At 33.9% G+C, this 288358-nt stretch overlaps 21 protein-coding genes and 2 long non-coding RNA genes across 37 annotated transcripts; 7 read left to right on the top strand and 16 right to left on the bottom strand.

The window, feature by feature from the left end:
* Window positions 1-9793: 9793 nt before the first annotated feature.
* Window positions 9794-13536, top strand: LOC109150516. The gene is made up of 9 exons (XM_019298442.1): window positions 9794-10426; window positions 10521-10736; window positions 10874-11058; window positions 11481-11626; window positions 11706-11970; window positions 12084-12229; window positions 12316-12574; window positions 12660-12944; window positions 13042-13536. Exons 1-9 carry the CDS (start codon window positions 10057-10059, stop codon window positions 13300-13302), a joined length of 2133 nt encoding a protein of 710 aa, XP_019153987.1. The 5' UTR covers window positions 9794-10056; the 3' UTR covers window positions 13303-13536.
* An 8-nt stretch (window positions 13537-13544) lies between these two features.
* LOC109150519 (golgin subfamily A member 6-like protein 22) lies at window positions 13545-16957 on the bottom strand. 2 transcript variants are annotated; one of them, XM_019298447.1, is made up of 7 exons: window positions 16849-16957; window positions 15421-15788; window positions 15291-15343; window positions 15051-15088; window positions 14363-14792; window positions 13742-14027; window positions 13545-13658 (listed from the first exon to the last, which is right to left on the bottom strand). In XM_019298447.1, exons 1-6 carry the CDS (start codon window positions 16863-16865, stop codon window positions 13767-13769), a joined length of 1167 nt encoding a protein of 388 aa, XP_019153992.1. In that variant the 5' UTR covers window positions 16866-16957; the 3' UTR covers window positions 13545-13658; window positions 13742-13766. The 2 variants fall into 2 exon arrangements, with proteins under 2 accessions (XP_019153992.1, XP_019153991.1); XM_019298446.1 differs by having other exon boundaries at window positions 13545-14027.
* Window positions 16958-19770: 2813 nt separating this feature from the next.
* On the top strand, window positions 19771-22700 carry LOC109150517 (UBP1-associated protein 2C-like). Of its 2 annotated transcripts, none has more exons than XM_019298444.1 (2): window positions 19771-21290; window positions 21821-22032. In XM_019298444.1, the coding sequence occupies exon 1, from the start codon at window positions 19937-19939 to the stop codon at window positions 21287-21289; it is 1353 nt and encodes a 450-aa protein (XP_019153989.1). In that variant the 5' UTR covers window positions 19771-19936; the 3' UTR covers window position 21290; window positions 21821-22032. The 2 variants fall into 2 exon arrangements, with proteins under 2 accessions (XP_019153989.1, XP_019153988.1); XM_019298443.1 differs by lacking the exon at window positions 21821-22032 and adding an exon at window positions 22291-22700 and having other exon boundaries at window positions 19773-21290.
* Window positions 22701-26980: 4280 nt separating this feature from the next.
* On the bottom strand, window positions 26981-29003 carry LOC109150518 (protein trichome birefringence-like 31). Its single transcript, XM_019298445.1, has 5 exons — window positions 28617-29003; window positions 28128-28299; window positions 27817-28016; window positions 27571-27717; window positions 26981-27372 (listed from the first exon to the last, which is right to left on the bottom strand). The coding sequence occupies exons 1-5, from the start codon at window positions 28991-28993 to the stop codon at window positions 27021-27023; spliced, it is 1248 nt and encodes a 415-aa protein (XP_019153990.1). The 5' UTR covers window positions 28994-29003; the 3' UTR covers window positions 26981-27020.
* A 4643-nt stretch (window positions 29004-33646) lies between these two features.
* Window positions 33647-36423, top strand: LOC109150520 (malate dehydrogenase 1, mitochondrial). Its single transcript, XM_019298448.1, has 7 exons — window positions 33647-34038; window positions 34514-34687; window positions 34783-34951; window positions 35074-35135; window positions 35230-35351; window positions 35764-35881; window positions 36016-36423. Exons 1-7 carry the CDS (start codon window positions 33787-33789, stop codon window positions 36154-36156), a joined length of 1038 nt encoding a protein of 345 aa, XP_019153993.1. The 5' UTR covers window positions 33647-33786; the 3' UTR covers window positions 36157-36423.
* Window positions 36424-115660: 79237 nt separating this feature from the next.
* Window positions 115661-118133, top strand: LOC109150590 (transcription factor TCP4-like). 3 transcript variants are annotated; one of them, XM_019298540.1, is made up of 3 exons: window positions 115661-116294; window positions 116391-117701; window positions 117792-118133. In XM_019298540.1, the coding sequence occupies exon 2, from the start codon at window positions 116462-116464 to the stop codon at window positions 117662-117664; it is 1203 nt and encodes a 400-aa protein (XP_019154085.1). In that variant the 5' UTR covers window positions 115661-116294; window positions 116391-116461; the 3' UTR covers window positions 117665-117701; window positions 117792-118133. The 3 variants fall into 3 exon arrangements, with proteins under 3 accessions (XP_019154085.1, XP_019154084.1, XP_019154087.1); XM_019298539.1 differs by having other exon boundaries at window positions 115661-117701; XM_019298542.1 differs by having other exon boundaries at window positions 115661-117701; window positions 117786-118133.
* A 1245-nt stretch (window positions 118134-119378) lies between these two features.
* On the bottom strand, window positions 119379-122298 carry LOC109150591 (protein IQ-DOMAIN 1-like). 3 transcript variants are annotated; one of them, XM_019298544.1, is made up of 6 exons: window positions 122241-122298; window positions 121999-122103; window positions 121773-121871; window positions 121202-121435; window positions 119999-120112; window positions 119379-119889 (listed from the first exon to the last, which is right to left on the bottom strand). In XM_019298544.1, the coding sequence occupies exons 2-6, from the start codon at window positions 122071-122073 to the stop codon at window positions 119611-119613; spliced, it is 801 nt and encodes a 266-aa protein (XP_019154089.1). In that variant the 5' UTR covers window positions 122074-122103; window positions 122241-122298; the 3' UTR covers window positions 119379-119610. The 3 variants fall into 3 exon arrangements, with proteins under 3 accessions (XP_019154089.1, XP_019154088.1, XP_019154090.1); XM_019298543.1 differs by lacking the exon at window positions 122241-122298 and having other exon boundaries at window positions 121999-122212; XM_019298545.1 differs by lacking the exon at window positions 122241-122298 and having other exon boundaries at window positions 121202-121432; window positions 121999-122212.
* A 24560-nt stretch (window positions 122299-146858) lies between these two features.
* On the top strand, window positions 146859-173506 carry LOC109150497. 2 transcript variants are annotated; one of them, XM_019298419.1, is made up of 6 exons: window positions 146859-148387; window positions 148474-148549; window positions 172313-172359; window positions 172667-172839; window positions 172924-173110; window positions 173205-173506. In XM_019298419.1, exons 1-6 carry the CDS (start codon window positions 147752-147754, stop codon window positions 173373-173375), a joined length of 1290 nt encoding a protein of 429 aa, XP_019153964.1. In that variant the 5' UTR covers window positions 146859-147751; the 3' UTR covers window positions 173376-173506. The 2 variants fall into 2 exon arrangements, with proteins under 2 accessions (XP_019153964.1, XP_019153965.1); XM_019298420.1 differs by lacking the exons at window positions 172313-172359; window positions 172667-172839; window positions 172924-173110; window positions 173205-173506 and adding exons at window positions 148904-149076; window positions 149161-149347; window positions 149462-149774 and having other exon boundaries at window positions 148480-148596.
* Window positions 160629-179167, bottom strand: LOC109150504. The gene is made up of 3 exons (XR_002049154.1): window positions 179158-179167; window positions 171337-171344; window positions 160629-160917 (listed from the first exon to the last, which is right to left on the bottom strand). It is a non-coding gene; the product is annotated as an uncharacterized LOC109150504 (long non-coding RNA).
* Window positions 160991-162937, bottom strand: LOC109150499 (disease resistance protein RPP13-like). 2 transcript variants are annotated; one of them, XM_019298421.1, is made up of 2 exons: window positions 162105-162937; window positions 160991-161464 (listed from the first exon to the last, which is right to left on the bottom strand). In XM_019298421.1, exons 1-2 carry the CDS (start codon window positions 162935-162937, stop codon window positions 161383-161385), a joined length of 915 nt encoding a protein of 304 aa, XP_019153966.1. In that variant the 3' UTR covers window positions 160991-161382. The 2 variants fall into 2 exon arrangements, with proteins under 2 accessions (XP_019153966.1, XP_019153967.1); XM_019298422.1 differs by lacking the exon at window positions 160991-161464 and adding an exon at window positions 161533-161712.
* A 5-nt stretch (window positions 179168-179172) lies between the features above and the next one.
* Window positions 179173-181147, bottom strand: LOC109150429 (putative disease resistance protein At1g50180). Its single transcript, XM_019298338.1, has 2 exons — window positions 179285-181147; window positions 179173-179187 (listed from the first exon to the last, which is right to left on the bottom strand). Exons 1-2 carry the CDS (start codon window positions 181145-181147, stop codon window positions 179173-179175), a joined length of 1878 nt encoding a protein of 625 aa, XP_019153883.1.
* Window positions 181148-189366: 8219 nt separating this feature from the next.
* LOC109150428 (delta-9 acyl-lipid desaturase 1-like) lies at window positions 189367-191047 on the bottom strand. Its single transcript, XM_019298337.1, has 5 exons — window positions 190532-191047; window positions 190297-190434; window positions 190033-190173; window positions 189680-189786; window positions 189367-189568 (listed from the first exon to the last, which is right to left on the bottom strand). The coding sequence occupies exons 1-5, from the start codon at window positions 191045-191047 to the stop codon at window positions 189367-189369; spliced, it is 1104 nt and encodes a 367-aa protein (XP_019153882.1).
* A 2696-nt stretch (window positions 191048-193743) lies between these two features.
* LOC109150503 lies at window positions 193744-208955 on the bottom strand. Its single transcript, XR_002049153.1, has 3 exons — window positions 208944-208955; window positions 207767-207769; window positions 193744-193837 (listed from the first exon to the last, which is right to left on the bottom strand). It is a non-coding gene; the product is annotated as an uncharacterized LOC109150503 (long non-coding RNA).
* Window positions 196575-203013, bottom strand: LOC109150495 (apoptosis inhibitor 5-like protein API5). Its single transcript, XM_019298416.1, has 16 exons — window positions 202798-203013; window positions 202504-202665; window positions 201913-202012; window positions 201748-201813; window positions 200737-200849; window positions 200429-200503; window positions 200079-200228; window positions 199509-199574; window positions 199356-199421; window positions 198821-198931; window positions 198263-198349; window positions 198064-198170; window positions 197506-197620; window positions 197348-197413; window positions 197159-197262; window positions 196575-197068 (listed from the first exon to the last, which is right to left on the bottom strand). The coding sequence occupies exons 1-16, from the start codon at window positions 202882-202884 to the stop codon at window positions 196873-196875; spliced, it is 1671 nt and encodes a 556-aa protein (XP_019153961.1). The 5' UTR covers window positions 202885-203013; the 3' UTR covers window positions 196575-196872.
* A 1732-nt stretch (window positions 208956-210687) lies between the features above and the next one.
* LOC109150496 lies at window positions 210688-215430 on the bottom strand. 2 transcript variants are annotated; one of them, XM_019298418.1, is made up of 7 exons: window positions 215252-215430; window positions 214800-214885; window positions 212457-213353; window positions 211679-212055; window positions 211461-211559; window positions 211182-211349; window positions 210688-211104 (listed from the first exon to the last, which is right to left on the bottom strand). In XM_019298418.1, the coding sequence occupies exons 3-7, from the start codon at window positions 213322-213324 to the stop codon at window positions 210973-210975; spliced, it is 1644 nt and encodes a 547-aa protein (XP_019153963.1). In that variant the 5' UTR covers window positions 213325-213353; window positions 214800-214885; window positions 215252-215430; the 3' UTR covers window positions 210688-210972. The 2 variants fall into 2 exon arrangements, with proteins under 2 accessions (XP_019153963.1, XP_019153962.1); XM_019298417.1 differs by having other exon boundaries at window positions 211658-212055; window positions 215252-215428.
* Window positions 215431-221262: 5832 nt separating this feature from the next.
* Window positions 221263-225995, top strand: LOC109150494 (mucin-5AC-like). 3 transcript variants are annotated; one of them, XM_019298415.1, is made up of 10 exons: window positions 221263-221446; window positions 222339-222424; window positions 222515-222560; window positions 222637-222790; window positions 222911-222964; window positions 223152-223224; window positions 223335-223386; window positions 223730-223873; window positions 223972-224091; window positions 224313-225995. In XM_019298415.1, the coding sequence occupies exons 1-10, from the start codon at window positions 221393-221395 to the stop codon at window positions 225795-225797; spliced, it is 2268 nt and encodes a 755-aa protein (XP_019153960.1). In that variant the 5' UTR covers window positions 221263-221392; the 3' UTR covers window positions 225798-225995. The 3 variants fall into 3 exon arrangements, with proteins under 3 accessions (XP_019153960.1, XP_019153959.1, XP_019153958.1); XM_019298414.1 differs by having other exon boundaries at window positions 222905-222964; window positions 224316-225995; XM_019298413.1 differs by having other exon boundaries at window positions 222905-222964.
* Window positions 225996-230459: 4464 nt separating this feature from the next.
* LOC109150500 lies at window positions 230460-233762 on the bottom strand. Of its 2 annotated transcripts, none has more exons than XM_019298424.1 (5): window positions 233265-233762; window positions 232352-232570; window positions 232095-232120; window positions 231779-232007; window positions 230460-231470 (listed from the first exon to the last, which is right to left on the bottom strand). In XM_019298424.1, the coding sequence occupies exons 1-4, from the start codon at window positions 233637-233639 to the stop codon at window positions 231785-231787; spliced, it is 843 nt and encodes a 280-aa protein (XP_019153969.1). In that variant the 5' UTR covers window positions 233640-233762; the 3' UTR covers window positions 230460-231470; window positions 231779-231784. The 2 variants fall into 2 exon arrangements, with proteins under 2 accessions (XP_019153969.1, XP_019153970.1); XM_019298425.1 differs by having other exon boundaries at window positions 230460-231374.
* On the top strand, window positions 230550-231603 carry LOC109150502. Its single transcript, XM_019298426.1, has 2 exons — window positions 230550-230779; window positions 230866-231603. Exons 1-2 carry the CDS (start codon window positions 230606-230608, stop codon window positions 231481-231483), a joined length of 792 nt encoding a protein of 263 aa, XP_019153971.1. The 5' UTR covers window positions 230550-230605; the 3' UTR covers window positions 231484-231603.
* A 2691-nt stretch (window positions 233763-236453) lies between the features above and the next one.
* Window positions 236454-237868, bottom strand: LOC109150352. 2 transcript variants are annotated; one of them, XM_019298251.1, is made up of 3 exons: window positions 237101-237868; window positions 236994-237070; window positions 236454-236868 (listed from the first exon to the last, which is right to left on the bottom strand). In XM_019298251.1, the coding sequence occupies exons 1-3, from the start codon at window positions 237672-237674 to the stop codon at window positions 236479-236481; spliced, it is 1041 nt and encodes a 346-aa protein (XP_019153796.1). In that variant the 5' UTR covers window positions 237675-237868; the 3' UTR covers window positions 236454-236478. The 2 variants fall into 2 exon arrangements, with proteins under 2 accessions (XP_019153796.1, XP_019153795.1); XM_019298250.1 differs by having other exon boundaries at window positions 236994-237866.
* Window positions 237869-246579: 8711 nt separating this feature from the next.
* LOC109150356 (uncharacterized exonuclease domain-containing protein At3g15140) lies at window positions 246580-249556 on the bottom strand. 2 transcript variants are annotated; one of them, XM_019298260.1, is made up of 6 exons: window positions 249287-249556; window positions 248979-249187; window positions 248330-248410; window positions 247721-247846; window positions 247071-247194; window positions 246580-246967 (listed from the first exon to the last, which is right to left on the bottom strand). In XM_019298260.1, the coding sequence occupies exons 1-6, from the start codon at window positions 249521-249523 to the stop codon at window positions 246767-246769; spliced, it is 978 nt and encodes a 325-aa protein (XP_019153805.1). In that variant the 5' UTR covers window positions 249524-249556; the 3' UTR covers window positions 246580-246766. The 2 variants fall into 2 exon arrangements, with proteins under 2 accessions (XP_019153805.1, XP_019153806.1); XM_019298261.1 differs by lacking the exon at window positions 248330-248410.
* Window positions 249557-256386: 6830 nt separating this feature from the next.
* Window positions 256387-257205, bottom strand: LOC109150467 (homeobox-leucine zipper protein ATHB-52-like). Its single transcript, XM_019298377.1, has one exon. It carries the CDS (start codon window positions 257164-257166, stop codon window positions 256582-256584), a length of 585 nt encoding a protein of 194 aa, XP_019153922.1. The 5' UTR covers window positions 257167-257205; the 3' UTR covers window positions 256387-256581.
* A 17846-nt stretch (window positions 257206-275051) lies between these two features.
* LOC109150427 (uncharacterized mitochondrial protein AtMg00310-like) lies at window positions 275052-275684 on the bottom strand. The gene is made up of 2 exons (XM_019298336.1): window positions 275540-275684; window positions 275052-275287 (listed from the first exon to the last, which is right to left on the bottom strand). The coding sequence occupies exons 1-2, from the start codon at window positions 275682-275684 to the stop codon at window positions 275052-275054; spliced, it is 381 nt and encodes a 126-aa protein (XP_019153881.1).
* A 6107-nt stretch (window positions 275685-281791) lies between these two features.
* Window positions 281792-284143, bottom strand: LOC109150457 (uncharacterized protein At4g28440-like). Its single transcript, XM_019298369.1, has 2 exons — window positions 283729-284143; window positions 281792-282220 (listed from the first exon to the last, which is right to left on the bottom strand). The coding sequence occupies exons 1-2, from the start codon at window positions 283961-283963 to the stop codon at window positions 282030-282032; spliced, it is 426 nt and encodes a 141-aa protein (XP_019153914.1). The 5' UTR covers window positions 283964-284143; the 3' UTR covers window positions 281792-282029.
* Window positions 284144-288358: the final 4215 nt, after the last annotated feature.

The following is a 288358-nucleotide window of genomic DNA, read 5'->3' as shown; positions in this document are numbered from 1 at the left end:
TAATCCTATATATAAATTTATCCTATTTCACCACCATCGTCGCCACCACCACCATCACCGCCGCTGCCGCCACCACCACCACCACCATCGCCACAATCGTCGCCGCCCCCACCACTGCCACTGCCACCGCCGCCACCACCACTACCACCCCAGCACCACCACCGCCACCAGAACTACCACCTAGCAGCAGCACCGCCACCACCACCACCACCACCGTCGCCCCCACCACTGCTACCGCCACCACCACCACTACCACCCTAGCACCACCACCACCACCACCACCACCACCACCACCATCGCCGCCACCACATATTTTTATAAGGGTATTTATGTCTTTTAAAACATATTTCATTTCTATTCCTTAAATCAACCAAACACTGTAATATAATTCGTAAAGTCTATTCCTTGCCTATTCCATTCCTTATGGAATAGCATTCCTATTACCTCAAAATTCATTCCGTGAACCAAACGTGCTGTAATAGTATGAACTTAAGATGTCATTTTCAAACATTTACCATTCATAAGCATTCTTAACTGCTAATGCATTTTATCAAATACTTCTAATTCAAACCAGATTGGTTGTTAGCGTGAATGGCCGTGCAGTCGTGAACTCTCATTCCTTATAAGAGAGGTCGGGAGTTCGAACCCTCTTTCGTATATATAGAAAAACCAATCTGGCCAGCACTTTGCCCCTTAACTGGGTCGGTTCGGTGCACCGACCGAATATGGTACGGATTTAAAGGTGCCTCCTACAGTTGGGGGCCGGTACGGGCTTAAAGGGGGATTAGTATGAATATAATACGAACTTAAAAGTACCTCCTACAGTTAGGGCCTGCTCAGGCTACCTCATGGTCTGACAAAAAAAATACTTCTAATTTTCAACTTTAATCTAGTATAGGATTGTGTAGCATAATATCCTAAGTATTGAGTCTTATGAGAGTTCAAACATGAACTATTCTATATCTTAGTTGAACATAAACAATGATATGACTCAAGTAGATCATGAAACAAATAATATTATCTATGAACATTCTCAATTCAATGGTACGGAGTAAATTAGTTATAATTGCACGAAATCTACCTTTAGTTTCGAGTCTGATCGGGTTTCCATTGCGATCCGTGGCAGCTTCAAGATTTCAAGAGCAATATTTAATGTAGCGTGTCTAGCTACGCCCCCTAGGAAAATTACAAGACCGAACTCCAAATTAAATAATAATTCTAAAGGGTTGAAAAATGTAAGGAGTTAATCAATAATTAACACATACACTTTTGGTGTAAAGGTGAGACTTGAAAGTAATTCGAAGGAATTTTATTAAATCAAGACTAGCGAATAGAAAGGGTGGTCAAACCCTACTTAGAGGAATAGGGTTAGGGTCATACACACCTGCTTAAGGAGCAAGATACATAATTTCCTAATCTACTTCTAAATAATTTGAAAAGTAAGAAAGGTAATTAGTTTAGGATACGAAACTAAAGATCTATTCCTTCCTAAGAAGATAATAATTACTCAAAATCAGCACAAATACAATTAAAATAATCTTTAACTCTTGGTTGGATCTTTATACCCTGCACCACGGCACGCAGAACACTGTGCGCCCCGTGCCTCCCAAAACGACATCGTTTTGGTAAGTTATGTAGGAACTTGACGTGATTATATGTATTTATTTATACAATTATGTGTATTTTTTATACAATTATGTGTATTTATTTATACAATTATGTACATTTTTTATACAATAATATACATCTTTTTTTATACAATTATGTACATCCGAAACAGGAAATTTATGTGTATTATGTTAAGAGTTGATGTTTATTATGTTAAAAGTTTATGTATATTATGTATTATGTTAGATTATATGTATTATCTTTTAAAAAAAAGTACGTGTATTTTGTTATACAATTATGTATATTCATGTATACAATTATGTGTATTTTAGTATAAAATTATGTACATTTTTTAACATGAGATTTTTTTAAAGAAATTAACCACCAACACAGGGTAGCGAAATTTCAAAAAAAAAAAAAAAAAATCTAAAACGACGTCGTTTTGCATCAGGGCGCACAATGCAATGCGCGCCCTGGTGCACGATATAAATTGCCCTCTTGGTCTTCATTTGAGCTTGGACTTTCATTTGAATTTCACAATCATTGCACATGTCCGATAAAGAATTGTCTTAGCTAATTGGACTCGGATCTTGTTATAGGTCTGATTGGCACTTATAATGGATTCGTATGTTGATCTGTATCATACAAGTTTTATGACTTGATTTTTTGCGTTAACAATTTATTTAATAAAGGAAAAATTTGCCAAGCATCTTGTGTTCAGATGGTACTTCTGCCTTGTGGCTCTCCTTGAGGGAAGGTTACAGGATTGAACCCTAGACTGGTGGAGTAGTAAAAGTATTACATTTATCCTTATAAGTAACAAAAATTGTATTCCTGATTAGTATGACATTTGTATGTTGATTCAACCCAACCCGATTCGTCTAACGAATAAGGATCCGTGAGACGGTCTCACACAAGTGTGACTCGATATACATAACTCATGGGTAAATTATACAATGAACTAAGGTCCATATTGCATTGTGAATTATAATCCAAAACGACATTCAAATTATGTACCTATAAATAAATTAAAGATACACAATAATTAATTGTAGGTACATAATTAATTAATTGCAACTATATAATATGTTAAGTACAAATAAATTATATTTTAATTGTTGTTGTAGTTATAATAGGTACATAATTTATTAATTGTATGTATATAATATGTTAATTGTAGTAGGTACATCATAATAGAAGATATATAATATGTTAACTGGTACATAATCTAAATATTATTTTGAATTGAATTAGTAATCAAATTGCAATGTGGACTCTAACACAGGGTATAACAATTGTAAGTTTGTAACTCAAGAGGTCAAACCTAACTAGCTAGCTTGGAGATTAAAAATTAAATGTGACAAATCACTATCAAATCTAAAATACATGATTCACTTATTACCAAACATGATGAACGATTTGTTCTACCATCTCTTATATATTCGTCGTAATTGTGTTATATAAACTCAAACCTTATTTCAAAAGATTGAATCTCCAATTTCAAGAATTCACACTTTCACCCAACAGAGATCGACAGAGCATTTGAGAGGAAACGTTATACTCCGTACTAAACTCAAACCTTATACTAATTTAGGGCATTATCGGCCATTCCTCGTAATTACGGTCCAAAGACAATACAATATAGTACATTTGCTCCATCCTACTTTTTACATTCATCATCTTCTTTATTTTCATATCTTTTTCCAATTAGCATTATGAGGTTCTCAAAGGTCTCCAATTAGCATTATGAGGTTCTCAAAGGTCTTACCCCAAAAAGGCTGAATTCCCAACTTCGACTTGACAGAGCATGTGGAATGTAAGTCACGGAAACTCAATGTGTTAGTAGGCAGGGGGCTGAATCTCCAACCTTAAGGGCCTCCCACACTCCGACCTGACAGAGCATGTGGAAGGATGTAAATCACGGTGACTCAATGGGTTAGTAGGCAGGGCCAAATGCCGGTACGCACAAGAAATCTGCTCACTTTGGATATAATTTTTACACTGTCGCCGTCAAGATTCAAATATTGGTCTTTTATTTCAAATACTGCCCACTAAATCATTGAGCTAAGTCCGTACGGGTAGGTTCTCAAAGGTCTGAGTAGCCACGTGAGTGAAACAATTGATGAAGAAAGAGAAACAAAAGTAGTCCAAAGATCGAATGTCTCGAGTTTAACAAAATTCAGCGTAGAAAAGAGTACGGATTTTTACTAAATAAAATTAATTTTATCATATCAATAATATACAATCCTGCATGATCATTGGGACTTCAGCTCTGAACCCATCATGTTCATCAGTTCAGTTCATCACATGATAGAGAAAACAGATAAAAGAGAACCAAGAACATATATAATGGATTCATCACTTTAAAATATAATGATTTCATATTGTGTATTATTAATTTGTTTTATCTGATCGAGAATCAAGATGGAAAGGGTGCTGACCGATGAATTTTCATCATTATTCAACAAAATTATATTCGTTCTGTCCTGGTATGCCCTACAAAATACTGTTTCTCCCCCCACTTTAACTGCATCTCTCAACCCATCTTATCTTATGTATCTAATTTAATATTGATGAATATCCCGTGAAACTATTCATAAAATAGGTAGGATCAATATAAAAATGTAATATTTATACTAAAAAATATAATACTAATCAGAAATAAATTGTTACTTATAAGGTAAGTGTAATACGTTTGAAAAAAATGTACCGAGTAATAGTTTTAAATCAAAGTACTACTACTTCGATCGGATGTAGTTATTACTTCTTGTTAATCCCAAAATATCAGCAACTTGATTGATAAACAATTGTAAATCTGTCCAATTACACTAGTCACATGTATGACTTGAGTATGCATGTTAGTCTAAATTAAGATTTCATGTTCCTTTGGTTTATATATTCATCCTCTCTCGATGAAAGGCTGTACTATATTGGAGCAATTTATCCTTTCTTTATTAAGTTGTTTTTGCCTTTTCTATATACTTTATGTAGGGTTTTGTGTTGGGATTTAATGTTGTATGTATATTATAAGGGTATAGATATGATGGTTATTAGTAGAGGTGAGTAACTATCCATAGAATCTGTTTCAATGTGTCATATCCACCCCCCCCCCCCCATCCAGTCCGCATCCACTAAAAGTGGATGAGATGCAGATTCACTTAGTGAAAAATTCGTCACTAGTGGATTGGATGCGGATGTGACTTCTCAAAATCCGCTACATCCCATCCCCTCCATTAATCTACTACCATTGTGTGTACACACACACATTATACTTTATAGTATAGACGGAAGGCTAATAGCTCACTATTGAGTGTACTACTTTAGCCAAAATCTAAAATTATAATTATTTTTAATTATTCTACACTTAGTCTAGGTTTTAATTAGGTCTTTCTTTTCCAAAATGTTATTTTCTATTTTCTACCTTTTACACTTTTCATGTCAGATTTGTTCTTTTTCATTGTGTCATAATCACTAATTTTGGTATTTGAATGCTTGAAATATTATATTATAATTTATTTTATTCTTAAAACTTAAAATTTATCATTCTATCTGCCAAATCCGTCATTAATTAGGAGATCAGATGAATTAGATCCGTACCGTGACTGTTGATGTAGACATAGTTTTTCAAATAATCCCCCTTTAACGGATTACATGTTAATTAATTATCTCAAATTTGCTCCAATCTGCTCTTCGTTCACCCCTAATATTGAATTTGGTGTGGAGAGTTATTTGATGCACACTATACTAATGAATTGTGGGAAAAATAAAGTAAAATACATAGGAATTATATTGAATAATGAAAGTAATTAAGCTTATCCGATCCTCTTATAGAACATAGAAAAACGTGATGAAAAGAAAGAATCAAAGTAGCAAACAAATTAAATGGGTGGCAGTAGTGCAGATGGATTGAATAGGAGAGTCCCCATAGATGAATAGCTGAAATATGGGAAGGGGGCATGTACGTTTCTCAAATTTCTAAGCTAAGAAAAGACATAATGATCGATTTGCACAGACTTTTGGAATGTCATATGATGCATACAAGGTTGTCAGAAAAAAGAGGGAATCTTTGTTTGTTTAGTCATTAGTTTTTCTGATCTAAGTATATATGTGTTTTGGAATTTAAGCTGCAGCTTGCATTGCTGTAGCCTGCATGCAGTGTGCAGATGGATGGACTGCAGGGCATTCAACACAAGAAGAGGAATTGAAATTTGTTTAATTTGTAAAAATGTATGTGAAGAAGGAGAATATTTGTTTTGTTGGTTAGGAAGATATATAGATGCCTTTGCACAATGTTTAGTCACTCCCCGGCCCCACATGTCTCCCACCCTAGCTACCGTCTCTCGTCATGACTTGAGATCAGGTGATCAACCACTATGCTAGTCCCATCACCTATGGACAATGACATGCATCTTTGATTGCAGGGAATACCAACAAACAGCTCTTACTGGAGTTAAATTTGACACATTGTGATTATCAAGCTAACTGTCTGACTAAGAAGGCATATATCTGCCCGCATGGGCAGCTCAACTGGTCATAGAAGTGAAAGTTGAAAAGAATGGTTAGGGATCGAATCTCACCAGCGACAGTGTGAGAAGTGAAGAGGGCTCCTTGTGCACAGTAAGCAAAGGTCTAGCCTATGTGATTTATTGCTCTGTGGGAAACCTTAGGGTTGGGGTTCAACTTTTAGAAAGAAGAAGGCATATATCTACATAGGATGATAAAATATAACCCTTTAATTTTAATTGTATGAACATTGAACAATATTTTTATTATTTTTTATTTTACTCCATATTAAAAATCGTCTCATTTTTAAGTGAGCAACGAATTGAAGCAATTAATTCAATATGGCATCAGTATGATGCTATATACTTATACATGCACTAATATAGGCATAACAACATGCAGAAATTCTCAAGCACGAAATGCTCATAATATCAGCACAAAATATTATTTTCTAAACTCTAAGCCCTTCTAATATTATTGGTATATTGCAGAAATTAAAATTGAATATATAATATGATAGTGGTAATTTTACCTTTACTTCCACTACACCTTTGGCAGTTGAAATGAAGTTTTGGTCCCAATCATTGGCCACTTAGCTTTTCCTTTCCTCGTATACCATGCATTATTGCAACCTCCACCACTTACCAACCTTAATTATCACCTCTACATATATTATATATATTATTTTCATTCTTCCTTTTCCTTTGTTATATCCATTCTCAAACTCCACAAATCAATAACTTATAAACACTTATTTAAATTTTAGTTGTGCACTAATTTCTTATTGATTGTATGCACTTGTTATTATAAGTAATTTTACATATTAATAGCTTAAACATATCTCTGAAAAATAATTAATACTACTCGCATATCAGAATAACTAACATAATATGTTATCCATACTACTATATTGAACAAGGCAGCGTAGTTTCAATAAACAGGTCATTTTGGGTCTAATTGCATGACTTTGGGTTGTTTATTGATCTAATAGTATTTTTTTAGTTTGTACAGTTTTGTGTGCAGTTGAGTGGCCTATTTGACCCTTATTCCTAAAGAATTATAAGGTGACATTGCTAATTTCATTGTTTAAATAAATATTTTCTATTTTGAAAATTTTTATTTATTTTTTTATTTCTGTGTTCCTTGAATTGGAATCCAGGATTCATAGGATCTATAAATTTGGGCCTTCAGTTATGAATTGAATTTGTATCTTCGGGCTAAAACAGGCCCACAATTAGTAGCCCACATCCATATGGCCCATAGACGCAGAAAATCAATTTCTTGCAAATTCAAATAATTTTTGAAATTAAGAAAAAAAAAATAATTTTGAAAGTGCCCTGAGGTCCCAAAAAACAAATGAAAGTGGCGTGCAGTTGGCATGACTATACAAATTTCGTTTTTGGAGTCTTAAATAATAGATATATTGGTTTTTTTCTTCAATAAAAATTAAATTTATTGCAACCACAACAAAGAAAATAAAGACTGAAAAAGAATGTAGACTTATCCCTAAACAAAAAGTAAGAAAAAAAAAGGGTACAAATTTGTACACAAAACCGACTAACAATAAGATTTTTCTTTACTCTTTTTCTTTCCAAAACCAAATAAAAAAGAGGGTCTGTGTATAATGATCCAAGAAAGACAATTTCATCTACCCTCCCACATTATCACGCATATCATCAAAAGGAACATTAATCTCCTACTCCCTAGATGAGGAATAAGGTGAAGCAGTATCCAAATGCCTTAGACTAATAATGACATTGTTTGGCAATAAACAGTTAGTTGTTACTTGTTAAGTGATTTGACTAGTAAATAGTATTAGTTGTGATGGGGTGTGGATCCAACGGGGTTAGGGCCCAAGAAGGGGAAAGGGTCAAAGCCCAGGGAAGAAGAGGCCCAAAGATAGACCCAGGCCAACACAAGTAGTCGGCTCGAGTCGAAGGTCGAGGCGAGCACAAGGTCGGCACGAGTAGTAGGTCAGCCTGGAAATAGCCGTTATTATTACATTATCACCCATAAAACCTATTTACTACCCTATTATTATCCCACTTATTACCACTAGTTAATTACCTAATTATTAATATTATTATCCATAACCTCCCAAAGTAAATATCATATCAAACACCCTACTAAATTACCCAACGGCTATAATCCCATCCTACTACTATAAAAGAAGGTTCAAGAGCACAAGAGGAGGCATCTCATTCATCTTCACATGGGAGGACTCTCCCAAGTACTATTCTCCCACTTACTATTCTTTCTCTCATAGAAAGACATGTCACTCTTCCTACACCACTATCCCAAGAAGACTCTATTCATCTACACACATGAAAAAACTCATCACTCTGCCAAGGGGAGAAGATTCCACCATTCCTCCTCTCAACAAGAAGGCCTCGTCATACACACTCTTTCAACAAAGAAAATCAAGAAGAGCATTCCCTCTCTATATACAAATCATAGCTCTTTCTCTACACAATATTTTTATATACAAAATAGCCATACAACTTGTACAAACAATCCTACGGTATAGTGAATTTAGGCTTGGCACTGCCCAAAAAGACCTGTGGTTTTCACCTTTCGATTTCCACGTAAAAATCATTGAGTCACACTTCTTCTATTTTAGTAGTCTTATTATGAAAGATGAATCCACCAAGTAAGGTTGTGTTGGACCTCCCTGGGCACAAAAACCCTAAAACCAACAAGTTGTTTGTGGAGAAATATTGTAAAACCATTTACCGGCCAATATATATGTTTATAAGAAATAGTGAAAATAAATTTTTATTAGATATTCATTAATTTTTATTTTTATTATCATAAAGAATAAATAATAAAATATTATTTATTTATTTATATGTAATTATTAATAATCAATAAATAATGACATTGTGTGCAATAAACCGTTAATACAAGGCTGACAGCGAAATGCTTTCTTGAGATGCAAATGAACTTGCATGAAGGTGTAGCGTTGGTGCCACGCCTCAGGAATTCCTTACATGGATAAATGTCCTACATGTACCAACCATTTTTTTATGCTTTTAATTTTCTAAAGTGTGGAGAGCCGCCTAAAATAACCTAACTGAAACTTGATTAGATCAGTCGTATTCGCAAATACCAATTTAATATCCAACCAGTTTCTTATTTATTGAAAGGGATGACTATTCAACTTTTGGTCACAAGTTTTTCGAAGAATATGTACAGGACATGCATGGAATTGGTCACAGGATTACCCAACCATTTGTGGTTGCCATTTTCTCAAGTCTTAATAAGATGTCAAGTTCTGGAATATAATGGTCAATTATAATTATAAGTCTTTTATCCAACCAGAGCTCTATGGGTATCTTGAGAAATGGCTAAACTAGAAGAAGGAGAAACTTACAAGAAACCTCCATTTTCTCATTCTCCACTTTGCACACTTCATTCAGACCTAAGCACCCTCTAACACAATCACTTAATTATTTTTTTTTTCAATTTGTCTTGAGCAGACCCTAACTGAAGGAGGCACCTTTAAGTCCGTACAATACTCAGATGATTAATCCTCATTCGGACCGGTCCAGCCCAATTAAGGGATAAAGTGCTGGCCATATTGATTTTTCCATACAAGAAGAGATTCAAACTCTCGACCTCTCTTAAGGGACAAGAGTGCACGGCCACTCACGCCAACCAAGCTGGTTAACACAAGCAATTAATTAAACGTGTTTAGAGACTATTATGCAAAGAAAATGGGGTGTCATTTGCAAATTGCAATACAAGTAACAGAAATTAACAAGTCTAGTTGCCAATCAAACCTTCCTGGAAACTCTTATTGGCTTATCCAGTTGAAATAATCAAACATTAATCAAAAACTTGAGCTACGTACCAAATACTCAACTTATCATCTTCTTAATTATAGCCTCTTGTCTCCTTACCAGCACCAAATAAGTTGGGAAATTAAAAGTCCTAAGAGCCACTATGCATTGCCATGTTCTTTTTCTTCTATTGCTACAAGTGATTGGAGTTACAAGTAGACCTTTGCAGCAGAGTTTTAGAAAAGCGATTTCAGATGGCACTGATCACATTCAACAGAGTTCTTCGCTTATCCGTTTATACGGAGAGGATTCTTCTGCAGAGTTCTGCGAGCAAATGTATGGATTTCTTCCATGCTCTAACACTCTCCTAGGCCACCTCTTCCTTATCTTGGTTTACGAATATCTGTTATTCCATGGAGAATCCTATGTTGCTGCGGGAGGTGAACGGATATTCAAGATTCTTGGCCCCGGTGTCTTTGGTGCTAGTGCATTTCAGATTCTTGGATTCCTACCTGAGACTTTGATACTCCTAGGTATCTTGATTTCATCAAAAACATCTAAGTTTATCTTTAGGCTTTAAACTTGGAAGTTTTTGTCTAATATTTTTACTTCTTATTTTGTTTCCAGCATCAGGCCTCTTGAACAGTGAAGAGGTTGCCCAAGAATATGTCTTAACTGGAGTGGGATTGCTAGCTGGAACAACAATCTTGCTTCTCACCATCATTTGGGGAACTTGTGTAATTGTTGGGAATCAAGAATTAAGAAATGATACCCAATCTCAACTTCCATCCAATTCAGAAGACCGAAAACCCCATCTAGAGGCATTTCTATCACGATGGAAAGGTCAGACGAGTCAAACCACACTGAAATATTGAATCCAATCAATTAGTTAGTCTAACTCATGGCCTTATAAACCCAAATTGTGGTCTAAACTCCAAGTCATTGGTTTAAATTTCAGAGTTTTCTTGTTTTGGTTCTAGGTCCTGGTGTGGTCACAGATTTGGAGACATGCAAGACAGCAAGGATAATGGTATCCTCAGTGATACCTCTAGCAATCATGCTAATTCTAAGATTCCCTAGTTACTTTTCTTCATGGGAGCAACTAATAATCCTGATCTGTCTAGTTGTCTCTGTTGTGTTCCTGCTCCTTTACTTCTTCTACCAGGTATTCTATTCTTATACTGTGAGTTTGAGTTTCATGTATCCACCACGTTCACTACTGGAAATTATGGAATTTCCGACCACCTGAAAGTAATCTTAAATCAAGTCGAAAGCAAAAAGTGGTCGGAAATAGCAACAAAGGTTTTTCCGAATACCAAAAGTGGTCGGAACAAGGCTTCCAACTTGATTTAAGATCACTTTCAGGTGGTCGAAAAATTCATAATTTCCAGTAGTGGTTAGATAGAGGTCGTTGAAGGGCCAAGTCCAGCAATTGGTGGCTAAGGGGATCGGGGCGGAGGCCAGTGAAGGGCCAAATCCATCACTCTGCCTCTTGAAAATGTGGCGGTATATAAAGAAATAAAGTTCCGTCTTTGCTACGAGCTATAACTTTAGCACTTATCTTTCTGTATATTTTTACCTCTACAGATTTGTCAGCCATGGATCCAGAAAAGGAGATTAGAATATGTAAAGCATGAGCACCTGGTAGTGGACATACTCAAGCATTTGCAGAACCAAGCCATTGGGAAACTCCTTACAGAAGATGGCACCTTAAATGTACCTGCAATAAAAAAGCAAGTTTCCATTTTCTTTAAACTTTGAAGAAAATACTGGGAAGAATTCCCATACTGATGCTAACTTAAATTATTGCAGGTTATTCGACGAAATTGATCAAGACAACGATAGCTTTATATCGGTCCTCGAGCTGAAGGAACTTTTAAACAAAATCAGATCAAGGAAGTTAAGAGAGGACAAGGATCACATAACAGAAGAGATATGGGGGGATTTGGATCATGACTCTAATGGCAAGATAACCTTAGAAGAATTTGTGGATGGATTCACAAAATGGATAGATGAAACAAAGCAGGCAATGAATAAGCGGTATCACTCTACACGATCTTTAAAAGATTTATACGAGGTATATTACCTGGCTAGTCACCTGGAGAATATGAATTCCTAATTCAGAAACATTATAAATTGAAGTTAATGATATCTTAGTTCTTGTTTTGTTTGCTTTTCTTTTTCTTGCAGATTCTCAAACCTTGGATTCAAAAGAAAAAGGAAGAACATGAAAAAATGAAGCATATTATATCAGACATCCTTAAACATGTCCAAGATTCTGCTATAGGAAGCCTCTTGACAGAAGATAGGAAACCAGATACGAATGCCATAAAAAGGTGAAGGTTCTTTGATCAGATCAACACATTAAGCTTTGCTTAATTCTTTCTGATATTAACCTGTTAGTTTCTGCATCACATTACAGACTATTTGAAAGCATTGATAAAGATGGAAATAGGGTCATTACACGTTCTGAGCTGAAAGAACTGATAAATGGGATCAAGTTTGGGATAGTACCTTCAAATGCCGAAGAAACAGTTGACAAAATAATGGAAGAACTTGATGCAAGCGGAGATAAACTGATCAATGAGGATGAATTTGTTAATGGATTATGCAAATGGCTACATATTACCAACAAGCATGTTCCCAGTTCAGTGGAGTCCAAAGATGATGTCTATTACCAAGTAAGGAAAAGTATAATCTTTTTCTTAGCACATACCATTTTAATCTCAAATATTTGATCAAAACTTTCGTTACATAAATTTGCAGAAAAACTGGAAAACAATTGACAGGCTGCTAGAGAATCGCCTTGATGGGTCTACACTTGCCTGGACTAAGGCCATAATGCTTTTGGCTCTTGGAATAGCTATGCTAGGCCTTCTAGCAGAACCTCTTATACAGAGTGTACAGAATTTATCTGCAGCTGCAAATGTTCCTTCATTTTTCATATCGTTTATCTTAGTCCCTTTGGCTACAAATGCCAGAATTGGCATCTCAGCCATCAAAGAAGCCCGTCATAAGAAACAGAGAACTACATCCTTGACTTTTTCTGAGGTATGTCCAATTGCCTCCCTCCCATGAATTGTAAAACTAAAACCTGTATATCTCTACATGTAAATATTGAACGGTTGGGTTTCCTTTACTCTTGCAGATTTACGGTGGGGTATTCATGAACAATGTGTTAGGCTTCTGTGTTCTTCTTTCACTGATCTATTTTCGTGGATTATCATGGCATTTCTCAGCGGAAATACTGGTTTTGCTTATGGTTTGTGGCATAATGGGATGCCTTTCAAGTTTGAGCACCTTCTTCCCAGTTTGGACATCAGCCATTGCATACTTGCTTTATCCCTTGTCTTTGGTCTTGGTTTATGTTTTTGATGATTCTTTCAATTCTTTCTCTACCTATATGTAATCAAATGAATTTTGCATAAAAAAATAAAAACATTAGATTAGAACAGTTTGTTAATATACGGAAATAAAGTTTATGTTCCTCCTTCTCATTGTGTTTTCTACAAAAAATTTCCTTTGATTCCAAAGAATTCATATCAGCATTAAGTCATATGTGAGACCATCTCACAAGACTTATTCATGTTCTTTTGCTTCGCAACCGGAAATCATAAGAAGAAAAAGAAATTTATTAGAAACCAAAAAAAAAGAGAGCAAACACAGTTTCTTAACAGGAACTTGAGCTACATGATTGTGGAGATTTGATAACATGGTTGTTAGTTTGTAACCGCAATGCCTGAATGTTGGCTTCTTAAAAATGGAAGCTAGGCACATAAAGGAGATTGTTATGAAATTGTTTGGACTTCTCTCAACTGAACAGTCAGGCCTGCAACAAGAAGAATGGGTAACTGATGATTACCTTGTCCTCTATTAAATCTGCATTCCAATTCGAACAAACCGTTCTGGAACTGAATTGACACTCGGTGATCTTTCCGCAGAACGAGAGGGTAAAACCGTCAGAACATTCTCATTCAAGCTTTCTGATCTTTTCTTTTTTGCAAGAAGAAGCTGATCTTCAAGTGAAACTTCTTTTTTGATATTTTCTCTCTGCATGAACTCTATATCGAGTTTCTCCCAAGCTCGTTCATGCTGGTGGCTAACATGACTTGTCATAGATTTCTTCTTCTGGATCTGTTAACATACATTGATCAATTAGAAAACCAGAGAAGTATAGAACTAACTTGAAACAATTCTTTGCAATCTTGCGATAAAAAATAAAATAAAAATAAGAAAAGGAAGAAAGAACAAGAAGATAACACGATTTCATTAATTGTGCTAACTATGGGCAATGCATGCATTGCCTTATTTTTCCCCAAAAAGGATCATGCATATGTGGAACTCCATAATCATTCAAACTTATTATTTATACTGATCTTAGTAAGAACATCCTTGTCTCGATAATGGCAATTAATCATTCCATAACTTTTGGCCATTAGGGAAAAATGTACAGATTGGCAAATAGTTACCTTCATCAGTCTTGCTTTGAGTTTTGATTCCCGAGCAATGGCCAACTCTTCTCTCTCTTGCTTTGCCCTTCTTCTCCTTATCTTTATTTCTTCTCTAAGTTTTGCTCTCTCTTCCCTCTCTTTTTTTCTTTGAGCAAGCATTGCCATCTTTTCTATTTTTGCCTGTGCTGCTCTTTCAGCCCGTAAACGTGCCTGCTCTTTTGCCTTTGCTTTTTCTGCAGCCCGTTGGATCCGTTGAAGATATATTTCTCTCTTAATCTTGTCATAGCTATCCCATTCTAGTTCCCCTTGGTCACCGCCTCCCTTCTTAGCAGCTTCTGCAATGCTTTCGGCCCAGGATTGCAAGAATTTCTCCCTCGACCTTATCCATTTTAATCGTTCACCCCACAGCTTTCTTTGTGATATGCCTATTCTCATCTTTGTCTGCTTGCTGAAAATTAGAGTTTCAACCCGAATTTCAATCTAAGCTTGGAAGTATCACAATTCTAATTCCATACAATCAACGCCAAATTCAAAGATTTGGATTTACAAATGAGGCAATGATCATGATATAGTTAAATAACTAAAATTGGCTTACATCAAGGATATGAAATTAAATTTAGAAGTCAATTCTATTATCATGGAACATTTTGAACGCCTCCTGCATTTTTACCACTTATAAGAAAGTACTTCGTAATAAGAAAAATACCTAAGAGATCGAGGGCATTCTGACATCTTCTTCCTAATCTGAAAAAAAAAAAAAGAAAATAATAATAATTAGAAAAGACCAGAGAGAGAAACAGCTCAACATATAAGAATACAAATTGAAGAAGGAGCAGATGATGCATAAAGAATAAACTAAAATTATCATGCCTGTCCATCCTGCTTTTGATGCAATGAGAAAAAAAAATGGTCTACATAAGAAAGACTGAATCTTACATGACTTCACCTTGGGGTCAGAAAGCGCTTCTCTGGTTCTCAGGCTGATTTTTTCACGTGTCTCTGCAAAGATATCGTGGTGCAATTAGACATGCCAAACCTTCACATTACCACAGAAGTAAACTGCAACTCGAGCCTACCTGCACTGTGTGTTACGCCTTTGTTCCATGGCACTTTTCCTTTGTTCCCATGTCCAATCTTTTTTCTTCTTTGTAATTCTTCATCATCCTTGCAGTCGTCTTCTGGAAGCTCTACAATGGAAGATTGCTCCTCAGAGAAACCAGTGGCATTCCATTTTGTCTGGCATCTAATAGATATCTCTCCTAGACTAATGCTACGGTAGCATGCCCCGTTTAAGTCTCGCCCATTGAATGAAACAGAAAAGCAAAGGAACGGGGAATTGTTCCTCGAGGAATATGGAATCAGATTTGTGCTCAGTTTCGGCTGTGTCTGTGTGCACTCAACCATAAGACTGGAAGCTTGCAAGCGAAAGGGGTTAAGCATTGAACTAAAAGGAAGGTAAATGATAGGTAGTTAGTTCCCTGAAAGCAAAGAAACATATAACTCAGAACAACATAAGAAAAAGAAAATTGTTTTCTTTGCATGTCCTGACCTTAAAAAGCATAATGCTCTTCTCGGTTACAAATTGCAAAGAGTGCTTTCACATCTCTATACTAAATTGATCAGCACTTCAGTTATGAATCAAATAATAAACAGTGGCCCTGTTTGGTAACAGGGTTAGCTTATCAACCAATTTTGGCTTATTTGACTACTATTAGTAGTTTGATTTGGTAAACATTCACTATAAGTGTTTGATTAATTAGCTTTTTGTAACAGTTTATTGCTCCAAAATGCTAAAATTCAAAAAGCTGCTCAAAATAGCTTTTTCGATAAGCTTTTTGAGAAGATCATTTTGCATGTAAGCAGCTAACAGTTAATTTACCAAAATCTTTCTACAATCAACTAATAAAGCCACTAACCCAATCAGCTCTCGCCCATTTACCAAACACCCCCAGTATCACATCTTGAAAAGTGTATATCAATTATTGAAGTATGTTGTTCAGTTTCAACTTCTAAACTAAACCATGAACAGTGAACACAGTTATTAGAGCAAAATATACCAAATCCTACACCTGCCCATAGGCAAACATGCAAAATGCACTTAAGCTGGGCAAAGCAACACTAAAGAAAATATCCCATTTCAGCAACATTTTCAAATTTCCATTTCGAATACCCAATAAAGCATTCTTATGAACAGCATTGGTGGCTTACTATCAGTTCATTTTAACGAGGGATGGGGAAACTACGTAATGCTATTTACAGTCTGGGGAAAATCAAATAAAACATTCAAAAATTAATCTTTTACTGGAATTACGCGATGGGGCGGATGAATTGCTAAGAATTGAACTTTTAAAAAAAATGAAATGGAAGATTTTGTGAATGAAAACTATAGAGCAACCTTGAATTCCTATCAATACCCTTACCCAATTTTCAATGTAAAACACAAATACATACAGATAGAGTGAGCGATGTGGAGTTGAGGTTGGGGAGAGAGAGAGAGAGCTTACAGGTGAGAGAAGAGCATTGCAATTTGCAAATGGCAAATCTATGTATGAGGGCGGAGCCGTTAGTTTCACCTTAAGCTAAGTCGCTAAGTCGGTATTGCTGACTGCTGAGCGCCTGAGCCCTGAGCGAGTGTTATTCTACACGCTCTGGTCTTGTTCCTTTTATCTACTTCCCTTTAAAAAATAATAATAATAATAATCAAATTAAATTATAGTTTATTTGTTTTATTTTATCTGTTCTACTTACTATTTATTGATCAAATCAACTTTTTTTTTCATGTTTATTTTCTTTAGTATTTTTACTTTTTTTTAATTTTTTTTTTGTTGTATTTAATAGTATTTTTAGTGTAGTTTCTAAATATATAAATTTTGCATACTAATAATAAACTTAATATAATGCAAAAAAATAAATTAAAAATGACATCAGTCAAGCCCCATTAATCAAACAAGACACAAAAATGGGACAGGAATGATAGCAATTTATTTTACAATTAGCTGTAAAAATATCTATATCTATATGCTAATATAAAACTAGCAAGTGGACTTCCAAAAAAACACTCCATTTTGTGCTTATCGAGTTGTTTGTACTTTGAACTTTGATGGTGTTCTATTAAAATTTGAGAGAGAGGTGTGACGGAACTCAAAATCTACAGTGACTAAAAGGGAATTATAGAATGGATGAAAGGTGTCACAATGTCTAGGGGATTTTTTAGGAGTATCATCGACAAGTGCATATAGCTACTGAGCTTATGCTGGATATTGTGGGATAGTTATGCTGTGCATCCGTATGCATACGGATGCCAAAACGACGTCGTTTTATTAAAAACGTGCGTCTCCCCTTTAAAAAAAATTCAGGTTCGATTCCCAGCAACAACATTATATTATTCATTCATTCTGGAATTTTAGTTCATAGATTATGGAATTATAGTTCATTGATTATGGAATGAGTTAATATCCAAAATGGTCCCTTGACTATGTCATAATTATCAATTTGGTCCTCAACTATCATTCTTACCCAATTAAGTCCTCAACTATGTAACTTTTACTCAATTAAGTCCTCAACTATACAATTCTTACCCTATTTAGTCCTCAACTATACAATTCTTACCCAATTTAGTCCTCTGTATTAATTTGACTGTTTGTTGACTGTCAAAAGTCGGGATAAAATTATAATTTTACAAGATTTCTCCTTCATCTCCATTTAGCAGCGCCAAACCATGCAGCAATACACTCCGATCAGATTTCGATCGTCAAAAAATCGTTGGAAATCAAATTCATGGGCTATCCGATGCACAACCACTACTTCGATACTGACAGGTTTAGAACCCAAACGGAACTTATTGTTATATGGTTTGGCGCTGCTAAATGAGGAGGAAGGAGAAAACTTGTAAAATTACAACTTTATTTCCACTTTTGACAGTCAACAAACAGTCAAATTGACAAATGACTAAATTGGGTAAAAATTGTATAGTTGAGGACTTAATTGGGTAAGAATAATAGTCAAGGACCAAATTGGTAATTACGACATAGTCGAGGGACTATTTTGAGTATTAACTCTTATGGAATTATAGTTCATCGATTATGGAATTGTAGTTCATCGATTCTGAAATTTTAGTTTATAGATTATGGAATTTTAGTTCATTAATTCTGGAATTTTTAGTTCATAGTTAGATTATGGAATTATAGTTCATCGATTATGGAATTTTAGTTCATATGTTATTGCTGGAAATCGAACCTGATTTTTTTTTTTAAAGGGGAGACGCGCGTTTTATTAAAACGACGTCGTTTTTGCATCCGTATGCACCATGCATGGTGCATACGGATGCACAACATAATTTGTCCGATATTGTGGATGTGAGGTGGTCGTGCAGAATAAAAGTGCTAAATATAGGCAATGGGGCCCTTCCCTTATTTGGACCCAAAATAAAATAAAAAATTAGTTCATAATTTTCTTTACCATCCCTTAACAAGCTGACTAGCTTTCCAAATTGACCAAAATCTCATAATGCCAATTACAGAGGTTCTCTATTATAACTAAGTTAATTTTATTATTGTTTCTTCTACTATCATATTCTCATGGCATCCCAAAACCAAAAAATCAATCAACCAACCACCTCCATGCATCCCCCTCCCACTATTCTCACCGTACTAGCGTCGTCCAACTCACTGGCTACCCAGGCAACAGGCGAAGAAGCTATGCTGGATGGATTAAGCTTATTGACTGGTCATATAAATGGCTCCCTAGATCGCCCATCCAGCCACGCCGACCAATCTGGTAGCTCTTTAGCAACCGCATGCCTCCAACCCCTTGCCTCACCAGCCGGTCGCGACACTCGTTAATCTCCCTTTGTACCCATAATCACTTTTCGCCTTCCTTAACTTACTTCTACCACCCCTATCATCGTTGGTCAACCCCATACCCCCTCAGCAAGCCAGTACCGTCCCATGATTAGCGCAAACCTCCCTTAACATGTACTCATTATATACCGCTCGCTAACCTTTTTGCCTTGATAATCGTTTTCTCAATTTACTAATTCATCCAATTTTCAATAAATTTTCTTACAAAACTAGAGTTTTCAATAAATTTTCTTACAAACTAGACGCTCCACTTATTACCTAACCCTCATTGTTATTGACCTAGACCCAGGGAATTGGCAAATCACCAACTAAACCCTAAAACCTTACACCATTTTAAAAGTTATATGGCATGCTAAATTAACTATTAGATAAGTTATAAATTTATTTATCAATAGAAAAATATAAAATTCCACAAATTTTACTTGGTTGATGTTGCAATTATATATGTTTTAATTTAATTTAATAATGTAATGACACCCACTTAATAAGTGTAATGATTTATTTGATTTGTTTTAAAAAATTATAGGAGAAAGTAAAACTATTCTTGTAAAAAGTTAAGAGAAAGCCATGCCAATCACAATCCACAGTCTCTGGGCAATCCGCCAACCCCAATCGTCACCTTTGCGAAGTATCAAACCCTTTCTTTGTTAGGGTTAGGGTTTTAAATTCAAGCTATTTAAGGATATTACTTGATTAAGCTTCTCTGAAGATCCTCGTTCCTCAATTCTCAGCAATGGACTTCATGAAAAAACGGAAGCTCGAAGACAACGGCGTTGTTTCTGACCCCTCCTTTCTCCCCAGGCTGTCGCTCGAAGACGCGCGCAAAATCCTCGAATCCTTCACGCGCGACCAGCTCTTCGAGATCGTCCAGAACGCAGTTGTTCGTCACCCTGACGTCCTCGGCGCCGTCCGTTCAATTGCCGACCAAGACACGACGCAGCGGAAGCTTTTCATTCGCGGCCTCGGTTGGGAAACTACCACCGATAAGCTTCGTTCCCTTTTCTCCACCTACGGCGAGCTTGAGGAGGCCGTGGTAATCCTCGATAAGGCTACTGGAAAGAGTAAAGGTTACGGCTTTATCACCTTTAAACATATTGATGGAGCCCTGCTTGCTCTAAAGGAACCCAGTAAGCAAATTGATGGTCGAATGACTGTCACACAGCTGGCAGCTGCCGGTATGCAGGGTGGGCCTGGAGGTGGGAGCTCGAATAATCCTGTGGATATATCATTGAGGAAGATATATGTGGGGAATGTGCCTTATGATATGCCCACGGAGAGATTGTTGCAGCAGTTCTCAATGTATGGGGAGATAGAGGAAGGGCCACTAGGATTTGATAAGGTGACCGGTAAGTCTAAAGGGTATGCTCTATTCGTGTACAAGACAGCAGAGGCTGCAAGGGCATCTATAATGGAACCTGTTAAGAATATTGATGGGAAGCAGTTAAACTGTAAGCTGGCAATTGATGGTAAGAAAGGGAAATCTGGGCCTTCAGGCCCAGGAGGAGCTCAGGGTCCAAGGGAGGGGTTTGGTAATGATATTGGTTTGGGAATGCAGAATGGCATAGGGGCACAATATGGAGGCCCGGGAGGAATTCATTCGGGTGCCGGAGCGTTCTCTGGAGCTATGGCAACATTGGGTGGTGTAAGTGGCAGTGGTGTTAACTTGAATGGTCCGGGATTGCCATCCATTGGGAATCAAGCTGGAGTGTCCCCTATGGTTGGTGGTGGTTCTGGTCCTTACAACAGGTCACATTTTAGCATTGGTGGTTCAACTGGATATGCTGGCTTTAGTGCATCAACTGGTGGTTTAGGTGGAGTCACGAATGGATATGGAGCCCCCGGTGCTGGTAGTGGATTACCTAGTGTTGGTGGTGGATTAGGTGCTGCCACTGGCCGTGGCCCGTCTTCATATGCATTACCCCAAAGCTCAGCTGGCATGCCTTCAGGAGATTATCATTCACAAGGTATGCATTACAATATGCCTTCCTCTGGAAATCAAAACCGACAGAATCAACAAGCTGGAGCATCACCAGTGCCTAGAGTTATGCATGGGGGCATGTACCAAGGGATGCCTTCTTACTATTGAGGTAATTTTCCTTCGATGCCCACCTTGTTTTATCAACTCCACTTCTCGAATAGTTCTCTGCTTGTTGGTACTTGAATTGATATCTTTCTCCTTTCCTTTTGTTGTTCATTGGACTTTGCCTGTTCTTTGAATGGATGTGCTTACTCACAGATTCTCCTGATTGATGATTATGCTCTTTATGATGTGTGCTTGTTTCAGATTCTGCATTTTTTGTTTGCATTTTACTTAAAAAGTGATTTGCTGATTTGCTTTTTGTTTTTTGTTTGTGTGTGTGTGTGTGTGTGAAGGCGGTCTATGCAATTTGTTTTGTTGTTTTGTGGGTGAAAGTTTACATAGAAAATCAATCTGTTTCTTTTGTATATTAATTCCTATTATATTTAGTGACCACACTGCTTTGCTACAAAATGCCAATGGTTATATTAAAGATGCGTTTTGAAGTTACATTTATATTGTGAAGATTGTGTTAGTGTTCTTTAAAATCCATATCAGCGTTGAAGTTGGTAAATGGATTTAATCTGTTTATCCTTGCAGATATTGAAATACGGTAAAGCAGGAGTGATGGTTGCCTTCATATATTACTTGGTCTCTGTATGTTCTGTGCTCCTATTTTTCATTTTTGTTTTGTTTTGTGTTGTGTTGTGTTGTGTTGTGGGGACTATTATTAAGTGCTAGTTTTGTACTTGGATTCCACTGCGTTGATCATTTTCTTATAAACTTCAATATGTCAAGCAATGGTTCTTGGTCATAGACTCATAGTAGTCTACTACTTTACCGTTGTGAAAACAGCAGTTGTGAGAAACGATGATTAAATTGTCTGGTAGCTTGATTTTCATTAACTAATGTCCTTAATTATTAATATCAAATACTATATATTAGTTGTATGTTTTGCCTGCAATGTTTCTAAAGTTTACATTATGTCAGCATTTGCAATGTTTTTTTGTTTTGTTTTGCGGTTGGTTGTTTGAATGATTCATTAAGCTGCGAATGGATGTTTGACTCAGGTTTGACAGCTTGTTGGCGCAATTGATTTTATTGGTTCTGGCGTGAATGCTGGCAATTTGATATCTGCCTTGATGATTTTCATTTGCCGTGTACTTTGGCCTCATCTTCACTTCATCTGTGATCCTTTGTAATTGGTGGTATTAGAAGTGACTATAGAATAGTATTTCTCCTTTCCGAAACTGTCTTTCACAGTTTTACTTTATTGTAATTACATTTTTATGGATTTTGTCTTTTAGATACTTTGTCATCTTTTGATTTTCTACTGAAGCTGGTGCTTCTCTTTTTCTTTCTTTAATTGCTGGAGCATGTTTTTCTTTACACTTTAACTCAACGTTTATATTTTTCTGGGGATTAATAAGAACAATTGCCTTGTATTCTTCCATAGTGTGAAGAATTGCGCATGACAAATGTGCAGATATCTTTCTGTCTATGCTTTTCAATCTATCTATTCAGTATCTGATGACTTGAAATGTGAAGCCTAAAAATACTTTGTTTATTAGATTTCTGTTTGTGTTTAAGTTCAACATTAACTTTAAATTGAAATCATTGTTCTTGCATCATTCTGCCTAGCTTGTGCATGAACAAGCTTAATATCTTAATCAAGTGTTAGGTTTTGTAGAGAACTTAGGTTTCCTAAACAGGAGGAAGAATGTGATGTATCAAACAAATTGGGAGCGTGAACCAACCTTCTTTTTGCTCCCAAAATAATTTGATACTTGGATGAGAGTCTCGTTATTTTTCTCTCTTGTATATCTTGTGAAAATCCTACAATTATGTGCTTATATTATATATATATATGATATGATGTGATAATGATAATGATAATTGTGTCTTTAGGTCTACTCAAGTGGTCACATTTTGTTTTTAGATCTTTGAAAATAAAGATGGTTGGGGAGGACCCAAATAAAGAATGGTTTCTTTAAATGGAGAATTTACTTGAAATTGGTTGAATATTCATTTCTGTATATGGTTATGGATCATGAGGAACACTTTAACCAACTATAGAAAATCCAATCACTGACTAATCAAAACCTCTGATGACTGATGAGGCAGAATCCTGCATTTCTGTGCATTTTTTGTTAAAATTTGTACTTGGTTGAAATTTCAAACGGTACATGATGGATTACTAGGCAATCAATAAGACATTGTATATTTGTATTTCTTGTAGATAAATGTTCCTATGCCTAAATGTCTGTCCTTCCTAATGTAGTAATGTTATGCATGACTATTGACTAATTTGACATGTTTTACATTTTGCACCATCATTTGCTAGTTGAAATGTACTGTTTGCTACATGTTTGTGTTATGATTGCTGTTCCTTAAGAAAGTTACCCACTATGAGATAGAAACTTAATTTAAAAGTTTTGGCAATAAGGAAGCAATAAAATAAATTGAAATGGTGCATTATTTTTATGGTCTTCAAACATTGTTGTTAAGGCGTTGCCTAGGCATTCGTCGGCGGAGACCGGTTGAGCTTAGGGATAAAACTTACTTGGATTGAGAATGAATGTGATTGTTGAGTAACTATGAGCAGTGGGTTTCTGAAGTACTTTCATATTCCCTGACCATTATAACAATGTGCAGTGGTAAATGGAGGTATGAGACAGTTTTGGTTTGTAGATGCTTTGTATTTGTTTTCCACTTCTCTGACCCAGTCGTTCAGGATTTTTATTTAAATTGTACCCCTTTATAATGGCATTTTTTTTAGATCTGGGTTTATGCCTTAAACCAATGAGAATGAAGTGGATGATTGCAGTGTTAATTAACATGTTTACTTCTCTACAAATTTTATTGTCTTATTAAATTTGATTGCTGAAAATTGTTGTTTGATTTTTGTGACCTTGAAGTGAATTTTTTCTTCTTTTCTTTGTTCCATCCCAAGTGTTTTTCTTTCTTCTGGTTGCTGCTCATAAATAATGATACTGAATTTGCATGAATAAGATACTTGGCTGATAGGTTTAGTGCTAAGATGATGGTACAATTATATAGAAAAGAAACTAGTGGGTACTATTGTACTAGTAGCAGTTTTTTAGAGTGCCTAGAGTGCCTATTACATTTGGCATACTGTGATTGTGACAATCAGCCAACTGTGATGCTCCTTTAGATTGTGTTATATGGTTGTGAACTGTCATTTTCTGTTCTCATTTTTGTGTTTTGTGGTGGACTGGTGGCTATGTTTATGGTGGTAGGAGTTGCAGTCCTGCTTTGCTACTGACTATATCATGGTTCTAGAACGTTGTTGATTAAGAGAAGTGCTTTGTGGCACTATTTAGGCCTACATACTTGAATAATGTGCCTTTGCTTGACTATGGTTGAGATTTCAGTATGTCTTAATGTCTTATTGGATTGCATTCCTAGATGTTTAAATGCGTATGTTCATTTGATACTTTGGTATAATTGGTTATTGAAATATTATACACGCCTATACGGAGTAATAGTGTGTGCTGTTGGTTGTATTTGGTGTTGAGAATTTGTAATTGTAGTGTTGGAATAATTGTTTCAAACAAAAAGCTATTAGAGAAGTTGAATTTGTGATTACTAATATGCGGTTCATTTGATAAAACATAGGATTATGGATAACAAACAATTCATAATTTGCTCTAATTTGCTTGTGGATTATTAGTAAGCTGTATACCGTTCACATAATTCAAAATATTTGCCATTTAATCTAATAACAATTGATGATCCATGAAATAAGTTTTGTAGGTGTTTGACATTTAGCGGATAGTTGATAGTTGGGTTGACCAGCGATTAGACTTAGTGGTTTGTAGGAAGATGTTTGGTAAATTGGTTGCCGGTAAAATGTAAAATGACTTGTAAAGACATGAACCTATTGCTTTATTTATTTAACTATCTTTTAATTATTTTTAGTTTTAGATATACATTTCAAAATATTTTAATTTTTAAAATTATTATTATTATTACCCTAGTTATTAGTTATTACGGAGTATTATTTATATTATTTATTTATTTATTTATTATTTATATTATTGTTTTGACTATTATTTTTATTTTTAATTTTTAATTCATTAATTAATGATGTCATGATTATAAAGAAGACATCTGAGCTTTTTAGGGGCAAATAGAATCTTTAAAATCTTTAAAATAAAATAAAAATGCAACAAGCTAAACCAAACTGTTATTTACCAAACGCCCATTTTAGCTACTTAGTTTTGGTCAAAACACCTAAAGTTGATTTGAGTTGGTCAAATAAGTTTTTGATTGATCAGTTTTTTATCATTTAAAACGGGCCATCTAGTGCACTGACTTCTTAATTAAGATTATATGATGTTCTAGATTGGGGTGTCCCCCCTCCCATAGATGATAGATGAACATCTATTGCCCATAGCAGGGATTAGGACAAAATCTCCTAAGTCAAAGAAGAAGAAATTGAGTGTCAGGAACACCCTATTACTTGGGTCAAAAAAAGTAACTGGCGGTGGTGGTCGGCAAGTACCCACCTCCAGTGATCAATGTTGATGGGATGCTGGAACGTGAGGGGTTTGAATCAACCCCTCAAAATGAAGGAAGTCTGGGACTTCAATAAGAATACCAAACTTTCTGTCTGTGCGTTACTGGAAACCAAACTCACGAACGAATGAGAGGGCATCCAAATTTGTCTCTAACCGCGGGAATGACTGGCTTTTCTCTATGAATTTTCATGAGGTGAAAGGGGGTCGAATTCTAATCACTTGGAACCCTGCCTTAGTTGACTGTATTATCTTGAAAACTGACCCTCAGTTTATCCATTGTTTATGCACTTTTGGGAGGGTCAGTTTTCAAGATAATACAGTCAACTAAGGCAGGGTTCCAAGTGATTAGAATTCGGCCCCCTTTCACCTCATGAAAATTCGTAGAGAAGAGCCAACCATTCCCGCGGTTAGAGACAAATTTTGATGCCCTCTCATTCGTGAGTTTGGTTTCCAGTAACGCACAGACAAAAAGTTTGTTGTTCTTAATGAAGTCCCAGACTTCCTTCATTTTGAGGGGTTGATTCAAACCCCTCACGTTCCAGCATCCCATCAACATTGATCACTGGAGGTGGGTACTTGCCGACCACCGCCGCCTGTTACTTGGGTCCAAGTAACATGGTGTTCTTGACACTCTATTTCTTCTTCTTCTTCTTTGACTTAGGAGATTTTTTCCTAATCCCTGCTATGGGCAATAGATTAGTTAGCTACATATTCAACTCTAGTTAGTGGGACTGTGGGAGTTTGTATCACATGTTAATGACATTTTGGTGTCATTTGTAGAAATTTACGGTGGCAATGACCATTTAATGAGGTCAATAGGTGACAGGCAGTAGGTCTCCTGAAGTGCTCTTAACAAGTGATGCCTCATGATGCACTACATTTTTTCCTAATTATTTATCTAATAGCTAGGGTTTTGTTTGCTATTAATGCAGAGTTTAGTGTCCAAAGGTTGCTGAATCAAGAAACAAATCAACGGGTAACAGAACTTAGCATTTTTACATAGTTCTGTGGCTGGTGTGCTTTCAGCCTTATTTGATTTCTCTAAATACTGAGTGTCTTTGTCAATAAACTTCATCCACAACTTCATCTTTTACTAAGATGCCCTTCGTTGAAGCCAAAAATAATTGGCGATTCTTTTGAGATTTAGTGTTGCTGTGAGCTTTACTCTGTGCAGTTATAGTTTTGATCTTAAAGGCTAAATTTAAGGGCGCCTAAGTTGTAAAATAAATGAAATTTCTGATTTATCCTACAATCAATCAGTGTTTACGATAATCTTGTAACAAAATTGCATAGAAAATCTCGTTCCATGTATCTGGAACTCCAGGTAAGCACCAGTGGATGCAGTCTGCAAAATTTTTGGGGTCTGATCTCTGTTCTTTTGTCAACAGCTTTCCTTTTCGTTCTCCAAAGATTGATGTATGCCCATCTTTGCGGTACTCAGACAACTGGGTGATGTTTAGCAGTCTTATGTTAACTTGTAGCTTTTCTGTAACCTCTTTCACTATTCCCATGATCTCAAGATTTGAACCGGTTCCCCAATATGGCCCTTCAATTGGGTGTGTCTCATCGAAGCAGTTCCCATCACTTCCAGCCTTCCATTCCCAGTCCCTGAAATATATGTTTGAATACTTTGTTTTCTTCACAATTGTTTGTTCAGATGATACGTAAAGCCAAAGATAGTAAATGTGAGTCGTGTCTAGTCAACAATTGTTTGCTTATGTGATACATAAAGCCGAAGATAGTCAATGTGAGTCGAGTCTAGTGAACAATTGTTTGTTTATATGATACATAAAACCGAATACCTACCAGAGATGTGTAGGGGACATGGTGACAAAGAAAACCTTCTGCCTTCGAGGATTGATGCTGGACTCTATCCAGTTTGCCCATGTTTCTAATGCCAATCTATATGCAGTGGTCACGTTATATTCTCGGACATTATCTGGAGATCCATACCTAGTGGAAAATGGTGGAAATTCTCAGATGAATGAGTTGAAAATTTTATATACTAAGTTTTGACAAGATTGAGATTAAGGTTTTTTTGAGGATACTTACGTAGCATTAATGAAGGGTTTGTACATCCACCAAACATAGCTTTCAAACAACAATATATCTGCTCCTTCCCATTGCTTGCTATGCTTTTCGATAGAGTCCAGCTTGACCATTCTTTTCATCACAGTATGGTTTGTTGCATGGTCTGAGATGGACTCTATTATGAACGGAGCCCAGTAATATTCTATTGTTGCATTGTAATCCTGCAGAATTTAACTTGTTTTTAACCAAAAAATAGTTGGTACATGTCAATTATAGGAAGATCATGACCTTTATTATTGTTAACATTGATCTCACCGTAAAGTTTATCATACCTCAATAGCGAAAATCTTTCTAGGGGGCACCCTTTGAAGAGATTTCCTTCCATCGGGGATGGCAGACTGAACTAGACAGACCATTGACTCGAACATTCCTCTCTGTAATGAGTCTCCTACAAACATTAGCCTTTTGTCCCTCAGCATCTCCAACATCTTCAATGCATTATACCTGAAAAAGAATTGTATTGTATAGTAGCACCTCAGAACTAAGCCATCAAGATATGGAGAAAAATAATTTGTACTGAAATTTGTTGAAATTCTTGGCTGAACTGAGCACTATGAATGATTCTAGTATATGTTGAACTAGAGTTTGCTATTAACATCTGTAAGATAGGTATATCCGAAAAACTATTAGCTCTAATCATCTGAAAGTTTATATTCAATCTTGTGTGTGCCAGGTTTGCCTAAAAATTCATCTAACTTGCCAACCTTGAAAACCCGAGTTTTTGTCCATATATCTCCCCTTGTGCAGGTGAAGTTTAGTACCTTGGTAGTTTGCAACCGTTAGGTTGCCATCTCCAGTTCTGATAGAAGGAATCGGGCCTGCCATTTCTTTGGCAAGTGACTTGTTTCACCAAATAGGGACAGCCTTCTTCGGTGTAAAGAGGATAGCTCACATTGTCCCACACCCATTTCCCTTCAAACACATTGCACCCATCTTCAATAATCTCATCTGCAGACACATTTATAGGCACCCTGAGAAACCTGCTTTGTGAAAAAACGGATTGCCAGAGGAGCTGAAACTGGTTGCTCTTGAGGTTGTCGAGGTAGAACCGAACAGCTCCAAGCACAAGGAGAGAAGCCAATGCGGCTGAGAAGAGGAATTGGATCCTGTGATCCTGTGAAAACCGAGTTGATGTCATTGAGAGCTGGGGTGACCAAAGCATTGGCCATGTTCAAAGTTTTTTTATGCTTGTTGTCCATGTTTTGGAAGGAGGGAGAACAAGGACTTGTCTTATGTTTTAAGCATATATGTGAAGTTTGGTATGTAACTACTGGTTGGTAAACCTTTGATTAACCACCAATAAGTTGGCTCTGATGTGACTTTTAGTATGCCAAAAGTAATATTTGTAATAAAATAATCATTTATGGCAGGTACCATAAGAGAGACATCGGTGTGTGAGAGAACAAAATTGAGAGTTTATTGATTATCATAATATATAAAATGTGTATTGTTATTGTACTAAATGAAAATATATGTAATTTTCAGTTCAAAGGTGACAAACATAATATTTAGACAATATTGAAGAGATGCAATAGTTATTGCGTGGACCACAGTTCAAAAATGATGTCGTTTTACTTATTTTTTTTATACGCTCAGTTGTAACATACATTTTTATAATTCATAATGTAATTTATTTTAAAACATAATGTACATTATTTTAAAACATAATGTGCATTATTTTTATTTATAATATTCACGACGATGTTTTTGGATTGTGGTCCACACAGCTGGGTGGATCACAGTCCACAAAATAAAAACATGTTGAATTGCTTCATGGGTTAGCTCATTTGGTTTGATTAATCATTCTAAAGTCTTGCTCCAGTTGTTGTGTTGTGGTTTGGATTTCACTAGGAACTTGGAAAATATTGAGAGACCTTGACTGATTAGTGGTGATAAAGATTCTTAGTATGCAGTGTGAATAGACAAAGGGTGAGAACCTGAGAATTGACGGAATGACTCGTGATTTATCTTTTCTAGCGACTCTTAATTAGGGGTTTTGAGTGTTTAGGATTAGTCTAGCATAAATTGAAAAATTAATGTATAAAAAACTGCTGAATTGCAGGAGGCCTGCCGGACAGTAAGGCAGCCAACTGGCCAAGAGCAATGTTGATCATCGGAGTCTTATCACCCTATTTTAAAAATAATACATAGCTAGATTAATAGTTATGATCGTTTTGTGTTGGTTTGCATTCAATTTTTCAAACTAGAAAATAAGTGTAAACATTAGAAATTTGGAATGGATAATATAAAATCTTAATTTAATTGCACTTGTAAGAGTTTAAAGTCCGATCCTAATCTAATAGCACTTGCAGTTTTTTGAGGTATTATATTCTGCTTTGGTCTCTTCTTCCTTGTCTGTGTTGGCCTCCTGCCCTCTCCATTCTGCACCTGTAAGCTATCGTAAATGAATAAGCGTTACTAAGAAGAGTAAGTAGACTTATATATAGAATCGGAATAAAATAAGAATTAGGCTTCTCAAGAAAAGTGTGAACTAATCTGAACCGTCTATTTAGGATAACCAATGACTAGAAAATAAGAAAAAAAAATTGGATGAGGATCAAGGAGAAAACTAAGAAACAATTGCATTTGCCCATTTAGGTAGATCTAATGACTCTTAAAGCAAGGAGAGAAAAAAAATATTGTGACATTTTTATAAATTTTTTCTAACTTTAAAGTGCAATTTACAACACTATACAACATTACAATGCTCTTTGTAACACTATAGAGTGCATTCATTTTTTATTTTTTTTTGTTTGTACGACGGAGGGATCGAAAGGTCACAGGATTAGTAGATTCTTCTAATAGCAATACTTCTAGCATCTTTTTCCAACAAGATCTTGATGATGCTTTCTAGGGATTGATAATCCATAATTATTGTCCCCCACTCACTGGTTTGCTCCAAGTTGACTAGGTAGTCCGCACATTGGTTACCTTCTCACATGACATGGATGATGTCAATATCTCTTATTTGACTCATGTTGGCTTTACAATTAGCGATCAAAGTATCAACTTCCAAGCTATCATGTATTAGACCATGTTATCTATTAAACAAAGTGGTTATGTTAATCTAGGTTTTTTCCCTAATATATTGAATCGGTTTCAGAATGGATTCATGTATCCTTCTTCTCCCAAAAGGTTGAATCTTCAACCCGACAAAGGATTTTGGAAGATGTATGGTGACTCAATAGCTCAACAAATAGGATCAAATGCTGTGTGTACAAGGGATTTGCTCATTTTAGACATAATCCGATCCCACACTGCCACTATCGAAGTTCAAACCTTGTCTCTTATCTCAAATACGACCTACTGAACTAGTAAGTTAAGTCCGTATTGGTCAGGATTCATGTACCCTATGGATAGTGTTAAATGATTTGCGATAATATTTAATTAGGTTTAGGATGAGTTTATAAATTTTTTATGTAAAAACATTTTTGCAACATAATCTCTACAAATTTCTATGCAACTTAACTTGAAATAGTTGGTTGCAATTGGTTAATGGTTATATTAAGGGCTAACTATACAAATAAAAATAGCAAAAGCAATAAAGAGATGTCTTTAATTTCTAAGATCCACTTTTATATTAGTTGAGATAAGCTCCACTCTTCTCTTTACATATCCTATTCTCATTGTGGGCAACAAGAATATGATACATGTAAAGAGAAGAGTGAAGAACTTGGGGAGCCCCAAATAATAAAAGTAGAGAATATGCTTGCCTTTATCTATAGAATATGCTTTTGGGTAAAAATATTAACTTTTTAATAATTTTAATCTTTTGTTCAAATATCTACTAATCTACTAAATTTAATAAGAGCAATACAATTAGGCCTATAACAATAATTAAAAATATTAGTCGAATTGTTTGTTGATATGAATGGTTCATATTATTTTAATTTTAATATATTTTTTTTACTTTTCATACTTTACCCTGTATTATAACATTTACTTTTTTTTTTTTTAAGTACCCCTACATTCCGTCAGTGTAAACTTTAGTAATAAAAATTTCGTCAATTATTTATTATTCTTAACCAGGGATCGAGTCTCACCAGCGGCAGTGTGGGAGCAACCTCTCAAAGTGAGGGGGCTTCTTGTGCGCAGTGAGCACCGGTCTAGCCTCTATGGTTCATGTTCAATTGAGTCACCATGATTTACATCCTCCCAAATGCTCTGTCGGGCCGGGTTGGGGTTCAGCCTTTTGGAATAATTATTTATTATTCTTAACTTACTCATTGATTTTCATTAAAAAATGTATTAGGTTCGAACCTCATCCCAATAAGAGTTGACATAATTGTTTTGAAAATATACATTGAATATGTTAGAGTGTATTACAAATAAGGAACCTTGAAAATCATTTTCTTGCATTTAAAAAAAAAATAGGTTAAGTTTTTTTTTCTTTTTTTATTCATTTAATTAATCTTCTTTTGATTATTTAGAACAATACTCAATATTTTAATTATACTTTTACATTATTGTCAATGATTTAGGTCATTATGGTATTAATATTTTTTTTTATCTATATTTCTATAATTGTATAATTGTACATTACTTTACAAATATTCTATTGTTATTTTTTATCAGAAAAAAACTATTCTTACGTGCATACATACTACAATAAGTGTTTATATAATTATTTTTAGAAAATTGTAAATCATTAATTTTAATGCCAACAATAATGAACTTCTCATATATAATCTTGCATTTTAAGTCAATACCATCCTCACTAGGGCTCGAAGTCACTTCATGCCACTAGACCACACGGTCATTGAAATTATATTATTATTATTATTATTATTATTATTATTATTATTATAAATAAAACAATTAAAATGTTTAAATATACAATTATACTAATTTATTGAAAAATAAACAAAACATACCAAGACATATTTTTGGAATTCTGTCAAATATTAGAAATAAAATATTTTCTGAAAAATGAATAATTTTTTTAATTTTTTTTTTAAATTTCCAAACACACCCTAAATGCTCTAGCGGGAGGGTGGGGTTGGGAATTTAATTTTTTTTGGGGCAAGAAGTACAAAAGTGGAATTAGTTGTTTAAAACAATAATGCAAAAATGACTATGAATAATAGTGATAAGAGTTAATACCCAAAATAGTCCATCGACTATGTCGTAATTACCAATTTGGTCCTCGACTATCATTCTTACCCAATTAAGTCCTCAACTATACAATTTTTACCCAATTTAGTCCTTTGTCAATTTGACTGTTTGTTGACTTTCAAAAGTGGAAATAAAGTTGTAATTTTACAAGTTTTCTCCTTCCTCATTTAGCAGCGCCAAACCATGTAGCAATAAGCTCCGGTTGGGTTCTAAACCTGTCAGTATCGAAGTAGTGGTTATGCATCGGATAGTCCATGAATTTGATTTCCAACGATTTTTTGACGATCGAAATCTGATCGGAGTGTATTGCTGCATGGTTTGGCGCTGCTAAATGGAGAGGAAGGAGAAATCTTGTATAATTATAATTTTATCCCGACTTTTGACAGTCAACAAACAGTCAAATTAATACAGAAGACTAAATTGGGTAAGAATTGTATAGTTGAGGACTAAATTGGGTAAGAATTGTATAATTGAGGACTAAATTGAGTAAAAGTTACATAGTTGAGGACTTAATTGGGTAAGAATAGTAGTTGAGGACCAAATTGGTAATTATGACATAGTCGAGGGACCATTTTGGGTATTAACTCTAGTGATAAAGTAGAACTTGGAGAACTTGTAGTGTAATAACTGTAAAGTGCAGGAAAAATTGCAAAACCGAGACGAAGTTCTCGAAATTCACGAACATTTTCAATCGCCACCACAATAAATACACAACAGTTGTACACTAAAGCCCTCTTCCCACCTCTACTTTCGCCAAGAACAGTCGAGACCTCTTTCATTTTCTTCACTCCATTTCTAAGATCGCTTGAGATAGAAATGAGATCATCAATGTTGAGATCCCTTCTCAAAAACTCTGTTTCCGATGGTTCTCGCGTCGCGCGCCGCGGGTTTGCGTCGGGGTCCGCCCCCGAGCGGAAGGTCGCCATCTTGGGAGCCGCCGGAGGGATCGGCCAGCCGCTCTCTCTGCTCATGAAGCTCAATCCTCTCGTATCTCACCTCTCCCTTTTCGATATCGCCGGGACTCCTGGCGTCGCTGCCGATGTCAGCCACATCAATACCAGATCTGAGGTATCACTCTTTGATCTCATTAGGCTGTTGTTCTAGTAGATCTCTGCTGTGAATTATTTTTTTGTCTGGTTTGTTGGCGTATGTTGTGGTTTACTGTTTGATTTCCTGGAATTTTTGAAGCTCTGTGTACAATCGGTACTGGTTTGTTTATTTATAGAGATTCGATCTCAGTTTTGTTTGAGTGATCTTGTTTAATTACATTGAATGTCTGATTTGTGCTATAGGTTTTATTCAATTACGTGCCTAGTTGAGTTCTGTTATGGATTCTTATTTGATTTGTTTTCCAGTCTCGAGGCCTCTAGGGTTTTAGAATTTTAGGCTTTGATTTCTGAGTTTCTGCCTTTTTGAAATTCTCTATAAAAACAGTACCACTTTCACCATTTGAAGATCATGGATCACAGTTTTGCTTTATTTTGTTTAATTACTTTCAATCTCATTCTAATTTTGAAGGTTGTTTTTTGCTTTGTGTGGATAGGTGGTTGGGTTTTCGGGAGATGAAAACCTTGGCAAGGCTCTGGAGGGAGCTGATGTTGTCATCATTCCAGCTGGTGTTCCCAGGAAGCCTGGAATGACCCGTGATGATCTCTTCAACATCAATGCTGGCATTGTGAAGTCACTCTCTGCTGCCATTGCCAAGTATTGCCCACATGTGAGTATCTGGTTCCCAAACAAGCCTTTTGTGCATTGTCAAAATTTATAGGTATTGATTTTCTGAGCTAACACTTCTCCTGCCCAATATACAAGGCTCTTGTCAATATGATTAGCAACCCTGTAAACTCCACTGTCCCAATTGCTGCTGAGGTCTTTAAAAAGGCTGGAACATATGATGAAAAGAGACTCTTTGGGGTCACAACACTTGATGTTGTCCGGGCCAAGACTTTCTATGCTGGAAAAGCCAATGTTAACGTAGCTGGTATGATTTTTAATGCATGTCCATTTCACATATATTTTCTTATTTTAATATTTGTGGATTGTCAGAAATGGCATAGATTATCTTACTATTTTGCTCCTCTGCTATTTTGCTCCCATTTTCAGAGGTCAATGTACCTGTCATTGGTGGTCATGCAGGCATAACAATTCTCCCATTGTTTTCTCAAGTACTCTTACTTCTCTTTCATATTTCACATAAGTAAATAGTGTTCACATTTTTGACTTTTAGTATATTGACTTAGTTACATGTTAAAACTTTAGGCTACTCCACAAGCGAACTTAGCACATGATGTGATTGTTGGACTAACAAAAAGAACCCAAGACGGAGGTACGGAAGTTGTGGAAGCTAAGGCTGGAAAGGGTTCAGCCACCCTCTCGATGGCGTAAGTTTAAACTGATTGTTCCCATTTGATGTTATTATAAATCAAGATTCTCATAAATGCTCTAGAAAGTTAGTTTCATTTGCTGGAACAAAAATGTTAGGCTATTTCTGCCACTACCTGGAACCAAATAATTGGTATCCTTTGTTTGGGGAAAGAAGTGTGTGAGGGATGTGCGAGCGTGTCTCTCTATCTTGTCTTTGCACTTGCAAATGCTGTCTATATTATTTTGAAAAATCTTGATATTCTGAAAAGCAAGTTTTTGTTTGTCAATACTGAATACTTCTCCTGTTATGAAATGCTTTTTGTCTTTGCAATACATGCCACTCTCTCTTGTGTTTAGTTCTAAATACTTCCTGTTACTTCTGGTTCTATAACCATGTATTTGACCCTCTCATCATTGTGACTCTTGCAGATACGCCGGGGCCATATTTGCAGATGCTTGCTTGAAAGGACTCAATGGTGTTCCTGATGTTGTGGAATGTTCTTTTGTTCAGTCAACTGTCACTGAGCTTCCTTTCTTTGCATCCAAGGTATTTGAACTCTAACTAATGAATGTATATAATTCATACTTAGTTGTAGTCTCATCCCTATGAATGGACTGCAATTTTCCTTGGTTGGCCTATATACTGGTGTGATTCTAAGGCGGAAATTGTTCCATTATCAGGTGAGACTTGGCAAAAATGGCGTGGAGGAAGTGCTAGGGTTGGGTTCTCTCACAGACTTCGAGAAGGAAGGGCTAGAGAAACTTAAGCCTGAGCTGAAATCTTCTATTGAGAAGGGAATCCAGTTTGCCAACCAGAACTAAGAAATTCTCCCCTTTTGCCATTTGAGTGATTCACAATTTTGAATAATAATTTCGAGCAATTGTTGTCTACTCGGATTTTAGAGACTGCCAGTTTCTTAGATTTAGCTATTTAAAATTGAAGCAGACTAAGGATAGATGAAATACTGGTTCAAATAATTTGTGGAATGAACTGATCATGATATATAATTTGTCTTTTGCCTACTTTGTACTTGTCCTTGTTTACCACTGAATTGTTAGTGATGAAAACCTGAACATTTGTCTGTACCAGATGACACAATTTTTTTTTTTTAAATTTATTTATTTGTCTCAATCTTCTCGTGCTTTTTAAGCAAGGTGTTTTTTTTTTTTTTTTTTTTTTTTTTTTTTTTTTTCCTTCATGATGAAAAACGTCATATTTAATTATTGGTGAAAAAGGTGAACATTATCTTTTGTGGTTGAATTGATATTTGAATTTCTTGTTTATCGTAAATCTGTGTTTGAATTTGACTTTATACTTTAATTTAGAATAAATATCATTTTTAGTCCCTTGACAATAATATATGTATCAATTTTAATTTTTGATTATTAAAATTTTTAAATTAAGGTATGACTATTTAATTTGTATTACATTTGGCAGAAAAATTTAATGACAGGACTAAATGTGATACAAATTGAATAGTCATGCACTTAATTTGAAAATATTAATAGTCAAGGATCAAATATGATACAAATTGAATAGTCATGTACTTAATTTAAAAATTTTAATAATTAAAGACAAAAGTTACTATATGTATTATAATTGAGGAATTGAAAATGATATTTTCTCTCTAAAGAACATCTCATTTCAAAAGATCGACTAGTTCAATACGTTGAAGAATCACTCAAGATTAAGTTCCACTTTAGCGTATTTTTGAGTGACGTGTGTAATTAAGTTCCACTTCAGCGTATTTTTGAGTGATGTGTGTGATGATAAGAGAAATTTTAATACCCAAATCCAAGACTTTAGCATATTTTTGTTTTAGTATCGTTGTGGAATTGACTTTTGGATATTTCCGAGTTTATACTATGATCAAATCTGTATGTTGGACCAATCACAACCATCTCTAGCGGTGTCTGTTGAAAAGTTTTAGCATAAATTACATTTTAAATGACTATTTTGTAGTACAAACATATGTAGGGCACTGAGGTGCACTTTTGACTTAGATCAGATCAAAATGGATTTGAATTAATCAAAGTGAGACGAAGAAATTGATATATTATATTGTATGTTTAAAATGGATAATGGATGAATGAAAAATTGATTTACAAAATATACTGATTTAGGGATGACAATTCTACTCCCACCCGATGGTTCCCCACATCCCCACCCCAATGAATATTAAAATACTTGCACGATTTGGGTAATGTGTGTGATGATAAGAGAAATTTTTTATACACGCGCGGGTTCTGTACGCTTAAACCACGCACCTAAAGTTTTAAAATGACGCACTTTAAGTTTCAACAATGATGCACCTTAAGCATACAAATAACGCACCTTAAGAAGGAAATTAAAATAACACACCTTAAGAAGGAAAACCACACACTTAAAGCTTTAGCCCGACGCACCTTAAGTTTCAACAACTGACTCACCTTAAGCACACAAACAACACACCTTAAGAAGGGAAACCACGCAGCTTAAGAAGGAAAATGTTAAGAATCTGGGAGCCAACAATGACTGAGCTATTAATAAATTTTGGTGCCGATATAATTTAAATTAAATTAGTTTTTGAGTTATTATATAAATTATTTAGTAAGTTAAGTTGGGAATTAAATAGACTGTTTGTTGATTAATTCCTACATAATTAATAATTGTTAGTTAGGATTAGAGTAACTTTAGGGAATTTTAGTTATTTTGGTTCCTCATTAATTGTCATTTATCTAGATTAGTTTGTTGTAGTTGTTAGGATTTCAAGGATTCTACTACTACAAATGTTGCTCATCTTATATGAATGAGATAGATTATGAAGTTAAATGAATGAAAGAAATGCTAAGACATTCTTTATTGTCTCTCATGTGATTTGAGAGGTGTTCTTTTAGGCTCATCAAGATAATACCAATCTTGTGGTGCCGTTCATTCCTTATCACCTAAGACCAATGTTGAAAAAATCGCTAGGCGCCGATTAATCGGCGCCTAGGCGCGATTTTTGCATCAGTGCCTAAGACCAAGGTGTGGCGGAAATATCCTTATTAAAAACACCAAAAATAATCCCTTAACCAGCCCTATAAGCCAAATATCATCTCCCGCATGCACCCCAAATAAACCTTAGTTCTTGTTGATGTTGTTTTTGTGAGGAAAAGATCGGGCGAATTCGTCCCCGGGGGATCCGTATCATTTGTGCTGATTAATTCCCACATAATTTACTAAATAATTTATATAATAACTCAAAAACTAATTTAATTTAAATTATATCGGCACCAAAATTTATTAATAGCTCAGTCATTGTTGGCTCCCAGATTCCTAACAGAAAACCACGCACCTAAAGTTTTAGATTGACGCACTTAAGTTTTCAACACCTGACGCACCTTAAGTCACACAGTACAAAAACACTCACCTTAAGTATAGAGTCCACGCACCTTAAGAAGAAAAATCACACACATTAAATTTGACCTAGATGCAAAAAGACCAAATTGACATCGTGCATTTTTTAATCATTGTTAGTCAAAAACGTTGATTTAGACAAGATCAATGGCTCATATTTAACCGCACAACCGCACTGAAAATCCATATATATATATATATATATATATATATATATATATATATATATATATATAATACTTTTGTTATTAGTATTCACTTATTATATAAGTTTATGCATCTTGTATAGTTAAAAAAGCATAACACATTAACATCTCATTGTCTAAGTTTTATTTTTTAAAATTGTTTTTAATGGAATTTTATTTGTATGTTTGTGTATAGAAGAACATTGGAACTAAATAATGGACTATAATTTGTAATCATTGTTTGATTCTATTGATTATTCTGAAAACAAAAAAATGTAGGGAGAATAATTTTAAGAACAATTAGGGTGTGTTTGGTTGGTGGGTTTTGCCTATAGGAATGGGTATAAAAGTGATTGTTGTTGTTTGGTTGATAGATTTTTAGAATACTACTATGGGTTTCGAATACTCCATCAATTGAAAAACCCATACCCAAATACAATAAGGATTTCATTCCCTTATTCATTTTCAAGCATTACTATTAGTAACCATTCCCATTCCACCCTACTACCAAACATGTTAAATACTTTCACCAAAACCCATTACTATTACCAAGTATTTGATATCCATTCCGATTCCGATTCCTATGTGCGAACCAAACACACCCTTAGTTATTATCCTTATGGTTCTTTAATCTGGTTATTGTTGTAGTTATAATATTCACTAACACCAATGGATTGCGCACACTTACTATAGTAATCATTGCATGCTATGTTAATTTGGACTAAATTTTATTAATCTATGTAATGATTTTGTTGGAATAGGGTATAAAGGTACAGAGCGAGACGTAAGAAAATAGTAATATTATTGCTCGTGACGCTAGACTCAAAAGAGTGCATACAAAGCCCGCTATACTGGTCCAAAATGGCGGCCAAATAATAAATAAATAATACAAGCTATAGTCTAAGGAATGGACTAAGAATAATATCGTAGCTACTAGGAATTCCCTAGTGTATCGGTTAAAGGTTAGGAACTTATACCACTGAACAAAGGGGATTAAGTGATCCAAGGTATGATGTCTTATGGAGGGAATAAAGGTGCCTATTTATAGTGTGGAGAGCCATGCGGATGGTTAATAAATGTACGACATCATTAGCTAGTCTTCAATCTTGGACATACATGTATCCCCCCACTACCTGCATGCCATTGATTTTTACACAGATAAATAAAACATCCTACCTTTTAATACATACGATATGATGTGTGGTAGCTTGGTACGTGGTTTATAACTCATGTTGTTATGCTTGAGGTTGTTGGTTTGATATCTGGTCACTTGGTAGCAGATCATGTAACATTTTGCTACATGCTTCCTTTTTCACCCCTTTGGGCCAAGACTTATTCAATAAAATGGACTCCAAGGTCTCATGTCCCCATCACTATCAATATTAAAATACGAAATCTTTTTAATAATTATATTTTCACTTCTATTAGAGAAGTATCTATGTGACCATTATTTGTTATTGATCCTTTCAAGTGCCCTTACATAAAAAAAGGTGAAATTTTGGCGAGAGAAGAAAATTTTAATTGAATTTAGTCAACTTGAATAAATTGAAAGACCAAAAGCGATCAAATTAATAATTGATAATAAAAGAATATAATATTATTATAATCAAGGAATTACAAATTGAATCAATTTTTTTTTAAAGATTGCATGAAATAAAGTTTCATGTTCGAACAACATTGATGTGTGTGCATATGTGTGTGCGCGTGCGCGCACGTGTGTGTGTGTTCAACCTTATAAAAAAAATTCGTGTGATAATTAAATTGTAGTTAAAAAATCTTATTAGATTTAAGTGCAATATTAATGATTAGACTTGCAGGTTGGTATTGTCCGCACCTACAAAATCCCCTTAGGGGCAGGTATAGGGTATGAATTTAATTACCTGGACAGGTGCGGGGATTGGGGTGAGAGTGCAGGTGTAGGGGTATGGAATATATCTCCCGCATCACTTCGCTCCACTGCCATTCCTAAACCCATTTGACTTGGAAAATGGAGATAGGAAAGGTTAAAAGTAGCATTTTGTCTCACATCGGAATGAGAATTGAGTTTGCACTAGTATATATATAATTCGCTTTTAGAAGAAGTTTGAATTGTATAGCATAAAAGCTCTCTATTGCGCGTAGGAGTGGTGCAAATCAAGTCTCAAAATGTGTTTGAAAAGGGTTTGCAACCTGCTTTGGGCATTTTTCCAACAAATTTGACCACTGACAAAGAGTTTACCAAGAAGTGAATAACCTTTTTAATTTAGATGTTAAAGTCATTGTTTATTGTTAATTTTTATCATCTCCTATAAATACCTTGGTGTTAAGCAAATTGTTTGTTGCTGATATAGAAGAACATTTCTTTGCTCGGGAGGAGTGTCCTTATCTATGATCGTAAGATAAGAAGATATAGCAGTCCTTAGACCGAGAAGGGAAGCCTCATCATGTACGATCATAGGATCTGGAAAAGCGAATGACCATTAAACCCCTAGCCCAAACGTGGCATAAGAAGAGAAACATCCTCAATAGCGACCTCTCGAGATCACAAGAATGATCCCTAGGTGACTAGCCCGAGCAGGGCACAAAAGGAGAACCGTCTTCCTAGATGACCGAACAGATCAAAGGGATAAAATCCTTAGACCGATAGTATAGCACCGGTAAATACACCGCCCCGAGCAAGGTCTCAGGCGGGAGAAAGCCGATTCAGATCGGCGCCTAAACCAACCTTTAAGTGGTACTCTCGGTTCATAAACCGAGCATAAAAAGGAGAAAACACCCTGTTCAAATGATTTCGGGTTTTAAAACACATCATAATGATTAATATGGATAATCAAAACTAACCAAACGCGATCGGCTACGCTAAGAACGATCTTAAAACCAAGTAATCTGGGTCATGGTTTGACCAAGCACAAAGTAACTACGACCGATCAGCCCGAGTAAAGGGCCTTTGGAGAAGCGTTCCCACTTATGATCAATAAGATTAATAAAGGTCTCCAGACCGATTAGCCCAAGTAAAGGGCCTTGGGAGAAGCGTTCCCGCTCATGATCGATAAGATCAATAGAGGCCCCTAGACCGTGAATACATCCAATCTCTTGATTGGTAAAACTTGATCACTAGACCACAGCAAATTCGATCCCTAGATCGTGAGTAAACCCAATCCCTTATTTGGTAAAATTATTAGACCTCTAGATCATGGTCAATTCGATCTCGCGGTCGTCCAAAAGATTGCACTCATTGTTGTATTCTTTTTCCCCTAGCGAGGTTTTTTCCCACTGAATTTTTTTGTCTAAGGTTTTTTTAACGAGGCAACCAACGTAAATCACGTCCCCTATGCTCAACTCAGACTCAAGGGACTCGTCACAGACTATGTGATCGAATTTTCCAGCCCGAACCCTTCCTCATTAGCTCGACGTCATGGCACAGACTAGGGGGTTACTTGATAAGGATTATTACCCCCGGGTATACCTCCCTATACGTTTGGAGCATCTGCTCGGTATTCGAATCAAGGTCGAGTGTCCATTAAGAAATATTTTATTGTTGAAGGGTAAGGGCCATCAGGGCCCTAAAAATGGACATTTATTTTATAAAAAAAATGAACAATTTAATTATCAAGTGTATGTGAAATTATTTATTTATTTATTTTGATAATCTAATTATTATACAATTTATTTTTAAAATTGAACATTTGTTTATTCACAACAGTGATGGTGGCTATGGAATGAAGCTCAATATTAGCATTTATGAGCTTTGTTAGCAAGGTTAAACCCCAATCGAATTATATTAATGATACAGTAGTTGACTTCGTAATCACAACCTTTCAAGATCGACTCCTTGTGAAAACTATAATCTTCTTAGTTTAAGCTAGTAAGCTATGATCTATCCGCAATTCAACACATAAATAGGAGAGTGATGAAGTTTGATTTTTAAAAAAAATACTTAATTAAGATTTTTACTGATCGAATTGGTTTGCTGGTAAAATCACCAAATTCATTTACTATTCCTTAGCTTTACTGTGATATTTACCTAATTCTTATTGCATTTGGATGAAGATGACACCAATAATAATAATAATAATAATAATAATAATAATAATAATAATAATAATAATAATAATAATAATAATAATAGTAATAATAATAATAGTAATAATAATAATAGTAATAATAATAATAATAATAGTAATAATAATAATACTAGTAATAATAATAATAAAGCTATGATCTATCCGCAATTCAACACATAAATAGGAGAGTGATGAAGTTTGATTTTTAAAAAAATACTTAATTAAGATTTTTACTGATCGAATTGGTTTGCTGGTAAAATCACCAAATTCATTTACTATTCCTTAGCTTTACTGTGATATTTACCTAATTCTTATTGCATTTGGATGAAGATGACACCAATAATAATAATAATAATAATAATAATAATAATAATAATAATAATAATAATAATAATAATAATAATAATAATAATAATAATAATAATAATAAATAATAATAATAATAATAATAATAATAATAATAATAATAATAATAATAATAATAATAATAATAATAATAATAATAATAATTAATAATAATAATAATAATAATAATAATAATAATAATAATAATAATAATAATAATAATAATAATAATAATAATAATAATAATAATAATAATAATATAATAATAATAATAATAATAATAATAATAATAATAATAATAATAATAATAATAATAATAATAATAATAATAATAATAATAATAATAATAATAATAATAATAATAATAATAAATAATAATAATAATAATAATAATAATAATAATAATAATAATAATAATAATAATAATAATAATAATAATAATAATAATAATAATAATAATAAAATAATAATAATAATAATAATAATAATAATAATAATAATAATAATAATAATAATAATAATAATAATAATAATAATAATAATAATAATAATAATAATAATAATAATAATATAATAATAATAATAATAATAATAATAATAATAATAATAATAATAATAATAATAATAATAATAATAATAATAATAATAATAATAATAATAATAATAATAATAATAATAATAATAATAATAATAATAATAATAATAATAATAATAATAATAATAATAATAATAATAATAATAATAATAATAATAATAATAATAATAATAATAATAATAATAATAATAATAATAATAATAATAATAATAAATAATAATAATAATAATAATAATAATAATAATAAATAATAATAATAATAATAATAATAATAATAATAATAATAATAATAATAATAATAATAATAATAATAATAATAATAATAATAATAATAATAATAATAATAATAATAATAATAATAATAATAATAATAATAATAATAATAATAATAAATAATAATAATAATAATAATAATAATAATAATAATAATAATAATAATAATAATAATAATAATAATAATAATAATAATAATAATAATAATAATAATAATAATAATAATAAATAATAATAATAATAATAATAATAATAATAATAATAATAATAATAATAATAATAATAATAATAATAATAATAATAATAATAATAATAATAATAATAATAATAATAATAATAATAATAATAATAATAATAATAATAATAATAATAATAATAATAATAATAATAATAATAATAATAATAATAATAATAATAATAATAATAATAATAATAATAATAATAATAATAATAATAATAATAATAATAATAATAATAATAATATAATAATAATAATAATAATAATAATAATAATAATAATAATAATAATAATAATAATAATAATAATAATAATAATAATAATAATTAATAATAATAATAATAATAATAATAATAATAATAATAATAATAATAATAATAATAATAATAATAATAATAATAATAATAATAATAATAATAAATAATAATAATAATAATAATAATAATAATAATAATAATAATAATAATAATAATAATAATAATAATAATAATAATAATAATAATAATAATAATAATAATAATAATAATAATAATAATAATAATAATAATAATAATAATAATAATAATAATAATAATAATAATAATAATAATAATAATAATAATAATAATAATAATAATAATAATAATAATAATAATAATAATAATAATAATAATAATAATAATAATAATAATAATAATAATAATAATAATAATAATAATAATAATAATAATAATAATAATAATAATAATAATAATAATAATAATAATAATAATAATAATAATAATAATAATAATAATAATAATAATAATAATAATAATAATAATAATAATAATAATAATAATAATAATAATAATAATAATAATAATAATAATAATAATAATAATAATAATAATAATAATAATAATAATAATAATAATAATAATAATAATAATAATAACCGATACATTTGAATATTTGATAAACAAACCTCTACGCTACGTATAATCTTGGTAGTTGTTGGCCCTGTTTGGTAAAAATTGGCCTATAGGTCAATTTTGGCTTATTTAACCACTATTAATTGTTTGATTTAATTAAAATATCAATATAAATGTTTGGTTAATTAGCTTTTTACAACTTCAAAAGGCTAAAATTCAAAAAGTTATTTCAAGCAACTTTTTCAATTAGCTTTTTAAGAAAAGAAATTATACCAAACAGCTATCAGCTAACAGCTAATTTACTAAACAGTTTTCTACAATCAGCCAATGTTATCAACTATTTATACCCTCTAATTAACACAATCAACTAACAGCTAACAACCATTTTACCAAACAGGGCCGTTGTCTAAATATGTGGAGATGCGAAAACAATAGAAACCCTAAAATCATAAAAAACGATGGAAATGAAAGATCTGGCTAGCTAGTCCAATATAAGAACGTACCAAACAATAACTAAACTAAACTACTGATGGAATTGAATACGTTTTGCAATTGCATACCTAGTCGTTTATGGAATGCCCCATGCCAGGGCTACGACCAGGTGTAGTAGGACGAAAGAAGTTGGTTCGATCGAGAGTACGAGGAACAACAAGAACAGCAAACAACATCGTCAACCATAACCCTAAATCCTAAACCACTACTCCAACAGTAATTCCACAATTCGTACTGCATTTAGTTCAAAGGCAACTAATTAACTTAATAAACACCATAAAGTACAACTTAACTTAACTCTTCGACATAATTATTTTCCGGAAATTGGAATACTGTGAAGAGAATTTAGATGACACAACTTAACGTTAATGGTGCTTAGGGTCAGGTCCTCCAGGACTAATCCTGTCAATTAACAATGTATTCAACTCGAACTCCTCCACTTATAGTGACCTTTATAATCTCCTGAGCTTGCTCCATCAATGCACCTTTCTTCTTCGGGTCAAGCCCTCCAGGACTAATCTTGTCAACATTATTGTATTCAAATCGAACTCTTGCACTTATAGTGGCCTTTATAATTTCTTGAGCTTGCTCCATCAATGCACCTTTCTTGTTAAGAACTACTGGAGTTTGGAAGAGAAATCGAGTTTTGCAGCCTAAACCTGCAACCAAAACAAGCAGGAGGCACACCCAAAACCTAACCAACCCAGCCATGGATAAGCAAATATTAAAAGATTGAAAAGTTATAAGGTTTTGATAGAGTAACTCTAATATGGGTATGATAGGTAGTTAGGTCAGCTCAGAATTGCATGAAGACTGGGGTTTATATAGGATTATAGGGCTAGCTGTTGGCTGAAGGTGGCTAAATTTCATAGTATTTTAATGAAGATGGGGACAAATGCTTGAATAAGAATTCCACTTCCATCCACTTCATGAAATGGCCGGTGCTTTATCTATCTCGAGTAGCTAGATATCAATTTTTTCATGGACTTTGAAATTTATTTACGTACTAACCAATAATCTTGATGATGTGCAAAGACAAATTTTGGCTCTTCTTGCACTTAATTTCTTGCTTTAGTTGAGTCATATACCAATCATTTATAGTTTGAGTGACAGAACTTGAATTTGCTTGCGTTGAAAGAATGATCGAGTTTAATGAAAATTCAAGTTCAAATGACATTATAATGTATTTGAAAATAAAATAATTATATTTATGTACTTGTATAGTTTAAAATATCTAGTACTAAAAAAAAATATCTACTAAATATAATAAAAATCAATAATGTTAGGGTTATAACGGGAATAAAATTTGTGTTAGGGTAATAGGACTATGTTTTGGCACGCCTAATTGAAAAGCTAGCTAAAAGAAAAATTGAAAAATTAGTAGCTAATAAGCTAACTAATTGAAATTAAAGTGTTTGGTAAAATTAAATGTTGAATTAGCTGATAAGTGTAAAAAGACAAAATTATAAACTAAGATATTCGTATTTTGATCAATGGACGAGATAACCTGGAAATAGTGGCTGAGTTTCTTTGCGGTCATGTCCATCGTGAATATGGCTTTCTCGGTGGGTGAATACATGAGTTAGGCTCCTCGGAGGGGTCGGCTCACGTAGTAGACATGGCGTTGTGTTCCAGTATCATCCTAGACCAGCATGGAGCTTATTGCGAATTGTGAGATGCCCAAGTATAAATATTAGGCCTCCCCCTTCTTGGGCTTAGCTAGAATGGGTAGTGATATCTAGTAGGTCTTGAGGTCATCGAAGGCCTTCTGGAACTCCGGGAACCACTCAAGTCATGTGCTCTTCTTGAGGACCTCGAAGAAGGGTAAGGACCTCTCGGCCGACCTTGGAGACTCCATGTCTAGGATGGCCTTGACCTTGTCAGGGTTGGGCTCAATGCCCCTCTTTAATTTGAGATCACCATGTAGCCCAAAAATTCCCCCCATGCATCCCAAAAGTACACTTCTTGGGGTTAAACCGCAAATTAAAACGTTTCATAATAGAAAATATCTCGGCAAAGTCATTGACGTGGGGCTCGGTCTCGGCACTCTTGACTATCATGTCGCTGACGTATGCCTCCATGTTGTGGCCAAGACCTTGGCTACCATCCTTGTGTTTGTGGCCCCTGAATTTTTGAGCCTGAAGGCTATGATTTGGTAATAGAAGACCCCTTTGGGATTCGTGAAAGCCGTTTTCTCTTCGTCATCCTTGTGCATTAAAATTTGGTAGTACCCCCCGAAAGGCATCTAGGAAGCTCATAGGGCACGCCTTGCTGACTCGTCCACAAGCTGGTCGATATTGGGTAGAGAGAAGGAGACCATGGCGTAGGCCTTGTTGAGGTCAATGTAGTCCATGCACATCCTCCATGTGGGTGGCTTCGGGGAGAGAACCACCATGGTAAGCCACTCAGGGTACAAGACCTCCTTGATGTGCACGATCTCGAGGAGAGTATTGACCTCCTTCCTCATGAACTCCCTCATCTCCACGGAGAGGTACCTCTTGCGCTGTTGGACCAGCTTGCTGTGGGGTCAACGGCTAGCCTGTGTGATGATGTCTCGGCTAAGGCCCGACATGTTCTTGGGTCCCCACACAAATACATCCTTGTAGCTCTTGATGGTGTCCTGAATCTGAGCTCGAAGCTCGGGCGGGAGGCCGGTTTCTACCTTCACGCGATCGAAGCGACTGAGGTCCAAGACGAACTCCTTGGTTTCCACCACGGGCTCGGCTCGTGGTCGGCCTTCCTCCTCCTACAGTGCCTTCTCAGCTATGGTATGGACTTGGAGGTCTCGCTTCCCTATTTAGCGGCATGCTCGTATGTAGCAGCTCCAGTTGACCTTTTAGTCTCCCCTCCCCCCCCCCGGGTGACTCCGACTCCTGTTGAGTTTGGAAACTTGAGGCACAAGTGCTCCATGGAGATCATGCACCTGAGGTCGTCTAGAGCGGGTCGACCTAGGGGTGGGCATAATTCGGGTTCTACCCGAAAATTTCAATTCAGGTCGGGTGAATTTGAAATCGGGTCCGACCCGAATTAAAACCGAAAAATTGTATATATTTCGGTTCGAGTCTCGGGTACAGATTTTTTATTTCGAATCCGACCCGAGGCCCGAAGTGTTGGTCTACGTATAAAATGCTTGTAGGCATTAGCTTAGCAGAGTGGGCGAGTGGTAGTGTAGCTTGTAGGTACTAGGTAGGGGTTTCTTACTTTTCTCTGCAAACATGTAACCCATTTTCTCAAACCCATTTCCCCTCTCTCTACTTAGCTTCTCGCCGACAACCATGGAGGAAAACACATGTTTGAGATCTATTTCTTCTCTCCCTTGAGCTTTCAATTCTTCAGCAGTTTAGCAAGTCACCGGCTACCACCATGGTTCATATGGTGATTTTGGTCTCCATCGTCCATTGCTATCTTAAATCGCCAAATTGGTGACCATCACTATCTTAAATCGCCGAATTGGTGACCATCACTATCATGTATATTCCTCTGCTCTATACTCTTCTTTCGATTTTTTTGTCATGCTATTTGTATTCATTAATTCACAATAACATCGTAATGGTTTCTATGTTTCAATACAGAGTATTATCTTCTCCTTCCAAAATTTGTCTCTCATATCTCTAAACTTTTCAGTCTTATCGAATAAATCTTACAATTTATTTTTACTGAATCTTGATTCACTTGTTTGTTTATTTATATATTTAATTTTGGAGTCATTAACTAAAGTGATTATGCTTTAATTTATATGTCACTTATTTATATATTTAATTTTGGGCATTATTCTCTATTATTAATGATGGTTAATTTATTACACAGGCAACAAGACAAGGCTATTCAAGAAGGTAAACAAGTCACTACTTTGGGGAGACTGGAGAGCAAGTGGTTTATGTTCTTTGGAATGTTAAAGGGTGAAGCAGCAATAGTAACTAGTAATTACACTTAGTTACACTTAGTAGTAATGAATGATACGTGTAATTGATAGTGTAAAAACTCATATGGAATTGCGTGAAACTTGATAAAATTCAAATTCTTGGGAAGCTAAAAGACTTAATTATTAAAGCAGATTCTTGGTAATGTACAACATTTACTACGAAGTACTATTTTTAATTATGATTTCGGGTGGTATAGTTCAAACCCGATTATAGTCCGACCCGAAGCACCCGAACTCGAACCATAGTGCTATTATTTCGGTTCGGACTTGGATGGTAGAATAGGGGACCCGAACATTTCTGGTACCTGAATTTTTAGTCGGGTCGAACCCGAACCCGACTCGTGCCCACCCCTAGGTCGGCCTAGTATAATGTTGTAGGAATAGTTGATCTTCACCACCATGAACTTCGATCCACCTCCCACCTCTTGACATGGGGTGATGTACCTATCTTTACCTCGATACCGTCTCGATGGAGTGTCTCGTGAATTCGGATAGTGGGGTCCTTACCTGCCCTAGTTGTTTCCTCAGCAGCCCCAGTTGGGCGAAAATGTCATAATACATGACGCTTACTGAGTTGCCTGTGTTAATCAGTACACTGTAGACAATCACATCGTTGATTTCAACCTTGACTACCAGGGCATCTCTGTGGGGGAGGGGACCATTTGGGAGGTCGTCGTTGGTGAAAGTAATGGGCTCCTTCCTCGGGCTCTTCTCATGCCGGAGTTGTACGACTTCACCCACATAGAGGCTTCTTGCCAACCTCTTCATTTTTTCTGGTGTGTCCCTGCCCTTTGGTCCTCTAAAGATGACATGAATGACCAACTTCTTCTGGGGGTGGGGATTATCTAACTCCTTTTCCTCCTCTCCAGTGAGTTGACCGAGCTCTCTCTTGCGTGACGCTAGGGCAAATGGTTCGGAGCCGCCGCCCTTCTTCTATACGTTGCTCGAGCCCTGCCCCTGCCCTGGTCTCTTCACAAACTGCCCAAGTTATCCCTGCTGGATGAGCTCCTCAATTTGGCGGTTAGGAGGAAGCCTTAGTATAAAGTAGTTCATTATTATCTTGTTAAGACATCGATCAACCAATTCATTCACTTGTAATTATCTTACAACATCCATTAGTACATGATTTATCTCCGTGACACATATTTCTTATCTTTTCCATTATATTATCGATATCATTACCCATTTATTTATTATTATTGGGTTCAGTACGTACATTTGGGTCACATGGGTTAATTTAGTCCATCAATGATAAATATATGTAAAATTATAAACAAATGAATAAATTACTACAATGTAGTAGAGTCTATTCAAAAAATAAAAAATAAAAATAAACAAATGAACAAATTAATTATCAAGTGTATGTGAAATTATAGTATTTATTTATTTATTTATTTTATTTTGATAATCTAATAATTATTATACAATTTAATTTTAACATGGACATTTATTTAGTTATGTAACGTGATTCTTTTCTACAATCTAATAAGAGCCAATAAAGCTATGCTCCTAATGGGAACTAAAAAATGTTGGTATAATTGTTTGTTGAAATGAATGCTTCATATTATTTTGATTTTATTATTTTATTATTTTTCCTATTTACCATCTATTATATCATTTACTTTTCCTAAATACCATTGTACTCCGTTAGTATAAACTTTAGTAACAGAGTATTCTGTTAATTATTTATTATTCTTAACTTGTTGATTTTCAAATTCCATTCCAATCAAAACATCTTAGGTTCAAATCCCATCACAATCAAAATTGACATTATATGTTAGAGTCATAGAGTGTATTAAAAATATATAATATAAAATTTAACTTGAACTTTGGCCAATTAATTACAATCACGCATTGGGCATTGATGAAACAATACGCCTAATTTGTAGTATATATTCAACACGTACATATGAGAAATTATGTCTATTGTCATTGTCTTTTTTGGGAAGGATGATTTGGTTCTGTTTTTGAAGGTGCATTGCACCAAGCTATTAAAATTGTAATGAAGCACACTAGACTAGATAAAATCAAGAATTCATTTCTGGCAGAAGTGACAACAATAGGAAACATGGATCACCACAATTAATAGGGTTTTGTGTTCCAAAAACTATGCTTAGGTTACTATCTAGTGAGGGTGCTTTCCTCTAAAATTGTTATTGCACCCGTTAATCCAACATTTCTGCCATTCTTGAAATATTTAATTTTATGAAAAATTTGATAATCTTGCATAGATATACGCTAGAATACCAAATGATACTTTGATAAATTCTGAAACACAAATTTGAAAAGAGTTAATACCAAAAATCGTCTTCGACTATAGTGATTTTTCTCAATTTTGTCCTAAACGACTTTGGTGACTTAATGTAGTCCTAGAGTTTTGTGTTTTTACTCAATTTCGTCTCAGACTTTTGTGTTTTTGCTCAATTTAGTCCCCCATTTGTTATTCCGTCCATTTGTTGTTAAATAAATAGACAATTCAGTAATTTTAATATTGGCATCTTTTTATTCATAGACATGTGAAGTGCGAAATCCCTCTTGTTTTACGAATTACTCCCAGAATCACTTCTAAAGTGCGAATATAAAATTTGATCCGTAGGTCTGAGAGTAACTCTGGGTGTAATTCGTGTAAGAAAGAGAGATTTCTCACTTCGCAGGTTGAAAGTAAAGAGAGGTCAATATTGATATTATTGAATTGTCCCTTTATTTAATACAAATTTGACGGAATAACAAACGGATGACTAAATTGAGCGAAACACAAAAGTCTGGGACTATATTAGGTCACCAAAATCGTTTAGAACGAAATTGAGAAAAACCACTATAATCGAGGACAATTTTGGATATTAACTCAATTTGAAAATACACATTAAGTATCAGACTATTCGCGTAATGCACGTGTGGTAACTAGTAATAACTATTATAAACATTAAAAAAAAAAATGGAAGTAAAAATGTGAGAACATATCGTGAAGCTCTTGTGCATGTTCGTCAATTTAGGTTTCTGAAAAACAGCCCTACATATTCTCTATAACCATATTTGATACTTGTTTCTCCCACATTTTTCTCACCAGCACCATTCACTAGAGTGATGGTGGATACCGAATGAAGCTTAATATTAGCATTTATGAGCTTTGTTAGCCAGGTCAGACGCCAACGGAATTATATTAGTGGTACAATTAGCTTAGTAATCACAAACTTTTAAGATGGGTTACTCCCTGTGAGAATTATATATGATCTTTTTAGTTTGAGTTGCTCAGCTATGGATAACTCGCAATTCAACACATAAATAAGAGAGCGATGAAGTTTGATCAAATTACTAATTAAGTTAAAAAATACTTATGATTTTTACTGATCGAATTGGTTTGCTGGTAAAATCACGAAATTCATTTACATTTATTCCTTAGCTTTACTGTGATATTTATCTAATTCTTATTGCATTTGGATGAAGATGACACCAATAATAATAATAATAATAGTGCACAAAATTAAACCACTACTCCAAGAGTAATTCGACAATTCGTACTGCATTTAGTTCAAAGGCAACTTAACTAATTAAACACCATAAAGTACAACTCCACCATATAAATATGCATGATGATAATATACAAACAAATACGATATATTATCCTCCATACTCATCACTGCATATTTTATGTTTCTTTCATGCACGGAGCACCCCACTAAGACAAGTATGTTAGTTGCAACATTATGAATTGTAATGGAGTGAGTAATTTTATATTGTAAATGCTGATTATACCATACAAATATTGAAGTCAACAACAATGAGATGGAATTGATGTTCAAAAGTTTGGGTGGCAGTGAAATCTGTAGTGACTATATGAGACTGTACATTGGATAAATTTGGACCAAATAGACTGTCCCATCAGGAGTCAAACTTAAAATCATGTGATTACCAAGTCAACAGTCTGACTAAGAGTTAATCATCATTTTGGTCTCTCAATTGTTTCCCAACTGTCAATGTAGTCTATAATTTTCGATTTCAACCAATTTGATCCTTGAATTGTTTAAAATTTCGTCAATTAAACCTTTTACAAGGAACAAAATGATAATTTCCACATTTTTAAAATTCCGTCAATTTGGTCACTGAAAGGGTTTATTAACGAAATTTTAAACAATTCGAGGATCAAATTGGTAGAAATTAAAAATTAGGAATTACATTGATAGTATGGAAATAATTGAGGGACCAAAATTTTGAATGGTCTGATTAATTTAGCTAGATCGACTTGTATCTAATTAATGCCACCATTTTGTTAATAATAAAAAAAAAATACTAAAAAAAAAAGTATTTTCATTTATAAACAGCAAATATCGAGCAGACGAGTTACATATATGCCTCCAAAGATGTGCTTGTCACAAACTACTTCAATGATTGGTCTGAAATTTAAAACAAAAACTTCAACCATAAAAGATACATGATTAAATTATAGGGCTAATTCCAATTGTAGTACTGTTTTCACTATTGACTTTTTTTCCCACTTTTGATTCATGAATTTAAATTGATTTTGTTTGATATTACTTTAAAAACTTGTCACTTTTAGTTCTCTAAATGCCAAATTTAATATTTGACTAAAACTAAAAGTAACAAATTTTCGAAGATCAAGATTGAATCAAAAGTATGAAAATGTAAAGTAATAGTTTGGCGAACTAAAATTGAATTCAACCTTATATATAATATAATGGACATAGGACTCTTCGACATTTATATACTCAATTATTTTCCTGAATGCATGCTATGAAGAAAATTTAGATGAAACAACTTAATTAACCCTAATGATGCTTAGGGTCAGGCCCTCCAGGACTAAGCCTGTCAACATTGTATTCAACTCGAATTCTTGCACTTATAGTGGCCTTTATAATTTCTTGAGCTTGCTCCATCAATGCACCTTTCTTCTTAAGAACTGGAGATGGGGGGAGAAGTCGAGATTCGCAGCCTAAACCTGCAACCAAAACAAGCAGGAGGCACACCCAAAACCTAACCAACGCAGCCATGGATGAGCAAATAAATTAAAAGAAAAGTTATAAGGTAGGGTTTGATCGAGTAACTCTAATATGGGTATGAAGGTAGTTAGCTCAGCTCAGAAATATTGCATGAAGTGTAGAAATGGAAAGGATGGTGGCTGGGTTTATATAGGGCTGAAGGTGGCTAAATTTCATAGTATTTTAATGAAGAAGATGGGGTCAAATGCTTGAACAAGAATTCCACTTCCACTTCATGAAGTGGCCGGTGCTTTTTAAGTTTGTCAAAGGTTATTTCATTTTTTTTCTTTGTTTTTTAACAAAAAAGAAAATGATAGGAAGGCTATATATATATATATATATATATATATATATATATATATATATATATATATATATATATATATATATATATATATATATATATAATCACACTCACATGCGAATGCTTCGCCCAGACGCGAAATAGGAATTAATTCTGTCCGTCCACGTGTCCAGATCTAATGGATGAGAAACACTGATTTTTTTTTAAAAAAAAAGTGCGGTGGCATTTTCGTAAATAATTGAACATCGAAGTGCAAGTAAAATGTATTACAAGTGCATGTAAAATGTATTATAGGTGCAAGTAAAAATTTACACTGAGCATCACTACTAAGTGCACCTATAGTTATAAGTAGTTGCACCCATAGTTCTAAGTAGTTGCACATATAGTTATAAGTAGTTGCATCAAGGTGCATGAATGTTTGCGGGTGGTTTTCAGGGGTATTACTACCCCTCTGAACTCAGATCAATGAATGTTAACAAGGTAAAATTACATGCACTTATAGGTGATAGTAGGTGCACCTATAGTTATAAGTAGTTGCACCTATGGTTATAAATAGTTGCACCTATAGTTATAAGTAGGTGCACCCAGGTGCATGAATGTTTGCGGGAAGTGAATGTTAACAAGGCAAAATTACATGCACTTATAGATGAAAGTATGTGCACTTGTAAGTGATTTTACTTGCACTTCAATGTTCAATTATTTACGAAAATGTCACCGTATTTTTTTTAATCTATTAGATCTGGACACGTGTCGCGCGCGGATTCGTTCGCATATTCCTTCCTGGGCACTTATTCGCACCTGAGTGCATCCATATATATATATATATATATATATATATATATATATATATATATGAGAGAACAAGTTGTTAGGAGAAAACCAAGAACCAATCTCAACTTTACATTTGGAAAAATTGGATTTACTAGATTTGATTTTTTTTTTTTTTAAATGCAGTGACATTTTCATAATTATCACCAACTTTATCCTACAAACTTAAATACTAAAATCTGTAATTTTCAGAAATTTTCATGTTTGCACATTTAGTACTAACATTTTGCACATTTAGTATTAATATTTTGGACATTTAGTATTAAAAGATTGCACTTGCAAAAAAAGCGAAAGTACATTGCACATAGAGTTTCGACTTTAGAGTTTATGATTGTGTTTTTTTGTTTTATTTAGTTTAGTGATTCATTTTTTATTGCTTAGCATCTAGCTTAGGATTTAGATTTAAAATTTAGCTTTTTTATTTATTTATTGATTTTATAAAATTTGCCAAGTTTGCATATTAAATTGTTAAAAATTGTATATTTAAGTGATCAAGTGTGTATAGTGAAGTTGATAATAATAATTATAAAATTATGATTGCATTTTTTCTTAATATCTGATTTGAATCATTAATTTTTTACAAATCTAAGACTGAGATTTGTTCTTAATTTTCTTCTAATAGTGTGTATGTTGTCATTGAATTCCACTTCTACTTCATGAAGTGGCCAGTGCTTTTTATGTTTGTCAAAGGTTATTTCATTTTTTTTCTTTGTTTTTTAACAAAAAAAAAAAAGAAAATGATAGGAAGGCTATATATATATATATATATATATATATATATATATATGTATGTATAACATGAATACATTCAATCTAAATACATTCAATCTACTACATTGATGCACACAAACTATTTCTTGATAGATTGTGTGCATTGTGTCTGGTATATTGGATTTTGTGCATTCATGTAGAAGATTTTGTGCATTCATATACAAGTTCGCAGTTCTTACCTAAGAAGTGGTTCTCACTTGAATGCAAGTCCAACGCAGTGAATTGTGTGCCTGAAATATTATATTGTGTGCATTCGTATAGTATGTAGTTGAAGGCTGATTCTCACTTGAACGCAAACCTTTATAGAGAAAAGAACATATGAGAACACACCCCCATCCAATAGAAAACTAGGAATCAATTTCAGTCTTATATTTGAAAAATTGAAAGAATCAAATCACTTTTTTTTTTTTTTTTTTTTAAATATGGTGACATTTTTATAATTATCGTCAACTTCACCATGCAACTTTTAACACTATATTATGCACTTCTCAGAATTTTCTAGAAATGTACATTATGTTATTAAAAAAATGCATGGTAAAGTATTTAAAAAGCGCATTGTATATATAATATTAAAAATTGCACCTTTACAAAATGTGAAAATGAACTTTACTTAGGGTTAGGGTTAGGGTTTTAGAGTTTATGATTGAGCTTTTTAATTTGATTTGGTTTAATGCATTTTACTACTTAGGGTTTAACGTTTATTATTTAAGTTTAAAAGTTAGTGTTTTTGCTGATATTTTTAAAAGAGTTAATTCCACCATAGGTCCATTGTCTTTGGTGACAATTTCAAATTTAGTCTCAGACTATCGTTTTTTCCATTTAACATCCTAGACTATTATTTTTGGAGACTTTTAGTCCTTCTCATCATGACTTTTCTTATTTTTAGTAAGGGCATTTTGTCTCTTCATATTTTTCTCTTTTGTTATTTTTCCTGTTTCAACCGATTTAATTGGTTAAGGACTTTACTAAAAACCGATTGAAAAATGTGAAACTAAAAGTCAAAGGTTATTTAAAGTTCTAAACCAATTAAACCGGTTGAAACCAGAAAAATAACAAAAGAAAAATATGAAAAGACAAAAATGTTGTTACTAAAAATAGAAAAGGTCATGAAAAGGACTAAAAATGTCCAAAAAATAATAGTCTAGGATGTTAAATGGCAAAAACGATAGTCTGAGACTAAATTTGGTATTACCACAAAAAACAATACACCTATGGTGGAACTAACTCTTTTTAAAGTTATCCAGAAATGCATTGTATGTTGTTAAAAAGTGCATAGTGATAGTATAACGTTTAAAGTTGCATGGTAAAGTTGGTGATAATTAAAAAAAAAAAAGAGAAATCACCATTTTGGTCCCTTAATTATTTTTCGCCGGAAGCAGCTGCAACACCAGGAAGCGTGACCGGTGTACAAGGAAAAGATCCATCGACATAGCCAAGCAAATTTTGATCACGAAGGAACAACACCAATTGTGTACTCTAGAATAAAAAATTCTGAGAGGTGAGTTTGATGGACACAAAGTAATGTGCTTTGGAAAGAGATATAGGTGCCGGAGGCGGTGGAGAAAGGGGCAATCTCAGAAACAATCCGCTCAGTATGAGCAGAACTGTCTTGCGTAACCATCAGGGAACCTGTCGCTGATACCAGATGAGAACTAGATTTCTGTATTGCACACCAATAAATTACACAAAATAGATAAATATATACAAAAGACATCTTATAACAGAATTACTCAACACCTAGAATTATAGAATCCTAGTAAAGTCTTTATAATTACTAAACTAATCCTTTGACTAATTCGATTAGAGTTCTCCAAGTTTCACATATATAGTTATTTATATGGTTATTGCTTTCATAAACTTTGGTATGCGCAATAAAACACGACTGCGTACACATAGCACTCATAGAATATACTAACGATGCACACGCAATATAATAAAGTATTTATATAAAGAATGTGAAATAGAGCATAGGCAATATCCAATCTTATATACGTAAGATGCCAATTTGACAACATATGAGATCGACCTATTTGATGACGACATGAAGCTTGAGAGTTTTTTCTTACATACGAAAGTAATTATTACAACCCAATAGTTTGGCTGTTAGTAAGCTACTATAGATACAATTGTACAGGAGTTAAATTTTATGGGTGCGTAGTTAAATTCATATTAGTCTTATATAATGATAGAGATACAAGATGTTTTATGCACCCTCCAAAAAAAAAAGTAATTTCTACAAGTGGAAAAATTTCTTTCTTTGGAATGTTCGGCAAATAGCTGTTAGCGGACTGAATTAGTGGAACAAAATAACTTTTAAGGGTAAATTTTATTTTTGTTAATTAATCAAACACTCATATTGGCTATTTAATCAAATCAAACCGCTAATAGTGATCAAATAAGTCAAAATTTGTTGATAAGCTAACTATGTTATCAAATAGAGATGCATATCCCGTATTTAAAAATTTTGTTTACTATACTAAAGGTGTTTTAATATCTAGCTTATAACTTGCAATCGTTATACCCTGCACCACGGCGCACATAACACTGTGCTGCCCGTGCCTCCCAAAACAACGTCGTTTTGGGAGGCGCGGTAGGAAGTTGACATGATTATGTGTATTTGTTTATACAATTATGTGTATTTTTTACACAGTTATGTGTGTTTGTTTATACAATTATGTGTATTTATTTATACGATTATGTGTATTTTTTTATACAGTTATGTGAAACGACGTCGTTTTGCATCAGTGCGCACAATGCAATGTGCGCCCTGGTGCACGATATAAATTGCCTATAACTTGCCAGCAAAAAGGTAAAATTTTTTTGCCCCAAGGGCCCTCACATCCTGACCTGACAAAATAGTGGATGGGTAAATTAACGGTCTCATAAGAAAGATAATTGATGTATGAATGTATGATGCCTACAAAAGTACAAAGAGCCCATCGGCCACCACATTTGAGTATAACTAATTATTATTATTTGGTTGCCAAAGGTATCCCTCCAACCGATAGCCAGAAGACTAATCTCCTGTTCGGCTGTTCTTACTGGCAGCACACTAAATGATAGGGAACTGGCCAAATGGTTTGCTCCATTCACCTGGAATATAACTAATTATTTAATCTAAAATTTGTATAATTATGGTATTATTAATTAAAAAATTGTAAAGAAAAGTGACTATATATTCAATTAATAGGAATCTCTTTTATTCCTTTATTTTCTCATAATTTTCTTGTGATTGACTTTGTAACCTAAGGATTCTCTTTGTGATCTTTTTTGAGAATGCTTGAATCTTAATCATATCCCACAAAACCATGCCAGGCCAACTAATTGAGATTTGTCTTTATGCAGATGCTGATGTTGGATTGAATTAGCTTAAGTATTGTCATGGGTTGGCGTAATGCCCGCAGATTGATATGATATTCATCATCTTCAATTCTGAAGGGCCTACGTCCTACGAGATCCTGAAGGGCCAAAGCTTTCTTCTACTTAATTCTTTCTGTGCTTTTAAGCATTTCATTCATATTCCTACCAATCAGCCCCCATGGCGACTGTAGCACGTTTAATTTTCAACATTAATTGGGATTGAGGTCAGGTCATCCAATGTGAGCTTTGGCAATTGGAATCTCACACTTCCATTTGTCTGCCTCTCTTTCTATTTTTTACAACTCCACCACTGCAATTATAAGTATAATGTGATTAAAGTTATATGGATATTTATTAGTATTACAATATTAGTTTGAGCAGCTGGTAGATAGAATTATATCTGATCTATATATAATTGGTAATATAATTCATGACTCCTTTTGGCAACTTAGCTGAAAATTAAGCTAGCAGTTAGGATTCAAAAGCTGAAAGTTGTTAAATTAGTTGATTGTGGGTAAAAGTGTTTGATAAAATTAGCTATCAAGAACATTGATAGAGGTTAGATGTAGAATCATCAAAATGGATTTGCCTGTAAAAATGAGGATTGATTATTATTTAAAAAATAATAGGAAAAAGGGTGGACTAGTTTTATAAATATTTGAACTTAAAAGTTTGCAATAATTACAAAATTGAACCCGTATTTTTTTTTTTTAACTAAAACCCTCAACATTAATGAACCCCGATAGATGGCTATGAACAATCATCACTTTTTACAAAAGGACTCTATTCTCATTTGAACCCCGGCCCATATATACTTTGGGCTTTTTTCTTTAGTGAAGATACCTATGAATAATTTGTTGAGAATGAATCTTGATTATGAAGTCAAAGAGATAGATCAAACCAGACCCGCCCATCATTATGAGTATCATAAGTTGGAACTGTCGTGGCTTGGGCAATCCACGAACAGTTCGGGAGGTGGCGGACCTTGTGTCCCGTAAGAAGCCGGACTTTGTATTTTTGATGGAAACAATAGTGGGGCGCGTATATGCGGAGCGTCTCCGAGTACGAATGGGTTTTGATGGTTTGTTCTACGTTGATAGTACGAGGCGTAGTGGTGGAATAGCTTTATTTTGGAAAAAGAATAATACGGCACGATTGCTAAGTTATTCAAAAAATTATGTTGATGTGGAGGTGACACATATGAGTGGTCTGGTGTGGCGGATGACTGGCTATTATGGTTTCTCAGAAAGAAATAGGAGGAGGGAATCATGGGATTTACTGCGATCCTTGAGTGGTAGATCACCACTCCCCTGGGTAGTGGTGGGGGATTTCAATGACCTTTTGTATCAGCGTGAAAAGAGGGGAGGTAATCCGCATCCGAGGAGTCTCCTACGCGGTTTTGGGGAGACCTTGGATATGTGTGGGTTGTTACAGTTGCCTATGAGGGGCCACTAGTACACTTGGGAGAAGAGTAAGGGGACGGCTGGGTGGTTAGAGGAACGACTTGTCAAAGTATTGGCCACGTCTGGTTGGTGTGAAATGAATGCAGAAGCTGGGGTGGAGAACATTATAATGCGAAAATCGGATCATTCGGCTCTATTCCTAAGTATTGATGCATGCATGCGGAGGAATAGAAGACCGAGAACTTTCAAGTTTGAGATGGCTTGGCTCCATGATGAAGGATGTAGGGAAGTGGTTGAGAATGCTTGGCAGAATGGAAGAGCACAGGGATTGTTGAATTGTCAACAGTATTGTGGAGGCTCTTTGATGAGATGGGGGGGGGGGGGGGGGGGTGACCCTTCCATAAATTTGGAGAGAAAATAAAACGGCTTCGGAGAAGACAGGAGGAAATCAGGAGTTGTAGAGACTCTTCTTCGTTACTCGAGTTCCAGCAGGTGGAGAGCCAGTTGTGCCAGTTAGAGGCACAGGAGGATGTGTTCTGGAGGCAACGTGCTAAGCAGCATTGGCTCCGTGGGGCCGATACTAACACTCGCTTTTATCACAGGTATGCCTCTGCCCGAAAGAAAAAGAATTGTGTTGATAAGATTATGAATGATGCGGGAGTATGGGTGGAGGGTGAAGCTATGAATCGAGTAGTTTTAGATTATTTTAAAACTATCTATGCTTCTGAAGTCTCTGAATGTGTGGACCCTTTATTTGATGATTTTGCCCCTCGAGTTTCCCTTGAACAAAACAATGACTTATTGCGCCCTTTTGTACCTGAGGAGGTTAAGACTGCCCTGTTGTAACACCCCGAAATTTTAAAACTTTTTGAAACTTATATAATAAAGGTAAGTTCTCATTAAATCTCAAAACATAATATAAATAGTACAAGGTGCTATGCCACACCTGAGCTAGAGAGCTCAGGTGCACAGGCTAACTACTAATATCCTCAACAAGATAAAAGCATAAGCATGGCACGCAGGCCGAAAGGGGAAACTATCTACTTCTACGCTCCACGGTTCTAGCGCGCTCCAGTGTCTACCCTTCTGTGCCTGAAAGCCAAATATATCTGTTCAGCGAGAGATACTGGTAACCCACTCCAACGCGTTGAAATACAATACATATAGATATATACATATATATATATGAAAACCATTTCGAAGCATGAAGATATATCCTAAGAGACTCTAGCTTTCAAAACAGGGAATAGACTCGACAGATAGGGATAAGCACAACCAACAGTCATAATCAAGCATACACAATTCACAAGCGTAGGGAGCATATTTGACAGATAGAGGTAAGCACAACCAATAGTCATAATCAAGCATATACAGTTTACTAGCATGTATCCTATGGTCACACTTTCGTAACAATCCAATCATCCATATCTCATAACATAGCACACTTTGTTGGCGCCACAGGACCAATCGCATGCCCATACATGAGGGTCAGCGCATATAGCTCTGACACGGCCCCGCAGCACCCTGCCCCGTATCGCAACACGGAGGGGTCGATCGCAACCGACCGATGAACCGCAGCTCATCAAAATGTTTGATCGCAACCAAACAGTGGACCGCAGCCCAAGAGTAGTCATCTGACCGCAGCTAGGAAATATGAACCGCAGCTCATGTAAAACGTTTGATCGCAACCAAACGGTGGACCGCAACCCGAGAGTGTAAATCTGACCGCAGCCAGCTTCTGAACCGCAGCTCAGGAATGACCAATTCGATCGCAATGAATCGGGGTATCATGCACACATAACACATAACAAGTACATGCAACCCATATTGACACATCGGGAAGGGGGAGAAATCGTATAACGAAACCTATGTGTGATCATCCACATACTAAGAATATTTCTAAGGGGTTCATACTTCTTACACCTAGGCCAACAGGATACCAATTAAACTAGTATGCAATATATAAGACTTATTCCACCTACGAATGGTACCCGAACATCAAACTAGACATAGGCACGATAGACGGAGTCCGTTGGGACACCACGGGGATCGAGGGAACATCAAACGGGGAAGCCAAAATCCCAAGGTGGGGTAAAATCTAGCGGGTAGACGGTGGGTGAAGGGTCACCCGCCGGCTTCTGGGCAGCGGGTGCCCGGCGGGCAGCTGCCCGCCCGCCGGCTGCCCGCTGCCGGCGACGTTGACATTGGCCGCGGGTAGGTGGCGGATCCCCTACCACCACCTACCCCCCACTGACTCTTTTCATCACAGAAAATGCCCCGGGAACCATTGTGGAACCCGAAACCATGCTTAGACACTTTCAAACGCAATTGACAACAACACGTAGACAATTAACAGATCCAAAAGCAAGAAACATACGACACATAACCTATCATGCTTTTCTAAACATAATCAACACCCAAACATGCGAATCCCCACCCAATACACCAAGATTAGTACCACACGAGTTTTACGATACAGCCTAGGGTTCTAATTACTTTTAAATCAACAAGGACACAATTCATCTTCTAATGTCAAGATTCCGTAGGGATACCACATAAACATCAAGAACATTATACAATTATCAAGAACATCATATAATCATCAAGAACACCATATAATCATCAAGAACCTCTTTTCATCATCAAGATTACCCATGGAATCATAACACCAATTGTCAAGATCAATATAACAAATCATCAACACGCAGGAATATGGAGAAAGCCTAAGAGGGGAATCATAGCTATGAAAATAGGTTTTGTTGAGACATGGGTTACCTCTTAGCCTTAATTAATTCCTTGGCTATGAAGGGTCTTTCTTTAAGCTTTCTTCTTTCTTGATTCCTCCTAAGGGGATTCTTGGAACTTCTTGTGTGGTGAGAGATTATTGTGGTGGGGGTTCTAGGTGCCTCCTATGTCCCCTATTTATATATCTAAGAGTCCTAATTAGGGCCCAATTACTATATGCTTGCTAACTCTATTCCTTTTAGGACTAGGGGTTGGGTTTAGAGAAGAGGGCCCACGGACTATGGTGGGCCTTTTCCAATTTAATTATTATAATTTAATTCTTTCTTTGGATAATTGGTTAAATGATTAATTGGTTTTAGGGGTCGTAACACGGGGTGTTACACTCTCCCCCCCCCCCCCCCCCCTAACAGGAAGCTTCGTCCCCGAAGCTGGGTTCTTTCCGAGCGACTCCCTCTTGGTTACCTGGTGTGAAGAGTTCGTGGTAGCGTTCCTTCATCGTGTCCTTGAGTTCCCATGTTGCTTCTTCGGTCTCATGGTTGGTCCAGAGGACTTTTACCATTTCTTTGGCCCGACGAGGGGTGGTTCTTGTCTTGGTGTCCAGGATTCTTACGGGTCTTTCTTCGTATGCTAGAGACTCGTCGAGGTCCACGACCTTGGGTTGTAGCACGTGGCTTGGGTCGTGCACGTATTTCTTTAGCTGGGATATGTGGAATACGTTGTGTACTCGTTCTAGTTCGATGGGTAGAGCGAGGCGGTAGGCTAGATTCCCGACCCTTTCTATGATTTCATAAGGGCCGATAAATCGAGGGCTGAGTTTTCCTTTTCTTCCGAATCTCATTACCCCTCATGTGGGTGAGATTCTCAACCAGACCTTGTCCCCAGGGTTGAATTCGGCTTGTTTTCTCTTTAGGTCGGCGTAGGATTTCTGGCGGTCCTGAGCAGCCTTCATCCTTTCTTGGATGTGTTTGACCTTGGTTATGGTGTCTTGTAGGCATTGGGCCCTAGTGTCACCTGGTCGAACATGTCCTCAACATAAGGGGGTTCTACATTTTTGTCCGTATAGGGTTCGTAGGGTGCCATACGGATGCTTGCGTGGTAGCTGTTGTTGTACGAGAATTCAATGAGGTCTAGGTGTTCTTCCCATGTCCCTTGGAAGTCTAACACACAGGCCCTCAGCATGTCTTCGAGAGTCTGAATGGTTCTCTCGGTTTGGCCGTCAGTGGTGGGGTGGAATGCCGTGCTTAGTTTTAGTTGTGTCCCCAAGGCCGATTGCAGTGATTTCCAGAATTGTGAGAGGAACCTGGAGTCTCTATCGGACACAATGTTTCGTGGAATTCCGTGGTATTTCACCACTCGGGTTAGGTAGGCTTGGGCTAGTTGTGTCATCGTCCATGTCTCCTTCATGGCAATGAATCGCGCCGTTTTGGTTAGTCGGTCCACTATGACCCAAATTTTATCCTTGCCGGTTTTTGTTGGGGGTAACCCTCCGACGAAATCCATGGATATGGAATCCCACTTTCCTTGTGGTATCTCAAGGGGTTGCACGAGTCCCTTGGGTTTGCATCGTTCGGCCTTTACCCTTTGGCAGTTCAGGCACTTGGCCACGAAATCTGCGACTTCCTTTTTCATGTTGGGCCACCAAAACGACCTCTTCACCTCTTGGTATAGTTTGTCGCCCCCGGGGTGCACCGAGTATGGGGCGTTGTGTCCTTCCTCCAAGATTTGTTGTTTTAAATGGGGGTGAGTTGTGGGCACGCACCACCTACCTTGGTAGCGGAGACTGCCATCTTCGTGTGTTTTGAAGGGTCCTTCTTTCCCTTGGGTTAGGTCGAGGCGTATTTTATCTAGTTCCGGATCCTGCTGCTGTCCTATTTTGATTTCTTCGAAGAGTGTGGGTATGATTTGTGCGTTGAATAGGTGGATCTCGGGGTGGGTTTGATTTTGCTCTATTATTTCCAAGTTCAGCTTCTGGAAGTTTTTGTACAGCTGGTCGGGTAGGACCCAGGTGGCGTTGAGGGAGTGGTTAGCCTTCCTGCTTAGGGCGTCTGCCACAATGTTAGCTTTTCCCTCGTGGTACTGAATGTCTAGGTCGTAGTCTTTTATGAGTTCTAGCCACCTTCGTTGTCTCATGTTTAGGTCTTTCTGGGTGAAGATGTACTTTAGGCTTTTATGGTCTGTGTAGATCTTGCATTGCACTCCGTATAGGTAGTGCCTCCAAATTTTCAGTGCGAATACGATAGCGGCTAGCTCGAGGTCATGGGTGGGGTAATTTTCTTCGTGGGTTTTGAGTTGTCTGGATGCGTATGCTATTACCTTGCCTTTTTGCATTAGCATGCACCCCAACCCCTTTTTGGATGCGTTACTGAAGACCTCGAATCCTTCCACCCCGGAGGGGATGGTTAGTACGGGTGCCGTGGTTAGTTTATCTTTCAATTCCTGAAAGGCCGTGATGCAGTTGTCGTCCCATCGGAAGGGGGTCTCCTTTTTCATGAGTTTGATGAGAGGTTGAGCTATCTTAGTAAAGTCGGGTACAAACCTCATGTAGTAACCAGCCAGGCCTAGGAAGCTGCGGACCTCTAACAGCGAACTTGGTGTAGTCCGTTCCTTAACGGCATGGACCTTGGCGGGGTTTACCTTAATTCCCTCTTTGGTTATCACGTGGCCTAGGAAGGCCACGTTGTCTTTCCAGAATTCGCATTTGGAGAACTTAGCGTATAGTTGGTGTTCTCTTAGAGTTTGCAAGGTTATGCGGAGGTGCCTTTCGTGTTCTTCCTTGTTTCGGGAGTAGACTAGGATGTCGTCAATGAATACAATGACGAAGTCATCCAGGTGGGGTCAGAATACCCGGTTCATGAGGTCCATGAATATGGCGGGTGCATTGGTGAGTCCGAAGAGCATTACTGTAAATTCATAGTGGCCGTAACGCGTCCAGAAGGCCGTTTTCTGAATGTCTGGTTTGGCCACTTGTATTTGGTGATATCCGGATCTTGGGTCAATCTTCGAGAACACCCCTGCCCCCTTAAGTTGGTCGAACAAGTCATCTATCCGGGGAAGGGGGTACTTGTTCTTTATTGTGACTTGGTTAAGTTCCCTGTTGTCGATGCATAGGCGCATGCTCCCATCTTTCTTTTTAACGAATAGTACCGGTGCTCCCCATGGGGAGGTGTTGGGGCGGATGTAACCTTTATCTAGCAATTCCTGGAGTTGTGTTTTCAGTTCCTTCATTTCTTTTGGTGCTAGTCTGTAGGGTGGTTTAGAGACCGGGGCAGCGCCCGGTACGAGGTCTATGGTGAACTTGACTTCCCTGGTTGGGGGTGCCCCGGGGATTTCGTCTGGAAAGACGTCGGTGAATTCGTTTACCACTGGAATGGTTTGTGGTTCGGGTGGTTTGGTGTTGAGGTTCTCGACCGAGCATAGGAAGGCCTCGCTTCCTTGGTTTAGGTATTTCTTCATTTTCATCATGTTTACAAGTTTGATCCCCGGATCCTGGCGGGTCCCGCGGTATGACACCCTTTTACCGTTCGGTCCCCGTAGGACCACTTTTTGTTCTCGCACAGGATTTGTGCTTGGAATTTCCCTAGCCAGTCCATGCCCAAGATCACTTGTACCCCATCCAGTCCGAATTGTATTAAGTTACTGGGAAATTCCACTCCCTGGATGGTGATCATTACGTTCTCGTACATGCGGTCGCATTTTATGATTTCGCCAGAGGCCACCTTGACCTGGAGTCGGATCTTGGTGCTGGCGTTAAGGCTGAGTTGTGTGGCAAACTCGGTTGCTATAAATGAGTTGGTAGCCCCTGAATCAAATAGTATAGTGGCGGGGGTGGCGTGTACTAGGAAGGTTCCGGAGACTATGTTGCTGTCTCCGATCCTGGCCTTGCTTAGGGTAAGGATTCTTTCTTGAGTAGGCGGTGTTGTGACCTTGGGAGGTGAGACGGTCCTGGAGTTTTTAGGCCCTCGGGTGGGATTTGTGTGATTCCCCTCAGGTTTCCTTTTGTACCTCAGGTGTGTCTCCCGGGGTTGGTTTGTTACTTGTTTTAGTTGGAATGCCTTGGCATAGGCTTCCCCGAGGGTCCTCGGTTCTTGTGTGGCCAGGGCTTTCTGGTGTTCGGGATCAAGGCCTGTTATGAACTTCTTGACCTTGATCATCTCGGTGGGTACTAGCTCGGGGGCGAGGCGAGCCAGTCTGCGGAATTGCTGGTAGTATTCCGTGATCGGGGCTGCCCCTTGTTTTAGGTGGAGAAACTCTTCGTATATGGTGGTTTTTAGATGGTCGGGATAGAATTGTTCTCGCAGCCGTGTTTTTAGGGTTTCCCAGTTGAATTCGGGGCTTTGTTCGTATGTGGGTCCCTCGTGAGCCCACCAGGTGTCGGCCTCGTGTCTGAGGTAGAAGGAGGCTATTCTGACTTGGTGGTTTTCTGGGCATTCGGTTGCCCTGAATATCTTGTCAAAAGTTCCGATCCACTCCTCGAGGATCGTGGGGTCTTCGTTCCCTGAGAAGGTGGGTGGTTAGTGTGCCGAGACTTGGTGGTGGATTTCCAAGTTCTCGTTTGTTGGTAAAGGTTGGGGAATGGTAGTATTCAGTGCTTGGGCAAGTTGGGCCAAGCGTTGTAGATTCTGAGTCAAGAATTCCTGAGTGGGGAGTTTCGGTGTTCTTACTTGTCTTCTTTTCGGTGCCATCCTGGTGTTCATAGATCGATGTTATTTTGCATTCTTACCTTGACGCGATAAGCGGAGGGGGAGTTTTCTTTAAGTAAGTGAGGGAGGGTTGTGTGTAGGTTTCACAATCTCACCGCGCGTCCTAAGCTTCCTGAGTCCTATGTCCCTAAGTACCTAAAGTTCAAGCTTAATGTCTTATAGTTTAGTCTTAAAAGTCTTATCCTAGGGTCAAACTTAGGCTCTGATACCAACTGTAACACCCCGAAATTTTAAAACTTTTTGAAACTTATATAATAAAGGTAAGTTCTCATTAAATCTCAAAACATAATATAAATAGTACAGGGTGCTATGCCACACCTGAGCTAGAGAGCTCAGGTGCACAGGCTAACTACTAATATCCTCAACAAGATAAAAGCATAAGCATGGCACGCAGGCCGAAAGGGGAAACTATCTACATCTACGATCCACGGTTCTAGCGCGCTCCAGTGTCTACCCTTCTGTGCCTAAAAGCCAAATATATCTGTTCAGCGAGAGATGCTGGTAACCCACTCCAACGCGTTGAAATACAATACATATAGATATATACATAGATATATGAAAATCATTTCGAAGCATGAAGATATATCCTAAGAGACTCTAGCTTTCAAAACAAGGAATAGACTCGACAGATAGGGATAAGCACAACCAAAAGTCATAATCAAGCATACACAATTCACAAGCGTAGGGAGCAGATTTGACAAATAGAGGTAAGCACAGCCAATAGTCATAATCAAGCATATACAGTTTACTAGCATGTATCCTATGGTCACACTTTCGTAACAATCCAATCATCCATATCTCATCACATAGCACACTTTGTTGGCGCCACAGGACCAATCACATGCCCATACATGAGGGTCAGCGCATATAGCTCTGACCCGGCCCCGCAGCACCCTGTCTCGTATCGCAACACGGAGGGGTCGATCGCAACCGACCGATGAACCGCAGCTCATCAAAATGTTTGATCGCAACCAAACAGTGGACCGCAGCCCAAGAGTAGTCATCTGACCGCAGCCAGGAAATATGAACCGCAGCTCATGTAAAACGTTTGATCGCAACCAAACGGTGGACCGCAGCCCGAGAGTGTAAATCTGACCGCAGCCAGCTTCTGAACCGCAGCTCAGGAATGACCAATTCGATCACAACCGAATCGGGGTATCATGCACACATAACAAGTACACGCAACCCATATTGATACATTGGGAAGGGGGAGAAATCGTATAACGAAACCTATGCGTGATCATCCACATACTAAGAATATTCCTAAGGGGTTCATACTTCTTACACCTAGGCCAACGGGATACCAATTAAACTAGCATGCAATATATAAGACTTATTCCACCTACGAATGGTACCCGAACATCAAACTAGACATAGGCGCGATAGACGGAGTCCGTTGGGACACCACGGGGATCGGGGGAACATCAAACGGGGAAGCCAAAATCTCAAGGTGGGGTAAAATCCAGCGGGTAGCCGGTGGGTGAGGGGTCACCCGCCGGCTGCCCGCTGGCATCGTGGTTCTGGGCAGCGGGTGCCCGTCGGGCAGCTGCCCGCCCCCCGGCTGCCCGCTGCCGGCGACGTTGACATTGGCCGCGGGTAGGTGGCGGGTCCCCTACCCCCACCTACCCCCACTGACTCTTTTCATCACAGAAAACGCCCCGGGAACCATTTGGAACCCGAAACCATGCTTAGACACTTTCAAACGCAATTGACAACAACACGTAGACAATTAACGGATCCAAAAACAAGAAACATACGGCACATAACCTATCATGCTTTTCTAAATATAATCAACACCCAAACATGCGAATCCCCACCCAATACACCAAGAATAGTACCACACGAGTTTTACGATACAACCTAGGGTTCTAATTACTTTTAAATCAACAAGGACACAATTCATCTTCTAATGTCAAGATTCGGTAGGGATACCACATAAATATCAAGAACATTATACAATTATCAAGAACATCATATAATCATCAAGAACACCATATAATCATCAAGAACCTCTTTTCATCATCAAGATCATCAAGATTACCCATGGAATCATAACACCAATTGTCAAGATCAATATAACAAATCATCAACACGCAGGAATATGGGGAAAGCCTAAGAGGGGAATCATAGCTATGAAAATAGGTTTTGTTGAGACATGGGTTACCTCTTATCCTTAATTAATTCCTTGGCTGTGAAGGGTCTTTCTTTAAGCTTTCTTCTTTCTTGATTCCTCCTAAGGGGATTCTTGGAACTTCTTGTGTGGTGAGAGATTATTGTGGTGGGGGTTCTAGGTGCCTCCTATGTCCCCTATTTATATATCTAAGAGTCCTAATTAGGGCCCAATTACTATAGGCTTGCTAACTCTATTCCTTTTAAGACTAGGGGTTGGGTTTAGAGAAGAGGGTCCACGGACTATGGTGGGCCTTTTCCAATTTAATTATTGTAATTTAATTCTTTCTTTGGATAATTGGTTAAATGATTAATTGGTTTTAGGGGTCGTAACACAGGGTGTTACACCTGTTCTCTATGTTTCCTGACAAAGCCCCAGGGCCGGATGGAATGAATCCGGGCTTCTATCAACACTTTTGGGATGTAGTTGGGAGTGATGTGTCTCAGTTTGTTGTGAATTGTTTGAATGATGCCATTTTTCCAGAGGGGTTAAACCACACAGATGTGGTGCTAATCCCGAAGAAAACGGTGCCTGAAACGGTAGCTGATTTGAGACCAACAGCACGGGAGTGATCATGGCTAAAATGATCACTAACAGAATGAAATCACTCATGGGGGATTTGATCTCGGAATCCCAGAGTGCTTTTATTCCGAGTAGGCTGATCACGGATAATATCCTAGTAGCTGCAGAGGTTGGCCATTATTTGAATAGGAAGCAGTGTGGAGCCACAGGTTGGGGGGCTTTAAAGTTGGATATGGCAAAGGCGTATGACAGAATGGAGTGGCAATTCCTACGGAAAATGTTAATAGTTATGAGTTTTGATGAACGATGGGTTAATCTGATTATGCTCTGTGTGACCACTGTTGAATATAATATACGTGTGAATGGGGTGACGAGTGGTCGGATAGTACCCACTCGGGGACTCAGACAGGGAGATCCTTTATCCCCGTATTTATTTATTATTTGTGCAGATGGTCTATCTATGTTTTTACAAAAGGCGCAGATGATAGGCAATATTCATGGGTGCAGAGTTGCTAGGGGGGCACCCCCAGTCTCGCATATGTTTTTTGCGGATGACAGTCTGTTGTTTTTCAGAGCTAATGTGCAAGAAGCTATGGTGATTAAACAGTGCCTGAAACGATATGAGAATTTGTCTGGTCAGAAGGTAAATTTTCATAAGTCTAATATCTGTTTTAGCAGAAACACACAGGAGGCTGAAAGGCTGGCAGTGGCAGATTGCCTGCAAGTTGACCAAGCTCCAAATTTTGGCAAATACCTGGGCCTTCCTTCATTTGTGGGAAGAAATAAGAAGGCAGCTTTTGCTTATATAGAGGACAAAATCAGGCAGAGGATGGAATCATGGAATAAAAAATTGTTATCACAGGCTGGTAAAGAAGTCTTACTAAAAAGTGTGGCACAGGCAATGCCTACTTTCACAATGAGTATATTTCTTTTACCTGACTCAGTTACTTTGTCTATTGAGAGAACTATGAATAGATATTGGTGGGGTAGTGGAGCGGACAAGAAAATCCACTGGAAAGCTTGGGATAAACTGTGTGTCCCCAAGAATTATGGTGGTCTGGGATTTAAGGATCTACGGAAATTTAATTTGGCAATGTTAGGAAAACAGGTCTGACGTTTTCTAACAAATCCACACTCATTGTTAGCAAGAATTTATAAGGCACGATACTATCCCAATACCTCTTTTGTGGATGCAACCATTGGAAACTGCCCTAGTTATTGCTGGAGGAGTATTATGGCAGCACATGATTTTGTTGTGGCTGGAGTAAGGCGAAGGGTGGGGATGGAAAAACAACTTTGATATGGGGACATCCATGGTTGCCTGATGATCCAACCCCATTGATCCAGACAGAAATGCCAGTACAGTTAAGGGATGCGCCTGTTGCGAGATTAATTAATCAACAAACAAATACCTGGGATCCACATATCCTATAAGATCTATTTATCCCAGAAGATGTGAATAGAATTTTAATGATCCCTGTGAGCCCAGATTATGAGGACTCATGGTATTGGGTGGGGGACCCAAAGGGAATATATTCAGTGAAGAGTGCTTACAGGAAACTAGTTGGTGATTATATATATACCCATGGAACTTTTGATAAATGGGCAACTATATGGAAGTTAAAGGTTCCACCCAAGTGGAAAACTTTCTTATGGCGGAAAATTTGTGATATCCTCCCTACCATGAACAATTTGATTATAAAGAGGGTGGAGGTGGAACCAACCTGCATTATGTGTGGTTTGGCTCATGAGAATATTATGCATGCATTAATTCTTTGCAATTATTCTAGACTTGTATGGAATGTTACATGCTTACCTATTATGAATGTTGTTACGGATTCTTTCTCCTCATGGATTATGGGTGTGTTGACAATCTTAACAGATGAGCAATTTTGTTTGGTGTTACCCGTGTTATATCATCTTTGGAAGGCCAGGAATACAGCGGTCTGGGAACATTCTTTCCTGCATCCACTATCTGTGCACCGGCAAGCCAAGGCAGCCCTCCATGCCTATGGACAGTCCCGCCCCACGGCTCACGCACCAAACACCGTATCTGCACCGCCCCACACGCTGCATACACGCCCCCGGTGTTTCATCGATGCCGGTTTCAGACCAGCCACTGGCGAAGCTACATACGGAGCAGTCTTGTTAGCGGCGAACGGAACTTTCATTGCAGCAACAAATGGTACCTTGCCAATCTGTTTCTCACCGCTTATGGCGGAAGCCGCAGCTTGTAAGGAAGCTTTATCTTGTTTAAGGGAGAGAAATATTATGGCGGTTGATCTTCTTACTGATTGCTCAGAATTACGCAGCATTCTACATCACGCCCCGACGGCAATTCTATCCTACACTGGAGTCATGATAGACCATTGTAGACTATCTATGGCTTTACTTATTGTTCTATCAACTTTATTTCTAGACATCTTAATTTACCTGCGCATACTTTAGCATCATTAGCTTTTACTCAGGATAACTCTATGTACTGGTATACTATCCCTCCTGACTCTATTGCTTCGTTGATTATATAATACAATCGATCCGGTTGGTTTTCAAAAAAAAAGATAGATCAAACCAAGTATACTATAATTGGGTCATTTCTATACCTCACGACTTGTTGGGTGTTGGTCAGGTTGGCCGAGAAGGAAAATTATGCCCTGGAAACGTGTGGTAAACATGGGTCCAAACGGCGCCGTTTTTACGTTAAAAAAAAAAATCGCGAATCTGGTGTTAACGGCGCGCGTTTGGTCAGATTATGAATTTTCTGTTATGAAATTATGAATGTACTGTAAATTCATAATCTCATAACAGAAAATTCATAATCGCATAAAAGAAAAACATTTATTAAATTATGAATTTTCTGTTATAAGATTATGAATTTACTGTAAATTCATAATCTCATAACAGAAAATTCATAATCTCATAACAGAAAATTCATAATTTCATAACAGAAAATTCATAATTTATGAATGTTGAAGAAGCTTGCGCTACAGAGGAGCAGCCATGGTTTCGGACGGGAATGTGTAGGCATGGTTCCAAAGTGAATGTGCAGGCATGGATTCATAATTTATGAATGTCCGAAATTATTGCTCACCTCAAATTAAAGTGAAACCGCGAAATGTGAAAATGAAGAAGAAAAGTCACGCGATTAATTAAGGAAAAAAAGAAGAAGATAACGGTGCACTAACACCGTTGGGATCGTGTTCACCATGGATGGTGAACACGGTTCCATGGCATAACAATTGGTTCAACTCCTGCTCGATTTGAGACATGGCGTTGTGGTTTATCATGGAGGGATGTGGTTAAATGGTTAATATCCACCTACTTATCACCAATTATTTTTAAGTAGGATATGACAATCAGGTAAATTGCTCCGTGGTTAAGTGTGCTTGAGTTACAACATTTCACAATCCAACAATTGGTATTAGAGCCGATGTCACAGGTTCGAATCGAGGGGATGACGTCAACTAAAAACCAAGTCAGACATGCTGCGCAACTGGGCTCGGTGATCAAAGGTTGCAACAACCATATAGACCAATATACATGATATATCTTATGTCGTAGAACTGTAGAAGTATGCACAACTGCACATGGCAAAAGTACACCAAGTACTTGTTAATATCTCGGAGGCAAGGTTGAAAAAATCGCTAGGCGTCAAATTTTTTTTTTTCCAATGTGGCAATCTAAAAAACATAAAATAAAGCTTACATGGCGCCACATAGTCAATTACCTGCTATTACCTGTGGAGTTACCGATTAATGGGGCCAAGTGACTCAAATTTGTGTCTTCATTGTTCAATTGACCTTTTTAAAAGTTTGTAGGGTTAATTGACCTTTAGCGAAATGTTTAGGGGTCTATTTGACCCTTTTCTCTAATTGTAATGATAAAACATACAAGGCTACAAACATCACATTTATATGCAAACTTAATGTTATATTTCAAAAATTATCCATATACCGCTTCGCTATGTTCCATTACACTCTAATATCTATCATCTCCTAGTAACATATGAGATAATACAACACTGTTACATAGGTACTCCACCATTGTTACATAGGGAAATTTTTTACTTTTTTAGTTATGTTAATTCTGCTTACTAACTTTGTTTGATTATTGTTGCTTTATTTTATTTGAAATGATGAGATTTATTAAGACAACAACTTAGGTTTCAAGGTTCATGGCCTCATACTAAAACTCAATCTTGTTATTAAGTATCGTCAATATATTACTCTCAATGATATAGAAATATAAATATAAGTTACATTTATAAATAAATGTTTTCATTTTACAATTGTTCACGACGCATTTTATACTTTGAAAACGTTTTATAATTTTTTCTTTATCAACACTTTCAAACGCATCCCTTCCAATAATAGTACGTAACCAAACAATCATTCATCAAATTATCTCTCATTCAAGTGTCATATCTATTCCTCACTATCTTCATTGTTGAAAAAACTCTTTAAACACATGCAATTGTCACCGGAAATATTAAACCTAATTTCACAAGTAAAAAAAATAAATTAATAGATATACACTTTTTTTTCTTTTTTCTCCACTAGTTTTTCAAAAAGAGAATCAACCTTGGATTTTGGAAAATGAGAGTTAGAGTGCATGCACATGAGCACATCAATGATATAAATCTAAAGTTGACTATCAAATGTCAAAATATCAACATGTGAAATTTTAAAGGGATAAAATTGAGCAATACGAATCTATTTTTCCTTATCAAAATCTGCAAATGAGTTCATTGGATTGAAATACGTACGACACAAAGAAGCAAAAAAAAAAAAAAAGTTTAATATTATGCTTTGGGAATAGAAATTTTTACATATATACATTGACCCCATTATATTTATTTTAGTGGAGTCAATTTTAAAATTTTTCAAAGTACATATATGTATATACAATAAATAACAAAATTCAAGTGGGGTCAATTGACCTACTCAAATGAAGGTAGTTCCGTCATTGTTGTTAGTTAAGAATACTAAAAATTCCCCCTGTAAGAGAGAGACATGAAACATTGGTGGATATGGTTAGGTAATTTGGTCATGTTTCCTGCAGATTAGTAGTGTCAAAAGTGCGTAGCAGTTTTTAGGTAATGTTGTGATCATCGTTATTTTCTTAAGGATACTATTCATTTAGTGACACATCAATTTGGGAGGTTATCCATCCACCTTGCAAATTATATTTTAAATTGGATCTTACATTTATATCGAATTGGTAAGTTTGAGGTCCCTTTAATATTAAGTTTAGGATCAACTTTTATATTGGACGAAGTAATCTCCGTTGATCTAATGTTGTTTAGGTTGAAAAATTAGGTAAAAATGACATGTAAAATGATCATTTTGTTACAAGGTTTTGATTGGGGTTTATATATATATATATATATATATATATATATATATATATACTAGTTTTTTACGCGCATTGTGCGATTGAGATAATGCCCAATATTTTTTTTTAAATAAATACTTTAGAGTATATCAAGGCAAGATTATATTGGAATTGTTCATGCATAGATAATTGAATGTTGAATTTGCATATTTAAATATGTAATTCTAAGTTTACAAATGCAAGATAGTATAGTCAAGATTGATTATAATTGTCAATAAAATAATTGTATAGGTATGGTTGAAACCAAATACGAGAATAAGGGAGAGCAAATAAAAATTAGAGCATAAAATATTAAATATATACTAATATTGAAGAGCTAACTGCTGATTGCCAAACAAGGACATTGAGATGTAGTTTTCAACTTCAATTTGTTGTGTGGTTTGGATACTTTTTCGGCAATAAATCCCCCAAGTAGTTAATATAATTGGCTTAATTAAATATTTTTTTAAAAAAACAATTATTATTATTATTATTATTATTAAATATATATATATATATATATATAAATATATATATATATATATATATATATATATATATATATATATATATATATATATATATATATATATATATATATATATATATATATATATATATATATATATATATGTATGTATACCCTTAGGTCATTTTACATGTTAATCTAAACAACTAATTTTTTCAAATATCTTTCTACCAACCGTTGATATAATTCGCTGGTCAAATTCGCTAATATAATCCGCTAACTGCTGATTGTCAAACAAGGACATTGCGAGGTAGTTCTCACTTCAATTTATTATGTGATTTGAATACTCGCTTTCTCAACAATTTCCACAAGTAGTTAATATGATTGGCTTTATTAATTATATACTTTTTTAATTTTTTCATGGTATTAATAAAATACTTGGTAAATAAATATATAGCATTATTTTGTATTATAACTTTGATATTTAATTTAAAAATAGTGCACAAAAAAATAATAGACAATGTAGTGAATATAATCAATTAATGAATTTGAATGTAAAAAATTTTTACATTGGAGAAATATAAAGACAATATAACTAATAAAATTATTTCTCTTAATTAATTTATTGATAATGAATATTTTTTTAATAAAGACATTGTAGGGACAGTGTAACGAATATAATCAATTGATGAATTTGAATATAAAGAATTTTTATATTGGAGAAAAATAAATTTAATATAACTAATGAAATTATTTCTCTTATTTAATTTATTGATAATGAATAATTTATTTTGAATAAAGACATTCTAGACACATAATTCTAAATTAAAGAAACGCATATGTATTATTTTTTGTTGTAGCTACTAAATTATTATTTAATTTAATTAGAGTAAAATAGAGTACTAATTATGCCAACTTTGATTAGGATGGGGTTCGAACCTAAGACCTTTCATATTGAAATCAATGAGTAAGTTAACGGTGAACTAACAGAAATTAATGCTCTAGTCAAATTCGCTAATATAACCCGCTAATGTTAACCGCTAACGGTTGATTGTCAAACAAGGACATTGCGAGGTAATTCTCACTTTAATTTGTTGTGTGATTTGAATACTGTCTTTGTTAACAAATCCCTCAAGTAGTTAATATGATTGACTTTATTAATTATATTTTTTAATTTTTTCATGGTATTAATAAAATACTTGGTAAATAAATATATAGCATTATTTTGTATTATAACTTTGATATTTAATTAAAAAATATTGCACAAAAAAAAAAGATAATAGACAATGTAATGAATATAATCAATTGATGAATTTGGAATTTGAATTTAAAGAATTTTTACTTCGAGAAATATAAAGACAATATAACTAATAAAATTATGTCTCTTAATTAATATATTGATAATGAATAATTTTTTTTTTAGTAAAGACATTGTAGGGACAATGTAGCAAATATAACCAATTGATGAATTTGAAAGTAAAGAATTTTTATATTGGAGAAAAATAAAGACAATATAACTAATAAAATTATTTTTCTTAATTAATTTATTGGTAATGGATAATTTTTTTTTTAATAAAGACATTGTAGGGACAATGTAGCGAATATAATCAATTGATGAATTTGAATATAAATAATTTTTATATTGGAGAAAAATAAAGACAATATAACTAATGAAATTATTTCTCTTATTTAATTTATTGATAATGAATAATTTTTTTTTTGAATAAAGACATTGTAGACACATAATTCTAAATTAAAGAAATGCATATGTATTATTTTTTGTTGTAGCTACTAAATTATTATTTAATTTAATAAGAGTACAATAGAGTACTAATTATGCCAACTTTGATTTGGATGGGGTTCGAACCTAAGACCTTTCTTATTGAAATCAATGAGTAAGTTAACGGTGAACTAACAGAAATTAACGGAAAAGATAATATTTAACGGAAAAGTTAACGGATAATCATATTCATTAAGGATAAATTAGGAAATCTTAAGAAAAAATTAAAATCTGATCAATCTGAGCCATTCATTTGATTAAAAAATTTGACCGCCATTTTTTCTACCCATTATAGGCCTAACTTTCTTGGGCTCTTATTAGTATATATAGTAGATATATATATACTAGTAATTCACCCGCGCGATGCACGGAAAAAAATTATGTTATTATAAATATAAATAAAAAATAGAAAAACTAAAATATTTTAAATTATTTAATATAATAATATTTTTGAGCTTCCATTGGTCAAGTATTTATTATTTTTATAGAATACAAAATTAAAATTAAAATTAAAATTAAAATTTTGTATGGTTAATATAATCTCTAATTATGTGCATATTCAAATAAACTTATAGAGATAATTTACATGATTACATTGATTTATTCTTAATTGTATTTCATCAATATCATAATTTTCACAATACAAATAATAACTAAGATAATTACATTTGGAAAGCAAATTTCAAATTTTGTATGTGTAAATTTAAACTCTAATTGAACACATTTTTTATATGATTATATAATATATAGCTATTTTATTTTTCAAAAGTATATTTTTTTATATAATTATATAATATATAGCTATTTTATTTTTAAATGTTGTGCTTTATTATTATTATTTTTTTTTTATATAATAAAAGATGTTGTGACATTAATTGTAACATTAATTATTTTCCAAACCATGTAACTTTATTATATAAAGGATGTCAAATCAAAGTAGATTTGAGTTCTTCTACATGCGTGTATGAGTGCAAATTAAATTTCAAATTGAACATGAAAAGACTTGATTCGTGTGCACTTGTGATCTGCATATATGAGTGTTGTCCGAAAATTGACAACCTGTACGAGCTAAGATTTTGATGACTATTGAACTTAATTTTTTCTAACTCATCTAGGGTCTACTCCGTGCCATGGTCTGCTGACCAAGAGTCCACCATATGTGGTCTACTGGTGTGAATTGGTCCACCGATCAAATTTTCCTTAGGCTCTGCTGGACCGGACCATGGTCTACCAGTGTAAGCTGGTCTGCCAATCAAGGTTCGCCAAATTTGTCTTAGGGTCTACTTGTTAAGGCTTGTCTTCCCAAGTTGTGGTCTTACGGAATAATAGCCTCAATCGGTGTGTAACATCTTCTGCGCGTATTGAAATTTATTGAAGGTGATTAAATTCTTGTCCATTTCATGAATTATAATATTTAGTTTAATTTTAAACTAAGAATTTTATTTTTAACATTTATAACCTCGGGTATTATTTCTGATTAAAGTAGGATTACGAATTCTATTTATTTAATGTCTTCAGTTCTAATAAATTTCATTTCTCTTACAAATTAAATACTTGTCTTGGTCATTTAAAAAAAAAAAAGAAAAAAAAAAAAACTTGTCTTGGCAGAATGTTTTGGATGCATTTGATCGAAGAACTTCAAAAGTCTTATTTTTCCCCTCTCACGAAAATTTTCTTTTCTTGTTTGTAAGAATTTTGCAATCACTTGGATATAAATTTACAAAGTGCTCAATTTGTTTAAGTTTACTGAAAACATTATATTTGAGTGTTCAAATATAATGTTGTAACTAATTTTATTTTGAGATTTAGACTGACACTATAATGCTTCTAGCATTCTCGAGAGGTAGCGAATAACTTTGAGTATGTGTTACACACGATTAAATGACGGATGTATTTATGTGGATGTAAATCATGGTGACTCAATGGCTTAAGAAATAGGACTAAATGTCGATATACACAAGAGATTTGTTTACTTGCAGATGATTATCTAGTGCGTGAATTATCTAGTTACATGATTAGCTCTAATTTATAGGACATGCACCAATGGCCAATTGCAGATGCAGCTTGATTATTTTATTTTATTATTTTGTGGGTTAGAAACATGCATGTTACATGTATGTGACTATGTGAGTGGACCAACGCCTAGTGAATAAACTAATGGAGAAGACACAAGGATTAAATAATTATATATGCTGACCAAGTTGAAATATAATACATTATTAACATTTTTTTTTATGATAACTGAAATTGCAGCCTTTATTCAACTCTGAGCACTAAGTAAATTTTATTCATGTGTATTAATACGTAAATTGCATTAATAAAATTATGTGTCACGAACTCATTTGAAAAGACATTATTTGCTCGTATGTAAATTATTTGTCTATACGGATTTAACTCAATGGTTCAGTAGATAACATTTAAAAAAAGAGATCAAGGTTTAAATTTTGACGATAACTGTGTGAGAATTATGTTCAAAGTGAACAAATCCCGTTTTAAGCTCATTCGGTACATTATAAATACTTTTTGCTTTTAGAAAAGTGCATGCGGCATGACGGACCAAATGATATAATATATATATTTATATAATAATATAAAGGCAACTTATTTTTTTGGCCATCACTTTCCTTAATCCTTTTTCTTTATGATTATTTTGGAAGGACTCAACCATCACTATCAAAGTTATTCTGCTATAATATAAACTTTTCAATATGTAGTCGGCGTCCAACTTGTTATCTAAATCTCTATCAAACACCAATCAGACATTAAACATGCACATATGTTAGCTAACTACATGTCTCACACTCTAATCTATTGTTTTATATAATAAATTTGGATTTCGAAAAATTTATGTGTTAAATTTTTACTGATCTACATTACTTTTTTTGGGTGAGTCTCTTATAAGATACTTCGGGTCAAGATAGAAATGTAATCTTATGCTAAAAAATTTACTAATCAGAATAAATTGTTTGTGATTTATAAGATAAAGTATAATATATACTTTTGAGGGGGAAAAAAAGAAGTAATACTTTTAAATAAAAAAAAAGTTATATTTAGGAGATGAATAGTTAATATTAAAAACAAAAAGTATAATACAAATCATAGATAAATTGATTGATTGTTACTTATGAAGAAAAGTATGATACTTTTGATATAAACAAAAATGTACGGAGTAATAATTTTAAATTAAAATTTAATATTACGGATCAAAAAAGTTACTTATTACGAAAATTATAATATTTACGAAATCCCGATTTGTCTCACATATGAGGATCCGTGAAACAGTCTCATAAGAGATTTTATTTGCTATATGATTTTTAAAATAAAAATAGTTAATTATTTTATTTTGTAAACATGTGGCTTAAAATTTTATCATTACTATTGTAAATCAAATATATCTTTGCGAAATAATTATTACCCTCTAATATTTATCATTACTTTGCTTTTTTTTTTCTTTCTTTTAGAGCTTATAATGATCTCATTTGATATTTGTCTAAAATATTTTCTTATTTAATATTAAATATTTATTAATATTTTTAAAATATTGTAATTATAAAATAATTGTACTAATTATTAAATGTGATATATATATATATATATATATATGAAATAAATTATGATTACAAGATAATTCTCCCAAAAAAATAATATATATAATCACATTCATAAAAGAGTGCGTAACGCTACTCACCTTTTTAAAAAATTTCTCTCCTAATTTTCGCACATGCGCAGTATTATTTGATTCATTGATTGGATACTTTAGTACTTCTTTCATTAAAATTTGGTAGCCACGTCATGAAGAAATTTATGATAGAAAACATTAGGAGGGGTGAAAAATTTTCCTTCATAAAAATATGTTATCTAAATTACAGGATTTTAAATTATGCATTTAAAATTTCCCCCAAAAAGTAATCTTATTTCATAACCAAATTATATAATTAATTATAGCATAATATTATAATTAGTATCTATTATTTTGATTCTTATGATTTATGAATTTGAATACATAATTCGAATGTGATTTAATTTCATCAAATATTTTAATAGATATAAGATCAAGTTTGCCATTTTAAATTAAATACAAAAATAATTATTTAATTATAAATAGAATAATCACACCATAATAATATGCAAATAATTTATATTTATCAATTAACTTAATATTAGTGAACATATTTAATTTATGTATTTGTTAGTAAAATTTACATTTGATCATATTCAATCTGTTAGAATGAGATTATACTTTTGATCTTTATATTAATTACAAATTGAGTTAATTCCAGTGGAGGTCTCTTGTATTTTGTGAAAATTTTAAATTTAATCTTAAACTATCATTTTTACCATTTAACACAAAAAGAATTATATTTTAAATATTTTATACATAAAATATATCACTGTGAACATGATTGGAATGGATAGAAAGGCCATAATGGCTAGCTACCACATTATATTCACAAAGTTTCTCATATAAAATAGTTTACATTTCCTCTTGGCCTCCGCCTAAGATGAATAAAACCATTGCAAAAAGTCAGGAGAAAAAAAGTAATGAGACGAAAATACTCTTGCCTAAAATGGAGTTTCATATAAAAAATCACCGAAATGATCAAAAGTGTTCAAAATATAATAGTGTTTAAACAATAGTTGGGCACTAAAATTGAAATTGACACAAAACCTCCACTTGAATTAACTCTTAAAAATTAAATTTTTAAATCTTTTCCTATATAAAGTATGATTCTTGTTGAATTTTTTATTTAGTCCATTTGAGTGAAACTTTTGTTTTAGGTGAAAGCTAAGGTTCATAAAATCAATTGTATATATACAATTTTCTTTTTGGATCAATATGATGATGATATAATATAATTATAATCACAACATGAGTTTGATTAAATTCAAAATTTTGACCCAAAACCAAGAATTATTATTACCTCATGTACAATTATTATAGCTAAATTAGTAAAAAGATAGTTATAAACCATACTAAGAAAATCACATACAATATAGACTTTTTTGAGTACTACACATACAATATACTTAATCAAGAAAGTATTGGCAATAATTAGGTATAAGGTTGTCGAGAAAAACCTTCACCACTACCCAATAGTTTGCATTGGGTAAATCCTTCATTATAACCTAATTAGCAAAGGATTAGAAGGAGGTAAATGGTAAACCAACTTAGGTTGCCCATAACTAATCAGGTCAAACTAAAAATGCTAATAGGCCACTCTCATTGAGAGTGGAACTTATAATATTGTAGTTACCAAATCAACAACATGATAACTTAGATAGGGTTGCCCTAAATGCAATCATTTTAATAATATACTATGTTGTGTTCGTATGTCCATATCCCTATATATATGTCCAAATCAACCTCTCAAAAAAAAAATGTTTTGTTTTGTTTTGTTTTGTTTTTTTGTTTTTTGTTTTGTTTTGTTTTTTTGTTTTTTGTTTTGTTTGTTTGTTCTTTTGCACAAGTAGTTCCATAAAGGGTCCAACACACTCCACTCATTTTAACAATTGTTTTTTCGTAAACGGAAGTGACAAAGCAAACCAAAAAGTGTCAATTTTATATGTATATGTACATATAGATGTTGATGAGTTTCATGATTGATAAATTATATTGGTCAACCTTATTGCTAAAACCCCATCTTTCGGTCCATACACCACTGCTTGGAAAATGAAAAGCACATACATAATGCTTTGAAAATAAGTTATAAACAATGTTGAAGCACATAAAATATTAGAATATTTGGGGAGTTACAATTATGCCACTTTACCACAAAGTTTTTAATAATAGTATTAATAAAAAATAAAAAAAAACAAAAAAAAAAAAAAAACAAACAATATATTTTGTAAATAAGGCATCAACCACTTTTTGGATAATAAAAAAAGTGATCAAATTTTCAGTTGTGTTTTTGTTAAAGGGTTTGATTTAATTAAACTATTTAATTGCCAAAAACCTTGTGGTCAAGCGGCGACTCTCCTAAATGGGAGATCATGGGTTTGAGCTTCAGTAGGGCGATATTAACTCATTAGATTTTAGTAAATTGAGAAAATATTTATGAACAAATACTACATCTGGTCAATAGTACTCAAAAGAAAAAAGAAAAAAGACTATTTCATTTTATTTGAAGATTCTTTTTGCCTCAATTGATGGGAATTAATTAAAAGATGCGCTTTCATTACATGCTTCTATTAATTTGAATATTTTCTTTAAATGTTTTTCTCCTTCTTGATCTCTTATTTCTCCTAAAAAATCTTTTTTAAAAAAATATAATTTTACCATTTCGTATGACTTCTATTATTTTGATTTTTAAGTAGATAAGTTTAAAAATTGTCAATGATCTCTTGGTCTAGTCATCAATATAAGAGGGAGACCCACAATTTTGGGTTTAAATGCCATCAAAATTAAAGTAATTATATGTAAAATGTTTTAATACTCTATTGTTCTCATGCTCTACCAAAAAAAACTCTATTGTTCTCATGACCATGATAATATAGATTAATCTATATATACTAACCATCATTACGATCACAAAATGTATTTTAAATGTCCATCAATAAGTTAATAAAAACAATTATAATTATATCCCAATGAAAAGGGGAGGTGCCAAAGTATATATCTTTAACAAGGACCAGAGAATATCCCAAATGAAGTTGCTATTGGTTGGATCCAACTCCAGCAGTTATACCATGCATCCAGATTCATCTTTTTAAAATACACAATTTACATAATAAATATTCACAATTATATACGGAATGTTCATAATTTAAATTGTGAACATTTAGCATGTAATTTGTGTATGTAAATTATGAACATTTAGTATGTAAATTATGAATATTCAGTATGTAAATTGGTGTATTTTTAAATCTAGATCCACCTTGCAAGGTGCATCCAAGTCCATAGAATAATTTGTCATTCAACAAGGTGGACCTCCTATTTGAGGGCTTGTAGCCTTTTTTTTTTTTTTTTTTTTTTTTTTTGGAGAATCTAACAAATTGAATAAAACTATTACTCCATATTTGTTTTTGTTTTTGTTTTGTTTTTCTTGTTTTTATTTTGTGCAAAGGGAGTTGTCGTTATAACATTGTTATATGGTATTGCAAAGGAAAATAAATAAGATCGATTAAGATATTAGTTTAATCCTTATACTTTGCTGTCTGATCCGTTATATCATATTTCTTTAGTCAATTTTATAAATATTAGTATCATATACGGAGTAATAGTTTTATTCAATTTGTTAGATTGTAGGCAATTTTTTTTAGTTAATATAATTCATTTTCTAGCTATATAATCCTACCCCTTAAATCATGATTCATTTCATGTAAAGAACAATTAACCTAAAAATTTAAACAAAAAATTATATATTTATTTTGCTAGCTCCTTGAAACGTAAAAATTTATTTTGTCACTCTTTTTCAATTCCAACCTGTTTTTAATTGGACTTTTCTATTTCTTTGATATTTTGTAGCTAAAATTCATTTAAGTATGATATTGCTAATTTTACTTTAATTATGTAACTTAGCTTGTTTAACTGATAATATATTTATATTTAGGGTGTTCGATAAATAACCGTTAGCTAATAATTGTTAGCTGATTGGATTAGTGGATTTGACCAGTTGATAGCATTAGTTGATTGTAGAAAAATGTTTGGTAAATTAACTGTTAGCTGATAGCTGATTATATGCAAAATAATTTTCTCAAAAAGCTTATCGAAACACTCAACAACCAAGTCAAACAGTTAATAGTGGTCAAACAAGTCAAAATTGACTGTTAAGCAAACTATTTTACCATACAGGACCATTATATTATCTCCTTATTGTATTCATCGTACGATCGAGAAAAAAAAGAGTTTAAAAAGAAAAAGAAAAGTTGACCACTCAGTCATCAATATATTATTGGAGATTGCTTTGCTTCAAGGTTTTAAAAAGGGCACTATAATTGAATTAAATGGAGGAATGGGTAAGATATAAGTTTTGTTTTTGGGGCACTATCATATCATCCCAAGCTAGGCTTATTGTGCAATACAACCAACCTCCATTCTTGAGATTATATATGCCCTTTTATTAAGTGACTTTTTACGCAGTTAATGATTTTAATTTGTTGGACTAACACGTGTTAATCCGATGTTTGAAATTGCAAAGGGAAAACTTGTCATCTTTTGCATCTTAATTGTCAAAATCAATTCCCATCCACACAAGCAATATATATATGTTGGGATTGGATAAGTTCACTACGTTCTTGTTTTACACTCCCATGATATCATTGGTGATCGTGGGCCGCCCCCCTATGTTCCCATTTTGAATTTAGTAAAGGTTGAAAATATTTGTGATTGTTAAAAAATATAATTCTCATAAAGTAATATTTGATGTAAAATATGGTGTATCTTTGTATAAATTTTTATGTAAACACAGCTCATAATCTTACAGAGAAGAGAGGAGAAGAAGAAGTTGATCTAGAAACTCCAGGACCTCAATTTTATTAGATAACTAACCGTAGATTCATATACATGTACATTATGGGAAAATATTGTAGAAATCATGGGAGTGAAAACTAGGATAAAGGCCACCAAAAAGTTATATTTACAACATTCTCCTTGGCTATTATCTTACTAAATTCATGTCTCATTGAAAACCTTGTTAAGAAAAACCTAGTCGAGGGAAAAAAAAGTACATGATGTATTTCAATACATGTGTTATACGGGTTGTCTAATTAAAAACCTTTGACTAAGGAAAAAAGAGTACAACCACAAGCCTTCTAGGTATAATCTTTAGGATAACCAATCACAAACCATCAAGTGTATAATCTTGAGCTTGAGATTTTGTCAGAATTTCTCCAGCTACGACAAAGAGGGCGGAGAAAAAAGAAGTGAAAATAATTCTGACAAAAGTAAAAAAGTTTACAAAATTTTTTAAAAAAAAATTGTGCTACGCGTCTATGCGTAGTTGGTGCGTGAGAAGCGCACCCGTGCATTTTCTTTTTCACGGGACACACAAAAAAGTTTGATTACTGCAATTTTTTTTTCTCTTTCATTTCTTCTTTCTCCTCCAACTCAGCCTCTCTCTCCTCCAACTTAAATTAAAAAAAAAAAAAAAAAAAAAAAAAAAAAAAAAAAAAAAAACACTCCCCAAAAATCTTTGCTGGGAATGCCCTTAGAAAATGTAGGTGTGGATTATTGGTATATATATATATATATATATATATATATATATATATATATATATATATATATATATATATATATATATATGTATGTTTTCTACTTTGGAATATATGTGAAATATATTGTTAGAATGTTCTTTCTTGATAATGTGTTACAGTAGTTAGTTTTCCAACTTGTTGGTGCTCTTGAAAATAAAATATTTTATATTTTTTGGTTGTTTATTAATTGCTATTATAAGTTAGTTATGTAAATTTATAAGAGATTGTAAAATATTTGGTAAAAAATTTAATTCATATGTATAGGTTTTTAATTTCAACTCCAACCAAGCACCTTGTGCTCAGATGGCATGTAGTGACATCTCCCATGTGGAAGGTCAAGATTGAGCCTCAATGGAAGCGTTGTTGACTTTGTGTGTTTCATTAGATTAAAAAAGTATGTTTGAACATATACTACAATGTAATAGAGTCAGTAGCATTTTTTTTAAAAAAAAAAAAATTGAGCATAATATAATATACTCCGGTAACATATAAATGTACCATCCAGTATCATTTTAGACTTTTTTTTTTTTTTTGAGAATAATATCATTTTAGACTTTTAGTTAAGAAGATGGTGCATATCCGTTGATTTAAAATTTAGATGAATCTGAGTCAAATAAGTTGACTTGGCCTACGGCGCACCACTATATCTACTATACTAATAAGAGCCCAAGAGAGTTAGGCCTATAATGGGTAGAAAAAATGGCGGTCACAGATTTTAATCAAATGAACGGCTCAGATTAATTAAAAGATTGATCAGATTTAAATTTTACACTAAAATTTTCTAAAATACCCACACACCGTTACTAATTCCGTTAAAATTTTAAGAATTGCCGTTAGTTCACCGTTAACTTACTCATTGATTTCAATAAAAAAATGTCTTAGGTTTGAACCACATCCCAATCAAAGTTGGCATAATTAGTACTCTATTTTACTCTTATTAAATTATATATAAATAATAATTTAGTAGTTACAATAAAAAATAATACATATGCATTTCTTTAATTTAGAATTATGTGTCCACAATGCCTTTATTCAAAAAAATAATTATTCATTATCAATCAATTAAATAAGAGAAATAATTTTATTAGTTATATTGTCTTTATTTTTCTTCAATATAAAAATTCTTTATATTCAAATTTATTAATTGATTATATTCGCTACATTATCCTTACAATGTCTTTATTCAGTGAAAATTTTTTTATTAATTACCAATAAATTAATTAAAATAAATATTTTCATTAGTTATATTGTCTTTATTTTTTCTCAAATGTAAAAATTTTTACATTCAAATTCATCAATTGATTATATTCATAATTCACTACATTATCTATTATCTTTTTTGTGCACTATTTTTCTAATTAAATATCAAAGTTATAATACAAGATAATGCTATATATTTATTTACCAAGTATTTTATTAATACCATGAAAAAATTATAAAATATAATTAATAAAGTCAACCATATTAACTACTTGAGAGATTTTGTGACAACGAGAGTATTCAAATCACACAACAAATTGAAGTGAAAACTACCTCGCAATGTCCTTGTTTGACAATCAGCAGTTAGCGGTTAACGTTAGCGGATTATACTAGCGGATTTGACCAGCGAATTTATTTAATTATTAACATTGGGTAGAAAAAATGACCGCGAAATTATTAAATCAAATGAATGGTTCATATTGTTCAGGTTTTAATTTTTTCTTTTAAGATTTTCTAATTTATCCTTAATTATATGATTATCCATTTAACTTTTCCGTTAATTCACCGTTAGTCTAATTCTAATATTAAAGTCTAATATAGAATTATAACTACACCATTAATCTAATTCTAATATTAAAGTCTTAATAGAACTTAACCACAAATCCTAATGTCGGAATCTCCTCAAACAATATTAGTATATATTTAATATTTTATGTCCTAATTTTTATTTATTCTCCCTTATGTCCCGTATTTGGTTTCAACGATACCTATACAATTATTTTATTGACAATTATAATCAATCTTGACTATATTATCTTGCATTTGTAAACTTAGAATTACCTATTTAACCCGCACGGGCTTAGCTCAATGGTTTAGTGGATAGTATTTGGGAGAAGAGACGAAGGTTTGAACCTCAGCGGCGGCAGTGCGTGAATTATGTCCAAAGTGGGCAGATTCCTTGTGCGTATCAGCATTTGGCCTTGTCTGCTGACCCATTGAGTCACCGTGATTTACAACTTCCCACAATGCTCTGTCGGGTCGGAGTGTGGGGGGCCCTTGGGGTTGGGGACTCAACCTTTGGGAGAAGAATTACCTATTTAAATACGCAAATTCAACCTCCAATTATCTGTGCATGAACAATTTCAATATAATCCTCTCTTAATATACTTTAAAGTACTTATTTAAAAAAAAAAAAAAAAAAAAAAAAAGCATTGGGCATTATCCCAATCGCGCAATGCGCGTAAAAAACTAGTCTAAGAATATAAATGAGCTATGTTAGCATTTTCATTTTTCACTTTTGATCTCTTGCCTATAATAATATTTTCACTCTTAATTGTTAACTTTAGTTTGTTCAACATATAGTATTCATTAAAAAAAAAAAAAAAAAAAACTGTTACAATTTTAATCTGTAATACCGTTAAATGTAGTAGGATGAAATATGACAAAATTTTAAAACAAACCATTTTTTAAATTATGAACTAAAAACAAAACAAATTAAAGTTGGGAATTAAAAGTGGAATTATTAAAATAGTAAAGTGATTAAAATTAGAATAAATTCAACCATATTGCTACACCAAACCCATGAGGCTCATGTTGGTGCTCAACCTTTGACTAAATTATTGTGTGGATCATAACAAAATATACATTTTTTAATATACTAAAATACATTATTCTTGTACTGATTTGAGTACTTAAATAATGTACTTTTCATTAATATAATGTATATTTTTAATATATTAAAAATATATTATTTGTATACTGAACATACATTATTTGATTATAATATAATTTACACAGTTTTTTGGACCATGGTCCAGATATTAATGATTGCAACGTTATGCCATGGAACCGTGTTCACCATTCATGGTGAACACGGTTCCAACGGTGTTAGTACACCGTTATCTTTTTTTTTTTTTCTTAATTAATTGCGCGACTTTTCTTCTTTATTTTCACATTTTGCGGTTTCACTTTAATTTGATGTGAACAAAGATTTCGGACATTCATAAATTATGAATTCATGCCTGCACATTCACTTTGGAACTATGCCTACACATTCCCGTCCGTCCAAAATCACGGACATTCATAAATTATGAATCCATGCCTGCACATTCACTTTGGAACCATGCCTACACATTCACTTTGGAACCATGAGATTATGAATTTTCTGTTATAAGATTATGAATTTTTTGTTATGAGATTATGAATCTTCAGTTGTGAGATTATGAATTTTCTGTTATGCGATTATGAATTTTCTGTTATGCGATTATGAATTTTCATAAAATTCATAATCTCATAACAGAAAATTCATAATTTGATCAAACGCGCACCGTTAACTCCACATTCGCGAAATTTTTTTTTTTTTTTGCCTAAAAACGACGTCGTTTTGCCTTGTGTTCACCATTCTCGGTGAACACGATTCCATGGCATAATTTGCGCAACCTTTGCTAACCTTCTCACTTGGAGATGTTTGCTTAGCTGGCGATGACATGGACAAGCAGGTGGTGGGGACCTGCTTATGTACCAGCAACATAATTTGATTGGTCCACCTTGGTTTATTAAACATCAAAATGAGAAAAAGGCAGAATCCTTTATGTTTGGAGTGAATCTTAATTAATTAATTACCATTTTCCAGCTACAAAATGCAGCACAGCTAATATATATGGATTATCCTGAGAGAATGAAGACATTCAAGCACCACTATCTACAGGATGCTACAATGAGGATTTTGGTGATGACAGAAATTTTCATTTTCTTTTCTTTAAAAAATAATAATAATATCACCTTCACTTTTCATTCCAACCATTTATTATAGAAATATATGTAATATGCAATGTACTACTAATTTGGAATGGGAAAGAGTTTATATTCACATGCAACCTTAAGTTATTCTTCAGCAATTATACTGTGGACCGCGGTCCACAAAGCTTTGTGAATCATGGTCCAAACGGCAGACACTATAGTATATCTAAACTGACACTGTCTTACGTATTATTTTTACAGAAGTGTCAAATAGGCCCATCTACAACTGCGAATTGCTCAATTCCCACCATGAACTAAATTAAAGTCTAATCAGTCATATTTACCAGTTAAATTTGTTCGATTAACTTTTTTTTACAGGTTGCCTATTCAATTATTAAAAAATAAAATAAAAAAAAAAAATAAAAAAATCAGCCACCGGCTTTCCGGCAAGGACAGCCGGTAGCTAAATTTATTTATTTATTTTTAAAAATTTTTTTTTTTTAATAATTGAATAGGTAACTTGTTAGCAACCTGCAAAAAAAGTCAATCGAACAAATTTAGCTGGTAAGTGTGGCTGATTAGACTTTAATTTAGTTCGTGGTGAGAATTGAGCACTTCACAGTAGTAGATGGGCCTATTTGGCACTTCGGTCTTATATTATCAAATGAAACTTCAATTGAATTGAAATGAAATTGTAGTTGTGTTGAAATGAAACTGCAGTTTATACAAAATGAAACTGAATAACAATTTCACATATTTGAGTGTATATTGTTCAACAAAATTATAGTTATATCAAAATGATACTGTAATTATGTTGAAATGAAACTGCAGTATATATTTGATGGCTGGATCATAATGCATTGTGGACCGCGGTCCACAATATAATTTGCCGTTATTCTTGGATGCATATATGGTCTAATATAATTTTGGCCTAGTGGTTTAATAATAATGGGCTGTCACAAAGATTAAAAGTAAAAGCAAGTGGACAGCCTAGTTATTATTGTCTATAAGGCCATAACTGTCCCCTCTAAGTTAGGGCAAATTAAATCATTATTGTGTGGACCATGGTCCATACAAGTTGTGTGGACCATATTTTGTATATAATAAAATAATATATATTCAGTACAAAAATAATGTACATTCAGTACAAAAATAATGTACATAATATTCAGGAAATGTACATTATTTTTGTATTGAGTATATATTATATTGTATAATGTACATTCAATACAAAAATAATGTGCATTTAATATATTAAAAATGTATTTTTTATTATGGTCCACATAACACTGTATGAACCACGTTCCACACAATAATTTACCTGACAAATTAATACCATAAATCAGGGCTAGATTCACAGGCCGAAGCACAATGCTACCTGAATGGGCAAGACCGCAAGATACACAAAAACCCAATAGCTTAAAGCAAGTGTACTCGGGACTTTGTAACCAAGTCTAGGTAGAGAGATAGGCAAATTTTTACTCTGGACTATGGTCCAATACATGTCGTTTCTTTAAGTAAAAAGGAAACGGCACCCGTTCTGTGTAATTAGTTCTGTATTTCTGTGTATATAATATATATAGTTTCATTTTCTATACATTGTAGTTTCATTTCAACACAATTAAAGTTTCATTTTGTTTCAATTACAGTTTCATTTGACATTATACATACAATAGTCTTATTACAGTGATATATGTTATTAAATTTAATTTTATAGACACTATAGTTTTATTACGACGCCACTAAATTATAATTCTAATTCAAGTATAGTTTCATAGGACAATATATACCCAAATATGTGAAACTGTTATTCAATTTTATTTTATAAACATTGTAGTTTCATTACAACACAACTACAGTATCATTTTGATATAATTATAGTTTCATTTTGTTCTGAACACACAAAAATTGAAGATTTGTTAAAATTTAACAGGTGTCATTTCTTTACTTAAAGAAACGGCACCATTTTCGAACCATGGCTCACACAGCTGTGTGGACCATGGTCAACAGTATAACAACCGGTAGAGAGATAAATCATTCATTATTGCGCCGTGGATCGTGGTCCACAGAGCTTTGTAGACCCCGGTCCAAAAACATATAAAATACATTATTCTAACACATAAAATACATTATTTTAACTCATAAAATAGATTATCTTACCTTATAATTTCATTATTCTAACACATAAAATACATTATTCTAACACATAAAGTACATTATTCTGACTCATAAAATATATTATTCTAACACATAAAATAAGAAGGAATAATATATGCACAGACTAGTTCTTTCCTACATTATTCTAACTCATAAAATATATTATCATACCTCAAAAAATTCATTATTCTAACAAAATATTCCGTATTAAATACATTATTCTAATTCATAAAATATATTATCTTACCTAAAAATTTAAAATGTTCATTATTCTAACACGTGCACCAAGTAATAAATTTTTGAACCGTAGTCCAACTGTGTAGACCGTGAATTGCGGAGATAAATGCAGTGGATTCCAGTGAAAGCGTTATCTTTTTTATATGGAAAATTGAAAGGACAAACATTGAGTATTTTGGATAGTACAAGAGCATCCTTATCAGTTGAGGTTATTTATCAGTTATTTGTGAGTTTCAGCATCCACCTCATCCTCCACCATCTCATTCAATTACAAAAAACCCTTCTCCACATCAGTTTTGAGTTATTTCTCAGTTTTTTATGGACACACCATTTAACCCACTATATTTTAATTATTTTTCTTACCTACTGGGCCCACAAATATATCATACTTTGCAGGAGAAATATTTTTGAAATAACTCCTCCCTACATCAACTATTAACTTTGGGTGAAGAGAATTCATGTAAAAATAACTCCTAAATAATTACTAGTGCGAATGCTCTTAGTCAAATTCTATTATGGTAACTGTGATACATGTATACTCTAAGAGATAGAGTTTGAGAATTCCTAGTGTTGTCTATGTAGGGTTGTTTTGCATAAATGATACAAGAGTGAAGTTTTATATAGTGTGTTTTGCTTATGGATTTCCTAGTATTTTGTTTCAAAACATTTTTTTTTAAAATACTATTGACTCTATTACAAGGTAGTATTTATTCTAATATGTTCGTTCTCTAACTATTAGAGATCATGTAACCCTCCCTAAAAGGGAGCTACAGAAGTGTCATCTAAGCACAAGGTGAATAACTCCAATAACTCATAATATTTTTTTGAATGCCAATAACTCATAATATAAAATAATGGGATTTAAATTTTAAAAATAATTTCAAAGGGTATAGAAAGAAATTTTAAGATAAAATTGATTACAACACTATATCTGGGCATTCAAATTTATATGATATCAGAGCAATGATTTGACTTAATATTTAATTTTATATATATATATATATATATATATATATATATATATATATATATGACTTATCATATCATATCAGAGCAATGATTTGATTTAATATTTAATTTTCTTTTTCATCTTTCTAATATAATTAATTTTAAATTTTGTTATAATTGAAAGTTAATCCTTAAAAAAAAAATTAAAAATCAACAATGAGTTTAGTGTGTGCACAAATATATAACTATCTAAACAAAAGTAATATTATATCTTTCATACAAAAAGTTATTTTATGATATCAGAGCAATGATTTGACTTGATATTGAGTTTTCTTTCTCATCTTTCTAATGTATTTAATTTTAAATTTTGTTGTAATAGAAAATTAATCATTAAAAAAGTTTTTTAAATCAATAGTGAGTTTGGTGTGTGCACAAATATATATAACTGTCTAAACTAAAGCAATCATTATATTTTCTATACAAAAATTTATTTTATGATATCTGAACAATAATTTGACTTGATATATATTGAGTTTTATTTCTCATCTTTTTAATAGAGTTAATTTTAAATTTTGTTATAATTAACAATTAATCCTTAAAAATATAAAAAATTGTAAATTAACAATGAGTTTGGTGTGTGCACAAATATATAACTATCTATACCAAAGCAAACATTCTCTCTTCCCTACTTTTATTATGAGAATGTTATTCCAAACTAAAAAATTTTACTACATTATGATTTCTATTTGATGTTGAACCAGAGTTTGTGGACTCAATGTACTTTTGTGTTGCTACAAGAAAAATGGTTATATTGAAAGTTGGTTTTAGTGGTGATGAAAAAATAAGAGTATTCAACAATCTACTAACATAACTGCCGCCTAATCACGATGACTACTTTTTCTTTGCGAGTTCGACTCCTACATTCGACTAACCACAAACATACACAACAAACCACAACTCATGTTGCAAGAAACTCAACGAAGAACATTTAACAAGCATTCTTCATTCAAAAGGACAATTGTTAATCAATTTTTTTTTTTTTTGACAGAGTAAGTCTTGTTCTAATTCACAAAACAACACAACTTAAACAATGAACAAATGAATAACCCAGCTCGATTCCTAATTCAAGCAAACTAGCACTATGAATACATGAATTTGCATTTCATACAAAGTGCCCTCAATTCTTCCAAATTCTAAGGTTCTTATTCATATTCAATTAGAAGGCAATTCATAAATGTCATCCTACATTATAGTTTAATGTTCAAATATCATAATTTAAATCACACTCGTTTAACATTATTCAAACCTAATTGCACCATTATTCAAACATTCACAAGAACTAGAAGTTGGAAGGGAAATTTCACACATATTGCATATGGGAATTGAAGCATTCAACTAATCTATTAATTGCACCACTAACTATAGAAATATAGTGTAAAGAGTTAAAGCTTAAAAGACTGTGGCAACTTGAAAGTAAAGTTAAAATTTAAATTTTGTTATAATTGACAATTAATCCTTACAGAACAGTTTTTCTTAATTAACAAAGAATTTGTTGTGTGCACAAATATATAACCATCTAAACCAAAACAAGCATTATATCTCCCGTACAAAAAAACTTATTTTATGATATCAGAGCAATAATTTGACTTGATATGGAGTTTTCTTTTCATCTTTCTAATATAGTTAATTTTAGATTTTGTTATAATTGACAATAATCCTTAAAAATAAAAAAAAAATTTTTTAAATCAACCGTGAGTTTGGTGTATGCACAAATATATAACCATCTAAACCAAAGCAAACATTTATCTTCCACACTTTTATTATAAGAATTGTTATTCAAAACTAAAAAATTTTACTACATTAAGATTTCTATTTGATGTTGAACCAGAATTTGTGGACTCAATGTACTTTTGTGTTACTACAAGAAAAATGGTTATATTCATAATAATCTTTAGACTAAGGATTGATTTCTTATTTTTCAGTCTATTTACATATTATTATATAAAACATTGAAGATAAATATGGTATTTTAAAATTTTAAAAAAGAGTAAGTAAAAATATGATGTTTGAATGTATAAACAAATTGTTCTTTAGTGTTTGAAGTATTAAAATCATGTTTCATAAATTTTGGCATTTAGTCTAAAAAATAAAAATTATTTTTAGTCCACCAAATATTATGGAATTGTCAAATTACAATATTGAATTATTTGTTACACTTATTAAACTTAAATTATAAGAACAATCCAATGAATTTACAATATTATTTACATTTATCTATTGAAAATTTTAATAATTCACAATTAGATAAACTTTTTAATAAAAAATAGTAATTTTTTTTCTATGTTAGGTTATTTACTGGTTTTTGAAAAAGAATCAAAGACTAAATTTGTGAAATTATCAACTTGTTTGAGTTAAATTTATTAAATAACTAATAGGTATTTGTTGGAATAATTAACAAATCAAACAAAAACCTAATTGATTGATTTTAATTATAGGAAACAATTGAACACAAATTGGCTAGAACAATTATTATGGTACATTGTAACACTAAACAATAGGGTAAGTAGAAATAAACTAGAGAAAAAAATGTCACTTTTGATTCTATGACAATTAAGGTATTTTTAGTTTGGGTCCATTAGTTTAAATTTTTTTTAATTTCAGTCCACAACTATTCAATTTTTTATCAATTTCAGTCCATCAAACCAAATTGCAGGCTAGAAAAGAATATCATTTTCTATGGTATCAGAGTTATGGTGTGGTGGTATCAGAGCAATTCTACATATTTTTAAATATTAGGGAAGAAATTAAGATTACTTGAAGAGAAAAAATTTGTGATTGTTATATGAGGGTAGTGGGGGCAGCTGCTATAACAATGATTAAATTGTCTAGTGGCTTGCTTTTCATTATCTAATGTCTTTGATTATTGATCTCAAATAAAATATATTAGTTTTATGTTTTGCCTTCAACGTTTTGTGATACTTTCTAGCAATGTTTCTAAAGGTTACATTATGTCATCATTTGCAATATTTTTTCTTGTTTTGCTGTTGGTTGTTGAATGATTCATTAAGCTGCGAAGGGATGTTTGACAACTTGTTGGCGCAATTGATTTTATTGGTTCTGGCATGAATGCTGGCAATTTGATATCTGGGTTTATGATTTTCATTTGCCGTGTACTTTGGCCTGATCTTCACTTCATCTGGGCTTATAATGTGATCCTTTGTAATTGTTGGTATTAGAAGCGACTATAAAATAGTATCTCTCTTTTCAGAAGCCACTAGTACAAAACTGTACATCTGTTACTGTTTAGACGTCTAGTGGTTTTATTTCTAGAAATTATGTTTTGCTTATGTTTATTAGTTTATTTGTTTGCTGGAAAATTCTATGTTTACTTGTTTAGGACTTTAATAACCTCTGATTTTTAGTAATCATATTTTTCAACCAATTTTAGTAAAGTTCTAAACCAATTAAACCGGTAGAAACAGGAAAAATAATAAAAGAAAAATACGAAGAGACAAAAATGCCCTTAGTAAAAATATAAAAAGTAATGAGAAGGACCAAAATTGTCCCAAAAATAATATTCTAGGATGTTAAATGACAAAAACGATAGTCTATAACTAAATTTGAAATTGTCACCAAAGACAAAAGATCTCTAGTGAAATTAACTCTTTATTTATTTTATGATACAAACTTTTAATGAATATATGATACAAAAATCAACCAATAAATACATTTGAAAAAAAAAAGTTAATAATAATATTGCAAAACCAATGTTAAAAAAGCTTTAGGAATTACCCGGCAAATTATGCTGTGCATCCGTATGCACCATGCATGGTGCATACAGATGCAAAAACGATGTCGTTTTATTAAAAACGCGCGTCTTTCCTTAAAAAAAAAAAAAAAAATCAGGTTCGATTCCCAGCAACAACATATGAACTAAAATTTCAGAATCGATGAACTATAATTCCAGAATCTATAAACTAAAATTCCATAATCTAATCTATGAACTAAAAATTCCAGAATGAATGAACTAATATTCCAAAATCTATGAACTAAAATTTCAGAATCGATGAACTACAATTCCAGAATCGATGAACTATAATTCCAGAATCAATGAACTAAAATTCCATAATCTATGAACTAAAATTCCAGAATGAATGAACAACATAATGTTGTTGCTAGGAATCGAACCTGATTTTTTTTTTAAGGGGAGACGCGCGTTTTTAATAAAACGACGTCGTTTTTACATCCGGATGCATAGCATATAACTACTCGAATTACCCCCAACAAAACTTTAGTGCATATATATATATATATATATATATATATATATATATATATATATATATAGGGAAGGGTTCATGTGCGGGTATAGCTTCTCGTGCGGTTGTGCGGTTAGATTTGAGTCGTTGATCAAATCTAGATCAACGGCTCAAATCAATGAAAATTAAAAAAACAAAAAAACGCGTGTCTGGAAGAAACCACGCACCTTTAAGTGTTAGATCTTAAGCACAAACTCACGCACATTAAGTACAAAACCCACGCACATTAAGCACAATCTCACGCACATTAAGCACAAAACCCACGCATTTAAGTATTAACTCATAGACCTTAAGTTTCAACAACAACTGACATTAAGCACAAACTCACGCACATTAAGTACAAAACTCACGCACATTAAGCATAATCTCACGCACATTAAGCACACAAAACCCACGCACTTTAAGTATTAACAAACAGACTTTAAGTTTCAACAATTACTGACATTAATCACTAACCTCACACACATTAAGCACAAAACCTACGCAAATTAAGCAGAAACTCCACTCAGATTAAGAACAAATCTCACACACCTTAAACACAAAAGCCCACACTTTAAGTTTTACCAACTACTCACATTAAGCACAACCCCAGGCACATTAAGCACAAAACTCACACACCGTATGCACAAGACTCACGCATCTTATATATAAAATTCACGCACATTAATCACAGAACCGCTCACATTAATTTTGACCTAGATTCAAAAATTACAAAATTGTCACCGCGTTTTTTTTTTTTTAAATTTTGGTAATCCTGGACGTTGATTTAAGCGAGATGAATGACCTAGATTAAACCGCACAACCGCACCTGAGTACTCTAACCGCACCAGAACCTAATTATATATATATATATATATATATATATATATATATATATATATATATATATATATATATATATATATATAGTAGAGTTCCAGTGAGAACATGTGTTTAGGTGAGAACGTGAGAACACATTATGTGCATCCATCTAATATTTTTTAATGGTCTAGAATAAATTAAGTGTGTGTGAATACACATTAAATGTGTGCAAACACACTAAACTTCAATACAAAAATAATTACTCCGTAATCACAACAACAATTTTTAAACTTCAATTCTCATATAATAATTGATATCTAAAATCAATAGTAATTTTGACGAGATATTTACGGGCCAATCAATTGAAAAAGTCAAAAGAAAATAATTTTAGAACTCAAGAATATATAGAAGAAGGTTGGGAGCTATTGTAATTGACATAGGGAAGGAGCAAAGTCTAAAATCAGCTGCAAACAAGATCTGACTCACTTCATAAAATTATCTCTCTATATATGCTCCCTTTCTTTGTAGCCATGGTAGGAAAAAAAATTAAAAAAATACACATATTTTATGTACATGTACTATTATAAACAAGCTAACATAGTAAAAACTTGTCTCGAAAGAGATGATGAGTGGGTGGAACATGATTCTCGTACTCATTGTATATGGTCGATTTTACTAGTGTGATTTATCTCTTCTGTGTGGTTCACGTATCATTACATAAGAGAGAGGTTTACCCATACGCATCATCAAATAGTAATTGTAGGTTTCCATCGCCATCCATAAAAAGAAAATTTAAAAAAAAAAAATACTTGGTTTGATTTATTAGTTCAAAAGACTTGTGATTTTTACTATTAGAATATTCACTTCAATTTAAAAATAATTAAATAAATAATAAAATATAATAAAAAAAATTTAAATTATTTTACAGGTTAGCAACTAACAATAAATAAATAACTAATACAACAAATTGATCAAATTAAAATCTACTTTTAGTATAAATTTATGCCCGCATGAGCAGCTCAGTTAGTCACAGGGTGAAATTAATTTAGAAACAATGATCTGTGAACGAGTCTCACTCGCGGCAATGTGGGATTAACCTTTCAAAATAAAGAAGGCGCAGTATACAAAGGTCTAACCTCTGTGTTCTGAGGTACCATACATCTTCTCATATATTCTGTCAGACCGGGACGCGAGGAAGCTTTTGGGGTCGAAAATTCAATAGTTTTGGGAACAATAATTAACGAATTCCTCCATTATCAGTTATCGATTAATACTACTTGCTACTATTTGCTGCCAAAGAAGACCTTGAATTTGAGAAAAGTTTTCTGATTTTGCTTGATTTGACGTGAAAGATAAGAGATTTTGCCAAGAATGTTTTTTTCGATCCAATTACCATTTAAGTGCTCGAAGCATGTGGGTGAAAAAAGAGACTCAATTTTGAGGTATGGAAAAGAGAAAAAGGGAGAAATTGTGTCTCGAATATCTCGTACGACGTCCAAAATACGAGATTGGATGAGGATTTTGTCTCCCAAATCATACATATGAGAAAACCATCCTGAATCTACCTGCGAATTGAAGATCCACAATGGATTTATGGGAAGTTGTTTGTGTTTTTCTATACAATCATGGGATGATTTACTAGGGACTACTAACTTTTGTATCATGGTATTGGGAGGAACGAAATTACATCTCCAAAATATATTATAAAATTTAAGTTGTATATTACTATAATTTCTTATATTAAATATGATATTGTTTGTGAATGAAAGTTTTGTCGAGTTGATAAAATTGTCTGTATACTAAATATTACATAACGTGTCAATGAAAATTTTATTGGGTTAACAAAATTTATGAATCTTGACAATGTAATCCTGATATGACATGACCAAAACTCCAATGCAAATAGCAGTCTTAATTCCTTCAAATAGAGGGTTTTGTTAAATTGATGAGAATTGATGGCAAAACTTTGTATATACTGTTTATAACATTAAATTAAGGTTGGAAAAATTAAAATTAGAAAAAAAAGGGTTTTGTTAATTGATGAGAATTGATGGCAAAACTTTGTATATACTGTTTATAACATTAAACTAAGATTGGAAAAATTAAAGTTAGAATCTCATGCCTGGTGTAAACCACAAAGTGGTCCAGGTATTTTTCTGTCCATTTAACGGTCCAAGTCAACCTGACTAATCTCAATTCACTCTTACTCCGAGAGACACGAGAGCTGGCCCAAAGAAAATCAAACTCGGGTTATCCCGAAATTCTCCCTCACAAAGAAAACTCATTTGTCACTTGAGCTACCTGTTGGATTAGGAATCTCATGCCTATGCTACTATAGAATTAATGCATTTATCAATTTTCATACTTGAAAAGGAAAACTCAAGAGAAATGGGAGAAAAACACTAACTCTCTAATTGATTATTAATTCCATATATGATATTTTCTACTATAGTCCCCATACTAACATGGTCTACTCCAAACTACTCACCTCCCTAATTTGTCCTCAAATTCATTAAATTTGTTTTAATTAATATTTGACTATTTTCACTTGGAAAGTCTTTGTTTGTTTAATATTTAATTACCAGAATCTTGTTATTGATGTTACCCAATGGTAAAAACTGAGCAATATAATAAATCCTTGGTTATAGTTTTGCTCCATTTAATAGCATATTTGGTTTATGGATAGGCCAGTAGATATATTTTATTGTTTATCTTGACTTTTGTTCCTGGAATATGTCTACCTCCGTAATTACAAAATTGGTTCTCGATCAGTTTGACAGAAGATCAAATCAGTTACGAAATTAATAGTTGAGGATTTAATTGGTCAAAATTGATAATTAATGATCAATTTGGTAATTACGACATAGTCGAGGAACCAAAATAGTCATTAATTCTAGTAAAAACTAAGTACCCCACCCTTTTTTTTTTTTTTTGAATGCTACTGGCTCGATTACAATGTAGTATTTTTTTTTTGAATGCTACTGGCTCGATTACAATGTAGTATCTGTTCATATACTTTCTCAACATACTGAAACACAAAGAACCAATAACGCCTCCATTGAGGCTCGAAATCACAACCTTCCAAATAGAAGTCCAATCCGAAGTACCCCACCCTGTTACTCTTATTAAATTTAATAAATTAGTAGGTACAACAAAAAATAATACATATGCATTTTTTAAATTTAAAATTAGATGTCTACAATGCATTTATTAAAAAAAAAATTTATTCATTATCAAAAAATTAAGAAAGAAATATACTTCCATTAGTTATATTGTCTTTGTTTTCTATAATAATGCAAAGATTCCTTACCTTAAATATCAAAGTTATAATACAGCAAAATAATGTTATATGTTTATTTACCAAGTAATTTCTTAATATCATGGGAAAAAAAAACAGTTTGAAGCCAATCATATTAATTACTTGGAGAGAATTTTTTGACAAAAATGGTATTCAAATAACTCAAGAAATTAAAGTCGGAAACTATCTCATAATATGAACTTCAAAATGAACAATTGTAAAATAGATATAGAAATTATTGATGAAACTGGACACATTACAGCATCAATATTCGGACTACCTGCAGAGTCATTGTTGTTACTATTAAGTAAACAAGTTATATATGGAACTAGGACAAAAAGTACCACTCATGAACCTTCAACAAATATAATAAATATTAACATTTTGTTCAATATTTTCACATTAAAATCTACAACACACATCTCACAACACATGAAACATGTAGGAAAAAACTACAACTGTCAGATATCAACATGCAAGCGCTTACAAGATCAAGAGTTCATAGTCATATACACAACAATATAATGCAAATCCACAGCTTCCTACACCATAATTTCATTGCATGACACTGCCATCTATGCTATCCTAACACCAGTAATCCAATTGCACATGACATATTACCAATAAAAAAAGAAAATGACAAGTACTGAAGATGAAACACTAACAATGTTGCCCAAAAGGGAATTAATAAGACTGTGAGAAATTCAAAATAAAATTAAATATTATTTATTTAGACTAGCATTTTTACAAAGTTACAACATTTATTTTAGTGACAATTATAATCAATCTCCCATATATTGGTCCTGTTTAATAAATGGTTGTTAGCTGATTGAGTTAATTAGAGAGTATAACTAGTTGTAGGAAGGTGTTTGGTAATTAGATGTTAGCTGATAGTTGTTTGGTATAATTTCTTTTCTCCAAAAGCTAATTGAAAAAGCAGTTTTGAGCAGCTTTTTGAATTTTAGCATTTTGGAGTTGATTCTTTAACTAAGTCAAACAATTAATAGTAATCAAGAAACTAAAATTGACTGATAGACTAATATTTTACCAAACAAGGTCATTATCTTGCATTCATATACTTTGAATAACCGATTTAGATAAACAAAGTCAACATTTAATTAGTCATGCATGAACAATATATTTTACATTGATATACTTTAAATACTTATTTAAAAATAAATATTAGGTATTATTATATTTGTGCGTGAAAGCTAGATTAGTATATATATAAATTATGTGCACGAGCAGCATCGGTCCAACCGGAAATGAAAGGGTTTGGTGCACTGATCTACCTGAGGCAGGTTCATGCACGCATGCATGAAACGCAGATTTTGGTCAGAGATATGCTGTTACCTACAGCTTTTATCACTCCACTCCTTCACACTTGCATGTGAAAACTTCGTCTCAATGTAGGAAGCTTTTTATCTCATCATCATATCTTATAAAGTGGTTGCCAGTAATTTTTCCATCATCAAATGTACACGTACATTCATTATTGTTGAAGCTTTGACTTTTAGTCTTTTAGATGCTGACATTACCAGGCATGAGTTTGAGCGCAGTAGAAAAATTTGGTTCACAAAAAATAAATTTTGAGATCGAAAATAAGAGTTGTATTTTAAAATAATATATATAATAGAAATTATTGTGCATAACAAAAATAAGTAAAGATAAATTAAGTATTATAAAAGATAATCTATCTTGATAACTTGAGAATAAAATATGCCTTATGGAAGTAGCTATTTCTAAGAATAAAATGAAACTTACCAAATATGAGAATAAAAGTCTAAATTGATAGTTGGACTATTCAAATTTGTGACTTCTTGTATTAGGTTATACCAAATTGAAGTATATGTTCAACAAATTATACCATAGATGAGGGTATACTTTATAGATATATTCTGTATATGTAGTTAACAATTATGTGCTTGTAAATAAATTAAAGACACATAACATATTAATTACAGACACATAATACGTTGATATATAAACATGACTCATGTGTGTGTCATGATGTTCATTTGATACTTTTGAGAACGACAACACATGCCCTATAACAACAGGATATTTAATTTGCTCAAATCAACTAATCAACAATAATTGAACACTGAATTAAAAATTACTTTTTGATTCATGGTAAGAAAGATATTTATTTAAATACTCATAATTTTTTACAAGGTAGTATCTGTTCTATACTTTTTCAGAGGATGTCATCACATTACTTGAATTCATCTACATGATAGCTACATTTAATTTGCATCTTGACTTTAGATTTAATTCTTTTTTTTTTTAACTTTTTTGTGCCTTTCAAAAAAAAAAAAAAAAAAAAACTTTTTTGTGAGATTTAATAGTTGACTATGACTACATATAGTAAGAAAAGTTAAAATTAAAGATATGTCTAATCAAATTAAAGGAACAAAACTAAATGTAAAAGTGTTGCTATGATATGATTAAATATTAAAATTAAAATCATTTGATTTTGTAAATAAAGATGTCATCACTGAACAAAAAATATTGTCAAAGTTGTTGCCTAGTCGGCAATGAGCAGGGTATGTGTGACTGTGGTTATTTTTTAAAGTGTAGCGATTTCAAGTTGACATGGTAACATTTTCTAAAAAACAATAAATTGTCATGTGACTTGTAAGTTTAATTTGTAAGCCTGAGAATATTCAATGCTCATTCTGCAATGTGGTAGAGTTGGCCACTTTTCTTTTTTTTTTTTTTTTAAACAATGTTTTACTATTATTGTTGTTGTTGTTGTTGTTGTTATATTTTAAAAGTGACTTAAAATTGTAGAAATATAAAAAAAAAAATATTAAGTAAATTATTATAAATATAAAGATATATATGACAGTAAGACTCACATTAAAAAAATGAGAAAGTATTCCAAAGATAAATAAAGTTTAATTTGATGAGATATTATGTGATCTTAATTAATTAAGTAATATAATTGTAATACATATACATACATACATATATATATATATATATATATATATATATATATATATATATATATATATATATATTAGATAATAATAATAAAAAAAAAGAGAAATCTAATCCATAACTATATATAAAGAGAGAGTGAATATTATACATATGTTGATCCTGATTGGGTGATGAAAAGTCTAGAAGGGATGAATAGACTTTTCAAACTTTTTAAACTGTATAACACTTTGCCAGATTAACTCCAAATAAAATAGACTTATATAAATCTAAATCAGAGTGCATAGCAGAATAAATATATGTAAAGTGCTATGCCCAAAAATAAAGTGATAGTGAAGTGATCAGTGCATGTAATACGATAAAAATGTATCTATGTTGTACCTTTTTTTTTTTTTTTTTTTTGAAAATTATCTATGTTGTACCTGAGAGCAGTAAAATAAATAGAGAGTGATTTATATTGTTGAAGCTTTGACTTTAGATGCTGACATTAACAGGTATGAGTTTGAGCGCAGTAGAAAAATTTGGTTCACAAAATATAATTTTAGAAAATAAGAGTTGTATTTTAAAATAATATAAATTATTGTGCATAACAAAACTAAGTAAACATAAATTAAGCATTTTAGCTAAGGTCTTGTGATTCAATGGCACCAAATTTAAGGTTCAGATTTGAAACGTGGGTGGCGGCCATGGCCTTGTTCCAGACGGTCATCGCCGTCGTGCTTGGACAGCACCGGTTGTTTGGAGAGGACTGTTGGTGCTGTAATCTTTTTTTTTTTTTTTTAAATTTTCTTAATTTCTAAAAAATATGTTTTAAAAAATTATTTAAAAGACACGTGTCAAATTTTTGAAGGAATAACCTGCTAAATAGGTCAACTTAGACTTAATTGAACATTTTTACAGGTTTAGAGGATCTGAATGGAATTTTTTAATTTTTTTAATTTTTTTTTTACTTAGGATGCCCAGTTGCACTATCCACTTGATTTAGGGGCTAATTTGACCATTTTTCCTTACAAATATGACATCTTATTTTTTTAATAAAAAGGGAAAATGACACTTTTCCCCCCGAGTTATATACTTATAGCACTTTTCACCCCTCAATTATTTAGGTAAGCACATTAGCCCCCTCAATTATTCTAAAAGTGGTGGTTTTTCCTCTTAATATATTAAATTGACATCTCTACCCTTAAAGTAAACATTTTATTTATTTTACTTCTCCAACAAATTATTGCGTATACGTAGGGATGACCACGGTTCGATTCGAACTGAACCGGACACTATAGCAATCGAATTAGAATTTTCCGGTTATAATTCAGATCTAGAACCCAATATTTGGATTTCAATTTATTAAAATTATGAATCAAAAAAATTGGATCCTGAACCGTGAACCGACGGTTCCGGATCCGGTTCGCGATTTTGAATCGTCTTTATTTTAAAATTTCATTTTTATTTTAAAAATAGTCTAAATTCAACAATAAATGTATTTTATTTTTTTAGTTCGAACATGAACCGTCCGTTCTGGTTCGTGATTTTAATAAATTCTAAATATCGAGTTTCGATTCTTAATTGTAATTGGAATATTTCAGTTTGGTTGCTATAGTGTTTGTTCGGTTTGAACCAAATTATGGTAATAATTTGTTGGAGAAGAAAAATAAATGAAATATTTATTTTAAATATTTATTTTAAGGATAAATATGTCCATTTAACATTTTAGAGGAAAAAACAGCCACTTAAATAATTGAGGGGGAAAAAGTGCTATAAGTATATAACTCAGGGGGAAAAAGTGCCATTTTCCCTAAAAAAAATTACCTCTGATCCCTTGATCTTTGCTAATGGACAGTTCCAATTAGTTTCTAGTTTTTCCCTGGTAGCAGTTTTCACAAGAGTGTGTCCCTATATATATTTTTGTTCATATAAGAACCATCATCCCTATGAGATTGTTGATACTTGATAGGATTATTCATTTATAAGATCTAATTAAAAATAAGGTAAAAGTGGTAGGAGCAATACAAATTATGATATTTGTAAAATTTATAAAATTAACCTCGTTTTTTCTTCAATTTTTAATTGTTAAATTTATTAGATAAACATTTAAAATTTGTCCATTATTTTTACATGGGAAATAGGGAAGTTGTAGTCATCATAAGAGTTAGGATTCATATATATTATGGGATAGACTAAGAAATCTCAATCATGTGATTTGGCGGACAAGTAGAAAAAACATAAATTGATGAAGAATGTAAGATCACGCGATTTCTAGTTCTACAAACCTTTATCACGTGGGCTAGCGTCATTTAACATAACACTTTCCATTTCTTCCACAGCCTTAATTGCTAATTAAAGAAAAGGAAACTTGCCCCCTTTAACAATTAACTCCCATTTTATTACTTGAGGAAGATGCATGATTTATAGTTTGGGAATGAAGTCATAATTATCTACCCAAAAAAAAAAAAAAATGAAGTCATAATTATATTGGTACGTGTACCATATTTGCATTTTGATGTGTACGTACGTTTGACAAAAACAATTTACTGGAGTGTATATATATTAATCAAAAGCTACACGTGATGTCTGAACCCACAATATATTGCACACATGAATTTATTTTATGAAATTTTATATATCTTGATAAGTCTATTTTATTTTATTATTTGTATGCTACATATATAGCTTGATAAGTCTCTATTTTATTTTATTTCACTTTAACTAAATGTTGGTATACAAAAATATATCTGAACATTCAAAAACAGGAAAAATCTAACCATAATTGGCAAAAACACAGGTTTCTACCCGATAGAAATTAAATAAGATATTTTATTTTTCCTTTTTGTTAAACTCCTATTTTTCTCCTTCTTCCGTTATCTTTTCATTTTTCTCAGCTTCACCCGACTAATTCTAACCACACAAGATCTCGTCTCTAAAGTCACTGCAAAGGTAAATCGTGAGATTTTTCGGTATTTTTAGACATTTTTCGTATACATGTTTCCAATGAAATCCCATATGATGGTTTTTAATGGACCGAGTCTACCATAAAACCGGGTTGATATCAGATAATGGGTGCGAATTGAAAAGTGTATTGGATTAATGGGATACATGACCCTTGAAATAATACAAATAAATTGTAAATGTACTAAGTAAACAAAGAGGGCAAATTATGCCCTGGACCCGTGTTCACAGTGAATTGTGGACACGGGCCCAAAACGACGTCGTTTTTCAAAAAAAACGCGTCATTTAGTTTAAAAAAAAAATCGCGCGCGTTTTGCCGTTAACAGCATTATTTTTTTTTTGGATTATGAATGTACAGTTATGCCGTTATGAATGTATAGTTATGCCGTTATGAATGTACAGTTATGCAATTATGAAATTATGAACACAGAGCTCTAACATTATGAACTTACAATTATGAACATATATAGTGATAAAATTATGACCATGGAGCTTTAAAATTGTGAATATAGAGCTTCGAAGATTATGAATGTACAGTTATGGAGTTATGAATCTACAGTTATGGAGTTATGAATCTACAGTTATGAGATTATGAATCTACAGTTATGGAATTATGAATGTACAATTATTGATCGAATTATGAGCAAAGAGCTCTAACATTATGAACTTACAATTATGAACATATAGTGATAAAATTATGAACATAGAGCTCTAAAATTGTGAACATAGAGCTTCGAAAATTATGAATGTACAATTATAGAGTTATGAATGTACAATTATGGAGTTATGAATGTACAGTTATGGAGTTATGAATGTACAATTATAGAGTTATGAACATACAGTTATGGAGTTATGAATGTACAGTTATTAATAATATAGTAATAAAATTATGAACATATACTCCTATAACGAAGCGGTCTGAAATTATAAAAAAAAAAAAAAAGAAAAAAAAAAAAGGAGATAACAGTGCCTAACGGCACTGTTACCCGTGTCCAGCAAGCATGCTGGACACGGGTCCAACGCATAACGATTGAACAAAGAGAATGAATTTGACCCAAGGGGCCCAACTACCAAGCCCTAAAGCTTCAGTTTGATTCCATAAACCTTTGGTTGATTACTCTTATACAAGCTTAGTTAGTTAGAAATCGTTGTAAAAGCATTATTGGAACGTGTTAGTTCGTCATGCTAGTTGATCAACGAACCAAGTTGCTCATGTGTTAGCAAGGGCCTCAAGTTTTTATGGTTTGAGGGAGTGGGTCTCCATTCTTCATAAGTGTATTTTTCATATTATTTTCAATTAATAGCATTGCATCGTTCCTTTTCAAAAAAAAATATATACACAATAATTATTACCCAAATTATCAATTATACTTTTAATATAATATAAATTTTACAATTATGATTTTTAAAAAAAATATTACGGAGTATTATTAAAAATACAAAATATTTCAATATAACTAAAATTTTAATATAAATATTATTATATTAATCATCTACTTTTACGCATTACGTAAAGAAAAGACCAATATTTTTCATATACCAGAACAAGATACCAATAGATCAATCTCAATTCAAGTAAGACCACAGGCCACAGCCTTAAATTGTTAAATTTACCAATTTGATAGTCTTTTATTATGACTCTACCTACTTGAGAGTCCCTACTCGATGTAACCCACCCTACTTGTATTCTACAACATGTAACTAGTATGGGCATAAACATTTTCTAAGATAATTATTTCCAGCCATTCTCAACAGTACTACAACTTTGAAATGTCAACCCTCACATGAAATTAATAGTTGTAAGAGCAATCTCAATTTTTTTTTTTTTTTGAGTTTTTTGATATTGAGTCAAATAAAAAGGAAATATAAATTTAAAAATAATATAATAATTGAAGTGGTTGCTAATTGACGACTACTCACATTATCCTATGAGTATGTGAAGAACACATGTCCGCTAGGCCGCGTGAGTGCGTGTAAGTCACACATTTTTTAATATGGGTTTTTGAAAAAAGGACCTATGCATTCTGGATCATGGTCTACAATGCAATGTGAACCATAAATAAATGATCAATTTTAATATACTAAATGTTCATTTTTAATGTACTGAAAGTTCTTTTTAGTAGTATACTTAAAAATGAACTTTCAGTATACAAAACAGAACCTTCAAAAAATAATATTTAATGTACTAAAAATGAACCTTTAATATACTAAAAATAAATTTTATGTCAGTGATTCATATTGCAAGGTGAACCATGGTGCATATTATAATAATTGTTCTCTCTTTTGTCACCACACTTTCTCTTTATTCCATAACAGATACTCACAAAATCTCCATTCCCCACTAAAGTTACCCTAATTCCTCAATCATAAACTTAATATCATGTTTAGTTCACGAAATAAATTTAGAGGGAATAGGAACCTTATTTTATGCAGAATGAAATATATCGTGAATAGATAAGAAATTTCATTTCATTATTTGGTTTGGAAAAGAAATATGTTTTAAGAATTGTATTCTACTGTTTGATTTGATTTCATAATATAAATGCAATAAGCATTCCAATGACAAAATTATCCTCTTAACACACACACACACACACATATGGTATAACTTCTAATGATTTTGTTGGAACCGGGTCCACCATAAACCGAGCATAGAGGTACAGAACACGAGCAAATTATGTTGTGCATCCGTGTGCACCATGTATGGTGCACACGGATGCAAAAACGACATCGGTTTACTTAAATAAAAAAAATCATTTTCGATTGCTGTTAGTTACGTAAACATATGTTCATAATTTTATAATTTCACATTCTGGATTTATAGTTATGAAATTATGGATGTGTAGTTATGTAATTCTGGATTTATAGTTATGAAGTTATGGATGTGTAATTATGCATGCAATTCTGAATGTATAGTTATGAAGTTATGGATGTGTAGTTATGTAATTCTGAATGTATAGTTATGAAGTTATGGATATGTAGTTGTGCATGCAATTCTGAATGTGTAGTCATGAAGTTATGGATGTGTAGTTATGCAATTGTGGATTTATAGTTATGAAGTTATGGATGTGTAGTTATACAATTTTGAATGTATAGTTATGAAGTTATGGATGTGTAGTTATGCAATTCAGGATTTATAGTTATGAAGTTATGGATGTGTAATTATGCAATTCTGGATGTATAGTTATGAAGTTATGGATGTGTAGTTATGCAATTTTGGATTTATAGTTATAACATTATAGATGTATAGTTATGCAATTTTGGATGTATAGTTATGAAGTTATGGATGTGTAGTTATGCAATTTTTTTTTTATTTTTTATTTTAAAGTCGAACGTCAAAACGACGTCGTTTTTGCAAATGGTGCACACGGTTGCACAGCATAACGTTCCCAGAACGTGGGGGTAGGAAAATAGTAACTTTATTACCCAGGGCACTAGGCTCAAAATAGTATGTACAAGGCCCGAGACACTGGCCCAAACAATAAATAAATAATACAAGCTATAATCTAAATAATGGGCTAAGAATAGTAAATAATACAAAAGCCCTAATAATGAAATAGAAATAACAATGTTATCGTTAGGAGTCGAACCCTGGTATACCAGTAGAAGGGAGAAGACTCAGACCAATAGACCAGAAGGGGTTTGGCGAGCCAAAGGATGATTTTTAAGGGGAGGGAAGACACCCTATTTATATTGTTAAAGGACTCATGGATGGTTGACAAATGGACGGCATCGGGCAACCTTCATTCTTGGCCACACGTGTCCCGCCACTACTTTGCTTCCAGCGCACTCCGATGCATAAGTGGAGCTTCATGTCCTTTAATAGATAAGATCTTGAGTGGTTTGGGTAGTTAATGCTTGTGTTATTAAGTGGGAGGTTATGGGTTCAATACCCCTGAACTCCTTGAGTTTCCTTCTTTCCTTAGCCCAATAGATTCCCATAAAGATGGGCACCCGCATTTTAACACTTGATTGTGTAATGAACTTGATCTTGCCGCTCCTTAGGGTGCTATTCCCGAGCACGACATGTACGAGAGCCTATTGTTTAAACCGCGCTATTTCCGAGCACGACATGTACGAGAGCCTATTGTTTAAACCAACAAGCAGACCGTTAAGGATCCAACACTTGATTGACCGTTAAGGATCCAACACTTGATTGTGTATTTGCAAATAGGGATCTAGACCGACCATGAACTTGATTGTGTATTTGCAAATAGGGATCCAGACCGACCATGAACTTGATCTTGCCGCTCCCCAAGGTGCTATTCCCGAGCACGACATGTACGAGAGCCTATTGTTTAAACCAACAAGCAGACCGTTAGGATCCATCGATGATCTGACCCCCAAACTGTACGTATATGTGGACTTGACCATATTTACCACATCAAATACATTTGAAAACTCTTTTCCAATATGCATAATTGTAATTATAGAAATACTATTGCATTTTCCTTAATTTAACCTTGATATCTTAAATAAACAAATGAGATTAGTCTAATTTTCTCATGGGAAACCTAATTCTCATTTAAACATTTACACTTTTATTTATTTATTTATTAATTATTATTATTATTATTATTATTATTATTATTATTATTATTATTATTATTATAAAATACATCTATAATATATAACAAAAATAGGTATGATAAATTAGATATTACAAAAAATAAGCTATTTTTGAGAGTTGTGACTAAACTAATACCAAAATGACCAGGGAATAGCTAATCCTCTTGTAAAATGTGAATAACTCATTTTCGAGAATAAAATGATTTATAAAAAATGAAATAAGACTATTATTGAGAATATTATTTCATTTTCAATCTAACCCGTAAAACAAATATGGAGTAAATTCTTTTAGTTTGATGGAATACGTATATCACTCAAAAACATTTTACATTTGGGTGCACTTAAGAATAAAATAACAAGTCAACTATTGTGATAACATCTCTGTTACCTTTTCAAATAGGTGGTCACATGATTGACTTCGAATGTTAGAATACTACACAATTATAAGTGAAAAAAAAGGGAATAAAATAACAAGATATTTCTGGAGAGGTTATTGGGATAGAATGGTAATTGAAGTGTGTAAAGAAGAAAGTAAATAATGCTATTCCAGAAAGAAATAAAGGAAGCAGCCAAGCAGGGTGAATAGATGCGATGCAGAGAGAGAGAGAGAGAGAGAGAGAGAGAGAGAGAGAGAGAGAGAAGAGATGAAAAAGGTGGGTTGAGAGGGAAATTTGAAGGGGGAAGGATGATGCCTGTTCCTTTTAAGAGAAGCAATAAAGAAAAAGGGAGACAGTGAGAAAGGCAAAGCCAGCTTGGCTACAAATACCACAAAAGCTGTGAGAGGTCCCTTTCTCAATGTTTTTTTGAGGTTTTAACCTTTTCAACATGCCTCCTCATTTTTTACTATTGTCGAGATGCTTGTCTCAAAGTTTAAAAAAAAAAAATGGTAAGATACATGGTGCTAATACCATATCAGATACTATTCATAATCAAGTTATCAAATTCTCTCTAATTAGCTTCTGTGCCTCTCAGAACGAATAAGAATTAATCAGGTGAACTCAGATCAGATCGTAAAATAAATGGAGAAAGATCTGAAACACTTCGTGATTTACATTAAAAACAATAATTTTAAATGATATCATGGAGTGGAGTATATAGCATAACAATTTTCAAATTTTATATGCAGGGTTAGTATACTATTTTCTTTTAATAATATGATGCAGGTGAAATTTATTTTGACTTAAATTGATGTGAAAAAAAAATTAACTGTAGTTGCAGAAGAAGCAGCATTGATGAGGTTACAGAGGGCTTTAATCCTCTTATCTGACCCAGCACTGCCACCCTCACCACTGGCATCTACTCCTCTCATTACCCAAACACATATCCATCTCCCCCTTTCTTCTTCTTCTTGCTCTCGCTCTCTAGAAATGAACAGTTTGCAGAAAGTTAGGGCATGGGTTCTTGAATCTTGACAGCATTATTTGAGTAGCTGCTTGCTTTTTTCTGTTCAATTGTTGGTTTTCTTTGGGTGTGTATCTTTCCAGTAGCTTTGGATTGTTTAGGAGAGAGGGATAAGTTTAATATTAATAGGTGTGGGAAGGAAGGGGTGAGAGAATTGAAGAATGGGTTAGGCTAAAGAAACGAAATTTTTAGTTTCTTGGGGTTAGGGCTTTTTTTTTTGGGGTGATGGAATTCGGGAAGTTGGATGGCCGGTTTCAGATTTCAGAGGTTGAAGAAGAAGAGAGTGGAAAAACCCACTGAGAAAAAGTTGTCTTTATCAAAAGCTGGATCCTCAGAGGAATCAGCAGCAGAAGCACCACCGCCACCTCCAATTTTCCGATCAAATCCAAGGAGAAGAAGAAGAAGACCCGTCGGGGAATCCGCAACCGCCGCCGCCGCCGCCGTCTTTCCAGCATCAAGAGCAAGAGCGGTTATATGGGAGGCTAGATACCCAAGTAATAAGGATCCCGCCGCCGCCGCCGCCGCCCAAGAAACGGTCGTATTTTCCTTCGACGGAGGAAGGCGTCGAACATGCAAGATTGCGTGGAAGAATGGCGGAGAATCGTCAGCAGCAACAGGGGAGTTCGTCGAGATTGGGCCTAAGGAACGCCGGCGGCGAGATAGTGGAAGTCCAAGGCGGCCACATTGTGAGGTCCACGGGGCGGAAAGACCGCCACAGCAAGGTCTGCACAGCCAAAGGCCCCAGGGACCGCCGGGTCCGCCTAGCCGCCCACACTGCTATTCAGTTCTACGATGTCCAGGATCGGCTCGGCTACGACCGCCCCAGCAAGGCCGTCGATTGGCTCATCAATAAGGCCAAACCCGCCATTGACGAGCTTGCTGAGCTACCCGCCTGGAAACCCAGTACCGTTAACCCGAATTTCGACCAAGAAGATGCCCAGAAACAGCACCAAGAGACCCCCGGAGATGCCAATTTGTTGGATAATGTCGCTGGGCCTTCTAGTAAGAGAAGCATGATAATGCAAGAGAGTGAAAATGAATCGAGCTTTTTGCCTCCTTCTTTGAATTCTGACTCCATTGCTGATACTATTAAGTCCTTCTTCCCCATGGGAGCTTCAGAGCAGCCTATTCCTAATTCTTCCTCTATGCAGTTCCAGAGCTTTGCCCAGCACTCCGATTTACTGTCTTCCCAGAACCAAGATTTGAGGCTTTCTTTACAGTCATTTCAAGATCCTACTATCCTTCTCCACCACCAAAACCAGCAAGCAGCTCAGCACCACCAGAACCCGGCTAGCCATAGAGCCATTTTAACCGGGTTCGATGCTTCAGGCTGGTCTGAGCACAATCAGCATAGGTTTCCGGGTTGGCACGGTGGTGGTGGTGGAGACGCCGCTGCTGCCGCCTCCTGCTCCGCTAGCGGCAGTGGTGGCGCAGCAGCTTCAGCAACAGGAGGATACTTGTTCAATTCCCCACAGCAGCCACTGTTCCAGCAGTTGTTTGGTGGGCAGAACCAGTTTTTTCCTTCTCAGAGGGGACCCCTTCAGTCCAGTTACTCGCCTTCGGTTCGTGCTTGGATCGACCCATCACCCGCGATAGCCATTGCCAGTGTTGATCCGAACCAGCAGCACTACCAGCTACCCATTTACCCATCATCACTATCGGGTATAGGATTCTCCACGGGAGTGGGGGAATTCTCTGGGTTTCGCATTCCTGCACGAATCCAAGGTGAAGAAGAGGAGCACGATGGCATTTCCGACAAGCCATCCTCTGCTTCCTCTGACTCCCGTCGTTGAATTAGCTCCCAATAATCTCTCGTTTCTTCTCTCCAAGGTATATTATTCTTTGTTTGTCGCTTCATCGTACTATGTCCACTCATGTTTTAGCAACACAGTTCACTATTACGTTGAATTCAAGTTGCAGGATATGATGAATTAGTTATGCAAGAGATCTTGGAGGCAGAGAAGGAAAGGGGAGTTTGCCGAGTCTAAACCAATGGCGGTCACCCGAGGTAGAAGACTTGTTGGCATAGTTTCAGGTTTTTCTATCCCGGGCATTATTGTTATCTGTATTAGTTCATGTCGATTAATATCAAGTTTTACATTTGTGTATGATTGAGTGGGCTTCCCGAGCTCAACTTTGTCTAGTTTGAGGATTATGTTGTGTTTCTATTGCCATCCTAATCAGGGAGCTTACTCCTTGCTTTGAATTTTATGAATTTAGTGTTTCCTAAGCTATGTTTAGTACGTGTTTTCATTGCTTAAATGCTTAATAATGGTTCTTGAATATGATAGAAGCCTTTAGCATTGATCCTAGTGGTTTCTTTCTTTCTTTCTTTCTTTCTTTCGTTTTCGAGTTGAAATGATTATGAAAGGAGAAAATGGTTTTGCTTAGTTAAGAAAACGAAGTTGTCGAATTTTCATGTAGATGAAAGAGAACTAACACTGAGATTGTTTGCTGTACTGCTTTCTAATGGCACTGATTAATATTTCAACAACTTTCTGAAATCTGCAAAGAGAATTGAAGAGTACCCGATCTTTTACATCCCTATCACTGCTAATCTTTCTGGGAGCATAAAAATCGAGGTCATTTTCCATGAACAGTTGGAGTAATTAAGGGTGGCTCGATAGTTATAGCCTGATAGTTCGATATGCGATTCAGCCAGCTACTCTTTCATAGTGTACTGTTTCTGCTCATTCAAGTGCCATTTATTTTCCGTCTTAGCAGCCCTATATGCCTTTGTAGGAATAGGTTGAATTTAGAATATGGTAGGGTGTGGGGATCGCCCCTTTTTGGCATAACAGACAAGTAAAACAGTCTTTAAAGCTTCGGTACTGGATATTGAATGCATCTCAAAAGCTTGCTATTTTAAGATTTTGGATTAGAAAACTTCGTTGCTAGTCATCTGGGTCGTTGGGGTTTAGTGTTTTGTGATGAAAGTCGACCTGAGGCCTAGTTGTAGTTCGGCCTTTCGAGATGAAGGTGAGTCTAGTGAATGATAATCTAGGAACCAATCATGTTACTGCAAATGATGAAATGCTCGAGGGACAGCACTAATGTAATGGTACTTGGCATTTGGCTAAGAATCGATGGTCCCCCCGCCTTGCAAACTCAGTACCTTGTGAAAATATCCCGCCCACTTCCTTAAAAATTAAATATCCCAACACATTACTCCTACCCAGATTGCGACTTTTGCTTAATGGTTGTTGGCACTTTATGGTTGATATGAACACATCATTCGGGATGGGATAACCTTGCACATATGCGTAGACTACTGTTTGCTGAATGCTTACGTTTTTAGGCTTAACATTCTTGGTTTGTCGTCGGGGAAAGAGTTAGGTTTAGCAGACCCTGGGCCATGACGAGGCTCAAAAAAAACCTCGAAAAATGGTTGTTTGTTACCATACATGATGCATGGGGTAGGGTTTAATAGGTGTTTGTTTGTTGGGTTTGGGATAGGGTAACCATAGGGTTTGTTTGTTTGTGTTCATTTTGTATACAAACATTAAGTACAGACCATAGTTGTGGTTACACCATAAACCAGAAATAAATAAATGGCTTACAAGAATCCAAAAAACATATTGTAGAAGTTCCCATCATCCCTTTCATCATTATCACGAAAACACTTTTTTTTTTCTCTTCTCTTTTTGTTTCTTTCTTGGTATAGACACAACAAACCAATTCAATTCCATCATCACAACCATAACAAATAAATAGAAAAACTATGGAAGATTTTTCGAGTCTAAACAGGCTCTTGGGGAGTTTGAGTTTCAGGGTTATGGTCAGATGGTTTTCTTGCTGGAGTCGAGATCTTACCATTTGACAATGGAGGATTGTTGACTGAAACAACAAGTTTAACAGGTCCCAAGCTTGCTGTTTTGCCTGCCTTTTTTGGGTCTGCTTGAACCCTGATTTCCCATGGGCGAACCGCTATCCATCTCTCCTTCCAGCTCCATCCCCAGCTCTCTTTCCCCAGATTGTAGTATGCTTGCCCAAAATAGTGACCTGAATTTGCCCTCCACTGCAAATCATCGAAACGATTGTTAAATTTGAGTGTCGGGATTATAAGGAAATGAGTGGGGAAGAAGGGTTGTTTTGATCGGTGAATAGTATAAAGAGAGCAAACTAGCCTGGTGAGAAAATGCATAAGCCATTGCCCTTTCCCTTTTAACAGCTGCTTCTTCCCTCTGCTGAATCTTTTGAAGGATTTCCTCCATGGTTTCTGACCCACTGCTCCATTCCACCTGTTGATGGGAGTTAAACTGATCAATGTGCATCTTAAAACTTATTTGAATCGAGTCATCATCAAGTGTAACTAGATGAAATTAGAGCTTATTTAATCAAGTATTTAAGCATATAAGCTACAAATGTCCTTTTTTTTGGGGTGATGAGGAAAATCCGCAGCGACTACTTGAGGGTGTGGACTGGGTAAATCTTGCCTTGTGATTCTAGACAGTAAAGGATCACAAGATGATAAATCAGTCTAGGTTGCTTATAGATGACCGGCTCAAACCAAGATTCTAATCCAAATGTCTTTTTTTTGGGGGGTGATGAGGAAAACCCGCAGCCACTACCCGTGGATGTGCACTGGGTAAATCCCGCCTTGTGACCCTAATCGGCAAAAGATCACAAGGTGGTAAACTAGCCTAGGTTGCTCATAGCTGACCGACTCAAACCAAGAAGACTGCGATTCTAACCCAAATGTCATCTTTTTTGGGGTGATGAGGGAAACCCGCAGCCACTGGGTGTGCACTGGGTAAACCCCGTCTTGTGACCCTAGTCGGCAAATGATCACAAGGTGGTAAACTAGTCAAGGTTGTTCATAGTTGACTGGCTCAAACCAAGAAAGCTAATACTCTAATCCAAATGTCCTCTTGATATGATAGCAAGAAGGAGACTCTAACCCACTTAGGATCACAAGGCGGAGCTGGATAATGACTACAAATTTCTCTCGTCACTCAAAAACGAGACTCGAACTAAATTTGTAATGTGTGCATTTTTAATTAGCATTGCTATAACCCAGAAATGATGGAGACCAGAGCATGGACTTCTGTCATGACAGATCATATTAATTTCACAATTCAATGCCCCAATAAGCTGAAGATAATTATGGTAGGTAGTAGGACGTACCTTTTGAACAATAAATCATTCATTCATTCACACCATTCAGAGAGACTTGAGAAACCAAACAAATGTTTTAATTAACATGCATATATACAGGAAACGAATTCATCTCACCCTTACCTTATTCTCGAGTACCAAACAAATTAAAAACCTTAAATTTCCAAAAGAAGCAGTAATGGAAAGAAAAGAAACATGTTATGTTATGTCACCTGAAGCTCATGAAGCTTAGCGTCAAGCTTGATCTGATTCTGAATCTTCTTCTGCTTGAGCCGGCCTTGAGTGACCATGCAGAGGCGACGGGCTTTGATCTCCGACTGGATTCTGCTCCATGAATGTATATGCTTCAGAGTTGCAGCAACTTGGTCGTTTACACTATAAGCTGCTTCAATGGCGCCCTGGAATTTCACTGTCCCTCTTAGACGCCGAATAGCTTTTCTACCCTGCTGCAAATAACATGCACCATTCTCAGGGTATGTATACCTCTTCTACTGGGATTTTGAATTTAGATTAATAATACTATGTTGAAAGCCAATTATGTCATTCCTCGTGTATGGGGCCGAAGTTATAAGTAAAATTTATCATGTCAGTCAACATTAAGATTCAAACATTAACGTTAAAGGCCGGGCAGTGAACACTGTTGAGCATATAGCCATTAATGTGCAATCCAACTATTAGCTTAGGCTTTTAGTTGAAATGGAGCACATGCAGTTGCAATCCAACTATCAGCTTAGGCTTTTAGTTGAGATGGAGCACATGCTTCAATTAACACAAAGTTACTACCTTGTATGCCCTGAAGGCTCTTTGAATTCTAGTGGCAGCAATTTCTTCAGTCAGTTCATTGTTCTTGCTTGAACCACCATTTGCTTCGGTTCTTACTGACTGCCCAAATATAATAAACCAAAAAACAAGAATAATATGATTTCACTTAATTAACTTGTGATACACTAGTTTATCAATTAACCGATAGCAGATCAAATATAAAGATCGAATAATAAAAGAAAATTACCTGCAACCATTTAGACGGACCATTCTTTCGTGTCTTAAGGCCAGTGATCTTTCTGTACCACCCACGCCAACCCATATATGTTGATCAAGAATATAATGACTGAAGCTGGATATGTATGGACTAATTAAATTAATTTAACCTCATATAGCTAGTAACAAAAAGTTAAGGTTGTAAGACATGAGAAAGTCCATATATAGGCATTGTTACACATGGAGAGAATGTGGAAAGAGATATATATATACCTGAAAAGAAACAAGTTAAGGTATCTTGCAATATAATGATATCTGGGCTGGCATGGGGGGATGATGAATAGAAAGAACATAAGGCAAATTAAAGAAATAAAAAGTATAAAAGGTGAGGGTGAGAATGAAGTTAAGCAAATAGAATTGATTGAAATGTGTAGACTATCTCCCACAAAAACTGACACTCCAACCATAAAAGAAGCCAAATATGATTATGTTATGAAAGTTGAACAAAAAGTAGGGTCTCTGATCTCTCTCTGGGTGTGGTGGCACATTGTGTTCTAATTTTAGGTGGTTTGTTTCAATCAACAACCCAGAAGTTTGAATTATTTTGGCCAAAATTTAATATCAAATTATAGCATTTTAATGAAGATTATATTGTATTCTTGTGGGACAAAATTAAATGTGAGGTCAGATATAATTCAAATCAAATTATTGGGGTGGTGTTGTGTGGAAACCAAAATTTAGCTCAAATGTATTGTTATTATAAATTAAATAGTAATCTACTAGTATTCAAAAAAACAGTAATCTACTAGGTTTTAATTAGTCCAAGTTTTGATTTGTTTTTTTTTTTTTTTTTAATCCTATGATCCCAACATAAAATCATAGGATGAGCTAAATATATAACATAAATAAATGGAATGAGGAAAAGATTTTAACGGGGAAAGTTCTAAAGGGAAAAATTTCACTATTTGATGTCATAATACAGGTATAATGATCATTTGGCCTTGTTGGAAGTCATTAATGGAGTTTCAAACTATGAAGAAAATGGAGTGGGGAAGAAGAAAGAGATCAGAGGGCTATGTAGTTTTTTTTTTCTTGGAGAGTGGGCAGGTGGTGGAAATAAGGTCCCTTAGGGCATCCTTATTAGTGAGGCATTTTTAAGGGATTTTGTCATAGCCATGTAGGAAAGAGAGGGTAGAGGGAAGAGAAAAAGGGAAGAAAAAAAAAGCAAAAAAAAAAAACCTGACATATAAAAAAAAAAAAAAAAAAAACAGTATTCACGCGCCCAGCTGGCGCGTGCAGTGCACGCGCCAGCTGGGCGCAGCAGGCGCGCCTACCATCTCTTTCTCCCTTTTATCTTTCCAAGTGGGCCCCCTAAAATCTCCATTTTGCAGGAGTAAAATTCCCTCAAAATCTCCCCCTTCCCATTTGTGAAAATGCATTTTACTGTTCCAAAATCTCCCCAAAATCCCCTTTTGGGGATGCCCTTAGTCATTTGTCTTTTCTCCTTTTTGTAGGGGAGGCCTTTTCTTGAGTTTTAAGTAGGCTACTTAAGTGGATTTTATCCAATCATTATTGCATGGATCATTTTCCACACAATTGTATGGACCATAAATAAAAAGTACATTTTTAATATGCTAAAGGTATATTATTTATGTACGTAAGGTACATCTTTTGAAAGTACATTTCTAATATACAAAGGGTACATTATTTTATATAATGTACATTCAGTACAAAATAATGTACTTTTAATATATTAAAAATGTATTTGATATTTATGGTTCATACAATTGTGTGGTTCACACAATAACATGGCGTTTGGTTGGGTTGGGGGGGGGGGGGGGGGGGGGGGAGGGAATTATATGGGAAAGGAATTGTAATTTCATGGGAGTTGAATTACTGGGAATATAGTGGGAATTTAAATTCCAGTGTTTGGTTGACAGGAATAGAATTATTGAGAATTTCAATTCCAATGTTTGGTATACATGGGAATTGAAAGGGAATAAGTAGTATAAAGTCAAAAATGTCCATTATTGTTGTTAGACATTAATTTTAGGTTAAAAAATGAAGGGATAATTTTGACTCATCACTATCTTTTTTTCCCATGAATTAAAATCCCCAGACATGGGATTTTAATTCCATGAAAATGGAGGAATTGCAATTCCAATTCCCTCCAACCAAACTACGAAATTTAATGACCTTTGGAATTATGTGGGAAGAAAATTTAAAATTCCTCCAACCAAACGCCCTGTAATTTGCCCATTTTATCTTCTTGGGTTAACTTTCAATGAACTTGTAGATCACTTGGGCTATTAATTTAATTGGGCCTTGGAGAAGTGGAATAATAACCCTAACACTAGTCCCACTTCTGAGCAATCGTTATATCGTGGACCCTAGTTTAATACACACATAATTTGACATCATAATATACAGAATTTATGTTCATAATGTACAAAATTTATATTCAGAATACACATACACATAAACATGATATAATGAACATGTTTCTGTGCATTATGAACATAAATTCTATATATTATGAATATGAATTCTGTGTATTTTGATAAGTATTTATGTGTCTTTATTATATTGTGTTTATGTGTATTGTATTATGAACATAAATTCTGCACATTATGAAGTCAAATTCTGTGTATTGAACCAGAGTCCACAGTGCATGGTGAACCCTGGTCCAGGATATAAATTGTCACTTCTGAGTCACTCTAGTCGTCGGCATAAGGAAGTAGAACTCCAATTATTCCAAGAATATGTGCTTAGGACATATCTCCATACTTTGTAAAAGATAGTGGCCCTGTTTGGTAACTTAGTTAGCTTATCAGTTAATTTTGGCTTGTTTGACTACTATTAACTGTATGATTAAACAACCAATATAAGTGTTAAATTATTTAGCTTTTTTGTAACAGCTTATTGCTCTAAAACGCTAAAATTCAAAAAGCTTTTTCAATCAACTTTTTTAAAAAAGTCATTTTTCATGTAATCGCCAATCAATTAATATACGAAACATTTTTCTACAATAAGTTAATGCTATCAACTAGTCCTCTAACCTAATCAACTATTAACTAATAGCTATTTACCAAACATTTCAGTGTACAACTTGACGACCCAGTAGTCAAATTGAATATACTAGCAACTCAAGTTGGACAGCCCAACGGGGATCATGTTAGATAGCTTAGCAAGTCAAGTACATAAGAAATATTTGTGGGCTAATTTATTCTTCAAGACTAGCCAAATAACGAAAGATCCAATAAACTTGTTGAAAAGGGCATCCCATTGAGATCTACAAGTCCCCCAGTGTAATTGCTTACTGTCCAACCAACTGAAATGAAAGATCGCGGGTGCAATACTTCTTTTCCTCTTTGAGATAAAATATGGCAAATTATGCTTTGGAACTGTGGACAAAATTTATGAATATATAGTTCTATAATTACGAACATAGAGTTGTGAACATAATTATGAATATATAGTTCTGTAATTATGAATATAGAGATTCAATAATTGTAAATATGAAGTTAAAAAATTATGAATATATAACTTTATAATTATGAACATATAATTCATTAATTATGAACATAAAGTTCTGTAATTGTGAATATAGAGTTCAATAATTATGAATATGAAGTTCAAAGATTATGAATATATAGCTTTATTATTATGAACATATAATTCAGTAATTATAAACATAAAATCGTATCCACATTGCAAGTTAGACACAGTTTCATAGAGCCTTGAAGCTCATCTAAGGTTAAGTGATCTATAACTTAGCCAATGTGCAGAGCTTTGAGGCTCTTCCAAAGTCGAGTGACCTATTTTTTAGCTAAAGCACAGAGCTTTGAAGCTCTTCCAATATCGAGCGATCTATAACTTAGCCAAAGTACGGAGATTTGAGGCTCTTCCGAGGTCAAACAACCCAAATTTTAGCCAAAGCGCAGAGCTTTTAGGCTCTTCATGGTGTGACTATTTTGAAAGAAGCTCCTGTCATATCTCACCTACTTTTTTCATATGATTGCTATATCTTTTGCAAGGCTAAGGTTGAACACCTTGAAGGGAAGGTGTTGAAAGATTTGCTATTGGAATTTCCTAAGGCCTTTTACAAAGATTATAAACTATGGGAAGTCAACGCTCTTTTTAGTAGAAATGAAAAGTCTGGATTGGATTCATTTGCGCACATAAAGACTAGGATTTGATCGGTAAGTCGATTGCACGACTCTTGATTTACTTTTGTAGACGCTCTAGAGGTAGGGTCATGTGGACTTATGATTAATCCGGCAAAATCAAGATCACTAATTTTTTTTTATTATTATTATTTTTTTTAATGTGAAAGAGGAAGACCAGGAAGTTTTTGAAGAAATCTTTGACATCAAAAGATGTGATTTGAAAGGAAAGTATCTTGAGTTACGTTCTTTAGTTGGTAGAAAGGAAAAAGAAATGGCAAATTATGATGTGTATCCGTGTGCACCATGTATGGTGCATACAGATGCAATAAGAATGTCGTTTTGACTAAGAATGTGTGTTTCACTTTAAAAAAAAAATTTAGTTTCGATTCTCAGCAACAGCATTATGTTGTTCATTCATTCTAGATTTTTAGTTTATTCATTCTGGATTTTTAGTTATGAAATTATGGATGTGTAGTTATGCAATTCTGGATTTATAGTTATGAAGTTATGAATGTGTAATTATGCATGATTTAGTTATGCAATTCCGGATTTATAGTTATGAATTTATGGATATATAGTTATGGAATTCTGGATGTATAGTTATGAAGTTATGGATGTGTAGTTATGAAGTTATGGATGTGTAGTTATGCAATTCTAGATTTATAGTTATGAAGTTATGGATGTGTAGTTATGCAATTCTGGATGTATAGTTATGAACTTATAGATGTGTAGTTATGCATGCAATTCTGGATTTATAGTTATGAAGTTATGGATGTATACTTATGAAGTTATGGATGTGTAGTTATGTAATTCTGGATGTATAGTTATGAAGTTATGATTTTTTTTTAAGTCGACGTCGTTTTTGCATCCCTGTGCACCATGCATGGTGCATAACATAACGCTCCAAAAGAAATGGTTCAGCAATAGCAGGGCCAAATGTCAGTGTGCACTTTGGACATAATTCCCACACTGCCACCGTCGAGGTTTGAACATTAGTTTCTTCTCTCAAATAGTACCTATTAAACCATTGAGCTAAGCTCGTGCGGGTAGAAAAAATAAATCCTTGGATTTATAAAGGACGGCTTGCTAAGAAGAATCAAATCATGGAATTATAAATGTCTACTAAAAGCTAGAAGAGACATATTTTTGAAGAATGTAATCCAAGCCATCCCAAATTTTGCTATGAGTGTATTTCTCCTACCACTAGAGCTTTGTAAGGAAATTGAATGGGCCATGAATTCTTATTGGTGGAAGGGAACTTGTGAGGAGGGAATGGGGATTCACTAGAAGTCATGCTAAGACATGTGCAAACTAGGGATGTCAACGGGGCGGAGTGGGGGTGGGAGACACACCTCCCATCCCTGCCCCCAACTTTTTTCACATTTCTCGTCCCCATCCCTATACCCGCTGGAAAAGGAAAAACTCTCCATATCCCCACCTCCATGGGGATTATTCGAGGGCGGGGAATCTCCATCCCGTTAATAAGTTATAAAAAAAAATTAAACAATAAAAATATTTAAATAAATAACGCATATATATTCATCCCCAACTCAAAGTAGTATTCCATATTTTACAATTAAACATGTTATTTAAATATGCATTTCATAAGTATGACATACAATGACAAGAATGATTCTAAAATTATATATATTGTATACAAAGTACTACATATGTGTGTATTGTGTGGCCACACACACACACACACACACACACACACACACACACACACACACACACACACACACATATATATATATATCGGGGACGGGGCGGGGACGGGAGAATACTCCCCATCCCCGGCGGGGAATTCAAAATTGCCCCCATCCCCTATTTCTTTGAATCATAAACACGAATAGTGCTTCTGAAAAAATGGATACCAAAATGTCGTGTATGGATTGTGGATACATAAGCAGAAAACCAGCTCCTTTCTCTCTCATAAAAGTCGGACTCCCCAAGACCTACTTACTTTTTTTTTTTTTTTTTTTTTTTTTTTTTTTTTTTTTACTTTTTTCTGTTTTTTATTTTGTTTTGTTTTATTTTGTTTTATTTTATTTTTTTGTTTTGTTTTGTTTTTTTACAAAAAGAAATGGTACTTGTGAATTGAACAATAACCGTGCACATTCCATTGAACCACACATTCCCAAAATGTTTCATCTAAGATATTCTAAAGACCCTAGCAAAATCATATTCAAAAAAAATAAAATAAATTAATATTATCACAATTAAAGGAGGTGAAAAAACTTTCAACTTTTTAAATTAAAAAATTTCTTGTTGTAAATTTAAAAAACTTATGAATTCAAACTCTACGCTCAAAGGAGAAGCAAGAAAGACATGAAGTGCAATACAAGCAACATGGCTGGGAAAGAAAAGGAAGTACTAATTAACCTCAAAAGGTTTCAGTTCTTAACTATAGATATATGTCCAGAACATATGGCATATTTCACGTGTGAAAAATAAAGAAATACTAGATGATATATTCTTTAAAATGTGATTCTTTATCATTAGAAGTTTTTAAACAAATACTATTAAGCTGTGTTTTGTGATTGTAGAACAGAATAAGTGATCACATTCTTCAGTTAAATATTAGAACATTTTTCTGTCAAAAAAATAAATATAATATAATATAATATAAAAAACAGAGTCGGATTATGCAAGACCAACTCTTTTTTTTTTTTTTTTTTTAAAGAGTCGGTCTGGGGAAGACCAACTCTACTTTTTAAAGAGTCGGTCTTCCCAGGTTCGGTTTTCCCTTGTTGGTGACCAAATTCCCATGCGGCTTATTTCCGTATCCAACATATAAAAGTGGAATACTCGGCAAAATTACCCTATTTCTTTCCCCATCCCCGTCCCCGTAGGGGTGGGGAATCGGATTCACCGTCGGGTGCGGGTACAATTAACATCCCTAGTGCAAATCAAAAAATAGCAGGAGGAATGGTTTTAAGAAGGCTACGTGATTTCACTACAAGAAAAATTACTATTCGTGACGAAATAATTACGTTGCAAAAACGCAAAATTTCACTGTGAATCGCGTTTTGTAATGGAATTGTGACGGAATCCACTCCGTAGGTTCCAGGCTTGTCGCATTTTATTTCGCGACGGAAATAATCCGTCGTGAGCGGTGGCGACAGAAAACGACAACAAATTTTTTCGTCACAAAGTAGGCAATGGAAATCATTCCATTGTGAGTGTATTGCAATTTAGATGATGAAAATGTTTCTTTTCGTCACCATCGCTTGAGAAAATATTACGTCGCGAAACTCAATTTCCATCGTTGATCCCAAAAAAGATAGATAAATATGTAATTGACTAAATTTGATAGATTCCCCGTCCATACCTCTCCCATGTGGAATTTACTTTTCTTGATATCATTCAATTAGATTCTCATTGACCCAGATTTTTCTAAGTCAAAGATTGCACCAAACGTGAGATTCCCACTTTTAAAATTCTTAGGAAAATTTAAACTTTCCTAACTACCAAACCACTTCTTAAAGGTATGTTGCATTCTTTGAAAAAAAAATTATATAAGATGTACTAAACATGTAAATGTGGGATTTAATATTCCAATTCAAAACTCATATTATATGGACTAGTATTTTCTTTGTGTGATGCGCAAAAATAAATGCCCAAAGTATTTTATATTAAAATCTTAGATTTATTTAGATTTTAGATATTTATATTATAAATAATAATAATAATAATAATGTAAATGTTTTTTTTTTATAAATTTGATATTTATATTTTATAAAATAACTAACATATAACTCTTAATGTGTATATATTATTATTGAAGATATGAAAATATATGGTGGACGCATGTGTATGGTAACAATAGTAGAAATGATAACGGAAGTTATAACAGTATGGGTATATTTGTCTAAAATATTGTATAATACAACTCTTATAGCATAGTGTATAAAAAAAAAAAGTATAACAGAAAAACGGACAAAAATGAAGAGTATAATATTCATTCATACTTATTAATTTTTAGATAATGTCATATACTCTGACCAAAACGTTCGGTTATAAAGGGAAATTTAATTTGAAAAAAATATTCTACAAAAATTCCAATCATCATGTACCAAGGTAATAGGAGCTTTGAATCGTCGATTTCTCAAAATTCAATGGATTAAAGACGTACATATAGTTGTCCTTTTACACCAAAGTAGGACAACTTTGCCCCCCCCCCTACCCCCCCTACCCCCCCCCCCGCACTTAACACCCTTTTGACTGTAAAGCTAACGGGAGATCACATGTGTTTAAAAAAAAAAAAAAAAAAAAATTAATAGGGCGTCCTCTAGTCGGTTTAAAATTACGAGACCATCCCACAACTAGTAATACCCTAATACTCGAATGACCATTGGAGGTATTGATTCATATTTAAACAATATAATATTCTAAACGAACTTGAACAAAGGGTGAACAGTTCGAAATTGAGAAGAAGTGTTGGCATAATTTAAAATTGAGTACGTATAGCATAAAATAATATTTTTTTTGGTGCACAAAGTATTCTACACACAATAGTTATGCTGTGCAACCGAATGTACCATGCGCATGGTGCATACGATACAAAACGACGTCGTTTTGACTAAAAACGCGCTTCCCACTTAAAAAAAAAAATTTTCAGGTTCGATTCTAGGCAATAACATTATTGTGGATATATAGTTATGAATTTCTGGATATATAGTTATAAATTTGTGGATATATAGTTATGAATTTATGGATATTTAGTTCATTCATTGTGGATATTTAGTTCATTAATTCACTGTGGATATATAGTTATGAATTTATGGATATATAGTTATGAATTTATGGATATTTAGTTCATTCATTGTGGATATTTAGTTCAATCATTGTGGATATTTAGTTCATTCATTGTGGATATTTAGTTCATTCATTCATTCATTGTGGATTTTTACTTCATTCATTCATTCATTGTGGATTTTTACTTCATTCATTCACTGTGGATATATAGTTATGAATTTGCGGATATATAGTTATGAATTTCTGGATATATAGTTATAAATTTCTGGACATATAAAAATGCTATTGCCGGGAATCGAACCTGATTTATTCTTTAAATGGGACGCGCGTTTTTTTTTAACTAAAACGGCGCCGTTTTGCAACCGTATGCACCTTGCAAGGTGCATTCGGTTGCACAGCATAATTTGCGTTCTACACAACACAAGATATTTATTGCAAAGCAGTAAGGCCTTGCCACACTCCAAAGTGGACAGCGAGATGAGCCTTATTGCACCCGGCCTCTTCAAGTGAGAAAGAGTCTCTATGTTACAAAATTTAAATTTCTTAAAAATTGAAATTCCAACTAGAGATGACTTCGGAAAGGCTTGATTTTAAGCCCGAGCTCGTGTGCGCCGAACTGAACCATGGTTTCGGCCTTGGGAGGCCGAAACAGAACGCAGCAATGTTTCGGCCTTGGGGCCGAAATTTGGTGAGGCTGAAGGCCAACAGTCCATTAACTCCAGTTTTGAATTGTGAATTTAATTCCGTTAATGGGGGTTGCTGTTTCAGATGTTACACAACGTGTAATTAAGGCCATGATAAATGCTATTAAGTACTCCTCCCCTATATAAGAAGGGGTAGAAGGTAGAAGCTTTACACACTATGAACAAGTAAAAGAGCTCTACACGAAATTAGTTTTCAAGCTTCAAAACCTTCTACTTCTACTCCTTTCTTTAGCCTAACTGTGTTCAAGGCTGTTGCTCTAGTTCGCCGGGTTCGTTCGTTTGGGTGCTCAAACGTCGAACCGTAGCGCGTTTTATCCTGGGAAACCTAGGCCACGGCGTTCCTAGCACTTTTGGGAGGTGGCAAATAAGGTTTTAAGGAAAGAGTGGTCTCTTGACTCACGCTAAAAACCCGTACCCAAACACGAGCCATCATTTCCTTCTTTCGGTTTTGGATTATGCTTCTAAGCAAAAATCCTCCTTTTATGTTATAGTTTGGTTGGAATTATAATATGTGTATTATAAATTCCTTTTGGTTGATATATATTGGTATATCTTTTTCGTAGATATACATATATATACATAACCGTTGGATCCGTTATATATATATATATATATATATATATATATATATATATATATATATATATATATATATATATATATATATATATATATATATATATATATATATATATATATATATATATGTATATATTTGTGTGTGTATATATGTATTTCGGATAAATATCAAATAATATTTTATATACTTGTGTGTGTATATATAAATATTATTTTACGATATTAAAACGATTTTGGTTCATTATCTCCAACATTCCCCTTCCCTTTAGATATAAAAAAACTACTACAATTCTTTAAAGAAATTCAATTTTTATTTTTTTGTAGGTTTATATAGTTACTAATTTAATGCTAAAATAAAACTTTGTATTTTCAATTTTAATGCTCTGTATCTTTGTTTAAAAAAAGAAAAACAATTCTCTTTATCTAAATCCCTAACATTTTATTATTATTATTATTATTATTATTATTATTATTATTATTATTATTATTATTATTATTATTATTATTATTATTATTATTATTATTTTAAATGTATCAGCTTATGTTAAAAAATGAAACTATGTATTATATATGATTATCTATGTTCTCTCCAAGCTAACCTTGACCTGATATGCACTTTTTTTTTTAAAAAAAAAAAAAAAATCTCATATATAGATATATAGATAGACACTTTCAACAGAAGCTGATACATTCAAAATAATAATAAGAGTTAATTCTACCAGAGGTCCCTTGTCTTTGGTGACAATTCCAAATTTAGTCCCAGATTATCGTTTTTTTTCATTTAACATCTCAGACTATTTTTTTTAGACATTTTTAGTCCTCCTCATGATTTTTCCTATTTTTAGTAAGGGCATTTTTGTCTTTTCATATTTTTCTTTTGTTATTTTTCCGGTTCAATCGGTTTAGAACTTTAGGTAACCTCTGATTTTTAGTAACCATATTTTCAACCGATTTTTAGTAAAGTTCTAAACCAATTAAACCGGTTGAAATCGAAAAAATAACATTAGAAAAATATGGAGGGACAAAAATTCCCTTACTAAAAATAGGAAAAAGTCATGAGAAGGACTAAAAGTATTCAAAAGATAATAATCTGAGATGTTAAATGACAAAAAACGATAGTCTAGGACTAAATTTGAAATTTCTATCAAAGACAGGGGACCTCTAGTGGAATTAACCCTAATAATAATAATAATAATAATAATAATAATAATAATAATAATAATAATAATAATAATAAATGTTAGGGATTTAGATACTGAGTATTGTGTGTGTGTGTTTTTTTTTTTAAACAAAGATACGGAGCATCAGAATTGAAAATATAAAATTTTATTTTACGATTAAATTAGTATCAATATAAACCTACAAAAAATGAAAATTGAAATTTTTTAAAGAGTTGTAGTAGTTAATTGAATGTTTTTTTTAGTTCAGGGTGCTAATTGAATTTTTTTGAATAATAAAGGAGACTATTTGACCCTTATCTCAAAAAAAAAAGGTGAATATGTGATTACTATTGGTATTTACTGAGCAGGGAAATGATGATTAAGTGAATATATGAAGGGAGATCAAACCAAATCTTGGCATAAATTATGGATCAAAAGACTTGTGTGAATTGGAAAAATCTAGGTGAAATTGATGCACAAATCTTAATATAAATATTAGATCTGAGCATTTGAAGAAATGTTTTAACCATATCAATAAATATATAGAAGGTATCCTACATTATCACTATATAATAAATTCTTCAAATCCCAATTAATTTCCTCCTTCCAACTTGGACTGCATTATATTGAGCCAATTGAGGAAACTTCATGATGCGCTTATATGCTGAGAATCATGAAAAATATTTCTATAACTAACACATTAGCCTGTTTGGTAAAATACTAAGCCTATCTATCAATTTTGATTTATTTGATCACTATTAATTGTTTGACTTGTCTAAAAAATCAAAATAAGTGTTTAGTTAATTAACTTTTTGTAACTCTAAAATACTAAAATTCAAAAAGCTGCTTAAAACAACTTTTTCAATTAATTTTTTGAGAAAAGAAATTATACCAAACAGCCATTAGTTAACAACCAATTTATCAAACACCTTTCTACAATCAACTAATGTTATTAACTAGTCATACCCTCTAATTAACTCAATCAGCTAATAGCTAACAACCTCCATAATAAATTGGAATTTTCTTACCAAATCCAAATATCATGTTTAGCTCCACTTTTTAATTGGATATCATCACATTTAAGACAAAATTCTATTTTGCATCAAATTTAAGTAAAATATATATGGATTTATTCAAGTAATTAATTAAGGATCTTGTCTAGCTAGTAAAGATCCATAATATTATGATTTACAAGGGAAGTATCCTCTCATGATCGCTATACAATGATTTGAATTTTCGATTATCATATCAAGTAGTAATTTAGTACCCATGAGGGTTTTGTTTAACGTTTCTACCTAAAAAGTTATCTGAAAGATAAAATTAGCAAAGGTAAAAGTTAGAAATTAAAAATTGAAAGATGATAAATTAGCCGATTGTGAAAAAAAATAAAATTTGTTTGATAAAATTAATTATTAAGTAAACTAATAATAAATATAAAATGATAAAAAAAAAAAAAGGAATGGCTCAAATGAAATACGTAGGTCAAAGTTTTTTTTTCAATTTTTTTTTAATGTGTAAGTATAATTAATATATATAGTATTTAATTACTTAATATCAATCATACTACAGAGTATTTTATACATAATATAAATCAAATAACTTTTCTCAAATAAATTTTTTTTATACATTAATACTCCGTAAAGCAATAAACTGTTACAAAAAAACTAAATAGTCAATCATAATATGGTTATAAAAAATATGCTAAAATCCTTGTTCCACACCCGAGGAAGGCGGTTGTCAAACTTCCTTTTCTGCCGTTCGTTCCCAATAAAGGTAAATCCTATAGTATTAGCAAGGATTTAGATTGATATTATATAATATGATTGATATTTAAGTAAATACTATATATATATATATATATATATATATATATATATATATATATATATACACACACTATATTATAAGCTTATACAATCTAAATGAAGTAAATACTATATATACGATATATTTTATACAATCCTATAGTATTTACATAATATATTGAATTTTATCATTTAAGAACAATAAATTGTTACAAAAAGCTAATTAATCAAACACTCATACTCATTTTTTATGCAAATTAAATAGTTAATAACGGTTAAATAAGTTAAAATTAGCTGATAAACTATCTATGTTACCAAACAGGGCGTAATAAATTATATATTGGTAAACTAAATGACTAATCCATTCATTGAAAACAAAAAACAAAACAAAACAAAACATTCTTAGGTAGTGCTACCGTTTTTCCCCGTTACCCAAAAGTGTATTAGTGTATGAATGAATAAGATAAAATATAAATTTTACAAGAGTTTAAATGAGAGGAAAAATATAAAAAAGAAAATGAAAAAGAAATTAAAACCAAAAAAAAAAAAAAAAAAGGAGAAGAAGGAGGAGGAGGTAGGATTGTGCATAATCCGACAAAACCGAAGAATCCGACCGAACCGAACTCCGGTTAACCCAAACCGTTGAAAACCGAACCGTCCCGTAAAACGACGTCGTTTAATGAGGTTTCGGATTGGGTGTTGAATTAAGTCACCCGACCCGTCCGATTATCCCCATAGGGTTACCTATAATAGTGTTAGATACGGCGTCGTTTAGGGAAACTATATATATATATATATATATATATATATATATATATGATTTCTCTCCCACTCTCTGATACTCCGTTCCACAACCACCCGTTGTGTAGTCCGGTACTCCGGTGGTCTGGTCTCCGCGTCTCAGACTCTCAGGTGTGGTGGAAGCCCTTGTTGCTAGTGCTGGTGGCTGGTGCTGTGACCTCTAGTCCTCTACTGTACTGGTGATATTTGTAAAAAGAAGCCCTTGTTCTCCGGGGTATCTGTGAGAAACGAAGTAAATCTTCTAACCCTAGTTTTTTAAATTTGAATTTGTGAGTTGTTATGCGATTTTGTGATATGTTATGCCCCTTACGTGAATATCTGGTGGAAGCACTGACTTATTGAGTGTTTTTTGCAAACCCTACTTTTGTTCTTCTAATTTCTCTAAAAAATTCATCTTCTTTTGTTCTTAATTTTAATTTTTTATGGCCGAAGGCGGTTTTGTCTTCTAATTTCTCCAAAAAAATGCTTCTTTTGTTCTTAATTTTAATTTTTTTTATGTATTTAGATGGTTTTAACAATATTCAAAACGATTTTACAACCACTTATGTAAATAATTTGTAAGAAAAAACTAGAGGAACCTTTGTTTTATTAGTGAGTTTCACAATTTTTAATTAATTTTTTTTTAAAAATAAAAATTAAAATAAATTAAAATAAATAAATCGGCACCTAGGCGCCCAACGTTTTTTGCAAGTTTAACTTTGATACCCATTCTTTAGAGCTAAACTTGTCAACCAAACACACCCTTACTTTTTTAATTTTTTGGGTATGGTAAAAATGAGAGGAGCGGAAGAGAGAGTCTATTTTTTTATTTTTTATTTGTAAATAAGGGTATGAATGATCTTTATGTAAATCAACTAAATTATATAAAAGTCAATGTTGGTAAGGTCTTAATGACAATATAAAATATGTTATTATAATTATTTACATATAAGTCCCCTCAATTATTTTAAAAGTTGCAATCCCCCCTCCCCCTCCGATATATTAAATTGGCATTTCTACCCTTAAAGTAAATATTTTATTTATTTTTCTTCTATAACAAATTATTGCATATACGTAGGGATTACCACGGTTCGGTTCGAACTGAACCGGACACTATAGCAATCGAATTAAAAGTTTTTGGTTATGATTCAGATCCAGAACGCAATATTTGGATTTCAGTTTATTAAAATTATGAATCGAAAAAATTGGATCCTGAACCGTGAATCGGCGGTTCTGAATCCGGTTCGCGATTTTGAACTGTATTTATTTTAAAATTTTATTTTTTATTTTAAAATAGTCTAAATTCAACAATAAATGTATTTTATTCTTTTTCAGTTCGGAACATGAACCGGCCATTTCGATTCGCGATTTTAATAAACTCTAAATATCGAGTTTCGATTCTAAATTGTAATTGGAATATTTCGGTTTGGTTGCTATAGTGTCTGTTTGGTTTGAACCAAATTGTGGTCATAATTTGTTTGAGAAGAAAAATAAATGAAATATTTATTTTAAGGGTAAATATGTCCATTTAACATTTCAGGGGGAAAACAACCACTTAAATAATTCAGGGGGAAGAAGTGCTTAAGTATATAACTCAGGGGAAAAAAGTGTTATTTTCCCTTAATAATTTGCACATTTTGATTTAGAGTTAATTTCCAAAATGGTCATCCGACTATGGTCTTTTTTCAAATTGGTTCTTTGACTTTTAATTTTTTTAAAGTGGTCATCTGACTTTTGAATTTTAAGCCAAAATGGTCCTTCGTTAGCTTTGGGGTTAAGTTGGTGTTAAAATGAATGGTAAAATTGGAAATTTAAGTGTTACACTCCAATTTAAAGCAATCCGTGATTCATTTTACCAGTCTGCGCACATATTTCTTCAAATTAGGTTTTTGCTCTCCTAAATATGCAATCAAAATGTGAGATAATCAACTAGAATTCTAACAAAGTTCATCTTCAACTTCATCCACAAACTTTCCAAGACAAAGATGTCTGTTCCTCACACATATCTTTGTTTATATCTAAAGTGACCTTAATTAATAACTATTTTAAATATAAATATGTGTAATAACAACAACAACAACAACAACAACAACGACAACAACAACAACAGCAACAACAACAACAACAACAACAAAAATAATAATAATAATAATAATAATAATAATAATAATAATAATAATAATAATAATAATAATAATAACAATATATCTTTTGTATAAGGGTATTTATGTCTTTTAAACATATATTTCATTTATATTCCTTAAATCAACCAAACACTAGAATAACATTCCTAAAGTTTATTCCTTTAGTGTACCAAACAATGGAATGCAAATCATATTATATTCCAAGTGTATTCCATTTTCATGGAATATCATTCTTATTCCTTAAAAATTCATTACGTGAACCAAACATGCTGTTAAAGACTATTTAAAAGTCTTAATCGAATACCACCTAAATTTTAAAGATTCTTTAAAATTTTTGATTGAATACAGACTACTTTTAAATACGCTAATGGGGCGTTTGGTTGGAATGAGGGAATTACGTGGGAAAAGAATTGCAATTCCATGGATTTCAGTGTTTGGTTTACAGGAATAAAATTACTAGGAATTTCAATTCCAATGTTTGGTATATATAGGAATTGAAAGGGAATAAGTAGTATAAAGTCCAAAATGCCTATTGTTGTTGTCATGCATCAATTTTAGGTTAAAAAAGGGAAGGGTAATTTTGTCTCATCATTATATTTTTTCTTCCTAAAATCCATGGAATTAAATTCCCAAGGGGGCCCATGGGATTTTAATTCCATGAAAATGAGGGAATTGCAATTCTGTGGAATTGCAATTCCTTCCAACCAAACTAAGGAATTTAGTGGCCATTGAAAATAGGTGGGAATTAAGTGGGAATTGAATTTAAATTCCCTCCAACCAAACGCCCTATAAAAGTTTGAATTGAATACCTCTAAACTTTTAAATTTCTTAAAATTCTTTAAAAGTCTATAAAAGTTAGGATCGAATACAACCCCTAAATCCTTTCAATTTAGTATATAACTTACATTACCAAAAAAACAAAAAAAGAAAAAAAAAAAAGAGCTGCATGCAAAAAAGAGCTATCAAGTTGTGAAGATTTGCAGGTCATCTTGATAGCTCGCGAGCAGAATGGACTAGCGAACGCCCTTGTAGCTCTGTCCAAGAGATTTCCTAGAGGCACACATGTTCTTGAGAATCCACCGGATGAAGTTATCAGCTTCCTTGAAGACAACGTCGCCGGCATTCCTTCATGCGCCATGTTTGCTCGACAAGCTAACTCTTTATGTTTACGTTTTGTGTGACCTCCTTCATGTAGATCCAAAGACTTACATTAAAAAAAACAATAATTTTCTTTGATAATACCAATTTTCTCTCTCTTTCACCTAGTGAATTAGAAATTAAAAGGAAAAATACAAAAAAAAAAAAAAAAAAAGAAGCACAACTTTTACACCATAGTATTAAAAAAAAAATCTTTATGAATATAAAAAAATAGAAATTAAACCAAGGGTTTGTTTGGTTCAAACATAGGAATGGAAATAATAATGAGAATCAAATATTTGAAAATAGTAATGGGTTTAAGTTTTTTTTTTGTTTTTTTTTTTATTTTTTTTTTATGTCATAAGGAAGGGGGAAACCCAAAAATAAAGCCTAGCTATTAACATGTTGACGCCAGGTTGGTATACTATCCATGTCGTCTTGAAGGATGCCTAAGAACTCATCTGGTGGACTGTTGAAGATGTGGATTCCTTTGGGAAGGGTCTTGGCGATAGTTGCCAGTGCATCTGCTAGGGAATTCTGCTCACGGAGGATTGGGAGTACACACCAAGTATGGAAGGTTCTTGACTCACGGATGCAAGTCGCTATAAGGTTCTGAATAATGCTGTTTGATGATTGATTCCCAGCAACACTTTCAGAGATCTCCTTTGAATCAGTTTTGAATATCACATCCCTGAAGTCTAGGTGTTTTGCCAGTTGTATGCCCTTTAGTAGAGCCCAAGCCTCAGCTACTAATGGAGGGCAAATACCGATGCTATATGTGAAGCCGGCCAACCACGTACCTGACTCGTCTCTAGCGACTCCTCCGCAGCCTGCTCTGCTAGTCCTGAGATCAACAGAGGCATCAATGTTGATTTTAATAATTCCAGCTGGGGGTTTCGTCCAACAGAGTTTAGACCATGAACTTAGGGGGGGTGTTCTGGTTTTCCTAAATGCTTTAGACGCTTCTTGGGCTTGTGTTTGGATCCATTCAACTTTGTAGGACAGTGATTTCTCCTGATTGTTGAAGACTGCGTCGTTCCTCCACCTCCAAATCCACCAAAAGCTGGTAGCAAAGAGGGTTGATCTGTTAGAGGGATGGGTGCTTCCACTGCTTTTCCTCATGCCAAACGTCATCCAATCTTCAAAAGGTAAGTTTGGATCCATCGAAAGATAAGGGAGGACAATTTCCAGAACCTGCTTAGCTGCTGGAAAATCCCGGAGCACATGTTGTGTGTCCTCCGTCTTGGTTGGACAGCGGATGCATTTGTCGCATTCGGAGAGACCCCTCTTATATCTATTGCTGTTAGTCAAGATTTTTCCATGCATCGCAGTCCAAATGAAAATACAAATCTTGTTGGGAACTTTTAGTTTCCAGATACTCTTCCACTTGACATCATTAGCCATAGTAGGAGGTCTCAAAGCAGCATCATACGCAGAACTGGTGGAAAACTTACCAGAGGGTTCATGGCGCCATCCTAGCGAGTCATTATCCTTTGGATCATTGTTGATTATTACTGCCGTCAATTGATCTAAAATGTCTTCTGGAAGGAAGCTACTGAACTGGTTCCATCGCCACCCAAAAATGGGATCCCAGTAACTAGAAACTGATCTGTATAATTCGGGTAGCGGAATTGCTTCTAAAAGGCGAAGTCTTAGGGGGAAGCTGTCCAACCATTTGTCGATCCAAAAAAGAGTGTTCATACCATTGTGTACTACTCTCTTAATGCCATCCTGGAGGATATGTTTGGAGCTAAGAATACCTTTCCAGATGGGGGACATGTTTCTTTTTGGTTGCCAAAGTGACACATCGTCGCTGTTAACTAAATATTTTGATCTCATCAAACGAACCCACAGATTATCTTTTTCGTGTATCATTCTCCAGCCAAGTTTTGCTAAGAACGCTTGGTTCATTTCCCTTAATCTCCGAATGCCAAGACCACCACATTGTTTGCTTTGAGTGACAACATCCCAACTGACCAAGTGAATTTTCCGTGAGCCTTCTGAGCTGCCCCACAAGAAACCTCGAATCTGTTTCTCAATGGAGTCAATGATCCCAGCTGGTAGAGGCATGGATTGCATTGAATAGTATGGAATTGCCGAAAGAACAGATTGGGCTAACACCTGTCGGCCAGCAAGGAAGAGCGTTTTTGATTTCCAGCCGGCTAATCTGGATTGAACTCTTTCAAGAATCCCTGAGAAAGCTTGTTGTTTTAATCTGCCATGGATGGAAGGCATCCCCAAGTATTTGCCTGGGTCTTCCACCTTGGATATACCAATAAGGTTGGTAATAGATTCCTGGAGGGAAGGCAGAGTATTCCTGGAGAAGAAAACTGAAGATTTCTGGGTATTTACTTTGAGGCCAGAGCTGGTGCAAAAGGCTTCTAAGCAGGCTTTCATTTCTGAGGCTTGTGCAAGCGTGGCTTCGCCGAATAATACCATATCATCGGCGAAAAAAAGATGGGATATAAGAGGCCTATCTCGCGTTGTCATTATGCCTTTCCAGTGACCTGCATTGACAGAAACATTAATAGCATGACTAAATTTTTCTAGGCATAAGGCAAAAAGAAGTGGTGAGATGGGATCTCCCTGTCGGATTCCTCTAACAGGGTGGAACCAGTTAGAGTGTATTCCACCGTAATTGATGGCTAGTCTTGGTGTTGTCACGCATGCCATGATGTTTCTAATCCACTGAGAATTAAAACCAATGTCTTGAAGTGTATCTTCTATGAACCCCCACGCTAGCCTATCATAGGCTTTCTCAAGGTCGATTTTAAGTAACATCCAACCCCTAGGACCTTTCTTGGTTCTCATTGAGTTGAGAAGTTCTTGATATACGATGACGTTATCAGTGATTTGCCTTTCCGGTACAAAACTGGTCTGATGGGGTCCAATAAGCTTTTTAGAAGACGCTTTCAGTCTCATAACCATTAACTTGGTGAGGAGCTTATATGATACGTTGCAAAGGCCTATAGGACGAAGGTGTTTAACAGATTCGGGGCACGAGACTTTGGGTATGAGAGTAATCAAGGTGTCGTTGCAAGCTTCAGGTAGTATACCATCTGCAAAAAAGCTAAGAGCGAAATTAGTTAAGCATAAACCAGTAAGGTTCCATGTTAGTTGGTAGAAATCTGCAGTGAAGCCGTCCGGTCCCAGGGCCTTGTTTGGTTTCATTTCGAACAATGCTTGCTTGACATCTTCCAGTTGGAACGGAGCATTAATCGCAGCCCATTCTTCTTGACTTAACACTGGAAAATAACCCTGCAGATTCGAAGAGACAAAAGGACAAATTTCTGAAAAAGAGTTAACAAAGAAGTTAAAGATGTGCTCTCTGATTTGAGTGTCGGAGGTAAGGTGCTGCCCATTTTCATCTTTGATATGTTTAAGGCTAGCAGAATTCATTTTCGTAGCAGTGGCTGTGTGGTAGAACTTGGTATTACGGTCTCCTGATTCGATCCATTCCTCCCTCGACCGTTGGAACCATAGGAGCTCTTCTTGGTATAAGACATCCTCAAGTTCAGTACGTAATTTCCTGTCAAGCTTAAACAAATCTGCCCTTGGTCTAATAGCCAAGGAGCATTGCACACCATTTATTCTAGCTAATAATCTTTTTTTTCTTATGAAAAATGTTGCCAAATCTACCTTTATTCCATGCTGCTTAGGACTTGGCCACAGCAGCTTTGTTGGATTCCAAGTTGCCCCCTTTGGACCAAGCTTTTTTAACACAATCTAGAAAGTTTAGGTGAGTGGACCAGGCAAGATTGAACCTGAACGACTTGGTTGAGGGAGTTTGGGCTATAGATTCTGAATTGACTAAAATTGGGGAGTGATCTGAGTTGATCATTGGTAGATGTTCGACCAACGAATTTGGGAAATTAATCTTCCATGCTATGTTGCCAAGTGCCCTATCTAGCCTTGCCCCTTTGAAGGATGGGGTATCAATTCTACGTTTCCAAGTGAATTTTGAACCGGTGTAGCCTAAGTCAATTAGAGCCTCGCAGAAAATCCAGTTTTTGAAGTCAGAGCTGCGGTTTAGGGAGAAGTTTTAGGGGCTACTGGTTTCATCCGGGCTTAACACTGAGTTGAAATCACCTACTACTAACCAGGGGATATCTGGGTGATAGCTATCATTTGTGAGGTCCGTGAACAACTTTTTACGGAGGTGTGCATTCGGGCTACCATACACAACAGAGAACAACCAAGATTTTGTGGTTGTAGGATCTACCTGCATGGTAATGAATTGTGGGTGAGTGTCAAGAATGGTTACCTGGACAGAAATCCTCCAAAAAACCCAAATCCCTCCTGAGAAACCTACTGCTTCAACTCTTATCCAATCATCAAAGCCAAAGCTGGAGCAAATCCTATCAGCTTGATAACCTGAAACCTTAGGTTCTAACAAACAAACAAAAGAAGGTTTATGTACACTAATTAAAAGCTTATGCGTGCGGTGAAAGGCTCTTGAAGCAGCACCTTGACAATTCCATACTAGACAAAACATTAAAAATAAAGAGGAGGAAGGATCACGCTCAAGAGCGCATAGGGATAGGTCCCGCCGGGCAATCAGGGCCATCAGAAATCATTGCATCAACAGGATGATTACTCTGGGGAGCTGAAGTTGAGGGTATATCCGGAGGATCATTTCTAGGAGGAAGCTCATTCTCTTGAAGAGGTGGAAACTCATGCTGATTGTCGATGTGATAAACAGTTGTGCTAGTAATATGGCGGCCTTGATTGGATCCACGAACCACGGTATGCTCGGTTTCAGCTGCTGCCCTCCTTGGTGTACCACCTCTACCACCTCTACTTCTAAACGCTCCTCGTCGAAGTGGTCCAGTGTAAGATTGTGGTTGGATCTGGTCTACTTCATTTTGCACAGGAAGAGCTTGGTTCTGAGGGAAGGTGACAGGGCTTTTGCCCCTTCGTCTATCTGTTTGAATTCTTGGTAAAGGGACATCCGAGTTCTGGTTGATGGGGCTGGATTGATGACCTTCGATGGGGTGTTCCTCGCCTTCTGTTTCTTGGTCTGCCAGAGGCCCATAGCGTGATTGGTTGTTCCTGCTGTTACCACCCGTTCTTACCCCGGTCGGTTGTCCACCGGCAGTTGCTCGATTATCGCCCCTCCGTGGACCTCTTCGATCTTTCCTTGTGACAAGCATCCATGGTCCGTAGTTCGCAGAGTAGTCGTTCCTTTGTTCAGGTAAGCCTTGCTCCCTACTATCATTGTTTACAGTTTGGTCATGCGCGTTTTGAGCAGTAGCAAGGCCACATTGATTTTCTTTGTGGCCATAGAGACCACATTGAAAGCACACAAGATGCAGTCCTTCATATTCTACCGGCCACACTTCTTCCTCAAGGGTGAACTTGGATAATAAAGGTTTCGAAATATCTATCTCTACGCAAACCCGAGCAAAGCTGCCTTTGGAGATTAGACTTGTGGTAGTATCAATCTTGATAGGCCGACCTACTCTTCTTGCAATCTTCCTTAGGAATTGTTCATCAAAGTATTCTACTGGTAGAGTAGGAAATCTGACCCATGCAAGTAACTTCTTAGTCTTGTTCTTCTTTGGACAGAAATTCGGAACCCATTCTTGGACAACCACATAGTGGTCAAGAACACTCCAAGGGCCTTCAAACTTGGCAAAATCGTAGTCTCTCTGTGATTCAAATCTAACAATATGGTATTCGTGGTTTAAAGTGATTAAATCAAAACCTGCTTCTGGTTTCCACATCTTCTGCAAGCGTTGGAGCAGGTAAGAGTAGCCCACCTTTCTACCCAAAACTCTAATAATCAAAGAACGACGCCAAGGTCTTCGGATTCTTTCTTTTTCTTCTTCTGAAATTGGGATTACCGGGTTACTGGGCACTGACCTGTCATCTTCCATGTCTGCGTCTTCTGGATTGTCCTCGCCGGCCAGAGAATCCGGTACCACGGAATGCGACGAGGCGTGGACTGGTGTATCTGAAGGAGTCCTCCATTGCGTAGAATCTGGGGAAAGAAGTTCCGCCTCAGCTTGCATGTCATGACTGCTATTGACTATTGGCGATGATAAAGATGGATCTGAGTGGTTCCTTCGTCTCTTGTGCTTCTTGGGGTTGCGCTCGGCGATACCAAGGTCCTCCGGCGACTGATAAGTCGCCGTGGGCGTCGAGCTTTCAGACAGAGTGTCGGTGACAGTTTTCATTCTTGGCAGTTTCTTGGAGAAAAAATTTCATCGTGGCGTTTGCAATGTCTAGAGGATTCACATTGGTCGTAATGGGTTTAAGTTGGAGGCGTCTCCTTTCCAAAAGAAAAAAAAAGTAGAAAATCACTTTGTTTGGTAGTAAATAGAAATTAGAATCAAAATAAATAAATAAATAATTAATTAATTAAAATAAAAATAATAAATTTATAAAAATATATAATACAAATATATACAAAGAATCCGGATAAGGTGAGGACCTAATCTTAGGTGAGGACGTGAGGACTAATCTTGTGCGTTTGTTTTTTTATTTGGATGGTCCAGATTTGAGTTCTTGAGATGACATGGATTGATCTTTTTTGTTAAAGTGGGATAATAGTGTCTTTTTCTATTTTTTTAAGTGTGAACGCATGTATAATCCTTGGCCAAATTGGTTTCCTATTTTCTTGGATCATCACCGTTGCAATTTGGAGCCGCGATTTTCTTCATCATTGATTGAGTGTTCGCCCATTCAAACTAATCAGTATTTTTTATTTTTTTTTTCGCTTGTTCTTTTGAGTATAATATTGTCTATATTTGGATTGTCGTGTATATGTATAAATGCCTGGGTAGTACGATTGTGCATTCGTGTGTGCTGATTGTGCAACCTAGTGTTGTAAGTTGTGCACTATAGGCTAGGGAGTTGTGCATTATAGCACATAGTTCAATGCATCATAGAACATTGGATGTTCACTGTGTGATTTTTTGGCGAGGTTTGAATGCATAACAATGAAGTTATTGATGCACAACGCACAGTATAGGAATGCACAACATTTTGTATAGGAATGCACATCTTTTAATAAGACTGATTTACCCTAATTTATATATTTTAATATGTTAAAGGGATTTGTTTTCTTAATTCGTGTGTTTTGTTTCTTTTAATCTCAATCATACATCATTCTGATTTAATGGTCTAGATTAGTCCTCACGTCCTCACCTAAGATTAGGTCCTCACCTGATCCGGTATACAAATACATATGTGTATATATATATATTAAGAGTTAATACCTATTTTGGTCCCTCGACTATTAGGTAAAATCCATTCTGGTCCCTCGACTATAGATAAAAGGATTTTTTGTCCCTCTATAATGGTAGATGGATGACAATTATAATGGATGACCAAATTAAGTATAATTTTATAAGTCAGAGGACTAAACTGGGTACTTTTAATAGTATGAGACTAAACTAGGCATTACCTAATAGTCGAGGGACCAAAATAGATATTAACTCATATATAAAATTCTATATTTAATACATGGTAAATGACCTCTTTAATTTTTTTCTCTCTTAATTTTTTTATTTTATTTTAATTGTCCTTGATCCATGCGGGGTGAATTCGAGTGCATATCAAACAAATTAAAATTGTCACGGCCTTTGGAATTGGAGATTCAACTCAGAAGAAAAATGGAGGCTTAAAGTGTTACTACAGAAAACCCCAGGGGTCCCCTAATAAACACAGCAGTAAAATGGGGAAAGTATGAAGATGCTCTCCCTCTTCATACTGCCTGATATGGCATCAAATTATGCATTTAGATTTCTTCTTCATTTGGATTTCAAATGTTTAATTAAAATCAAAAGAAAAATCAGAGGAGAGAGAGAGAGAGAGAGAGAGAGAGAGAGGGAGAGTGAGAGAGAATAGGAATACATTAGAGTCGGTCTAGGGAGCGGAAATGGAAGTGTGGAGCGGGGTTTCTGGCAAGAAATTAGAGAGAAAAATATGGCATTTATATAGGCGGCTTTAGATTTTGCATTTAAAACTTGAATTTTGAAAAATTTATTTGTTCCCCTCAATATCTTTGCATTATTTTGTTTAACTTTACATATATTATTGATCCGATCTGTTTCTCAGACAGCTCTAACAACTGGGTGTGAGAAAAATCCGAAGCCTTCAGATTCTTTTTTTTTTTTTTTTTTTTTTCTGAATTTTTTCTCTTTCTTGATGTATATAAGATATATGTGTACCAGAAAGTTACAATCTTTGCTGAATTATGGGGGTGTTTTTTCTTCCCAAAAAAGTTGCCGATCTTGACTCCATAACCTGCGAGATATTATGTGATCAGCTAGGGATGATAAATTTGGAATCTGCGTATTTTTTTCTTTGACTTTGCCCTTTTCTTGATTTATTACGAAATAAATTTCCTTTCCATTTTGGGTTCTTTTCTTTTATATGCAACTCTCAGATTTTGTGGAATTCTCTTTTAAATTTTCAAGATTTTGTTGTATCTTTAAGGATTGTAATTATAATGGTGTTATGTGGGAATGAATCTTATATATAGTCCCCCTCTGAGTTTGTTTCACTCAAAATCTTCAACTTTGTGCTGAGAGATTTGATGGCAATGGGGCAAGAAGAACATCCCCAGAAGTGTAGTAATAGTAGCAGTGATGGTGGGGGTGAGGGTGTTTGTAGTAGTAGATCTTCCAAAAAAATGAAACCAAAAAAAATCCCCCAAAGAGGATTAGGGGTTGCTCAGCTGGAGAAGATTAGATTAGAGGAACAACATAGAAGAGATAATCCTTTCCAAGCAGTTAGCCTTTTATCACCCAATTCAATGGTTTCATCCTTACAAATCCCACAATCACATAGCATTTTATTACCCAATATCTCTCGCCCTCACCTTTCGTCTTCCCCTTCATCAACCCCTCTGCCGCCCCCTCCACCGCCCCCTGATATCACCTCACCGAGTTTTAGAGCGTCCCCGACCTCGAAGGTTGATCAGCCTTTGCATTCGAATCCCGCTGTTCAATTCTCGAAGCAATTGAATCTGGGAGGAGGCGATAGGGGTAGGTTGATGATTCCGGGCAATAGTTACTGGCCCAAATTGTGGAATGGTGAATACAATCTTGAAGGAGAGAATCACCATGGGATCACTTTTAGGCCTAACATAAACTTGCCTATCGAATCACATACCTCGGTTTTGCCTCTCCCGAGATCACAACAGTATCAGCAACCCGCTTCTTCTTCGATGGTTAGCCAACTAAATTTAGTATCCATTCCAATATATTTATCTTTGAGGGTGCATTTGAATTGTTAAGGCTGATTGGGTTGTGAAAGATGCAGGTGAACAACTTGTCCGAGATTTCATCATCATCTGTAAGGAATTTTCAGATAGAGCCCCCTTCAAACCAAAATTACCGTGGCAATGATTATGCACCTCTGTGGCCTGAGGAAGTGAAGGTATTTCCAAGCTTTCGTTTTGATCTATTCATGTATTATGTTGAAATGGATTTAAATGTCTGGTTAAATCAAATCTGATGGGAATATGATTCAGTTTACTTCTTTAGATACTTTTTATCTATAGAGCATTCATTGTTCTTGGAAAAACCGAAACAAAAAAAAAAAAAATTGAATCTTGAATGTTATATCATATTCTTATGCTTCATGAAATTTGGATAAAAACTGAATTTGTGTGATTCTCTTTTAGCAGTTTGTGTGAAACTCATTTTGTTGATGCTATTTTCTGTTTATTACTGATTTGATTTAGATGGTTGGTGTTAAGAGGCCATACCCTTTCTCGCCCGAATATCCACCTCTTCCCTCGTTTAATTACAAATTTCCACATGGCTATGTTCCTTCCACGTCTAGACCGAATGAACCAACGTCCTGTACCAATGGTAGCATAGTCATCAATGTAGAATCGCGCAATCTGCCTATAAGGTATGATATGATTGATTTCCATACCCATACCCAGATTTCTGTTTGATGTCGAACGTATTGTTAGTTATTATGCGTCTTTCTCAGGGAAGACACTTCAAACTCGAATAATGCACAGTTTGATTCCAACTCGAGGAGTTTTAATCAAGAAAACGGAGGTCTTAACGGAGATTTCCTCTCGTTGGCCCCTCCATCAGCGGCATTACAAATAGATCCTAGATACCACCATTATTCAAGAAATCCACTCCCCCTCAATCAAGAAGCATCCAGTCAGGTGAAAAATAATAGTAGTAATTGTAGATTAGAGATAGATAGATACAGCCATATGTAGTTGATTTTCTAACTCGACTAACTTGTGTGTTTCTAATATATATATATATATATACAGAGAGGCGGTGAAGAGTTCATGAAACGGTCAGGGATTAATGAATCAGCTGAACCACAGATTTTCAGCTTCTTCCCGGCTGCAAAGGTGCAAACTACTGATGTAGAAGAAAGCCCTAAAAGAAGATACAACAGTGACTCGAATGGAGTCGTCGATCTGAACCTGAAGCTATAGCCTACCCAATCTCTTTTAATGTTTTTGCGAAGCTAGAATAGAATGTCCATTGTTTTCATGGTTTCTAGTCATTGTACGTTTTACATTACATGATGGATGGATGAATGTTCTTTTTAGTCCTTAATATACACAACTTACTTTCTACAAAGAAAGATATGGAGACAATAAATAAATAAATAGATATAGTTAATTCTTGATTTGGTCCCTCAACTATTATAATTCACTACTTTGGTTATCGGCTTTTAAACTTGTTCAATTTTATCTCCAACTATGCAATTGTTAACTAAAATGGTCATAATCAGGACTATTTTAGGTAAAAATTACATAGCTAAGAATGAAATTGAGGAAGTGTAGAAGTCGAGGATTAAAATAGTAAAATTTTAATAGTCAAGGGGCTAAATTAGGTATTTACTCTGTGTGTAAGTTGGAATTACATAAAAAGAACACCAACATCTTGGTATATTCAGACCAACTCTTTTAGAGGTCATGTAGTGTAACATTATGTTTAGTATACTCTGAACTCTCTTTACTTAAATTTTGCTTAAAAAGAAAAAAGAAAAAAAAAACTAAACACACAAGTGAGACGTGATATAGTCAAATATAGAATATGAGATGACCAGTGGCGGAGCCAGGATTTACGTTGAGTGGGGGCGAAAACGCAAAAGTAAAATGAATAAATTTGTTAAACAACAATATGCTAACTAACATTAAATAATTATTCCAAATAAACAACTATACCAACTAACATTAACGATTTTTAGCAAATGTGTTCGTCCCTAGTAATTAACATAACTGTTAAACAACTACATCAGTACAAATGGAAGGTAACTAAGCACAAAAAAATAGCTTTAGGATTCGAACTGCTGACCTTTCACTCAAATTATAAGGTCAAATAATGGCCTAACCATCTCAGCCAACCCAAACTTTGTTCAATTGTTGGTATGTTTAATATATATTCAGTTTATATGGAGTAGGGCAGTGGGGGCAGCAGCCCCCACTGCCCCCATTGTAGCTATGGAAACATTATTAATAAAATTGGAAGAATAAGTATGAATTTTATCTTGACCAATTGGATGATAAAAATATGAGTTTATTATCGAAATGGTCCCTCGACTATTGCGAAATTACAAATTTAGTCCTTGATAATTTTTCTTACCCAATTAAGTTCTCGACTTTGAAAATGTTAACTATTTGGGTCTTCCGTTAGATCAGGCGTTAGAAGTCCGTTAAATTGGAGGGCATTGATGGTATTTCACATGAGAAGACCCATTTTCAATTAATTAACGTAAATAATTAATGAATGGAAAATATTATCCAAAATCAAGCAAAAAGAAAAAGAGATCGGCGCAATGTTAACTCAGACGGCGGCGTCGCTGACGACACATGGAGGAGGCCGGAAGGAGAAGTTGCAAGAGTAGAGAGAGATGAACGGAGCCTCAGACGGGGTGATACTGGAAGAGTTGCAAAGAAAATGGCGGATTTCGCGATGGAAAGACTGGGACCAGTTCCATAACCCAAGAAATCTCCTTCTTGCCTTGGTAGGGGAAGTGGGAGAGCTGTCTGAGATATTTCAGTGGAAAGGTGAAGTACCAAGAGGCCTCCTTGGATGGGAAGAGGAAGAGAAGCAGCACTTGGGTGAAGAGTGTTAGATATACAATAGTCTAACTATAATGAACCATAGTATACGAGAAACCTGACCTCGTATGATAGCGGAAGCGTAGCCATGTAGGTCTCCAGGCTCCAGCCATAGTTGATGTTCCTGTTGTGTTGCCTCTTAACGGTAGACCGTCAGCCATGTTTTGCCTCAGACCTGACTCAGAACCCTAGATGGTGTATTGGTATCTACTGAGTGGTCTGAGTACCGTAACTGAATGTGCTAACTAATCCATAAACCTGTATCCCATCAATCCAGGTTTATATTAAGCACAGAGTTTGGTTGACTAACAACTACTAGTTATTAAGTCCAACCAGACCACTTAATAAGCCTAGTCAACTTGCACCACTTAATTAAGGCCCTAATATATAATATATAATATATATTATTAGGGAAAATCTTACATTCTCCCACTTGGTGCAAGTACTAGCACAACCTTCATCAAAGAACAAAACACACGAATCATAGTGACATTTCCTCTATTTAATAAGAGTAGTATCTATTATGGTCACATGCATTTTAATTCTCCAACTTAGGTCCTTAATGAACAAACCCTATGTTTATTCTCGGTACCTTAAGGGATGTTTCTCAAAATACATTATGTGCACAACTGAAGGAGAAAACGCATCCAAATTGTACAAAAGAGTACACTGTATGATCTCTAAAACTTTATAAGCATGCCTTAAGTAGAGATCCCTTAATGTTAGCATAATGCTAACTATATTCCATGACTTCTTTATAAGTTAACTTTAAGTACTATCTCTAACAGCTAAGAGTTTGGAGTTGACACGTCTGTCACTCCCACTCATCAAAAATAGCCAAAAGATAGTCAAGTCACAGAAGCATTCCAATAACTTAGACAATAAACCAAATGTCTAAGTCCATGAATTTGGAATCTTAATCATACACCATAACTTCCCAAATAACTTCAATGTCCACTTTAAATGAACTGAACATATTGAGTCTTACTTATATGTCTCACAAAATTGTTTTGAGCCTTACAAACCAAAATGGCCCAGGATCAATTTTGAAGAAACTAAAGACTCTGTTAATCACTGAAGAATTTATTAGATGACAGTGCCCCACAAGTTCAATGCTTTTATTCTAATAAATTCATTAATATTGTTACAACATTTTCATAAATATATTGTACAACCAAATGTTCAATAATTCGAACTTATGAATTTATATAAACAAATACAAAATTAATACTTGTGGAATCTTATGGACTTATTGTTTGACATACAATCAAATTTAGGATGTATGAAACCATTTAAATCCATAAACTTTAGTGGAGTAACATAATGATCTTTTTCTAAATGATCACTCCCACTGATTAAAACATTCTTCAGCAAAATTAATAAAATGAACTTAATAATATACATACTCATAATTGATTTATTGACCAACTAACAAATGAAGACATAATTCCCAACCATTAGTTGGACATACTAAATAATCAATTTTTGGTTCCAATTAAAGTCCAACTAAATAATGAAGATATAATTCCCCACCATAGTTGGACATACTAAAAAAAAAAAAAAAAAAAATACATCTTCCAAAACCAAGTTAGAATTTGGCTCAAAAGATATATTTAATTATTAATGAAATCCAAAAGATGTATGTCAAATCACGTAACTTACTACAGTTAGTCCGAAGAACTGAGCAAGATTCGTGGATCAATTAATAAAAGTGTCTAAATTTTGGGAAGTGACTGAAAACATGTTTTGCCAATGCAAACCATGAACCTTAGAATTATAATTGAGCTAAATTTATAAATTCTAAGAAATTGTGATAAAATTATTATCTAATGGGTTGAAGGATTTATTGACATAAAACTTGCCTATGGGCTAAAGTTTTAATTTTATTAAATCCAATTAAGAAACCCTTATGATAATATTTTTCACAATTACTAAAGAGCCAGAAGAATCTAGTGACATAAAACTTGCCTGTGGGCTGAAGTTTTACTCAATTAGATCCTAACCGAAAAATTTTATTTATGATGAAACAATTTATCAAATGAGTTGAAGAATCAAATGATATAAAACTTGTCTGTAGGCTAAAGTTCTATTCAATAAGATTCATTGCTATCATTATGATAAAAAACTTAAGAGATCATGTTCCTTTTCTTAATCCCTGTGGGCAAATTAAGAAATATGATCTAAAGTTTACATCATAAAATTAAACTTCATGATAGAACTGAAAATTATTTACAAATAGCCATAAAGTAAATAAATAAATTTATTTCTATCATCATTGATAAAACTACTAAACTACATTCCGATACATAATTGCCTGTGAGCTAAATTATGATCGTAGTCCAGTATTTCATCCTGATTAATCATACAAATATAACGAAATTGTCTGTGGGCTAAATTTCATCATATTACATACAATTAATCACAAATGATATGTCCAAAACTTTATGTGATCAAAATAAACCGCTTAATATATAATTTTAACAGATTGAGGATGCTGTGGCTACTCCAAAACCAAATTAAAATTATAAGATCACTAGACAATTATCAAATTCTTGCCTAAACTTTATGTGATTAAAACTTAATAATCTTAGGTAGCTGAATATGCTGTAGCTATTCCTTAATTAACCAAGATTGAAAACTTAAGAGACTTCAGTAAATTAAAGATGTTTTGGCTATTCTTTAATGGACCGAAATCAAATCACATTGGCTAGGAATACTTAAAATTTTGATAAACAGATTATACCAAATTGAAATGGGAAAATCTAAATATACTCCAAGGAAAGGTGGTTAGAGACTAAGTCTCACTGAAAACCAATTCCTTAGATAGAGTATCAATTTAAGGAGACTAGTGGCACAAGATGTGTTCTTAAGTCTTGGCCATTAAAACTAGTATGTCTCACCGATTCATATATACTTAATGTATAACTGTTTGGAGTATAAACCAGTAAACTGTATGGTATACACCAGAAAACTTTAGGGTTCACCTATGATTAAAACTTAAATGGTGAACTAAATTAGCGGACTAAATGTGCTTAAATTCAGGCACTACCGCGACTAAAGTTTATGCATAAGTCCAACTTAAATAGGAACTAATATAATTCCATCTCAAAGAATGCATTGCTAAAGGCATAATAAAATTGCATAATTTAAAACATAATATTATGCTTAGGACGAACATGCATAAAATTAAACATTAAACTCATATATTCCAAATAAATTGCATAACTTAAAGCAATTTACAATATGAGATTTTAAAGTATAAACTTAATATTCAAACACCGATGAGTCCAAACCAAAAGAGACCCAACATTTTGAATAATAATGTACTGAATATATACTTTAAATTTTTTTAAACTGTAAGCCCATGGTAAAATGTTTTAATGCATAAAGATCAAATTCATGAGAAATAACTGAATTTACAAATTCAAACAATATCAAACCAAAAGGATATGCTAGCATTTGTAAATTAAAATCTCACAAACCCTAATTGTATAATTAAACTTAATATTATGCACTTAATGTGATCGAATGCATAAAACAATCTAGAAAGTATGAACCAACTAAAGAATATGAATTTATACCAAATATTCATACTTAACCAAACAAGGGCAATCAAAACTAAAATCATAATTCAAAGAACTAAATGAATTATGTAATTAATGGCAAAAGTTAATTGCCTAAAAAATATGTTTTTCCAAGATTATTAAATTGATTCAAAATCACTCTCCATAACCCAGATAATAATATTACTATTATGAATGGCAAAATTGCAAATAACCAAAATAGCAATAAATAGCCATAATAATATTATCACATTATTTAGGAGACTAAATATGGAAAAAAAACAATGATTAAAACCGCTAACATTAATAAACGTTTTCAGATAAAATTTTGAAAACTTAATAAAATTTGAAGTCCGAAAAACATTAATGTCAAGAAAAATTATTTTCTGCGCTGGAATATTGTCACATAAATTTATTTGGAAACAGTTCAAGGTACATAGCTGAGTACCATAACAATATTAATGTCATCATTAATTAATTATTAATAGTAATAGGTAACATTATAATCACTACTAACATTAATAATAACGACAAACTGAAGTATGGTAATGCACCTTTAAATGTTTCTATTTTTCTTAAGAATAAAATATGTGACTAGTCCAAATTAGTGGTTAACTGTAATTGTAGTACTAATTATCAATAATAAGCATAAAAGATAATTAATGGCTAACCTTAATGATGCAAACCGCATCTGCCCATTGCGCTAACAACGATGACGATCCACAAGAGAAGAAAAGACTCCAGAATTCTCCCAATCTTCACTATCGGTGTCAATAAACTCGATACAGCGTCCAATGGTACGTTAAAAAATTTATTGGTAGGACTTAATTACCAACATTAATAGTCATGTAAAATGAAGTGGTAATCATACCAATGTACCAAATATAGCAGATTACCATTAAATGATAATTATTATGAAAAGTAATAAAATGAGATTAGCCCCTAAACTTAATAACATTAATTAATAATGCTAATTAATAATAATTACAATAAAAGCAAAACTGTAATTAAGGGATGCCAAATACTAATATCAATTTACCACATAATAATTAACCATGACTATTATGATACTAAGGGAGACTGAAATTAAGGTAATAACCAAATTTACCATTATAAGACAACATACCAACTATATTGCTTTTGCCACAAAATCAAAGACTTAATATTATTATTAAGGCCCTGAAACTATTGATAGATTAAAAATTAATCAACTTAAATAATAGTTTGTAATTCTTAATGGCCAAAATAACAATTAGATCCTTAAATCCTTAATGTCTCAAAACAGGCTAAGACAATAATTATAGCACTTAACCACTCAAATTAGGCTCATGAACCTCAATAGACCAAGTGAATTATAACATGAATGATAAATGGTCTAGTACTGTATAGACCCAAAACTTAATATTATTACCAACAATAAATACCAAAATATGGTAGTTGGTAATAATTAGAACTGAATAAACATGTTATAATCAAAATGAGCTATAATTATTATTTAAAATATCAATCAAAATGGTGGGATCCATACTTTAATGACCCAAGATAGGTCCCAAATAGCTTGTTCAAAATAGGTTCTAAAGTCCCAAAGACACATAAAATTAAAATGTTCTCAAAATTAAGGGAAACCAAACAAGCTACTTAACAGGCCATAATGCTTAAAATTGGCCAAAGGATCTAAAATTGAATGATATTTAATAATAAATTTATGAGTTAAGAATATGATAAATCCAACCTTAATGCATGCTATTACGAATGTATAATTATAACAATAATTTATGAATATACGTAGCATGTCTGGATTTGCATATTAATATATAATTAACCCATATCTAAAAACATAATAAGCCTCAATGAAAGTTATATCCTTGATTTATGTCACTCTTTTTGTATGCAAATAAATGTGTACATTTTACTTTAAATGTTGTACATTCCAATGTTATTAGACAAAACTATCCTTACACCGTTATAACACCGTTAGTTTTTAATTCTAACTTTAATAACACATCATTATTACCATACACCTATATCTATCATATCTTTTTCTTATTTTTAATTATCATTTTATTAAAATCATTATATATTAATTTAATACTTAATTATATTTTAATTAAATTTCTATGAATGATAAATTATATATGTGTGTGTACAAAATACATATATTATTTGTATATATATCATTTAATTTATAATTTTTAATTATTTGATTTATCAATGTTTTAATATTGGGCATGAATTTTCGCGCATCGCGCGTACACAATGTTAGTATCCTAAATAAATTACAATACTTCAGGCAATTTAATATAAACCTCAATATTAAATTAAAATTCAAATAGCAAATTTAAAACTTAATATTTGCCCAAAATTGAATGATAATTTAATAATAAATTAATGAGGAATTAAATTGAACAATTAAGCTAGAAGAAGTCTAAATATGATGATGAAAAACACTAAAGCAAACCCAATAACTAAAGTAGGCATTGATTTTTTTTTTAAAGTATTGGACCGGGTCTGCCCGAATGGGCCTGACCCGGCCCAAAGAATCATAATCCATGACCATCTTCTTCTTCATGTTAATTAAGCCGGAAACATAGCAGCAGAGTCGCCTGAAGGAGAAAGAGAGGACACGCGACGACGCCAGAAAACCAGCTCGCCTCCGCCATCTTTCCTCGTCGCGACACGCCGCCGGTCGACGAACGCAACAGCAGCACGGAGATGGAGAGCGGCAGCCCGTCGCCGGCGTCGCCTGATAGAGAAGAACAAGCAGCGACGCCGCCAGGAAAACTCAGCCACGCCTCCGTTGCGTCTCCACACTGTGCAACGCCAACAACCGCCGCCTGCAATTCCAAGTCGCACCACCGTCGTGTCGTCATATCGCTAAAGCCAAAAATGTAATGGCGGCGAGTCGCATTCGAACCAGTGCATAAGACTCCTTCTTTTTCCGGCCAAAACAAATTGGCGACAGTCACGCCAAAAGAATCACAATATACATTTAATTTCAAAATAAAGGAAATTAAAATAATTGTGCTTAATCCTCATAATTAAATTCCAAGCAATATTTTCGAAAAATAAACTATGTACAGGAAACTTTATGTACACAAAATTAATATAATTTTTCGAAATAATTTTTAAGAGACAAATATATACAAACTTGATGTATATAAAGACATTAATGTTGATTAAGGCAAAACAATCAACCATGCAGAGATTATAAGGGCTCTGATACCAAATGTTAGATATACAATAGTCTAACTATAATGAACCATAGTATACGAGAAACCTAACCTCGTATGATAGCGGAAGCGTAGCCATGTAGGTCTCCAGGCTCCAGCCATAGTTGATGTTCCTGTTGTGTTGCCTCTTAACGGTAGACCGTCAGCCATGTTTTGCCTCAGACCTGACTTAGAACCCTAGATGGTGTATTGGTATCTACTGAGTGGTCTGAGTACCGTAACTGAATGTGCTAACTAATCCGTAAACCTGTATCCCATCAATCCAGGTTTATATTAGGCACAGAGTTTGGTTGACTAACAACTACTAGTTATTAAGTCCAACCAGACCACTTAATAAGCCTAGTCAACTTGCACCACTTAATTAAGGCCCTAATATATAATATATAATATATATTATTAGGAAAAATCTTACAAAGAGCTCATTTGAAAACCTAAGCCTATTCCCGACAACAAGTAGTCAACAGAGCAGAGACCCAGGCCGCTTCAGCTCAAATACGCGTCGCAACGGAGCAGAGAACCAGTGCGTTTTCCTTCTCGTCACCATCTTTCTCCAAATCTGCTGGGTTCTCTTCTCCCTCATCCATTCATCTCCCGCCAAGTCTGCCTCCGGCCACCACCATTTGTTGCCCACCGCCACGACTGCAGCTCCGACAAGGTCTACGTCTATGAGACTTGTTGCTCCACCGCCATGACTGCAGCTCCGGCAAGATCTACGTTTATGAGACTCTGCGGTGTTCAACTACGAGCTCGTAGAGAATTGCAATGAGCTGGATCCTTGGAAGGCAACCGGATGCAAGGTGGTCGCTAATGGCGGATTTGAGCTGCCAACGAAAGGGCTGGAAAGCGTGGTTCCCGAGAATCTCCTCCTAGCTTGTTACTGGACAGATATGTACTACGCGGAGCTGATTTACCACGAGCGAATGTTGAATCACCAGTGTAGAACCATGGATCTGGAGGAGGCCACCAGATTCTTCATCACCAGTGTCGGCAAGTTTTTGTTCCCAAGAGGTTTACAGTAGTCAGTCGAGAAGTGAAAAGACGAAGAAGAAAGGCTTTAATAAATAAAATGTGTGAAATTACCTTTTTGTCCTTAAATTAACAGCTTATGGATGGAATTTTAATGGAGGACGAAAATGGTTAACATTTTCAAAGTCGAGGACTTAATTGGGTAGGAAAAATAGTCGAGGACCAAATTAGTAATTTTGCAATAGTCGAGGGACCATTTCAATAATAAACTCTAAAAATATTTATAAATTTTATATGATAATAAGTGTGATGTATATATCATACAATGAGGCATGAGCTCATACAACTAATGGATTAATGTACAAATACAAAAAAGATAAAAATTGATTTTTTTTTTTAAACACAAAAAAAAATAAAAAAATAGAGTTAATGAATAATTTGGTCCCTCAATTATTAGCGAACTGTCAATGTAGCCCCTCAATTGCTTATTCATCGATTTGGTTCCCGAAAACAATTATTTTTAGTCGATTTAGTCCCTCAGGCCGTACCAAGACCATGTGGTCTAATGGTACTCGGGTTGGACTTCCATTTGGAAGGTTGTGAGTTTGAGCATCCACCTCTTTGTGTTTCAGTAGGTTGAGAAAGTATATGAACATATACTACATTGTAATAGAGCTAGTAACATTCAAAAAAAAAAAAAAAAGTCCCTCAGGCCGTCTTCCGTTGATGGCCGGAGGGACTAAATCGACTAAAAATAATTGTTTTTGAGGACCAAATCGATGAATAAGCGAATGAGGAGGACCAAATCGATGAATAAGCGAATGAGGAATTACATTGACAGTTCGCTAATAATTGAGGGATCAAATCGTTCATTAACTCTAAAAAAAATCAACAAGACAACAATGACAACCACAAGATTTGGAAGAATTGGAAAAAGGGACTAAATCGACTAAAAATAATTGTTTTTGAGGACCAAATCGATGAATAAGCGAATGAGGAATTACATTGACAGTTCGCTAATAATTGAGGGATCAAATCGTTCATTAACTCTAAAAAAAAATCAACAAGACAACAATGACAACCACAAGATTTGGAAGAATTGAAAAACAACATCAAAGCATAAAAATAATATAAGTTACTTGTCAATAATATTTTTAATTTAATAGAGAAGGCTTTTCAAGATAATTGTCTTGAATAGTAATTCTTAGTATATGTTGGATCTTCCATCGATCTGAGCCTTCAACACTTATACTTTGAACAAGTTGTTGAGATGGGCGAAATAGATGCAATTGTTTCAAATGCTCAACTTCTCTCAAGCCTTCTGGAAGCATTTCTAGACATTTACACTCCTCCATATATAGTGACTCAAGCCATGTCATAGCTCCTTTTCCTATTTCCCACTTGGTAAGCTCTGGGCAATGTATGACTAGCTTCTTGAGTTTCGGAAAGCTCCCTTCACTGCACAGTAACTGCTCTCCACTATAACTGTCAATGTAGAGATCCAACAGGCTTGGCAGTTTCTCCAAACTATTGAAGAAATCCTCATCTACATCACACGTATGTATATAAATTCTACGAAGATAGTTAGGAGTGCTAATAAACTTTACCAGTTTTTCAAACCTAGAGAGCTGGAGCTTCGCGAGAGAAAGGGGTGGCGAGAAATCTATAAATTCTTGTAATCCATCACTTCGAATAGATAGAGACTTAAGATTTGTCATTTTATTTACAGAATCACAAATTGCTCTCCAGCATTCCTCCCCTTCCTCGAAAATAATATTCAACTCAGTGAGTTGTGCGATGTTTACTAATTCTCTTGCTTGGATGGTATTAATAAGTATGCTAGATAATGTTTGAAGCTGAAAAAATGTGAATACTATATCTGGCACTTGTACTCCATTGCTTAAAAAGAGATGTCTCAGCTGCTTAAGTTGTGACACGCCGCATTTAGACAAACTCCGCACTGAAGTATTTCTTAGATCCAATGTCTGTAGATTGTGCAATCTTCCCAACGAATCTGGGAGATGTCTCGTACCCCTATTACCAGTCAGACTTAAGTACCTAAGATTAATTAGATCCCCAACCTCATTGGGCAGTTCCTCCATACCACGAGGTAACCATTCCAACACCAAAACTCTGAGCAACTTCATGTTTTGGAGCATCTGAGGGAATGAATTCACAGCAATCCCTTTACAGTAGTTGATGATTAGTGTACGTAGCTTCTTCATATTTTCGTAGCAATTGTCAAGCTCAACCTTTTGCTCCTTTTCCAGGATGATCAAACTACGCCTTTGCTTCCACTCAAGTTTCCAGCTACTTTGCTCCAACTTGATGATTTCAGCAAACATTTCCCTTCTAATCACCTCACGGGCCACATCACGGTAAAGATCGTGCATTTCGATTCTTTCCAACTCTTCACCATCGTACTCATTGGGAATGATCTGAAGCAAGCTTCTATTTTTGAGCTGAAGGAAGTAATCCCTTGCGATGTGCTCTAGTGTTGTGCCACTATGGGGACGGGGATCATCATTGATAAACCCCTCTGCAATGCACATGCGGATCAACCTTTGGGCACCAATGCGATATGTTTTGGGAAACATTGCACAGTATAAGAAACATGACTTGAGGTGAGTTGGCAGTTCATAATAACTCAACAACAAGGCTCTGTTGAGAGATGATAGACTGCCACCTGCTTCAGATTCAAATTCATGTGAGTAGTAGTCAAGGCTTTTGAGAGCATCCCTCCATTTTGATGGATCATCACCTTTTGTGGACATCAACCGAGCCATTGCAAGAATTGCAACAGGTAAACCTGAGCATTTCTCAACCAATGCTCTTCCGGATTCTTCAAGCCCATTAGGCCAGCTGCCCGAATAAAAAGCCAATTTGCAGAAAAGGGTGCATGCCAAATCAAATTCTAATGCCTTCACCTCAACATAATGAGGTACAGCCCCGAGAAAAGACCCTTTGGCTATGTTTTTATTGCGGCTAGTGACAATAATTGAAGATGCACGGTTACCCGGAAGTTTTATTTTAGCCAAGAGAGTATGATCCCAAACATCATCAAAAAATACAACATACCTCTTCCCTTTCAAGTAGTTGCAAATGTGTTGGTGGAGAGATTTTCCATCTGCTTTCTCCAGTTTAGATGGCATCTCTGTTCCATCACTTGTGTAGAGCCCATTGATTGTTGCCCTCAGAACAAATTCAATATCTGAGGAGTGGTTCACATCAACCCACCAACAATAATCAATGCTGCGATCCTTCGTGACTCTTTCATGAACTTGCTTCGCCAAAGTAGTTTTCCCACAACCTCCAGCTCCCCAAATCGTGATCAACTTCACTTGATCACTACGCTTCTCAATCAGTTGTGCTATCCGGTTGACTTCCATATCTATCCCCACTGCCTCTATCCCCTCCATATATCCACTCCCACTGCTCATCAGTAACTCATTTCTTCCATCATTTGTTTTGAGTTTTATACCGTACTTTGATTTGTCTGCTTCTAGAACAAGTAGCTTCTCATCCATGGCTTTTAACTGCTGATGGAAGCAAAACTGTATCTTCACCCTCTTGGCAAAGCTATGCACGTTGGCAAAGAGGGAGTTGAGTTGACAAAAATTGCAGGGAGGAGTATTGAGTTCTAGAAGCTTGGAATCCAACATGAATTCCTCCAACAAGTCCTCAAGTTGAAGTGTGGTATCCCTCAGTTGAGTCGCCCAGCTCTCTGCTACCTTGGTGTCTTGTTTCCCCTTGCCTGAATCGTCAACGTAGCCTTTCATGTTCGCTAGCCGAGCAGTGATTTTGTCCACCTCAGCTTTGATTCTCCACTGGAATATTACTTCTTGGGATACTTCTTGGAAAGCTTGTTCCTTCAGCTTTCCAACTACAAAATTAACGATAGCATCAGCCATAACTATGGCGAAACACAGATTGTGTCTTCTGAGTAAGTATACAAATTAAAGATGGGTTTGCTTAATTGTGGGGGTGATAGATTAAACATGGTTTTTGCTGCAAATATATACACCAAATTAATCCCTCAGCTGGTTTGGTGAGATAGATGCCATTACCAAATTAATTAGTCCCCTCAAAATATTTAATCTCCAACTTGCATTGGTCAACAACGTAACAACCAATTAATTAATGGGTGATTAACCTCATCAACCTGTTGGTCTTTATTTATACACCTAATGAGCTGTTCCTAGCAATTTAAATAATCAAAGTAAACATCAATCACATGTCATACAGGATACAATACTCAAAACATAATTAATAAGTTCTGTTTTTGTGTATAAATAATGACAACCATTATACTACGGGTCATGGTCCAACTAACAAATTGAACCATTAACATAAGATTCATTATTATTAGTATGTTGAATGTTCATTTTTAGTACATTCAATGTTAATTTTTGAGTTAATACCACAAATGTTCCTCTAACTATTGAGGTAATACTCCTTTTTAGTCCTCAACTTTTAATTCGACCAAAACACATACCTCGACTTTAATTTTTTACCACAAATAATCCTCTATTAGTATAAATACTGAGAAAATTACATTTTTGGTCCTATGACTATAGAGAGTGTTAATTTCAATTCTTGACTTTTAAAACTAACAATTTAGTCATTTATCTATGCATTTTTTGTGGTCCTCCCGGCCAAATCACCAGTGGGAATTGGCCGGAAAAACGTTTGACATGGTTAATTAAATATAAGGGGGTAAATTGGTCAATTTAAGTAAGAAAAAAAGGACAAAATGGTCTTTTTATGTTTAAAAAAATAAAAAGTTTATCTGCTTCTTCTTCCACGCTCACCGCCGAGCCACCATTCTTGTGACTGGCGGTATCTTGCAGCGACGGCCGGAAAGTTTATTTGCTTCTTCTCAACACTTATTTATGCTAGCTAGCTACACAGAGAATTAATGTTGCCTCCTCAACGTTGCCTCCTAAACCAGTTGCAGAGCAAATGCAGACTTGTTTGCGCCATTGTGGAGATATCTTTCTGCAATTCCATGAAACATCCCAAACAAAATTTAGACCATAACACAAGATTCAACAAGGGAAAACAAGGGGAAAAAAAGTTGTGGGGTTAGGCAAAAAATTCACCTTTTCTTGAAGATATCACGGTGGCTTGCTTCAAGGCAGTCAACGAAGCTTGAACCAAACACAACAATGGCGGCAGAGGCAGAGCAACAGCTATCATGGTGCTAGTCCCTCTTCAAGGCCACTTAATCCCTTTCGTGGAGCTCGCACTCAAGTGGCTTCAAAGGGCTTCATCGTCACCTTCATCAACACAGATAACCCACGCCAAAATAACCCGAGCCCGCTCACTCACCGGAGAATCTTCAGACCAAGACGAAGACATTTTCTCCGATGAGCGGAACCTTCACAGCTTGGACATTTGCTACGTCACACTCAGGGACGGTTTCCCCCTTAGCTAAACTCATGAAGATCGAGCCGCTGAACGGTATAAATTACCGAAGGTGGGCTGTGAAGATGATGGTGCACTTCGAGACGCACAAGGTTGATTATGTGCTCACCGGCTGTCCTTTCGGTCAAACCGCTGTAGCAACAACTCCAACAACACCAACCCCGGTCGGAGACGAGATCGAGATTGCTTCGACCGAAGAAACAATTCCATATCCGATGACACCAGATCCAAAGACGTCTGCGCCCGCAAAATCGTCTTCAACAACTCAAGATGTTCGAAACAAGTTCGAACGTGACAATAAAATGGTAAGAGGAATACTGCTTCAATACATGACCGATTCTCTTCTTGATATTTATGCACCTCACAAGTCAGCGAAGGCAATCTGGGATTTGCTACAAAAGAAATACGGGTCAGACGATGCAGGCTGGAAAAAGTATGCGGTTGCAGGTTGGTTAAACTACAAAATGGTTGACGGTAAGCATATAATTGATCAAGTTCATGAATTCGAAAATTTAGTTGGGGATTTAATAACCGAAGGGGTTCCGGTAAGCGACACATTGCAAACTTATGCTTTGGTTGAAAAATTACCTGACTCGTGGTCCGAATTTCAAAATAAAATGAAACATGAACCAAAGTTAAGTACATGGGAAGAAGGGAAGGTCTGTAGACTAGTGAAGTCCCTATACGGGCTAAAACAAGCTCCAAAACAGTGGTATGAAAAATTTCACAAAACACTGTTGGATCTGGGTTACGTGGTAAACAGATCAGATGCTTGTCTATACTCAAAAGAAGTTGAGTCAAGCATAGTGCTCATCTGCATCTATGTAGATGACATGCTAATCTTTAGTCCCAATGTCGAAACAATAATAGAGACCAAAAGGTCTCTTTCTGAAAGATTTGACATGAAGGACTTGGGGAAGGCGGATGTGATACTTGGAGTAAAAGTCATTCAAAGTGAAAATGACTACAAGTTGTCACAAAGCCACTATACAGAAAAACTGTTAAGGAAGTTTGACAGTTATGAAGTGACCCCGGCTCCAACTCCGTATGACTCTAGTGTCAAACTGATAAAACACACTGGAGCAGGAGTGGCGCAAGAGGACTATGCAAAGTTAATAGGGAGTCTGATGTTCCTAATGAACTATACCAGACCTGACATTGCTCTTGCAGTCAACAGACTCAGTCGGTACACTCATAATCCAAGTGAGGTCCACTGGCATGCATTAAAACGTGTACTACGTTATCTGAGAGGCACCATCGAGTGGGGCCTGCAGTACACTGGTTTCCCAAATATCCTAGAGGGATATTGCGATGCAAACTGGGTCAATGACAGCGATGATGTAAGCTCCACTAGTGGGTATGTGTTTACCATGGGCGGAGCAGCTGTGTCGTGGAAATCCACGAAACAATCGTGCATAGCCAGATCAACAATGGAGGCTGAGTTCATAGCTCTTGATCTGGCTGGGTAAGAAGCTGAATGGCTGAGAAACCTACTGGCAGACATGCCGTTGTGGGGGAATTCTACTCCATCAGTGCCCATTCATTGTGACTCACAAACTGCCATATGTGTACACTACAAGAAAAATGCACATAGACAACGGTTAATAACCGTTGTCGTAGGGGTATAGTTTCTGTTGTTGAAGCCGGTGTTGTTGTAAGTCCCGCGCATAGACAACGGTTTTTTAACCGTTGTCTTTTCTAGAAACAAGAACGGTTTTTTAACCGTTGTCTATTAAGTGTTGTTGAAGCTAGTGTTGTTGTAAGTCACACACATAGACAACAGTTAATAACCGTTGTCTTTTCTAGAAACGACAACGGTTTTTTAACTGTTGTCTATTAAGTGTTGTTGAAACCGGTGTTGTTAAAAGTCAGGCACATAGACAACGGTTAATAACCGTTGTCTTTTCTAGAAACGACAACGGTTTTTTAACCGTTGTCTATTAAGTGTTGTTGAAATCGGTGTTGTTAAAAGTCACGCACATAGACAACGGTTTTTAACCGTTGTCTTTTCTATAAACGACAACGGTGTTTTAACCGTTGTCTATTAAGTGTTGTTGAAACAGGTGTTGTTAAAAGTCACGAACATAGACAACGGTTTTTAACCGTTGTCTTTTCTAAAAAAGATAACGGTTTAAGAACTGTTGTCTATTGAGTGTTGTTGAAACCGGTGTTGTTAAAAGTCATGTACACAGACAACGGTTTTAAACCGTTGTTGTTTCTTTCAAAGATAACAGTTTTTGACCCATTGTCTATTCAATGTTGTAGAAACCAGTGTTGTTAAAAGTGATGCACATAGACAACGGTTTTTAACCGTTGTCTTTTCTTTAAAAGACAACAGTTATAAACTGTTGTCTATTGTGTGTTGTTGAAATCGCTGTTGTTAAAAGTCACGCCCATAAATTGTTGTCTTTTGTAGAAAAGACAACAGTTTCAAACTGTTGTCTATTGTAAAATAGACAACAGTTTTTAACCGTTGTCTCAACCCATTTTTAACCTGCTTAAATTTTAATCATATAAAAAAAATCAATTTATCCATTCACCATGGACAAGTGTAGTTACATAATTTTGTGAAAGCTAAGCAAGGTTCAAAATAACAAGTCAAAATACTTTCATTACCAATTCTAATCGAATCATCATCCAAGTCATAATACTAGAAAAAACAATTCTACGAACCAAGTCTAAATGATTACAACGTCAAATCATACCTACTCTATATAACTTGATAGAATATCAGCCCATTCTGAACGCACCAGATCAATAACCGCTTTGTCATAATCAACTTGTTGGAACTACATGTAAAAAGTGAGTAAATAAATTAGTATAGATATAATAAATTTGCAATGAAATGCGAAATAAGTTTGGAGTAATTCGGAAAGCAAAAAAAGTAGGGTTATATCGCAGAAGAAAGTCAAATATTTGCTAATTTGCTGAAAAGAGATTCCCATATTAAAGAATTGAAGTTGAACTTCCATGAACAACAGAACAACAGCAAATTAACTGCTTTTTCAAACACATTATTATAAACATCACAGCTAAGAAAAATATAGCAATTCTAAAGACAAGAAAGGATACTTGAACTTAGATTTACACTCCATTCAAAAAATCCCAAATGGTGTGTAGACTAAATGTTGCTCAATTTCACTTAACATATCAAAGCCCAAAAAGCATATTTTGCAAACAGATGAGGTATTTGTACACTACACAAGAATAAAAGTGAATCATTGATGCTATAGAATTGATACAAAGAAACAAAAAAAAGTGGGAAAAGTATGCAACTAAGAATATCCTAGACCCCGGTGCTTGTAGTGCTCGGATGATGCCCCCTTAAGGGGAGGGAAGTGTGTCTTATATAGTGTAGAGGGTCTTTCGGATTATTAACAACTGTAAGACATCAACTAGTCTTCCATATCCATCCTCCACGTGCCCCATGGATGCCAAAACGATCGTTTACCAACCTATAGCTAACCTTGCTAGTCATGCGCTAGGGAAGGGCGCACCACCCCACCCCGCCACGCCACGGCCTGAGGTGGCCAGCTGGACATGCCGCCGGCCGGTGGTCAAAGCTGCCAGCCCAAAAATATAGGATAAATATTAGCTACCGCGCTTTAATATACAAGAATTTGTGTGGCTTGGTGGGTTGAGGCTTGCATCTTATGTTAGAGGTCTCAAGTTCAACCTTTGTTGTCAATATTTTAACTAATTTTAAAAAACCGTTGTCTTTGTAGTGTTCTTAAAAACAACAACGATTATATAAAATATAGGATAAATATTAAGTGTCGTGCTTTAATATATAAGAGTTGGTGTGGTTTATTGGGTTGACCTTTGTGTGTTATGTTGGAGGTTTTAGGTTCAACTTTTTTTGGTGATCCTCCACGGTAGTAATTTAATGAATTGAAAATAAAACTCTAATGAATTGACATTGAAATTTTGGTGGATAATTTTATATTTAAATATGAACGAAAATAGAACTATTAAATTAACTTTTGAATTGTATTATTTCTTTGTTAAATTTTTATGCATTATATTTGGACAAAAAAATTTAATTACATTTTTATTTTTGTTCTAGATCTTCTAAACATCTATTTTCATCTCGTAACAAAAACAATGAATGTCCAAATTATAGGTAAAAGATAAGGTGTAACACTTTAGTAAACAAGAGTTGGTGTGGCTTGGTGGGTTTAGTTTTGTTTGTTATGTTAAAGGTCATGGGTTCTATCATTTCGGGTGGCATCCTTAACTTATATTTTATAAATCATTGTCTTGGTTCTCAGAGACAACACAGAACCAAACTCGTTATATCTTAGATGTTGCGCTTAAGTATATAAGTGTTGGTGTAGTTTGATGGATTTAGCTTAGTTTGTTATGTTAGATTATGTTAGAAGTTTTGAGTTCTATTCTTCCTAGAGGCATCCTTAACTTATTTTATAAAATCGCAACCCAGTTATATACCAGATGTTGCACTTTGGTATAAAAGAGTTTGTGTTGCTTAGTTGGTTAAACTTTAATTGCTATGTTTGAGGTCATAGGTTTGACTCTTGTTGTTAATATCCTTGTTTACATTTTATACAACTGTTGTCTTTTATAAAATAATGATGCGCAAAGACAACGGTTTTTTATAACCGTTGTCTTTGTATTCAAATACGCTTAAAGACAACATACCAAAGACAACGGTTAAATAAAACCGTTGTCTTAAACAAATAAAGAACGCGCAACGACAACGGTTATATAAAACCGTTGTCGTTGCAGTGTTGTGTATTCAAGTGCTATTAAAGACAACACATAAATGACAACGGTTAAATAAAACCGTTGTCTTTTATAAAATAATAATGCGCAAAGACAACGGTTTTAAAAAACCGTTATCTTTATAGTGTTGTGTATTCTAGTGCACTTAAAGACAACACACCAACGACAACGGTTAAATAAAACCGTTGTCTTTTTTTAAAAAAAGAGCGCACAAAGACAACGGTTTAAAACAACCGTTGTCTTTCTAGTGTTGTGTATTCTAGTGCGCTTAAAGACAACACACCAACGACAACGGTTAAAAAAAACGTTGTCTTTTTTTTTAAAAAAAAAACGCACATAGACAACGGTTTTAAAAAACCGTTGTCGTTGTGGTGTTGTCTTTTCACAAAATGCACAAAGACAACACACTTATAACAACGGTTAAGTAAAAACCGTTGTCTTTGACAAAAGTGTTGCATCAAAGACAACGGTTTTGGACCAAACTGTTGTCTTTTATACAAAAGACAACACTTTTCTTAAAAACTGTTGTCTTTCTACTGTTGTCTATGTGCATTTTTCTTGTAGTGGTAGCAAAAAATAGTTCCTACAATGGAAAGAGAAGACACATAAGATTCAGACACGAGTCTGTAAGGCAGTTAATTGTGAACGGAGTACTCACATTAGAATATGTGAAGTCCGAGAGGAATATTGCAGATCCTCTAACAAAAGGACTGAATCGGAAAGCTATCCTTGATACGTCAAAGGAAATGGGCTTAAAATGAGAGGTAAGGAATTCAAGGTGGATACCACTGTAGTGGTCAAACGAAGCCATGGAAAGACTTAAGAAAGTTGAAAGGTATACTAAAGTACTGATATGTGAACCAGAGTTCAAAACTACCCACTTCTCAAAGAGTTCAAGACTTAGTTCACTCCTGAGAAGTAAGTTACTCAGGTCACTGCGTGCCAGTTCAAGGTTACACACTGGCATTAAGGTCAGACTAGGTGGTATACTCAAACGCCCTGTTACCACACCCCTTGAATGTGTGGGGGATTGTTGGGAATAACATTCAAGAGGAGTAATGTTTGTGTTTTGCCTTGCTACTTGTCCCACATTGCTTTCCTAGAGACTCTTTTCCCATCATTTAAATGTCACTCCTTTTGGAGTCTTTGAATTGTTTTCAAGGGGGGGAAAAGGGGGGAATTCCCGCGCGCGCCGCCGCCGCCCGCCCGGTTCGCACGCGCGGTGCGGTGGGGTGGAAGTTTTACGCGGCATTATAATTTTTTGTCCGATTTTTCAGCTAATTTACACGTACAGAATAATTATACGCGGTCAGAATTATTCTTGTAGACAAGAGGCATTCTAGTGCGTTAGTGGGCACATCTGAACGCAACTTGCGTTCCCTCCCCTTTTTTCTCGACTTCTTGTGGCTGGTACAGGGGAGACAGGTATTCTCACTACTATAAATACCTGTCTTCCCAGACCTGTATTTTTACACCTGAAAAATAAGCTCTCAAGCTATAAATACTGTGATTGCGTATCTCTATAAGTGCAACAGAGTTTCGTGAGTACTTCTGTGTGAGCCAGTCGAAAGCTCCCGCGTTAAGACCGCACAGTCTCCGGATATAAGCTTTTAAGGCAGTGTCTTGCACACGTCACAGAAACTATCCTACATATATCCCAACCTATATCAATCGTAGTCCATATAAATCTACGACATTTTTATAAAAACCACAACAACACTCAGGGACGGTTTCCCCCTCAGCTTTGACCGTTCCAGAAACCACAATGAGTTCATGGAAGGATTGTTCTTTGCCTTCGGGTTTAACGTTGATGACTTCATTAGGAACCTCTGATGAAAATGCCGGCCAAAAAAAAAAAAAATCCGGCAAAATACAAAAAAAAAAATCTAGGTAGTAGGTAATAATTGTAACGTTTTCCTTATGTTATTATTGTTATTATTAAGATTATAATAATGATAATAATATTAAGTAAATATGTGGTGCAAATCAATAGGCTGAATAAGTATTAGAACTTAGTTAACATTAGGTAATTAGTTGCCTACATTGATGGGATGTAGGTATTTAGACTCCCAAGTCCTCTCACTGCTCAGTTGACGTATCATACACCATCTAGAGTCACTAAGAGAAGTGAGAGAAACACAATCAAGTCTACGGTGATTTTACAGCAGCCCGAGGAACTCCCGCCCGTCAGACTACGAGTCCAGGCGATCAAGGTTCTATCAAGATCATAAGCTATGGCTGGAGGTTAGTGGACCTAACTTTTATTTATTGCCACGTATAAAGTGTTATCTACGTGGATCATGTGCTTACAATAATACCATGCAATCCGGCGACTCACCGCTCAGTTTTCTTCACCGAATCGCCACTTCAGCCTGAACAACTATCCTTCATTGCCATCGTCTGCCATGTATGATGTTCCCAGTCACGGCGTCGGGAGATGGAGTCGAGCAGTGCTTTGAAACCCTGAACGTCGCATTGGATTCTGATCCGAGGATTCGAGGAGATTAACAATACAAGGATGCATCATCAGCTTCATCGGATCATTATCCGCTCCCTTTCTTCTTCCTCTTCTTCCGGCACTCTCCCAACCTCCATCCGCTGCCGCCGCCGCCGCTTAATCTCTTGTACTGGGCTCGATTGTAATTATCAATTTGGGCGGTGACAAGAATGGTGGCTCGGCGGTGAGCATGGTATGTGAAGAAGCATATAACTTTCTAATTTTTTTTTTAAATTTAAAAAGTCCATTTTGCCCTCGTGAATAAAAAAATTAAATACATAGTTAAAGGACTAAATTGTTAGTTTTAAAAGTCAAGAACTGAAAATAACACACCCTATAGTCATAGGACTAAAAGTGTAATTTTCTCTATAAATACTATACAAACCAACTTCATTATAGTAAACGTACCAAAAATCATCATAGTAGTCAGATTGGCTCCTTTCTTTCTAAGTGATTGCGCTGCAGTTACTACTGCTAAAATGAACGATTTGTTCCTTTTAAGGAAACTATTAGGATCTTTTTTACCAGAACCAAAAATTCTACGCATTTTTAAGGAAACTAGAAACCTTCAAAATCTTGGTACTAAGGAAGTTTCAGATAGAGCCCCCATCAAACCAAAATTACCGTGGCAATGATTATGCACCTCTGTGGCCTGAGGAAGTGAAGGTATTTCCAAGCTTTCGTTTTGATCTATTCATGTATTATGTTGAAATGGATTTAAATGTCTGGTTAAATCAAATCTGATGGGAATATGATTCAGTTTACTTCTTTAGATACTTTTTATCTATAGAGCATTCATTGTTCTTGGAAAAACCGAAACAAAAAAAAAAAAAATTGAATCTTGAATGTTATATCATATTCTTATGCTTCATGAAATTTGGATAAAAACTGAATTTGTGTGATTCTCTTTTAGCAGTTTGTGTGAAACTCATTTTGTTGATGCTATTTTCTGTTTATTACTGATTTGATTTAGATGGTTGGTGTTAAGAGGCCATACCCTTTCTCGCCCGAATATCCACCTCTTCCCTCGTTTAATTACAAATTTCCACATGGCTATGTTCCTTCCACGTCTAGACCGAATGAACCAACGTCCTGTACCAATGGTAGCATAGTCATCAATGTAGAATCGCGCAATCTGCCTATAAGGTATGATATGATTGATTTCCATACCCATACCCAGATTTCTGTTTGATGTCGAACGTATTGTTAGTTATTATGCGTCTTTCTCAGGGAAGACACTTCAAACTCGAATAATGCACAGTTTGATTCCAACTCGAGGAGTTTTAATCAAGAAAACGGAGGTCTTAACGGAGATTTCCTCTCGTTGGCCCCTCCATCAGCGGCATTACAAATAGATCCTAGATACCACCATTATTCAAGAAATCCACTCCCCCTCAATCAAGAAGCATCCAGTCAGGTGAAAAATAATAGTAGTAATTGTAGATTAGAGATAGATAGATACAACCACCAACTAACTTGTGTGTGTCAAATATATATATATATACATACAGAGAGGCGGTGAAGAGTTCATGAAACGGTCAGGGATGAATGAATCAGGTGAACCGCAGATTTTCAGCTTCTTCCCGGCTGCAAAGGTGCAAACTACTGATGTAGAAGAAAGCCCGAAAAGAAGGTACCACAGTGACTCAAATGGAGTGGTTGATCTGAACCTGAAGCTATAGAATGTTTTTGCGAAGCTAGAATAGAATGTCCATTGTTTCCATGGTTTCTAGTCATTGTTTTACATTACATGATGGATGGATAAATGTTCTTTTTAGTCCTTAATATATACAACTTACTTTCTACAAAGAAAGATATGGAGACAATATATATTATATATTTATATAAATGACAACTACAAGACTTTGAAAGAATTGAAAAACAAGATGGAAGTATAAAAATAAAACTTTTCTTTGTTAATTTAAAAGAAAAGGCTTTTCACCAACCGTTTGTATAATAGTAACTCTTAGTATATGTTCAATCTTCCATCGATCAAATCCTTCAACGCTTATCCCTTTAACAAGTTGTTGAGATGGGAGGAATAGATGCAATTCTTTCAAATACTCAAGTTCCCTCAAGCCTTGTGGAACCATTTCTAAACAATTGCAATCATGTATAGATAGTGACTCAAGACATTTCATAGCGCCCTCTCCTATTTCTGCTTTCACCAAAAAAAAAAAAAAAAAACACGGTTTTTGCTGCAAATATATAAACCAAATTAATCCCTCGTTTGGTGAGACAGATGCCATTACCAAATTAATTAATCCCACCACTAACAATATTTAATCTCCAACTTGAATTGCATTGGTCTACAACAACCGATTAATTAAAGGGTGATTAACCTAATCTGTTTGTCTTTATTTATACACCTGATGTGCTATTCCTAGCAATTTAACTAATCAAAGGTGATTAGGTGAACATCAACCACATGTCATATATGATACTATACTCAAAACGTAAATAATAATTTTATGTTTTTTCTGTATAAATAATATCATTTATTATGCCAAGTAGCTTGAGAAAGTATGTATGAACAAATACGTACTACATTGTAACGGAGTTAGTATTATTCAAAAAAATATCTTTTATTATACTATGGATCATGGTCCATCTTTAAAAAATGAATCATTGACATAAGATTCATTCTTCCAAAAGGTTAAACCCCAACCCTAAGGGCCCCCACACCCCGACCCGACAAAGCATTACATAAGATTCATTATTAGTATATTGAATGTTCAGTTTTTTTTTTTTTTTTTTTTTTTTTTTTTTTTTTTGTACAGAAGGGAAATTTTTAGATATACTATTAAAAATGAATATTCAATATACTAAAAATGAATACTCATCCATGGTCCACATTGCAATATTGACCATGGTCCATAGTATTTTTTTTTTTTTTTGGAGTACTATTGACTCTGCTACAATGTAGTATCTGTTCATAACTAGCTATTTTCTCAACATACTAAAGCACAAAAAGTCAATATCACCCCTAGTCCACACCTTGGCTCGAAACGATAATGAATGGGGTAAATTACGTTGAATTAGTAACCCGCTATTAGGTGGGAGGACCAATGTTTAGTGCCTACAAAGAACCTACCACATTGGGTGAAACTCCTACACTACTACTACGATCAACAATCTTCCATTATATTCTCTAAGTTATATAACTAAACAAGTCTACCCATTCCTTAGAGCTAAACCTGTCAACTAAACACATCCTTAATGTTTTTGCCAAGCTAAAATAGAATATCCAGGGTCCGTTTACTAACAGAAAATTGTTCTCTGTTTTCTGTTTTCTAATTTTTCAGAACTTGTTTACTAACAGAAAATTGTTCTCTGTTTTCTGTTTTCTAATTTTTCGGTTTTCACTTAAAATTTAGTTTAGATAATATTAATATTTTTTGAGCTAATATTTAAAATATTTGTTTTGGATATATTCATTTGAATGACATGTATATAAATATCCGATATTTGGACCAAACTTGTATTATGATGTAACATAATTAAAAAATTTGAACTAATAATCTATTGAGTTCAATCAAAATCTAAAACATTATATATAGTTTAATTCTTAATTTTGATAATATAAATAATGTCTGACTTTAAAGTGTAAGCAAATAAATTATGTTTAAATAAGTAAAGTAAGTAGAAAAGATAGAAGATAGTGATAAGTAAAATAAGATGATAATGAATGTAATCATAGTAATGTGGTTATAGTGACATAACTAAATAGATGATAGATGATTCTGTTTTTCATTTCGAAAACAGTTTTTAACTGTGTTCTAGTTTTCCAGAAATTATTTCCAGTTTTCAAAATGGAAAACTGTTAGTAAACATATTTTCTGTTTTCTACTTTTCAGTTTCCAAAAATTTTTAAAAATTTCCAGTTAGTAAACGGTCTTCCATTATTTCCGTGGTTTCTAGTCATTGTACGTTTTACATTACATGATGGATGGATATATAAATGTTCTTTTTAGTCATTGTACGTTTTACATTACATGATGGATGGATATATAAATGTTCTTTTTAGTCCTCCGTGGTTTCTAGTCATTGTACGTTTTACATTACATGATGGATGGATATATAAATGTTCTTTTTAGTCCTTAATATAGACAACTTACTTTCTAGAAAGAAAGATATGGAGACAATATATAAATATATATAGTTAATACTCGATTTGGTTTCTCAAGTATTATCATTTCGCTACTTTGGTCATCCACTTTTAAACTTGTTCAATTTTCATCTCCAAAAAATTGTTAACTAAAATGGTCTTAATTGGGATTATTTTGGTTTAAACAAAATATTATTTTTAAATAAAAATTACATAGTTGAGAATAGAATTGAACAAGTTTGGAAGGCAATGAATGTAAAGAAATGAACTGTTGTATATTGATGTAGAAGCTATCAGGTATAAATAGCATACACAGGAGAGTAAGTAGCCAAGAAATTGTAACAACTACTCTAATATACTTATTCTAAAGGAATACAATTTGAATAAATATAAACAGAAAATATCAACTACATATATTCTTAACAATGAACTGGTAAAATCTTATATATATATATATATATATATATATATATATATATATATATATATATATATATATATATATATATATGTGTGTGTGTGTGTGTGTGTGTGTGTGTGTGTGTGTGTGTGTGTAAGTTGGAATTACATAAAAAGAACACCCAACATTATATTTAATATACTCTCTTTACTTAAATTTTGATTAATTATTTAATCCTTATACTTTAAACACTATGATAAAATTAAAGATAAAAAAATAAAAACAAATACATTAGGTTCCGATTGGAAAGTAGGAAAATGACTTCTAGAAAACGTTTTATGGAAAATGAGTCATTTTTCAGAAAATATTTTCCTTTCTGGTGTTTTGCGACACAACGGAAAACTGTCTTTGTGTGTTTGGTTCATTTTCCAGAAAATGAGTAGGAAAATGAAAAGAAATGAATACTTCAAAATTTTAATTATTTTTTTGAAGGTCAACCAATGTGGTTGTATTTATAGATAAACTGAAATAGAGTCAGGCGGGACTCCATCCCAATACATAGCTGTATCAAAATCAAAAGTCGTAGAAGCTAAAGTATGCACTAAATAATTCTGCGATCTAGGAATAAAATTAATTAAACACGAAGTAAAAGTAGATATGCAATTTCTGCATCCGTCAATAGCGTAACCAATGTACGATCGGGGTGGTGCGCCTGCTGAAGATAGATAGCTCTGAAGAATTTGACAATCTGTAAAAAACTCAATATACTGTTCTCCACGTGCTCGTAACCATGATAGGGCTTCCTTACACGCAAATGCCTAGGCCATAAGTAGGAAAAAACAATTTGGCAAGGAGGCATTGTATGCTGAAATATATCCTCCATCTACATCCATGAGTAGCACTTCGACCGTGGCTGAGTTCGTTGCATGGTGGTAACCCGCGTCGGCGTAGCACTTGTTCGGCCGTGGAGTGGCAGCGTGGGGCACATCGGGCAGTGGTGGTGGTGGAGTCTCCGACTGGGCAGCGTGCTCGGCTACTGCCTGCAGTAGCGTAGTCGGCTGGGCAGAACGGAAATCTCCAGGCAGCAGCAGTGGTGTCGGTAGCGGTGGTTGGACGGCGTGGGCATCGGCAGTCACCCCAGCTGGCGTTCGGCCGGCTGTAGCATCGTGAACCTACTGTCATGCCCGCATGGTGGCTTTTGCCGTAGCTAGCAACTTCGTTGGTAACGATAGGCACGCATCCCAAACTGCTCCATTTCTTGCTCTCCATAGGTGATATAATATTACAGCTGTGTAGAAAATTCCACCTGAGTCTAGAATATTTAAGATTTCACTAAACCATTCATGAAAAATATTTGTCACAACATTTGAGAGTGGAAGGTTGGATAGAGCCCATATGGAGCTTGCATAACCACACAATACCAATGAATGCATAGTGTCCTCATTGATGACAAATGAGCACACAATAATAATATAATAATATATTTTTATTAGAAATAGAGACTTTTTAGGAATTCAGTGGGAAGTTAAAGTTCAGGATTTTGTTTTTATATATAGAATAGATTGGAATAGGAATTGCATTACACTATTTTATAATATTTGAATAGGAATTTTAACCTAGAATTATAGTACGGATAGAAAAATAGAAAACAGTATATTTTTATTAGAAAGAGAGATTTTTTTGGAATTCAGCGGGAAGTTAAAGTTCAGAATTTTGTTTTTATATATAGTATAGATTAGAATAGGAATTGTATTACACTATTTTATAATATTAGAATAGGAATTTTAACCTATTGGGGATTCAGCCTTTTGGGAGAAAAATAAGAATTTTAACTTAGAATTATAGTACAAATAGGAAAATAGAAAATAATATATTTTTATTAGAAAGAGAGATTTTTTAGGAATTCGGTGGGAAGTTAAAGTTTAGGATTTTGTTTTTATATATAGTATAGATTGGAAGAATAAGTATGAATTTTATCTTGACCAATTGCATGATAAAAATATTTATAATTTTTTATAACAATGAGATCATACAACTAATGGAATAATGTACAAATACAAAAAAAATAAAAATTGATTATTTAAACAAAACAAAAAAAAAAAAAAAAAAATCAACAAGACAACAATGACAACCACAAGATTTGGAAGAGTTGGAAAACAACATCAAAGCATAAAAATAATAAAAGTTATTTTTTTTTGTCAATAATATTTTTAATTTAATAGAGAAGGCTCTCCCCTTTTTGTGTGTTGAAAAGTAACTCTTAGTATATGTTTAATCTTCCATCGATCTGATCCTTCAACACTTATCCTTTGAAGAAGTTGTTGAGATGGGCGTGATAGATGCAATTGTTTCAAATGCTCAACTTCTCTCAAGCCTTCTGGAAGCATTTCTAGACATATGCAGTTCAGTATATATAGTGACTCAAGACATGTCATAGCTCCTTTTCCTATTTCCCACTTGGTAAGCTCCGGGCATTGAATGACTAGCCTCTTGAGTTTTGGAAAGCTCCCTTCACTGAACAACAACTGGGCTCCACTATAACCGTGAATTTGGAGATCCAACAGGCTTGGCAGTTTCTCCAAACTATTGAAGAAATTTTCATCTACATCATCTAAATATATACGAATTACACAGAGATAGTTAGGGGTGCTAATAAAATTTACCAATTTTCCAGTGCCAATGAGCTGGAGCTTCTTGAGAGAAAGGGGTGGTGAGAAATTTATAAATTCATTTAATCTACGACTTCGAATAGATAGAGAGCGAAGATTTGTCATTTTTTTGACAGAATCACAAATTGCTCTCCAGCATTCTACCCTTCTTCCGAAAATAATTTTCAGCTTAGTGAGTTGTGGGATGTTTACTAATTCTCTTGCTTGGATGGCATCAATCAGTATGCCAGATAATGTTTGAAGCTGTGAAAATGTGAATACTATATCTGGCACTTCTAATCTATAACTTCCAAAGAGATGTCTCAGCTGCTTAAGCTCTGACACGCATTCAGGCAAAATATTTAAACCACTATATCTTAAATCCAATGTCTGTAGATTGTGCAATCTTCCTAACAAGTCAGGAAAATGTGTTACTGTATGATAACTGGACAGCTCTAAGTATTTAAGATGAATTAGATCCCCAACCTCATTGGGCAGCTCCTCCATACCACCAGGAAAGCGTCTCAACACCAAAACTCGGAGCAACTTCATGTTTTGGAACATCTGAGGGAATGAATTCAGAGCCATCCCTTCACAGTGGTTGATGATGAGTGTACGTAGCTTCTTCATATTTTCGTAGCAATTATCAAGCTCAACCTTTTGCCCCTCTTCGAGGATGATCAAACTACGCCTTTGCTTCCACTCAAGTTTGGTACTTTGCTCCAATTTGATGATTTCAGCAAACATTTCCCTTCTAATCACCTCACACGCCACATCACGGTAAAGGTCGTGCATTTCAATTCTTCCCAACTCTTTACCATTATACTCATTGGGAACGATCTGAAGCAAGCTTCTATTTTTGAGCTGAAGGAAGTAATCCCTTGCTATGTGCTCTAGTGTTGTGCCACTATGGGGATCATCCTTGATAATAAACCCCTCCGCAATGCACATGCGGATCAACCTTTCGGCATCAATGGTATATGTTTTGGGGAACATTGCATAGTATAAGAAACATGACTTGAGGTGAGTTGGCAGTTCATAATAACTCAACAACAAAGCTCTGTTGAGAGATGATAGACTGCCACCTGCTTCAGATTCAAATTCGTGTGAATAGTAGTCAAGGGTTTTGAGAGCATCCCACCATTTTGATGGATGATCACCTTTTGTGGACATCAACCGAGCCATTGCAAGAATTGCAACAGGTAAACCTGAGCATTTCTTAACCAATGCTTTTCCAGGTTCTTCAAGCCCATTAGGCCAGCTGCCAGAATAAAAAGCCAATTTGCAGAAAAGGGTGCATGCCAAATCAAATTCTAATGGCTTCACCTCAACATAATGAGGTGCAGCCCCAAGAAAAGACCCATTGGCTATATTTTTATCACGGCTAGTGACAATAATTGAAGATGCACGGTTGCCCGGAAGTTTTATTTTAGCCAAGAGAGTATGATCCCAAACATCATCAAAAAATACAACATACCTCTTCCCCTTCAAGTAGTTGCAAATGTGTTGGTGGAGAGAATTTCCATCTGCTTTCTCCAGTTTAGACGGCACCTCTGTTCCAACACTTGTGTAGAGCCCATTGATTGTTGTCCTCAGAACATATTCAATATCTGAGGAGTGGTTCACATCAACCCACCAACAATAATCAATGCTGCGATCCTCCATGACTCTTTCATGAACTTGCTTCGCCAAAGTAGTTTTCCCACAACCTCCAGCTCCCCAAATTGTGATCAACTTCACTTGACCACTACGCTTCTCAATCAGTTGTGCTATCCGGTTGACTTCCATGTCGATCCCCACTGCTTCTATCCCCTCCATATATCCGCTCCCACTGCCCATCAGTAACTCATTTCTTCCATCATTTGTCTTTAGTTTTATTCCGTACTTTGATTTGTCTGTTTCTAGAGCAAGTAGCTTCTCATCTATGGCCTTTAACTGGTGATGGAAGCAAAACTGTATCTTCACCCTCTCCACCAAGCTCTGCACGTTGGCAAAGAGGGACTTGACTTCACAAAAATTGCAGGGAGGAGTGTTGAGTTCCAGAAGCTTGGAGTCCAACATGAACTCCTCCACCAAGTCCTCAAGTTGAATTGTGGTATCCCTCAGTTGTGTCGCCCACCTCTCTGCTACTTTGGTGTCTTGTTTCCCCTTGCTTGAATCCTCAACGTAGCCTTTCATGTTGGCTAGCCGAGCGGTGATCTTCTCCACCTCAGCTTTGATTCTCCACTGGAATATGACTTCTTGGAAGGCTTGCTCCTTCAGCTTTCCAACTACAAAATCAACAATAGCACCGGCCATAACTATGGCAAAACACAGATTGTGTCTTCTGAGTAAGTCTACCAATGCAATTGAACAGATTAAAGATGGATTTGCTTAATTGTGGGGGTGATTCAACATGCTTTTTGCTGCAAATATAATATATACACCAAATTAATCCCTCAGCTGGTTTGGTGAGATAGATAGATGCCATTACCAAATTAATTAATCCCACCACTAACAATATTTAATCTCCAACTTGCATTGGTCTACAACAACCAATTATAATTAATGGGTGATTAACCTAATCTATATTTGTCTTTATTTATACACCTGATGAGCTATTCCTAGCAATTTAACTAATCAAAGCTGAACATCAACCGCATGTCATATATGATATTATACTCGAAAAGTAAGTAATAATTGTATGTTTTTCTGTATAAATAATACTCCGTATCATTTATTATGTTAAGTAGCTTGTAGCTTAATGTCACTTCGGTGAATCTCCCAAATGGAAGGTAACAGAGTTGAGAAAATATATATGGACAGATACTACATTGTAACAGAGTCTAGTACTAAAAAAAAAATATCATTTATTATACTATGGATCATGGTTCATCTTAAAAAAAAAAAATGAATCATTAACATAAGATTTATTATTAATATATTGATTTTTTTTTTTTTTACGGAAGGGTCATTTTTAGATATACTATTAAAAATAACATTTAATATGCTAAAAGTGAATACTCACCCATGATCCACATTGCAATATTGACCCTAGTTCATAGTATTTTTTTTTTTTTTTTGAATACTACTGACTCTATTACATTATAGAGAACTGATGTTCGATCTCATGACCTCCTACATGGGAGAGGTCACTACATGTCATCTGAGCACAAGTATAATTTCAATGTATAATTTGTGTAAATAATATAAAACATTATTGAATGTTGTATCAACCCATGGCCTCCACTGTCCACACCAAACCTACCACCGGGTGAAATTCCTACAGCATAGTACTACGATCAACGATCTTCCATTATATTCTCTAAATTATATAAATAAACAAGTCTACCGACCAAATTATTCATGCACCATCATACTAGTCAATTTTCATTAAATATTTTACATCCAAGTTGGTCACAAACGGCTAATACTAACAAATGGACCTAGCCATTAGTAATTTAATTAAGGTAAAATGGTAAATGTTACACACTCTACAATACCATTCCCTATTAGTCACTTTCAATTAATCAATAATTAACTTACTGCACGTTTAATTCACAGAATAGGCCTAAAATGGAATAGCATTTCCGGAAATAAGTTTATTCCGTTGTTTGGTAATGCTTTTGTTCCCAAGAATATTATTATTAGGAATGAGCTATTCCCCTTGCAAGGCAAATAAAGATTCCAGGCCCCATGGTATTAGGTTATTCCTGAGTTCTCATAAACTTGTTATTTTCTATTTTACCCCAATTAAATCTAAGTATACCATTGAACAAAAGATCAATTTGCTTTGGGGGCGGGGGGTTGATTCAACACAATCGCTATACACCTATACCGTGGACCAGGATCCACAGTGCACTATGGACCTTGGTCCTAAATGATGTAGTTTTGAATTGTAATTTTGATGGTGATTGTTTGTTATTCAATTTCGGTTACATGTTTTTTTTTTTACTGTAAAACATGTATATGTATTTTGCGTTGTCAGTTTCTGTGTCATATGTTGTGTAATTCTGTATCTTAAGAATATAAATTCTGTACTTGAAACAAATTAGTAATTATGTAACACACAACATATTGTGTGTCTTATATTATGAGTTTATACTTTGTATTGTGAAATTATGTGCCTATAAAACATAAATTCTCCACCTAAATCACACTTAAAAACAAGTGAATATATAACATACATGTCTTGTGTGCTGAGATTTGTTTTACTCAAAATCTTGAACTTTGTGCTGAGATTTGATTGCAATAGCAGCTCAATAAGATCATGCTCTAAAGTGTTGTAATAGTAGTAGATCTTTAAGAAAATTGACTAAAAAGCCCCCCAAAGAGGTTGCTCAGATTGAGAATATTTTTATTTCTCTGAATCTGCAGGATACTTTTCTCTATATTTATCTAGTATGGATTGTGTTTTATTCTTGGAAAAAGGGAATACATTGAATCTTGAATGTTAAATCATATTCTTTATGCTTCAGTTTGTTTAATGAAATTAGGATAAAGACTTAATTTGTGTGATTCTGTTTTTCTAAATTTATTCTGCCAGGCCAGGCCTCTGCAGAAACTCATTTTGTTGATGCTATATTCTGTTTAAATTACTATAGCATTATGTTTAATATGGTCTCTTTATTTAAATTTTGATTAAATATTTGATCCTTATACTTTAAACACTATGATGAAATAAAAGATAAAAAATTAGCACGTACACTAAACTCGGTTAAATATGATAATCTCGTCACCATGACCGCTGCCCTCGTTCTAGGCCGTTTGAGGTTCAGATCTGGACCTCATGTTTGACAGCCGTGGCTGTCCAGCTGTCCTCGCCGGACAGCCACGGCTGTCTGTGAAATACTCAGCCACCGGCTGTCCTTGCCGAACAGCCGGTGACTGGAATTCCTTTTTTTTTATTATTTAATTTGTAATTATTTTTATTATGTTTTTTAATAATTAAATTAGTAACCGGTTAGCAACCTGCAAAAAAAAAAAAAAAAAAAAAAAAAGTCATTTGAACAAATTTAGCTGGTAAGTGTGGATAATTAAACTTTAATTTAGTTCGTGGTGGAAATTGAGCACTTCGCAGTTGCAATCGTTATGCCATGGAACCGTGTTCACCATCCATGGTGAACACGGTCCCAAACGGTAACGGTGCCTACGGGCACCGTTATCTTCCACCAATCTTTTTTTTTTTAATTAACAGCGTGACTTTTCTTCTTCATATTCACATTTTGCGGTTTCACTTCCTCTTCGCGCAAGTTTCTTCAACACTCATAAATTATGAATGTGCATGTATGGATTTATGAATGTGCAGTTATGAAATTATATGAATTTTTTTTTATGAGATTATGAATTTTCTGTTATGAAATTATGAATTTTCTTTTATGAGATTATGAATTTTCTGTTATGAGATTATGAATTTTCTGTTATGAGATTATGAATGTACAGAAAATTCATAATTACATAATTGTAAATTCATAATCTCATAATAGAAAAGTCATAATTTAATAAATATTTTTCTTTTATGAGGTTATGAATTTCCTGTTATGAGATTATGAATTTCCGTTATGAGATTATGAATGTAGAGAAAATTTATAATTACATAATTGTAAATTCATAATCTCATAACAGAAAATTCATAATTTAATAAATGTAAATTCATAATCTGAACATAGAATGCAAAACGTCGTTAACAGCACATTAACTAAATTTTTTTCTTTTTCGGTAAAAACGATGTCATTTGGGACCGTGTTCACCAAGCTTGGTGAACACATTTTCACGGCATAATTTGCATCGCAGTAGCAGATATGCATATTTGACACTTCTCCCTAATTAATATTGCTTTGATTATATTGAATTACTTTTTTGGGTGACTTATCCACTATGCTAGAAAAGTGATAATGAATCAACTTGGTTACAATTAATGTCGAACTATTTGAAATTTAATTAGTTTATTTATAAGATTAAAATGAATTGGCAAGTACATGATCTGGCCATTGCAGAAGTACTTAGAGGAAACTTTGGATGAAAAAAAAAAAAAAAAAAAAAAAAACAAAAACAAAAACAAAAACAAAAAAAAAAAAAAAACAAACAAGTGAGACTTGATAGTTACGTTAAATATAGAGGAGATCAAATATTTCAAACCCTCAAGATATAAGGCTGTATTTTTTTCCTTAACTTAGTTTTTCTCTCACAAGATTTTCTCAGGTTTTTAACGAAGCACTCGAAGCAATAGATGCATTATCCATATACCATGTATTCTTTTCTCGATTAGATTTTTTACAGAATTTTTTTAGCAGTTTTTTTTTTTTTTAAAAAAAGGCATGATTATGGCAAAATAATATATCCAAGGGGGAGTGTTATAAATAAATAATAAATATGGACATTATTGATAGTGTAACGGAAGTAACGGTCCGTTAATTAAGCGTGTCATTATTGTATCCGTTATATTTTGTATTATATATAAAGTGACATGTATTGTATTAACTAGTTTTTTCTATGGGTGATGTGCAAAAATATATGCCTAATATTTATATTTTTAAAAATAACAAACAAATCCTTACTAATTAAAATCTATATGAAATCAAATTTATTTATTATATTAATCCAATATATAATATTATCATTAAAGAATATAAGAAAATATAAGGTGGATGCATATAATAGAAAAGATAACGGAAGTTATAACGGTAGGAGTATTTTTGTCCAAAAAGTTATATAGTACAATTCTAAAAGCATAATATACAAAATGATTAGCACTACAAATTAAATATAGACATAAATTAGTGATATAACTTTAATTGAGACTTTTAATTTAGATTAGAAATGTTGGTTAATGAAAACCCTGGTTATCTACAGTATTACCTGCTCTCTCTCTTTTACTCTTTTCCATATCATCTATCTTGCAAAATTCTCAAAGGCTTGAGCGAAAGTCAAGCCAAAGAGGGGGTTTGGAAATAGTTTTCAACCAGCAATAAACGCGCCTCGGTTATAACCTCACTAGCTGCGTCATTGCCCCAAGCGCAAAGATGCTTTCAACTCTCTCATGGCTTCGTATTTTATAGAAGCGTTATTTCCTTTCCGTTCCAATACGCGGTCGATGTGGGTAAAGAACAACTCCCTAATACCAAAACATTCGCTTGTTTAATTTATCTCTGACTGATCTGATAGTGATGATTGCAATTAAATGCTTAATTATTATATATTACTCCATATGTATAAAGTTATAACAACACATCAATACAATGGAGCAATATAATGATCTGGTTTCCATCTGTCAAAGATGGCTCGAATGAGGAGGCCGGATAATTTTGCTTCATCAAAACCTATTTTTAATTTGCACTTTATAGTATAATAGTGACTAAAATTGATGGCATTAGTGATAGCTTTGAATATAATTAAATATGCAATTCCTTCTTCTCCCAAAAGGTTGAATCCCCATCCCCGGCCAGACAGAACATTTGGGAGGATGTAAATTACGATGACTCAATGGCTCAGCAGACATGACCAAATACCAGTGTGCACAAGGGATCTGTCAACTTTGAGCATAATACACGCATTGTCGCCGCCAAAGTTCCTCACATTTCATATCCCATATTATTTCAGGTTGTGTGGTTTGCATTAAGTTGTAGTTAAAGCCATGTTTTTCTTTTGAGCATGAGTACTGAGTAGGCAACTTAACATGAGTTGCTAAACCAAAAGCTTGAAGTGCCCTCACAACATACCAAGTTATGGCAAGTTGCCACCAATATCATCTCTTGAAAGTCTGCTCGCCAGAAGTCTGTGTCGCGCTCTTTCACGGATCAGAGTCTAAATACCGAGCTTTGGCGAATGCTGCTGCAGAAGTCCTGTGGATAAAAAATAATTTGCTTCGTGAGCTTCGATTGCAGCTAGTGAAACCTCCGCTTCTGTTCTGCGACAATCTTAGCGCGACATATGTGTGCAAGAACCCGGTGTTCCATTCACATATGAAGCATTTGGCACTCGATTACTTCTTTGTTCGTGACTTGGTTGGTAATAGTTCGCTGGTGGTTCAGCACATCCCTTCAAAGAATCAGCTCGCTGACTTCCTTACTAAACCCTTGGGTCGCTCCACGTTTCTTCTCTTTCGGTCCAAGATTGGAGTCTCCGATGGGTCTTAGAATAATATATTTTATGTGTTAGAATAATGTACATTATTTGTTAGAATAATGTACGCATGGCTGCCACGATTGGCAGCTTTGCAAGAGTTAGATGATTAGCTGGAAAGGTCTCCCCCATTCCCTCTTCTTAAAAAAAAAATAATAATAATAATAATAATAATAATAATAATAAAATGGAAGGAACTGGTAAAGACGGACCCCAAAAAACAATGAATAAGTGAATTCAAAATTAAATAATGTATACCATGCCCCAAACTACATACGGAAATCCACCTATTATGGCATATAGCAATGTCGCAAGAATAATATGGTGAATAATTTAGGTATTACGAATGAAGTTGTAAAAAAATTGGTTCTCCAAATCCCCTACATTTGTCGGTCTTTCACTCTGCCAAAATAAATTTAAAAAAAAAAAAATCAATGAAAACACACCAAACAACTTAACTCTCTAAGTAAATGCATGTAAGAGAATTTGAATAGTAAACACATTACCCTTTCAATAGCGGCTTTGGTGTCATATAGCCAACCTACGTGAATGTACCAAAATCCTTGAATGGGAGTATGGAGATCTTTTTCAGTATCAGCATATTGATGGTGATATATATGGTTACTCACCCACCCAATTGGATCTCCCTAAAGCATAAAAGTTATGTTGTAAAATAAAAATCTATGGCTATTGATATCTTGAAAGAGGTTGACATGCATGAAGCCAAGATTGTGCATACACATATTGGGTCTTCGGTTGACTTGTTCCGGCCGAAGGATCACAGTGCTGCTTCTACTGATGCTACGGTATATCGAAGGGTAATTGATCTTTTACAATACCTTTCAATTACTCGTCCTGATGTCGACTATGTTATAAATTGCTTCTCACAATTCATGCACAATCCTCTATTAATTCATTGGCAAGCGGTCAAACGAGTGTTACGTTACTTAAAGGGAACCGTGTTTCATGGGCTGCTTCTACGCCGTAACACTCGGTTACATCTTGCTGCTTTCTCAGATTCAGGTTGGGGTGGTGTTCATGATGGTGGCCGGTTTACGACTGGTTATGTTTTATTCTTGGGGTCCAATGTAATTTCTTGGCGCTCGGTTCGACAAAAGGCAGTAACTCGTTCTTCTACAGAAGCAGAATATCGAGTGTTAGCAAATGAGGCGGTTGAGGTTATATGGGTACACAATTTATTGCAGGATATGGGGGTTGTTCTACCTCAATCTCCGGTGTTGCACTGTGACAATTTGAGTGCTACGTACGTCTGTCAAAACCCAGTGTATCATTCAAGGATGAAACATCTCGCGTTTGACTACTTCTTTGTTCGGGATCATATTGTAAATGGTACACTTCGTGTGCAACATGTTCCGACTACTTCCCAAATTGCTGATATTCTCACAAAGGGGTTGGGAAGACGATCGTTTGAGCATTTTTGTACCAAGATGGGAATCTCTAACGGCTCCTCCATCTTGCGGGGCGTATTAAGGATTAGTATTATTAGTGGTTATTATTGTTTATTCATCGTGTATTTAAATTCTCAGGCTCACCTTATTATTCTCCTTTGTTAGCTTGCACATAGATAATTGACTGTTAGCATATTTCTTCATGTATATAAATGGTTGTAAAGTATGAATAGAATGATCAGTTTTCACTTCTATTATACTCTTATAATAATATCCTGGGTGAGAGTATGTAGCTATGGAAATATTTTATTTTGTTTTGGAAGCGGAAATATTATTAATAAAATTGGAAGAATAAGTATGCATTTTATTTTGACCAATTGCATATTTATAATTTTTTTATGATAATAAGTGCGATTTATATATTAATGAGACATGAGCTCATAGAACTAATGGAATAACATACAGATACAAAAAGATAAAAATTGATTATTTAAACACACACAAAAATAAAAATAAAAATAAAAAATCAACAAGACAACCATGACAATAAAATTTGCCAAATTCCGAAACCCAAAAAGCAGAAGCTGGGTTGCGAGAAATTTATAAATTCTTGTAATTTATCACTTTGAATATATAGAGAGTACATGAAGATTTGTCATTTTTTTTTTTATAGAATCACCAATTGCTCTCCAGCATTCCTCCCCTTCCTTGAAAATAATATTCAACTTAGTGAGTTGTGGGATGTTTACTAATTCTCTTGCTTGGATGGTATTAATAAGTATGCCAAATAATGTTTGAAGCTGAGAAAATGTGAATACTATATCAACCACTTGTAATATACTATAACCTCCAAACAGATATCTCAGTTGCTTAAGCTCTGGCACGCATTTAGACAAACTCTTTTGAGCATGAGTAGGCGCATTATATTCCATCCTCACATTTCATATCCCATGCAGATATATTTCAGGTTGTGTACGTACGTGCTTTCAAGTAAGTCAAAAGCATATATTAAGTTGTAGTTGAAGCCATTTTTCTCTTTTGAGCATGAGTAGGCAACTTAACATGAGTTGCTAAACCAAAAGCTTGTAGTGCCCTCACAACATACCAAGTTATGTCAAGTTGCCACCATTCTAGGCCATGTCGAGCTGAATACTCAAAGGCATGGTGATTGTTATGCCAGCCCTCTCCAAATGAAGGCAATGCCAATAACCTGACAAAAGTTTATTTCCAAACTTCATAGGATTATATTAAATTAAATAGTATGAATATATAGGAAACAACTATCAACAAAAATGGTAAGACATTAAAGATTTTAGCATACCAATTATTTCTAGATTGATCACCACTATTCCATGCTCGATTTCCCCATAGGTGACACACAGAATTCACTGAATATGTTACGTGTGAAAGAAATATAATTCCTACTACCTGAGAAGAAGAATATTAATAAGTTTTTAAAAAGTAAATATTCCACCAATCAATCAGGCAAATTATTGTTTGGACCACGGTTCAAAACGACGTTGTTTTGATTTTTAAAAAATTACTTGTTCCGTGCCCGTGTTAGAATAATGAACATTTTATGGATAAATAATGTACGCATGAAAAAGGAACAAGTAAAGACGGCCCCATAAAACAATGAATAAGCTAGTGAATTGAAAATTAAATAATGCATACCATGCCCCAAACTACATACGGAAATCCACCTATGGCATATAGCAATGTCACAAGGATAATATGGTGAATAATGTAGGTATTATGAATGAAGTTGTAAAAGAATTGGTTCTCTAAATCCCCTACATTTGTTGGTCTTTCACTCTGCCAAAAACAAAAAACAAAAAAACAAAAAACAAAAAAAAAAATCAATGAAAACACACCAAACAAAGTAACTCTGTAATTAATTAAATGCATGTAAGAGAATTTGAATAGTATACACATTACCCTTTCAATAGCAGCTTTGGTGTCATATAACCAACCTACATGACTGTACCAAAATCCTTCAATAGGACTGTGGAGATCTTTTGCATCTGCATACTGATGGTGATATCTATGGTTACTCACCCACCCAATTGGATCTCTCTAAAGCATATATAAAAGTTATGTTGTAAAAATATAGTGTTACCGTATTCATAATTTCATAGTCTACCTAGCTAATAGTTACTTAATAAGATGAGACCTGAAGAGCATGAACACCGCAATAGGCAAAAAAATACTCGAGCCATTTGGGAAGCTTGAAACTTCTGTGACTCAGATTCCTATGATAAGAGAGACTAATACCCAGTCCAGTGACAATGTACAACCCAAACGCAACGCCAAAAGCATCCCAACTGAAACAAAACGGGGCAAACAGACAAAGGCAATGTGCCAACGGAAACAGTACCACCTTCACCATCTGCGAACCAGGCGCCACTTCCAAAGATTTTGCCATTCTCCTCCAAAACTGAACCCTCTTCTGATTCTTTGCCGCTTGTGGTGTGTCTTCTCCGTCATCAGAAGCGGGGCAAAAGCACACAATGGGTGATAACCTTTTATATTTTTCCTCCTTGCAATTAAAGAATCCATTTTGTCCTAGTAGTTTTGTTGTGGGGGTTTGCGTTTGCCTAAGTAAAGGGCTGCAGCTTTGTGGTAGTGAAAAGAAAAATGGTTTAGCTGCTAGTGACGGCCACAGCGACAGCGATGATAAGGATGCCATTTTCTTTAATTGGTTTGAATTGGTTTGGTATGAGAACCACCATATAAGGGACGACGTACAGCTACCATGCCCATACTATAGTAACAAATTATATACTTCTTTTTTAAAAAAAAAATGGTTAAACAGTGTGTATGTAATTCTTTTTCTTTTTTTTTTAATAATGAATTTGAGGATAAGGGACTAAGGGTGTACGTTGGCGGTTGGCATAGTGCAGGTATCCAATTATATATCAACTTTAAAGGCTATCTTATCCGTACGTAGATGCTCTTCAATTTGGCAGGGATACCTGCATGGCTACATATACAATATTACAATCAATGCAAGTGAGTTGTATTAGATTTATACTGCTTATTTGATTTTCCTGATATTATTTGAGTGGTAAATGGAGAAGCATGATCACTAAGTGATTAAGTTGTTAAAAAAACATGATTCAAGTATATTTTATGTCTCAAGAGATTATAGTCTATTGATCGTGGAAGTATGCAAAGTATGTTGAGAAGTTCACAGAGTTTGAGAAATACTTTGCTTTGTGTCCGATGTTATATTTGTATGTAGAGAAGCATGATCACTTTGAGAATATGATGTATTATGAAAACATGACTAAAATGTGATATTTGATTAATGAGAATTGAAGCATATTTTGTTGATAGAAATGTATAGAATTTGCTATGTTGCAAACCGAGTATGTTATTATATCCTTGACTATTTTATGGTTTATATACATGGTTTGGAAGCATGTTATAGAGTATTTTGCATCTCACATATGTCATATTTCAAGAATGCATAAGGGCCAACGTGAGCCCAAGTATTACTTTAAAAAAAATCCATAAGCATGTGGTACATCATTATTTGATGCATTGAGAAGTTGAGAAGTTGTTGCATGCATGAGATTGATGCATGAGAGATATATTTATGTATTATCTATATTGGTGAGGTTTTGGAGGATATCATTTGGACTATGTCCTCTCGGGAGATATTTATGGACATTGCGGTCCCAGTATATGTAATGCGGCGTATTCCCACGTTACGAGGTTGGAAATTGCCCGCCAAGCTTGGAATCCTGGTCAGGGGGTGTGCACATTGATAGTTCAATACCTGATTCCACAGCGCGAGAACCACGAGATTGGTTCCGTAGACGGTAGGAGATATTGGGTCGGATATACGCCGCTCCCGATGGGGCAATTCACGCTACGGTGAAACCCTGAGCCGTCTACGAGCGAGAAGAAAATAAAGTGAGTCAAGAGTGACTAAAGAGAAAAGAAAGCAAGTCATTTATGACTTAAAGAGACCTCCACAGAACATAATCTATTTTTACAACGAGTGTTCATGAGTATATATATTTATAGTATTGCACGAGATTGCATATGACTATAGTATTGCACGAGATTGCATACGAGTATGAGTATAGTATTGCACGAGATTGCATATGAGTATGTTAATAGTATTGCACGAGATTGCATATGAGTATGAGTAAAGTATTGCACGAGATTGCATATGAGTATAATATTGCACGAGATTGCATATGAGTATGAGTTAGTATTGCACGAGATTGCATATGAGTATAAGTATAGTATTGCACGAGATTGCATATGAGTATGAGTTAGTATTGCACGAGATTGCATATGAGTATGAGTATAGTATTGCACGAGATTGCATCTGAGTAGAATATCGTAGGTGATTGTATAATGAAAATGTTGATTTAAGATTGTACGTCAAGCATGATCGTATAGTTATATTTGAAGCCTTGTATATTCAGTTTATGTGATGAGAATTTAAGAGCATGAGAACACCTATTATATAATTTATTAGCATGATATTACTTGTAAGCATGAGTTGCTGGTTAAGTTTATTGTGAAGTTTACATGTTGAAGTATCTAGGTTGTTAAGTCTTATGTTTGAAACATGTTTGTTGATACTATAGGTTGCAAGCATCTAGAAAGTATATGATAGATCTAAAGATGTATTTGAGATGAGTTTGTTGTATACAAGTGAAATCAAATGTTTTCAAAGTATATTCTATAGTACTTTACAGGGTTGAGTGTGGTTATACTTAGCTTCGTGTTAACGTGTGTTTTCCTATTTGTCTATGTGTTGCTTGCAAAACCCCTTTCAGGTGGGCCAGTAGTGAGAAGTGATCGAGTTAGATTAGTCTCGTAGTTTGAGATGTCTAAACTCTTATGTTTTGTTGATGATATTATTATTCGGATTCAAGACTTGTGATGATTTGTAGACGTTTGATGATGTAGACTTTGGGGTGACTTTTTCCCCCTTATGATTTTCAGTATTATATTTATTATGGATGTTAGATATTTATTTTATTTCTAGTTCTACTCCTTAGCCTGTGCAATCACCACGGAGTGGTGGTTGTGGCGGTGACATTCCCACTAGTTATCTTTTAGTTGTTAATTTCGCTGCTTAGCTTATGATAATTGTGGTTTAGATTTGTGATTAAGAGTTAGAAAAGTGGGGTGTTACAAAATGGGTGGTGAGAAATTTATAAATTCTTTTAATCTATGACTTCGAATAGATAGAGAGCGAAGATTTGTCATTTTTTTGACAGAATCACAAATTGCTCTCCAGCATTCCGCTCTTTTTCTGAAAATAATTTTCAATTTGGTGAGTTGTGGAATGTTAACTAATTCTCTTGCTTGGATGGTATCAATCAGAATGCCAGATAATGTTTGAAGCTGTGAAAATGTGAATACTATATCTGGCACTTCTAATCTATAACTTCCAAAGAGATGTCTCAGCTGCTTAAGCTCTGACACGCATTCAGGCAAACTATTTACACTATTATATCTTAAATCCAATGTCGGTAGATTGTGCAATCTTCCCAACAAATCAGGAAAATGCTTTACTGTATGATAACTGCTGGACAGCTCTAAGTATCTAAGATGAATTAGATCCCCAACCTCATTGGGCAGTTCCTCCATACCACCAGGAAACCATCTCAACACCAAAACTCTGAGCAACTTCATGTTTTGGAACATCTGAGGGAATGAATTCAGAGCAATCCCTTCACAGTCGTTGGTGATGAGTGTACGTAGCTTCTTCATATTTTCGTAGCAATTGTCAAGCTCAACCTTTTGCCCCTCTTCGAGGATGATCAAACTACGCCTTTGCTTCCACTCAAGTTTGGTACTTTGCTCCAATTTGATGATTTCAGCAAACATTTCCCTTTTAATCACCTCACACGCCACATCACGGTAAAGGTCGTGCATTTCAATTCTTCCCAACTCTTTACCATTGTACTCATTGGGAACGATCTGAAGCAAGCTTCTATTTTTGAGCTGAAGGAAGTAATCATTTGCTATGTGCTCTAGTGTTGTGCCACTATGGGGATCATCATTGATAAACCCCTCTGCAATGCACATTCGGATCAACCTTTGGGGACGAATGCGATGTGTTTTGGGGAACATTGCATAGTATAAGAAACATGACTTGAGGTGAGTTGGCAGTTCATAATAACTCAACAACAAGGCTCTGTTGAGAGATGCTAGACTGCCACCAGCTTCAAATTCGTGTGAGTAGTAGTCAAGGGTTTTGAGAGCATCCCACCATTTTGATGGATGATCACCTTTTGTGGACATCAACCGAGCCATTGCAAGAATTGCAACAGGTAAACCTGAGCATTTCTTAACCAATGCTTTTCCAAGTTCTTCAAGCCCATTAGGCCAGCTGCCAGAATAAAAAGCCAATTTGCAGAAAAGGGTGCATGCCAAATCAAATTCTAATGGCTTCACCTCAACATAATGAGGTGCAGCCCCAAGAAAAGACCCATTGGCTATATTTTTATCACGGCTAGTGACAATAATTGAAGATGCACGGTTGCCCGGAAGTTTTATTTTAGCCAAGAGAGTATGATCCCAAACATCATCAAAAAATACAACATACCTCTTCCCCTTCAAGTAGTTGCAAATGTGTTGGTGGAGAGAATTTGTATCTGCTTTCTCCAGTTCAACAGGAGGCTTGGTTCCAACACTTTTACACACCCCATCCCACCAACAATAATCGATGCTCCCATCATTCTTCACTCTTTCATAAACTTGCTTGGCCAAAGTAGTTTTCCCACAACCTCCGGCTCCCCAAACCGTGATCACCAACATCCGCTCTCTACGCTTATTCTGAATCAGCTCTGCTATATCCTCAACCTGTTTGTCAATCCCCACTGCTTCTATCCACTCCCACTGCCCGTCAGTAACTCATTTCTTCCATCATTTGTCTTCAGTTTTATACCGTACTTTGATTTGTCTGTTTGTAGAGCAAGTAGCTTCTCATCCATGGCTTTTAACTGCTGATGGAAGCAAAACTGTAACTTCACCATCTTGGCACGTTGGCAAAGAGGGAGTTGAGTTGACAAAAATTGCAGGAAGGAGTATTGAGTTCCAGAAGCTTGGAATCCAACATCAACTCCTCCACCAAGTCCTCAACTTCAAGTGTGGCAGCATGAACAGAGCCGCCCTCACAACGTTCCAAAACCTCTTCGCTATAACGGGCAAATTATTTTGAATACTTATTTATGTTGCTTCTCTTATCTAGGATTGCTCTGAAAGAGGATGAAGAAATGGTGATTGGCGGTGGTACATTATAAAGGAGTCAACAAGCGTTCGTTGGGGCACACTCCACCCACTTAGGGAGGGAACGTTTGGTTCAGATTATATTACATAACCAAAGGAATGTGACATTCCCGAGCTTACATTATATTACATAACCAATGAAATGTGACATTCCCGAGCTTACATTCATATGTTTGGTTCATATTTTTTGAGAGAATATAACATTTTCAAGGAATACAACATTTCCTCAACATAAGATTTTGAAGGGAATATGATTCTCTTCATTTTGTTAGGTAATGTAAGATAACCTTAGATATTTATAAATTTTGTCATTTTAATTCTAATTATTTAAAGATATATATTTTATGCTAGCTTATTATTATTATTATTATTATTATTATTATTATTATTATTATTATTATTATATTATATATTTGTTATTACGGTATGTTAGCATATAAAATAATTTTGCTTCTCAAGTTCAAGATTTTAATTAATATTTTAAAATCATGTAATTATATATGATACCGTTATCTTATTTATTTAATTTAATTTTTAAATTTATTAAAATATATGAAAATATGTTAAGGATATATATATATATAAAAGATAACCCTAAACCAAACATGATTATATTACATACCTCAATTTTAACCAAACAAAGGAATCTAAAATTCTCAGCAATCTAATTTTTCCTAAAGTAATCTAACGTTTCGTGAACCAAACGGCCCCTTAAAGTTATTTGGGTTTTAAATTTTAAATATTAATTTATTCTTGTCTTTATGCATAAGAAAAAAAATTTGAATAAAACTCACAATACTATTCAAAAATGCGTATCAAACTTGTTATTTTATAGTTATCAACCAACTTAATTGTAGTTTACCCTGAATGCATCAAATATTAATTGATATAAAAATAATATTAATACTATGGCCAAACCAAGAAACCATTGTTGTATATCCGATTATCCCTTTTTTAATCCCAACAAAGTAAAGGAAAATTTTTACTTAAATAAGTACTGCTTTTGAGACAGACTCTAACAATAGAATACATATAAAGTACATAATTTAAATTCCAGAATACAATAGAATGGGGAAGCAGGGAAGCTGTTAAAGTTTTAGAGATGGAATTATTTTTTTTTCTAATCAGTGATTTGCTAATTTAGTTAGCCTAAGCTGCTCAAATGTCAAGTAAAATATCTAGCACACTTACAAAGAAAATATTAATTCTATAAATTGAACTACCACACCTTAAATTAAATTTAGAGATTTAGTGAAAACTCCCTCGACCTCTGCCTCGGCCTCTACCACGATTGTGCCAGCCTCTACCTCCTCTTCCACCACCTCTTCCCCCATCATGTAAACCTTCAAATGCCTTGCTAAGCAATGGGTTCTGCATACCACCTCCTCGGCCCTTCTTCGCCATAATAGAGCTTGATCCATTAGTAGCGGCACTCCGTTTTTGACTGCAATAGAGAACCACATTATTAGGTATAATTGTCAATCTTAATCTTTCACAATACTAATTGCTACATTTCAGCAAGGTTGTCAAGTACCCAGCAACAGTAGAAACTGGTGGACCGGAAGGCTTAGGAACTTCTCTCCATGACAAATTAATTTTTTGATCTCCAATAAATTTTGGTGTTTTTATATGCAGTGGCTGAGACAAAACAAAATGTCAGTTCTAGAAAAGTAACCAAACCCATAAACAGAGGCTAATTCTAATACATAGTTGAAAAGCTTACCGAGCACATTGTTAATATATTGTTGCATGCTCGCAGACTGGAGGTAGCTTCCTGTTTCTTTCTTTTCTGCAATTCAAGCCAAATAGCTACATAAGTGGAGAGTGAAACAAGACTATTCATAGTAGACACAAGCAAGGTGAGGGAAAGAGTAAGCCTACAATAGCATCCTTTTCTTCTTCTGTTTTAGCAGCAGCCATTGCTTTGTTATGCTCTGCCATTCCTTGGGTCAATTTCTTATTCACTGCCCTTGCTAAATCCTCAGTAGTGCTCAATCTGGGTCATAATTAAAAACAGAGGTTAGCAAAAATACTAAGCAATATAAATAACACTGGTCACCATAACTACTATATTTTTTGGTAGTAGATCATAATGCTCTATACATATTTTTTGGTTGGATTCTATCTTTTAGTGTGGTTAGACCCATGTGCATTACAACCCAGTTGAGTGACCCTAGCCCAATCTTAGGTTATAACAAAACCAATATCTAGTGGTAAGAACTGGATGAAAGATATAACAGGCACAACCCAATTGTTGTAACTGAGATAAATGTTCGATACTAAATCCGAGCCCAGATAGTTATAGGAGCCAGAGTTCACAATATACCCAACCATCATCTTCTGTAATATAGAGCAAAAACACCAACACTCCCTTTGAAATTGTGGTGAACAAGTCAGAATTTCATACATTTAAAAGAAGCAAAAACAAGGAGATAGCACCTCTCAGCAAAGTCGCGATACTGCTCTGAGAAGTCCTCCCCCAACCGGTCTGATGGTTGACCAGTTACAATCTTATAGCCGCAAAGACTATTTGTTGCATTAGGAGTCTGTAAAAATAATAAATTAACGGAATGTAAATTCATTTGACTACGCATATAAAGCACAGCACAAAAGAAGGGCGCAAAAGCTTGATTCTTACCTTATGAGCCAGATGGTGAAATGCATACAACAAGCACTCAATATATGTAAAGTTTATTTCTTCAATCTTTTTCCGAACCATGTATTTCTGAGAGGAAAATCAGATATTGGAAGTTTCAATGAGAATGTAAGTATCCCAATACGAAAATGAAGGTATAGCAACTGCATAGAAGAAAAACAGATATTGTTATCTCCTAAAAGACCTAAGATCTGTGAGTAAAGGCCAACAATTAAGGGATTGCACTCTAAAGGTGCAAAAGAACATAACTGCCCAATGAATTGGCAAAACCAAAAAATTGAAACAGTAGATCACATCTAAAGCCAACCAGCAGATTCCATATGCAAGTCCCATGAAACTAATCTCGAAATGCAAGTTCCATGAATGCATTTTAGCAACAGGTACAGCATTGTGTAATTATTTGAAGAAAAAGTTTGAAAACAACAAAGTCAAATGATTACAGAAAATTGCCATTTCAACTCTGCCAAAGCACCAAACATGCAGATTCGCATAGGAGGAAAAAGCAAATATGCAAGTCTCTTTCACACATTATGGCATTACCTTTAGAAGCTGAACAATGGATGGAAGAAGCTGACGGGAATCTTGTGGGTTTGCATAGGGGGAACAATCTGCTACATCCTTCAGCAAGTCCAACTTTCGCTCTTCTGAAAGCTGAATATATAAAAGTATTACTTGCATAGTTGCATCTAATAGTTCCGAAATAATCCAAGATGAAGAGAAGAAAAAACAAAAATTGAATTATGAAATACAGGAAGTTCTACAAGATGTATTGTAGTTGCTGAACAAGGCCTTGTGAAAGCCAATTTACATCATAAAATAACATTTCATCATTAAATAATTACCAGCACATAAACATCATAATATGTTTTATCTCCAAAATGGAAACTCATTAAGCAGCTTTCATAAAACATTTCAAATAGCCAATTTGCAAACATAGTCCTTGCAATAGGAACACAGATTATATACCAGACATAATCGACAATGCAGAAATAAAAAGAAAAATAAATGAAGTATCCCTAATTATCATATTATTTAAACAAAATGAGAAACATAGATTATGTCACTCAAGCAGTACCTTGTCAAAAACAGGAAAAATTTGCTTGTTCAGATAGTTAAGAAACTTGCTGCTTGATGCTCCCCTCTAAAAAAAAAAAATACATTAAGAGGTAACTGAATGCAGAAACAAATTGGAGACTATCAAATATTCAAATGCTTAAGTGGTATTTACCTTGAAAAAGGGAATGGCCATACAGAGGCAAGATATGAACCGCATAATATGATCCGCATCAGAAACCTATTGGCAAGATAAAATTAACATGCAATCAGTACACAAAATCAGACTATTCAACATTAAGAATTTCATATCCAAGGCAAAATCAATGTGCACAATGTAGGTACCTATCCCACACCCAGTGGCAAAATTAGGGATAGGAGGGGGAACCTGCACCTCTAGCTTTTTGAAAAATCTAAAAATTTAGAAATACTCCATATGAAAGAAGAAAGAAAAGAATGGCTAGATTAAATCACGAACTTAAGATATTCTAAAGATAAAAACAAATAAATAAATCCTGGTTTAAGTTGAGGTGAAGCGCATACTTCAATTTGGTATGATTAGATTAAAACCAACCTGACTCAACAACTATAGAGTTCAAAATTTTAGATATGTTGAAAACCTACCCAAGCCCCCCAAAACCTCAAAGCCAGGTTTGGCCACTGCTCCACACCCACCTCACGGAATGATTAACATATTACAAACTGCTCTCAGCTCTATCATATAAAGAAAGGTACAAAAACTTACTTCAAATTGAGCATCAAGATCAGCCTGACCTTCAATAATTTCAACCAGCTCATGTACACACTCCGCAGTAGCATTTTGCCCAAACAAAGTCAAGCTTTTCAAGAAGTTCAAGAACATGTTAAACTCTTCTGCAGTTACATCTTGCATATTCTGCAACATTTCTTTAGGTTAACAAGAGCAAGCAAAGAATCACTTGAAACTAAATAACTAATTAAGTTTAAGTGTCACATCAACAGCATCAAGTTGATTCAGTGTTGAGACCATACCACTAAATACAATAATCAATAAATCAAAAGTAGGCCATTGAAAGCTAAACATTTTAGTATTGATGTTTGATATGAAGAAAATACCAGTTTAATCAAGTTAGTTATATGCCTTTCCATCTCATCCCGTGGCTTTAATAGCTCTACTTTAAGAGGAAACACCTGAAAAAAACACAATTATATCAATAACAATAAGCCATCTCTTTTGATGACAATAGACCATGTCTTATTCTATATAGCAATTGTATTACATCATGAGAAAGAACCATAGTTCCAGTAACATTGAGTTTAATTACAGAATTCTGACAAAACCTTGTATAATTAGAAAGCAGTAAAAAACTTATTGACTCCTTGTGCTTTAAACAGACAATGGAAATGTTGGATTGAAGTCTCACCTTATCTCTAATAAAGTATATAACCTTTTCACGAATGCTCTCCCAGGTACTTAATTCCTCTGCACTTCGGTCCTCAGTGTTACCGATATGCTTGAACAGAGCAGTTAAACAGGCTGCACCAAAAAAGCATAATTAGAATACAATTGGGCTACCCAAAAAGAGAAAAGTCACAGGTCAGCAATAAACGTCTTATCACTAAGTTGTAGACAAATAAATACTGGGTATCTTACAACTTCTTGACATTTTCTCTTGTATAATTTGTTACATCGCAACATGAGATGATAGAAGAAAGAATGAAATCAAAGCAAGGGAAACTGAGATCCTCCATATCATCAAAATGGAGTACCATATTCCTTGTTGGCAGAGTAGCAATTGATGTTGTTGCCAACTTTTCACCATGTGACACACAAGGAAGCCACTGTTGATACAAATTAAGGAGTACCATATTCCCTCCAGCAAACCACAGGAAGAACTCCTATCACCAAAGTTTTCCCATAACAGAGCCACTTGGGCACTTTCCAAAGACAAACTACAGTTCCTCATTAATTTTTGGACTATAATGAACTAGCACATATCTTCTTTCTCTGTAACTTTAATCTTTCACCAACGCAAAACACCTACAAGAAATGAACCCAACCACCTGTATATACAAAATCCTATTTCCTCACTACTCATACATGAAAGTCAAAGACAGCAGCTAAAGTAAAAGTTGATGAAACAAGAACAGAAATATATTTTCCAATAGGAAATACAAAATCAACATAAAACTAAGAATTGTTTATGTGAATACTAAAGCTTATCATCTAAAAAATGAGTGAAAAAAAAAAAAAAAAAAAAAAAAAAAAAAAAAAAAAAAAAAAAAAAAAAGAAGAAGATTGATTCTCTCCTTGTTACCTTTCCTTACTCTTTGTTGGAGGAAGATGTGGATAACAGGATATCATTTCCTTTGGTGGGGCCAGGGAAGTTGGGGGAAAGGGAGATTTTTATATAAACTTTGAAACTGAAACTTACTCTTCACATCCTGCCTTAACAATGTCATAAGAGCCTTCTGTACAGCATCACGCTCCACATTTTCACCTAAAGTCATCAGGAGAGTTCATCATTCTAAGGAATTGAGCAAGAATGTCAACAACTTTAGGCAAGCAATAATTTATAGGTTATGAAACAGAAAATTACCTGCTCCAAGGAATTGAGCAAGAATGTCAACAACTTTAGGCACATATTCTGGTGTATCCTTGCACAGAAAAGAAAGTCCGCGGATTGCTTGTATACGGACCTTTAGCAATTAAAAAGCAAAGTGATGACTTCAACAAATGTTATAAAAACAAAACAAAATAAAATAAAATAAAACAAACATCAAATGCATAACTACACTTCTTTTCTATAATCACAAACTCACAATCAGGTATTCAAATTAAAATGCCATGCTAAATTCCCCTGCCTACCAATTTGAAATCATTTTATGCATTGCTTTACTTCTGAAACCAAGTCAAATATTTAACTCAGATGAGTTAGAATTTTCTCTACTTCACATAAGCTAACATTCGTGGACACTATCTGTCCTTTTCCATTCCTCTGTTTCTTCTAAATAATCACCCCTAATCTAATTTTAAAAGCATTCTTCTATAAAATTCAAGCCTTGTGTGTAAAACTCCACCTCAAGTCCTCAAGTTATGATAGTTTATATTCAAATCTAAGTGGGTTTTTGTTGAAGAGTAAGGACAATTTATTAGAAAGAGAAATAGTTAAAGAGGTTGAAACACTAACCGCAAGCTCTTCATCTTCACATAAATACCAGTGAGACTCAAAAGCTTGTTCAGCGAGCTGGGGGAAGTACTTGAAGAACTTGGGGATGAGCTGCGCAGCCAGTTGCTTAGCTTTTACACTTCCATTTGCCGCCACAATTACACTCTCGTAGTCCTTCCCGTACTGCTCGGCCAAGTACAAATAAAGAAATAAATAGTACAGCATGTTTACTACTAAAAAAATGTTATATACATGGAATTGAAGTGTTTGTAAACCCTAGGAAAATCGAAAGGGAGCAGAGTTCATGTTACTCACTTCGGACTTGTCCTTGGCCGAACTGAGGCGCTCGTTGAACTCATAGAGCTTCTCGATGTCGGAGGAATCGTCGGAAGCTTCGGCCATTAAAGCCAATTAGAGATTACAGAAGCTCAGAGAGGTTGGAAGATAGAAGAAGGAAGCTAGGGTTAGAAATGGAGGGATGGAGGGAGAAATGCCAACTTTTGTAATTCCGTTAAATTTGGTTCCGAGAAGAAATAAAATCATTTTTATGGAGATTTCTCCTCTATTCTGTCTTTTTCTTTTTTTAATTTAATAATAATGGAAACCAACACTTTTAAACAATTAAACTCCTTAATTTTATTTTTGAAATTTGATTCATGAAAGTTAATTTAAATAAGAGTAAATACTCAAAATGGTCCCTCAACTATAGCTAAATTCACAAATTGATCTTTGACTTTCAATTTCAACCAATTAAGTCCTTAACTTTGTAATTTTGACACGATTTGGTCCTCCATCTATTTGATCGTTTGTTGACCGTGATCGACGATCTCCAGAAGAACCTTCAGCTCTCGTCGAAGCACGTGAAGACCTCCAGGATGACGTTGCACTGGTTCGGAAACACGTCATCTTCTTCGCTCTGGTACGAACTCAACTACATTGAATTCAAAAGGAGGATTAAGAAATGGATTCAAATGTAACAGTGCGGTCTGGAAATGCAACCAAAACCTTTAAAAACCGACGATGGACCATGAAATTACATATACATCCTCCAAAATCACAGTCAACAAACTGTCAAATAGACAGAGGACCAAATTGTGTTAAAATTACAAAGTTAAGGACTTAATTGGTTGAAATTGGAAGTCGAGGGACCATTTTGGGTTTTTACTCTTTAAATAAATAGAAAATGGTCAAATAGACCCTTGACCCTTCAACTTTAAGTAAAAGTTTAATTAGGCCCTTTAATTTTTTAAAAGTGTAATCAAACATTCGAACTTGTTATTTTGATGCTTCTAAATTCAATAATCAGTTATTCACCTAGAATAACCGGCCACTCAGATTCCAGCCACATTTCCGATCATAATTCCAGCAAAAAAATAAAAATAAAAAAAAAATCCGACAACAATAAAAAAAAATTAAGAAAAAAAAAAAAAAGGTGGCCTAACCGGGGAAGACAACTGGTCGGTCGTCTTCTGCGGTGGAGAAGGTGACCAGTCTGGTCGCTCTTTTTCCTAAATAAATTTATTCTCTTAATTATTTATAATATTACGCTTTAGTCCCTAGTGTAATATACTCCGTAATTGTCAAACTCTATTATAAAACTTTTTTTATATTATTTTTGTCGTTTAGAATCAATATCAATTGTTAAAGTTTTACTCTCTCTATAGAAACATTATTTTTAACTATGACTATTGATTTTAAATGATAAAAATAACGTTATATGTTAATTAAGTTTGACAATTATATAAAACTATAAACTAAAAGTGTAACATTTTGAACAATTAAGTAAAATAATCCAGATGTCAAAAATGTCATTTTCTTTTATTTAATTATATGCTTTGTTTCGAAATTAGCTTGTTTAAGATGTAATTATTCTCATTTTTTGTGCCGACTTTTATATTACTTTCATATTTAATCCCTAAATATTATTTTTAATACAATGTGTGCATGTCTTCCATGCCACAATTAGTTCCTCTAGTAAATTTTTTTTAATACATAATTAGAATGTTTCACATTTCTATTTTAAAATTGTACCAGCTTGAACATTTTGAGTTCTTTTTTTTTTTAGAAAATGAATGATTTTGGAATGAAAATGTGACAAATTTTAATTGTTTTTTTTTTTATCAAATATTTGATTGGAATTACCAAATTTAACAAAAACAAATAAAAACATACACTAAATGTGAAAAAAAAAATATATATATATATATATATGTATATATATATATATATATATATATATATATATATATATATATATATATTTATTTATTTATTTATTGATCAAATGTTAAACTCTACTAAATATAAATATAATAAAAGTCAACATTAGTAAGATTATGGTGGTGATGTGCATTGATAGTTTGTATTTTTATTTATTTATTTATTCTTTGTACAAGGATAAAACATTTTCAAAGTTACCATTTTTTTATTTTTTTTTATTTTTACATGCACCTAACTAACTGTGGGGTAAGGAGTTAGATGAATAATTGGTCGAAGTAGTCAATCAAACAGAGTGGAGTAATGGAGCGGGGGGCGGGTGGACGAGTGATGGAGGTAGAAGAGTCAGGCGGTATGCCAAGTGAAGGATGCAGGCGACATGCAGAGTAAAGGAGTCAGGCAGTATGCTGAGGAAATGAAGCATGGGCACGCAAATAGGGGTGTTAGTAAACAGAGCTTTCGGTAAACTATTCGTGTTCGTGTTCGTGTTCGGTAAGCATTCATTTATGTTTGTTTATTAAGGTAAACGAACATAAATGAACAAATTTTAAAGCTCGGTTCATAAACGAACATAGTCTAAACAGTTGTAGGCTCGTTTGTTAAGAGCTTGTGAACAAGCTCATTTGTGTTCGTTAATAATGTTCACACACACATACACACACACACACACACACATATATATATATATATATATATATATATATATATATATATATATATATATATATATATATATATATTCAAATGAGAATAGGGCGTTCGAAAATGCACCACACATAATCGTGTATTTTCAAACACTGTGTGGTGCATTTATGCATACCTAATGGTGTAAATCGCACCGATGCACGGAAAGCTCTGTTCTCACAAAAACCTGACCCTATATATATATATATATATATATATATATATATATATATATATATATATATATATATATATATATATATATATATATATATATATATATATATATATATATATATATATATATATATATATATATATATATATATATATATATATTAGATGCTATAATTGAACTTATTCAGTTATTTGTATTAGTTTTGTAGTTATTTGTTTGGTTATTGTTCTTGAATGTAGATTATTTCTTGTTCACGAACGAATTGTGATCATGAACATGTGTAGGTGTTTGGTTATTAGGTGCTCACGAACGTGTTTTTGAACGTAAACGAACATGACGTGTTCGTTAATGTTAATAAACACGTTCGCGAACGTGTTCGTGAAGTTAACAAACACTAATGAACCTTAACAAACGAACACGAACATGAGTTTCAAAAACCTTAACAAACGAACACGAACACGAACACAAATACAAACACAAACACTTCAAAATTTTTAACAAATGAACACGAACAATCTCCGTTCGTTTTTGTTCGGTTCGTTAACAGCCCTACGTGCAAACTGCAAAGTAAATGAGTCGGGCAGTACGCCGAGTAAAGGAGGCAAGCGGCGTGCAGAGTAGAGGAATCAGGTGGTATGCCTAGAGAAAGAAGCAGACGACGTGCAAAGTAGAGGAATCAGACGGTATTTTAATTACTGTAGGTGTCATTTTAGATCACTTAGTATTAATGAATGATGTGTTCAGTTTTGATAATTTAATGGTATTAAGATAAGCTTTAATAATATTATGCCTTTTACCATTAATTGTATGGAATGTGACACCAGTTTTGATTTCATAACTTATTATTATTATTATTATTATTGTTGTTGTACGTTATTGTCGTCGTCGTCGTTGATGTTATTATTATTATTATTATTATTATTATTATTATTATTATTATTATACATTCTATCATATATGTTAATAGTAATTATGCTTTAACTAATACATTTAACGACTTGGTAGACTGATATCATAATTATGTTTCACAGTTAAAGAACTTCATTTGGTGTTAGACATGAAGACTAGCAATAACTGGGTTCAAAGGAGTCTATAAAATTATAGATATGTATACTACTGGCAATGTACAATGTATCTATGATATTATTTATTGATCATAGTTGGTCTTACATATTTACATAACCAAGTGAAAAAAACACTACACGTATAAGAGAACAACATGGAATTGAATATACCTACATAAGACAGTGATTACATTATAATAGTAAGAAACTTACTAATGAATTTATTAAATGTGTTCACAAAAGACAAACTTGAATTGTATTTACACTCCACATAGGGGTTTGTTCACCATAAAGGCTAAAATTAGTATATATAGATCTATCTCTTCATAATCTGTTAGTTTAACAACTATCTCCTCGTAAGAAATAGTAGAACTACAGATTTCTACACCTGCAATTGGAAAAAGATAATGAAAGATAACTAACATCATATTAAATATAGACTTCTACACCCGCAAGATTAAAAACAATTCAACAAATATGATAAAAAGTTAACATAAATTGATATAAAAATAAATGTCACCAGGCATAATTAACCACAATCAGAAACTCTACTGCACCACAGCAGTAGATTGTCACCCCACACACACACACACACACACACAACTTGTAACCAGGCATAATTGTCTGTGTAACACCACAAAAATGTACTGTATAAACCAACTGTTTATTTTAAAACAAATATAAATTTTACCTCTGCATACTTGGCCTTTCAATCTTTGGGAGTCATTCCCTATCCCATACCAAAATAGTTTCATGTGTATATAAATAAGAGTAAATACCCAAAATGGTCCATCGACTATAACTAAATTCACAAATTGGTCCTTGACTTTCAATTTCAACCAATTAAGTCCTTAACTTTGCAATGTTAACACGATTTAGTCCTCCGTCTATTTAACCGTTTGTTGATCGTGATCTTTGAGAATATATATGTAAGTTCATGGTCCATCGTCGATCAGAAAATCTTCAATCCCAAATGGAAACTCTACATTCCAGACTTCAAACAGGCCTTCAAACACTTCTGCATCAACGCCGGTGGCCGCGCCGTCATCGACAATCTCCAGAAGAACCTGCAACTCTCTTCGGAGCACGTGGACTTGGCAGATTGTGGTTCGAAAACACGTCGCCTTCTTCAGTCTGGTACGAACTTAACTACATTGAATCCAAAGGGAGGATGAAGAAATGCGATAGGATTTGGCATATTGCTTTCGGCAGTGGATTCAAATGTAACAGTGCGGTCTGGAAATGTAACTGGAACCTTAAAAAACCGACGATGGACCATGAAATTACATATATATCCTTAGAGATCACGGTCAACAAACGGTCAAATAGACGGAGGATCAAATCGTGTTAAAATTGCAAAGTTAAGAACTTAATTGGTTGAAATTGAAAGTCGAGGACCAATTTGTGAATTTAGCTATAGTCGAGGGACCATTTTGGGTTTTTCTGAGAGACCCGCTCTTGACTTTCGTCATACCCACTAGTAAGTGCAGTGGATCTATAAATAATATAAGATGCATTTTATTAAAAAAAAAAATGAAATCTGATGAAAAGAATAAGATGTAAAAAAAATAGCGCTTAATCATTATTCCAAAAGGCTGAACCCCAACCCGCGGCTCGACAGAGCATTTGGGAGGATGTAAATCATGGTGACTCAACTGAACATCAACCACAGAGGCTAGATCAGTGCGCAGTGCCCGACAGAACATTTGGGAGGATGTAAATCATGGTGACTCAACTGAATATGAACCACAGAGGCTAGACCGGTGCTCACTACGCACAAGGAGCCCCCCAATCATGGTGACTCAACTGAACACGAACCACAGAGGCTAGACCGGTGCGCAGTGCCCGACAGAGCATTTGGGAGGATGTAAATCAGTGCTCACTGCGCACAAGGTGCCCCCCCCCCCCCCCCCCCCCCGACAGAGCATTTGGGAGGATGTAAATCATGGTGACTCAACTGAACATGAACCACAGAGGCTGGAGCCCCCTCACCCCAGCCCGACAGAGCATTTGGGAGGATGTAAATCATGGTGACTCAACTGAACATGAACCATGCACAGAGGCTAGACCGGTGCTCACTGCGCACAAAGAGCCCCCCCTCACTTTGAGAGGTTGCTCTCACTGCGCACAAAGAGCCCCCCTCACTTTGAGAGGTTGCTCCCACACTGCCGCTGGTGAGACTCGATTCCTGGTCATTATTCCAAAGTTTCACCTCTATGACCAGTTGAGCTACCCATGCGGGCAATAGCGCTAATCATGAAAACCCTTAGGCTTGATAACATTATTGCTGCTTTTTCTTTCAGGAATGTTGTACTCACGAACCACTCAAACCTTCATTGCACTCCTAATGTCGTAAGGAGAAATCTCATGACGAAGAATGCTGAGATTGGATGTGAATAGACTGCGATATGGTGGTGATTGAGTTTGAAACCAATACATATATTTATATTACATCAAACATCTTTCTTCCAAACCATAATAATAATATAACCATAATTAAATATTCTTCTATATTTTGCTATATTAAAAACATAATGTATTATAATTAAATAATTTGACCTTAATTAAATATCCTTCTATATTCTATTACCATCAATAATTATTCCATAGTCTACCATAATTAAATAATTTGACCAATACAATTAGTTTGGGCGGAAAAATTGTAGAAGGAGGATTTTACTTTTAATTATATATAGATATAGATATAGATTGCGCAAGCTCTATTTTTAGTTTCATTTTCTCCACACACTAATTTCATTTTAACAACATTAAGTATCATTTTAATTGTTTTCAAAAAAAAAAAAAGTATCATTTTAATTATATTACCAATTTCATTTAAGAAATATATTGAATCATGTCCACATAGAGTTGTGTGTAGCATGGTCCTTTGTATAACAACTGTGTACATTTGTAATAGGGTAAACGTGTTCAAAAGTGTCATGATCATGTATTAGGTTTACTAGGTTTCGTGCCTATGAAAAGCTTTTTACCAAACAACACATTAATGGGTCATTTGATTAGCAAAAATTATTTAAAGAGGAATATAATTAAAACTTCATAGAAAAAATTAATTATATTATTTGATTGGTGAAAAAAATTATTAAAAATATTAATTTCACTCTTTGGATGAATTTGAAATGATAAGGAATAATAAATATTAAAACGACATCGTTTTGATCCAATGTTATGTGAGCCATGATCCACGATATAAATTGCCAACTCACCATTCACTATCGCCCAAAAAATCCGATATATGCGGAATAAATTCAGATGGATATCCAGGAGTGGAATGAAATTGTCATCTCTATTTCTAGCACACAAAGATCAGAATGGCCTCAAGGGTATCAAAAGAATAACATCAACTTCCATGAAAGTTATGGACTTTGCTCATTATTAATCAGAGTTTTTTGCACTTTTAGTCCCACGACTATAGTGGCACTGGCAGAATTGATCCACGACTTTTGAACCTTGCAATTTTAGTCCACGACTATTGATTTTTTTGCAAAAATGGTCCTTCCGGCCACTTTTCCGTCAAAATTTCACCGGAAAAAAAATTCTCCATTTTTAGCCGGGTTAAAATTGACATTTTACTTATCTCAAAAAATTAAAAGAAAAAAATTGATAGTTGACTACATACAATACTACTGGGCTACATACTACTGCCCCAGGCGGCGGAGTTCCTGGAGCAGGCAGGGCTGTTAGTAAGCGGCGGAGCGGCCGTGGCGTTCCCCGGGCTACTTGGGTTATCCGGCAGCAGCATTGGAGTGGTACATGTACTCCGCTGCCTGGGGCAGTAGTATGTAGCCCAGTAATATTGTATGTAGTCAAATATCAATTTTTTTCTTTTACTTTTTTGAGATAAGTAAAATGTCAATTTTAACCCGACTAAAAATAGAAATTTTTTTTTCCGGTGAAATTTTGACGGAAAAGTGGCCGGAAGGACCATTTTTGCAAAAAAATCAATAGTCGTGGACTAAAATTGCAAGGTTCAAAAGTCGTGGATCAATTCTGCCAGTGCCACTATAGTCGTGGGACTAAAAGTGCAAAAAACTCTTATTAATCACATATCAACAGGACTTTGATACAGCTATTATGCATGTCTGGAACAAGATTTAGAGTTCTGTTGTCTGTACAATTTCCAGATCACGGATATAAGCCCAACAGAATAAACATTTTGCTGCAGTTTTGGCAGCTAGATTTGGACGGGGAGAATTATGTACAGGATATAATACAGTTCAAGAATCCATCCCCTCTCATTGGACAATAAATACTTCTTAGATATAAAAGAACGAAAGATTAGGCTTCTTCCCCAAGGCGTTCTGCCAACCATTTTTATGAACCCTTTTGTTATGTTGACAATGCCGCGGATTTGCAGATTGGACAACTGTTCTTCACAATCAGCCACTTCTTTATGCAATCTAAGTGATACTCATGCCCACACTCAAGTCTTCCAATGTTTTCTTGGTCCTCGTAGCCATTCTGAGAGAACAGGGCCCGTTAGTTGAAGGTCAAGAAATGAAGAACACCACAAACAGTGCAATATACAGTAAAAATACCTGGCATATGACACAGAAATCAGTTTCTTGATCCAGACATTCAGCACCTTCTGAACTAGAAGAAGTTGTTGGGAAGGTGAATAATCTTGTTTTCAAATGATTAATAATGGCATCTTCTGAAAAACCAGTAGTGACACTGCCAATCTGATCACCCAATGCAAGAAGCTCCTGGGAGATTATATTTAAGTGACACCACATAATTAGATGTTTGGAAGTGACAATTGGCAATAAAACAATATAGGTTACGGTTAGCCCATGCTGAACTGCTAATTTCTTTACCTCGTAAGACATGTGATCTATGTCCATACGCATATCTCTGTGCTGATCATCAGAATCCCCTACTTCACCGTAGCCAGGAATCTCTAGCATTGCTACTCCCTATATAGAATCACCCAAGATTATCACTCACACTGTTTTCTCAGGTAAGATAACAAAGATGCCAAAAATATAATAAGTAGTGACAGAGGCAAACATACATCATCTGGCAGAACTCTCACATTAGGAATGTTACGATGCCTTGTATTGTTTGTCTCTAATGTGAAGTCCCTTCGACGAGGCCTGTAAAGCCTAATGCCAGTTGGTGGAAAAGGCGCAATATATCTAGGACCTCCTCCCTCTACCGCACCTGGAAAAGGATTTATGTTGTTTGTTGATGAGCCATTTGCTATGTGTCTACGTGAAGATGATGGCACTTGAGGAGGAAAGTTGATATTATGGCCTCTAATCCCTTGCAAGGATGGTAGCGGATGATGAGCATTTGAATGAACAAGAGGAATGTGAGGGTGCATAAAGCTTGTCAAGCTCCTATTGTTAGCAGTTACTTGATAACCTTGCACACCCATGACTCCAGCCTCTAAACAACCTCCCATGTTCCCTGATGTTTTGTGCACAAGAAGAAAAAGAAGGGACGTAATCAGTTCACACTGCTAAGCAATTGAAACTTATACTTGGGTAAAATATACAAGTGAAGAACATTCCGTTGACAAATCAAGGGAAGGGAGGTATTGGGATTTGGGGGTAACCCCAGCCAAGATGGCTAAGGATACAACCTTGTAACCACAAGGTCACGAGTTCGAATCCCAACCTTCTTAGTTTGAGCCAGTCAGCTATGAGCAACCTAGGCTGGTTTACCTCCTTGTGGTCCTTTGCCAGCTAGGGTCACAAGGCAGGGATTACCCAATGCACACGCTCGATTAGTGGCTGCGGGTTTCCCTCGTCACCCCAAAAAGGGAAGGGAGGTATTGAGGTAGGATAGGCAAGAGCAATAGATAGTACCCTGCATGTAGGGTAAAGGAGCACCCTGATTCCAGGCCCAAGTTTCACTCTGTCCACTGCTACTGCAGAACTGCATGTCCAACTGAGGATTGCCAGCCAATTGAAAGGATTGGCCTGCATAGTTTACTTGATTAATGTGACTGAAGCTATGTGCCGCTACAGATTCTGAACCACTGACACCAGACCCATTCCTCACACTTCTAAGGGATCCATCTTCCGCAAACATTAATGATTCGCAATTACTTGGTTGCATATGTGACGCAGCAGCCGTTAAACATGTATCTGACCCATGTGCATTCGAAATCATTGGGGCTGCAGAAGAGCTAGAAGCCATCATAGCATGATGGTGCTGGAGATTTCTATGGAATCCCTCAGCCATTTTTCTCTTGAACGAGCCTCTGACATCTTCCACATAAGGAGTGTTCCATCCATTATTATCTGTGTGAATGCCAGCCATGCTTTGATTACTTGAGAATTGGAGCTGATCATGCGTTGCATGATTGATTGGAATAGGGAAATCACAAGTAGCAGCTGGAGCACCCATGTATGGATTATAATGATTGGAAGATGTAGCAATAGCAGGATCAAGATTTACAGCGGGATGAGTGTGAATAGTGCTATTGTACTGTGGCATCCCATAAAATAAAGCACTGTCATGATATTCTGGGCCTTCTGGCAAATGATGCAAATACATATTGCCAGCATTTCCTAATGCTGGTACGGGTCCTAAAGTATGGGCATTAAGCTGCGGAAAAGTTGTTACACTCCCATAAAAGATACAAGGCTCGGGGTGGATATAGTCTTGCCCTTGCTGATCTGATTCTAAATCAATCATTTGTCTATTGGATGGTATATTCCTCTGCCCCATGTTGATAAATAGAAGTTTTTTGGTTATGCCTGCTCAGAAGAAAGATTCAATTAGGGGAACGAAGAAATTTTTTATCCACCAAAAACGTAATTAATATGAATTCCATTAGAAGAAACTAAGAAAGTATAACACTACAATTGGTTGAAGGTAAGGAGTAGATGGATGCTAGAATGGAAAGGGAATCCACAACTAATTGTATTTGTTAAAATGTAAATAAAGAGGGGATGTAAAAGGGAAATTATTATAGAGAGGGAAAATAAGTGAGAAATGAGTATGAAGTAAAATGAATATTCATTCTTCCATATGCAGAACAAAACCAAAACAGTCTAACAAATTATTCCACGTATCTATTCGACCCTTTGGAATTGGTGACAAAACTAGAAGAGCAAATGTCAATAAATAGCATCTTTTCTCAATAAGGCACTAAACAACTAGGGGTGTGAAAGTGGGCCAATCCTAAACCACCCCACCATTCAGAATTTCTGGCCCATGAAAATGTGGGCCTCATGGGCTTCACCCATGTGGGCTGGCGGGTTTCGTGGGTTGAATGACTTCTACTCTTCTTTCAAGTCTAATGGAATCAAATTCGTAAACCCTATCGAAGAAGATAGTGTAATTCTCATGACACCAGAATGTGTAATTCTCTGAAGTTTTGTCAAAATTAAGAGTAACTACTATTTTCAGAAATTAGATCACTCATAACAGTTCGATTCAACATATGGAACATGATCAACATCATCATTGTCCTGATATTGCTGCCTCCAGGAAATCATCATCATATGTATGGTCATTAACTGGTAAAAGAATCATAATTTGACATATATTTGAGGAACTCACAATCAAGAAAGGGAAATCTGTAGTAAACACATGAATAGATCAATTGTCAATAAATTCAAGTAGCAATAGTGAAGATGAGGGATAGACTGCAGGGCAGCTTCTTCTCTCAATCAAATGCTCAATCATAAAAACACTAGTTAAACCATAATCCAGTTTTATAAATTATATTGGAAAATAGGATATACCTTAGGCTACATATTTAAAGGGGCTAAATTAATTGATTAAGACATAGAAAACTGTTATAATCTAAGATAGTGTCAGGGTCACTCAATTGAGCTATAATGCACACGGGCCAAACCATACTCAAAGACTAAATCCAATCTATTAGCTAGTCAAAATGATGGCCTTATAAATCCATATGTTCTCTCTTATTTTTTTCAATGTGGGGCTCTTAATATATATTTTTTATTTAAAAAAAAAAAAGTTAGTTGTTTGCAAGAGCAAAAGAGATGAACATTTATATAAAGCACAAATGCCTCAAAATACACTATAAAATGGAATAAAAGAAAAGGGCATATTTGCAGTATTTACATCCAGAATTTGCATAAGAATGACACAGACAGCAACAAAAACTGCAATAACTGAACATAAAACGCATTTTAAAAACAGAGATAAAATAAGACAAAGAAAAACTTCACCTTTCTACAATCAACAAACTGATTGGCTTCCAGAGTAGAACCTTAGATTTCCCCGGCCAAATTTTGAGATAAATTATATGCAACCCCTGCAAACAACAAAAACAAAAAACAAAAACACAAAAAACAAAAAAAAAAAAACAAAAAAAAAACAAAAAAACAAAAAAACAAAAACAAAATAGAGTAAAAATTAGGAATATGAAAGAAAAAACCCTAAATTTTGTAAGAAAAATTCTAATCAATGATCATCAAATTGCAATCAAGGAAAAACCCAGAAATGCCTCCCTTTGAGGCCCTAATGCATGCATTTTACAGGGATAAAGCATATACAGAGATACACGCATACAAACATATATCTGTACAAAAGCAATGCAACCCAAAAAAACAGATTAATATTTATTTAAAAACATGAAATATATATTCATTAGGGGGTTGAAAATAACAGGAAAACTAACCAAATTGAGATTGATCAGAGGAAAACAGATCCCACAAGGGAAAGCGCAGAGAAATCTCTGCAAAAGAAAGAAAAAATTTGTAGACAGAGAAAGGAAGGCTCAAAGGAAAACCACCTGCTGCCTGTTCTTGAAATGCTCTCTAATATTTTTTTTATTTTTTATTTTTTATTTTTTTCTCTTTTTAATTTTTTTTTTTCTTTTCCGCACCTTTAACTGCTTCTTCTTGGCTCAAGGTGTACGCTTTTTGTCATTAATGGCCTCACTACGCTTCTTTAATTTCCAAGCGTACCCCTAATAGATAAGGCAGTTGAGAGCGTTTTGGTAAAATCGGTTCTCTATTTTGGTAGTATTAGCTCTTTTTTTTATTATTATTATTATTTATATTTATTATATATATATAATTTTGGTTTTTTCTTGTTTTAGAAAAACTAAAAATGAAAAGGAACTCTTTCCATTTCACATTTTCTTTGCTGGTGGAAATATAATATATATATATATATATATATATATATATATATATATATATATATATATATATATATATAATTGCAAAATGGAAGAAACAATCAAGAAAAAAGATAAACTATAAATATATATATATATATATATATATATATATATATATATATATATATATATATATATATATATATATATATAACATTAATAAGACATTTTCTTTGATACAATAAGTTTACACATCTTTATATCTTTTTTATATATAATAAAGCAGAATCTAGTTACAAAATTTTTCCTCCAAAGTGTGAATCATTTTGATAGAAACAAGATTAGCAAATATGAATGCATTAATTGTGTGGGTAGATGTATTTATACATATTTTTTGAAGTTATTATGTGTATTTATATTTTATAAATTATATAAATTATAAATTACATTGTAACAGAGCCATTAGCATTCAAAAAATATTTTATAAATTATATTATATTTTATTTTATTATTATAGCTCTATCTCTATCTCTATCTCTATATATATTAAAGCGTACTGAAGTATGGAAAAAAAGTTTATTGTGTTCAAATTTATTAGTAAAGTTTATATTTAATATAATTTGTATATATATTCATTTAAACCTCAATTATAATTAATTTGACTCCACATATATAAAGAGGAGAAAATAGATATAAAATAAATATAGTTCTTACATAAATAATCTTTTTCAAATGAATAAGTTTTTTTTTTTGTGGAGATTTTTGACAAATATCACCTATTATTTTATGAGTTAATTCCAGCAATGGTCCTCCGATTATATTGATTTTCTAAAATTAGTCCTTGACTTTTAATTTGAACACTTTACGCCCATTGACTTTCAATTTTTTTTCCAATTGAGGTCCTTTCGTCAAATTACGGTAAATTGGACTTTAAATGAAAGGGTAAAGTAGTCATTTCATCCACCTAATGCATACTTCTTCGTATTTCTCCTTTGTATGTGCGACTTTGGATATCAGATTCACTTAATTGATTAATCCCTAAATCCACTCGAAGAACAAAATTCCATTAGGGATTAGGCAATTAAGTGAATCTGATTCCCAAGTCGCGTATACGAGGAAGAAATACGAAGAATTATACATTAGACAGATGAAATGACTACTTTACCCTTTCATTTAAAGTCCACTTTACTGTAATCTGACGAAAGGACCTTAATTGGAAAGAAATTGAAAGTCAAGAGACGTAAAGTGTCCAAATTAAAAGTCATGGACTAATTTTGGAAAATCAATATAGTCGGAGAACCATTGCTGGAATTAACTCTTATTTTATTTACAAGTTTTATTTAAATACGTTAGTTATATAATTAAAGTAGTTATTTCAAATTCAAATTCCTTTAAAAAAAATTCAAATTCAAATAATAATACAAGTAACAATAAACTTTAAAATCAACATAATAAAAGCATAATTAAACATTTAAAAATATTAAATATTACATTGTATTTTTTTTTTTTGAAAGTTACTGGTTCTATTACATTGTAGTATCTGTTCATATACTTTCTCAACCTACTGAAACACAAAGAACCAATAACAACCTACTGAAACACAAAGAACCAATAACGCCTCTACTGAGGCCCGAACTCATAATCTTCCAAATGGAAGTCCAACCCGGGTACCATTAGACCACATAGTCCTGGTAAATATTACATTGTATAGTTATACTTACATTTTTAATCAAACTAATTATGAGCTCAAGAACTCAAGTACGTTTTTTTGTTTTCACAACCACTACTTTCTTTGTTAATTCATAAGATGTCAAAAATTTAATTTGTAAATTTGTTAAATTAATTATAGTTTGTGCATCGCACGGGACAATTACTAGTACGCAATATATATAGGCGCGCTCATGTGAGAACGAATGTCATGAAAGAACTGATAACCAATCACAGTCGTTTACATGTCAAAATTTAACGGATCAGATGTAATTTAAAAAAATAAGCTATTACATTTTCGTAAATAATTTAAACTTTTTGTACAAATAACATGTACTAAAAGTTCAAATAACTGGTGCAAGTAAAGTCACTTAAAATTGCAATCATTTTCACTTAATAGTGCAAATAATTTACCTTTTAACATTAGCGCACCTAAGCAAGAGAACAACCCGTGAATAATTTAGTAGACATATTTTTTAAACGGATCAGAAATACTATTTTTAAAAAATACAATGACATTTTTGTAAATAATTAAACTTTGAAGTGCAAGTAAATTGTGTTAAAAATGAAATAACAGTTTCATATAACGCACATTAGTGCAAGTAAAGTGTATTAAAAGTGCAACAAATAATGTACATTGAGCATCAATATTAAGTGAACCTAACGTTATCATTAGTTGCATCAAACATTATCATTAATTGCACTAATGTGAAATACGTTATCATTAGGTGTATCAATGTTAAAAAGGTAAATTACTTGCACTATTAAGTGAAAAAATGGTTGCACTTTTAAGTGATTTTACTCACTTTTTAATTGCACAATTACACTTTTAACACATGTTACTTGCACCAAAATTTGAGTTATTTACAAAAGTATCACTGCCTCTTTTTAAAAAATTACATCTGATCCATTAAATTTAGACACATGAATAACTGCGATTGGTTTTCAGTTATTTTCTGAGCATTCATTCTCACCTGAGAGCTCCCCCAATAAATAAATAAATAAATAAATAAATAATATATATATATATATATATATATATATATATATATATATATATATATATATATATATATATATATAATTACCTTGACACTCATAGTATTATGTTTTTTTTTTGGGACATTATTATTAGTATTTTTAGAGAAAAAGGCAAAATAAACTCGAAGATATTTATATAAAAAAAAAGTTAATTTCAACCCATAACTATAAAAAGGTCATATTAGCCCTTTAGTTTTTTTTTTTTTTAATAAATGCAATTAAAATATTTTTTTTACATATAAATTACATGCTATTGCATATTATATTGACGTGACTTCTAATTATTATTATTATTATTATTATTATTATTATTATTGTTATTATTATTACTAGCATTTTGTACGCGCGATGCGCGAAAACGTATGTCCAATATTAAAATATTTGTAAGTAACAAAATTTAAAAAATTAGTTAAAATTATATTTTACAATTTCTTAAAGCGATGATACTTTTGAATTATCATATATTTGAATAATATAGTGATCAAAAAAAAAAAAATTATATAATAATAATTTACAAATAATACTAAGCTAAGACTCACATATATGATATATTGATATGGATACACAAATAATATTAATATATATATATATATATATATATATATATATATATATATATATATATATATATATATATATGATACACATATATAATTTAACATTCATATAAATATTTAATTAAAATATAATTTATAATTAAATTAATTGTTATATGATAATTTTAATAAAATGATAATTAAAAATAGAAAAAAGATATGATAGATGTAGGTGTATGATAAGATTGGTAGATATATTAAAAACTAACGGTGTTATAACGGTGTAAGGGTGATTTTGTCCAATGCAAATGAGTGTACAATAATTAAAGTAAAATGTATATATTTATTAGCATATAAAAAATGGACAAAAATCAAGGGCATAACTTGTATTGACACTTATTATGTTTTTAGATTAGTAGTAGTAGTATGGAGTGTATACATGGATGCCATGTCAATATAACTTGTAATTTTTTAATTTTATTTAAATAAAAATGTTTTTAAAAATTTATAATAGTCTATGTGATATTTATGTATACAAACAAAATTACATGCGGAAGCTATGTCAACATAATATGCAATAACAAGTAATTTACAGATAAAATGGCTTCAATTACACTCTTTCAAGAGTTAATAACTAGTAACTAATATGAAACTTTTATTCAAAAAAAAAAAAAAAAACTAATATGAAACTTTTTTTTTTTTTTTTTTTTTATAATTTAAGAGTGCAATTGAATTTTTTAAAATGATTCTGGAGCTTATTTGACCCTTCTACTTTTATCAGCTTTAACAAATTATAGTCACCCACACTAACCTGCTAGCTGACAGGGACGGAGGGAGAGGTGGGGCAGTGGGGGCGGCCGCCCCCCCTCACCCCACCCTACCCCGTATATAGTATTTGTATGTATATATGTATATATAGTACATGTTTTAGTATTAGTATAAAAAAACTATAAAATATTAATAAGAAGTGAGTTAGAGAAGGTGGTAGCGCACAACTTTGGTAATAATGAAGTTAAAGGTTCTAATCTTAGCATTAACATAGTTTGTGTAATTTATAATGTGTTTTCTATTCAAATTATTTTATTAATTATGTGTCATATTTTGTTATGAATATTTTTATAAAGTTTCGATGTGTTTTATTTTTCGTCCATATCCAACAATATTTACAATTATATTTCTTAGGTAGTTTATTTATTTATTTTTAAATTATCTCTTTTGTTTTAATGTTTCGCCCTTTCTAGAAAAATTTTCTGAATCCATCTGTACTGTTTCGCCTCCCCTGTACTGTTTCGCCCCCCCTCAACCGAATTTCTGGCTCCGTCCCTGCTAGCTGAGGCAACACGACGTTAGCTCTATATACGCCGCTTTGATAGGACTAACTATAATGTCTCAAGTGTATGTAGAGTTTTTTGCACTTTTAGTCCCACGACTATAGTGGCACTGGCAGAATTGATTCACGACTTTTGAACCTTGCAATTTTAGTCCACGACTATTGATTTTTTTGCAAAAATGGTCCTTCCGGCCACTTTTCCGTCAAAATTTCACTGGAAAAAAAATTCTCTATTTTTAGTCGGATAAAAATTGACATTTTACTTATCTAAAAAAATTAAAAGAAAAAAATTGATATTTGACTACATACAATATTACTGGGCTACATACTACTGTCCCAGGCAGCGGAGTACATGTACCACTCCAATGCTGCTGCCGGATAACCCAACTAGCCCGGGGAACGCCACGGCCGCTCCACCGCTTACTGACAGCCCTGCCTGCTCCAGGAACTCTGCCGCCTGGGGCAGTAGTATGTAGCCCAGTAATATTATATGTAGTCAAATATCAATTTTTTTCTTTTAATTTGTTGAGATAAGTAAAATGTCAATTTTAACCCGGCTAAAAATGGAGAATTTTTTTTTTTCCGGTGAAATTTTGACGAAAAAGTGGCCGGAAGGATCATTTTTGCAAAATAATCAATAGTCGTGAACTAAAATTGCAAGGTTCAAAAGTCGTGGATCAATTCTGCCAGTGCCACTATAGTCGTGGGATTAAAAGTGCAAAAAACTCAGTGTATGTAAGTGCAAGCGAAGGACCCGAATGAATATAGATGAATAAGGATATAATTGTAATATTAAAATAAATGTGGCGTGTCCCGAAAGAAACAATGAATATGGGGTATAATATTTGAAATAAAAAAGAGAGTAATGTGTTATTCTGAATAATTTCAGGGGTCCCGATGAAATTAAAAGCAAGAAGAAAAGGAAAAGGCTAGCGTGGCCCGTGCCCCGTAATCTCTCCTACGAACGACATCAGCAGTCGAGAAACGAAAATTTGAAGTCTGATCCAACAAAACCGCTTCCCACCTTCGCTTACTGTCTCAAATTTCTGCACTTCTCTCTCTCTCTCTAGGCCGGAGCCGATGGGTAGACCGCCGAGCAACGGAGGTCCTTCGTTCCGATTCAACCCTACCGAGGTTAATTTTTCTCTCTTGTCTGCTTATATTTTGTATGTATGTGTCTTTCTGGATTAGTTTATGCTCGCTTATGACTGATTTTCGCGCTTTTGCCAATGCAATTTCGTTGTTGATTTTTATTTTGAAGTTTCCTTTTCCTGTAATTCAGTTTAAAGGCACATTGGTACATTTGGCATTCTAATTTATACTTGATGCTGTGAAATAAGTTACAGAAACTCATTTTTGTTTTTACTTTTTTTTAATCGGCTGAAAATATAACTAATTGAAGCAGTAAGGAAAAAAGGTGGAGGTGGGATTGAAAAGTGCAGAAAACAGACTTTTTATGTTATAATTTTATCATCAATTTGAATGCTGATCTTATAGAAGTTGTTGTAGCTCCCATGGCTGTGCAAAAAATGGTTTTAACTTCTCTAGACACTTTATGAAAAGCTTCACCAATTCAGGAAAGGTAAATGATGTAACTTGATGGGAGCTAAATTTCAACTGAAGCCAATATACTGATCTTTTCCGGCCAATGAAATTGTCAGTATGTGTGAGCCAAAGCACCAACCGAATACCCAATTTCTTCCTGTGGAAATGGAAATGCTAAATTCAACCCTGTTTCGATTATTTGATATCAATTAGCAGCTGGTGCATTATACTTCACCAGTAAATTCTTAAGTTTTAACTTGTAGTGCTCCCTGTTACCCCATGTTTACTTTAGAACATAAAGATAGAAGTTTGAGTTAATAGATATAAGCTAATTTGTAGAATTTGGGATAAATTCTATTTCTTTTTTCTTTATTTGTTTTGAGATATAGGATTGGGTTCGGTTGGGTTTCTTATTAGTTTTATGTGTACAATAATGAGCTCTTGGATAGTCATTTTTTTTTTTTGATCTATAATGTTGAAGGTTGCTGAGATGGAGGCTATTTTGCAAGCACACAATACTCAAGTGCCTACTCGTGACGTTCTTGTGTCTCTTGCTGAGAAGTTTAGGTATGTACTTACCTATCACTTATTTGGTAATTTGTTATTTAACCCCTAAGATGTCAAGGCTGTACTGTAATTTAACTGCCTTTGATTTAGTGCTTCAGCCGAGAGATCTGGAAAGGTTGTGGTTCAGATGAAACAAGTAAGAGACTGTTGTTACAAATGATTTATACTTAAGTAGTATTTCTTTTCCCTAATTTTTCATATTGTTATTCCAGGTATGGAATTGGTTCCAGAATAGGCGATATGCTCTCCGAGCAAAAGCAGCTAAAACTCCCAGTAAAGTGCCTGCTCCGGTCACACATCAAAGTGAACCAACTATTGTAAGAACAGTTCCCCAAGTCCCCCAACCTGGTCCTCCTCCTCCTTCAGGTGAAACCTCTGACTTCAATTCCATTATTTTTAGTGCTAATTCGTATCTCCTTATTTAATCATTAACCATGTCATTCCATTACTATGTCTTATTGTATTCTATATGTAATTAAGTCACAGTGAGACCAATGATCCAAACTCCTCAAGGACCTCAACCCATTGCTGCCCCTTCAGGTAGAATTTTTTTTTAGCAAACTTTGTTTTAAATATTGTAATAGTGCAATTGACATCAATGACATATTACATGATTATTTTTAATGATTGTAATTCTTATTTTACATGATTATATTTGCCTTCCTCTTATTTTATCTTCTATAGTAATTCTTTCAACTCTTTACAAAATTTTGCATTTTATCATCAGTAAGTGCAGGTAAGAATGGTTCAGATAGCTCCCAGATGGAGTTTGAAGCAAAATCTGCTAGGGATGGTGCATGGTGAGTGTTTTTAATAATTAACTCTTAGATTTTTATTTTAGTTTTGTATGTGTCTTGGTGGTTTATCAAGTATGGTTCTTATTTACTGATGCAATGTCCTTACTTTCTAGGTATGATGTGGCATCTTTTCTGTCACATAGATCCATGGAAACTGGTGATCCGGTAATTAGCATATCTTACATGTCTTAATTATTTCTCTTTGCATTTCAGATGCTACAATTTCCTATCATTTGCCAACATAGGATGAGTGTTTTCTGTTCTGGACACTGAATGATTTTGTGGACCTTTGCAACTTCATCAGATGCCTCTTGTGATTGATAGAGTATACTGCAATTAGTCATTCAGCTGCACTACATTTAATTCTTGCTCATGTGTGTAGACATTGGATGTAACAATATACACTGTTTACTTATCAAAAAGAAAATAAATACTTAGTCAATATATTTGTTGGTCAGCTTGTCCTTTTCTGCCCCTTGATATGGTCTAAATATTGCTTGGCCAACAGGAAGTTCTGGTTCGATTTGCTGGGTTTGGAGCAGAAGAGGATGAATGGGTTAATGTTCGTAGAAATGTTAGGCAGAGGTCTCTTCCCTGTGAATCATCAGAATGTGTAGCAGTTCTACCAGGAGATCTAATCCTCTGCTTTCAGGTGCACTGTTTTTACATGCTTTTATGCCACCAGTTAAGAGTCTGCTGCTTTATTAAATTTATGATATCAACCTGCTAAGGCTCTTGTAAAATTTTCAGGAAGGCAAGGAGCAGGCTCTTTACTTTGATGCACATGTACTTGATGCTCAAAGGCGCAGGCATGATGTAAGAGGTTGCCGCTGTCGCTTTTTGGTCCGCTATGATCATGATCAATCTGAGGTATTTCTTTTTAGTACTCTGCTAATGGACCAATCCATGGCTTGTCTTTGATAAATGTTTTTGTTTCTAAACTTCCCAGTCTTGTATGTAATTGTCAAATTTCGATTGCCATGTCATATTTAACTAACACAATAACTTAATATTCCAAAATGTCCATTGTTTTTGAATTATTATGATGCCATCAATTTTAGCTGATACAAATTGGCCATCATTCTCCCTAGGAGATTGTTCCTCTGAGGAAGATTTGTCGTCGGCCTGAAACTGATTATAGGTTAGAGCAACTAAATGCTGAATCTGCAACAACGAAGCAGCAAAAATCTGGTACTGATCCTCAAACAGCCAACACATTGAGGGTCTATGCTTTTTCCGAAACAGCGCAGAAACCTCCAGCTATATCATCAGGGAAGCCAGTTGAACCATTAGCTAAAAAGATAAAGACGGATGAGCATGTGCATGCTACCACTATGACTTCTTCAGCTCATATTGATGGATCTGCCTCTACATTAAACCCACCTAAGGCTGTGGACCACGTGAATGCTGGATCAAATCTGCCTCCTATGCAGCAACAACAAGCTAGTACTGATGCTCAACCTGGCAATACCTTAGAGGCCAATGCTCCGGTTGAATCACAAAAACCTCTGGCTGAGTCGGTGCAAAAGCTTCCAGCTGAATCAATGCCAGAGTCTTCAGCTGAATCAAAAGTAACGCCCCCAGCTGAACCGACATCAATGCCTCCAGCTGAATCAATGCCAAATCCAACAGTGCAAAATACCGAGGAAGAGGAGCATGCAACTGTTGCTCCCATATCCGCCGCTATAAGTTCTGTCCCCACACCAAATCCAGTTGAGTCAACAGATGAGCAGCTTAACCCAGAGGAGAATGCAAATGTTGCTGTTGTGGCTCCTGTAGCCCCCGCTATAAGTCCTGTCACCGCACCAAATCCAGTTGAGCCAACAGACGGGCAACTTAATCCAGAGGAGCATGCTAATGTTGCTGCAACAGTAGCTCCTGCTATAAGTTCTGTCACCACACCAAAACCAGTTGAGCCAACAGACGGGCAACTTAATCCGGAGGAGCATGCTAATGTTGCTGCAACAGTGGCTCCTGCTATAAGTTCTGTCACCACATCAAAACCAGTTGAGCCAACAGACGGGCAACTTAATCCACAGGAGCATGCTATTGTTGCTGCATCAGTGGCTCCTGCTATAAGTTCTGTCACCACACCAAATCCAGTTGAGCCAACCGACAAGCAACTTAATCCAGAGGAGCATCCAAATGTTGCTGCAACAGTGGCTCCTGCTATAAGTTCTGTCACCACACCAAATCCAGTTGAGCCAACAGACGAGCAACTTAACCCAGAGGAGCTTACAAATGTTGCTGAAACAGTGGCTCCTGCTACTAATTCTGCCGACACATCAAACCCAACTGAGGCCACAGACAAGCAGCTAAAGGCCTATGAACAGGCTGCGCCAGCTGTAGCTCCTGACAGTCACACAGATATTTCTGTTGCAAATGAATACAAAGATGTATCAACAAAAGATGCAGAGAATGTCAGCTCAGAAAATTTGGGAATTTCAGAGATACCAATTCAGAGTGATGTTCTGATGGAAATTTGCGCTGCTATGGATGAAGATTCAAATGCAGTGGCAGATATGACTGGTATGCTCGATACCGGTGGTGGTTCTGCTAATGTGCAGCAAGGGTAGCTGTATGTTCTTATGCTTTCAGACTAGGATTTATATAAACCTGTAAAAATTAGACCATTCTTCCAACGTTAACCATTTCGTTTTGAGGCTAGGACACTCGTATAATGTTTTTAACTTGTAAAAATCAGTTAATTCATCCAATGCTTTTAACTTGCATATCAGGTACAAGTATGAAATTAAATCCTTGATATCTTCTGACGTCCTATGTTTAATTCTTCTTGAGGTTAGAATCCCCAACCGGTCATTATGTCTGTTTTGTTTTGTTGGATCACCGTCATATTGAACAATCAACTCAATTACAAGTTTTAAACAATTTTTTATAAACCATATAAATATAAAACAAACAATAAATTTATATTATATTTATAAATTAAATTACATATCAAATATATATGGAATAAGGGTCGCCATCGAACTGAGTCCCTCAACTAACCAATTTCATTCAATTAGCTAAATTTACAAGTTTTTTCATTTTACTAACAGCTCACCCCAAATTTAAAATATTTTATAAAAAATTACTATTTAAAAATAATTATTTAAAAAAAAAAAAGGAAAAACGTCTCCGCCGACATCTCCATTGCCGGTGGCGTTATTCCTTTTTTAATTTTATAATCTTCCTTTTGCTGTTTTAGAAGAAGCAATAATTTTATAATCTTCCTTTTGCTGTTTTACAGTCCAAGAAGAAGCAATAAGAGTACAAAATCCTTCACAGAATGCGGAAAACGGCGGCACCACCGGCGGCTGGCTGAGAAGATACGGCAGGCGGTGGCTGGAAATATCGGCCTACTCCGTGTTCTTCCTCGCCGGACAAACAGTCGCCACCATCCTCAGCAGAGTCTAGTTCGAAAGAGGCGGCAACAACAAATGGATGGGCACGCTCGTACAAGTCGCCGGCTTTCCGTACCTCATTCCCTTTTTATCAAAACCGCCCTTGCGGCGGCAGATGACGGCGAAAGACTTTCTTCTTTTTCCCCTTTTCTAAAATATAATTTTAAATATTTTTTTAAATAACAATTAAAAAAAAAAAAACTAGGTGACCTGAAAATTAGACTAATTGAATGAAATTGATTAGTTTAGGGACTCAATTATTGTTTTTTAAAGTTCAGTGGCCTAATTGCATTATTGTGTGTAGTTCGATGGTCTATTTAACCCTTATTCCTAAATTTTATAATAAAATTTAATTAAACTCACAAATTACCTGAACCAAGTGTAAAAATATTTAAATTATTGTTAACTCATTATATTATTTCAGTTGTTTAAAATTAAGTTTTTTTTTTTTTTTTAATTATAGAAATCGGAATAACTTAATCGTTTACCCCATTAATTACTACTATTTTTATAAGTTTGAACTCTAAATTTAAGGGTCTATCATCACTCTTACCTTGGAGGCAGATAAAGTAGGTAAATAGCAAGAGATACGTCTCAACCGAGACCTACAGACTCTCAAATATTTGTAAACTACTGTCTACAACAAAGTCAAATCCATATAAGTTTGTCATAATTACTACTCTTTGTAAGTTTTGCAATGGTTATTAAAGATAATGCATAAAAATGATAATAAGCAAAGGAAGGTTGCAGGTCCGAATTCCATCCCAATTCAGAATTGACATAATTATTGAACAGATACTATGAATAAGTTAAAGTGTACTTAAAAAAAAAATGATAATAAACATCTTCTGTACGTTATGTAATACAATATCAATATATGGGATGACTTCATATACATTGACGTGATTCCATTATTATTCAGATGGAAATGCATGAGTGCATGCAATAGTGCATGACAACGCAACTCCACTCGCCTTAATTTTTTTATTTTTTAATTACAAAGTAGGAATAAGGGTCAAATAGGCCATTGAACTGCACACAAGAATGCAATTAGGCCACTGAACTTAAAAAACCTACAATTGGGTCCCTAAACTAACCAATTTCATTCAATTTGTCCATTTTTCAGGTTTCTCAAGTTGCTAACAAGTTACCCCTCCACCTAGGATGCATGTGTGGCATTTAAAAAAAAAATTAATTTTTTTTAAAAAAATCTTAAATTAGTTTCTTTTAATGTTTAATAAATAAAAATTAAAATAATTTGTTTTTTTGAAAATAAAATCCAAGCCGTCTTAACAAATTATTTTATATTCAAAAAAAATTGTTTTAGTTTTTATTTATTAAACATTAAAAAACTAATTTAAAAATAAATTATTTTAGTTTTTATTTATTAAATATTAAAAAAACTAATTTAAAAATAAATTATATTTAAAACAATGACACATATGCATCCTAGGTGGAGGGGTAACTTGTTAGCAACTTGAGAAACTTGAAAAATGGACAAATTGAATGAAATTGGTTAGTTTAGGGACCCAATTGTAGATTTTTTAAGTTCAATGGCCTAATTGCATTTTCGTGTGCAGTTCAGTGGCCTATTTGACCCTTATTCCTACAAAGTATTATAGTATCTAAATCTTAAAAGTAATTTAGTTCGCCCCGTGATGTGATTTAGTTATTAATGAGTGGGTATAATGTTTGAATATGTTTCTATGTATGTATAATAATTTTTTAGAAAGTTTAATTTTGATTTTTTAGTTGTATGAAGTAGACGCTTTGATACATTATAAAAGTTTAGATATAATTGTTATAAATATACAAATATTTGGCATTTTATTGTTAAAATTGAAATATAATTGGCATAATGCATAAATGTTTTAGTTTTTAAAAAAATTACTAAAGTTATATGTATGTTTATCTACAATAAATTTGATAAAGTCTCACCGAGTACAAATTAAATCAATAGACTGGGAGACATCATACAAGTTGCATTATTTTTATTTTGCACAAAAAGTTAAGAACTTTAACAAGACCAAGACTTTCATTATTATTTAATTATCATTATTCATTTCTTGTTGTGGTTAATGGATTAAAAAGCTAAGAACTTTAACAAGAGTAATTGCACATTTATGTTTATTTTGACGGGTTCCAAGTAATTATCAAGTGACATGGAGGTTCGAATCCATGACAATTAGCATGTGATTGTTTATAATACCAAATCGAAGCATGTTATCTATCTTAACTAAATGTTTATATTATATGTCCTACACTTATAAGTTGGAATAAACTACTCATCGAAAGTGTACATGGGATAATCGTCCATAAATCATAAAAGAGAGATAAATTGTATATAACAATATATTTGGTGTCCCAATGATACTGATAGTTACTTTTAAAACTAGAGTAATTTTATTATTGTGCCTACCGTTCATTAGATAAAATTTTAATATTAAATTGTTTTCAAGCATTCTATTGTTAAGCATTTGGTAACTTGAAAATAGCAGAGAAGACCAATGTGGTAAAGTAAAATAGAATAACAGTTCAATTTAATTAGAAAGTTGAAACCAAACTTGATATAATTTTATTTTTTTAAAAAAAAAATTTTGAAGTGCACAAGTTTTGTTCTTCAAGTGTATAAATTTCTATTTTTCAAATACATAAGTTTTGTTCTTCAGGTGTACAAATTTTGTTCTTTAGGTTTATAAGTGTTTTTTTTTTCTTTTTTTTTTTCAGGTGCACAAATGTTATAGAAGAGTTCAGGTGATAACAAACTTCTAAGTAAAAAGTGAAGATCGATCCGATTTATCCATTTGTGTGTGTGTGTGTGTTCAAATGAGAATAGGATCCTCTAGTAAAAAGTAAAGACTAATTCTAGCCATTTATTAAGGTTCATGATTGAAGAATTTAGTAAAAAAAATACAAAATTAATTTTATAATTATTTAAAAACTTTTTAGACTAATTCATTTTATAATTATTACAAATTTAAAAATTTAATAATATAAGATCCTGACCTTTAATTTCTCAAGATGAAAAATGTACATGGTTCACACTGTTTACATGGAGACATTGGAGAGGTATTTTCATCTGAAGTTCTCAACCATCCCATATATATATATACACACACACACATACCTAACAACACTGGGGTCCAATTGCATTAAAAAGGATAAATACTTTTCAATTCATTTTAAATAATGATTACTCATTTGCTTGATGGGTTGCTGCATACCACTTGGTGATTAACAACTCCAATAATCTAGCGCATCCACATGTACCACATGCGTACTTAACATTATACTTAGTGCATAATTGTAGGAATTATTTAAAAAAAAAAACAAAAAAAACTTTCAAGTCCAAACATACAAAAATAGAATTGGGGACTTTATAGTAATATGTATGTGTATATACATGTATTATATATTCTTATATATTTATTTATTTATATTTTAATTAATTAATTAATTATTTTTATTCTAATTCCTTTTTTTTTTTTTTAAATATTCTAATTCCTATTTACTACCAAACAAACAAATAAACTCTTTGTATTTAAAATTTAAACTCATTACATTACCAAGTATTTGATTCACATTATTTGAACTAAAAGCACCCATAATATACTTGCCCCCACAGACATCATATGCTTTTCTTCCTTAAAAAATAGATAAAACAGAAGGACCCAATAAGGCTGACAGGAATATGCCAACCTTGACAGTGGGAATGCATGATAATTTAAAACCAAAATGCTCTGCCAAAGTCAATAACTTTCTCTGCATAGACTCAGCACCTTAGAGAAAGTGATTGGCTAAATTTTCAATCATGGACCACTGGATTTAATCAAATATGGAAGCCTGAGATATGATAGGTGTAGTTAGACAAGGTAAGAGAGACTAGGCACAACTACTACTCTTAAATAGGTTGTCTACTTGTCTGTGATTTACACAAGAAACCACAAGGAGAAAGAAAGGTTAAGAGTAAGACAGGAAGAATGCATCTAACTTGGAAGGAGGAGCATCTGGATATTCTTCTAGTCCCGGCTGGTTTGCTGATCATGTTCGGGTATCATCTCTACCTCCTTTTTAGATACCTGAGATGTCCAGGGGAAACCGTCATAGGATATGAAAATCATAACAAGAAAGCATGGGTGGAGAGAATGATGCTGGTAAGAAATCGAACAATATATTCATTATTCAGCGTTTATATCGTTTTGTATAGAGATAATCACAAGTTTTGGCTAAACCTTTGCAGGTTGAAGGTAAAGACAGAACTGTAGCTGTAAACGTGATCAATTCCAATTTATCGGTATCAACTACCATGTGTTCCATGTCCTTAGCTCTCTGCTCCTTAATTGGAGCTTGGTTCGGAAGCTCTTTCAAGAACATACTTACCAGTGGTGTAATCTATGGTGACACGAGCTCTACTATTGTTTCCATCAAATACATAGCTCTGCTCTCCTGCTTCCTAGTCGCGTTTGGCGCTTTTGTGCAAGCTGCGAGATACTATGTTCATGCGAGTTTCTTAATCACCACACCAAAAAGTGACTTACCGGTGAAATACATTGTGAGGGCGGTGATAAGAGGAGGCAATTTCTTCTCAGCTGGAACACGGGCACTGTATTTTGCCACCAATTTGCTGATGTGGATCTTCGGTCCAATCCCAATGTTTTGCGCATCAGTGGCTATGGTGACACTATTGTACAACCTCGACAAAAATTCATGCGAATTGCACGAATATTGTCCCCTTCCCAACCAAGATTCCTTCAAGAAAATAGGTGAGCAAGTGAAAACGTATCAAGAAGTAATCACTGTTGCTCAGAATAATGGAGACCATGGAAGACAGTATGAGAACTTAACCTGCAAAGAGTAACAGAGATAGTATTTGCAGGCATAAAACGAAAACAAGTATCACTTCAACCAGCATATGTGAGATTTACTATTTTTTAACATTCCTATTCAGTAGAAAACAATAAAAGCATTTGAGCGGATCTGTAGATTTGCATTTAGTACTTGTAATCCAACTGCAATTTAAATGATTATAAATTGATAATATTATGAAGAATGGATGCATTACCAAAAATTGCATGTCTTAATTGAATTTGTACATATCATACAAAATGAGGAACTAAATCTATATCTTTTTTTTTTTTTTTTTCCCTTTATACCTTCAGTTATTTCGAACTATCTGAAGTTATATCATCTTTACTACTGTTACCCTCACTGCTATCTACAGCATCTGAACCCGGTGGTGTTTTTCTTTCATTTTTTGTTTCTTGACTTGTAGAGTCTCCGGAAAATGAGTTTAAGGCAAGCTGGCCAGAGTATAGGACTAAGCCTAGAGAGTTGAGGCCAAACACGAATGTTGCAAGGTAGCACACGCCATTAACAATTGTTCTGCAAATACGAAATGGCAGTTTATTAGTTTACAACATATTGTGACTATGGGTATGTGAATTGACACAAGGAAGTAGAGCAAATTACCTTATTGTTATTGTTATCTGACGAACCTGAAAATGATCAAAGAAAATGAATGAGTTGAAAAGGGCAGCGAAAGAAAAATGAAATCACAACTTTTAACAGAAAAACCATTCCAGAAACGCATCTCTTTCTCGGAATGAGTTTGAAGAGACAAACGTAACTTTATACATCTGAATATAATGTCAGGAACTACTCGTGTACTTCTAAGTAGCAATTTATCTACAGTACAATCAAATCTAGGAAGCAAATGAGAGACACACCGAGAAATTATCCGAGAGAGTTTGGCGACTCAGAGTGGACTCGATAGTTGTGGTGAATTTGTAAAGGATTATCGCAATAACACCAGCTGTCAAACCACCCAAGAGTGCCTGAACAGGTGAAGGTGGAGCCTTGGCATCAATAGGGGTCGGCGTTATTGCTTTCAAGCTCTCAATTGCCTCCTCTTTTAGTGTTTTCTTCTCTCCAGATGACCTAAACCGCTAATCCCACCATGATATGCTCAACACATAAGAATAAACTCTTGGCAAATAGTTATATGAAGTTATTTGCTCATTCAGCAGACTAAAGCTATACAAGGCAACAACAATGCAAGAGCATACAAAATGAAAATACATACATAACTTCAAATCTTCAATACAATTGTTGTGGAAATGAATCTTGGAAATTATTTAAATTGAATGAAATTTAGGAGATAAATAAGTCCATTCCTCACTGCCCGTTTGATTGGAGGGAATTAGAATTCCACTCCCACCTAATTCCAAAGCTAAGAAAATTCCTTTGTGTGATCGGGGAATTGCAATTCCCTCATTTTCACGGAATTAGAATCTCATGTCTCGCTGGTATTTTCAATTCCGCTATTTTTTAGAAGAAAAATAATACTCTTGAGACGAAATTACACTACTTCTCAAAATAGATATTTTATTTGTATGCTATAATTTTTATTTGTATGCTATAATAAGTATAGATGTTTCATTTATACTATTTTTCATACAAATATAGGAATTGAAATTTCTACTAATTCTATTCAGACTGAACTAAAATTCCTACTTTATTCCAACACTATGAAATTGCAATTTGCCAATTTGCCAATTTTTTCCCCTAATTAGAAGCAAAAAGCATTGAAATCAAAGTTCAGAAGTTCACAAACTCCAAGGAGACAAATGCTGGCTTTACCAATTCTTTGGCACGTTTCGCGCGGCGGCGGAGAGCCCGGAAGAGGAAGACGGTGATGGCTCCGGTGAGGAGGACACTAGTGGCGGTTTGGATAGGAGTAGGGTCGTCCGAGGAGGCGAAAATGGCGGGAGCTGATGAGGGGAGCTCGATGGGCCCTTCCTCCGGAGGCGGTGAATCCGCAGTAGCGGTGGTGGGGTCGTCTTGAGCTGCCTGGGCCAGCCATGGTTCCGGCGGCGCCGGCCGAAGTTTGTGGGCCCTTACAGGACGGAGAGTCTTCACGGATTTATAGAAGGAGAGATTGGATGGAGCAAATGAGGGTTTATGGGGGTGAAGAACGGGGAAGATGGAGAATGAACAGTGCTGTATCTGCAACATTCTTGGGGTTTTAGAGATAGGAATGGAGATTGAAAGATTTTGAAGGTTTATGGCTATGGCTATGGCTATGGTTTCAAATTTTCATTTTCCTGCAAAAAAAAATTATCACGAATTTTTTTTGGCACTTTTATGAGATTTTATTGAATAATATCTTGGTGGTGAAAATATCTTTCTGGTCCCATCACTTCCATTAATGAATATCTAGTAACGTTATTTCTATCAAAATCTTATATAATGTAATTCTATCTCATTAATATTTTTAATGAGTACAAGAATTAGATGACTTTAATTTTTTTTCAAATACTCATAAGGGGGCGTTTGGTTCACGGAATCTTGGATTACCTAGGTCATCTGAGTCTGGTAATGTTATATTACCTTGTTTGGTTCAAGTTATGAGATTACCAGGTAATGTTATATTACCTGAAAGCTGATGTGGCGGTAATGTTTCAAGGTAACGTGATTACCCCCATTTTTTTTAGGTAATCTTAGATTACCTTGAATTATTCCAACTTTGCCCTTGTTAACTAATAATAATAATAATAATAATAATAATAATAATAATGAAATTAATATATGTTTATATAATCAAATATACATATGTGTATATTTATATATTTAATTTTTTTTTTAATATTTAAATTTTGATATACATTCATACATATAAATAAATAAATACACACACATAATATATATATATATAAATATATTATTGAGGGCATTATTGTAAATTGATTCATATAACCTAAAATATAACCCTGAACCAAACAAGGTAATATTATATTACACCATCCAAACCAAACACACAAGGTAATCTTACATTCCCAAAATCTCACATTACCTTTCAGGAGGTAATCCTATTACCTGGGGTAATCCAAGATTCCGTGAACCAAACGCCCCCTAAGAGTAAATACACAAAATGGTCTCTCGACTATAGCTAAATTCACAAATTAGTCTTTAACTTTCAATTTTAACCAATTAAGTCCTTAACTTTGCAATTTTAACACGATTTAGTCCTTCGTCTATTTGACCATTTGTTGACTGTGATTTTTGAGGATATATATGTAATTTCATGGTCCGTCGTCGATTTTTTAAAGTTCCGGTTGCATTTCCAGACCGCATTGTTACATTTGAATCCACTGCCGAAAGCAATCTTGTCGCCTTTCTTCATCCTCCCTTTGGATTCAATGTAGTTGAGTTCGTACCAGAGCGAAGAAGACGACGTGCTTCCGAACCGGTGCAACGTCATCCTGGAGGCCTCCACGTGCTCTGACAAGAGCTGTGAAATTACATATATATCCTCAGAGATCACGGTCAACAAACGGTCAAATAGAAGGAGGACCAAATCGTGTTAAAATGCAAAGTTAAGGACTTAATTGTTTAAAATTGAAAGTTGAGGACCAATTTGTGAATTTAGCTATAGTTGAGAGACTATTTTGGGTATTTACTCGAATAAAAATTATCACAAAGAACACATTTTAGTTGCAAGATATGGTCATACCAACAAATAAAAATTATATATATTTACAAAAAATAAAAATATAAAATCACTAAGAACAAAATTATAATTTTGAATGTATATGTAAGACTATTCTTATCATTGCAATAGTCTATCACTTTCAAGTGTGGACCTTGTTCTCACATCATCAAATTTACAATTCTTTCGCTATTTTTCCTACATTCCTGCAATACTCTCACTTTAAAAAAACAATCACACTTTTAATAAAATAAAATAAATGAATGAATGAATAAATAAATAAATAAATAAATAAATAAATATATATATATATATATATATATATATATATATATATATATATATATATATATATATATAGAAAAATAGAAAAAGTAAAAAAAAAAGTACAAGTGTTGTCATTTGTCAGTTTTTTGTCTTTAGCAATGTGCTTTTCAATTTTTTTTTTTTTTTTAGAAAGCTTGCAAGACATGTAAGCAACAAAACTAAATAACAAAAATTATTTTACACACAAATATGTCACATTATCTTGCAAATGATAAAATTTTTGGGATGAAGATAGTCTAATAGGCCGAGGATCATTGACAGCAAATTGCTTAATTCATGTTGAACATATAACATAAATACTCTATGTATATTCTTAATATCAAATTAGTCTTATATAGGGCAAACAAGTTACTTGAAAGATCATGCACAATAAAGCAAAGGGAAAACTCTATTACAAATTTGTAATGTAAGGACATTACAAATTTGTATGTCTACAATTACAAACATGGAGTTATTGGCATCATCATATCCTAGGAGATAATTAAGATTATATTGTTGTCAAAAACTCAACCTATGCCTAGCTTCTATGTCTACAATTACAAGCCATAAGTCATCAAGAGTCCAGAAAGTCTACTCATGTGTTTTAGAGACAAATCTTTTTATGAGCATGTTGAGCATATAATATATAAATATTTTAGTCCAATTATCAGCTTAGACTTTTATTTGAGAGATAAACACATGTTTCAATTTAGTATCAGAACTAACCCTATGCAAAAAGTCATGAGTTGGAACCTATCAAAAATAATTGCTCGCACACATGAGTGGTATAACATAAACACGCAATCTAACTATCAGTTTAAACTTTTAGTTGGGATGTATCATATGTTTCAATTTAGACAAAAATCTTCTCACAAAAAAAAAATAAAAAATTGACAGACAAAAATCTTGTAGTTTCTCAAATTCGCGGAAGAATGTTATGTATTAGTGCATATTTAAATCAAGAACATTTATATATGTAGTAGACTAGTAGTATAGTACTGTGAGGCTAAAATTCCTAAGAATGAAAGTTAAAGTTTTTTTAACTTTGATGATGAATAATTAGCATTCTTGGCGCACATTTGATGCCACAGCCCTTGCCCAGAACCTTATCTGTGCTTTCATGTCTTCTGCTGATTTCTTGCTAGCAGCTGCCCCACTTTGCAGTGGAGCCCCAAAACTCTTTGCCAGCCATTTCTCTGATGATGTATCACCTCTTCTTCTGCTCATCTTTTCATCATCTTTCACCTTCAACCCCAAGTTCTTCAATCCTTTCAACTCTTCAGTATCTACACTAGAATGGCTCTTTCTTATCTTGGGTTGATTTGATGCATATCGCGGTTTTGTCTCCCCAGAATTGCAGTTCGAACTGGGGTTAATGCTCTCTGGCTCTGATTTCTTTCGCGGATTTTGTTTTGGGATGGTAGAAATGCTGCAACTTCTTGTCACACCCTGCAGAAGAAAACAAAAAGTTTGAATTGAATATGCTCAGAGGATGATTAAATTAAAGGTGTTCTTATTTGGATGTATTAAAGAACATAGTAAAATGTGGTGCTGACATAGTTCAATAAGGTTACCTTTGCAGTTTGTCTTGGAGGCAGAACTTTGGGTTGGTTTAAGGAGCCTTGTCTGGTCAGAGGTTTGGATTGGTTTAAGGATCCTTGTCTGATCAGAGGATTGGGTTGGTTTAAGGATCCTTGTCTGATCAGAATCTTGGACTGGCTTAGTGATTCATGTCTGGACAGAAGTTTGGGTTGGTTTAAAGATGCCTGTCTGATCAATTTCCCCATAGAAAACTCACTCTCTTCATCTTGAAATTCTTCCTTCTCTGCAAAACTGGGCAGAGATGGAGCCCTTAACAGGCTGTTACGCCACGGTTCTTGAATTCTTGGATCGTTCGTGTTTTCTGAATCCGGTTGTTGCTTGGCTGGCAGGGAAGGAGTCTTCATCAGACCTGTCCCGGGCACGCGAAGACTCAACGCTCTCTTGCCGTCTGGTATTCTGTTGATTGATGAAAAGGTTTCCTCCATGGACTTCCCAGGAAACATGTCATCATCATCTTCAGAAGATGATGTCTTTGAGGAAGGACAAGGATCAGAGTAGCATCTCAACATTCTTGGTTTTCCATCAAGCAAGTTCCCAAAAAACCAGGTTTCATCCAGAAGCTCTCCAGGCTCTATTATCATGTCATGGTTCTTAAAACTATTGCTAAGAAGATTAGGGGAGGATTGAAGGGGGACAGAGTCAAGAGAATCCATAGCAAACAAATTAAATCAAAGGTTTCTTTCTGAGTTTCTCAGGTTGTTTTTAAGGAGAGTGGGCAGATGTGGATCTTGGGTTGGTTGTTTTTATATCTAGGAAAAGGGTGTCAGAAGAGGTTGATTGGAGAGGCCATGTGGGATTTGGATGTCATGTGCTCCTTGCCATTCAGATTTGGTTCATAAGTGATATATAATAATATTGGTTCATCAAAGACAAAAGTTATGTGGACTAAAGAATAATGTATATACACAATTGAGATTATTGAAATGGGGAAAGAGATGTCTGCATCTAATTGGAGCATTCAGTCTTGCAAGAGGGCTCATGGGGGGAGATTTGGCTCATGCATTTCATGACAAAAATAGATTTGGTTAATAACTTTATAGGTCTTTATGAAAGTTTCGATTTGAAAAAAAAAAAAAAAAGAACGATTTGTGAACGTAAAAGTTGAAATAGATTCAAAAGTAGTTGTGGAAGACCATTAACGGGTCGAGAGAAAGGGAGTCAGGTCACGGAGAGTGGGAAACTTAAACCATGTTGGTCGAGCTATTGGTTTGGTAACTACAAAGTTTTAAATTTGACTTTCAATGAGAGCGGCTTATTGACCTTATTGATTATTCGTTTAAGGTATAGACATTTATAGACAACTTAGACTGATTTATGGCTTTGTGTTCCTTTGCTAGTATAGGAAATATCCCTCGGGAACAGTACGTGTACGATGGTCGGCGTCAGGTCCCCAACCCAAGACGGGCATGACCCGACCTTGCCTTTGGTACTCCCCTCGACCTGACGGTCTGCCGAGCAGTTAGAATTACCCCTCCGATGCTCGCTAGGCCCCAGCATCCTTCCGACCTACTCAGGTAGAGGGCCAATTACCGACCTGAACTCGACTGCGCGACATTTACCCGCAGAGACATTATTACACATGTGGAAATCCCTTGGGACCCCAGTTTGAGCCTGTGCATAGGCACCACGTGTCCTTCATGCAGTGAGACCGGAATTTGTCTCATACCTACAACTATAAATACTGCATTTATTGCTGGTGAGAGGGACTTTTTGCATTGAAGATAGGATATCTTTAGCTCGAGATTTTCTGACCTCACGCCAAGTAATCCGAGCTTAAAGACTTAAACCAACAATTCAATCAGACTAGGCACGAAAACCGAGTCCGAGACTGACCTAGTATCGTACACGGTAGAGTAGACCGTCCATATATTCTATATAAGCTAGTTAGGAGCAGAATGCATGGCTTACACAGTGTACATTTTAAGACAGTAATTGCGAGTTTTCTTGTTCTCAAAAAACAAAAACAAAAAAAGGGTTGATTGGAATCATAACAAGCTGGCATACCCTTTGATCAGTTGACAAATATGAGAAAATTGAGTAAACGGTCAGAATTATACTCAATCACGCATTACAAAACAATGAAAACATCAAGATTGTTACTGATATACCAAAAGAAGAAAACTATCAAAAAGTGTTCGAAAGCTATTTTGCCTTATTTAGTGTTGCCAGTTTGTTACTGATATACCCAACAAAGAAAACCACCAAAAAGTTATACAGTATAGACAACTAGACAAGCTTTATAGTTGATGCATAAATTTTTTTGAAAATTAAATCTTAATAAAATAAAATGATCTTTTAATTAACCTAATCATCTTGATTTAAAAGTCAGGTAGGCATTTGGTCCTACATTTTAAGATATTTATTTTATTTTTCTGTTGATTATGATATAGATAAATTGTCATCATCAGATATAATTATGATACTATTTTTTGTTATAGCGATTACTCTCAATAATATCCATTAGACATTAAGACCATTACTGTGGACTATGGTCTATGTAGCGTTATGGACCATGAAGTATATATCATTTTAATTACATTTCAGTTTCATTTGACAATATTGTTATGTTTTTTAGTTTTATTTTTCCTCCACGGCTCCACACTAATTTTATTATAGCAATACTTAAATATCGTTTTAGTTCTATTATAATTTCAATTGATAATATACATTATTGCTAGAGTTCTTTTTTTTTTTTTTGAAAGGATCTACACATTAGTTTAATTGTAGTAATGTTGAAGTATTATTTTAATTGCACTTCAAGTCATTTGACAATATATACTATTGTATGACTCTAGATTTTAGTTTCATTTTCCATGCACACTAGTTTCATTATAATAATACTAAAATATCATTTTAATTATACTACAGTTTCATTTGACAATAATGTGCTCTGCTTTTTAGTCTCATTTTTCACACATACTAGTTTCATTATAGTAACACTAAAGTATGATTTTAATTTTACTACAGTTTCATTCGATGATCATGGTCCACACAACGATGAGTGGACCATAGTCCACTGTATAACAACTGAATGACACGTGATCGAGTCTTATTACCAGCGACAGTGTGGAGCAACCTCTCAAAGTGAGGGGGCTCCTTGTGTGTAGTAAGTAAAGGTCTAGTCTTAGTGTTTAACTGAGTTATCATGATTTACATCCTCCCAAATGCTCTGTCGGGACTGGACGTGAGGAACCCTTGAGATTGAAAAATCAACATTTTGGGAACAATAATGTCCATTACAATAAAATATATTGTATATGATTTTACCTATTACTATCGGCACTATAAAAAAAAATATATTCTTTCGATGTTATATTTATTTATTTATTTTTAAAAAATGGAATATAGACAGCAAGGTTATTGATTGGCAAATAAGATGAGCAAACAGTAAAATATTGGGTTGGAAAAATATGGTAGGGGTAGGAGCAGCTGATGCCAGCACAACCATGTGATGGGTCTATTATTCATTACATTAAAGACAGCAAATTGACTAAAACATTATGGGTGACTTGGTTTCTTTTCATTATATGACAGCTATTGCTAGAGATAATATATAGAATTATATATGGTAGGAAGTCTAACTTGTTTTGTTTTATTTTTGTATTTGGGAGAGAAAAATGGCACTTTGATTTACCCGTACGTTTTTGTATGTTGTTTCAAATTGGCTTATTGTTTTTTTTTTTTTTAATAATCCAATTTATATGCTTTATGATAGCTATATTTAAAATTTAAAATTTTTATAATTTAATACTCAATGTTTGTATATATTTTGTGACAATTATATGTCTAATTAAGCATACCAATAATTAATATCTTTTAAACTTAAATCTTGTATACAATATAATTTATAGTAAACTAACAAAATGGTAATTTTTGGATTATTGTATTACATTTATTTAGTTCAAAAAGACTATAAGACTATTCTACTCATTATTTTATGCTATTAATTTGTATTAATATAATAATTTATATTCCACAAATTTATATTTATAAAATAATATAATTAAAAACGTAAAATTTAAAACATATTTACTCCATATATATCTTCATTTTAATCTTATCATAATTAGCAAATAAGTTTCTCTTTGAGTTATTGAGTAATTATTCCACCACAACAACATCAATTTTTAAATTAAATTATTATATTGTGCAATTTACATCTAAAATATAAAATATTTGAAGTGTAATTAAATAAATAAAACAATTTATTCATGTTCTTATATGTTGTTTTATACATTCTCAGCTAGAATTAAGCATATAAATTATCAAACATTTTTAATTCATAAATTATTAATATTAATCGTTGGTTAAAACAAATGACATAATTCGCTCTCCACTAATTATATATTAAGACCTAATACAATATTATTTCTAATTTAAAATTATTTCTTCCCTCAACAAAATATTGTTTCTAATTTAATATTATTTCTTCAATTCATTCCATGCTTTTATATTTTGTATTTTTACTACTTTTTTTAAGCTACTTAATTTGATGGGCGGTGATTGTAGCCAGTAGCCAGTAGCCACCCATACGAATTAGACCTCTTTATATTTTAACAAGACATGCAAAAACATATGGATAGGACTTCATTACTTTTATGACAAAAAATAAGAAATAGATTTAATATAAATATATATAATTATTTCTTATTTAAAAAATATATGAATAAGATGTCTTACGACACCTAAGTAGGCCTAAAAAGATTAAAAAGGCAGTATTAATCCGTAGCTTTAGGCATCGTTTTCTATCTGAGTCGGATCGATTACGTGCCACATTTGACAATTATGTCTTGGCTACCACCAATTTTCTTCAAATCTGGTACGTCGTGGATTTGTTGCCATAAATTGATTTTGAGTCACTTTATCAATCACTTTACTTAGTAAATAACTTATTAGGCTTCTTCTTAGTTTGAACCGGTGTAATCAGAAAGGATAAAAAAAATAAATGTTCTTGTATTTTATAGAATTTAAATAATTTTGTTAATAGAAGACAAAAATGATCATGTCACAATAATACTATAATTATACGCGGATATTTTAAAAAATAACTAAATGTGGATTGGACGAAAAATGAAATTAATTCAAGAAAAAAAAAAACCTTTATTGAGGAATTGCTTTCACTTAATTAATTAGCTCACTACTTTGATGGTAACATTTGTCAAAGTGCTGGAAATTCCGTATACCGATACCATCTACTTACTAAATGGTACTATACATAGTTTTAGAAACAATTCAATACATATCAGTATATCACAATCTTAAGACATTTAAAAATATATGTTTGAATTGAAGTCATCCTGGCTCGTAGAGATAGCTCAAGTGGTAAATAATTTGATCTAAAGTCATTAACGTAACGCTTCTCAAACTAGTTAATGATAATTTTAGGAGATTTAAAAATATATTTTTCAGGTAGCCGTGAGACTAACTCAAGTGATAGACCACCTGACCTAAAGTCATTAAAACTTTTCAGCTGGCTAGTCACAATAATGTGTTTGAAGTGGCCCACGAGGCTAACTCGATCATCAAGTAGTAAACCACCTGATCAAAATCTATCATCAAACTCTCCAAGATATATAATTAATGACAGGCAGGGACGACGGAGCCAAAGTGGGGTCAGCTGCCCCCCCCTCACTCCACCCCACCCCATATATAATTTTTGTATGTATATATAGTACATGTGTTAGTATTAGTAAAATAAAACTATTAAATGTTAATAAGAGTTGATTTAGATGAGTTAGTTGAATACATGTTGAGTTATGATAAAGGATAGGGGTTTGAATCTTGGCATTAACAAAGTTTTTATAGTTGGTTTGAACACAGTCACTGTACGTTTTAATAGCTTTTTTAATATTTAATACATGCACACACATATATATAACATTATTTTATATTAATAATGAGATGTGTTTTTTTTTTTTAAATTATCTCTTTTGTTTTAATGTTTCGCTGAAAAGAAATTTCTGAATTCGTCCCTACTTTTTTGTCCCTCTCAACCGAATTTCTGACTCTGTCCCTGATGACAGGGACTGACTAGCGACTCGGATTAGTGTATATATATGTTTGAAGTGTATACATGCACTATATCTGGATATATCATATCACAAACAGCATAGTTTGCCCTTAGCCTACGTGGTACAAGTGTTTACCCATGGTGTAGAATAATTACGTGTGATACGTGTATATGATATTATGATGTCTTTTTGCAAAATATTCTGATCTGCATGCATGTAGTACAGACGGCCGAGCCCACACGGCTATTTACGTGAACACTACGTCACTAATTTTAAAATGTATTAGACTAAAATTTTAATACTTGCCAATTTAATTAGATTATATTATTAAATATTACTAAATATCTATAAATTTTGATATTAATTAATTGAACAAGATATTGTAATCATATATCATATCTAAGGGCTTGTTTGGTTCGTGGAAAATATTTTAAGAGAAGTGGAATTGGAATCTCATGAAAAAATAATTATTAGGAAGATGAATTTCATTGTTTGGATGGTGGAAAAAGAATTACTGGGAATACTAATTCTATTGTTTGGTTAAATTTGGAATTGTAAGGAATAATGAGTATAAAGACCTATATGCCCCTACAGATTAATAAAAGTAATATAATTAAAAAAGAAAGCAAAGGGTAAAATAGACAATCTATTCACTTTTTGTTCCCATCTTCCATGGAAAACAAAATCTTTGGTCCAACCAAGGATTTTGTTTTCCTCAAATTTGAGGAATTCATTTTTCAATAGAAAATAAATTCCATGAACCAAACACTAGAAAACAATATTTTCTTCACTTTAATGGAAAACATTTTCCATGAACCAAACATCTCCTAAGGTGAAAATTTATACTATCGTCATTGCCAATTGGAGTGGTCATAAAACTTATCGTGAAGATAACCACTTTCCAAATCTATCCTAAGGCGATATTTATCTTTGTAATACTCTCTTAACTTTAAAAGTGGGATCTACTTCAACATAACTAAATTTACAATTCTTTTACTAATTCTCTACATCCTGCAATACTCTCTAACTTTCAAAAGTTGTCCAATTTTCACATCACATTTTAAAAATTTCTATCTTTTGTCAATAAATCTTAATTTATCTCCACAGGGAAGGGTTCAGGTGCGAAAAAGGGTTCCCATGTGGTTGTGCGGTTGACGCACCTTAAGAACACAAACAAAGCACCTTAAGTATACAACCCACACACCTAAACTTTTAAAAGCGTTCACCTTAAATTTCACACAACTGACGCACCTTAAGCATACAAATCACGCACCTTAAGAAGGAAAACAACACCTTAAGAAGGAAAATCACGGACCTTAAATTTCAATAACTACTAACATTAAGCACAAAACAGCACCTTAAATTAAGCACAACACTCAGGCACCTTAGGCACAAAACTCACGCACCTTAATTAAGAAGGAAACACATGCACCTTAAGTTTCAACAAAATACTCACATTAAGCACACAATCCACGCACCTTAAACACAAAACTCACGCACCTTAAGCACAAAAAACACGCACATTAAGAAGGAAAATCACGCACCTTAAGTTTCAAAAAATACTCATAGTAAGCACACAACCCACGCACATTAAGCACAAAACCCACACACCTTAAGTACAAACCCACGCACCTTAAGAAGGAAAATCACACATCTTGAGTTTCAACAAATACTCACAGTAAGCACACACCCAACGCACCTTAAGCACAAACCCCACGCACCTTAAACACAAAACCCACGGACCTTAAGAAGGAAACCCACGCAGCTTAAATTTGACCTAGATGCAAAAAATTACCAAATTACCACCGCATTTTTTGTTTTTAAATTTTGGTAATCTTGAACGTTGATTTAAGCAAGATCAATGGCTCAAATTTAACCGCACAACCGTACCTAAACATACATACATATATATATATATATATATATATATATATATATATATATATATATATATATATATATATATATATATATATATAGGCACACGTTCTAATGAGAAAAAGTGCACAGGAGAGAAATAAGAACCATTTATAACTGTCCACGTGTCCAGATCAATGAATAAGATGTAATTTTAAAAAAAAACGACGCGGTGGAATTTTCGTAAATAACTCAAACTTTTGTGCAAATAAATGTGTTATAAGTGCAAGTAGCTGGTGCACCTTAGCAAGTAAAATCACTTACAAGTGCACCTATTTTCAATTACAAGTACAAGTAATTTACCTTGTTAACATTTGTCCACCTAGGTGCAATTAATTATTATAACGTTAGGTGCACATAGTATTGAGGCTCAGTGCAAATTTTACTTGCACATGTAATACATTTTACATGTACTTGTAATACATTTACATGCACTTAGGTGCACTATATGAAATTGCTACTTGCACTTGTAATACATTTTACTTGCACTTCATCTTCAATTATTTACAAAAATGCCACCGCATTTTAAACAAAAATCAGTGTTTCTCATCCGTTAGATCTGGACACGTGGACGGATGTCACGCGTTCTGAGTTCTCTCCTGGGCGCATTGTTCTCATTTGAACGCGATAGATATGGACATGTGGACGGGTGTCATGCGTTCTGAGTTCTCTACTGAGCGCACCGTTCTCATTTGATCGCGATCACTCACACACTGTCATTGCTAATTACCAAACTTAACTCAACCAACTAGCTTATCAATTTTTAGCTAATATTTGCGTGTACGGGCAGCTTAGTTGGTTCCTAGGTGATAGATTGTGGATATGTACACATGATCAAGCCCTGACAGTCGTAGTGTGAGAGTTATATATATATATAATGTGGTAGACTGGACAAATTATTGTGTGGACCATGAATATAAGATACATTTTTAATATACTAAAAATACACTATTTATCTACTGAATTTACATTATTTGATAGTGTATAAAATAATGTATTTTCAGTACTCAAATAATGTACTTTATGTACACAAACAATGTATATTTTTATTCTAAAAAATGTACTTTTTATTTATGGTCCACACAGTTGTGTGGACCATGGTCCATGTAATAATGATTGTGTAGACTGCTTGTGGGCACCAGACACTGTTCCTCCCACCTAATGGGCTGCTGGGCCGCTGAGTCACCATGATTTACCCCTCCACTATTTTATCAGACTGAGATATGGCGATCTTGTAGGCAATGAAATTTCACCTTTTGCGGGCAAACTTTTAGTCAATTTTTCAACTAAGTTTGCAAACATATTCTATATGTAAATACATGGGTTGAGTTTACTATTACTTGGAGACTAGAAATGCAAATTTTTTATAGTGTGAGAGCGAGAGCATGGACCCTAGTGTCTCTAAATGCCGTAGAGCCAATGCCGAGTATTTGGTAAACAATGGATTTTGCATACTAGCTGATCTTGAATCTAGAGGGTCAAACTTTAGACCAGATCAATCCTCATTGGGAGCTAATATGATTATTTATTGTATTTGAAGACATTCAGGATTTTTTAAAATTTATTTAGTTTTGCAGTTCAGTAACATACAGCAGACAATTTATAGTTTGTATGGAAATGTGAACAGGGAAACACCAAGACAACAAAGTAATATTAAAACATCAACGTCCTGTAATTATGTAAATAAAATCTAAATGACCTTAAAATTTCCAAACTATTAGTTAGACTTCCAAAAAAGAATCTCAGTGAAAAGCTACAACCTTCAAATTAGTAAAAAACCTGATTCGTTTGATCGTTTCAGGTTTGCGTTTGCTCAACTACCTGATACGGTTTTCAAAAAGAAACTTAACAACTTCGGGAGAATCAGGATTTCTTCTAGCAGTAACTTGCAAGTAAGCGCCGTCATTTAGCATATGCTGCAATACCCTTGCAATGTTTTTCGAGTCATCAATTCCAAGATGGTGACTGCCCAACAACGGAATCTTTAGTTCCCTCATCATGGAAAGCATCCCCGGGGCCTGCAGTGCCACAAGTAAAGCAACATTGTCGTTAAGAGGGGAAAAAGCCCTTGGCAAGAGCAACAAAATATACCGGATGAGAAGAGGCGAAGTGTATCCTTACCCTCCTCTTATAGAAGTTTAGATAGATGTCTTTCAAATTGATCCATTCCATAAAATATGGTGGGAGTTTCATCTTTGCTACTTCGCATTGCTGGGGGACTTTTGTTTTCAAATCCCAATTCCCACTGTTGCAGGGAAATTACAAATTGGTTATCAGCGCACATTCCCTTGAATAAAAATTCTTACTTTCCATAACCATAACATAAATCTGTTCCTTCTATTATTTTGGGTTTCAGGAGAATATTGTATGCAGGATTTCAACATGACAAGCATTTCAGAACCTCACACATGCATATGCACTGCAATTAGACAGACCAATGAAACAAAAGGACAGATTCTAAAAGATTGGGTAACTGGTTTATCCTAAGATGAGAAAGCCGACAAGTATGCACTGGAAAATAAATTGGGACCATAGAAACAAATCAAGCCCCAAAAAGTTCTCCGGAAACAGAAGAGATTTGGCCATTGCCAATAACTATAAAAGGATTCACATATTGTCTTAAAAGAATTATTTAAAAAAATAAAAATCTTAAACCCTTGTTTCTGTTAACATCTATTTTTTTCTCTTGCAGTTATGAGTTCTCTTTTACAGTTGAATTTTAGATCAGAAAACTTTAGGGGAGATTTGATCTTCCATTCTCAGAAACTCACCAAGTTACAAATGCAGCCTTACTCAGACAGCCACCCCGCTCCTTTCGCCATAATTCATTTTTAACTAGCCAAGTTTCAAATTCTTGAATAACTTCCTTGAATGGGATAGCTGTATCATGCCAAACCCTGCAAGAGTTTATTTACAAGGAAATTAAAACATTATGCATTGTTCACAAATTTATGAACGCTGGACACAAAATCATGCCCAGAGATGTTAAGTTTAAAGGAGGATGAAACACCATACATGATGCCTGCGCTAAAACCATAAAATAGGAGACAGCTGGAGGAAAATAATTCTTCATTACTGGATTCTAAATTTTAATCTTTTGAGTAGGTTTGAAAGTTCATATTGTTGAGCATATAATATATATAAACATAAATGTGCAATCCAACTATCAGCTTAGGCTTTTAGTTGAGATGGAGCACATTCTTCAATTCATGTCTTTAACTAACCAAACATGCTTCCCACCTCTTAAATTTAATTTTATTAATCCTTCAAATTATTTGATCCATTTTGTATAATTGCACAAACATGATAGCTATAAAGGAGGTGAACCACATTTTAGACAAAGATACCCAATCTTGTGAAAGGTAGAGGAAATATCATACCTGTCAACTCCTATTTCTCCATATTTTCCTTCTATATATTCATTTATTCTTTTCTTGGCCATTTTTGAGGGCCTGACAAACCTGTAGCAATATGGTGAAAAAAAAGAAGAGAGAGAGAGCTAAGTGGTTGAAACTAATACTCCCTGCACACAAATCATTTATCTTGACATATAACATACTCAACAGGCATGGAAACAATCAAACAAAACATACTATGGTCACTTGTTATACAGAGTAACATTCTATCTAAAAGGTCATAACAATTCCAATGCTAATGCTACAACATTATTTCTTGAAGGCCATAAATCCTGTTGAGCCAGGTGTGGGGGGTGGGGGGTGGGGCGATGGATTTCGCCTTTTGTGGGTATGAAATTAACAAACTGACATTGATATAACTTGGCTGAAAGAGGCAAAACATTCAGAAGCTACCAAAGCCATTCTAAAATTTAGCAGCGTGTTAATCTTGGCATCCTGCATCTGTTTATTTGAAAGATTTTCTTTACTAAATTTTTCAAACAGCTTGACACAACAATGCTATAGTTTTCAATGTGTATAAAATCCAACCTAAAATTCTTATTACTGCTACTGTAAAGCTCTGAATCCTCAATGATATGGCACCAGAGAATATGATAAACGAACAGAACCTCACCTATGAAAGAAATCGATAACATCCATGGTTTTCGTATCAAACAACAAAACCGGAAATTCAAGGATTTCAACTTTCCCTTCCAAATCAAGCACGAGGAGAAACTCTAAGCCCTGCTGCTGCAAATTCCTGGATTGCAAAGCATTTGCCGTCATTTCCCCAGAGACGGAGCAACTGTGATTGAACCTCTCAATATGAATCGCATCATCCATCTAAATTAAAGCCAGAAAAAAGGAAAACTATATAAGTTGGGAACAGTGAAAATTTCCTGTTTACAAGCGCCCTAGGAAGTTGCTGAGGAATGTTATTACCTTAGTGCACTTACCTTGAGTGAAGTACAAACACGTTGGTCTCCACCGGGTGTTCTTCGGCGGAGGTGCCGCAGCAATCGGAGACGAGGCGGATTCTTCCGCCATGGAATGGACGGCAAATGCGCCGATTTGGCGGTTGCGTTGGATACAGAGAGAGAAAGGAGAGGAATATGTAAAAGGAAGCGGCGGAGAACGAACAGGATTCCGGCTAAACACAGTGACCCTTGAGAGAGCCATTTGCGTAGAATTGGGTGACGGCCTGAGTGAGCAGTGGAGTTACCAAATTAAGGGGATGTTTACTTCATTTCTCTGTTTTTTCATTTTCAGTTTTCCATTTCTCCAGTTTTCCTTATCCATTTTTCCAGTTTTTCATTTCTCCAATTTTCTAATTTTCATTCCATATTTCTCCTATTTTGTATTTTTCTAATTTTCAAATTTCATTAAATAAAATCATCCCATATGGGCCCTATAGTTTTGTACATTTATACAACAAAGATAATAATAATAATAATAATAATATAATAATAATAATAATAATAATAATAATAATATACAGATAATATATAATAATAAATTAATAATACTAATAATAATAATAATAATAATAATAATTATAATAAAGAAGAAGAAGCTCGCTTTGAAAAGAGGGGCGGGGGGCGTTGGTACTAATAATAATAATAATAATAATAATAATAATAATTTTTTTTTTTTTAAAAAAAAGGAAGCAGAAGAAGCTGGCTTTGAAGAGGGGGTGGCGTTGGTAATAATAATAATAATAATAATAATAATAATAATAATAATAATAATAATAATAATAAAGAAGAAGAAGAAGAAGAAGCTGGCTTTGAAAAGAGGGGCGGGGGGTGTTGGTACTAATAATAATAATAATAATAATAATAATAATAATAATTATTATAATAAAGAAGAAGAAGCTCGCTTTGAAAAGAGGGGCGGGGGGCGTTGGTACTAATAATAATAATAATTTTTTTTTAAAAAAAAAAAGGAAGCAGAAGAAGCTGGCTTTGAAGAGGGGGTGGCGTTGGTAATAATAATAATAATAATAATAATAATAATAATAATAATAATAATAATAATAATAATAATAAAGAAGAAGAAGAAGAAGAAGCTGGCTTTGAAAAGAGGGGCGGGGGGTGTTGGTACTAATAATAATAATAATAATAATAATAATAATAATAATAATAATAATAATAAATTAAAAAAAAAAAAGGAAGCAGAAGAAGCTGGCTTTGAAGAGGGGGTGGCGTTAATAATAATAATAATAATAATAATAATAATAATAATAATAATAATAATAATAATAATAATAATAATAATAGTAATAATAATAATAATAAATTAAAAAAAAAAAAGGAAGCAGAAGAAGCTGGCTTTGAAGAGGGGGTGGCGTTGGTAATAATAATAATAATAATAATAATAATAATAAAAATAAAATTAATAAAGGAGAAAGCTAGCAATGAAGAAGCACGTGTCAGATTTAAAGACTGAAGAGGGGGAGGCGTCAGAATGGCTTCACGCGGATTCGATCCTGCGACCTATTGCAATGCACTGTTCACGCGTGCTTATCCATTTCTCCATTTGGAGAAGTTGGTTTTTCATTTCTCCAAAATCCTTAAGAAAAGTGGAGAATGGAGATGGAATAAGGATTTGGAAAGAGAATTTTGGTAAACAAGTTTTCCATTTTCCATTCTTCCACCTCTCAAATTCTCTGTTTTTCCAGAAAATTCTCCATTTTTCCATTTTAGTAAACGACCCCTAAGTCATCTATTTTGAAAAGCTTACCCAATACGTGGAGAATGAAATTATGTAACTTAATTTGACAATAACTATAGTCGATAATCAAATTGATAATTTTACTATAAGTAATAGAATAAATGAATATTTGATAATTTTGCTATAAGTAATAGAATAAATAGATATTATTATTGTAACGGATATAATTCTCGTTATTAATTCTATCATTATCACCTTTATATACTTTCAAAAAAAATTATCATCTTTATATATATATATATATATATATATATATATATATATATATATATATATATATATATATATATATATATATATATATATATATATATATATATATAGGCGAGTTCAGGTGCGGCAGTGTCTTACGGTGCGGGGATTTCTTACGGTGCGGCAACACCAATAGTTCAACAAATATGCACCATCAACGTTAGGAAAATACACCACAAAAAACAGAGTAAACAGAGCCCTGCATCACCAAACACACACCATTAGGTGTGAGTAAAAACACCATACACTGTTCAGAAATACACCATTGGGAGTGGTGAGTTATATGGTGTATTTTTTTGAGTCTGTTGTGTATTTTGTGATGTTTTATTGCATTTCATTGTGGTGTGTTTTTCTAACACACTGTTGGTGCATATTGTTAACACTGTTGGTATATTCTGGAATTCCGCCGCACCGCCGCACGGGAAGACCCCACCGCATTTGAACTTTATTATTTATATATATATATATATATATATATATATATATATATATATATATATATATATATATATATATATATATATATATATATATATATATATATATATATATATATATATATATATATATATATATATACTAGTTTTTTCTATGCGCGATGCACAAAAGTATATGCCCAATATTTATAATTTTAAAAATAACTAACAATTTTTACTAATTAAAATCTAAGTGAAATGAAATGTATTTATTATATTAATCCAATATATAATGAATATATAATGTTTTACAAATACTGTTATCATTAAACAATATAAGAAAATATATGGTAGATGCATGTGCGTGGTAAAAGTAATGGAAAAGATAACAGAAGTTATAACGGTAAGGGTATTTTTGTCCAAAAAAATTGTATAGTACAACTCTAAAAACACAATGTACAAAATGGTTAGCATTAAAAATATGGACAAAAATGAGAGATATAACTTTGATTGAGACTTATTATGTTTTTAGATTATATATATATATATATATATATATATATATATATATATATATATATATATATATATATATATATATATATATATATATATATATATATATATATATATATATATATATATATTTTGAATCTGGTGCACACCCCTAGTCAGCCGAGTCCGTGAGCACACTTTTTGATCGTTGATTTTGATTTTTTAACAATTCAGATTCTGTGGTAATTAAACCCACATGGGCAAGGGTGTCTAATTAGGCAGGGGTGGTTTTGTACTTTGTATTTGTCTTTAATATGATAACTCCTTTAGTTTTGCCGGTTAGTGTGCGTGTGTTTAGAGATTTTATAGGATTTTATTTTTGTTTCTCTCCCCTTGCTCTCGGTTTCTGATCCAGTCTCGCGGCCTCACCGTTTCTCCTCCTTGCTCTCCTTCCGTTCGTCTCTTCCCTCTGGTACACAGGTGATCCGAGCTTTTGTCATGGCTGGTTCCAGCAGGAGGCACTCTAAGCGGCTTAGGGACATCTCTTCCGCTTCCAGTTCGGGTAATATTTTTCTACGACTTTTTTTTTTTCATCTTTTGTTGTTTGTTTCGGGGTTTTTTTCCCGAGGTTTGTGGGTTTCCTTGTGTTCAATAGGGGCTTGGGTTGGGAGTGAGGATTTTGTATTTTTCACCCGGTGTAGTTTGTTTTTTTGGGGGTTTTTCACCGGTGTGTTGGTAGTGGCTCAGTGTCTTTAGGGTTTTTTTAGGGGGGAGGGGGAGGGGGGGGGGGGGGGGGACCGTGTGCAAGTTAGGCTAAATGGACTTGGCATTGCGGGTTTTTCTTCTGTATCCCTGTGCAGGTTTGGGTTGTGGCATGTGCGTTGGGTGGTTAACGGAATTGCTTGGCTTCATATGTGTGGGTTCCTGGTTGGTCCATACGTTCGACAGGTATTTTTGGTCCACTTTCCCTTCGCTGTTTATTTTTTTTTATTGGTCGGTTTAGGCAGTTGATGCACGAGGTGGTGTCCATCCACCTGATGTTGCTGCTCCAGTGAAGGTAATTTGTCTTGTCATTAAACAGTATATTGCATGTGGGGCGTCATGTTCTTGTCTGTGCATAGACTGTAGTCGGTTTGCGCGTATTTGTTGTCTGTTTGCATGTATGATTTGGTTTGTGTATACACAGTCCGTAATAGGTGCATACTACGTATTCAGGAGTGGTGGGATGGTCATGCTAATGGGGTTTTAATGTTTCTATCTTTGTTTTTGATTTGTACAGCGTTTTTCTTTCATTGAGTATATGTTGTTGACGGGTTTTAAATTAAATTTCTTTTTTGAAGTATGTTGTGTGCACTTGTGTAGGTAGGTTAGTGCAGTGTACTGTAAACGTGTTGTAGTATTAAATAATACCACGTAGCGTGGGAGGTCATCGGTCTGTGCGTAGTCTGTGTGTGTGAGAAAGATGGGCACACCCCTACGGTGCTGGTATGCGTGGTGACTGCATGTGATTTTTCAGTTCGTCTCTTGAATCAATATTTGGTTAATTTTTAAGTATCCAGCTTTATTGCGTATGCTTGTTTAACGTAATGTCATTTCTGTAGCATGATCTTATGCCCGTTTTCTTTGAGGATGTGAGGGTTACTGCTTTGTTTTTTAAGGTCACAAAATTGGTCCCTCGTAGGGTTCGATTTCCATGGCGCGATGCAAAGAACAAAGTAGATTGTGGCGTGTTTGCGATGCGTCACATGAAGTGTTATGTTGGCCAATCCTACACTTCATGGGACTGCCTACGCACACGTCGTAACTCGTAAATGCAAATACCTGTGCTGCTACTAGCCATTGCTCTGCTTTGCTTCTTGGTTGATTCTGCAATCTCACCCTTTCCTTTTCACCGCAAAAATTCTTCACGCAATATTTATCTTCATCACAGTTTGTAAAATAATCCAAAATATCATTTTCCTTTCATAATATCCCTAGAATAATGCTTAATCTTCCAATCTAATTATATCCATAATTAGACAACTAACTACAATTACTATTCAATCCCTTTGATTCCAATAAATCTTTAATTACTTTGAGGACCTCTTATAATCTCAACCATTGATGGGAAATGAATCTATGGAGATCATGAGGTCTCATGAACTCATCTAGCATAGGGGTGGCAATTTGATAATTTTTACGGTCAAATTTAAAATGCGTGATTTTCTTTCTTAAGGTGCATGGTTTTTGTGCTTAAGGTGTGTGGTTTGTATGTTTAAGGTGAGTAATTATTGAAACTTAAGGTGCGTGGTTTGTGTGCTTAATGTGAGTAGTTATTGAAACTTAAGGTGCGTCAACATGAAACTTAAGGTGCGTGTAGTGAGTTGTTGAAACTTAAGGTGTGTTATTTTAAATTAAGTGTGTGATTTGTGTTTTTAAGGTGCGTGGATTGTGTACTGAAGGTGCGTGGTTTGTGTACTGAAGATGCGCAATTTTCATGCTTAAGGTTAAGTCGCTTGGTTCCTTCTAGAGGTGTTTTTTTTTTTAATTTTAATTTTAATTTTTTAATTATATATATATATATATATATATATATATATATATATATATATATATATATTGTCATGTTTCATGCATGTGATAATACATCTTTAAATTTTCAAAAGGAAAAATACTTAAATAATTATTGATTATAAAAGGGGCAAATTATTTTTACACTCTTCACATTGCGATTTTTGTTTATTGCATTTTGAGAATTTAAATCAATCTGAGATTTTTAAAACAAGTATTGACAACCCATATAAATATGTGGTGGCGGCTGTGTTTATTAGCTGCGTATCTAATTATATTATTTATTGCTAGTTTATTAAATAACAGAACATAATGTCATAGAAGTATATCCTTTTTATTATGATCAATATTGGGTTTCAGTATAAAACCATATTAGTTCTATCAACTCACTTTATGTTTCATCTTTTGGTGTATCTATTTCTTTTAGCGGGTTGAATTGTATGCCTTAATTGCTCTTTGTCCATCAAACAGTTAGCACGCTTCGGGCGTTATATTACTGTTTTGGCTTTTGGATCCAAATTTAAACAATGTGAGCAATTATAGAGGCAAATATGTTGTCGACAACTGTAATGACATTATTTATAAATATCTTTCATACTCATTGCATTATCAACCAAATATATGTCACTTTCCAAAAAATATTTGAATTGGTTGTTCCGCTGCTCAAGTATTTTAATTATTTTGGTGCACCTATAGTTTTACTGAGGGTTTTTGCCTTCCAAGCGAAATATCTTTAGGATATTAAGGAGTGACGAGATTTCTATACTAGATCTAGTTTTTACAAATTCTTAAAATTGATAAAGGAAAAAAAGGTAGAGATATCAAGCCTAGTTGAGGGGATTTTAACCCCTTGATGTTTCTAGCAGATTATTTGTTATTTTTGAACTTGTGATTCAGTATAAACTAGTACATGGGTTTGAAGATCTTGAAAATTTTTCCACATTCTATTAAATTCGGACTTCAAATCTCCCCCTTAATAATGCCTAGAAATGATCTTTAAAATATATTATGCAATCAATTTTCCTTTTTTTTTTTTTTTTATTTTTATATCTAGCTGGAAGGGGGAGACCCAACAACACTCATTATATTTCTATGAGTTACGACATTACATCTTTTGATATTTACGATACTTCTAATGTGTTCGAGATATAAGTTACGATATGTGTAAAGATTTTTCCTTTGTTATTTGTTAATTTTAACGGTAAATTAACAGAAATTTTAACATAAGACTAATCATGGCAATCAAATGAAAGTTATGGATGTAATATGACAAAATTAAAAGAATATGACTAATTAAATATAGCAATGCCGCAATAGTTGAGAACTAAAAATTGAAGTTGCTCCTTTCATTAAAAAAAAAAAAGAAAAAGTTGAAGTTGCTCAAAATTATGAATGTAATATGACAAAATTAAAAGAATAGGACTAAATGTATGTGACAACGGCACAAAAGTGAAGGATTAAAAGTGGAACATGCTCCACCAAGACAAAAAAATGTCTTTAATTTAATTTAACATACATCGAAAGCTAGCACCCACTGCAGGTGATACCTTGAATATGAAATTGATAAACATATGAGTGAGATAGTATTAAAAAACATGAAAGTTACGTTCTTATTTATGTTCACCAAAAGGGAAAGAAAAAAACAAAAAGCAAACTTAACTCCCACTACTGGCCACTGCCATATGAATTGAAAAGAAATGAAAATCATCTTTCCCTGGGGAATTGAAGTCAATAATAAAGATTGCATAAAATGAATATCTTTTATTAAAAAAAATTCATTTATGCATGTTATTAGACCCAGAAATGTTTCCCATTTGCCCAACTCGAACTAGAATTTGTATTTGACCCATAATCTTCTGCACCAACAAGGGAAGCATACAGCTCCTCAAACTGCAACCCCTCCTCATCTTGGAAGCTGGAGCTCATGCCTTCATCACAACAGCTAGGTGGAGAAAATGAAGAAACCCTAGCTATGGCTGCCCCTTCTTGCAGCCCTTGTGATAATGATGGTGAGGCTCCAACCACCAACATCTCTTCTGCCCTCTTCAGCTCTTCCCTCAGCTTCCCCATCTCTTTCTCGAGATGTTTCTTTTCAGCCAACGCGCTCTCGAGCTTCACCTGGAGTGCACTGTAGTCGAGCTCCAGGCTCTGGCTCTTCCATCGCGCTCGCCTGTTCTGATACCAAATTGCAACCTGTCGCGGTGGGACCCCTAGGTCCCGCGCGAGCTGGAACTTGCGCTCCGGGTCGAGTTTCTTGTTGGAGTCGAAACTCGCCTCCAAGAGCTTCACTTGGTCTTGGGTTAGCCTCTTCTTGTTGTGGTTGAGAGATGATGATGATTGGGTTTTTTGCTTGGTTTGAGAGTTCATGAAATTCATGTCAGGAGCTGAGGTGAAGATTTAGCTAGGAAGTTGCAATGAAATGAAACGAAACGAAACGAAACGTCATATATATGCATTTATTATATGGTATGGTATGGGTTGATATATAGGCCGGCCAGGGAACAGATGAGGCTTTAATTTAATGTTTGGTATATATGATTATTTTAATGTTCTTTGATTTGATATCAGCTGATTAACTAATGTGTTTGCCATTTGCCTAGCTATAAAGTATACTTTATAGCTACCTATATATACTAATTAACATACCAAGTAATTAGTTACCTAGCCAGGCAAAATGGCTAACACTATACAAAACTCTTTATATTTGATTAGAGTTGAACATTATACAATTTCCATTAGAAGTAGTCTTAGTGTCAATTTAGGCATGACTTACTCTAAAACGGGCCAAGTCGGGTAGGGTTAAGACTAGCCTTTCTAGGACTATGATTGGGACTAATTCAGTATAGTCGCCTCTAATAATTTTTGTTAAGAATGGAATTTAAATTTTAATTTTAATTCATGAATATAATGTAAATTTTACTACATCTATGAACATAACTAATGTGCTTATTATTTATGTTAATTTAAATACGATGCATGTTATGACCTCCCACATAATTTGAAAAAAATAAAAGAAATACTCCAAAGTGCGTATATATGGAGTATCTTGATCGAATGACATCTATCTAAAAGCATGTTTAGGAGAGTGGTCCACTGATCGAGTCACACTTCAAAAATTAGGTTTTAAGAATGAATTGTGTTTTAACTTATAAAAAAAATTAATTAAAAGAGTACCAATTGTTTCAATTTCGCCAAGAATAGTGACACGAAGTTGCACTTTGATACTGCATTGTAACAAAGTCAATACTACTAAATAAACAATTGCTTTAATTTTATTTATTTATTTTTATTTTAAAAGAAGAAGATATAACTGAAAAAAGAGACAATGGACTACATAATTAATTGTAGCCAAGTCATGTCCACACAATCTGCAACCAACAATGATCGTAAACCATTCGAGAAATCGTCAAACATACACTTGAAATCCTAAAAGCAATATTTCAATTATTGTGGCTATTCGGTTAGCACAAGAATTTGGTAAGAAATAATAGTGTTTAGATTTTGATGATGTTAATATTTATATAGATAAGAAATTTAGTATCTCCAAATTTTCATTGATTGTAATAAGTTGGATATAGGACATTTGTAAAGGCTAAAATAGGACTCAATTTATTTGCCTAAACTTTAGTTAGTAGGTAGATGTTGTCATGAAAATTCTGTGATCAGAGTATATCGTTGTGCATTCACTTCAACAAAAGCAATATGATATATTCTATACTAGTGGTTCCAGTAGATCTTGATAGATTGACTGGTAGATCTTTTTCAATGAACATGATTGTCAAATCCTAGCAGACTTGTCAAGCGGTAAATCTATCAACTTGACTTAGTAGATGCACTACCCAACGTCAGACCTTGTAATTCATAAGTTGAGGTCTTTTGATAAATGTGTTATCATCAAAGACAACTGGAATCAACAGAACTATCTAAGTCAAGATACAACATATTCTCTCAAGACAGCAAATTCGAGGTTTACGAACAAAAGTACATCTAGCAGATGCTAGTACAAGGAATATGGATTGTCTTATGAGAAAAAGAGCTATTGGGCACATCTCTCAAGAGTTACTTTAAGATATGTTTAGAAAGGCTATATATATATACCTACTTTCAAGGAAAAAAATATATGATATTTTCACCTAAAAAGTATTGGTTAATACCCAAAGGTCAATTATGTGCAACGGAAAAATGAGAAGATGACAAATTTTTGGACACCTACCATCTTAGAAAGCGTCAATAAATAGATTCAATTGAATTTTTGGCTCCTCATCTCTATAAATATATTCTCACTACTTATTAGAAGCTTAAATAAAGTTTGCAAGCTTGAAAGAAATAGAGAGAAATTACACAAGTACTCAAGCCATACATCTAAGCATTCTAAGCTTCAAAGAATCATCTAGATTATGTCAAACTATTTAATTTGTTAAGACATTAACCCATCACTCCATGGTTAAGAGGTTTGATAATCTTCACTCAAGACGACTTTATGGACAACTTTTGGAGATGGAAGATTGGGTAGTGAAAAACATGTCAAAGAAGTTTAATTAATTAGAAAGTAACCTAGTTGCCAACTAATTGTATTAGTTTGACATAACAACTAGTAGTTGGCTTGGTTTGCAACTAGCATAAAAGGCTACATTTTACCTATATATATTAATAGCATTTAAGGAGAAGAATAGCGTACGAAATTCCCAAACCACTATAAAAATGTTATCTTACTTTCTCTCTTCTTTACTCTCTTTAATTCTATTATTAATCGAACCAAAATACATAATCCACAAGCTAATTAACCCCCTTCTAAGCTTTTACTTGCCCAACACCAACAGCTTCCCTAGGGTCAGGTTGCATCATAGAGCTTCAACCTGGCATCTTCTAGCCAACTCCCTTATAGCTTGGATGATCGATATGCAAATAAGGGTCGCTATTATTATACTCATGTATGACCACCTTAATATCGTCAACGAATCACACAATTACTCTCTAACTCAACCATTCTATAACCACGTTCCCAACTTAATTAGTTGGGGATCTGATATAAATGACTCATAATTCAACAATCAAAGTGAGTATTACCCGTTTTAATTTTATTAACACTGTTTTAACCGTTTTAATGTCTGACTTATGATCAATATAATAACTATAGTTGAAGATGGCTAACTTCCCGTGCATGGGCAAGTATTCACGTGAAGTTGGGCCTACAACACAAGTAGAGAAGAATATTTTGGGGAAGATATTACCCTAAAAAACTTTATCCTTAGCTTTGTGGATTAAGATGTTCCTATTTCTATAAATAATAATAATAATCTTTTTTTAATATATATTTTTGGGAAAAAATATTTATATCAAACAAGTTCCAATGTTTAGGATCATGTACTTGGCCAAATTTTTGATTGCTCCATTAAATAAACTACGACCAAAAATTGCTAGCTATGAGCTGTCTAATTAGTTACAAAAGAAAAAGAGACTAAATTAAAGTATTTTAAAATAGAGAGAGAGAGAGAAAGGAAAAGATAAAGCAATTCAAGCATATCCATGTTTAGGTTTCACTTTGTTAAAACAATTATAAAATTGAAAGCAAGATCATGAGATCATGTAAGATAATAAATGGATAATATTAATTAGACATATATAAATTTATAAACAATTTTAGGAAGCCTCTAGGATTGTGCCTCTTTTTGTAAATGGAAAGAATAGAGATGTTTAATTTAGATTAGGGAAAATGGCACTTTTTCCCCCTATGTTATATGCTTATAGCACTTTTTCTTCCTGAGTTATTCATGCATTTACATTTGTCCCCTCAATTATTATAAAAGTGGCGGTTTTTCCCCCTGATAATATTAAATGGACATTTCTACCCTTAAAACAAATATTTTATTTATTTATCTTCTTCAACAAATTATTGCTTATACGTAGGGATGACCACGGTTCGGTTCGAACTGAACCAAACACTATAGCAATCAAATTAAAAATTTTCGGTTATGATTCATAACATAACCCAATATTTGGGTTTCCGTTTATTAAAATCGTGAACTGGAAAAAAATGGACCCTGAACCGTGAACCGGAGGTTCAAATCGGAATAACTACTAGCAATAGCTTAAATTAGAATTATAATATTTGCAAATAGTGTATGTTTTTTTTCGCATTTATATTGACTCTCACATATAAGTATATATACTCACGGTTTGAGTTTTATTTTGAACCGTCGGTTCACAATTTTGGATCCAATTTGAACGGTTGGTTCAAACTTTCTTTTAAAATTTTATTTTTTTATTTTTAAAATATTCTAAATTCAACACTTAATGTATTTTATTTTTTCAAATCGTGGTTATAATTTGTTGGAGAAGAAAAATAAATGAAATATTTATTTTAAGGGTAAATATGTCCATTTAATATATCAGGGGGAAAAACTGCCACTTAAATAATTTAGGGGGAAAAAGTGCTATAAGTATATAACAAAGGGGGAAAAAGTGCCATTTTCCCTTTACATTATATTAATTAGATTGAGAATATATAGAAGGAAAAGAATTTGTGATAATAAAGATCTACCCTTCTTCTGTATTTCTTCTTTTGACAAGAAGCACTTTGTTATGATAGATAAGATTCTAATGGATGTGAAACTTTTTTAGCAGGTTTTTGACTCCCAAACATATTCGAGTCACGGTAAACTCTAATTTCACACTTTGAACTTGTGAGAACTCCAAGAAGAATAGCTAAAATAGTATAATAACAATTAATTAATATATTTCATTGTTTCTTAATTTTCATATACAATGAAACTATTTATACTAATTTACTAAAATCTATAATAATTAACCTACTAAAATTATATATTATCTGTATAAGGTAATGATATATTATGATATACATAATTTTCCTATGCTAATTTAGACACAATATTATCTCTCCCACTAATTAAGTTGTAACATTCTAATTATCCTACTAATTCTAGAAACATAATTAATTCTTCCTAATTAAGCTACATAATTACAATTAAGGGCGTATCACTCTCCACCCCTTCAAAAAATACCTTGTCCTCAAGATGTAGGTATAGAAATGAGCATATCCATGCCTTGATGATACTGCTTGATTGATTTGCCAAACGTGAACATCATAGATAATATGTCCACTGAATTGCCTGTAACAAAATTCCTTGTTGGTGTCATGATTTAATTTGGACCAATTCATTTGGGAATCATTTCTACTCCAAAGTGGTTGAGACTTTCCTCCAAAGACACTATTGATGTGAAAATTGAATCTTGAAACAATTGGGGAACTTTATATATATACCCGATTGTAGTTGTTGTTTTAGCTTGAATTGGTGCTTCAATTTGAGTTGAATCTATGCAGACCGTGATGTGATCCTCCATAGTATTTGATGCATGATCTACCTCCTCATTAGTAAAATTTTAATTTCTTCCTCACTGGCTTGATTAGTATAGTCCTCACCAACAACTGTACTAGAGTTCATATCGACCCCATTATCACCAAACTCTTTTTCGATCATTACTTCTGCATCAATTTTCACTTGAAGAGTGAGAGTTTGATGATCTACTACTTCCCCACAGATACCATTATTAATTTTGCATCAGGGAATTCTGTAAGATTTTCCCTAATAATATATATTATATATATTATATATTAGGGCCTTAATTAAGTGGTGCAAGTTGACTAGGCTTATTAAGTGGTCTGGTTGGACTTAATAACTAGTAGTTGTTAGTCAACCAAACTCTGTGCCTAATATAATCCTGGATTGATGGGATACAGGATGAATGATGTTAGCACATTCAGTTACGGTACTCAGACTGCTCAGTAGATACCAATACACCATCTAGGGTTCTGAGTCAGGTCTGAGGCAAAACATGGCTAACGGTCTACCGTTAAGAGGCAACACAACAAGAACATCAACTATGGCTGGAGATCAACACGGTTACGCTTCCGCTATCATACGAGGTTAGGTTTCTCGTATACTATGGTTTATTATAGTTAGACTATTTAGATCTAACAAATTCTATATTCATAGTGCATCATGATGCCTAATTGTGCATTCATAAGATAACTGATTGTGCATTTGCAAATTTTTCGCTAACTTCACTATTAGTTTTCTAAATGCACAATTGTAATTACAAAAATGCAATCGCATTTTTTTTAAAATTCAGCTATTGATCATCTATCTTAGATGGACATATGATATTAGTTCGAGTACTTCTTATTGGATCTCTATATGTGTGTGTATATGTATGTATGTTTGTATATAAAATTTTGGAGAGAGATATGCATGGAGTATAGGAAATTAATGCAGGATGAAGATATAGCTAAGTTGATGGACCCATGTAGATTGAGTAGGGCAATGGTATTTGGAGAGTGTATGCTGTTAGAACAACATCCTATTCCCCACAAAGCATGAAATGATTATTCATGAACCTAAGATCGAGTTTATCCAATCTTAGCGCCAGTCTTATGTGTGTGTCCATTTTCATTTGACATTAATTATCCCAAATCTAGCTAGCTGGGTTGCAATTTTGGACAATATAATGCTATATGAAATTAATATTCGTTTACTAAAATTTTTATCATCTAAAGTCACTTTATTTGATCAACTCATAATGAAATTTAACTAATTTAGCTATAATTGTTAAAAAAAAAAAAAAAAAAACCAATTTAGCTATAATTAATGAATATAAAAAGATTTTGATACTTATTCATTATTCCAAAAGGCTAGGGCCCCCCACACTCCGGTCCGACAGAGCATTTTGGGAGGATGTAAATCATGGTGACTCAACTGAACATGAACCATAGAGGCTAGACCGGTGCTCACTGCGCACAAGGAGCCCCCCTCACTTTGAGAGGTTGCTCCCACACTGCCGCTGGTGAGACTCGATCCCTGGTCATTATTCCAAAGTTTCACCTCTAAGATTTTGATACTTATTCATAGTCACATATATGCATCTGAAATATTTCATCGCAATATCATTTTCTATTAGCACCCATGTATTCATTTGTTTCAATGTACAAGTCTAACTCATAGTTGGAACGACTATGAGTCGGTCATAATTTATCTCATTGTAGTCATTTGTCGGCTAAGATCAAAATGTAATATTTATTCAATATACACCCTCAGGGATTGACTGCTGATTTCCTTGTCGATAGTACCAGTGTACCACCATCCTTGTCAATATACAGCCTCAGAGATTTGTCAAAAATGTATTATCATCCTTAATCAAAAAGTTAAGGGTTTAATCCTTAGCTTTGGGTATATATGGAGCAGTCTTAAATTTTCAGGCCATATCAGCTCTCTCAATAGAGGTGCCTACAATTCAACGAGGGGATTAGTCACTGTGTCCATAAAACAAAAAAAGAATTAAAAATCATGAGGTTATAAAAAAAATTTAAAAAATTAAAAAATCATATTGTTGAGAAGTAATTTATCTCTCCTAAAACAAAAAAAAAAAAGAATTAAAAATCATGAGGTTATAAACTAGGGATGACAATTTCAATCCGACCCGTGGATATCCACCCGAATCCACCCCGCATGGATCGGGTTTTTTTGGGTGATGGTGGGTGGTAGGTCGGGGGTGGGTCTTAAAAAAGAAAACCCGCGGTGGGTCGGGTTGGATTCGGGTTCTATGTACAAGACCCGCCTAGAACCCCACCCGATCCACCATGTGTGTGTGTATATATATATAATAGTAAAATAAATACTAGTATGTAGTTATTTATAATAGTTTATATAACTCTGTGTATCTTTTTACTATTTTTTTATATCAAAACTACTAAGTTTATTTTTAAAAATTAACAATTTAGTTATTATATTTAAATATTTCCATTATTTATATTTTAGTATCACTAATGGATTTTATTTTTTTATTATGTGTAAATAATTTAAATATTATTTTTTGAAAAACATAATAAGATGATAAGTGGTGGGTATCCGTAGTGGGCACCCGCACCCGGTGGGGGTGGGGGTGGGTTCTGAAAAAGTCCACCCGATGCGGGTTGGAGGTGGGGGTGGGTGGAGAAAATATAAGGTGGGTCGGATGATGGATGTAGCCCTCCCCGACCCACACCCGACCCATTGCCATCCCTATTATAAACTGGTTTAATTTCCACCAATTCAAATTCTTGCCACTCAATGCACCTTCTCCAACAAGGCAATAACTACATTATGTCAAGAACAAATACCAAAGAGTAATACTACTTATTCCCACATTCTATTTCCTGCTTACATGTCACTCTTTAATTCATTTCAAAAAATATGGACCAAAGTTTTTATTACTTTCTTTCTTTTTATCTTTCTTCAATAAAATCAAGACACGTGGCGAAAGTTTTACTCCATTAAAGTCCATATATCATTTTCCAACACCAAATAATCATCCATTTACCCCAAATAATCATTATTAAAATTCACCAATCAATGTAGTCAGCTACCGGTCAAACAATATTCACCTTTGGATGATAAAGTTTCCTCTGTAGATTCCTTGGAGTAAAAGGTGCTTGACTTCTTCAATTCATTAATGCCAATGTCATCTCAACTAATAAAACAAAATATTCATTGTGTGATTACACGATCCAATAATAATAACATCACCGAACCTTAAGCAAAGATAAATTAAATATGGTCATTTTCCAACATACAATATAATAACCATTGAGCCCTCTACTCTTATCCAAGTTATTAAGATCCTAATTAAATGGTTACAAGCTTTAATTTGAGTCATGAGTTTAATGGTAGGTGTTGTTGGAATAATGAAACATGAGAACTTTTTCCACCTTACACTTTACAGAACGTTGTTGGATGTAAGCGGTTTTCCGCATTAAACAACTAATTGATGATGATTCAATTAATAGGTACAAAAGCATGATTAGTTGTAAAAGGGTTTATCAGCGGCCTGGAATAGATAATCATGATATATACTTTTATGATAAGATCCCACATCGACTCTACAAGAAATTGTGGAGTGGTACTTAAGTCGGGGTCAAACATTCATTTATGAGTTAATTTTTGTGGTGGAGTAGTTAGAGTCTTGGCTGGAGTATCGTCCACCAAAATGGATCGGACTATATGTTTGGTAAATGTTTCATACACTTGTAAAACAACCTATATCGATCTTATTGTTTTTTATTTTAAAAAATCTTAATTGTATTGTAATTCAAATCAGTGGCGGAACCAGAAAATAATGTGAGTGCGGGCGTATTTAACTTCAGATCTCACTTCTAAGAAAAAAATTGCATCTTTCATAATTCTGTTTGAAGATTTCGCCACGACTTTAGAATTGTCAATGATAAAATATCAAACATCTATAATATGGTCCAAATACATTATAAATTATAATACAATATTTATGATAGACTACAAGATAGTTAATGGCCTAGCCAAAACTATACTTGGATAGGATGAAATTTTAAAACACTTTGAAATGTTATAAAAATATTTATGATAAAATATAAAGCATAATAATTAGATAAAATAGTTTGAATAGAAAAGACATTATATTCATAAATACTTTAATTTTAATTTTCTTTTAATTAGATCAACTTTAAATTATTCTAAATTAATTTGAATACGATGAAGTATAATATAAACTTGTTGACTGCATTAAGTAAATGATTCAAAAAAAGTAGACTTAAAAAATATTTAATTTATTGAATGGTAAGAAGAGCTAAAATAAAGAAAAGAAGCTAAAATATACATGCAAAAAAAGTAGAATTAAAAAGAATACATTTATTTTATTGAAGAGATAGAATAAAGATAAGAAGCTAAAAGCCTAAAACATACAAATATGCTATTGGTAGGTTTTGAACCTTAGACACTCCATATCATATTCAAGGTTCAATCCATTGATCTATTAAGCACTTTTGTGATTTATGCATATACTTACATATTAGAACGAAGGGTTGAGGGGGGGGGGGGGGGGGGGGGGGGGGGGGGGCAGTGGCCCCCACTGCCCCCATTGTGGCTCCGCCACTGATTCAAATGTGGTGTGCCAAACAAGTTAGAAGTGTCGAATGCGGATATATATTATGTGATAAAATTTATGTTTGAAATTATTTCCAAGGTAGATGTTCTATACTTTCTCAATTTTTTTCAACCCTACCGGGAAAAGTTCTTGATCACCCATTTGGAATGGTAGCATATGTGTTATCCGACTACATAGTAGCTGGCTTATCCTTCAAATTTTAAAAATAATAGCTTATTAATTATTTATTTCATTTCAAATTTGTATAGCTTGGAGAGATAGAGATTGATGAAGTTAGAGACACATGGTTCAAGTATCTTAGACGAATGGGTTAATACATTACTTAATTAGTATTACATAAAATAATTGATGTTGATAATTTTTGTTTTAAATTGGTATTCTTAGTATCAATTGTGTAATGTATTAGCTTGATTAATTGTGAGATTTTGAATATAAAATTGGACACGTTTTGAATGTTGTTGTGACGTGTATATTTGTTTTAATTTTTTAGTAAAAGTTTTAAATTAAATTTATTATATAAAAAATAAAATATACCTTGTCGGTTTTTAGACAAAGTGACGTGGTATTATATTTAAAAAAATATTAAAAATTGATACGACGTCGTATCAATTTTAACTTGTTTATAATTATATACCATGTCGGTTTTTTATAAAAATCGACGTGGTTTCTTATTAAAATTTAAAAAAGTGATACCACGTCGGTTTGTTTTAAAAATTGATGTGACATATAATTATAAAAAATAAAAATAAAATGGATATGACGTTGTATCTTTTTATTTTTATTTTTAAAAATATGATACCACATCGGTTTCTTTAAAAACCAACATTCGTCTCTCTCCCTCTTTTTAATTTAACTATATATACGACGTCCATTTTTAGTAAAAAAAAATGACGATCCTATGTACTTAAAATTTTAAAAACAATATATGACGTCGGTTTTTAAAAAATCGACGTTGTATTCTTTATTTATTTTTACTTATCATGGAGGGAGGAACCCAAAACTACAGCAAGAGTTAGTTTACATTACAAGCATGACGCCAAGTAGGCATCCCAGCATTGCCATCTTCTACAATGCCCAAAATTATCTCAAGAGGGTTTTCTAACACATGCATGCCCTTTGACAAATATGAGCAAACTTAGCTAACCTATCAGCTGCCTGGTTTTGTTCGCGAGCGATAGCAGCAAGTTCCCAAACTTCAAATATTCGTAGCTCTTTCTTACAGCCTTCAACGACATTATGTGCTGTCGTTGAAGGCCTTCTGGAGCTGTTCATGTAGTTCACCACAAGGGCCGAGTCAGATTCAAATATAGCCTTCCTGCAACCCATTTGAATGGCTAACTGGATACCCTTTAGTACTGCCCATGCTTCCGCTTCAAAAGGGGTGCAATTACCCATGTTGAACACAAAACCCTGCTTCCAATCACCCTTGCAATCATGAATAATGCTGCCGCAAAATGCGTTGCTTGCCAGAAGGTCCACTGATCCATCAACATTGATCTTAACAAACTCTTCCTTAGGCTTTGTCCATGAGAGCATATTCCAAGTATTTAAGTCTCCGGCCGGGTGATGGCCCAATGCTCTGTCAAGGGCTCTGGTTGTTTCCTTGGTTTGCGCCTTGATCCATGAGACCTTGTACTGCAGTGGTTTGATTACACTATTAAAGATCCTTTCGTTTCTCCACTTCCAGATCCACAACAAGGTTATGGCAAACATGGTACTGCTGCTGCTTGGTTCACTTCCCTTGCTTCTGCAACAATACCTTCTTCGAACCACTTTTGAAATGTAAAACTCTTCGTTCTATCATAGAAAGGACGGGATACGGCTCTCAATAAATCTGTTGCAGCCGGGCAGGTCCGGAGCACATGTTCAATGTCTTCTACCAAATTCGTACAAAGATCACACTTATTGCAATCAGTCAGACCTCGTTTAAATCTGTTGCTATTGCACAATATCCTTCCATGTTTCATGAGCCAAAAGAATGTGCGAATGCGATTAGGAACTTTTAACTTCCAGATACTGTTCCATTTATTTATTACATTGGCCAAAACTACGTCCGAAAATAATTGATATTATGTGCTCAAAATAACATACGTTAAAAGAGTTTTTTTTGTGATAGTGGAGAATAGAGTGTGGTATTTCATCAATGACAAGTGGATCGGAGTAGCTAAAGTCAGCATCACTCTTTTTTATTATTATTATTTTTTTTTATCGAGCTAGAATATTAAAAATATGCTGCTTCTGAGTAAGCAGAATGCTAGATGGCCTGATGGAGTGTTGAGAACATCAATTCCCAAGAAAAATTGATAGTTTTTCATGATCTTTAATAGAAATTAAGGGTTAGCTTAGAAAATAGGAAAATGACTTCTAGAAAATATTTTTTGAAAAACAACTTATTTTTCAGAAAATTTTATTCTTTCTAGTGTTTGGTTGCATTCTGAAAAATATAAGAATGGATGAAAACTGAGGAATCGAAGGTAACGACGGCAGATAAGCTAAGGGTTAAGGCAACCATGTTTTGAGTGTTGGCGGAAAATGACTTACGCCAAAATTTAGCGTAAGTCATTTTCCGTAAAAATGTTTACATTTTTTACAGTCAACAGAAAATGTTTTCCGTTGACTGAATTTTTTACCAGCATCCAAACACTGAAAACTCATCAGAAAACATTTTTCAAAAGTCATTTTTCAGATTTTCAAACCGACCCTAAAACATTTGTGCAAGAAGATTAATATAGCGCTAAACAATATCAGACATGTTCTATGTAATAATAGTAATAATATCATCAACATCATCTACACGAAGATATATAATAATGATTCCAGCATTGTGAAAAATAAATACATCGAGAACTGTTTTATTTTAAATTAAATAATAGGAGAAATATATTTAGTTCAAAGTACTAAGCTCATGGAGCTTGCTTGATGTTATAGATGACTTAAATTTTTTTTTTTTTTTTTTTTTTTAGAAATACTCATAATTCTTTATAAGATATAGTAGTATTTGTTCTATATATACTTTTTTAAATATTTTCAATCCAAAGAATCTAAGCCTTTACCGCCCATTTGGAATGGTATCCGGGATGTCATCACACTACATGATAGTTGGCCATATGACTTTCTTAAATTTAATAACAAAAAAAAAAGTATTTTTATCTACAAACCCTAGAGGTTGTGTTATAAAAATCTTCAAGATGATACGGTATTCAAGCCAAAATCCTAACTCCACCACAAAAACTAACTCATGATGAGTGGAAGTTTGGTCCCAACTTAAGTACCACTCCAAAATCTCTTGTGGAGTCGATGTGGAATCGTATCATTGACAATCAAACACATACATTTTAAATACATACGTAATATCCTTACTTGCAATAGATTAAGTCTGTTTTGATAGCTCTACCTAACAATGTTTATTTAGTAACACAAAAACCTCATGTACCTCATCTTCAACTGTCTCGCTATTAGCCTATTAGAAAGAAAAACAACATTCACTGCCGGTACATATCCTATGGTTTTATCCAATTTGGTCTTCTGTGTTAGTTCTTTCATTCATTCCCAACTCTAAATTCGTGGCTGGCAGAGTTACGTTGTCGGATCACTTATCCGGACAACAACAATAGATTTTTTAGGTTCTGATTCGTTTTACGTTTTGAATGGTTTATTGTTGTTGAGGTTCATTCTAGTAATTAACATCATATCATTTACTTTTGTGCTTCATTTGCTCCTACTTAAGCTATAACCTAGCTAGCTAGCTAGGTTCATTTATTAATATACTATTTACATTGCAAAGGACAATTTCCTTCTTTTTTAGACTTTTTTCTTTTTTACATTTCTGCACATGAAGTCTTTTATCCCAACAATTGAGATGCTTGCAAATACGATATGGTACATTTTTCTTTTTTTAATTGCCAAGTGAATTGCAAGATGACATTATATATATATATATATATATATATATATATATATATATATATATATATATATATATATATATATATATATATATATATATATATATATATATATATATATATATATATATATATATATATATATATATATATATAGAGGAGTGATCACATGTGGCCATGTTGTTAGGTGTGGTCATATGGTCAATTATAGACCATTAGATTAGATAGATCTAATGAATCATATTAATTAAGATTTTTTCAGTATTTTCGCGCATATTCTCCTACCCAGCGAACTGTAAGGGTAAACTTGTCATAAAACACCGGAATAAGGAAAATCACATTGTTGTGTGTTTTATTACACTATTGGTGCATGTTGTCAACACTGTTGGTGTATTCTGGAACTCGACCGCTATAAATGGCCACTGTAATTACCATAACACGGGAATACATCATTGGTGTGTTTCACTGTGGTGTGTTTTATTACACTGTTGGTGTATGTTATCAACACTGTTGGTGTATTCTGGAACGCGCCCGCTATAAATGGTCACTGTAATTGCCATAACACCCCCACTTACTAAAACGCGCGAAAATCCTCAGAATTACCACAGCCTTTAGATTAAACTTATTCTACGACACAGATACGACCACACGACCACATCTAATGACATGACCACATATGAGCGTTTATATATATATATATATATATATATATATATATATATATATATATATATATATATATATATATATATATAGTGAAAGGATCAGGTGCATTTGTTGCTTCCCGTGCGGATGTGCGGTAGATTAATGTGCGTGAGATTTGTACACAATGTGCGTGAGTGTTGTGCTTAATGTGCCTGAGATTTGTACTTAATGTGCGTGAATGTGTAAAATGCAGCAGAAAATATTGATGTCAGCTTCTTCCCTATCCCCAGTAGCCATTTGCCCCCTCTCTGATGATGATGATGCGAAGACGGGCTATGGTGGTTAAGAATTATGGGAATAATACAACAGAAATCCACACTTAGTTACTGTGCAAATTTTACTGTGCGTGCATCATTTATATAAACATTCAACTGCACTGAAAGTAGCTGATAATCTAGAATCCATGGCCAAATTGAAGGAAGAAGTAACAAGAAGCTTGGGCGTTAATGTGCGTGAGTTTCTGTTCTGCTTCCTTCTGAGCTCGTAATTCTGAAATACTCAGGCACATTAAGCACAAATCTCACGCACATTAAACAGAATACTCAGGCACATTAAGTACAAAACTCACGCATATTAACATGACACACATTAAGTACAAATCTCAGGCACATTGAGTACAAATCTCACGCACATTAAGTATAAACCTCATGCACATTAATCCACCGCACATCCGCACGGGAAGTAACAAATGCACCTGATCCCTTCCATATATATATATATATATATATATATATATATATATATATATATATATATATATATATGTGTGTGTGTGTGTGTGTGTGTGTATGTATGTATGTATGTATGTATGTATGTATGTATATATTGGATCAAATGAAAACAAGTCCTTAGGAGAGAAATAAGAACCAATACTTACATTGGAAAAATCAAACGAATCAGATCAAATTTAAAAAAACAAAATGCGGTGGCATTTTTGTAATTATCACCAATTTTACTATGCAAACTTGAACACTAAACTCTTCAATTCTCATACTTTTCTAGGTTTGCATATTTAGTTGTTAAAGATTGCATAGTGAAGTTGATGATAATTATGAAAATATCATCGCGTTTTTTTTTATATGATCCAAATTTATCAAATTTTTATAGATGTAAGACTTAGATTGATTCTTATTTCCTTCGTATTGAATTGTTCTCAGGTATATATATTATTTCCTTCGTATTGAATTGTTCTCAAGTATATATATATTAATTGAAACAAATACAAGCTTACCTGACTGTTCAGGCTTCATTTAGGGCATCATCAATAGTGGAGATTTTGTTGTGGTTTTTGAGGAGTTTTTGTAAGTGTAATTAGGAAAGAGGAGATTTGAGGGAAGAGAAAAAAGAAAAAAAATCTGATTTCAAAAAAACAAACAAACAAAAAAAAAAACTATAAATAACAACATAAACACGCCCAGCGTGCGTGTGCAGTGCGGTGAAAGGCACTCATTTATAATAGAAACGCGCTAAGCGGGCGCGTGCAGTACGGTGAAAGGCACTTTTGTGTGGCGCGATGCGCGAATGGCAAAGCTGAGCAGAGGGTCCCACTTTACTACAAGATCCCTTGTTTTGCAGGAGGCACTCATCCTAAAAAGTTTGGTCTTTCCATTACTAAAAATCCATCACCATTGAATTTTACTGTTTGAAAAGCTTGGAATGATTCCCTAATGGGGATGCTCTTACTAAAGTGTTTGAGTGGACCCAATTATTTTTAAAATGAAATTTATTGTTATTATACTATACTAGTATTTGCACTCATGCGATGCACGGAATGGATTTGTTGTAATATATTAATAATATATGAATCGATATATAATTATTTAAATTAGAACATCAAATATTCTATAGTGTTATTAAATATATGGTTTGGATCGTTTATATATTTTGATGTTATCATTGCTTGAATTTGTGCAAATAATTGCTCAAATTAATACCTAATGTCTAGATGTACTCATGCGGTGCTATAAGCCTATAATAACTTTGAAGATTTTATTTATCATTGTTTAGTATTTTCATTAATTAGGCAAATGTGCTCGTTCTCTAACAACTCAGTTATAGAAATGAATTGCTCTCCTTCTTTCCAAACTCCACTTCTATGACCAGTTGAGCTGCCCATGCGGGCAATGAATTGCTATCCTTAATCATTTGTATGGAAGATACATTTTTTTGTCTAGATATATAGCAATTTTTTTTCATTTTAAACAAACTTAATATCACCGATTATATTTACACATTATTGAAACCTCTTTGTAAAAGACATTGGTAGTGACAACACAATCTTGTTCATCTAAATCTAGAGCTAACACCTTCAATCCATCAGAACAGGTTACTTGGGTGAAAATATGTAATGGTAGAATATTACTCAATTAGTTATCCTTTTATATTTTCAGTCAATTAGTAATATCAGATTCATTTTCAGCCAATTATTATTTTTTATTTTCAATCAATTAGTCAATTAGAATATCAAATGCAGTGATATTTTTACCTAATTTTCGTTCCATTTTTAATTGATGATGTAGATATTATTATTGAAATATTTCCGTTCCATTTTTAATTTACAATTACTATTGTTTAAAATATGCATTTACTATTGATCAGTGTTGCAAAAATCGCGCCTATTAATCGCTCTAGGCGCCCGCCTAGGCGCTCTAGGCGCCGATTAATCGCTCTAGGCGCCCGCCTAGGCGCTCTAGGCGGTCCCCAGGCACCTAGAGGGCGCCTAGCGATTTTTTCAACCTTGCAATTGAGTGTAGAATATTATTATTGAAATATTTTTCTCTAATTTTAAATTTCCATTTCATTTTTAATTTTTTTTGAAGGTCAATCTTGCGATTGTATTAATGAATCAAAGTCGAAATAGGGTCAGGTGGGATAGCATCCCAGTACATAACTTGATCCTGTGTAAATGCTAACGTAGCTAAAGTATGCGCATGTAAATTAACCTGTCTAGAGATGTAATCCAAAGTAGTACGATTAAATAAAGACATAAACGTTCTGGACTGGTCAATTGTGACCCCAACGTACGAATGGATCGGCGTGTGATGGCGTCGAATAATCGTAGCCAATTCCATGCAATCCGTGAGTAAACTTACTGATGTGTTGCTTCGTTCAAGTAGCCAGGATAGTGCTTCCTTGTATGCCTGGGCCTCCGCCATAAGTGGTGAAAAACAAACCGGTAACTTGCCATTCCTTGCTGCCACAAAAGAGCCATCTGGCGCTATTATTATCATGCCGTACGTAGCCTCGCCCGTGTCGTGCCTGAAACCCGCGTCTACATAACACCGTAGACTGCCCTCCCCTGAACCGTTTAAGTGCTCCGATGCTGCTGTCGGCTCGGTTCGGCGGACATGGGCAGCGCCGTATGCCTGTAGTGCTACAGTGGCTGCTCTGGCTAATTGGGCAGGTCGCACCATTGATCCCTTCCAGACAGCTGAATTCCGAGTTCTCCAAATATAATATAATATTGCTACCATTAACCGGGTCTGCTCCTCTGTTAAAACCGCCATAGCCCCTTTTAGCCATGTTGTAAAAGAGTCTGCAATAATATTAATAACAGGCAATTGTGTTATATTCCAAACAAGTCTAGAATATTCACAGAGTACTACAGCATGTAACACATCTTCATGATCTAAACCACACATTGGGCATGTTGGTTCCACCTCCACCCTTTTAAATATAAGTTTAGGGTTGTTGGCAAAATGTCACATATGCCTCTCCACAAGAAAGTTTTCCACTTGGGGGGACTTTTATTTTCCACATTGCAACCCATTTATCAAAATCTGCTGGATTATTCTCATAATCACCCACAATATGCCTATAGGCATTCTTTACTGTATATATCCCCTTGGGGTCACTCATCCAATACCATGAGTCCTCATACTCAGGACTCACAGTGATCATATTTATTCGCTCCACATCTTCAGGAATAAATAAGTCAGACAAAATATGTAGATCTCAGGTATGAGTCTGTAAATCAATTAATCCTGCAACTCGTGCTTCTCTCAATTGCTGTGGCATTTCTGTTTGAATCAATGGGCTAGGATTATCTCGTAACCACGGATGTCCCCATATTAAAGTTGTCTGCCCATTCCCAATTCTCCTTCGCACCCCTGAGACTACCATTGCATGAGCTGCCATTATACTTCTCCAACAGTAACTTGGGCAATTACCAATAGTTGCATCTGTAAAACTGGTTGTGGGATAATACCTTGCCTTATAAACTTTAGCCACAAGTGATCCTGGGTCCGTTAAAAAACGCCATGCCTGTTTACCCAGCATAGCTAGATTAAAAGCACTTAGTTCTTTAAAACCCATACCACCATACTTCTTTGGTATGCACAACCTGTCCCATGCCTTCCAATGTATTCCCCTTTCTCTTCCATTCCCCCACCAATATTTATTCAATGATCTGGCCATTTTTTTTAGTCAATTATGAATCATTTTTTATTTGCAGTCAATTATTAATATTCATTTCTTTTTATATTTTCAGTCAATTAGTAATATTAGATTCATTTTCAGTCAATTATTTTAGCCCAACCAATTGAAATATTTCCGTTCAATTTTTAGTTTCCCTTCAATTTTTAATTAAAATGCAATGATCTAACCATTTATTTTTTTCACATTAGTCAATTATGGATCATTTTTTATTTGCAGTGAACTATTAATATTCATTTCATTTTATATCTGTGAAAGATTTATGACACAATTGTGATTTGATGCATTATACTTTGTAATATTATTGTGACCATTTTTTTTTATTTTAGTCAATTATGGATTATTTTTTATTTTCAGACAATTATTAATATTCATTTCTTTTTTCAATTAAGCTAATTTCTGTTCATTTTTCTATATTTAATTTTCTGTCAATTATTAATGTTTATTTCTTTTTCCAATTTACCTAATTTTCATTCCATTTTTAATTGGCGATGTAAAATATTATTTTTTTTTCATACTTTTTTTAATTTACATGTATTATTTACTATTATTTGGGCGGAAAATCAAGTAAATAAAATATTGTTTTTACTTATAGTATAGATTTTTTTTTTTCTATTGATTGGGCGGGAAAGTAAGGAAAGTAAGGAAAGAGTATTTTGTTGTAAGGAAAGAGTATTTTGTTTTTAATAGTAGTATAAGTATAGATTGATAATCCTTTTATATTTTCCTATTTAACTGGTTATTCTTTCCAAAAGGCTGAACCCCGGCCCCACCTTGACCGACAGAGCAGGCACCCCAACCCAATCATGGACCACAGAGGCTCCGACAGAGCAGGCACATGAACCACAGAGGCTAGACCGGTGCTCACTGCGCACGAGGAGCCCCCCTCTCTTTGAGAGGTTGCTCCCACACTGCCGCTAGTGAGGCTCGATCCCTGGTCATTCTTCCAAAGTTTCACCTCTATGACCAATGGAGCTACCCATGCGTGAATTTCGTTTCTTTTTCCATTTTTAGTAAATTAAGGATCCTTTTTTATTTTTCTATTTTACTAATTATTATTAGTATTAATTAATCAGTGAATTCCGTTTCTTTTTTTTTTTATTTATTTTTCGTAAATTATGGATCTTTTTTTATTTTTCTAATTTTTTGGTAAGATTTTTTTTTTTTTTTTTTTACTGTTATCCTTATTATGACCTTTTTTTTAACAACTATTTGTTTCCTTTTTTTCATTTTTATTGAATTAAGAATCCTTTTTTATTTTTTAATTTTGCTGATTATTATTATTATTATTATTATTATTATTATTATTATTATTATTATTATTATTATTATTATTATTGTTAATTATTAATTAATCAGTGAATTCCATTTCCTTTCCTATTTCTCGTGAATTAAGTTTTTTTTTGTTTTTTTTTTATTTTTGGTAGGATTTTTTTTTTACTGTTATCCTTATTATAACTTTTTTTTTTTCACAGCCTTCCTTTTTTTTTTTTTCAGTTTCATTGAATTAAGACTCCTTTTTTATTTTCCTATTTTACTGATTATTATTAGTAATAATCAGTAAATTTCGCTTATATTTCCATTTTTCGTGAATTGAGGATCCTTTTTTATTTTCCTATTTTACTACAAATTGTTTTTTTTACTGATTATTGTTAGTATTAATTAATTATTGAATTCCGTTTTCTTTTCTATTTTTTGTGAATTAAGGATTTTTTTTTCTATTTTACTACTAACTTTTTTGAATAATTATTATTAGTATTATTAATTGGTAATTTGTTCCCTTTTTTATTGTTTGGGCGGAAAAGTAAGAAATGATGATTTTGTTTTTAATAATAGTATAGATTTTTGGTGAATTTAGAATCCTTTTTTATTTTCCTATTTTACTGCTAACTTTTTAATGATTATTATTAGCGTTAATTAATCAGTAAATTCCATTTTCTTTTCTATTTTTCGTGAATTAAGAATCTTTTTTTTTTAAATTTTAGTAGGATTTTTTTTTTTACTGTCATCCTTATTTTGGCCTTTTTTTTTTCACAATCTTCCGTTTCTTTTTTCCATTTTCATTGAATTAAGACTCCTTTTTTATTTTCCTATTTTACTGATTATTATTATTAGTAATAATCAGTAAAATCCGTTTATATTTCCATTTTTAGTGAATTAAGGATCTTTTTTATTTTCCTATTTTACTACAAATTTTTTTACTGATTATTGTTAGTATTAATTAATCAATTAATTCCATTTCCTTTTCTATTTTTTGTGAATTAAAGAATTTTTTTTCTATTTTACTACTAATGTTTTTACTAATCATTATTAGTATTATTAATTCATAATTTTTTTCCCTTTTTTATTGTTTGGGTGGGAAAGTAAGAAAGGAGAATTTTATTTCTAATAATAGTATAGATTTATATCGATAGATTTATACTTTTAAATTTACATTTAGAAATTAAAAAAGTAGCATTTAAATTTTGTATGATTAGTATAGTGCATAAGTGTATGCATGTATGTATTTAACATTTTTTATAAATGTTTATATTTTGTTAATTAATTTTATAATTTCATTTCCTTAATTATATTTCATATCTTAGTAATTATAATTTAATGAAATTGTCACAAATATTTTCACAGAAAAAATCTTATATTTCTCAATTTTATTAATTATATTTATCAAATATTGTGACAATTATCATAATAATTTCATTAATTATAATATTTGTTCTCTTTCAATATTTAAATACACTACTGTAGTAATTACATGAAAGAAAGAAAGAAAAATTATTAGAATAATTACCACTAATAAAAATTATGAAATTATATTAAAAATTAATTATATATTAAGGTAATAATAATTTAGTTTGTGCCAATAATATTATATATTAAGTATAAAAATATATATGTATATAGATTACCATAATAATTACACTGAAAAAGATAACAATACATAATTATTAGGCAATAATATGAATAATTAATTATTAAGGCAAGTATAATTTATTTTGTACTAATAATATTATACATTAACTACACACACACACACACACACACACACACACACACACATTAAGTTTATATTATATTAATTATAATATTTGTACATTTTGTACTAATAATATTATACATTATTTTTTAGTTTAGATCCGTGACTTAGTCCTCGATCTCTATCCTTAACTTCTGTGTTTTTGGTGTTGAAATCAGGGTTCTGTTTCGTTTTTTGTATACATCTTGTAATTATTTCAGAGGTATAAAGAGAAAAAAAAAATCACTTCCCGGTTCGGCAAAGCGCTTCGTTGCCTGCGAGGAGAAGAAGAGTTTGATTTCTGATAAGAAAACACTGGTCCTTCCTTGCTGTCGAAAAATTAAAAAATCAACTTTGTAGTCAATGTTACCAGTGTCTCCATCAACGCCCAATCCGTTGGATCCAGCGGCACTAAAAACGTTTCAAGCTACAATTGCAAAATAATAATAATAATAATAATAATAATAATAATAATAATAATAATAATAATAATAATAATAATAATAATAATAATAACAATAATAACAATAACAATAACAATAACAATAACAATAACAATAACAATAACAATAACAATAATAATAATAATAATAATAATAATAATAATAATAATAATAATAATAATAATCTTGAAAAGTGTAAAAAAAAAATTTACTTACATTTTCATGAATGCAACACCAAGATATGATTCCACATAGAGAACAACATGAAGAAGATGGAAACCGTGCAAAATAAAAAATTATGATTTCCAAACTCACCAATCCATTGTATTTATAGGTAGAAAATATGAGAATTATAAACTTGTATAATTTTTCAAAAAGGAAATATGTAATTATGTAATATTACCAATTAATAAATTTTAATTCATTTCCATTATACATTTGCTTACCAAATAATAATATTTTTGCTAACTAATAATATGTAAAATATTTAAATTTGTGAACTTTGTATGAATTGCCGGGCTTTCTTTATTGAATAGATTGATCCTTTTCAAGTTCTTGGGTGTGGCAGGTATTTATTGCATTTTTTTTTAAATTTCGGTGGAATGAATGATTTAATAAAATGTAAATTTACACAAGTTTGTAAAGATTTAGTTTGTATTGCTTTGAATAAATAGTGATATATAAGCTAATAATTAGTGATATAGCAAATTGATTTGTATATGTATGTGATTTCTTTCTTTAATTAATTGCTTTCTTTAATTAACAATTAATTGCTTTCTTTAATTAATTGAATTTGGATATTACATAAATGTCCCTAAGTTTTGGGGGGGGGGGGGGGGGGGGGAGAATTTGTGAAGTAGGATTTTACTTATATATATATATATATATTTACTTATAGGCTTCGGATCCCATGAGGTCACTTAGATGGGTGAGATAATGGGGCCTCATCTCATTCATTAAATTATAACATATCAAAGGGTGAGATGGAAAGAGATTTATTTTCCATCTATGGTAGTAGTATATGTATAAGGGTGTATAAGTAATTGTAATATTAGAGCTATATATGGTTAGGAATAGATTGGAATATATTCCATGCTAAGGTTCAACTAATTATGGTGTTGAATAATGTATTTACGGTTATAAATTATTGTTGATAGAGTGTGAGTTGTATTTAAACATTTGTACTCAGCAATAGTGTTTTGCGGTGGGATATCTCCTCAACAATGAAGGTGCAACCGGAAAGAGGTATGTGCAACCTTAATAGAATTGTGTTATGGGTTATGTTCTGTCTGTGCAGCCATTTAGTTAAGTCGGTGCGTTGAGTTAAGAACCCAACACACAAGCCCAAAAACTAAACCGAACAAACGTCAGACCTACTAGAATTCAGTGTAAATTTTAAACCAAAAAAAAAAAAAAAAAAAAAAACCACACCCCTTGTAAACTCCAATCGCACAGACCATAACAACAAAAAGCACCAAATAAATATATAAAATAACAACACACCAACAGTTAATAGATCATAACATGTTACAATTAAAATACACAAACCAAAATTGCTTTACGTAAAAAAACAAGAACCAAGCTATAAAAATATGGTAAAAGTTTGCCTCAATTCTAGTTGACAATCCAAATAAGAGATATTTGGCCTGAAAACTTGTCAACATATTTGTGACCCAACGCACAAGCCGAACACATAAAATGCACACAGAAAAACTTCATAACACAACGCAAATTTCTGTTCATTAATTTTTAAATTGAATAACTGAATCAACATGCAACAAAAACCACAACCATACCGCTGATTGATCATACCCGTCATAACAAAGAATTTAAGCCAAACGCACACACGGAAAAACAAATTGCACACACAGCATAACAAAGAATTTAAGTCAAATGTACACACGGGAAAACAAATTGCACACACCCGATACAATACCATAATTAAGTAGTGCACAAGCCCATAAAATCTGCTAATTAATTATTACACCATAATTAAGACACTACCAAAAAGACAACAACACCCCCACATACAAATAAATCACACGCACAAGGCATTATATTCAGTCAAATCTAATCCATCAAAAAACCCAAATAAACGCACCAGATCAAGCCTCACCACCTCGCCTGCCAAAGGTAACCTCACCGGATCCAAAATCTTTACTTTTATATATATATATATATTTACTTTTATATATATATATATATATATATATATATATATATATATATATATATATATATATATATAGATTTTAAGAATGATTTGGTATTGTAGGAATAAAAAAATGAATTACAAATATGATTATGTGACAGAAGAGTTCATTTCTTAAATTGAAAGCGTATTACAAGGATAAATTATATCATGCACATATAATGCAGATCTTATGCACATATCATGCACATACCATGCACAATCAAGTTCTACATACAAATTTATTTTTACTATACTACGCGATCATTTTTAATATACTTATATATCAAGTAACCCTAATCTAGGTTATAAGATTGTCCCAAGGCAAGAAAAAAAAAAAAAAAAAAAAAAAGAGATGTTCCTTAATCATCATTCATAGAAAGAGAGCTAGGACTATATATAGTCTGCATTTTGCCGCATATTAAACAAGTTTTACATGACCAGCCAATAATTTTCTTTAAGCTTACAAAATGCATGGTCATCACCACAAAACATACTATCCACCATTTGCAGACTACCACAGCAAACCAGCAAAAACTATACTAGTACACTAGTAAACAGGAGCTAAACGACCAGAGTCACTCCTGCACAACATTCACCAGCTCATACTCAACCAGGGAGAGATTGTTGTCTTCTTTCACATCAAAAGCAGCCGCTTCAGTGACCTCAATACGCCCCCATTTGTCAACTGCAAGCCTCATGGATCCCTTGAACATGTCAATCTTAGCATTTCGGAGGATCACAGTAGTACCAGGCTCCATCACATTAACTGCATAAGATCAAGTGCACACTATAAGAACAAAATGGGATAAGAGAATCTAGAATGAATCAATTTGTTTTGTGTTTGTTTGTGGGGTGGAAGGGTTGGGAATTGGAATGTCAATTACTTTTTGTAATCCCTGTTGTAACAGACAAATGGCTGCCCCTGCATCATTATGGTTATATGAATATTGCTTACTAAAGGCACCACCAAGAATAAATTTGCCAGTCAAAAACAATGCAATTTTATAAAGTAATTCCTTCAGTTGGTTTGACAACTAGTCAACAACATAAATAACAAAGTACCATTGGTAAACATATAAAATATAATGCATGTTAGACTTCCCCAAGTGACGAGTGCATTCAGTGTGTCAATCTGAAACTTTCTCAATATTTTATTCAGGACACATAATATTTTAATGGAATAATATCCTTTCTTACACATGAAAAGAAAACGATTGGAGCAACTTTGAGACAAATGTTTCAGTGACCAGCAGGGTAAGACAATAAAAGGAACCAATCAGAGGTTCATTTTCTCTTCTATTCTTTTTGACAAGATAGTAACTGTTCTTCACCAAATACAGGAGTTGAAAAGCTTTGTACCCAGTAGATAAAGAAAACAGCTAGTAGAACACTAGAGGAAAACTTGAAAAGAGGATAACAGCATCATAGGCAGGTTAATGGAATAAGTACAACATAAATTTGCAAGTAGAAAGACAATTGTTATAATATCTCTAAGTGGTCATTGCTGTCTGGTGGTCTGAGTATTTAACTATTTATATAGATATGATAAAATGGACTTTCCTACAAAATTAAAAGGTAAGCTTCAAAGAACAAAATTTTTGTTCTAGTTGCACAAGATCTCTCTCACACCTAAAGTGTTTATTAGCAATCAATATCTTGCTTGGGTAAAAAAGGTAAGTTGCAATTCCTAAGAATAGTTGAAATGATTTCAGTTTTGGCCATTACAGTACCCCCAACATTAATTTCTTAACTGTTGGGGAGGAACAGAGTTTTATTTTTCGGTCATATATAGCTCAACAGAATTTATGATGAGGGGCAAAATGGGAGGAAAAGTGTAATAGTAAATGTACAGACTCCCATCTTTTGCAACAATCAAGTAGGACATTAGCACAGTTAATTTGCAGCAACAAAACTAGAACCTCTGTCAAAGATCAGAACTGATCAATTGTGTATTTTCACACTCAACAAACAGTCAATTAGCTGTACATACAAACTCTTAGATTTCAAGTTCAGATGCATCAAAATGAGCACAGATACATCATCTGATGAGCACAAGACAAACCAATAGCACAAAAAGCTAAGCAAACAAAGTTTTCAGAGAACTAAAAATCCAGCAAAATTTAGGTTTTCATATCAGAAAATTTCAAGACACATTTACGAATTCCACAAATTCAACGACACGAAACGCGAAGCATTCACACCACACAAAATTCAAAACCTGTCACACACACAACATAAACACTAACACACATTGACCATACGGTCCATATATACCTTGATCGTTGCGAGCAGTAAAGAGGATGCAGCCGGTTTCGTCTCCGACGAGGCATTCAGCAATGCTGGTGTTACGGAGGTGCGTCGACACCGCGCTGCCCTTCGGCAACACCATGTTGGAGCCGATCACCTTGACGATCAGCGTGTGGCCGTTGGTCTCTGGCTTCAGACTGCTCACCTTGACGAACACCGGCTTCCTCAACTCCCGCTTTACCGAACGTGAACTCGTCGCCATTTCCGATACCTCCCGTCGACGATGAAAACGATCAAAGCCAAAAACTTAAAACCCTAACTCAGACAAGAAAAAAACACAAGTTAAAAAAACACGAAGAAAACTCTCCGACTCTCTTTCTCTTTCTCTCACTAAAACTCTTCTCTCTCTGTTAAAATGGAATGGTGTATGGGCGTATGCTTTTCCGACTCCTCTCAGTCAAGTTTCCATTTGTGGGATTTATTTCGTTTCTTTGCGACCTTTTTGATTCCCTGTTTGCAGGTTCACGAGGAAATTATGGGGAGAGACGCTGTCTTAGGTGGGTCCACGCGGGTCACATTTTTCACTCCGTTTTCTTTTCTGTCATATTTCTCCCTAAATTTTGTGTATCTCGTGACTGTTACGCTAAAAATATGGTAAATATGAGAATGGATACACATCATATTTCATATAAATCTCATATTGATGTTATTAGATTACACGATTTATCGTAACTATTATCTTTATTTCAACTTTATGATGACTTTCTGATATAGTATACGTAATTTAAGAATTGATGAAATTAAAGAATAATAATAATAATGGTATTTTTTTTTGAATACTATTAACTCAATTACAATGCAGTATTTGTTCATAATTACTTTTCCAATCTACTGAAGCACAAAGAGTCAATATCGTCTTCACTGAGGTTGAACCCACATCCTCTCATGTGAAAGTTCAACTTGGTACCATTCGACCACAAGGTGTTAAAAATATTGTTCACAAAAGGTTGAATCTCAAATCTCAAGGGTCTCCACACTCTCACCCGACAAAACATCCGAGAGCATGTAAATTATGGTAATTCAATTGAACACATAGGTTAGACTTTTGCTTACTGTGTACAAGGAGTCGCTAGTGAAACTCGATCCCAGGTCATTATTTTTAAACTTTATCCATGACTAACTGAGCTGTCCAAACAGGCATAACGGTTAAAACTATTGGACCCGGGGGTGTTCATCATTCCTTTGATTTTCTAAATTTTGTTACAATTGTTATTGAAAGGAGGAGTCCGTTTGTCATCCTCCAAATCTCCAATACAATACATGAATTAGGGAGTGTGTCCTCTCATCTTTTTATTGGCTTTCTATTTCCACCAGCTGATTCATCTTCTTTGTTTAAAATAAATCCTAGTGAAAATCGACATTTTGCTCCTCTAAGAAGGGTTAAATAATCAATTTCATCAATTCTTACTATTATAAAAAGATAACATTTACTTCAATCATTGATGAACATTGATGGGTGACTATTATCAATCATAACTTTTTAGTGTATAATTATCAATTGGGAATATTGAGGGGATATTGTAAGAGTTATTAGAAAAGAGAAGAATGATTAGGAAAGAAAAAATGAGAGGGGAGAAAAAAAAAAAGAAAAAAAGAAAAGAACAAAATTGAAATTAAAAAAATAAAATTAATAAAGAAATGAAGCGTCAGCGCGCGCCCGTGTGGCCACGCATGTGTTGGTTATTTATTTATTTATTTATTTTGGTTTTTTTTTCTCTGACATTATTTTGTGTTTTGTAGGAAAATTCTTTTCTAAAATAATCTCACCCCACATTTATTATTAACCCTACCCAAGAGAATTAATCTAACATTAACTCTCATTTCACTCCTATTGTGAATGCTCTTACAAGAGGACATTGTTATCATTTGAATCCTCCTCTATATCACCCAAGGTGCACACCATTGATTGTGGAAATGCACAGATACAGAGGCAATAGTACACATTGGTACATTGCATGCCACTCGAGAAAAATGCACATATATAGGTCAATCACAAAAAACTCAATATTATACTCAAAGAATAAGGACACAGTGCACAACAGTACTAAGGGAAAATGGGGACGAGACCTATTTTTATAAATATTGCAAATTTTATTAAAAGTTTGTAATAATTATAAAATTAACTTTGTATTTTTTTTTTTACTAAAATCTTCAATCATTGATGAACAGTTGTGGGTGGCTAAGATCAATTACGAGAACTTTGTTTTTCATCTAAATCACCTACAATACACACCAATAACCATGCAAATGCACGTCACCCATGAAAAATACACATAGGTCAATTACAAAATAGAAAATATTATAATTAAACAATAGACAACTAAATGTGCACTACAACTATTAGTTTAGACTTTTAATTGAGATATAATGCATATTTCAATTATATAATAGAGTCAATCATATGCCAAAGGTCATGAGTTCAGATCTCTGCACCTGAAAAAAAGCGACTATATATCTATATGTTTTTTGGAGCCCAAGAAGCAATTAGTATAAGCTGATGTGCCTTCATACACAAGAACGTACTGAGTATCTAGACTGGTTGAGTGGTTGGTGGGGTGTGATACTATGGACACACCTACTTTCACTCTTCTTAGGCCAAGACCTTCTTAATGTTACCGACATATAATATACTAATTAAATATTTAGAAATACTAATGGGACGTAGCATTTTATATTTACTAGTTACTATGTCACTCTATCATACTACTTTGATAAAAGTAACGTACATTATTATTAAAATATTAGAGGAAATTGTAAAAAATGCTCCTCGGCCAATTATCAATGTCACCCCTGAATTATGAGTGGTATAAATGTTGCCCCTCAATTATCAAAACGATGCACATATATAGCCCCTCCCGTAACAGACATGTGATTCCCCGTTAGTGTATGACACCGTTAAGTCAAAGTAAATATGTAGTTTAGTTGTTTTTTCCCTCTCTCGATTCGAAGTACTAGCGATGGACAGCGGTGGGGAACCACAGGTCCATTATGGGAGGGGCTATTTGTGCACCATTTTGATAATTGAAGGGCAACATTTACACCACTCATAATTCAGATGTGACATTGATAAATGGCATATAATAGAGGGGCAATTTTTACAATTTTCCTAAAATATTATAACAAAATCATTGTGGGCGAGGACAAATTATATTGTGGACCGCGGTCCACAATGCATTGTGGTTCAGGTATCAAATATACACTGCAGTTACATTTCAACACAATTACAATATCATTTTAATATAACTACAGTTTTGCTGGACAATATGCACTCAAATATGTGAAATTGTTATTCAACTTTATTTTGTATACACTGCAGTTTCATTTCAACACAACTACAGTTTCATTTCAATTCAATTACAGTTACATTTGGTAATATAATAAAAATAATACGTGAAATAATGTCAATATAAATACACTATAGTGTCTGCCGTTTTGGACCATGGTCCACAATATAATTACTGGTGGGCGAGACGCAGTCATCATCAATGGGTTAAAAATTACAGGCCTTATTATTTGGTTCATATGCAGTGGGAATGGTGGATTATATTTACATTGTTGGGATATAAACCCATACGAGTAGGCCCAAGAGCACATTCCATAATCCATGGCACATGGCAAATTATGGTTCACATAGTGTTATGTGGATCATTACAAAAAGTACATTTTTAATATACTAAATGTACATTATTTTTGTACTGTATGTACATTATATAATATAATATACATTCCGTAGAAAAATAATGTACATCCTTTGAATATAATGTACATTATTTTTATACTAAATGTACATTATTTTTTTACTGAATGTACATTATTTTACAGTATACAAAATATGGTTCACACAATTTGGGTGGACCATGGTCCACACAATAATGATTGAGACTTCAAGTCCTAGTTTTAAAATAATAATATTGGGTAGTATAAGATCATGGGCTAAGTTATAAAATATTTTGGAATAGGCTTTGTAGTGAAAATAATTTATTTAGTACTATTTTCTCGACAATAGGCATACTCGAAAATAATTTAAATTTGAAAATAATTATGCGAAATATTTTTAGATCAAATTTTACGGGGTGTCAGAGGTACGTGGGTGGAGATATTGATCAAACCTTGAAGAGATTTTGGGTTAAGTAAGTATTTGGTTGTACTTATCTTAAATTTGTTGGTCACGAAGGGTTGGGTTACAAGTCTAGAGGGGGTGAATAAACTTGTACAAATTTTGAAAATTCTTTACTATTGGAACTTCAAGACTTAAGGTAAACTTAAGTTTGAATAACTATTCGTAAAACCTTTTAGCAGCGGCAAACGTGAACCCTTTTTAGTGTTAAGCACAATTTAGTCTTGATAAAATTTTAGGCTTCGTTCTTTAGAGTATAGCTTAAATGCAGTAAAATAAAGAGAGAGAGATAGAGATTTTTATAGTGGTTCCGCTATCAACCAGCCTACTCTACTTTTCTCCAACAACTCCTTAGCTTGGAGGATTATTGCACTAATACTCATACTACAATGAAGAATAATAGAACCTTAAACACAAAGTTGGCCTCTAACTTCTTAGGTTTTTCACAAGCCTCAACTTGTTACTCTGTCGCTTTCTACT

This window comes from Ipomoea nil, unplaced genomic scaffold (genome assembly GCF_001879475.1).
Source record: "Ipomoea nil cultivar Tokyo-kokei standard unplaced genomic scaffold, Asagao_1.1 scaffold2279, whole genome shotgun sequence".
In the NCBI taxonomy this organism is placed as follows: Eukaryota; Viridiplantae; Streptophyta; class Magnoliopsida; order Solanales; family Convolvulaceae; genus Ipomoea; species Ipomoea nil.
This window is presented reverse-complemented; position numbering and strand designations above follow the sequence as displayed.

Coding starts and splice junctions, on each gene's coding strand:
- LOC109150516 (XM_019298442.1), top strand. CDS start 10,057: ATGCATTGCCATGTTCTTTTTCTTCTATTGCTACAAGTGATTGGAGTT. Junction 10,427..10,520: donor TGAGACTTTGATACTCCTAG/GTATCTTGATTT, acceptor TTTTGTTTCCAG/CATCAGGCCTCTTGAACAGT. Junction 11,059..11,480: donor TCCTTTACTTCTTCTACCAG/GTATTCTATTCT, acceptor TTACCTCTACAG/ATTTGTCAGCCATGGATCCA.
- LOC109150519 (XM_019298446.1), bottom strand. Junction 15,344..15,420: donor AGGCGTAACACACAGTGCAG/GTAGGCTCGAGT, acceptor ATATCTTTGCAG/AGACACGTGAAAAAATCAGC. Junction 14,793..15,050: donor GAATGCCCTCGATCTCTTAG/GTATTTTTCTTA, acceptor TCTAATTTTCAG/CAAGCAGACAAAGATGAGAA.
- LOC109150517 (XM_019298443.1), top strand. CDS start 19,937: ATGGACTTCATGAAAAAACGGAAGCTCGAAGACAACGGCGTTGTTTCT.
- LOC109150518 (XM_019298445.1), bottom strand. CDS start 28,993: ATGACATCAACTCGGTTTTCACAGGATCACAGGATCCAATTCCTCTTC. Junction 27,718..27,816: donor AAACCCTTCATTAATGCTAC/GTAAGTATCCTC, acceptor ATTTTCCACTAG/GTATGGATCTCCAGATAATG. Junction 27,373..27,570: donor ATGTCCCCTACACATCTCTG/GTAGGTATTCGG, acceptor CATATATTTCAG/GGACTGGGAATGGAAGGCTG.
- LOC109150520 (XM_019298448.1), top strand. CDS start 33,787: ATGAGATCATCAATGTTGAGATCCCTTCTCAAAAACTCTGTTTCCGAT. Junction 34,688..34,782: donor TTGCCAAGTATTGCCCACAT/GTGAGTATCTGG, acceptor CCAATATACAAG/GCTCTTGTCAATATGATTAG. Junction 35,136..35,229: donor TTCTCCCATTGTTTTCTCAA/GTACTCTTACTT, acceptor TTAAAACTTTAG/GCTACTCCACAAGCGAACTT.
- LOC109150590 (XM_019298540.1), top strand. CDS start 116,462: ATGGCGGAGAATCGTCAGCAGCAACAGGGGAGTTCGTCGAGATTGGGC.
- LOC109150591 (XM_019298544.1), bottom strand. CDS start 122,073: ATGGGTTGGCGTGGGTGGTACAGAAAGATCACTGGCCTTAAGACACGA. Junction 121,872..121,998: donor GTCCGTCTAAATGGTTGCAG/GTAATTTTCTTT, acceptor ATATTTGGGCAG/TCAGTAAGAACCGAAGCAAA. Junction 119,890..119,998: donor CTTATGCATTTTCTCACCAG/GCTAGTTTGCTC, acceptor GATGATTTGCAG/TGGAGGGCAAATTCAGGTCA.
- LOC109150497 (XM_019298419.1), top strand. CDS start 147,752: ATGGCAATGGGGCAAGAAGAACATCCCCAGAAGTGTAGTAATAGTAGC. Junction 148,388..148,473: donor AACCCGCTTCTTCTTCGATG/GTTAGCCAACTA, acceptor GGGTTGTGAAAG/ATGCAGGTGAACAACTTGTC. Junction 173,111..173,204: donor ATCAAGAAGCATCCAGTCAG/GTGAAAAATAAT, acceptor ATATACATACAG/AGAGGCGGTGAAGAGTTCAT.
- LOC109150499 (XM_019298421.1), bottom strand. CDS start 162,937: ATGGCTGATGCTATCGTTAATTTTGTAGTTGGAAAGCTGAAGGAACAA. Junction 161,465..162,104: donor AACTACTTGAAAGGGAAGAG/GTATGTTGTATT, acceptor AGCTTGCTTCAG/ATCATTCCCAATGAGTACGA.
- LOC109150429 (XM_019298338.1), bottom strand. CDS start 181,147: ATGGCCGGTGCTATTGTTGATTTTGTAGTTGGAAAGCTGAAGGAGCAA.
- LOC109150428 (XM_019298337.1), bottom strand. CDS start 191,047: ATGGCATCCTTATCATCGCTGTCGCTGTGGCCGTCACTAGCAGCTAAA. Junction 190,435..190,531: donor GCGGTGTTCATGCTCTTCAG/GTCTCATCTTAT, acceptor TATATGCTTTAG/AGAGATCCAATTGGGTGGGT. Junction 190,174..190,296: donor CCAAAGCTGCTATTGAAAGG/GTAATGTGTATA, acceptor TGTTTTTGGCAG/AGTGAAAGACCAACAAATGT.
- LOC109150495 (XM_019298416.1), bottom strand. CDS start 202,884: ATGGCCGAAGCTTCCGACGATTCCTCCGACATCGAGAAGCTCTATGAG. Junction 198,171..198,262: donor TTCACCATCTGGCTCATAAG/GTAAGAATCAAG, acceptor TTATTTTTACAG/ACTCCTAATGCAACAAATAG. Junction 197,621..198,063: donor TATCGCGACTTTGCTGAGAG/GTGCTATCTCCT, acceptor ATTATGACCCAG/ATTGAGCACTACTGAGGATT.
- LOC109150496 (XM_019298417.1), bottom strand. CDS start 213,324: ATGGGGCAGAGGAATATACCATCCAATAGACAAATGATTGATTTAGAA. Junction 211,560..211,657: donor TGAGAGTTCTGCCAGATGAT/GTATGTTTGCCT, acceptor GATTCTATATAG/GGAGTAGCAATGCTAGAGAT. Junction 211,350..211,460: donor TAGATCACATGTCTTACGAG/GTAAAGAAATTA, acceptor ATAATCTCCCAG/GAGCTTCTTGCATTGGGTGA.
- LOC109150494 (XM_019298413.1), top strand. CDS start 221,393: ATGGGTAGACCGCCGAGCAACGGAGGTCCTTCGTTCCGATTCAACCCT. Junction 221,447..222,338: donor TCCGATTCAACCCTACCGAG/GTTAATTTTTCT, acceptor ATAATGTTGAAG/GTTGCTGAGATGGAGGCTAT. Junction 222,561..222,636: donor TTGTGGTTCAGATGAAACAA/GTAAGAGACTGT, acceptor TTGTTATTCCAG/GTATGGAATTGGTTCCAGAA.
- LOC109150502 (XM_019298426.1), top strand. CDS start 230,606: ATGCATCTAACTTGGAAGGAGGAGCATCTGGATATTCTTCTAGTCCCG. Junction 230,780..230,865: donor GGGTGGAGAGAATGATGCTG/GTAAGAAATCGA, acceptor AAACCTTTGCAG/GTTGAAGGTAAAGACAGAAC.
- LOC109150500 (XM_019298424.1), bottom strand. CDS start 233,639: ATGTTGCAGATACAGCACTGTTCATTCTCCATCTTCCCCGTTCTTCAC. Junction 232,571..233,264: donor CGAAACGTGCCAAAGAATTG/GTAAAGCCAGCA, acceptor TGGTGGGATTAG/CGGTTTAGGTCATCTGGAGA. Junction 232,008..232,094: donor CAGATAACAATAACAATAAG/GTAATTTGCTCT, acceptor TCGTATTTGCAG/AACAATTGTTAATGGCGTGT.
- LOC109150352 (XM_019298250.1), bottom strand. CDS start 237,674: ATGGATTCTCTTGACTCTGTCCCCCTTCAATCCTCCCCTAATCTTCTT. Junction 236,869..236,993: donor CTCCAAGACAAACTGCAAAG/GTAACCTTATTG, acceptor TTTCTTCTGCAG/GGTGTGACAAGAAGTTGCAG.
- LOC109150356 (XM_019298260.1), bottom strand. CDS start 249,523: ATGGCTCTCTCAAGGGTCACTGTGTTTAGCCGGAATCCTGTTCGTTCT. Junction 249,188..249,286: donor CTCAAGGTAAGTGCACTAAG/GTAATAACATTC, acceptor GCTTTAATTTAG/ATGGATGATGCGATTCATAT. Junction 246,968..247,070: donor TAAACTTCTATAAGAGGAGG/GTAAGGATACAC, acceptor GTGGCACTGCAG/GCCCCGGGGATGCTTTCCAT.
- LOC109150467 (XM_019298377.1), bottom strand. CDS start 257,166: ATGAATTTCATGAACTCTCAAACCAAGCAAAAAACCCAATCATCATCA.
- LOC109150427 (XM_019298336.1), bottom strand. CDS start 275,684: ATGGGTTTTAAAGAACTAAGTGCTTTTAATCTAGCTATGCTGGGTAAA. Junction 275,288..275,539: donor TTTTACAGATGCAACTATTG/GTAATTGCCCAA, acceptor TTATTCCTGAAG/ATGTGGAGCGAATAAATATG.
- LOC109150457 (XM_019298369.1), bottom strand. CDS start 283,963: ATGGCGACGAGTTCACGTTCGGTAAAGCGGGAGTTGAGGAAGCCGGTG. Junction 282,221..283,728: donor TACTGCTCGCAACGATCAAG/GTATATATGGAC, acceptor GATCTTATGCAG/TTAATGTGATGGAGCCTGGT.